The sequence below is a fragment of the Cryptomeria japonica genome, chromosome 9 (assembly GCF_030272615.1).
Source record: "Cryptomeria japonica chromosome 9, Sugi_1.0, whole genome shotgun sequence".
Classification (NCBI taxonomy): Eukaryota; Viridiplantae; Streptophyta; class Pinopsida; order Cupressales; family Cupressaceae; genus Cryptomeria; species Cryptomeria japonica.
This window is the reverse complement of record NC_081413.1, coordinates 685,320,456-685,608,813: the sequence shown is the minus strand read 5'-3', so window position 1 is coordinate 685,608,813 and position 288,358 is coordinate 685,320,456. Positions and strand designations below refer to the sequence as shown.

The 288,358-nt window shown below is 37.5% G+C and overlaps 2 protein-coding genes across 3 annotated transcripts; both read left to right on the top strand.

Annotated features, from left to right (window-relative positions):
* Window positions 1-46,090: 46,090 nt before the first annotated feature.
* On the top strand, window positions 46,091-255,770 carry LOC131073961 (nuclear cap-binding protein subunit 1). Of its 2 annotated transcripts, none has more exons than XM_058010492.2 (20): window positions 46,091-46,271; window positions 46,353-46,482; window positions 74,702-74,761; window positions 103,578-103,634; window positions 114,995-115,066; window positions 143,016-143,078; window positions 176,675-176,851; window positions 177,489-177,617; window positions 182,131-182,197; window positions 191,290-191,492; window positions 206,540-206,610; window positions 231,436-231,520; window positions 243,298-243,366; window positions 243,502-243,620; window positions 243,882-244,020; window positions 245,702-246,205; window positions 246,384-246,683; window positions 254,743-254,918; window positions 255,024-255,123; window positions 255,219-255,770. In XM_058010492.2, exons 1-20 carry the CDS (start codon window positions 46,237-46,239, stop codon window positions 255,321-255,323), a joined length of 2,661 nt encoding a protein of 886 aa, XP_057866475.2. In that variant the 5' UTR covers window positions 46,091-46,236; the 3' UTR covers window positions 255,324-255,770. The 2 variants fall into 2 exon arrangements, with proteins under 2 accessions (XP_057866475.2, XP_057866476.2); XM_058010493.2 differs by having other exon boundaries at window positions 46,094-46,271; window positions 46,372-46,482.
* LOC131858179 (uncharacterized) lies at window positions 208,005-210,077 on the top strand. Its single transcript, XM_059211293.1, has 2 exons — window positions 208,005-209,552; window positions 209,661-210,077. The coding sequence occupies exons 1-2, from the start codon at window positions 208,218-208,220 to the stop codon at window positions 210,057-210,059; spliced, it is 1,734 nt and encodes a 577-aa protein (XP_059067276.1). The 5' UTR covers window positions 208,005-208,217; the 3' UTR covers window positions 210,060-210,077.
* Window positions 255,771-288,358: the final 32,588 nt, after the last annotated feature.

Genomic DNA, 288,358 nt, shown 5'->3' with positions numbered 1-288,358 from the left:
ACTCACATGTCTCCTCAAAACATAAAGAGACCTCCTCCAACTGCTATGCATAAGTATCCACAATCATGTCAACCTCGAAAGAATGATCATGTAGAGAATGAACAAGAGGGTCAGAGTGTGCCCTCGCAACAATCAAAGAAGGATCACCTTCATCAAAGAGAAGATGAATGTCATCAATGATGTCTCCCAAATCTGCAATGTAGGATTCCATAAATAAACCTACAATGTCTGTCAAGTAATCATCCCATGAATCTGAGGCTAGAAGACAATGAATATCCTGCTGCACTGAATCACATGAAGGCAAAACTATTGCACTATCTGTATCATCAGGTGCAATAGGTGATGTGATATCAATATGAGGAGATGAAATACAAGGCTCAAGAATGGGGTCACATGTGAGAATCCCCATGTTCAAGTGTCCAAAGTTCTCCTCAAAATCTGAACCATCACAAGAAATGTGATCATCATGTGTAGAATCATCAAATGTGAAATCATCATCATCAACAAAGTCTGAAAAGGAGTATAACAGAGATGTATGATCAACCACCCCAGTCGCAATGATAGCTCTAGTCTCCAAGTCTCTAATGAAAACTGAGTCAGGTGTGAACTCCACAACTCTCTTAGTTGTGCCATGTGTGATTTGATAGATAGAAAGGAGATTGTTTGTCAAGTGGGGTACACACAACACATCATTGAAGGAGTTATCCCCAATGTCAATAGATCCTTTCTCAATCACATCCATGTATGTATGATTGCCCATCAAAATCTGTGGCATGGTGCAAGGCTCAAATGTAGAGAACATAGACTGCGAAGATGCCATATGATGAGAAGCCCCTGAATCTAGAAGCCATCTCTTTGAATCATGACTGATAGTAGCACATAGAGCTTTCCTTTTCTTGTTCCAAAAGAGTGAGTCTTCCCACTTGTAGAAGCCATGAATGCTTGCCCTTTTCCTTTTGAATGTGAGGAAGTGGAAGTTGATGAATCATCCTTCTTGTAGACATTAGGCAAATCAATGTTATGCTTTTTGATGATATGTGTGAGCTCATCAATCTTTTTAAAATGGCAACGATGCTCCTCATGACCAAATTTTTTACAATAGGCACAAGTAGGTTTCTCCCTCTTCGGTGAATTATCCCTCTTGGAAGAGGATGTATCTCCTTGTTGTGGAGAGGATGATGCTTTGTCCTTAGGCTTTGATTTCCATTTCTTGTTTGAGTTGTCCTTTCCTTGATTTCCTTTGTTCCCTTGATTTGCCACTAATGCTTGAGACTTAGAAGCCTTAAGAATGCCCATGCTTATCAACTTAGTTTGTTCCATCATCAACATTTCGTTGAAAGCATCAAATGTAGGCATTGTGTAGCTTGAACCCATTGTCATCCTATGGGTTTGGAAACTAGAAACAAATGTTGCATATTCTTGTGGAAGCTTGCCTATCAAGTTGAAGATCAATTGAGTATCCTTCTTATCAATGCCACAATCTTTGAGTTGTGCCCTCAACTCATTTGCCTTGGTGACATAATCTTGTATAGTATCAAATTTCTTGGGATCCAACATGGTGAGATCACTATCAATTTGATATCCCCTAATCTCATCAACTTGACCATACAAGTCTTGAAACTTTTGCCAAGCATCCTTGATTAGAGTACACTTCTCAATATGAAAAATGAGATCCTTTGATACATACTTTCTTAAGGTACCAATTGCCATGATATTTTTAGTGAGCCAATCCAAGTGACCAACTGGATCAACCTTAGGATCAGTGGGAGCAACAATAGTTCCATCAATGTAATGAGTTAGTCCTTTTTCCATAAGTTTACTCCATGCATCAATTTTCCAAGTAGCATAATTATGTGGAGTTAAGAAAGGAAACTTAGAAGAACCCATAACAACAAAAGGAAGGAACACAAGAGCACGCAAGCACAAGAGAAACCCCCCCAAATTCACTCAATCAAAGTACCCCCCCTAAAGTGATGATTTTGGCACTTTATATTTAGTGCGATTACAATGAGCCACTTGCAAAACAAGGCAAAGTGGACTTATGATGCAAATTTTACAACTTCTCAAATGAGATACAAGAGACTTCAATCAATAGTGCAATGAATCTAACTGAGATTCAAGCAAATATACAAGTACCAAGAGAGCCAAAATGGCCAAAATCTGAAAGTACAATTTCTACTTACAATGGCATCAATCTGATAGCATCATGTGAAATTAGATGAAAAAATACGCACTTTCAAAAAAAATGGCACCTGAAAAGGAGGTCGTATGACCCCAAACGAAGCCTCCGAAGTTGCAAAAACTGGGATTACTCAAGTACAGTCACCAAAAACTGCATTTTCTGAAAAATCCGTGCATCAAAATCAAGAGCATGAAATTCTAGCCCATTTCAAAAAAAATTGCACCCAAAAAGGAGCAAAAATGAGCAAGTTATGGCCATTTGAAGTTGAACTGCAAAATCAAAAAACTTAATGAGAGGGGCCTACAAAATTTTTTGAAAAATGATGACATGGCGCTGATGTCAGCTAGTCACTGGGTTTAATTTGATGGCCGTATGACCGTCGCAAAAACTTTGCCTATCTGCTAACTGGGCGTCCGTACTGTACGGACAACTGACGTGGCAGGTGACTGTGCAGGCCGTATTGTACGGATTTGCTGACTGGGCACTGTACATTGGTGTACGGAAAGCTGACTGTGTGAGCCACATGGCATCTGCGTGGTGGTCGTACGGATCTGACGTGGCGCAGGCGGTGACGTGTCACTGTGTACAGATTGTACTATTTAGCCCGTGGGCCAGTGGTCGCCTGCCATGTGGCGGACGCGGGTCCTCCAGTCTGGGTGGACGGCGGGGAGAGGGAGTCTGTCGATGGCGGCGTCAAAGCTAGGAGGAAGGGAGCAACCGGAGCTGAGGATGCCGGAGGTGGCAGCGGCCGCGAGCAGAGACTGGCGGCGGCACGGGGAACACTGCGGATGGCAGTCGGTGCTGCTACCGGGAAGCTGGGGAGGCGTCGGGAGGTGGAGGGCAGAGATGAGCGGTCGGCAAGAGTGACCGGCGGGAGAGTCCGGCGCGGGCTGACAGACGGCAGCGGCGACTCGTGTCTCGGCACGGGCAACGGCGTGAGGAGGACGGGACGACTGGGTATAGGCGCGCAGACCTGTGCTGCAGACCTGCAGTACAGGGTCACAGGGGGGGTCTGCAGACCCCCTAAAAAATTGCCTTTTTTTTTATATTTTTTTTTTAATTTTCAATATAATTTTTGATTTTTCGAAAAAAATTTCAGAAAAATTAAAAAAAAAAAAATCGAAAAATTAATAAAATTTTTGGAAATCCGTATGATTATAGCAAAATTGGCGAAAAAAATTTTCTCACCAAAATAGGCCAACTTTATAACCAAAATTTATGGAAACAGCCTTCTGGACGCAATGGCGGGGTCGGATCTGGTCTAGGACGCCTCCAAAAGATGATGCTCCTCAGATCTGCCTCTTGACGTCGCAATAATGCCTCTTCAAGACGAATCAATGAAGCCCCAATGGCTCTGATACCATGTGAGATTTTGCCAAGATCAAGAGCTCAATGAAATGTACAAAATAGAGACACAATATAGGACAAGAATAAACTGTATTCTCATCAATAGAAAATGATCAATAATAACAATTCAATAGTTACATACAATGTAGATGAGCTTGCTTATATAGGCAAGGCTAGGCATATGTGAGCACACAAACATGACATGTGGCTCAATAAGAAACAAGGGTAGGTAGGAAATAGGTGTGGGTAGGTAGGAGAAATAATATAACAGTCCACATGAGGTGGATCACCCACTGAATGTGGAGTGTAACAACAAGAGTGGAGTGTAACAACAAGATCAACACCATAAAAGGTGGAATTTCTCCTACGCACACTATCCCAATGTGGCACAAACACCCAAGTGTCTCATACCCAAACTACTATGAAATGCATTTCCTAAGTAAACTAAAGTAAAGTGTAATAATATCCATGATGAATAATTATTTACACCAACAATAACATGTAATGCCCAATGAAGGAAACCCAAAGGACAAGAGCTAAATACACAAAATAATTCATAGAAATTTTTTTTTTGAAGTAATTAAGTGTAACACATGCATCATTAAAAAAGTACTAAAGCTCAAACTTCAAGATTAGGCCAACATGTTGACACACAACACTACACAAGAGGAAAAATAAACACCTACAACATCAACTAAACATAGGAAATGACTCCAAAAACTTAAGGAAAGGTAAACAAGGTGATTTGATCCATACAAGACCCTCTCTTAAGTGACAATACATGCCTCTACAAATAGGACCTTCTACAAGGTCCTAGGTGTCATCGACAAGCATCGACTATTGCTTGAACACCATCGACACTGCCCAAAATTTCTCTAAACACTCAAGAGACACATCAAAGGTTCCATTGATACTATGAGCCATGAAACACTCCTAATACTTGGTCAAATTGACCCTCTAGACACCACGGAAAATTGTCAGGCAAGGAGGCCAAATAGGGGTGCCAACAAAGGCTCTGAATTATCTATAAGGAAACTACCACACTTGGAGGAAACTATAGAAATGTGCAAGTTTACTCAACTCATGCATTGGTCCTCAATTTGTGTTGGTGTCCTCCAGGACTGGCAAACCTGTGCTATCATCCTTTGTCTGTGCAAATGTCTAGGGAAGTGAGCTTTCTAGATGGACAGTAAGGACTCTCAGACACCACAAACATATTGATGAAGTCTAAATATATTTAAAAAATACCTAAAACAAGAGAAAAATACATAAAGGTTGGAGACAGGATATGCAAAAGCGTCTCTGGGTCACTAGGTAACACCTACAAGCATATATAGGAATTGGGTGGACCCTAACCATATCCAAAATAGCCTAAAATTCCCTAGCTCACTTAAAGCATTCTCATAAAATTACTAATTACCTAAAAATAGCATTGGGACACTTTGGAAGGTCAATCAAATTGTCCAAAACAATCCTGAAATATCACTAATGCACTCTCAAACCCTACTTGGATTCACTCTATTTCCATTTAATTCACAAGATGACAATGATAGGGGACTAGGACACCCTCAAGAAACCACATGAAACCATATAGGTTCATTTTAAACACCAAAAAAAAATGTTCCTAATCACAATGTCAATATGAAACAATGAGCACAAGAGAAACATAGCAAATCAATCATGCCCAATACTAACACTAAAGCATACAGTCTACTCTAATCCATAGAATATCGTCAATAAAATAAATCATCCTCTAGTTTGAGTGTCCAACATACAATTATATAAATATCTACAATACTAGAATCAATATATATAATTAAATCTTCTCATGGAAGGAAGAACATGAAGTACATGAGGAAAGAAGGGAAAATATGCTCCCAAATCCAAGTCCACCAATCCCAAATGGTGATTGGAAATGCCATTCAACCATGTGGAACCCTTGGCTCCACCCTCATTTTCATGAAGATAGTCACGTGGCCCATATAGTCATATAATATACAAAGGAGGGATAGAAGGCTTGCACAAATGTCAAAACATGGAACATACTCTCAGCATGAGTAACATGCATCAACATGGATCATGATGAAACTTCAATATGAGATACCATCAACTATGCATCACCATCATCATAGAGAAAAATCAAATGATAAAGGTGAGCAACAATAAGCAAACATCAAAAGCAAAGGGAGCATCTTCAAATTATAGCAATAACGACAAGGGGCACCATCAATGAGCAACACCAAATTTTCCACAAGGCACAATAGCGCAAAGAAATAAACATAATGATCAAACAACAATAAATTTATCAGGTACTACTCAAACTACTAGGACCTAGATACTAGAGTGATAAGTATAGGGAGTTTTATCATGTGTGCTCAAGAGGATGCACCACATGAAATAGAGCATTATCTCATACAAATGAGAATGATGATCATTTAAGTCCTAGCACTATATGAGCGGGCATGTCTCTCTGGACAAGTCCCAATGCTCCATATGCAAGAATGTCTTCCCAATAAATCGTTAGCTTCTCACTACTGCTCAAAGAATATTTAGCTAACCAATTGTCTTATTATATTTTCATCCTGCCCAAGTTTTAAATTAAGCTTTTACTTGATCTAGAGACTCCCTAACATGATTTACAGTGTACCACTTTGGGTTGAGTGTCCATTTGGAGCCACTCCCTAAACCCACTCTAATATCTAGTCATAAGTGTTAGCAACAACAAAGAAGGAAAACTGAGAGGGGGGGTGAATCAGTTTTCACTGAATTAACCAAATTAAGCACAATATTAGATCTAAAAAACTACAACAAGAATAAAGATAAACACAATAGCACCAACATGCATAACACCAAGATTTTGCATGGAAACCCCGGTTAAGGGAAAAACCATGGTGGGAACCTACCCACAATAAGATGATACTCTGCAGTAGTATGTGTAAATATTACAATGGGTAATGCACATGCATTCAGGCACACTTCCTAGATCTCACTGCTCAAAATAGGATGACCCAGAAGGCTACAACCCTTAGGGAAGGTTCACTACCTTACAATAAGATTCGGACTACAATCCGGATTACATGAACTGCAAATATAGCATCTCCTTATACCTGATGACAGTTTTGGTTAAGCACATTTGTCTGCCCTGCAACAATCTGTGCTCAATACACCACACCGAAGGATAAATTCTCTTATGCACCACATACACCACTCTCTGATAATGCAGACACAACATCGACTATGACTATACCACCTATATATACAATTCATCAACCTTGACTACAAGGTCAGCCAAACCCTCAAACCTCAATTATAAAATTAAATCACATGATACATATGAGAACCACCGGATCAATATAATGATATATGACATAACATGAACCTAAATCAAATCTCCAAACATACATCACCATCGGAAATCTTGGCAAGATCAACCACAACACGCTACACCACCAAGAATACTGCATAACATGAAGAATGTCACTAGATTAGCAAAATCACCAAGAACACGCACAAGAATCAAGGTGGACCACCAAGACAAATAGGAAACGATCAGTAAACACCAACAAGCACATTAGAACCATCCGCAATACCTACACCAACACCACTTATGCAAATCTTCATTGATCAACACGCTAACTAACATGAACACTCAACAACAACAATTCGAACTAGAAAGATAACTTGCAGAGTACCAAATCATGAACCAATTTGAGTTGAGGATACACATGAACATCAAAAACATTTTCCCAAATCCACAACCAAAGATATGATCATACCAGAGCTCCCCGGATCAAACACCAAACTCTACCAACCACTGCACAGAAAAACTGAGCTATAAACTAGATCAAATAATATGATCAAACAATCATCTGGATCACTAAAACCAATAAAGAATTAAGTATTCTAGCATCCCAAACAGATAAATCATCCATATCATCTCAATGCAATCACTGGAACACCAAACAACTCTCAGCAACACGGGAATATGTTGACATCAATGACAATAACATATCCTAGCAGCAACAATATCCAACAATAAGGCTCATCTCATTCACAATGAATGAGGAAGACAACCAATCCAATCCACAATTATTTTCACATACATTTTCATTGCCAAAACCAAGGCATAATAGCTCATTATCTTATCACTCTTCCCATATACTCATAATTGCCCAATTGGCCATAATCACATGAGACGGATCCAAATAGATTCACAAATAAAATTAGATACATATTAACCGTTGTTACACTTTATATAAACATACAAAAATCATCAAAAATCCTCTTTTTAATCATATATTGAATTTGGCATAAAACCAGGCCCATGGCAATACCACCATTAAAGACCTTCAAAAAGCTTCAAAAATCAAAGTGCAGGAATAAAAGATATGGAAATACCCTTTTGGTTCAAATATGAACAACAACACATTTCAACCATAAAATTGTCATTTCCATCATTCTATACAGATTTTGATAGCATAACCCTACCTAGGGCATCATTTTGGATTTTCAATCAATGCAATTGATACAAGCATGAATCCACTTGGTTTAAACATAGAAATTGTTCTAAAACCAATTACTAATCAAACAAAACTTATTTGAATCAAAAGGGAGTAAATTGGGAGAAATCAATAAAATTACCTCAACTCGAGCAAATTTTCAAACTTGGAGATGAATGCACATACTCCATGGTTGAATAAATCTTTTAGACGATAGGAAATTCTCCTCAAGAGCAATCCAACAAGCCAATGCCCACAAAATTCTTCCACTCAAATCACTCTCAACAAGAAAATCAAAATTCAAGTGTATTGTGGCTTGGAGAGAAAATTGCAAATAAAAAATGACTAAGTGTGAAACTCCTTCTAATTCCCTATTATAAACTCACTTTAGAAATGAAATAAATTACTAATAAATTAAATAATCACTTAAAAATCAATATCAAAATCCCCAAATAATTAAAATACTCAAATTATGAAATTGTCTTCATTTTAAATGCATATGAGGCATATTAAAGTATTTAATTATTAAATTGTCACAATAATATTAAAACATCACTCATATATAATAGAATGCAATGATAAATTTCAAATAAGACAAAGTGCTCAAATACTCTATATGGGCCAACTAAACAAGGCAACTAGGTTTTCAAAACACTACCAACTAAAGTAGTTGGGGTTTAACTATTAAAATAGAAAGAAATCATCCTTATTAAGGTATGATGGGTTTTGGCTTGGGGATATTTGGTTAGTGTGAGATCTCCCACTAACCACTATTGGGAAAACAATCATGCTCGGGCCTATGGAGCGAGGTGGAGTCGATGCTCTATACCTGCAACCACCTAGAAATAAGGATACATGTGCATGTTCATCATAGCTGAAGTGCATATCTAAATATTAATATTTCCCAATTGGGGTCAACATAACATTATGGTCAATACATCATAATATGATCATATCTACTATCTTTCTCTAAAAAATATATCATCACAACCTTATAAACATCATTAGTACGATATTGTATAATCATATCCTTTTGAATATAGTGAATCACTAAATCTAATGTGTATTTTATCACTTTCAATGATAACTATTTAATATCTTAAACTAAATAGAATAAAATAAAATATCACTTGCTACATTTTAAGAATTGATCAAATCAAAATTTCATTCTAACATGCATATCAACATCTCAATATGATAATTTTGAATCATGAAATAAATCTACCTCAATAGTCATTTGATATTGAGAGCACAATTATTCTACGTAAACCATAGCAACAACCTCAATAGCTCTAATATCCAAATTAGGAATAAAATCCACCACACATTGGTTTCCACAACCAAGTACAAGAAGAAATGCATGCATCTCAATGCAACAATACAAAAGTGATCACCATGAAGTAGACCAAACACATTATTGGGATAAAACAATCACGAAACACATATCAAATTAGAACATAAGATAAGCAATCATCAAATACTACAATAATGCATCTACAAGCATAACTCAACATCTAGACTAAGGTCTCCACATCACAAAATATCCACAACACCAAAATGAAAAAAATGATACACCCATAGGCATGACGTCAAGTCCACGTCGAGAAATAAGAAATGCAAAAGAGAAAATAGGAGAGACATTACATCCTCCCCCCAAGGACTAAGATTAATCTTGGAAGCCTACAAATCAAGAATAAGGCACACTTAGTGTGCAATCAAACAGCCACATCAACATTAAAAAAATGGCCATTCAACCCACTCCTAGTCTACCACAACACAAAAATCTCTCACCAAACACCACTACAATTGAGAAAGAAGCCAACCAAATGGTTTAATATAGCATCAATATATCTCAAGGTTCTATAAGAGAACCACTATCAGTGCCAAAAAATCCATCTAGCCACCAACTCAACCAAAACAACACAAACACAAACAAATTTACCTCATCATGAGGCAACAAAAAACTAAGTTGAGCCATGTAAGATCCCTCCTAAGACTAATGTACTAAACCTATAGGGATACAACCCACAAACTAGGGGGAAGATCATCCCAAAAGACTCATAACTACTACCATGCTCATCTAGAGCATGCCTCACATCTAGAAAAGGACTTATTTTTTCAACATCATTTGAGAATAGTGACGATTTATTCACAACATCTAATTCTCCTCAAGAAACTAAGATCAACTCAGGAGAACTCACATGCATGAACATGTAGAAATTACCTCCCTCAAATAGGAACACCCATACTAGAATGGCTCAACAACCCTAAACTTTGCAAGAAGGGCAATGCAACTGCCAACTAAAACACAAGGCTAGGAGCAAAACAAATTTTGTATACCACCAAAATCTCAACTATGATCAGAGAAGAGATAAATAACCCATCTAAATCATGGAATCACGATCAACAATGTGAATAAGAGCCTTAATAAGGGTCCTTTTCATGCACTCGTAATGTCAACCTCACTCAAGATGGCTAGTTTTTCTCATTAGAACTACATCCTCTTCCAACCTTAGGCTAGCAACAACACAAACCACTAGGGCACTAACTAGGGAACTTCTCATGCTTGCATTATGCCAACCAAATGTGTAGTTAGGGAATCTACATATTAGGTGACACAATATGTACCTAAAAGTAATAAAACAACAAGAGAAATGGTGCATTAAGCACCTCTACAATCACTCCAAGAGTACTAAGAACTTAGCAAAACACAATCTCAATACCACACAAGAATAAGCACCATAGGTGGACTATGTCACACCCAACCATCTACTATCAATTGGGATCAAACATGATGAATACAATTTTTTTTACTATCACGGAAAATATATCGCACAAGAATCATCATAATCACATTATAAACATCAAAATAAATTTCACTAAGAATCCAATATAGGCATCCATGCTTTACCAATATCAGATAAAGCATGAATTTACATTCACTAAGATGAGGAATTTGCAATACATTACAATATTTTATGCTAATGTAATATTATGTAATTCTCATGAGATCAATCACACATCTCTTAACCATTTGCATACATTTCAAGAAACTTCAATCACATATCATCATGAAACACATCTTTTAATATTTCTATCTATGTACACTTATAACTAGCCGACAGTCTAATATGGTGCATTCTCTGTGATATACTCCCTTGTACATACTATTAGAGGTTCATAATGAACATGATAGAGAACAATACCCAGCATGAAATAGAGCTAGTAATATCAATCATTTTAAATTGTCACCTTAAGATTCGAAAAGAGAAAACCTAAGTGGGTGAATCATAAAATATCATCGATTTCAACAATAAATCAAGTTCCACAATCGTCACAAAATAGTTAGTTATAAGAGTTTGGTGACTAGTCTAGATATAAGAAATTCAAAAATTCAATTCTACCTTGAGAAACACGTATAAAGATTCATTAATAACTAAAATAAATCATCAAAAACGAAACATATTTACATAACAGAGTGACTAGTATCATCGATATTTGAGGGAGTAACTGCTAGACAACACCCAAGAATACAACATACCAAGTGCATTAGAGAATGCACCTAAGAACAAAAGAGAAATGAGTCGTCTACACTTCAATACTAAGCAACATTTATGTAACAATACATGCAATTATTCTTTCTACACACTTGCAACATTTACTATTTTAAAGCAATACAATATTTTTGTAAGCAAAAAGACTTATGCAAGGGATTCATGCAAAATCCACATGAAAACATCTAATTACAAGGGTCAAGCTCACTTGGATAATTACATTCACAAGGAATTTATGATCATAAGGGTACTATGCATAAGATTCACCTTACTCACATGTTCACCACATAGGTCCACTTCTAGGTACTTCATGAATTCAACACAAGGGTGTTGGCAATTGACACTCATTGAATTCATTTTTTTGTCATTGATGACAACAAGATCAAATGGAAGTCATATACTGGCACTAGGAGGCATATACCGATAGATACCGGCTTTGGAGCATTCAGGGCTACACCGACATCGACACTGACATCAATACTTCATTGGAAGCCGACATCAAGGAGGGTTTACTTAATAAATCATTTTGTAATTATTGTCAAGGCTGACATTGAATATCTTTTGTAAATGTATTGTAAGCCGACATAAGGCATATTATTTATAATGGGTATATAGGTCATTCTGCTAGGTTATTTTGAATAATAAAAATGTGTGGATATAGGAGAATATAGAAGAACTGTATAATGTGAAATATATGTATGAAGATTATTTTGTATGCGAATTTTATATCATGCAATGATCTTTAGATATCTTGGCAAATAATTCTTGGAGGAGAAGAGATACCAATAGTAGTTCAAGGTTTATGAACCGGTACAGAGCAGAGCTAGAACCGGAACTCTATTTGGCCTAGCAAATGCATTCTTGAGTTCATTTTCAGTAATTTACTTTAGCGGAAAGCTTGTAGTCAATGAGGCTCTTTAGTGATGAGCAGTATGCTCTAGGCAGTGTGCCTTCCTGCATGTGCAGGCTCCTATTATATGTAATATCTTTTCATATGGCTAGTGAATTGATATTGTGGGTCACAAATCCCACCATGGTTTTACACGTATAAATTTTGTGTGTTATGGTGTTCATTTATGTGGATGGTTTATTTGCTTCTTGTTATATATTTATTTGTTTACCGATTTATATGTGTATGGTATAAAAGGATAAAAATTGTTCATACTGGCAGAACACTGATTCACACCCCCCCCCCCCTCAGTGTTCTTGGATCCCAACAATTGGTCTCAGAACTTGGTACCTCGGAAGAAGTTTAACAGCTTGAGGAAGATCCTGAAACCGAAATCTTTGAACATGGCTATGGAGAAGCAACTTGAGATGACTCTTGAGGATTATGATGTTGAAATGATGAATAATTGAATTCTGCAAATGAATTCATTCTTATCCTGCAAGAAAGGTTATCATCTGCTCAAGTCAAGAGAAAATAACTTTTGCAAAAATCGGATGATGAGGAGAAGAATGCTCTTAAGGAACAATGTCAGAAACTAAGTCAAGCAAACATCCTCATGAAGAATGAAATGCAAGATTTGACTATGAGGCTATCAAAAGATATTCAGGACAAAAAGAAGAAGGAAGATAATCTTGTTATATCTCCGAAGAACAAATTTGATGAATGTGACGTATTGACTCATGAGAATAATTTGTTGAGAACTGATTTGGCACACTCCCGGGACAATGAACAAGAACTTGAAAGACAAATAACTACTCTGAGAGATGATCTGACTACTGCAAGTGTATAAAGAAAATTTTAGGATCAGTGTTGCATAGTTGGATGACTTATTGAAAAGACAAAGATACATTGATCATTCTAGAGGACTTGGATTTGTACAAGGTGAAAGCTTCGGTACTGCAAATGAAGATAAGACAACCGGTATGCAGAACTCATCAAAACAGAGGAAACCGGTAAGGCAATCTAATGCTTATAAATTGAATGGTAGATTTTTTGTTTGCAACAAATTTGGGCATATGGCTAAACAATGTAGAAATAAAGCAAATCAAAACTACAATTTTGTTCCCGGTCAATGCACAAATTGCAAGAAATATGGTCATAGATCATAAGATTGCAGAATGAATGTTAAATCTCATGCATGTGGAAAGTTTGGATATTTTTCTAATCATTGTAGGTCAAGAAATGATACCGGATATGTCAAAGCAATTCAGAAGAACAATGTTACATGTTATGCATGCAACAAAATAGGTCATATTGCTAAGTATTGTAGAAGAAAGACTCAATCGGTTGATAATGATAAAGATAATGAGAAAGGAAAGTAGAAGGTAGGTGAAATACAACAAGATTACACCAACATATGGGTTAGAAAATCTAAAGAACCAAGTGGAGATGGATCTACACCGGTAACTTCATCGGTAGAATAGGGTATTCCAACACCGACCAAAAATTTCATTAGTAACTGAGGCATAAGCCTTAGGGGTTGGCAAAGTCATTGCTAAATTTTGCATATTGCCTCGGAAGAGATCTAAGGAGATCTATAACAGATCTAGAGAGTTGTGTTCATCATTGATGAAGGTTCACCCGACACATGATTGTCAAACCAGCATCCCTAGGTTGTTGACGAAGCATTTATTACAGAAAATTAGGGTTTTATTTGTTGATAAAAGGGGGTAAGTGACATCATTTTCACTCACCAATAATTCAAGAATTCAAAGCGAAGAAAAGGCGAGTTAAGAGTGAGCAAAAGCATTGTGAAAGGATTTTGAGCAGTTATTTGAAGCACTCAATCTTTCACCGGTGTTCACTCTCAGGTATTTTTCGAAATGACATCTGGATCTTCAGCTCCTACTTTCATTGCAAATCCTACCATTGTCAAAGTCAAGGATAGGTTAAGGCCAATATTTAAGGAGGTTCCTGAAATTGCTAAAAAGGAAGACTCTATGGGAGCATTTTCTAGGGTTCATGATGGCATAATGTATGTTGAAGATGTGAGCGCATACATTCACTACACCCTGGAGGATTTGGGCACATAGGACATCAAAAGCATGTATCAATATGTGATATTGGGAGACTCTGAAACCATCAAATCGGAATACAAAGTGATGCTCTGCAAAAAGGGTTAGAAAATTTGTTCGATGACAACACACACACAAGAGCAAACGTTAGTGATAGCAACAAAAGATTATCCTAAACAGGCATATCAAAAGAGATACCAAAAGCATGAGAGAATATTTAACTAGGAAAGTAAATATGATGAGACATCTCCAAATGCCTCCTAACATGCTCTTAGCTTCTTCTCCTTTGTTCCTCTCCTCTCCAAGTTCCAAACTAGTGTAGCTCTCAACAGCTTTTTGCACTATGGATGCTTATGGAGGTTTGAGATTGAAGTATTTACTCTAAATGTGAATAAAAAGCTAATACTAGATGCTATGATGCTAAAATGATTTATTTTAAACCACAATGACAAGATATTAGTGATTTATGCTAAATGCTCTCTAAAATTCTCTATAACTTAGATGCATACAAATTTTCAAGATCTGGATTATGAAGAAATGAGCTCTATTTATAGGAAAAATGGAGCAATGGATGGTTGAGATTGAGTAATCTCAACAAGGGCTAGGATTGATTGATATTCAATCTATGTGAGGGCTTTCAACCCAATCTTGGGATGACAAATGTCCATATGAGATAAGTTGAGAGGAGATGGATTAGGTGACTTAAAATTGCTTAGGAATGTGACAATAATTAGGGGATGGATTAGGTTAATTAGGAAGGGTTTAGAAGAATCTAGAAGGGGGTTTAGGATTGCAAGTGGATTTGGTGGGTGAGGGAAAATAGGATTTTATTTAAAATAAAATTCATTTATTTCAATAAATGTGTGCAAGTTGCATTTGTAGGAAAATGCAAGTGGGGGGGGTTTATGATTTAAATAAATGTTTTATTTAATTTATTTAAAAGAGGAAAGGGGGATTAAATGAAATGAATACGATTTTATTCATTTTAATTGATTTTGTGAATTTGGTATAATGAATTAATTGAAATAAATTGAATAATTTATTTAATTAATAGGAGAATGTTTGAAAGTGAATTAATTAAATATTAATTTAACTAACTGATGGCTAGTGGGTTTTTAATCAAATAAATAGGAAATATTCATTTAATTAAACTGGACAGATTTATGTGACTACATTTGCCCCTCTTTGAGACGGTGCAGTTTATCGCGTCGTTTCAAAGAAAAGAAAAATAGGTTTGAAGAAATGCCCCATAAATGTTAATTTAGTGGGTGGTATGCCCCCTTGAGAGATGGGCCAAAAAATTTCAAAAAATCAGGCAATCTCTCGAAAAAGATTGAGAATTGGCAAGGTGATAGAAGAGAAGAAGTTAGAAATACTGGTGAAAAATAGAAGAAATCGGAAATAAAATGAAGAAATGGGAGGCTCGGGAAGTTCACGGGGACCACGGTGGTGAGCGGGGGAAAGTTATGATTACGGCGAAGGGTTTATATAGGGAGAAAGGGGTGAAAACAGGCTCATTTGTAATCGCGATCATAGTGAAACTTTAGCTCTGATAGTGACCTTTTGGAAGAGCAAGGAGCAGTCAGGAAGCCGGTACTAGTAGTAGAGCACCGATTTGAGCGAGTCCGACGATTCCAGCTGCCAGATGACTACGGACCAGCGGTATGTGAATTGGAGTTTTTGAATTTTTCATTTTTTGATGCATTTTTAGCTAGGTCTAAGTTGAGTCAAGACAATAGCGCTGAAACTGTGTTTTAGCACTTTTATCAAGTTAATTAACGCTATTGTGTCGCAATGGAGCTATTGTGCAGTCTTTTGAGTGCTTTTGTTAGTTTTAGCATTTTTGTATAGCTGTTTGAGGGCTATTGTGTTTTTAGCGCTATTGAATAGTTAAGTGAGCGCTATTGATGTTAAACATCACTATTGCCTAGATGTTGTAATGCTTTTGTAGTTTAAGCGTTGTTGAATAGATGATTGAGCGCTTTTGTTAAGCGATTAGCATTTTTGGATGGAATGAGCGCTTTTGTGTGCGAAATAGCGCTTTTGTGTAGAAAAATAAATGCCCTAGTGTTTTGATCAGATAATCTCCAGATGCCAATGATGAATGGATGGAGATGTGGAGTGAGAGTTGTTTTGAACCATAGTAGCTCTGATGAGACTTAGATCATTAGGATAAATGTCTATTGAAGTCTAGGTGTGTCATGATTGCTTACCTGTTCAGACCCGAAGATACTTGATCAAAGTATCTATTGATAGTCTAGGTTTAAACTTTAAGAAAGTTTGAAACAAAACAACTGATGATGATGGTTGATGCACTTGTGTAGGAGGATCTGCGCGTCTTACAGTTGCGCGAGAGGCATCCTGCCACACAGGGGCTGCGTGATCGGCTGACAGAGGCCAAGATTGATTGCATTGCAGTGACTGGGCTGTACGACATTATGTATATGCCCGTGATTCAAATGATTCATGATTTGATGATAGCCTTGGTAGAGCACTGGTACAGTGAGACATGCACGTTTCACTTAGCGCAGGGAGAGATGATGGTGACAATAGAGGATGTATGGCGCATCCTGCTTATTCCGATTCGAGGGGAGCTGGTCACCTATGACAGAGTGTGGGGTACCTTGGTGGTACAGATATTTTTCAATGAGGATATCTATATTGATGATGGCTCTATAGCCTGGGAGGATATCGCTGCTTTGTACAAGCCATTACCAACAGTGTTATCGAGGATTGTTGGGGGGCTACTGTGTCCTGATAGACGATCACATGGTTTGGTTATTGGTTGGGGGCAGGTTATTGAGCAGATGACGATAGAGGGGACCCGGTTTGCCTGGGGACCATGCGTGTTAGCGCACCTATATCAGGAGTTGCATGAGGTAGCGTACCGCGGGAGGGGCTCATTGGCAGTGGGAGTGACACTGCTGCATATATGGGTGTGGGAGAACTTACCAGTTACTCGACCAGTGAGTCTGAGATTCCGGGCAGTCGACCAGCCCTATGCTTTTATGTATAGCGGTATGATGAGTCAGCCCCACCTAGGGAAGTTAGAGTGGTGGCAGCGGGCGCTGGATGATATGGATGCAATTATCTAGAGACCCTATATTGAGTGTGAGCCCTCGGAGGATGATGCGAAGGCGTTGCCGTATGTATTCATGACTCGATTCCTCATTGAGAGGACAACTTACCATGTAGAGAGACAGGTGTCGGGCAGAGTTTTGAGATAGTTTGGTCGGCAGCAGGGATTGCCTAGGGGATCAAGGGAGTATGTCAGGGTGGTACGAGAGGTATGCATGGGGGCCAGTACTACCCTATAATCAGGCTTTGGCAGAGTTTCAGATGCTACATGCGAGGCCATGGGATATACGACCGAGGGTGGTAGATGTAGGGGTGTCAGAGGAGTATACGCAGTATATGGCGGCTCATCCGATACTTCGGATATCAGATCCGGCAGAGCCGATTCCTAATTTTGAGGAGGATAGGGGACGAAGACAAAGGAGGAGAGGAGGTCGAGGACCGATAGTAGGTGGATGAGGGAGAGGAGATGCTGGTGATGGAGGAGGTGGAGATGGAGGAGGAGGGGGGATGGTGGAGGTGGTGGATTCTGAGGTGGAGGTGGAGTTGGTGGGCAGGTTCAGCGGAGAGGGAGAGGCGGTTTGCCACTGCGGATATCACAGGGTCCTTTGATACAGGGAGGAGTTAGATTGGGGGGGAGAGGTATGGAGAGGGAAGTGTTGATGGAGAGAGGGGAGGGAGCCATTGGAGAGGGAGCGACAGGTGAGGCACCAATGGATACAGGGGAGGGAGCCATTGGAGATCTTTGAAATCATATGATTTTATATTTGCATACTCGACTTATAACAGCCGAGACACGGGTGGAGGATCTAGAGGCGGAGGTGGCAGCTAGAGATGTGCAGCTATTTGCACGAGAGTCAGACCTGACTGTAGTGTTGCAAGAGAGGGATGATGCGGTGGAGAGATTAGCAGAGTTGCAAGAGAGAGTCCAGGTTGGAGTAGGAGCACAAGGTCCTACTTGGGAGGTGAGGAGGGAGATCCGACGAGCACAGGCTGAGATAGAGTATTGGCGAGGCCTATATGAGCAGGAGGTGCCATCTAGTCGACGGGCACTGAGCTATTCCCAGATGCGGCAGGCCGGATCATAGCGATCTCAGAGGGTGCAGAGCAGTGGAGGTGTGATGGGTCCTCTTCGAAGAGATAGGTCAGGTGGTGCAGGAGTGAGTGGGGGTTTGATGGGTCCTCCACGGAGAGATAGGTTGGATGGTGCATGGACTAATGGGGGAGCAAGTGGTGAGAGTGGTGCAGCATCTGGTCAAAGTGGCATCTGAGAGAGCTTTTTGCATGCATGTATTTATATTTGTCATTTTGGATTGTATCTTGGATGGCTCTTGGTAGCCGATTTTTTTGGACTTCATTGTACTCTGAGATATGAGATGATATATATGAGGAGATCCCATATTTTGTGATGATATGCATGTTGATATGTATGGAGTTTATGCTTGATGGTGTTTTCATGATTTATGCTTAGATGGATACTTGTTCTTTTGCTATATGCATGTGATTATGAAATGATGATCCTAGATGTATGTTTTTATGATGATTTATGCCTAACATGTGGATGCGGGTTGGTATATGTGTATGATGTTGGGTGCTAACATTGAATGCAGGGTGATATGTGCATGATATGTTTTGATGTATTGCTTTATGTATGTATGTAATGCCATGATGATGATGATGATGTATGCAAAATGATATAATGATATAGATGGGATGGATAATATCTTGTACTTTATATGATGAGATAATGATATGCAATGATGTTAATGTAATGCTTTGAATGAATGATTTTATTTATGAATATGCAGCTAGATGGGTTTTTATTTTAAAGATGAATGTATATGTGGATAAACAAATGTGAAGTACAAATGTTTTTAAATGATGATGTCTAAATGAATGTATATGTATAATGTATGAACCCATGTGTTAAGACCAATGGTTTTGTGATTCTAAAATGATGAAGTAAAATGATAATGTGATGATAATGCAACTCATGTTTAATGAATAACTGCACCTTAATGCAAATAAGAGGGATAATGAATGCAATCTAATGAATCCTAAGTGAGATAATATGAGTTTATAAGAATGGATGAATGAATGCCCCTTAACTAATGAATAGATAAATAAATGTATGCAACTATGGAAATCTAAATAAATGTATGATATATAAGTGTGGAAATGATGATAAATGATGATTACTAACGAATGTTAAATGAATGTATAGTAATCAGTAATCATGGTAGGAAATGCAAATAAGGACAATTATTTATAGAAGTGAATCTAAATGTCATGAGTGTAATAATGAAATGATATAATGATACTTAATGCAAGTAGATGAGGATGAACTATATGGGGTAAGTGCAACCAAAATGATATTTAAATGCACGCTAATGAATGGCTAAAGATCAATGCAAATGCAACTAAATGCAATGGAATGATGACGTGGTGATGATGATAGATGAATGCAAGGTTGTTTTAGACTTTGCATGATGCACTTGATGATGTATCAGAGTACTCGATCGTGATTGTATCCAAGACCAGCTTAATTTTCACATAATTGCTCATATATTTAACTTTGTTCACACTTATATGCAAAACTATGTATATGAATAATGAGTAAGTAAATGTATGGATGATATGCAATGGAATGCAATATAAACATATGAGATGAAATGATGATCCATAGTGCTTTATTTTTCATCATCGAGCTTGAAAATGTTGTAAGAGAATACAAGCAACTTGACATAATGATTCAAGATGACTTGAGTATTCCTTACATGGATTTTGATATAGCAAGTTAATACAAACAACTTGATATAATGGGTCAAGTTGACTTGAGTATTTTTTGCGAAACAGACAAGGATCATCTCCTTTCATGCATGACTTGGATCGTCCTCCTTGATCATTGGCCGATCATATCCTGAGACAAGTTCATACCGTAATAAGAGATAAAAACCTTTATCTAGTTTGGATGAGGTAGGAGGAACCAAAGAAAAAGCATTGTACCTGTAAGCAAATAGTATATACATAAAGAATAAAGAATATGGATCCTTGGTAATGGTTTATGCTCATATGGTCGAGGTATACGCTGTAGTTAGCAAGTCGTAGTGATCTATGACTTTATTTTTGTCTATGATCACGTAGCTTAGTGAACTTCCCACATAGACACCAATAGTACATGCCCCAGAACTTCATCGGAATAATTCATAGAAGACATACAAACAATGCTTAGGAACCATCATGGCTACTCTAATCACTTGTGGATATCCTAGAGTAGCGTAGGAACCTGATACAAATAAATGAATGAATAACCTACAAATCAACCAAGTATTTGATAGCTTAAACAAAATTTTCTTGTCAAAGAAAATGTCATCATGTCTTTGTTTTGGTAAGGAAGGATGCATCCTCGTTAAGACAGTTTGTGTGTTGATGTTGGTTGTTTGGTCGATTTGATAAGTGATCATCATTTGAGTATTTGCACAATGTTTGTTTGGTGTCTGCTTGGATGAGTATGTACAACGTGTTGCCATGTTTTTGATTTATTTTTGATGTTTTCTAATGTTTTTGGATTTTGTGAGATAGTTTTCCAATGTTTTTGATATTTTGGTGATTGTTTTGAATGTTTTTGGATTTTGTGAGACAGTTTTGAATGAAGAACCCAACGAATCACAATTAATGCATAATCCACTTCCATCAAAAAGATTAAGTGCATTGCCCCCAGTTTAGACATGACTATGAAAAAGCGGGATGCAAGACGCATGAAGTACTATCTCTTGATTGCAGATCAATAACAAGCCATGGTTTGGGTGGATGGATGTGTGTATGTAATAAATGTGATCACAACAAGCCTGAAAGACAATGGAGCCATAGCCTTTATGAGTGGCGCCTGTTTGCCAGGTTTTCACCATCGCACTTACCCAAGGTGCCACCGAAGTGGTTGTTCACCATTTGGATGTATGATTTTTCTTTACTATTTTGATGTTTTTGTATGTTTCTTCAGGACATGTATCTAGATGTTTTTGGTATTTCTGTCGGTATATATGGGAGCCTAATGCTCTGTGCAACTTTATGTATAAAATCATTTGAGGTGCATGTTGTTCATCAGATTTGCTAGCGGTTCTCCTTCTGAAGTAGCCAACTGATATGCCCCGGACCCAAATACAGCAATAATAACATATGGACCCAGCCAATTTGATTCAAACTTTCCCTGATGTTCTCGGTTGGGTTAGTTACGAGGATTTTCTCGAAGAACAAGATCACCTACCTCAAATGTACAAGGTCTAACCTGATGATTATAGCTTATGCTCATGCGTTTCTGATAGGCTTTGAGGTGGTTGTATGCAGCTTGTCATTTCTCATCAAGTAGCTCTAAGTCTTGGAGATGTGATACCCTGTAGGCTTCATCATCTATTAGATTATGCAAGGAAACCCGTAGTGATGGTATCTCGACCTCAATAGGTAAGATAGCTTCTGCACCATAGACCAGTGAGTAGGGAGTTGCACCTGTAGGGGTTCGAATACTAGTTCGATATGCCCATAGTGTTGGATTCAATTGAACATGCCAATCACGGCCAATTTCATTGACTGTCTTCTTGAGGATTCATAATATGTTTTTGTTTGATGCTTCGGCTTGACCATTGCCTTGTGGGTAATAGGGTGTGGAAAAGTGGTGTTGGATGTGAAACTTCTCACAGAGCTCTCGAACATCCTGATTCTTGAATGGAAGACCGTTATCTATGATGATGGACATGGGTACACCATACCGACAGATGATGTAATTAAGGATAAATGAGGCGATCTGCTTGTCAGTGACTTGGGTAAGTGGAACAGCTTCGATCCACTTTGTGAAGTATTCAGTGGCTGTAATAATGAATTTGTGGCCATTGGATGAAGATGGATGGATTTTACCCACAAGGTCAAGGCCCCATTTACAAAAAGGCCATGGTGTTGTGATTGGTTGCAATTCTTGTGCTGGTGCGTGTATCAGGTCTCCATGAACTTGGCATTTCTTGCACTTTCTGACAAAGTAGTAGGAGTCTTTTTCCATGGATGGCCAATAGTATCTAGTGCGCATGAGTTTCTTGGCGAGTGACGGTTCGCTTGCATGAGTTCCACAAATTCCTTCCATGTACCTCTTCCAAGGCCTTTGTTATCTCATCCTGCTCTAAACATCGAAGGAGAGTACCATCAAGACTGCGTCAGTATAGGGTTTCAACGATAATGGTATATCGAGCGGTTTGGCGAATGAAGGTTTTACGTTGGTTATTTGATTGGTTAGGTGGAAGTGTGTGATCGTGGAGATAGGTGTAGAACTCACCATACCATGGGGATTCGAAACCGACAAGGTGACATATCATCTCGGATTCGGGGATATCATAAGCAGGAATCCAAAGTTGTTCGACCAAGAACTCATAGCATGTTGAATTCAATGGAAGATCTAGGAAAGATGCAATGGTAGCCATAGCGTCAACAACTCGATTCTGATCTCTAGGTATCTGCTTAAAGGTGATAGTAGTAAATGATGCTTTTAGATTGTCCACCATTTGTTTGTACAACATGAGTTTGTCATCCTTGGTCTGATATTCATCTGTTGCTTGTCGAATGACCAGTTGGGAGTCTCCATATACTTGCAGCTCTTGTAACTTCAATTGTATGGCTAGCCCAAGTCCTGTGATCAAGGCCTCATATTCAGCTATGTTGTTGGTGCATGGAAATGTAAGCCTGTAAGACTTCGGGATACTGTCACCTTGAGGTGTGATAAACAGAATGCCTACCCCCAAGCCGTGCCTAGTGTATGAACCATCAAAGTAGAGTTTCCATGGTTGTGTTGTTGTGATCATGAATATCTCTTCATCTGGAAAATTAGAAATGAGAGGATGATCGCCTATGAGTGGTGCATCGGCCAACTGATCTGCAATAACTTGTCCTTTGATAGCCTTACGGTCCACATAATCGATATCAAATTCACTGAGAATCATTACCCATTTGGCCAAACGGCTAGTCAATGCAGCTTTACTGAGTAAGTACTTGAGTGGGTCGATCTTTGCAATGAGTTGTACTTTGTGCGTTAACAGATAGTGCCTTAATTTAGTGGCTGCCAAGATTACTACTAGGCAAGCTCGCTCAATAGGGGTGTAATTGAGTTCATAGCCAACCAGTGTATGAGAGATGTAGTAAACAACACACTCTTTCCCTTCTGCATTGTGTTGTGCCAATAATACACCTAATGTTGTACTTGTTGTTGATATATAGAGAAATAGAGGCCTACTTGGATTTGGTGGAATTAACAATGGTGTATTCATGAGATAGTCTTTAAGCATCTGGAATGCTTGCTGGCATCTAGCATCTAGAATGCTTGCTGGCATCTAGCATCCCACTAAAAGTGGATGTTCTTGTGTAGCATTTGTGTGAATGGGTGACACTTATTTGCTAGTTGTGCAATGAATCTTCATATGGATTGAAGTCACCCTTGTAATGTTCTTAGCTGACTGATATTCTTTGGTGGTGGCATGTCCATGATTGCCTTGACCTTTGCTGGATCGACCTCAATACCTTTGTTTGAGACAATGTATCCTAGAAGTTTCCCGGAGGTTACTCCAAAGACACATTTCTTTGGGTTGAGTCGCACATGATATTGTTCCAGTCTGTCAAAGATTTTATCTAATATGTCCAGATGACCTTCTCTTGTGAGTGATTTTGCTAGTAAGTCATCAACATAATCTTCCATTATGGTATGCATCATATCATGGAAGATGGTAGTCATTGCTCTTTAATAGGTTGCTCCTGCATTCTTTAGACCAAAAGGCATTACATTCCAGCAGTATGTGCCCCATGGGCATGTGAAGGCTATCTTATGTTGATCCTCTGGTGCGATCTTTATCTGATTGTATCTTGAAAAGCCATCCATGACTGAAAGCATGGCATGCCCTACTGTTAGGTCTACTATGATGTTGATATTTGGTAGTGGAAAGTCGTCCTTAGAACATGCCTTGTTCAGATCTCGGAAGTCAGTACAAATACGGATGCCCCCATTTGGTTTGCCGACAGGCACAATGTTGGATATCCACTCCGCGTAATCAATTGGTCAAATGAAACCAACATCCAGGAGTTTCTTAAGTTCTGCTTTGACTAATACCGCAATTTGAAGGTGCATCTTGCGAAGCTTCTGCTTGACAGGCTTGGCTCCTTCTGCTACCGTGAGGTGATGCACGACTAAATCTGGATCAAGCCCAGGCATGTCCGCATATGACCATGCGAAGTTGATCTGACATTTTTGGAAGAATGCTACAAACTTAGGTTGTTCCTCTGGAGCTAAAAGAGATGCCAAATGTATGTGGTGGGGCGTGTCAAAAGTCCCCACATTATATTCTTTTGTTTCCTCAATGAGAATCGTTGATCTTTCCTGCTGTGTACTAGAGGGAAGTATGTCAAACCTTTCATCCTCAAGTGCCTCAGAGAGGTTTTCACCATTGGATATGCTCTTTCTTTTTACTTTTGTGGGATCAAACAGTGCCACAGTGTGGTTTTCACTGGAAGATCCATGTTTTATTATTATATTTTTGCAGCTAAAAGGTTTGGCATCCGCCCCGAAGTATGTTGCGCTATTAAGTTCAATGGCGAATCTAGCTTTGTGATCCCCACTTGGTATGTTATCCCATAGTTCCAAAAAGTCAATGATTGCCTCATCATTTTGGAAATGGTCAAGACATGGGGGATTAGGTTGGTTATGTTTGATGAGTTCGGGATGGATAATGGGCATTACTTCATCAAGTAGATTAAGTTCATTAGATGTGTCAGTGAGGGTTAAGACGTTGTGGTGAAGGTTGTTGATGGTACTCTCCCTATCAGAATCAGGCGTAGGATGTGACGTAGGGTCTGTGGAAGATGTTTCCAGCTCAGGAACCCAAGAGGTCTTTATCTGTGCTTGTCCGTAAACAAGGATGTCTTTGCGGGGTGGAGGTGGTGATGTGTCTTCCTCATCTGAAGTATTAAGCTGTATGGAATCAAATTCCCACTCATGTGAGTCAGTCTCTGAGTTGCTTTCCAGTAACCGGTTACCGTACCATACTGGGATATCCTTTGAGTTAAACACTACAGGTGTGATTAGTTGATGCACTTGTGTGGAGGAAATGATCGTTGCTACAGGAAGGATTATGGGGATCAATGAATCTGATACCGGAAGTATCGGTAGTGTTGACTCTGTTGCTTCTGCTGGAACTGCTGATGTTGTAGATATTGCCATGGGTTCTGATATAGTTGTTGTTGCTAATGGTGTCATTGCTGGTTTGTTTGGTGGAATGATGGGTGTTGTGGATGGTTTTACTGGGATTTTTAGCTTCAATGGAGCAGTTGCTATGGTGTTTGATGTTGCTTTTATAATCAAAGGTGACCTCTTTGTTTTAGGCTGATATAGAGGTTGGTTGGGTTTTCCTTTGAATCTGAGCTTAGGAAGGATCTCCTTTTGAAAGCCTAAGCCGATGTTATGTTCGGGTTTTAATTCTAGCAGTAGCGGCTCATGTCGCCCTTGCTTACAATACCCCAAAGCACTTTGACCATCATATCCCATTCTTTGCATAATGAGAAGGCCTTTTTTATATTGATTTGTGGGAAGCCTAGTTTGTGGAATGTCTGTGATGATAGGATCTTTATAGATCCATTCTGCTAAGTCCTCATCTCTGGTCTCTTCTTCTTGACTCTTTCCAAGGATGAAAGGCGTCAAGGTGCATGCCAGTGTGACCAGTGACATTTGAAGTCCTTATTGAGGTTTGCCATGTGTTTTAGGAGAAGTGGGCATTTGTCCAACACAAAAGAGTTGGCTTAGATTGTATTCTTCGGGACCTTCCTCTGCTATTTTCATCTTGAGCTTCTCTTGCTTGGGTATAGTGGTGTTTGAACTGGAAAGAGAGGCTGGACTTACGTATGATGTGGAGGAGATGGCTTCTCTATTATTGGGAACGATAATCTCTGGTTGATGACTTATGTTATGACAATATGCAAAGGGGTTTGCATCGCCCAGGATGGTGATTTCTACACCATTATGCGGGAATTTGATACATTGATGGTAGGTGGATGGGACAACTTGCATGGCATGTATCCAAGGTCTTCTTAACAATAAATTGTATGGCAGAGGAAGGTCCAAAACCTGACAGATGATGTGTTTCACAATAGGGCCCACTCGGATTGGTAGCACAACAGCTCCTTTGGATGAACGCTTTGCATCATCATAGGCTTTGATTGTTATCTTCTTGCGGGGATCCACTGATTCAACTGCATATCCCAAAGATGTGACTAATTGTAGAGTACAGATATTCAAGCCTGCACCATTGTCGATCAAGACTCGCTTGATCCTATATTGATTGATGAATCCTTCAATGTGTAGTGAGGCATTATGAGGTTGCTGGAAGGAAGAGTTGTCACTTTCAGAGAAAGTGAGACAAGGTGATGACCTTAGATTTCCAACCATGGCTTGGAACTGATCTGTGTTCAAATTGGTAGGGACTGACGCCTCTTGGAGAGCTTGATCCAAGATTGTTTTATGAGATGGAGATAGACGTAATAGCTCTAAGATGGATATTAGTGCAGGCGTTTTATCTAATTGGTCCACAAGGTTATACTGCTTTGGGATAGATGTGGTGCCTTGTGGAGCTGCTTTTATGGTAATTTTTCCACGGCGCGTAACAACATTGCAAGTGGAGCTGGGATTTTTGATAGTAATAGTTGCAATTTGTTCACTGGCATCATATATGTGATTCACAGTGTAATTATATGTGGCTTGCGTATAATTGGTGGTATCTGTGTTTCGCCGTGAAGTAGAAGGACCCCTTTGATCTTGTGATGGAAGTGGATTTTTGAACATTAGGTGATCATTGTTTGTTGTCTTTGGGTCATGTCCTTCGATTTAGATTTTACCTTGGTCAATAAGATCCTGAATAAGATCTTTCAATCTGTGACATTTGCTTGTCTTATGCCCTTTCCCTTGATGGAAATCACAATGTTCAGTATCTTTCCACCATGAAGGTTTGACTTGTGGTTCATAACTTGATGTTTTGGGTAAGGTAACCAAATTTTGAGAAACCAACTGTCGTAACACTGTTTCGATGGGTTCCCCTAAGGGAGTGTATGTTCGCTTTGGTTTTTGTTGACGTTGTTTGGGTTCATCTTGAGATGTGATGCAGCCTTGATTTGGAGGAGCGACTGTGTTAGGCTTAGGTGGGGGATACTGTCCTGCGAATCAAACTACAGGTTGTGCGCTTTTGATAGTTCTTGCATCCACAACCCCATCGTTGACAATGTTTTTGTTTTTGTTCCAGAAGTTTGGTTTGTCACTATTGAAGCGTGGATGAGGGCCATCCTTTGGTTCATTGTAGATTTTGATAAGTCCTTTCTTGATGAGAGCCCGCTCACACTTTAAACCTTTTGTGATCATGTCATTGAAAGAGTTTGTGTCTTTCACGTCCAAGTGAAATTCCATTTCTTCATTTAAGTTGGAAATAAATATTTCCACTAGTTCTTGTTCAGGTAACTGAAGAGAACGTCTGCTAGACATTTGACGCCATCGTTGCAGAAAGACTGAGAATAGTTCACCTGGTTTTTGTTTAGTGTTACAGAGATCAGCCATGGTGATATCACGTTTAATGTTGTGTGAGTAATGTGCCAGGAACTTCTAGATGAGTTCTTCAAATGTCCTGATGCCACCTGGTAATTGGGAAAACCATGATGTGGTTGTTCCTCCCAAGCTTTGGGGAAAAAGGTGCATGAGGTACGTATCCTCGTATGCTACTTCGAGGCAAGCTGAATGGAATTCTCTGACATGATCGCAATGATCTCCCTTTCCTCTATACTTTTCGAACATGGGTGTTTCGAACCCTTGTGGAAAAGGTGGCATATGAAGATTCCTATCAAAGGGATAGGGACAAATGTCATTGAGTGAAAATTGATTGGTTTTTATGCACTATGAAGTCGTTGAGCGAGATTTTCAACTTGTTGCCGCAACATGTATGTTTCATTTGGAAGAGGTGGTGGGGGGTTACCTTGAGGAAGGTTGTATCTGATGTGTTCGCGACCTCTTTCATCTTCATTACGACTTTGGCATTCTGATGTTTGTCTTAGTTGTACAACATCAAAGTCAGAGGGTAGTTTAGCCCCTTCTTGAGCAAGTCTTAAAAAGTGAGCATCAACATTGCTGCTGAGTATTTCGTCAAACAATCTATTAAAGAGAGGGTTGTGTTGTGCCCTTTCTATTGTCACCGAGGTAGGAGTACTTGTATTTTCGTCATTTGAGTTTCCTCCAAGGGCTTCTTGGAATTCATTGATATTTTCCTCCTCTTCGTTGTCAATTTCTGGTTGTCTAGATCGTAATCTGGTATGAGCCATTTTGTTTACAAGTTTTTGTTGAAATTTGATGAAAATGATGATGAGGTGTCGATGAAATGAGAGATGTATGGCTGGTGTGGTGTGTTGCATATGGATCCCTAGCACTTAAAGGTAGATGCTACCCAAGTTATTTCTTGAATTGCTTGTTTGTGTTTTAATAAGGTTTGATGTGATAAGGTTTAGAGAAATCTGAGATGTGTTAGAGACTCAACTGCCTAGTAATGAGAGGATGCACTCATAGACTAGTTTTAACCTTCATAGAAATGTCTCTTAGGATGAGTTTATCCTAGATGTAGAGACAATCTAAAAAGTTATTTGTTTTTTTGTTTGATTCAAGCATTTTCAGAATAGAACTTAGGACAAGAACTTCTTAATGTTTTGAGAGTTGAAATGGAGTGACGATGTGTGAATATCAAAATGGATGAAATGTTTTAACTTCAATAGAAACTTTGTGTTACAAAAGGAACAAATTATTCTTCTTCTCTTTTGGGAGTTGGTGGTTCTTCCCGAGCTACGTTATCACAAGAACAAAGGAGGCAAGATCAACCCTGACTTCTTTCCCGACATTTGCGTCACATATAACGTACATAAAAGCTCGACGATTTAATGACTCTTGATCAAATTCATTTGATTTCCCTTGAAGATAGATACGCATATGACGTAGGAAGGTTCTATGAGAGACAAAGATTTGTCTATTTAGATAGAAGAATTTCCTTCTTTTGATTAAAGCCTTGGAGCTTAATGGTCTTTTCTTCAAGTTGATGTGTTGATGAGGATTCTTCTTTCTCAAGATGTGAAGAATGGTCATATATTTTGATACTTTTGCTCTTTTGTCTTTGATCTTTTGTTTGGTTTTTGGAAATGTTTTTGTGTTGGATGAATACTTGTTTTGGAATTGATTTTTTTATTTTTCTTTGACAAGAAAACAAAGCAAGCACACAAACACAAGGATGTTGCCTCAAAAGGCACAAATAAGTATGGGTCTAGATCAACCCAATCTTTGGACTTTTATGACCCTTTTTCCTTTAAGTATTTCTCCAAAGCCTGAAGTCAGCTCAAATTGTATTTGGTTTTGACTAAAAAATGAAGACACTTCAAACACCTTTTATCCCTAAGGTCAAATGGCCAGTTGCGATAAATTCAGCCCACATCTTGATATTTCTTCAACTTTGGTACTACATACCTTATGAATCCCGTCGTGGCAGGTAAGGATGTGATATACTAAGTCTTGCGTGAGCATAACAAATAGATGATCTTTATGATGGGGGAGTCACCACTTTTATCAAGCCACAAGTGACTTGTCAAAAAGTTATGTTTCTACTCAAGGAAATATGTATGGTGAGTATCTTGGGAGCAAAACCATCTATGCTCTTGCACTAAATTGTATCAAAATTATTCTCAATCAATAGAATAGGTGGGCTTCTACTTAAAGGTGTTTAGTAATGTTCGATGTTTTTGGATATAAGTTCATTATATAGTGACTCACTTAAGAGCCTTGTAACTTGTAGTGGGGCCCATTTGTCCTTTCGGCAAGTTACACTATAGGAACAACTATACCCAAGGCTACAACTTTCACTCTCACCTGATTTCTATAGCGGCTCGAAGGATTTACCGCGCGAGGTCGTTCCCAAGAGTGGTGTGTCTCTTGGCAAGCCTCTCTTAAAAAGATAAAACTTCTTGCACCTAGGACCATGAAAGCCAAGGGAGAGGATAGCGTGTGTTAGAAGTAGGACCACTCGACAAACTCTTTATTGCACAAGTGTGTCAAACATAAAATACACTTGTTCCTTTTAACTTGTCATTACAATGATTTTTTTAATCTATTTGGAGATGTTGCTCCAACAGCCATGATGTTCTTTTTATCTTCACAAGCAAAATGTGTTGTAATCTAGGAATTTTGAAAATCCTGGTCAACTGAATTAAGAGCTCGTTTTGCTTGAAGTAAATCGTTGTGCAAAATAAAACAAGTTGATTGTTCTTTTTACTTGCACCAAAATTTGAAGTGTTGATTGTGAGTTTTGCTTAAGTTTTGATGCAATAAAATAAAAAATTTCTTTGTTTTGTTTTAAGCACCAAAAAGAGAGTGTATCCTAACTTGCAAGAAATGAATTTGTTCAATTTTAGAGCACCAAAACAAATTTTGTCCTAACTTGTAAGAAATGAAAATTTGTTCAATTTTTAGAGCACCAAATGCAAAATTTTCATTTTTTAAACAAGTAAAAGAAGTTAGTTTAGACCTGCACAAGAAACAAGTAGTTAGTAAAATCCAAAAATAGGGAGGGCTTCCACAAGCCTAAGAAAATTACTTTTTCAGTTACAGGGTCTTTTTTTAACAATGTTCAGTTACAATAGCGCTATTTTGTGTGCAAATAGAAGCGCTATTTAACACAAACGCGCTAGTACGAAGACAAGAGCGCTAAAAGAAGAACTCTGACAACAAAAACAAAAGTGCCAAAATAAACACAAATGCGCTATTTAAGCCACAAAAGCGCTAAATAAATGTCAATAGCGCCAAATTTGATACAATAGCGCTATTGTAAGTACAATACTTACAATAGTGCTAGAATGTCAAATTACAATAGCGCTACAACACGATCAAAAGTGCTAAAGCACGACCTGTGTGTCAAGCTCAACATGCAAACAAGTTAGTCGTGTTAAAAAAAATGTTTTTGGGTGTTTGGATTCACGTCGGGTTCACCAAATGATGCTCTGCAAAAAGGGTTAGAAAATTTGTTCGATGACAACACACACACACAAGAGCAAACGTTAGTGTTAGCAACAAAAGATTATCCTAAACAGACATATCAAAAGAGATACCAAAAGCATGAGAGAATATTTAACTAGGAAAGTAAATATGATGAGACATCTCCAAATGCCTCCTAACATGCTCTTAGCTCCTTCTCCTTTGTTCCTCTCCTCTCCAAGTTCCAAACTAGTGTAGCTCTCAACAGCTTTTTGCACTATGGATGCTTATGGAGGTTTGAGATTGAAGTATTTACTCTAAATGCAAATAAAAAGCTAATACTGATGCTAAAATGATTTATTTTAAACCAAAATGACAAGATATTAGTGATTTATGCTAAATGCTCTCTAAAATTCTCTATAACTTAGATGCATACAAGTTTTCAGGATTTGGATTATGAAGAAATGAGCTCTATTTATAGGAAAAATGGAGCAATGGATGGTTGAGATTGAGTAATCTCAACAAGGGCCAGGATTGAATGATATTCAATCTATGTGAGGGCTTTCAACCCAATCCCATGATGACAAGTGTCCATATGAGATAGGTTGAGAGGAGATGGAATAATCACTAAATGCTTGACATGACCTGAGAGTTAACTTGGGAGTTAAGGTCAAGGTTAGGTTGAATGAATAAAGCTTTTATCCAATGGATAAACTCTTGTGCAAAGGCAAAAGGGATAACCATGGTCAAAGCAATAAATGCTTGAGGAGACACATGAGTGTAAGTTGAAATAACCATAAATGGTCATGTAAGAGCCATAAGTGGTTTAGAAGACTTTTAAAGGTTAAATTATTGAACACACAAAGCATTTAATGCTTTTCAAAGACTTTGGAGTCTTTGAAAAGTGACTTAAAATCGCTTAGGAATGTGACAATAATCAGGGGATGGATTAGGTTAATTAGGAAGAGTTTAGAAGAATCTAGAAGGGGGTTTAGGATTGCAAGTGGATTTGGTGGGTGAGGGAAAATAGGATTTTATTTAAAATAAAATTCATTTATTTCAATAAATGTGTGCAAGTTGCATTTGTAGGAAAATGCAAGTGGGGGGGTTTATGATTTAAATAAATATTTTATTTAATTTATTTAAAAGAGGAAAGGGGGATTAAATGAAATGAATATGATTTTATTCATTTTAATTGATTTTGTGAATTTGGTATAATGAATTAATTGAAATAAATTGAATAATTTATTTAATTAATAGGAGAATGTTTGAAAGTGAATTAATTAAATATTAATTTAATTAAATGATGGCTAGTGGGTTTTTAGTCAAATAAATAGGAAATATTCATTTAATTAAACTGGACAGATTTATGTGACTACACAAAGCAATTGAGGATATAGGGTTAACCATTATTCTATAGATACCGGAATTCAAAGATGAGGTTATCAGATACATTTTGAGCAGGGTTCACAATGAATTTATTTGGCTAGATAAGTCATACATGATCATGAATGAGGCTATTCAAGCAGTCACCGGCTTACCCAAAGTTGGACAAGAACCTGGCAAGAAAGTTTCCAACAATGAGGTCGAAAAACTCACTGGTGCAATGTCTGATAGCAGATCACTGAGGATAAGCACAATCATTGACACTGTTGTAAAATTTGCAAGCATAATAATAGGTTACAAGGTAACTCAATCCAATTGATTGAATTCTGTTTCTAGTTCAAGCATTCATGTTGCATATCAGATGTTAACGAAAAATGTAAAGTATGATTTATGTGAATGGATGAGGAGTGAATTGATGTTGAACCTTGGTAAGATCAAAGGAATTAAGAAAGGCACTTTTAGATATGGAAATTTGTTTGTTTGTTTAATGATTTACTTCCTTGATGAGCTACCCAGTTTAGGGAAGAAGCGTTGGGCTCATGACATACCAGTAGGTATGCAGATCAAGGAAGCAATCATCGGTCTTTGTATCGACAAAGATGAGAAACTTTGGGGCTATTTCAAGAGTTTCCAAGAAAACATGAGGCAAAGGGAGAGAATATCAAAGAACATTGTGGAGAAGTATTCCACTAATATCTGTTTTATGGTAAAAACTGATGAAACTCTTATGGAAGCAGTTGAACCAAGGACAATATGGGTGACAAAGCTTGGATATGAGGTGGATGATAGAATTTTTGAACTCTATGCAAAAATATTGTTAGATGCCCCATTAGATGATAAAACAGAGCATTTTGGTACAACAGGAGAGAAGGCTCTTGAAGTGAAAACTAGTTTTAATAAGAAGAGAAGAGAGAAGAAAATAGAAAAGATGTATGCATATGTACAAGATGTAATTTATAAGATAGACACTCAAATGGGTTCAGGATCCAAATAGGCAGCTAAACCGACAGAGGTTGGTACTGCAGAAGTGAAAAAGCCACAAGTTCACATTTCCCCTATCACTTTTGATTCTGATTCTGATTCTGAGGATAATGAACCTCTGGCTTTCAGAATGGTACAAAGGAAGAATGTGGTACAACCACTGGTAGAGAAGAAGAAGGCAAAGCCTAGGAGGAGACTTGTTAGAAAGGCAACTAAGCCTACTGCACCTCCACCACCGACAAGGAAGCCTATGCAAAAGAGGAAACTAGTCACATGGGCAACCACAAGCAAAAAAAAGAAGGGTGATGATACTGAAACTGGTAAGACCACAATGACCTGTGTTGAGCTTATTGATGAAATTACAAAATAAAATGTATCAAAGTATTATGAAGATTTAGAAGAGAATGAGAAAAATGAATTAGAAGAGGCTATTTTGTTGTATATAGACATTTATAAGATTTAGCCTTAGTTGAAATTTTGAAGAAGATACCTTTATCCTTGTATAATAAACTTGAGGCTAGAAGACTTAACGCTATCAATAGAGATAGGGATATTAAGGAAGTAGCACTTTTGGAAATGTGTGGTGTTGTAAATAATGAAGAAATTAAAAGATGCATAGATACTGCAAATAGGACAGTTTTCGGTAGTAAACCCTGATAGATAAGCCTTATGATGGGGAGAGTAAATGAGGTGATAAATGAGACTAGTAAGGGATGGACCAAATTCTTAAAAAAAAACCCAGATTTTCTCACATCTCAAGAAGAATTTGCAAGGGCAACAACTTCCACCATTTCTAACAAATCAAAGGGGAAAGGTATTTTGGGTAGTTCAGCTTCAATTTTGACACAACTGGCAGCAACCATAGATATTTAGACACAACCAACAGTTAAGGAGAGTGTACAGTCTGTACCGGCACAGACTATTTTTTAGCAAGGCAATGTACAAGACACTATAAATACTGTGGATAATACTCCACCAACAGTAAGTGACACTGCACCAAGTGGCGAAGCCATCAGTGCAAAAAAGGTTGAGATGGACAAGGTTAAAGCAACTAAGTCCATACCGACAGTTAAAACTGATTCCCCAACAAAGGTTTTGGCAATTGACACTTCTCAGGCTAAGAAGAAATCAGTCTCTGAGTTGAGTCCAACTGAATTGATGATGATGGCTACTCAGAAATTACTGAAGGAAGGTACTACAGATAAAGGAATAATTGATCAATCGGTCACAGTGTTGCACAAATTAATACCTGACTGTCAGATTGAAGATGGAGCAAGCCCTTCCGACAAGCTCAAGTCTCTAACAGAGCATGTCTCTAACAATTTTCAATCTCTGAGGTAGATTGCAGACTGACAGGCTTTGAATAAATTAACAACAGCTAAAAGAATAGCTTTTGATCAGATTATAGAAACAAAGAAGAAAATTGAGGACAAACTTATTCCTATTGAGGTTTGTTTAAAATACTCTACAAATATCTACAGAGTGTGTTGTAACATAGAAATTCTTATGGCTAATGTAGATAGTAGATTAAAGGAGTCATGTGATAAGATAGCTAAAATTGCTAATTCTTTTGATGGATTGATGGTACCGACCACATCTATTGATGGACAAATTTTGTCCTTGGAGAACCAAATTTTTGCTTTTGAGAAGGAGAGAGATTAAATCATGCGAAGAGAAAGAAGTCTAAGAGGACTGGTAAGTCCTAGATTAGATTCATTGGGTGTTCATAAGAGAGAGTGCATGGACATGATAGCTAAACCCACACTGGTAGATGTCCAAGAGAAGGAAATACTTGCCCACTTACTAAGTGGACCAGTATCCATTTCTGATACTTAAAAACTGACTAGGATACATATCTTCAGTTATTGCAAAAGGCATACCCAGAAATCTTGAAGATGATTAAGCTTCAGTGAAACTAACAATATTCATTTATTCTTTTATTCTGAAATTCTTTCAATTCTTTCACCGGTCTTTGGCATTAATGTCAAAGGGGGAGTATGCATATATGTGAAAAATATCAGATAATACTAGATAAAAACACATGGGAAGGATATCAGGATATCAGATGGAATGTATTGCTCAGGGGGAGCATACTAGTAGGGAATCCATTTTTTACATGAGTGTTGCCATCAATGCCAAAGGGGGAGATTGTTGGCAATTGACACTCATTGGATTCATTTTGTTATCATTGATGGCAACAAGATCAGATCGAATTCATATACCAACACTAGGAGGCATATACCGACAGATACCGGCTTTGGAGCATTCGGGGCTACACTGACACTGACACAGGCACCGACATCAATACTTCATTGGAAGCCGACATCAAGGGGGGTTTACTTGATAAATCATTTTGTAATTATTGTCAAGGACAACATTGAATATCTTTTTTAAATGTATTGTAAGCCGACATAAGGCATATTATTTGTAATGGGTATATAGGTCAGTCTACTAGGTTATTTTGAATAATAAAAATGTGTGGATATAGGAGAATATAGAAGAATTGTATAATGCGAAATATATGTATGAAGATCATTTTGTATGCGAATGTTATATCATGTAATAATCTGTAGATAGCTCGGAAAAGCATTCTTGGAGGAGAAGAGATATCAGTACAGAGTAGAGCCAAAACCAGAACTCTATTTAGCGTAGTAGATGCATTCTTGAGTTCATTTTTAGTAATTTACTTTAGCATAAAACTTGTAGTCAGTGAGGCTCTTTAGTGATGAGTAGTATGTTCTAGGCAGTGTGCCTTCCTGCATGTGCAGGCCCCTATTATATGTTGATGCTCTGTAAAAAGGATTAGAAAATCTGTTTGATGGCAACACACACAAGAGCACAAGAAACAAACGTTAGTGTTAACAACAAAAGATTATCCTAAACAGGTATATCAAGAGAGGTATTAAGAATGAAATAGAAAGCATACACATATAGAATAGATAAACTATACTCCTCCAAATGCTAATCAAGATGCTCATAGTTGCTCCTCCCTTGTTCCTCTCCTCTCCAAGTTCCACACGAGTGTAGCTCTCAACTTTTAGCACTAGCCATGGATGCCATATGGAGATTCAAGATGGTTGAAAATGATAAACAAATGCTATGCAAGTGTAGATAGTGATGCTATGAAAAAGCTCTATGCTAATACCAGTATAACAACAATACTCTAATGCTTCCCTTCTTTGCTTCAGGAGAAGGGTTCTATTTATAGAAGAAATGGGGAAATGAAGGGTTAAGATTGAGCAATCTTAACAAGGGTTAGGATTGAAAGATATTCAATCCATGTGAGACTTTCAACCCAATCCCATGTTGACAAGTGTCACCATGAGGAGGCCCGAGAGGAGAGATAAGGAGCATTGAATGCTTGAGGGGACATGATGGTTACCCTAGGGGGTTGGGTTAGGGTTAGGTTAATGGATATTCCTTTTATCCAAGGGATAAATGAATGTGCAATGGTTAAATGGTTACCTTAGTCAAAGAAATAAATGCTTTGAAGAGACCCATGAGTCAAAAGGATGGTTAAGTTAGAGGAAAGTCTCTAACCAAAGGTAAAAGGTGAGTTAACCATAAATGGTTATGTAAGAGTCTTTAATGGTTTGGAAGACTTTAGAGGTTAACCATTTGAAGACGTAAAGCCTTTAATGGTTATTGAAGACTTTGAAGGTTTTTGAGAAGTGACTTCCTTTTATCTAGGAATGTGACAATGATTAGGATAGGATTAGGCTAATTAGAAGGAGTTAGAAGAATCCAGAAGGGATTTAGGCATGCAAGTGGATTTTGTAGGAAAATGCAAGTGGGAGGAATTTTGGGATTTTCAATTGAAATAAAATCATTTATTTCAATTAAATGGTGTAATTTGCATTTGGATAGATATTTAAATAAATATTAATTTATTTAAATGTGAATGTGAATTTTGGATTTTATTTAAATAAATATTAATTTATTTATATGAGAAAATGGAAGATAAAGCATTAAATGCTTGAAGACTTTGAGGGAAACCATTAAAGGCTTGAGAAGACTCTAGAAGGAAGCCATTAAGTTTGAAGACTTTAAGGGAAACCATTAAAGGCTTAAGAAGACTCTAGAAGGAAGCCATTGAGTTTGAAGACTTTAAGGAAAACCATTAAAGGCTTGAGAAGACTCTAGAAGGAAGCCATTAAGTTTGAAGACTTTAAGGGAAACCATTAAAGGTTTCAAGTGGGTGAGGATAAATAGGATTTTAAATAAATAATTTATTTATTTAAAATAGTTGTGCAATTTGCATTTGTAGGAAAATGCAAGTGGGTGGAGGATAAAGATGATTTAAATAAATGTTAATTTATTTAAATGTGAGAGATGAGATTTTGGGGGATTTAAATAAATATTAATTTATTTAAACGCGAGAGAAGATTTAATTAAACAAATATGATTTATCTATTTAATTAATGGTCTGAATTTGGTTAAGTGAATTAAATCAAATAAACTGAATAATTTATTTAATTATTAGGAGAAGAGGGTTAAGATAAATTAATTAAATATTAATTTAATTAATTATTAATTGATGGTTAAATAATCAAATAAATGCTAAATATTCATTTAATTAAGTGGACAAATTTATGTGACTACAAGAGGTTATCTTGATGCAAGATAACACGTAGATCGTTATTGCCAATATAACTGATTTGAGCGTTGTTATCCTACTGGCCATGGTCAACCACCGAACTTTCCAACATGAAGGTTTTTTCTCACATTTCTCCGATATTTCTTTTCATATCCCATCCCTTGTAGAGCCACAAAAAAGAGGGATGCTGAGGTATGTGGTAGGGAGTCACTCAATCTGAAATTTAAGAATCCTTGTGATCCTTCTATGAATTGAATTGCTTGTGTTAAAAAAATATATTCTGGATTTTTTCTCATTTGTACGCTGCCTTGATGCCTTTGAGTATTCATCCAAAACCTTCTTTATTACCAAGGCCTCCTCTATGGTGGCTTTACCCATGAGCAACGTATCATCAACAAAAAATTAATGGGTGAAAGGTGGTAGATCATTCACCACTTTGATGCCACACCATCTTCCATTAGCAGCGATCACCCTAATTAAATAACTGAGAGAATATGCCATTATTACAAGCAGGAATGGTGACAGGGGGTCACCTTGGCACAATCCGTTTGCTCCCTCAAGGAAACTGTATGGTTGGTCATTAATAAAAACAAAATATCTCACCGTAGAAATATGTGCATGAACCCATTCGAGCCATTGTTCACAAAATCCTAGCTTTCTCATTGCTTTCAAAAGAAAATTCCACTGAACCCTGTCATACGCTTTGCTCACATCTAATTTTAGAAGCACACTCGTCATACCTGATTTTTTGATCGAGTGAAGGATCTCATGGGTAATAATTACCTCATCCGTAATGTTCCTCTCAGGTACAAATCCACTCTGCTCTTGTGTGATGATTCTTGATAGGATCTTTTTCAATCGATTCACCATGACTTTGGAGATGATTTTGTATATTGTTCTACAAAGCAAAGTCGACCTGTAATCCATAAATGTGGCGCCCTTCAAACTTTTAGGAATCAGGGCAATGTTTGTATTGTTCAAATCCTTCAATATTTTACGCTTTCGTCTTGATTCTTCAACTAACTTCACAATATCATGGTGCATAAATGACCAACACTTTCGAAAGAATAGGGCAGTAAACCCGTTTAGGTCAAGGACTTTATCCAAATGCATTTGAAAAAAAAAATGCACTTTTAACTTCCTCCTCAGTGACTTTAGCATATAGCATGCAGTTGTCTGCCTCTATTACCTCATTCGTTATGTGTTGTAAGCATTCCATATCAATACATTACGAGACATTCTCTCCTCCTAGCAACTTCTTGAAATAGTCGATCCCTTGATTTTGACTTTCAATTGGATTCGATGTCCATCTATCCTTTGCAATTTTGTTGGGAAAATGGTGTTGTACACCTTACATAATAATATTTCATTATTGTATTATTTTGATATTGTGTGAGATGGACATGTAATTAAATTGTAATGTTGCATCTAGGAGCATCTAGATGGACGCGCAACATGTAGAGATTCCCTTGGAATATTCTTGTAACCACTTGATGAGTTGTATTGACACATTGGTATTATTATATTGTATTTATTTGATATTGGAGAATGTAATTGTGATGAAGTACCCAATATTAAATGTGGGTCAAGTGTAGGTAGGAAAAATATTATATTTTATTGTCACATGGTTTTGGGCACATGGTTTTGATGTAATATCACTTGGTGGTTTTGTGGGAGCTTGTATTTATAAAAGCAACCACAAGGATAGTTGTTTGAGTTGGTTAGTTAGCTAGGTTAGTATTTGTGAAGGAGGAAGCATGACATGGGATGCGTGGATTCATGCTTGGTCACATGGAGTGCTTGGTTATGGCTCGATTTTTTGAAGACTGTCCATAGTTATATTGTAATGGACGCATTGCTGATAATAAATGGTGGATGATGTTTTTGGAGGCTGGGTTTTTCCTCCACGAGGGTTTTTCCAGGATATATCTTGTTTCACATTTTCATGGGTATGTTGTCTATTCTTTGCATGTGGATTATATGTGTTGAATTGATTAAAATCTGTAGTCACACAAATCTGTCCAGCTTAAATCTCAACCATCCATTGCTCCATTTTTCCTATAAATAGAGCCCATTTCTTCATAATCCAGATGCTGAAAACTTGTATACATTTAACTTATAGGCATTTTAGAGAGCATTTAGCATATCAAACTAATATCTTGTTATTTTGATTAAAATCAATCATTTTAAAATAGCATCTAGTATTTTAGCTTTTCATTTTACATTTGGAGCAAAATACTAAAATCTCAATCCTCCATAAGCATCCATAGTGCAAAAAGCTGTTGAGAGCTACACTATTTTGGAACTTGGAGAGGAGAGGAACAAAGGAGAAGGAGCCAAGAGCATGTTAGGAGGCATTTGGAGATGCCTCATCATATTTGCTTATTTAGTTAAATATTCTTTCATGTTCTTCGTATCTCTTTTGATATGCCTGTTTAAATTAGTTTTTGATTGACTAACACTAACGATTTCTTGTGTCTTGTGTTGTTTGTCATTTGCTAACCTTGTCCATTTTGCAGAGCATCAAAATCTATAATGGGTTGTGTGGAAATTGTCATAAAGATGGCTGCAAGTTTTTTTACAAGTGGTGTCAAAGCTATATGGTTTTATGGTGTTGTAGCCTTAGGTTGAATCCATGAATGCATGTAAGAATGAAATACAAGACAAGATATGAGGGTTTGTTGTAGGTTGTGGGTTGCATATTTGTGGGCATTTGTTGCAGATCTAGTTTTATAAAAAAATGTTTCAAAATGGGTTTCCATTGATTTGTATTTTGGGGGTTTTGGGGGTGGAGTTTCAGATTTGGCCCCGTGGGACAAAACAAATCCCATGGTTGTGATCAGAGAAGCTGAGAAATTAATTTTGATAAATAACTTGCCCTATTTTGGTGATGGAGACTTGAGTTTGAATTTGTTTTAGACAGCTGTACGACCGCATCGCTTGCGCTAGGCATCATAAAAAAAATAAATTATTAAAATATTCCCTGCAATGAAAAAACCCATCGACATTTTTTTTTAAATGTCAAAATTAAAAATAAAATAAAAAACAAGACAAGAGGTGGATTTGTGAAAAGTTAAAAAAATAAATAAAAAAATTGCATATCAGGGTCTGCAGATGCAGACCCCGTACCCACCTTTGTCTTGGGCCGTGATTTCTTGTGCGATGCGTGCAACTCGTACTATTCAAATTAAAAAAATTCTTTTTGAAATTTAAAACGGTCCATATTGTTTAGAACAATCTATTTAAGTTTAAAGGTGATCAAATAGAGCCTTATTAAAAGTTGGACTTTTGAATCATTAAGTATAAAACGACCCACCATGTTCTATTTGCAAATTAATGGAATCTGAAAGGTGATTAGGTGTACCAATGAAAAATAAAAATAAAACCAGCCCCATTTAAAATATTTTAAAATTAAATGTTTCAAATTATTTTTGAAGTGGGGTCTACTAAATTTTGGTTATTTAGTCTAATAGGCTGATTTTCTTCTACGGAGCATAACTCAGGCATATGATGTTGGTTTTTCGACTTCTTATTGTCGTTGGAAAGGCGATTTAGTGTAATTCATTGTGATATGATTATTTTTTCAAGATTTTACTATTTGGGTAGTGAAATGTCAGCTGGAAGTGACAGGTATCTTTTTGACTTTGAGAGAGCATAACTTGAGCATACAGAGTCAGATTTTGAACTTCAAATAGTCAATGAAAAGATCTTGGAGAGCACTATTCTTTGATTCAGGTTTATAGAAAATTTGACATGATTTATATGATGATATTTCAACTTTATTTGATCATGGTTCCTTTTGACTATGATGACATTATGAGTTTATGACATGTTACATATTGGAGATTTGGATTTGATGTCATTGTACACTTGACGTTGTATCTTGATTCCTCTTATGATGACATGGATATCAGTTTGGTTTGGGTATGTATGTTGCATTGGTTGGTCTACAAGTTGTGCAGTTTTGTGAGTTGTCTTTACTTACATGATTGCACCTATGACTTGGATGTGAGTTGTCTATGCCCATAGATATTTCATTGTTTATGCATATTCAAATTTGGTGGCTTGACAGTCATTAGTTTGTTGATTTTGTTATCATGTTGAGGAGGAGAGATGTTGTTACTAGGTATAGTCATGATGGGGGACCTACATGGTTGACTATGTGATGCTAATAGGTTGGACACATTGAGTTAGATGCTCAGTTCAGTGGGTATGATCATGGTACTATGAATGTTTGTTGTGTTTAGATACTTTGGCATGACATAATTTGGTTTTACAAATGATGATTTGTTTTGGATTCCTGATTGATATGGCAGTGTATCTTCTTGTTTGAGGATCATAGTTTGTTTGGCTCTTAGGGAGCTCATGGTGCACACTTTGAGTTCCTTGATTGCTATGTTATTTTGGTTGATTCTCATGGTTAGAGGATGATTTTATCATATTGTCATGGATAACTTGTATACACTTTCAGTGGGAGCTTTTGATAATGATGATGTGGCGGTGTAGGATTTGATCCTGATTGTTTGTTTGGTGGTTTTGTATCTTCTTGAGATGGAGTTCATGGTTTACTTGATATTGTTGACATTTCAGTTGCACGTGTGTAGACCTGGATGATATTCATTTAGGAGATGGTTATCATGATGCTATGGAGAGATTGGTATCGTAATTCAGTGGGAGCTTGTAGCAGTGATGTGTATTCACCATTGGATGGTGGATGATCTTCTTAGTGTGCAGATGTTTGAAGGATGCCTTAGATCTTGTTGTTGCAGAAGGGTCTTTCACATTTGCGGGTACACTTGTAGGAGATGGTGATCTTCATTTGAGGATGTTGACATCTTGAGGGCTCAAGTAGTCCTTGGTTGAGGTGTGGTTTATGCTTTCATTTGACATGTTATCCTTGTTTGGCAGGATGGTTGATATTATGTCATGTTGTACTCTTGATGGCTAGCTTAGAGTTTTGGCATGATATGGTTATTAGATATGTTCATATGGAGCATGTTATCTCTTTGGAGGAGATGGTTAGATCATGTTGTCATGTTATGTTCCTGATTATGCGGTTGGAGTTTTGACATTGATCTTGGTAGTTATCTTTGTATTAGGTAAATGATCATTTGCTTGATTACTTCTTGGTGATGCTATGTTGCATTTGGAGTTTGGCATGGATTGATTGGTTAGATGTACTCATGGATACATAGAGAGATAGGCAATGCTGACATTCTCTTGTGATTAGAGACATGTGTTGAGATGGTTGATGGTTTCAACAAAAGATCGAGGAGCATTTACCTGGTATAGATTTGAGAAGAGATTGTTCTTAGACGAGTCATTATGATTTGGATATCTTGGATGAGCATTCTCTTTCCCCACTCTTGGTCTACTTGGCAGTTTACTACTTGAGAGACATTTCCCATTGCTCTTTTTAGGTACATTATGTTTATGCTTATCTTTCATAGATATGGATCTTGAGCTATGAAGATGTTTAGTTTTGGAGGCTTCATTTGAGAGATGTAAGGCATTGGTTATCTCCTTGTGCATTTGAGTTTTTATTATGATGGTGACAGTCATTGATATTAGTTTGGGAGATGGTTTATTGGGCGTATTCCCTTAGGATTGGGAATGGATATTTAGTTTGATCTTCTTGGCTATGAGAGGCTTACATCCATGTTGATTACATGAAACATTATATATGTTTGTTTGGTCCAAGGGACTGAATGGATTTGGGTGTTGTGATGCTTTTCATTTGGGGTTTTATGGAGGAGATCATACTTGACATAATTGGCATTTAGAGGTGTGTGTAGAAGGACAAGCTACAGGTTTTTATTTGTAATGTTTCTCTCTTTGTTTCAATTATCTTCTTGTATGTTCGTATTTACATTATATTGGCTGGAGGTTGTTTGAAGCTATGCGTTCACTAGTTTTGTGTTCATGTGTTGTCATGTTGGAATATTTTTGTAACCACTTAATGAGTTGTATTGACACATTGGTATTATTATATTATATTTATTTAATATTGGGGAATGTAATTGTGATGAAGCACCCAATGTTAAATGTGGGTCAAGGGTAGGTAGGAAAAATATTATATTTTAGTGTCACATGGTTTTGGGCACATGGTTTTGATGTAATACCACTTGGTGGTTTTGTGGGAGCTTGTGTTTATAAAAGCAACCACAAGGATAGTTGTTTGGGTTGGTCAGTTAGCTAGGTTAACATTTGTGAAGGAGGAAGCATGGCATGAGATGTGTGGATTCATGCTTGGTCACATGGATTGCTTGGTTACGGCTGAGTTTTTCGAAGGCTTTCCATAGGTATATTGTAATGGACACATTGTTGGTAATACATGATGGATGATGCTTTTGGAGGTTGAGTTTTTCCCTCATGAGGGTTTTCCCAGGATATATCTTGTGTCACATTTTCATGGGTATGTTGTCTATTCTTTGCATGTGGATTCCATGTGTTGATTTGATTGAAATCTATAATGGGTTATGTGGAAATTGTCATAAAGATGGTTGCAAGTTTCCTTACAAATTTTTATTCGACTTATCCCATTCCACGATTTCTTTAGTTTGGTCGTATTGTGGAAAAAAGTTGTGTTATTATCACCTTCAAGGTGCCATGTTTTCCTTGCCTTAGATCGCTAGTAATTGTCTTCGCGAGCCAAGATTTCTTCATATTATGCTATCAATCGCTTCTCTTCTTCATATTTCTTGATTGTCATTCCGTTATGAATAACCCCATTGCTTAGCTCTTCCATTTCCAATTTGATCTTTTCCTTTTTGCGAAGACATTCTTAAAGATTGTTTTGTTCCATATTTTCAAATTCTTTTATCATACACGATCTCTTACTGAATTTAAACATCTTTGTTCTCGAGAAAATGTCAAACTCAGCCCACCATTGTTTCAGCTTGTCCATGATTTCCACATTTCTTAACCATATTTTCTCAAAGCGAAATTAAGTGTGTTGTGGTGCTAGCATTTCCTCAATAGTCATCTCTACTTAAAAGTGGTTTGATACGAGTGCCAGACATATTCGAGACATATTCGAGTGGTTTATATATTTTTTTAAACTTAATATATAAAATATCACTAAAATAATTTTTATTAATTTACAAAATATAATAATTATTTGTAACAAATAATATTTTTAACATTATTCAAATTAATTTAAAACTTAATATATAAAAATTAAGTAAAACAATTTTTTAATTTTTAATAATTTTAATTAGATTATAAAAAATCACAATTAAATATAATAACAATGAGGATTTTTAACATTATTCAAATCAATATAAATTTTTTTAATTCGAATATTTAAAATATCAATAATTTAATACTACAAGCTATCTATGAAGACATCCCTTACGCAAAACATCACAATTAACTTCGTACATTACTCCGCTTTATGATTTAAGGGAAAAAAGAACTTGATGTAATTGCTTGGTATATATTTACGAAATAGATGCATATATTCGTGAAAAGCGAGAACCCTTAAGGGTTTGCCGCCCGTGTCGTGAAATCCCTACAGGTTCTTGTGGTCTCTTTGAGTATTAGAAATACTTCAGTGTTGAACTTAAAACCTCTTCATTAAGTAGGCACTTCAGATGCGCACTCAAACAATTTTGGAATCTCATCAACGGTAAAATCCGCGCCTTTTGCTTTTTCATCTTCCGGGTATTCTTAAACCCCGATCGTTTGTATTTTGAGGCCTTTTCCAAAGGTTTTTGTGGTTGTTGAAGAAGAAGACGACGAAGGAAAATATAAAGATGAGTGGGTGGAAGCCAATGGTAGTACAGCTGGGGGATAAATGCCCTGAATATGGAGGCCAAGTTGATGTTGAATTCCACATTGTAAGTATATATACATTAATATACATGTATTTCTTTGAATGCATTTTCTCAGCACCTTTTTCTTTTTAATGAAGCATAAGCAAACCGCATATTTCGTGTACAGAAACCCAGAACAGGGTCTCTATGATCAATAAAATCAAGACACATAAATTATCGCATTTAAATACTTTGAATATGTTATTTGGGCTCATTTTAGGGTTTATTATGTTCTGTGCACTTTTCAGCAAAACTCCTTTGCAGTGTAGTTTTCTACAAAATTAAAATTCCGTACGTACATTATTTACATTTTTCTTGTCTTTGGAATGTGCCATAAACTTATAAGACCACCAGGCATAGTTATTTTTTTATAAATTTGCATTCCCTTTGCTACGCAAATTTTCAATTTTTTCTCGCCTTTGGAATGTGCAATGAAATTATAAGACCACTAGACTTGGAAGTCATATCCAGTGGGTTTCTAGTATGCGCAATTTGTTTGAAACTTGCACCCAGCCTGGTGCTGGAGATCACAGTGAGCATGGTTTCTCATCATGCTGATCACTTTGCCTTGTGTCTTAACTATAGCATGCCGAAGCTCTCCCTAGAGTTGTACCGATGCAATTATCTACTTTTCTTGGTCTTAGAACCAGGACCTCATTGCTGTCCGGAGCGTTGATGACTACGGTTATTTTTCAGGACAAGTAACTTTCTAAGTGTCTGGTAAAAGTTCCAAAGAAGATTCGCTGAAAATTGAGGTTTATAAGGAAGAATTGGTGTTGTGGTTTTAGCATAGCAGCAAAAATCTTGTGAGGAAAAATTGGTAAATCAAAGAGTTTAATTTTTAAAAAAATCAGGATTTAATTGGGAAAAAGTTGGGTTTCCAAAAATCATAGAAATAAGCAAAAAAGGAGAGAAAAACGTTTCTGTTTTCTAAATTTAAGGCATTTTAATAGCGCAGAGATATAGTGAGCAAATAAAAACAAGAGTTTAGCCCATAATTGTAGAATATAGATTTTCTCATTTATGTTCATATTGCTGATTACATTGCATTGGACAATGCATACTGCGTAGTGCATAAATGATAACTAGATGCTAATAGTCTTCAACATTTTAATTACATTCCATTTGGTACAAAGTCAACCTACCAACCAAGTAGAAAAGGAAGACATAACAAATGACTCTTGCTGCTACAAAGAGAGCAATGCTAGGGCAGTAGGTCTTGATGGTGAAGCTCCTAGGCAAGAGTCACTCTTAAGTCCTTCAACCATTCAATATCAATTTTGGCCTCTGTTAGGATATAAAAATCATCAAGATCGAGAAGGCAATCATCTCTTGCAATCCACTCAATATTTGGATTGATCTTGTCAAGTTCAACTAATTGGCCTCCGTTGATGGTACTCAATTTTTTCCTTAATAAAAATCAGATTTGGATTTGAAAGTGAAACAAAAATAATGAATTTATAATTACAAATGCAAATATTTCATAACTATAACCTAAGTCACAAGGTTCGAATTCGAATTCAAATTCGACAGCCATGAAATTCGGATGAAATTCGACAAGGGAAAAATTCGAAAAAAAAAATTCGGATAAAATTCGCCTTATAGTTTATTTTTACATATATGTATACTTCTAATAAATTATCAAAATAGCTTAACATTGCTAAATAGGTTTGAAGTCAATATAAAAAGATGGTACATTTATAAAATATAAACCATAAGAAACATAGGAATTTCAGTAATGCTAGTGATCATATATGATATGCCTAATACAATGTACAGCGGAATCCCTTCTGAACCTGCAGAAGGAAGTGCACTTGACACCCACATTTCTCTCAGAAAATTTCAATGTGGGTTTGCAAGTTATCATCATTTTCTGTCTGGCCTTTATATAACCACAGCCGGGGACCATGTTGAATTGAATCTTGGCGTGCATGAAACCACCCTCTTATTCTAGGAACTTGCCATTTCTTTTATATACAAAAGTGTCATTGTATTGGATTACTTTATTTCACATTTGTAGTTTTTGTAAAAGTTATTCTGCTGTCTGCCCACTTTTTAGCAGAATTTTTTTATGGCCGAATTTGAATGATTTTTTTATAATTGTTTGAAATTTGATTAAATTCGAACCTCATCCATGAAAATTGCCGTATTCTATGACTTAGACTATAACCTTGAGCTTTTTTCAAATTCAAGTGGAGGTTGTGGCGAATGAACATCATTTTTTTTGTTGCACTAGACAATTGTGTTTCTTGGAATGTATGTGTTCAAAAACACTTTGAGTATGCTTGCAAGTGAATGAATTGCATTTTGTTGGCTCAAAATGTGCATCGCTATCCATTGAATATTTTTTGACTTATTGGCCACAAAAATCCCTCCATTGTGCTCAAAAACATTATTTTGAGATTATATCATATAAGATTTACTTAAATTTCGAAATCTTCAATGTGCATTTGTACAATATATAGAACTTGTAAAAAATTAATAGATTGTACTTGGTTTGAAGTTCTTTTTGCCTTGCATGGTAGACATACTTTTTGGAAAAGCTCCTTGCCTGTATATTGGTAGCTTTTGCATAATTGCATCCAACATTGTTGAGGTAGGAACATTTTCTCCATCCACATGAGCATTCTGTTAGACATTTTGTTGTTGATGTCAAGTGGTTTTTGTCAAGCTAGTGCTATTCAAGCTAGAGGATTACCCAAAGTAATATTGGGTTGAGTTTGAAGTGCTTTTTGAGCTGCTGTTTATTCATTAGATCTTCTCAATTTTGGTTGAGCTGCTCGAGTGTCTGCTTGAGCAGCCTGTGTGCTTACTTGTCAACAAGTCAACAGCTATGTCAGATTTATGTACCATGTCAGCTTTGTATTTTCAAAGGGAACAAGTTCTTTCTAAATTACTTGGTGGTAAAGTATTTGATATGCATCGAATATCCTAAGTTAAGTGGCTCATTTATAGTGGCGGCCCAATTTTGAAACGAATTTGACTTATCCTCTGTCTTTGGAAACGACTTGGGTACCTCATTTAAAGCTAGGTGATATCCTTGGAGCACGACTGTTAAAGTTTACAGCTGCCATTTTTTGTGCTCTCCTAAATCTGATGCGTATTCATTCTTATGATGTGCTGCGTTAAAAAATTAAGCTACATGTAACGCTTTTTTCAGACGTGGTCAGAAGTTAAAATTAGTGCGTGTTGAGGGTGTGGTGTATAAAAATAAAAATAAGGACGAATTCAATAGCTGAAAATGCAGGGTGATGCGTATTGTGCTGAAGGTAGCTGTGGAAGTTTTAGGAGTTTTATTTAAAAAAAAATTGTGGCTTCTTTTTGTTTTTATAGTTTTGCTGTAAGAAGAAGAATTTTTTTTGGTGAGCCGATTTTTTAAGATCGATATATGCTTTCAAATTTGTGGTATGATGTATGTTGGGTGAGAGAGATAAAAACAAAAACTTAGAAAAACAATTTTTTGGGTACTGAAGTCGTCTTTTATAAAAAGATACGAACAAAAGAACATGTATGTAAGTCTTGACTGGAGTGGATCACAGTGAAATTTGTGAAGTCGTGGGTGTTGAAGAATATTCGTTTGGGTGTGTTACCAAAGCTGTGTCTTCTCATTCTTAAAAATATATCGAAGACATTATATATGGGTGAATTTTGTGGTGGGGAGATTTTCATGTGTGTTGAAGGCTGCGTGGAATGTTGAAAATGTTTTCTTTACTAAATGGTCGGGCTCTTGCTTCCTGAGTTGATACGATACAAGACAGCTGTGTTGGCATATAATATTTTAGCTGTGTAAGGTTTCATAGAGGTGTATCGAAGTTTTTTATTATGTAATGTTCCAGCTGAAAGTGATGACATTAACAGAGCAGTGAACAGGCATGGTTATAGATTCTTGGCAGCATGTTTGAAGGGGATTTTGTAGCAGTTTTGAATGAGATAAAAGAAAGCGTAATGAATTGAAGATAAAAAATATATTAAAACAAAGATTCTATGGTTGGTGCCATTTGATGGAGTAGGTGCTTCATCACTGCTTGTCAAGCTTCTTGGAGAGTTGGTGCTCTCAGAAAATAGTTATTTTGTAATATGGGTTGGTGCCCATTTGAGTTAATGAAAGCTTATTGATGCTGTGGTTTTTTACCCGAAAGGGGTTTCCACGAGAAATCTCTGTGTTCATGTTTGCTGGTTGTTTCTTTTGTGTTTCATTTGGTTTAATTCTTGAAATTGTTTTCAAAAGTCTGCAATACTGATTCACCCCCTCCCCCTCTTAGTATTGCTTGTGTGCTCTTCACATTCTCCATCCACATGAGCATGCCTTGTGTGACCTCAACATCATCTTTGAATGAGGGGTTTTAGAACAACGAAGGATTTAGATACTATTTGGTAGCATGGAGAGGGAAGTTTATATATTGTTTCCATCTCTTATTGATTATGTCCCATAATGGCATGCAATGGTGAAGTTAGATTGTATCCACTAATTTGAAACAAACGTTAGTTTCAAATTCAATTTTTGTTGGCAAAGAGTTTGCGATGGAAAGATGTATGTAGCAAATATTGTCATTCTCATGTGATAGTAAGTGAACTTGGTAATAGTGTGGTTTGTTGCAATATCTCCTTAACTCATTCAATATTTCCAGTGTCCTATAGGGTTAAATCATGTGCTTTGCATGGTCTAGAAAGCATAGAGCATGCTTGTTCATCAAGAATTTCCTAGCAATACCTCCTTAACCCATTAAGTTTAGAATGCCATATGCAATGCATATGCTAAACAAAACGATTACAAAGTTTAAAATTTGTAATGTAATATACTAATTTTAATTCAAATTTCTTATTAAAAGGATCAAAGTTGAATGTCATGATAGATAACCATTGTTTAATATTTAAATAATACAATTGTTAATCAATACACTGATCAACATCATATGGGTCATCATCAAGACTAAAATCACCATCAACATAACATTAGATGATGCAAGTAAGTTATGAGAACCGCATGGAGCTCCATTGCTTCTTGGATTAAGAGTATTTGGCTACTCCACTTCTCAAAAACTGAAGATTGTGCAACAAAGGAAGATCCAAGTTAGTTTGCTTTGGTTCTATATCCCATATCTTTGATACTCTTTCCTTGTACTCATCATCTTTTTTGAGCAACAAGGAACAAGTTGGAGTGCACGTAAACTAACTCCTTTGTTTTTCTTGATGCCAATCAATTGTGCTTCATTGAATTGATGGAGTACTGTTCAGTTGAAGAAGAAATAGCAAATTATTGAAGGAAAAGGAGCTCTCATTAGAGTTGTTAAATTGACAATTTTCTAATTCAAACTTCAAATCTGAAAATAGTTATTTCTAATGATAAAACCAACTTTAGAGAGTGGGTAAAATTTATATTCTTGTTTGTGATAAAATTTTGATTCCAAGAACTTGGAGGTGTGGCATTTGGTGGCCATTGAGGTACCACCAAGAGTGAGCATCCTTCCTATACTTGTCATAGAGAGTGGAAACACTTTGATTCACTTGTAATTGCATCTTCCATATTAGGATCAAGGAAGAGTTTAGTAAGAGCTTATTAAAACCCTTCGTTGACTTTTGGATCATGGTATTATGGTACCCTTGTTGGCCTGGCAAGGATCTCTTTGTTGTAATATTTGGGAGTCAATGCAAAGGTAAGAATATGGAATGGGGTGGTCATTTCGTTACATCGTTTAGCACAAATTGAGTGCACCTCTTCAAAGAATGTTTCTTTAGGATCTTTCTCTTTTGCATTCATAATGGATTTTATTTTCTCAATTGTTGAGTTGATGCCATCATGAACCTCTCCCAAGCATGGATTAACCATGTCAGTAAAGACAATCGTACTCATGATTGGCTTAGTGAGACTAAGAAGATATTCAACGCGATCCCACCAAGTCTCATCTAGAATCATTTGTTTTGCATTTATTTCCTTATTAGTGTTGTTGGATTGCCTCAACATGGAACATGATTGGCTAATGACCATATCAGAATGTGCCTCTTGCACCTTCACAATTGTCTCAATATATATGTGTGGGATGCATATCTAGTCTCAACAACTTATTTTAAAGTAAATATTAAAAAAATAATGATTTTTTAAAAATGAATTACTAAAGTAAAACATAAATTAAAAAAATCGCATTGTTTGAATTACCTTCAATAGCTCTAGCTGTGAGAATGATCTAAAAATAGATTATAACTTGTCATGGTTTTTGATGAACATCTCTTTAGCTTGAGAATCATGTCTCAACTAGAATACCAACTGCTTTGTAATTCTTTGCATTGTCTGTTATAACTTGGACAACATTTTGAGGACCCACTTTGTAAATGCATTGTATAAGGATGTCAACAATAAATTGTGCATCCCTCACCTGCCCTCACAATTCATGACTTTTAAAAACATTGCCATTTTATGCCACATTGCAATCACACTAATTAATGGCCTATTTTTTGCATCCTTTTATCCATTTGAAATGATGGACATGCTTGTTTCTTTTCACGAGGCTTTAAGGGGAGTTGATAAAGTTTTTATATGTTTGATCTCCTTTGACAATAAAGTGTTACACACCTTCTCATAACTTGGGCATGTGTACTCCTTTGGAGCATAATTTATTTTTCTTAGCATGTCTTGCCAATAGGGTGATCAAACAACATTGAAGGACAAATGCTTTGCATAATAGCATCTTGCTATGTTTTGGCCATCAGTATCTCTAGCATCATTATTAAATGCCTTTTGCAATGGTCCCTTTGCCCTTTTCACATTTCTAGCCTCATCTTCATTCTTCCCCAAAAATGGATATAACTTTCTACTGCAATATTGTAGAAGACACTATGTTATGAGATAGAGAAGCAAGTGCCTCTTGTGAGTCACATCCTCTCCTCAATGGATGCCCCATTCTATTTGCAACCCATATATCTGCTTTCTCTTGCTCTTTAATATATTGTAGTATTTTACAAGTTGGTACAGGTCAACTAGGTTTTCTTGGTAGGCTTTGATTCTCAATCCAAAAATTGCACGCAAATGGTCTTTCACCTGATTGTAGGAATTTGTATATTGCTTGTCACACTCGATACATATCCAAACTTATGTCCCCTCACTTGGAATTTGCTATATCATTTATTATTTATACATGCCTCCATGCAGTTGAATTTAGGTGAATTTTGAATGAGGTTTTTTGATGAAACTAGAACTAATGTAATACATTCTTTATGTGCAATAGACTTGCAATTTGCAAAGTGAAGTTTGAAAAACAAATTAAACTTAAATAATTTGCATAACTTTTAAACTTTATAATTCAATCAAATAGAAAATATGAATGACCAATATATTTAGTTATAATATTATTTTTTGATCTGTATTTAATAATAATAATATTATTATTTGCTATAATAAATATATATTATATTAAGTATTGATATCTAAATATACTATTTATTAAATTTATTGAAGTATATAGTATATTATATTTTAGAAAATTATATATAGTATATTTTTGTTAATTTAAACTTAGTGTAGGTCCAGGAATCGTAAAAAGAGTGGCAGAGAAATTCTGCCAAAGCAAGAGAATAGCTATATGCAGACCTTGAAGCTCTCGGGCACAAGAATAGAGCCTGATGACACCAAAATAGCAGTGTAACACTGAATAGCCCACTAGCCACAGAGGAGACCAAAGACAAACAGTCTACAACTACCAACACAGACCAAAAAACAACACCACAAGCAACCATTGATCAGGGGAAAGCACCATCAAAAGGCTGCCTAATATCGTCTTGTAACAACCTAATTGCATTCGAAGGAAAATCGCTCAACCATAATTTGTCTATGACACCACTATCCCTCAACAAGTTCACACCAACATATGCAGCCCAATCAACCACACGATCCCCAACTCTTCTGATGTGAGAGAGTTTAATCCCTTTGAGATCCTTGATTGCCCATTCAGCTTGATTAATAATTGCTTCCATTTTCCAATTCTGCAATGTTCAACCTTTCATTGCTTCAATAATCAGACTTGAGCCCCCCTCGATCCACAATTTCTTCCAACCTTTCTCCCTTGAAAGCATCAAGCCCAACAATAGACCTCTAGCCTCAGCCATATTATTTGAGTCAGCCCCAAAATCTAGAGCAAACAATCTAATAGATCGATTATCTGCTAGCTTTACTTGGATTATTCTTAGTTGCACCATCGAAATTGAATTTAAGCCATCTGGTCTCTGGGGGAAGCCACAAAACACGGCGAGAACACCAAGGAGAAGGAGCTGGAGAAAGGCCCAACCAGTGGAAGTGTGGCCAAGCATCCAGACCTGCTCATTATCTATGATTGTCCAACTGCTGTCCTTATGAATCAACCCAATCTCACCAAATGAGCTTTCCACCATACCCCAAATTCTATCAATCGAATTATTGGAGTCTCGAAAAAGTCTCCTATTTCTTTCTATCCATAGGTTCCAAACAATAATAGCCAGAGCCACATTACAAATGAACTTTAGATCTGGGCTGGGAACTTTGGCGCCCCAACAATCTAGCAATGGAGGAATATTATTTGGGACTGCCCAAGAAATCCCCCATCTTGCAAGGAAACTAGTCCAAAGATGCCATACAAAACTGCAAAGAAGGAACAAATGATCATTGTCTTCCTCATCAATCTCGCACATCACACATCTCGAGGCCTAGGTCTACCAAAGGTCCTCAGTCTATCCCAAGTGAGGGCCCTTCTCTTCCAGACGATCTGAGTAAAGCATGCATTTTGGGGACACCATACTTGAACTAGACTATGCTATCCACCCGATGAAAATTGCTAATGTTGCAGAAATATTTGAGAAAGGCTTCCTTTGTTGTGACTTTGCCCACTCCATTATCTCCCCCACACAATTCAATCCTCCTCCTCTGCTGCAATGTATTCAGCTTCAGCTGTAGACAATGAAATTGACTCTTGTATCTTACTCAACCACAAAATAAGATAATTTCCTAGAAAGAATGCACGCTCGCTCTTTCAATCATCAGCACTGCCAGCCCAATCTGCATCTGTGTATGCTGTGAGGGTGAAATCTTCACCGCTTGGATAAACCGAAATCCATAGTACATTTCAAATCTTTGAATATCCTCTTTACTGCACTTACACGAGTTTCATTTGGTGCAGCTTGAAATCAAGCCACATAACCAACAACTTGCATAATATGTGGGCGTGTAGATGTGACATACAATAAACTCCCAATCATTGACCTGTACAAAGTTTGATTAGCTTTGGGAGATTCATTATCCTTGGTCAACATGCATCCTATAACCATGGGGGTATTCACAGGATTGCAGTCTTCTACCTTTAATTTCTTCAACATTTCCTTAATATACTTGGTTTGAGAAAGAATATTCCATTAGCTGATTGTAATATTTGCAAACCAAGAAATTAAACATCTCGCTAAGCATTGATGTTTCAAACACATTTTGCATGGTAGTAGCAAATTCTTTGCACATATATGCGTTGTTGCCTCCAAAGATGAGATAATCTACATAAACGACAACAATTAACATGTTATTACTTTCATTTTTGACATAGAGGTTGCTGCCCACAAAACCTCTTTTGTAGCCTTGCTGCTGCAAGTATTTGTCTAGTCTAGAATACCAAGCTCTGGGTGTTTGTTTCAACCCATACAGTGCCTTCTTCAGCTTGCATACATATTCCTGATTTTTTGAAATAATAAATCCATCAGGCTGTTCCATGTAAACTTTTTCCTCCAAATTTCCATTCAGAAAGGTTGATTTTACATCCATTTGACAGACTTTGAAATTCTTGAAGCTTGCAAAAGCTAGAAATTTTCTTATTGCTTCTAACCGAGCAACAGGTGCAAATGTTTCTTCAAATCAACACCCTCAACTTATGCATATCCTCACAAGTGTTGCCTTATTTCTTACAATTTGGCCAACTTTATTTAATTTATGCTTGAAGACCCATTTAGTTCGAATGAAGTTTTTATCTTTGGGTCTTGGAACAAGTTTCCAATTTCTATTCTTCTCAATTTGATCAAGCTCTTTTTCCATTGCTTCTATCCAATTTTTATCTATACTTGCTTCTTGAGCACTCTTTGGTTCAATTTTGGACAGCAGAGATGTATCTTCATTTTTTGGATAATCTATCAGTCGTCTTGTTGCTCTTTGCCTATCACCTCTTATTAACAGATCTTCTGGATGATTTCTTTGTATAAATTTAGGCGGTGTCTTTGTGGAAGCTTTTGATGATGTCTTTGAAGGTATATTTGATGGTGTCTCTTGTGCAACTGTTTCTACCGCACCTCCTTCTACACTTTCTTTATCTTCTTTGAACTCCTTTGAATCTTCATTTTTGTTTTGTTTTGGAAGACTTCTACCTTCATCAACTTTAACATTTGCACTTTCAACAATTTTGTGTAAGTGATTGTGGTAGCATCTGTATGCTTTACTCTTGGAAAAATATCCAAGAAAAATTCCCTCATTTGCTCTTGAGTCAAATTTACCCAAATTGTCTTTATCTTTTCTAATATAATATGGCCTATCAAACACTTTGAAGTACTTTATAGTTGCTGGTCTACCTATTTATAACCAGTTGAGACTAGATGTGCATCCTATTTTATTCTCTTGGAGAGAATGATTGAGTTGCAAGAGGCACTAAAACTCATGGTTATGACATCATAGTGGAATAGGTGGGGTTGAGGCCAAGACAAAGTAGGGGAGGAGGGTGAAGGAGATAGTGGAGAGTAACGTGTTTTGGAGTGATGCAAAATACATAGTCTCCATCATTGCTCCAATTTTCTAGGTCATCAAATATGGGGATGGGGATGCACCTACCCTTGGAGAGGTGTATGAGTGCATTGATTCTATGCTTGATGATATGAGGGCTGCTGTGCAAGTAAAGGTCCCCACTTTAGAATTCTACAATGAGCACATTCGGTCAATCATTCAGCGTAGATGGGACGAGCTCAACACTCCTTGTATATGGCTGCCTATGTCTTGAATCCTAAGTGGTACAAGGCTAAGCCTGGTAGAGTTACATTGATTCAGGATGATGAGGTGAAGGCAGGGTTCTTTAGGTGCACTGATAAGATGTATGATGCTAGAAATCATGACACAATTTGCATTGAGTGGACCAAATTTGCCACTCTTAAGGGTTATTCAAACGCGGCTAAGATGGATATAGCAACTATGGCACATGAGGACACACTTTTGTGGTGGAATTGTCATGGTCATAAATCTTAGACTACCAATTTAGTAATTCGTTTGCTATCTCAAGTTTCTAGTTCTTCAACTACTTAGAGGCGCTGGTCTACGTATAGCTTCATCCACTCTCTTAAGAGGAACAAACTTCCCTCTAGGAGAGCAGATAAGCTTGTGGTTGTACATAGTGCTTTGTGTCTCATTGACCTCAAGACACTTGTGTATAGAGTCCAACGACATGATGGAATGTAGAGCCAGAGGAGTCATCACAGGTCGATGCGAATGATACGATTTCAGATGCATGGCTAGTTGGTGTTAGTTTGGGGGATCTTGACCATGACGAGTTGATCAGTTTCAGTGATGAGGAGTTTGCGGTTGATTAGAGGCCTCCCTTCGCTACAATTTGACATTTTGACATTTGGACTTATTTTGATATCATGGTAGTAATTGGAATCATCTTTATGACATTTTTATGCTACTCATTGTAATGATGTAATTATCTTTATGATATTTTCGATATGATAGAAATCTCCAATTTGACAATTTCATTTGTCAAATTTTATTTAGTATTTGCAATTTTGCTATTTTATAATTTTACTAATTTGCCAAAGTTTTATTCGAAATGTAATTCTTATGCATTTTTTCACAATTAGTTTTTCAAGTACTATATGTATATCAGCACCATGCTCTTGCCACCCCCTGCCATCCCCAAACTTAGGCCCTTTGTCCCCCCCTTCCCCAAAACCCATCCTCGTGTCCCCTTGTCCCCAATGCTAGTGGAACATTGCTTCAAACAAAAGGAGAAAAGGATAAGGGTTAAAGAAACTAAGCTAAGAACCTATGGACAATGATGATAATGGAGAGTGTTTTAGATAGACAAACTCCTTATGGAACTACTTTCTACCTAGGTTATTGGGTTCGGCCCCCTAGATCCCTGGTACTAGTCTGGGTTCCTGGTCTAGTCCGCTTGTAGTCCGGACAGGGTCCGTGGTTCACAGGCTTGGTTCGGTCCAGGTTGAACCTGAGGGTCTGATGGCCCAAAAATGGTGTTTTTTTTGCAAAATTTAATTTTTTTGAAATCCACCACATAAAAAAATTAAAATATAACCCTAAAAGTGAGTTTTAAAACATTAACTTGGCTCGTTTCACACAAGCAACATGACTACAAGCAAGGGGAAATGAAGATGTCGGATATAGAGCCAGAGCATACTGATTTGGATGCTTTCACTTCTCAGCTTGTTGCATTTGATGACTCGGATAGGGAGCAAACTTATAGTGCAAGTGCAAGTGTAAGTGGCATTGGCATTGGTTCATCTAATGTCAATGTCAATGATGAGGAGGAGAATGAGGATGATGAATTAGAGAATCCATTTGATGATTAAACTTTAAATTGTTGAAAGTTGAAACAATGATACTTGAAGTTTTTGTCATTTTGATATTAAACTTGATGTAAATGATGCTATTATGGTATGATCATGATGCTATGATTACAAGTTTATGTTGGTTTTGTTGTTTATATGATGCTATGCGACATGCTAATCTTAATTCATGCTTATATATATATATATATATATATATATATATATAAAATTTACATGTTTTTGTACTAACGAACCCAAACCCCTTTTCAAAATTTTTCCATACCGGCGTACTGGTTCTTCGAATCTGAACCAGTGCCCAAACCCGAACCGGCAACTTAGCTTTCTACTTAACTAGAGATAGCTCACAATTCCATAGAAAGTGTGCAATCTTCAAAGGTATTGAAAGATTTTCATATCGTAAACATCCATCCAAATACCCAATGTTGATGCAATCCAAATGAACATCCACCATTGAACTATTGCCAAAATAAGGTTTAGACTAACCATGCAAAGTAATTTGCAATCAACAAACTACAAATGGTATGAACCAAGGAATCTATCAAATATCTTTGCATTTTACCATTAAAATCAATGAACTTCAACTAAATATTGAGAAGTAGAAACAATGCAAAATGTTGAAATTTCATACAAATGTTCACTATATCTTCAATAAATTTTTTGTATTTATTCCAGCATAGTCTCTACAACAATTTCTAATCTCCCCCTTTTACAAATGAAAAGGGCAAGCCTTTTATATACTTCCAATTACAAATCAAGGGCCCATATTGATTCTAATCAACAACCAAGATTAAACTATAAAACCCTATGGTGGGGGTAGGCATACGTACCACCACTTACAACATTTTTGACCAACGAGAAAACTATACAGTTTTCGAATACATGTCCTTTTAGGGAAAGGACCAATGAAAAAATGTTTTGTAATATTTCATTTAATGCCTTCTACACGTCCATTCCTTCTTCTTTCATCAATTAGGGTTCAATGAATCTAGACATGTTTTCTTTGAATCATCTCATTAGTGGGATAGGTAGACACCACCTCATCTTGTGCACGTATTACAAACTTTCTTCTCTCAATTCTGACTTGTGTTCTTCAACATGTTCATCTTGTTCTTCATTCTGGATTCCCATCTCTGCACTTGATATCCTTCTCCTCTTGACTGCTCTTGATCTTGACCTCTTTCGCATCTTGGTATTCTTCTTCTTCATTCTCCATCGGCTTTCCTTGCATTATTCCTGAAAAGAAATAGCTTTGAATTACAAATGTGAATATATCCTTATTGTTAATTTCAGAACATTGGTGAAATGCAAGAAAATTATGATAAGAAAATGAAAGTTGATTGTCTTGCATTTCTAGAACTAAAGGAAATTGTATGAAAAATCATTCTTCAAAGAAAAGTTTTTGAAACAAATTGTATCTTAAAGCAAATAAAACACATTTGGATTTTCAAAATGTCATCAATAATCCACAATCCATAATGCAATAAAATGCCTCACAAACCCTTCTAAAACCTTTGTTTTCACCTCTTGTACAAAATTTTCCAGAAAATTGAACCTAATGAATTCCGATTTTACCTTCAATAATCTGGAAATAACACTCTTAACTTGGAAATTTTCTGGGAAATGGATCTCAAACAATTTTTTTTCAAGTTTCAGTGGCGTTTCCTATTGTTTTGAAATCTGGAAATGCTCAATTTGTGAAGGTATTCACCCAAATTTGCACATAAATCACTTGTATTTCCTCCAAGAAATCACTTCTCGTTAAGGTCTTCAATGACAAATCAGGTGCTTCCTTTCTCTTTCATTCAACTTCACTTCAGACTTGGTTTTCTTGCACAAATTCGTCTTCTTCTCTGCTTAAATTCACTCCTTTTTCTGCTATTTAATTGCTTTGATTTGATGTGAAAATGACTCCCTTGATCTTACCTTTATAAACGTTCCATATGGCAATTGTTCATCCTTGGTAAAGGTCACCCAAGTAATGATTTTACTTTCTTTTCAAATTCCAAATTATCAGATCCATTTCAAGTCGGTCCTCTTCACATAGACTTTTGCATTTTACAATTGAATTTTGGAGGGACTTTTATGTCCTTCAATTCAGGTTGACCTCCTTGCATTATCTTTGCATTTTATCTTGGCTTTTTGGAGAGAACTTATTCATTTTATCACTTCAGGTAGGCCTGGTTTGATTTCACATTGTTTTCATACTTCTTGTCATAGGAAACTCGACCCTTTTATGCATAAGTCATCATTCCTGGCGGAGGTTTCAATAGTGCATGCACAAAAATGCCAAAATGTCGGGCAAACTTTCATTCATTGCATGCATTCTTGGGGTGGAGATTGAGGTAGTACTTGCAATTTCCCAGCGGAATTTCAAGGTGTGCTTGCACAAAGTTGGCAAGTGAAGGGTGGAGTTTTCAGTTGTTCTTGCATTCTTGGGAGGAAATCAAACTTGTGCAAGAACTCTTTAGTGGAGGTGTGATTTGTTCCGTAACAAACAGCACATTGTTCCTGGTAGAAATTCACTAATGCATGGAACAAATTTTGAACAATTTTATTATGGAATTTCACTTTTCCCCTTCCTCAAACCTTTCATTGTTCCTCTCCATTCTTTCATTTGTGCAGGACAAATTTCCTTGATTTTGTGAAAACTTTGTACCAACTAATCCCTCAAGAATTTTTCTCATTTCCTTATTGAAATTTCATTCACCTTTTGCATTTCATGTTTGTAGGAAGTTCAAAGGTGCTAGGAACAACCTTTCACAAGCTGGGCAGAATTCAACCTTGTTTCGGTACAAGAATCCAATTCCTGGTTTAGTTCTGAAATAATCTTTCATTGTAAACTCGGATTTTCACTTCGAATGTTCATTCATTATTTTACCTTCTCCCTACAACCTCATCCATTCGCATTCATATTCCTTCACTTTCAATCCTCAAGTTTTGAGTTGTCACTTTCCGAAATGGAATTTATATGATTTTCACCCTAGACGTTCACTTCTACACAAGAGTTCATTTCATTGTTTCTCTCCGCAACCAAGTTTGTCCAAGGGAAGGTTGGATTTCCGACCTTCCTTTGAACAACTTCACTTCTTACATTTTGTTTCAAGGTTGCCTTCCTTTCCATTGCTTGGAATACCTCTCTTCAATTTTGACATCCTTTCATCATTTTCATGTTTTGATCATTACCTCAATGTTTTCACTCTTCTCTCATGGATCTGTCATGCTTTCCTTGGAACTATTTCACTCTCATCCTAGAATTGGTTGATTGCTCCTTGTCCTAATCTTACATTTTCCAGATTTGCTTGAGGATTATTCACTCATTTTGTTCCAAGACTTTATCTTGTTTTGTTCTTTGACTTGATCATGCCTTTTCGAAGGACGAATGTTTGCACTCACTCTTATTTCATGGATTGATCAATGTTTTCTTCTGGATTGACAAGACATTGCTACCTTCGCCCAACAGCTAGGAGACCAAAACTACTGCCATACTAAATCTAAGCTAACAAGTAAAAAGAGGGGTTCCCCATTTGCAATGGAGTGTGTGTGTTTATAACACAACAATACCCTACTAATTAAATCATGGGTATTTGGCTAGCATAGACACTTGTTATAAAAAAAATATGAATGTTTTTATTGTAAAGTTTTATGAACATTTTTAGAAGAAAAAATATAAGGTACCGGCACATGTTTTGCTAGACATTTGCAAAAAATATATGAAGCTTGAGCTTTACTTGTGAATTAAAACAATAGCCTTCTCTTGATTTTAAAATACTCTTTTTGCAATATAAAATAATAATTTTTTTGTGATTTGAATTTAGAAAAAGGTACAAGTTCCTTGCTGTCTCATGTACAAGGTGGCAGTAAAGGGATGGTTGGGGGATGTCTCATCCTTGCCTCCTAGTCCTAGGTATGTCCTCATTCCAGATTTCCATCCCCCAATGTTCCCAACGTCCCCATCCCAAAACTCCAGGTTTTTTGAGGGGGGATGCATCCTCATAGAACACTGTTATTTATTTTCTATTTGATTAAGCTTCTTTTGGCACTGCTTCTCTTGCATTGGTTTATCAGTATTATTGCATTTCAAAGTTTTCAAATGGTAGAACTGAATTCTTAAGTATAACAACTATGGTTGATTTCTAACACCTTACAATTTTTGCCAGGGCTAACTGTTGATGTGCCTTTTGTACATGACCAACCACAGAATAAAATACCTAAAGGTACCTGATCCTCTCTTTAACAAAGTTTCCCGTCTGCTGAAGATCTCGCCGAAGGATCAGTCGGAGTAACTCCAAGGTTCTTGTATGTAGGTTCTCTACATGTGGATAAGCTTCTCGTGGTATGATGTGATTTTGCTGGAATCACAAGGGGACTTACCTTTGACTGCCTGAACGTCTGATTTGCTTTGGATATTGCTGGAACGTGAGATTTTACTGGTCCTGGATTTTGAAAAAAAGGAAAAAGGAGAAGGGTTGAAACGGGATCTATTTCTAATACTAAGAATGTAAGAGTAATGAATGACCTTTGATGAAATTCTAACTAAGTCTTGTTTTGACATCCCAGGACCATCTCCACAAGGTTAGTGCGATCTTCTGAGGAAAGCTTTATGATGTTCAGATCACTGCTACAAGCATAGACACCGTCAGGTTGATGCATATCAATGAAGAAGCGATAATTGAAGTTGAGCTTAAGCTGAATGATTCCAATTGACTACACAAGGCAAGTCTGCAATCAACAAACCGCTAGTAGTATGGATATACGAATTTCACCGTTGGTCATACAAATTTCTTCCATTCACCTAATAACATAAAATCAAATTTGAGAAGTATAGAGACCATGTAAATTGTTGAATCGATCCATAGAATTCACCATTTCTTCAATGAAGTTTACAAGTCTTTTGCAACAATATCTTGGCAACAATCTTTGCCTTCTCTCTCTACTCTACTCTAACTATTTCCTACTCTCTGACTATTCACTATTAGCTAACTATTAACTATTAACTCAATATCAACTATTAGCCTTTACAAATGAGGAGCCAAGGCTTTATATAGGGAGCCCTTTACAAACAGACGACTCTGATTGATTTAGAATCAATGGCTAGGATTATAAGATAAAAACCCTAATCAGGGTTTGTTACAACAAACTTCCTTAGCCAATTAGAAAATTACATTCCAGGAGTGAGGACCAATAGGAAGCAGGGGTAGGTGCCTCGAAGTTTGTTCTGTCCCTGATGAGTCAGGTACATTGAATCTAGACACGCTGAGGTGGACCAATCCGACTGGAGGAATGATGACTGGGATGCCACCTTGTCTGACACTTGTAACTTGGTTGATGTTCAATTTGATGAGGTTGAGAAGCTAACTTTAATTAACTCTTCTGAAACTATGTGCTTCTTCAACGGACCTTTGCTTTGACCTCCTTTGTCTTTGATGAGCTAGATGGATGGTGTACCTTTCCTTGAAATGCTGGCATCGCCTTCCTTTGTCATCTTGTGGTTTCTTAGTGTGGCAAAGTGAAGGTTTTGGAGGTAGCTGGCAATTCCTTGAACACCTTGAATCTTCCCTTTTGCCTGTGGAACGTCCTTGACGATGATGGACTGGAATTGGTCATCCTTGATGATGCTGGACTGGAAGAGGTCGTCCTTGATGATGCCAGACTGGAAGAGGTCGTCCTTGCCTTGGCCTGGTTTTCTCCATTTGCAAAATAAACCAAAAGGTGATTAAGTACATATGACATGTTCATTTCAACAAAGCATTTTCTATCTTAAATCATCAACAAGAAGACTTCAAAATAAAGTTTGCTCAAAATCCTTCCCAGGGATAGGCCCTATAAGAATTTCGCCCTGGACCCTTTGGAAGGGTCAGGAGCGAATTTTGCATTTTGCCCAATTTAGACCTCTTTTCAACATTATCTCACAACTAGCTCTTCGCCTGGCCCAACCAAGGTGAAAAATAGGAGTTTCAAAAGATTTCGCCCTGGACCCTCTGGAAGGGTCAGGAGCGAATTTTGCATTCCAGGATAATTCTATCACTTGTTTACTCCAAAATTCCTCCCAAGGCAAACATATGATAGCTTTCCTTCTTCCAAAGCATAGGGATCCATGCTTTGACCTTTATCATGAGCAAGTCAGGTGAAATTGAGGAGCGAAATTCAAGTTTTAGGCTTGATCTTACACTTCCTTTACCTCAATTCACTTTACAAGGCAAGAATACCTCACTCCACCTTCAACCATGCCATAGGCATTAAAGTTTTAGCTTCACTCAAGGAGAAAAAGGGTGGTTTGAAGAATTTCGCTCTGGACCCTTTGGATGGGTCAAGAGTGAATTTCATGATTTGCTTGTTTTCCTTCATCAAGGTCCATCTTTTTCACTTTCTATACTTGGACTCTCATCCTTGGATCCCTCTCCCATGCTTGCAACATTTTGCTTGACCTCAAGATGAATAGAAAAGACAATTTCGCTAGAAATCATGGCCAGGGACAGGACCTATAATGAATTTCGCCCTGGACCCTTTGGAAGGGTCAGGAGCGAATTTCTTCCTCTAGCCCAAAATCATCATTTTTGGAGACAACAATCCATTCAAGGGCAATCTCAAGGGCTTCTATCATCTTTGTCTAGGCCTGGCTTGGCACAAATATGAAAGGAATAGGTAGATTTTAGAATTTTGCTCTAGATCCTCTGGAAGGGTCAGGAGCGAAATTCATGATTTGAGCTTATTTTCTCATTCTCTCAACTCTAATCCACCTCCAAGACAAAGGATACATCGCCTCACTCCTATCTAGGCCATAAAAACCAAAAACTTAACTTGTCTTGCAAAGAAAATAGGTGATCCTAGGATTTTCGCTCTGGACCCTCTGGAAGGGTCAGGAGCGAAATCCTTGGTTTGGGCTAATTTCCATTATTTTGATAATCACTAGCAAGTCAAGGTCACACCTAAGGACACTCCCAATCCTAATTCACCTTGAACCACCCTAGACTTGGCATAAAATTGAGGAAAAAAGTGGTTTTGGGGAATTTCGCTCTGGACCCTTTGGAAGGGTCAGGAGCGGAATTCACACTCTAGGCTTGATATTTCATTTCTTGAACTCCAATCTACATTGCCAAGCAAAAATACATCACTCCACTTCCATATACGCCATAGGAACCAAAGTTTTGACCTCATCCAAGGAGAAAATAGGTGCCTTGAAGAATTTCGCTCTGGACCCTTTGGAAGGGTCAGGAGCGAAATTCATGATTTGAGCTTATTCTTCCATCTTTCAACCTCAATTAACTTCAAAAGGGCAAGAACACCTCTCCTCACACTCATCCAAGCTATAAAAACTCAAAGTTTGACTTGACCTGTAGGGAAAATAGGCAATTTTAGAAATTTCGCTCTGGACCCTTTGGAAGGGTCAGGAGCGAAATTCACTATTTTGCTCAATTCCTTAAAATTCTTGGATCACTAGCAACTCAAAGTCATTCTTAGGGACATCTCCTTCTTAAATTTACCTTAGCCCACACTTGATCTAGCACAAAGTTGAGAGAAAAGAGAAGTTTTGAGAAAATTGGCTCTGGACCCTTTGGAAGGGTCAGGAGCGAATTTCTCATTCTTGACTTGGTTCTTCATCCTTTCAATCTCATTCTTCATTACAAGACAAAATTTCATTGTTTTCACCCAAGGAACAAAGTTTTTAAGCCCAGGCAAGGTTAAAAAATAGGTTTGTAAGGAATTTCGCTCTGGACCCTTTGGAAGGGTCAGGAGTGAAATTCATGTTCTAGGCTAAAGTCCTTCACTTTCTTACATCCCAACACTTCAAAACTAGAATGTAGGTCCAAACAAGGAAGGAAATGAGGTTTATGGGAAATTTCGCTCTGGACCCTTTGGAAGGGTCGGGAGCGAAATTTCCATTCTTGGACAAAATCTTCACTTTTCAACGCTTTCAATCATCTCCCAAGGCAAGAACACATCAATCTACCTTCCAACATGCCTTAGAGACCAACACTTTAGCCAAAATTAGGAAGGAAATGAGGGTTATGAGGATTTTCACTCTGGACCCTTTGGAAGGGTCAGTAGCGAAAATCTTGATTTGTCCAATTCTCTCTCAAACTTGATCAATTTCAAGGTCCTTTCAAACTCTATTCATCATTTTAGGCAAGATAGAAGGTCAAATGGGAGATTTCGCTCTAGACCCTTTGGAAGGGTTAGGAGCGAAATTTCCATTCTAGGTTGATTTTCACCATTTTGTAGTCTTAAACCTCCTCTCCAAGGCAAACATGCATCCAGGTCTCCTCAACTATGCTTCAAAAATCCAAAACTTGGCCATATGAAAGAGCAAATTAGAGGAAAAGGTAAATTTTGCTCTGGACCCTTTGGAAGGGTCAGGAGCGAAATTCATGCTTTAGACAAAATCCACACTTTCAAACACCTCAAATCACTTCCTAAGGCAAGAATATGTCAATTTGCCCTTACCATGCCCAAGGAATCAAGGTTTCTAGTGCAAACAAGGAGAAAAAAGGTGTCTAGGGAGAATTTCGCTCTGGACCCTTTGGAAGGGTCAAGAGCAAAATTCACATTTAGGCTCAAATCTTGACTTCATTCCTCACATTTCTCCATCCAAACAAGTGTTTTGCCCTCAATAATGCTTGGGAATGAGTTAGTTCTAAGTTTGGGTCAAACTAGAATGTCTTATGGAGAATTTCGCTTTGTACCCTTTGGAAGGGTCAGGAGCGAAATTTGACATTTTGGTCTCTCCATTAGGATTCATGTGTGGAATATAACATTTAAGTATAAGAATTATACTTTAAGTTATATTCCATATATACTGTCAGGATGTTTGAGAGTCGTTTCAAACCTCCAAGAGTTATAATGCAAAATCTAGTTTTTGGAGGATTCTTCAGTTTTCCGGACTTGTCAAATTTCAGGATCAGGAAGACATTCCAGACTTAGCCAAATTTCAGGGCATTTGAAGATTAGGATGACATTCTAGACTTCATCACTCACCAATTTGACCTAACTTAGACCTTCAAGGATGATACTCACTCACCAATCAAGACACAATTAGCAACAAGAGCAAAACCAGGCCCTAAGGAAGACTCTCAAAGAAACCCTAATTCTAGGGCCCCATGGACTCACCCTGGCTCAAGCAGAGCCTGCCATCCTAGTGATCCCTCTAGCAACACTCAACATGCAAAGGCTAATAGACAAACCCTAAAAACCTAGAAAGCAAACCCCAGAAAGCAAAAAAGTAGGGGTCCCCATTTGCAGTGGGGCGATGTGTGAATACGTCACAACATCTAGTGCCACCTTGAATAAATGTTCCTGAACATTTCAGAGATAGACTCAATTGACACTTAGAACCCCTAGAAAATTCAACCCAACTTATCAAGAGATTAGAAAATGTACTCAAAGTGGAGGGAAAATCCTTAACCAGATCCAGACACTTAGTCTTTGATTACCTAGGTGTGTGCAAGTGTATTCATTCCTCTCGACAAGACAATTATGACCTTCAGGTTCTCCTGTGATCGGCTATGTAGTATATCTAAACTTCATAAGCATCCTGGATAGAGCCTCGCTGCCAGTCAGACGTCTATAGTCCCGACGAGGTTATTGCCTCAATCTCACGGACATTGCTCCATTGCCAGTCGAGCGTCCATAGTCCCGATGGAGTTACTCGCATATTCCCATTAGCCAATTTTGATATTTCATTTTGCTCATTTTCTTTTGATTTTTCTCTTTTATTTTCTCATTTTTTCTCTTTTGATATTGCTTTTTCATTCCGTCAATTCGTTTGGCTCGTAAGCAGTGAAGCTTACTAGGGTTTGAGGATTGCGGTGGCGTTGAAGTCAGATTTTAGATTTTTCACCAATTACAGCTTTCCCTGAAAACCATAATGACTCGGAGTCTATTAATGTGTGAAGATATAGTAATCAACAAATGTCGGCATCAAGATACAGAAAATGATTCCCTTCCAAGTCAAATATAGGTCCTGATCAGATGATAAAGCTGGAGAGGAACAACCTTGGATTCTGAGCGCTTCATGAATAGATATCTAAGAAATGAGTCTAACATAAGATCCAGGATATTGCCAGTGTGTGAGCAGAACAACACAGATGCATTTCTCACAAATGGAGGTTCCTACTCAAGACACCTAAACTAAACAGACGACCGACAGATCGAACCCAAAAGCAAACAAAGCTAAGACAAACCAAAAGCCAACTAAAGAAAGCAAACAACTAATCCTGAGCCACTCAAGAATCATGAGTCAAATGACTCAAAGCAGATTAAGAACAAGGCTCAAAAGACCTCTAATCTAAAACACACGAAAGGAAAACCTACTCTAAACCTATATACAAGACTCCCAGACTCAACACGACTCAAGGAAGCGAAATATGTACATGTCCTTACATGGTTTCTCAGGTTGCACAACAGGAGCATGGCAAACGTGATGGTTCTCAACCTAGCAAATTCATCCTTAAATACAGAAAAGCAAACTCTCACCGTGCATCTCTCATACTCAGGCAAATTTTCACTCAAAATGATCAACTGAGGTAATTCGTTAGGACCATGATCAATCCAGATGCAAGTTGTTTTCCCAAATTCCCCATAATCAAAATCATAATAACTTTCAAGGCTAGGATTAAGGAAAGAGACAACCTGACATATTTCAGGCTCAGATGGAACTGCATTGTCAGAAGCGAGGTCACCGGCTGCTTCAGGAGGTCGCCATTGATGATGAACCATTCCACGAGCATCCACAATATGTTGACTTTGATTTGGAAGTTCCTCTTGAAACAAGCATAGCGCCCCTTCGAATAGCTCAACATTTTTTGTTTTCATTAAGACATCTTGCATAAACCAAGCATCTTCATGGAATTTTGTTAGCATATCCTCAAAAATGAGTCTCCTTGAGGGACTGATTTTCAAAGATCTCCTCTAGCTGATCAAATATAATCTTTGGTGGCCTTTCTTCTTCAAGCATAGTCTCGGGAGGTCAGAGCCGATGATGGATCATATCACTCACAGTAACTTGGTTATCTTGAATTTTTTTTGGCAATGATTCCATTTGTACTTCTTCCATGAGACCTTTCAGTGCCTCCTCAAATAGCATGATGGTGATGAAATCTTTAAGCACCCCTTTGAATTGTTCTTCATATTTGGGCTCACTTATGATGATCTGTAATTCTTCATTCAATATGTCAACTTGATTGTCCTCTTTAAGAATGCCATTTGAGACCTCTTGCAATTTACTCTCAAGGATCTCCTTTTGTAGTATAAATGAGAATTCTTCAAGGAATGAGTCATCTTCTCCTTCGATTGCTTGTTCGACTCTTGGATCTTCCTTTATCACTGCTGGAGTATCTTCAATTGATTCTTCAACTTTTGTTTCATGATATTCCTTTTCAGGTGCAAGGCATGGTGAGCTATCCATTGTAATACATTGTTCCTCGGGTGCATTTGTATCGTCAACGTACGACTGATCCTTCTCACAATCAGATGCTGGAGCAATGTCTTGTTCATAGGTTCTCCTGAATTCGGCTGCGAGATGTGCACCCCAAGATCTGTTCACAATACACTCTTCCTCGGACAAAGTTGGCATTCCAAACTGATTTCTGACCTGATTGATGGCCATTTCACATATTGAACAAGTAAATTCAGAATGAGGTGTATTGTGAATCCTACACCATAATGGTAGCACTATGCCCTCAAAACGTATTTCACCATTCAAAATAAGCTGACTCTCGATCATCCACAAGAAGCTTAGAAGAAGATCCTTGCTCTCTGGGACACTGAAGCTGCCTTCTTCTGTTTCTGGCCTGTGGACATCCCAAAAGAAGATTTTTCCTTGCGTTGCCGATTCCATCCTTGATAAGTACTTCAGGCAATGCATTTCATCATGTTCCTCTGTCTCATGGACTCGACACTGCCTTGGTCTTGCAAACTCGGACAATCTGCGTGGATAAAGCTGTGTATCTAATCTCCACCAAAGTTGAGGAAAATCAACTTGTTGCTCCTCGTGAAACTGTTGCCGCTCCATTGAGAAATCTTTTCTTTTTGCTTTTTTGACAAGAAGCTTAGAAGAGGATCCTTGCTCTCTGGGACACTGAAGCTGCCTTCTTTTGTTTCTGGCCTGGGGACATCCCAAAAGAAGATTTTTCCCTGCGTTGCCGATTCCATCCTTGATAAGTACTTCAGGCAATGCATTTCATCATGTTCCTCTGTCTCATGGACTCGACACTGCCCAGGTCTTGCAAACTCGGACAATCTGCGTGGATAAAGCTGTGTATCTAATCTCCACCAAAGTTGAGGAAAATCAACTTGTTGCTCCTCGTGAAACTGTTGCCGCTCCATTGAGAAATCTTTTCTTTTTGATTTTTTGATTTTTTTGATTTTTTTTCGATATTTGGTTTTTTACTTTTTTTGGATTTTTTGCAATAAGAGAGATCTTGAATATCTCAGATTCAACTTAAAAGCTCAACCGGTTCCAGCTGTGCAAAGCTCTTCCTTTCTTTGCAAGTCCAATTGATGACTCGGCGATCACCTTCCTTCTCTGTACCACCTCCGTTGAGTGTCGAAGATGGCTTTCCACTGATATTCCTTGGATTCAAGAGTTCGCGTTCGCCTTCATGCCATCCCAGCTGTTCAGGCGTTTATCCCGATCATGCCCTCCTTCTAGCGCCAATTCTGTTGATGCGGAGGAGGGTAAAAAAACTCTGGATATCTTCTCTAAATATGACTTGATAAGTTCTATTGATCGTGGCTTGACAATGATCAGCCCTCCTTCTAGTGCCAATTCTGTTGATGTGCCTTTTGTACACGACCAAACACAGAATAAAATACCTAAAGGTACCTTATCCTCTCTTGAACAAAGTTTCCTGACTATTGAAGATCTTGCCGAAGGATCAGTCGGAGTAACTCCAAGGTTCTTGTATGTAGGTTTTTAAAATTGCATAGTTTTTTCAAGAGGAATACAAATATCTAAAATATCACATTTTAGATGACTTACTGATGTTGTTTTGGCCTGCAATAAAACTGCATTTTCGTGCTATCAACAATCCAAACTGCGTTTGAATGGTGACTTGTTTCTTGCCAATGGTCATGCGGATTGAATGCTATACATAAAAATGACCATCACAATGTCTGATGGGTGAGCTTAGCTTCTTGAAATAGTTATTTACTCAGCTTGATAAAGCTGAACCATTTTTTCAGCTGTGGGAGGCAAACAATGAACAAGCATTTGCATGCAATATTCAGTATCAGCCATAGTTGGAAAACTCGCAGAGTACTCAGGAAGTTTTGAAAACTCGCAGAGTCAAAACTCACTGAGTCAAAACTGACTTTTACTCGCCGAAAAACTCGCCCGAGTTTTTGCAAAAAACTTGGGTACACTAAAAAAAGAAGCCCAAACATGTAAAAAAATTATCTATTTTTGTTTTTTTAGGTCAGTTTCATTCTCTTCATTAGAATATATACATGAAATATAACATTTAAGTATAAGTATATTTCATGTATATATTGGCAGGATGTTTGAGAGTGGTTTTAGATCTCTAGGAGTTATAATGCAAATTCTAGGTTTTAGAAGATTTTTTAATTTTTCAGACAGTCAAATTTTAGTAATCAGTATGCTCCTATCAACATTTTCTCGCTCTCTCTATGTCACTCACTTTATTTGCCCCAAATTTTAGACTTATCTATCTCCCTATCACTCTTCCTCTACCCCCCTCTCTACCACAGTCCATCTCACTCTCTCCTCTCTCCCCCAAGATCTAGACCTATCTCTCTACCACTCTCTTTCTCACCCTCAGACCCTAACGAGGGGTGCTACTCTCAACCTAATTTTAATTTGTAGAGGCTTGGTGCAAAGTTGGGTAGGAAATACCCCACATCTCAAAAAATTTGCCCTCAAAATCTTATGTCAGCCTTGTAGTTCATCCAATTGTGAGCGGAATTGGAGCTTGTTTGAAGCAATCCACACGAAGAAGAGGAGCAAGTTAGTGCAGAAATGCCTCAATCACCTTGTCTTCGTGCAATATAATCTTCCATTGTGCGTAAGGAAGGTAGAGGAAGTAGAAGGTGGTCCAATTGACTTGGATGATATAGATCCTTACAGTGATTGGACATCACAGGAGCAACCTCCATTGTTTTCCGAGGATGACATCACTGATATGGAGAGGCAGGCTATGTGTTAAAGTTGGATCAGATTTATATATATATGGTAATTTTCAAAATTTTATAGTCACTTAGTTTTATTCTAACACTGTAACTTCCTATATATTTCAGTTTGCAGAATATATATAGAATGGATCATTGATGTCTTTGACAATTTTCAGATTGCAATGTAACGTTGAATTATACTCAGCAATATATATATACTATAATGTTGTTTACACTATATATCGAACTATCCACAGTTCGATTATATTAGTCAAGTACTGTCGATCACCCAACAGTATCACAGACTTGTGAAATGCAGATCGCTTCACTATATATATTGAATGATATTGCCTTCGCACAGATATATAGCTGTATCGACTCCTTTATGTCGACTGTGTACTATGATTTGTTTTTTTGTTGTATATGTATCGTCAACTTAATGTGATAGTCAATGATTTATAAGCATACCGATTAACATAGAGTCGTGACTCCTATGTGGAGGCATGCTAACCAATAATCACTAACATATAACAAACAGTCAAAAAACGATTGTATAAGTGGGATTACATGCAAACACGATTGCTAAACTAAACCGATTAATAAACATAGTATAAATAATCCATTTGCAATTAGTGAAACCGATAATAGATTATGATGACAATATTTAATCATTGGATATACACAGATCGGTATATAATACACTTGATGCTATGTATAATCAGTAATATAAAATTATTACTGATTATACATAAGATCGATTATATGTAAAATCTGATTGTCATCACAATGATTAAATCGATTATCATACAATTTTTTAATCTGTGATCAGAATGCTAATTTGCAGTGAAGGATAGGAAAAAGGAATACAAATGTCTAACGCCATTAGGTCAACTAGACATTTGAACGATTAGAGTCATCCAACCGTTGCTACATAATTTCAACACTATGGAGGAGGAGGGGGGTGGATTTGGTTTCACGCTAGATGACATTGAGGAGGAAGAGGATGAGGATGAGGAGTCATTGCCAGTGCCAAAATCAGGTGGAGACATAGCTTCATCCAGGATGGAGGACGAGCCAGCCATACCGAGCGAGGAGGCACAATCATGCCCACTGCAGCCTTCTAGGACTAGGCCCTCTAGTTCTACCTCTCCCCTAGTTTTTGCTAGAGCTGGGAAGAGGAAGTTGTAATTGTAATGATGTATTTACTTTTGGTTTTACAAAAACTATTTACTATTTTGCTTCCAGGCTTCCAGCCATCAACATTCCTCATGAGGATGCGATTTTGTAGACACTTTGCATTTAAATATATCTAGAATCAGCTTGTTTCTTTTGTGTTCTCATTTATTGATGGTACGAGGAGTTTTTCTCATTTTGAAAGACACTGATTATATAATGAATCAGCATTATCTAACCAACCTCTTTGAAATGTATTTTATTATTGAATTTCTTCTGTAGCACTTATTTACTCGTTGCATGCAATTCAATCATAATATTTTTTCAACTCTTATTTTCATGAAAGGGCAGCAAGATGATTGATTATATTTGGATGCAGGAAACATGCAGTGGCATGCTTTGGCGGGAGCTAGAACATTCTGGAGATGAAATTTTGCAGGTGAGGTCAGAGCTGAACATGTTATATGTCATTATAATGTCCTATGTGTTTAAACTAGAAATCATGTAGAATCTAGTTTTTAAATTATACACTAGATGCAACCCAAAGAAACAACCCATTTAGTAAACAATTACTAGCAAACTCACTTAGCCATGCCATTTTTTCATTTGTTAGTGACCTTCGTGCAAGCTAAGCAATTAATTCAAGTTCTTTGTAGGTCTTTGTATGCTCTATGATTTCTACTTTCTTATGCGATGGCATCGTTGCAGATCTAGTTTTATGTCTCTTTGTGTGGTCTCTGACATACATCTTACTGATTCCACTTGCTTTCCTTCCATGTAACGGTTGCTCTCTCGAGCTTCCTTGAATTTCTAGCAACAAGTTTTGTGAAGTTTTCCTCCACTTTCTTTTGTGAACTTCCTAAATTTTAATGATATTTTTTGGCACTGCTCAAGTTTGGCAGAGCTTCTAGTGACAACAGATTTGATAATTGTTTTCAAAAATGTTTTTGCAATAACAGCTTCTCTTGACTTTGGTTGCTTTTGCTAACTCTTGTTTCCAGGTTTTATATTTCAAATTCCAAACTCTTAATATGCAATCGGTTTTCTATCTTGTAATTGATTATCTATGCTAATTGGCCACAGAGCCCTTCACCTCAAATCCTGTTACATACTCTTCCAAACGTTCTTTTCCAAGGTACCAAAGAGTAGATGTACATAGTGTAAAGGATATTTGTGTTTAGTATGATTTATTCCAAGTAACCATGTTTTGACTGCCAAATGCATAATTGATCAAGTTAATTTAGTTACTATCATTTTGAAAAGGTATCATTAAAGGGTTTGATGGTAACCCTAGACTATGCTCACTTTTCTTGATACTGGAAAAGTATCATTTGCATCTTATTTGCTTTTATGGCTGACTATTGCTGTTATATTATGTTGTTACACTGCTCGAATTATATTTTCCTAACCAAACTGTAAATAATACAGAAGGCCAAATGTGGGCTATCAATGGTGGACCTGACATGGCAGTAAGAGGGAATTTTATGTCACTGTTTGTGAATGGTAGTTTTGAGCAGAGTTATAAGATTCGCCAAGACTTGGCCAGACTTGGTGAGTCCCAAGATGGGTCAAGTGAACTGAAGCCTAGAAATTTGGGACTTGTGTACACCGCAAGTCTTGTCTGAGACTTGGCCAATTCAGGCATGAAAATTAAAAAAAACTGAAAACCCTAAAGTTTGAAGCCTGGTTAAAAGTGACGAAATTATGAAAATTAGAAAAGAAAGATAAAAAATTGAAAATACCCTTAAAGTTTGGAGCTTTGTAAAAACAACAAAATTATGAAAAATGACCGCACCATGAAGGTCAATATGGTCCCAAAGGCTTTAATTTGGGCTTGGGGGCAGGGGCTCCATCCCTTAACCCTGCTCTGTATCATTTTCATGGGTGCTGCCTGTAGACCCTTGCAAGGGGTGCTGCTGTGCGCAGACCCTTGTTCTAGTTTTGGAAAGCAAAAATAGAAGTCGTTTTGGGCCATGTAGTATGAAAAAACACTTTTTTTTTCTTCTTTCAACTTATTCTAAATCAATCAAGTAATTGGATTACATTTATGCTTTTGGTTTGTCAAGTCAATTCCTATCTTGAGTAATGTTCATGTGACTATAGTAACATGTAACATTTGCAAACGTGTTTGAGATACAAGTGTAAGACTCCACATAAAGATAGTGATGCTGGGCTAAGTAATCAAACTCCTCCCTAACACGGTTCATGACTTGATGTTGTGGTTTTTGTTTTTATTGCCTTGAATGCATAATCGATGAGTTTTGTACACTTAAAGCGCTAGAGAATATTTATATATTTCTAAATGTTGTTTCTTTCAAAGTCAAATCTGTTTTTGTATTCATTTAATTGATGTATACTTGTGTATGTGATCAAAGTAGCTTCTAGTTGATAAATTTATTGTCTTTGAAGTTGATTTATTTGTGCATAATAAAAACTTGAAATCCTTTGAAAATCTCTATATTTGATGTTTTTTACTTTCATTTTGACGAGTATGAGTGCCAAGTTGGAGTCTGAGTGAAAAATCAACTTGCCAATTGCCAGTCGAGTCCGAGTCTTGTAACTATGGTTTAAAGTGTCAGTTAAGTGATAATACACTGCAAAGTAAATGAATAACAACGTAGAAAGAGAGAGATGCAAGAATATTTGTTAGGTTGCGGAGGAAAATTTACCCAGCTGAAGCTAATATTAGTCAAAATCCTGTTTCTGAAGCAGCAGTGGATTCATTTTTGGATCGAGTGGAAAGCTTGAAGTATCACAAGCTTACCTAGAGAAAGAGAAAGTAGTGACATAAGCTCCCGATAAGGATTACGATCTGATTGTCTATATATACCTGAAGGGTGTGAAACAGAAATTTCTTGGACCTGTTCATTGTCCACACAAGAAAAAAGAGAAGAGACCTTTAAAGAGGACAAGGATGGAGTAAAAAACTTACTGATTTCCTAACCTGCAAGGTTGTTACTGAACAGAACCAGGATCCAACTTTTTATCGCTTAAATTGGAAATACTATTGGAAGGCCAATAGCATTATTAAGGATTAAGCATGACTGTAATACTTTATAGGAAGTGTGCAAGACTATGGATTAGATGGGTTGAAACTTGGAATAAGATGTAAAAAACATGGCAGAAAGTGAAGATAGCATTTGCCAAAAGAATTCATAGGTAGCAAATAGATGCTCAAATAGGTAACAAGTTAACAAGTTTCAATAAAGAGAAAGGTAAGTCTATATATAATAGAAGATTGTGGAACTGAGTTCAAAATTCAAAGATTAGATAACCTGATAGTTGAGGATCTAAAACTGTAACAACCAACATTTCTAAAATAGAAATAAAAACTTTTCTAAACTAAGAAAATAATTTCTTATTTTAAAACCATGTTCAGCTGAAATTGAAAACATGATAATAACTTAACTGAAAGTAACTAACCATATCAACGAATGGTAATATTAACCAGCTCTTTTTTATTTTCACAATATAAAGTAGAAAGAGAGAGAGAGTAAAGAGACTACAGAGTTTTATCTTTCCGATGCCAAACTTTATACAAAAACATAAGGGAGAGGGAGAGCATCATCAAGGGCTTTTCCTCCCAACCACAAACCTAAGTCCCCCTGTGCCACTTTGGAGTTAGAGTAATTTCGAATTTTGAAATATTTCTCCATCTCAGTAAGCTGAGCCTCAGTGGCGTCCCCAGATGCAGATCCTTCAAACTTAGGGGGTTTCATCTTCTTCATGTCATTGGACAGATCAGCCGCTAATTGATTCTTCTTGGTATTGTAGTCTAAGGTCTCTGCTTGATCCTCCTCTTGTTGACGAGTTGTCCTAGATTGTTCTTGTCTATCCGCATTAACCCTAGACTGAGTTTCCGATTCTTCGTCTCTAGATTCTCGTTGACTCCCGAACATCCTTTCAAGGTCATCTAATCTAGATTGAGTTTTGTTCATAGCTTCCAAAAGTTGCCTCATCATGGCCATGTTACTGTCTTCGGATTCTCCTCTATTGTTTTTCGGAATGATCCATGCCCTATCTATTCTCCTGATTAAGAGAATTGATTTTATGCTTATTGATTCATTTTAGTTTTCATTTAATCTAAACATAACAAGAGTGTATCCAATATCATAAGAATACAATCCAATTTTTTTTAACTCTATTAATTAATTCAAAAAGGTTTACATTCCTTAAATTACAAAATTTCCTCGACTCTCAATCAAAGTCGCTATCACTTCTTGTGATAGGTTCTTGTTGATCACTAAACTTAGAGAAAGGTACAAGTCTATAACCAAGGGTAGGTACTCGCCATTTCATAGAGTCAGTTTGGATTTCCTTTTTCTCAAGGGGTTTTTCCTAACATAAGTTTAGTTTCTATTCCGAATTCCTTCAAAATGGCTGCCTTGACTGGCGCTTTATTGACGACATTCCATTCTCGCCTTTCTCTGTGAAGCCGCTTAAGTGCCTTTGCCATGGTCTTCGTGTCAGAGGGGGTAGAGCAACAGGTGTATTCATGCTTTGACCAGATTTTCTAGACTTGGGTAGACATAAGGTGTCAGGCTTTCTTCCGAGGTGTTCATCAGATCCACATCTTGTGAAGTACGACGGCTAGGTTTCAGTTTTCTATCAAGGTTCGGGTGATGAGCCCAAGGTACAGTGTCGAACCCGGCTTTGATACCATATTGAACAATCAACATATCTAAAATAGAAATGAAATAACTTTTCTAAACTAAGAAAATAATTTCTTGTTTTAAAAACATGTTCAGTTGAAATTGAAAACATAATAACTAACATAACTGAAAGTAACTAACCATATCAACAAATGGTAATATTAACTAAATCTTTTTTATTTTCACAATATAAATTAGAAAGAGAGAGAGTAAAGAGATTATAGAGTTTATCTTTCCGATGCTGAACTTATACAAAAACATGAGGGAGAGGGAGAGCATTATCAAGGGCTTTTCCACTCAACCACGGACCTAAGTCCTCTGTGCCGCTTCTTATTGGAAGGGCCCGACCCTTCACGAGGAAAGCAGATAAAGATGGAACAATTTCCAATGATCCTTTGAGCTTGGTGTTTAGAATTTACATTTACCAATCGGTCATACACTGAAGGTACCTCCTAACTTGTATGCCTCTCTAGCTAGTAGTGCATTTGACTCTTATGAACTGACAAATGCATGCAACCTTCTGCACTACCTTGGCCAAGGTTTTCATAATTAGCACGCTGTGTGCTGTCCATGTTCAACACCCTTACTCGGCTTACAAAGAAGGGATGCATACTTGCATCTACACAGGGGTCCAACTGACCATCAAAGACTCCACCAAATAGGTAATGAATATACTAGCTCAAAAGACACTTCCCTATACTCTCCTAGGCAAGAAACTGATTTGAACAATCAAGCCTGGATTCTTAACGTGTATAAGTCTAAACAAGAATCTTTACACTAATCGAGTTGGCTTGCTACCAACCCTTAAAACTACAAAATAATAAAAAAATATCCACAAGTCTGGTCTTTTCATGTAAACAACGAATTGTTGGAAATATTGTAATTGATGTCAAGGTCAGTCAGTTATGATTATTAATCTGACCATTAATCTTGTTATTGATGTGAAAGATGAAAAGTTTATTAATGACATGATGATGGATGGTATTACTCATAGTTGAAAATCTCGGACTCGCCTCGGACTCGGCAAACCAAAATTTTGGACTCGGACTCGGACTCGTGAAAGACTCGCGAAAGACTCGGCAAAAAAAAAACCGTAGTTTTACAAAAAAAACATAAAGAAATTAATGCATTTAGAGAACATAAGTGCCATAATTGAAACATTACACATGTCATATGATCTACAAACACGCAACATTTGAAATTTCATCATTCATGGCAGCATAGTCAAGTTTCAAGTTTCAACTCTAAAATGTATAATGGCAGCATAAGCATATAAATGTTCACAAAATTACATATAATGATATGTCCAAGTCCAACTCCAAATGTGAAAAACAACAATGTGAATGAACAAACCAAAGAGAAGACTACATCTTCCTCTTTGTATTTTTCCTAATATAGCTCAATTTTTCAGGCCTTGAGCTAGAAGTAGTAGCAGTGGGTGTTGTGGTATCTAAATGGTGAAATGATTCTTCTTCAAAGTCAAAGTCCTCAACATCATCCTCATCTTCGTCCTCATCTTCATCCTCCATTTCATCCAATCTTGCTCCTTCTGCATCTTGTGCTGCTCCTCTCTCTATTTCTGCAATTTCTTCTTCGGTAAGGAGGACATCATCACCATCATTTTGTTCATTCATGGTCCAATCACCATATGGATCAATTTCATCCAAGTCAATGGCCTCATGTGAAACACCCTCCACCTGTCTAACTTGAAGGCGAAGGTTGTACCGAACAAATACTAGATCATTGAGCCGCTTTTGTGACAATCTATTTCTCTTCTTTGTGTGAATGCTCTCAAAGACACTCCAATTTCGTTCACACCCAGAAGCACTGCATGGCTGAGACAAAACACGGATAGCTATCTTTTGAAGATTAGGCGTGCCGACACCATAATTCTCCCACCATAAATCTACAAAAAACATTTAGAAATATTAGAATTGAGAAAAAAATGTAACAATCAAGTTTGTAGGTTTTTTCTTGCACTATTGAACTAAGTTACTAAATTTTTTACCTGGTTGTTGTTTTCTTCTCCTATCAATTGCTAGTTGTGATGAGAAGAGTCTCCCCTCTGCACTTTTGTAGATCTTGAACAATCAACATTTCCAAATTCAGAAATAGATACTAGATAGTCAAAGTGTCAAACTCAAATTCAATAATGAACATTTCCGAATTCATAAATAAAGATAGAGCAATTGCAAATGTCAAATCTCACCTTCAACTCATCAAGAACCTTGTCTCTCAACTCAGGATCAGGTGTCATCTTATCAATGCATGTAATAACACCTGCCATGACCTCCTCATCAGCCCTAAATGAATCAGAGAAGTAGAATTTCGGGTTCAAAAAGTAGGCGAAGGCATGTATCGGTTGGTGGAGTTGGTTTGTCCACCTACGATCAATGATGCGCCAAAAGATTTCACATTTTCTTGTATTTCCACGATAGTAATGTGAAATGGCCTCTTTGGCCCTATCCATGGCCTCATAAATGAAACCCATTGGCATGCCCTCTCCATCCACCATACGAAGAACCCTTACCAAAGGTTCTGTCACCTAAAAAAATGAAAACAAATTTTAAATTAGTACAAAATCAACCCCTAAAAAATAAAATCAGCAAATAGACAAGATTGTATAAACTTTACTTTTGTGTTTGTTACTTACCGCAGTCAACTCCTCTCCACTTTTATTGAACCCTTCATCAAAAACAATGCTCACAATCTTCTTTGCTTCAGGTCTTTTGGAGTATGTAGACCCCAACCAAGCATCTGACACAAACATCTGCTTAAGATGAGGAATGGCACTAAGAATGCTCTGCAAAGTGATGAAGTGGCTAGCAAATCGTGTCACTCCAGGTCGCACAAGGTCCTTGCCATTTGTGTGTTTTCTCATCAAAGCAAGCACCCAAGTATGGTTGTAGATGAATTTGGTGACACTTTTTGCATCTTCAACCACCTTCTTCACCCATCCAATCTTCCCAATGTCCTCTAGCACCAAGTCCAAGCAATGTGCAGCACAAGGACTCCATGTAATCGAAGGATGCCTCTGCATAAGCATTCTACCTGCAGATACATATGCAGCTGCGTTGTCCGTGATAATTTGGACAACATTCTCAACTCCAATTTCCCGAACCACACCATCCAACAGATTACACAAAGTCTCTGCATTTTTTATTTCATTTGAGGCATCAACAGACTTTATGAATACCATTGCACCATTTGAAGCCACCAAGAAGTTGAGAAGAGTCCTATTCCGTCCATCTGTCCATCCATCAGATAAAATGCTGCATCCTTTTCTCTTCCAATACCTTTTCTGATCATCAACCACACCTTCTGTATTTTTCACAGCTTTCTCTAGCAATGGCCCACTGAAGTCATGACCTGTTGGGGCCTTAAACCCCTTACCCGCCACTGTACATGCATTAACAAAACTTTCCCAATACACATTGTTTGCTGCATTGAAAGATAGATTATTGTAAAACCAAAAGTTTGAAGCTGCTATCCGTGCTTGTTCATGCTTCTCTCTATTCCATCCTGTACCTTCAAGTGAAGGTTGTGCACCTGGAACATTGCATGGTACAAAAAAATTAGGGTCTGATCTAACAGGAGTGCCACTAGCCTCACCCACATTGTCACCAAAAGATGAAAGTGACTGACGACCCCGACTGTGACCAATGGGACCCGAAGTGGACAATGTGGGATTCATTGCAGCTGCCATGGCTTCTCTTGTTTTTTGCCTTTCTTCCTTATGCATATCATTCTCAGCAAGAATGGCCTTCATCTCTCTAATAATTTCAGGAGTTGATTTGGGGCATGCCTCCACACCATATCCAGGTATTTGTGCAAAGTGGTATTTTAATCTATTGATTCCACCAGTCATCCATTTTGTGCATTCGGTGCAAGTGACCTCCCCTTTTTTGCTTCCTGCAATCCCATATTTCCAAGCTTTATCTCTTTGTGTTCCTGACCTTGGGGTTGCCCTTGGAGTTGAACTTGCCATTGCTGATTTAACATGAAAAAGAAAAAATCAGCAGGGTTTTATGGAAAATCAACAAAAAAAATGACAATGAATCATTTGGGAAAAATGGCATTCAAAAACAAGAAAAAAAAAAGAGGAAATAACTTAGGAAAGAAAATAGAAAAAAATTTGGCAGCATATCCCCTTGTTTTTCAAGATTTTTTTCAGTTTCAAAACAATGAAATGATTCAAATGAAAAAAAAAAGAAAGAGAAAAAATCCTTACCTAGATCTCTCTTGCTGATTTTTCCTTCTTCCCTCTACTCCTCCAAACCCTTGTAACCTGCTACAGCAAAAAAAAAACCAAAATGAAGTTAAAAATTAAAAAAAAACTTGGTTTTAACCCTTTACGGGCGCGTTTTTCTGGGCCCGCGAGTCCCTGTGAAAGACTCGCGAGTCCGAGCGAAAGACTCGCGAGTTTTTCGCAGGGACTCGCCTGGACTGGCCTCGCGAGTCCTAGGCGAGTCGACTCGCGGCGCCAAAGGACTCGCGAGTCCGAGGCGAGTCGCCGAGTTTTAAAACTATGGTATTACTATATGATCTTACATATCCATATTAAGATGTGTCATATGCTATTATGATGAGCAAGAATACAGATGAGGGAGGTACCTCATAAAGGTATTTGGAATTATTAAGAAGATAACAATGTGTATATTAATGTATGGCGGCTCAATAGGCACATGTATTAATGGTTAATGAAGCGAGCTTAGTGTGAAGACTTCCTTTTTGGTCACAGGAGTAAGAGAATAAAATAGAATGTATTGTGCTGTGTGGGGCCTCTTATTGATAAGCATATGTATATGGTAGTGAATTTATCAAGGTTCAATTAATAGTCTTGAGCCACAAAAAGAATATTCAAAGACACCCAATATATAATTGTTTCCCAAAAAAGAGAAGTTTCGATATCTGCAATCTTGTATTGAAAGGAAAGAGATAGAACAATTTGAACAAAGAAAGACAGTGATCCATACTGAAGATGGCATTCAGAATGGTTAAGCTTATTAAGTATAAACAATAGGAAAGAAAATTCCATCATACTATGGTGGACTGAATCTTGATCAAAGCTAAGATGGATTTCCTCATAGGTCGATATCTCCATGGAAATGAGATGAAAACAAATTAAAGTTGAATTGATATATTTCAGAAAGACTTCAGCACCCATGTCTTACTTAGTTTCGACCAGTGTTCCACGGGCGTTCGGGACGGGGGGACGGGGGGACGAGGGGGACGCGTCTCGGGGACGGGGGGACCAAGGGCCTAAATTTGGGGACGGCGGGGGGACGGCGGGGGGACGGCGGCGGGGGGGTGGCGGGGTGGTGGTGCTCATATATATACATATAGTACTTGAAAAACTAGTTTTGAAAAGATGTATAACAGTATAACAGTATAAGAATTAGATTTCAAATGAAACTATAGGAAATACCAAGATTACTTAGATTAGTGATACGTAACTAATTGCTAATTGCTAAAACTAAAAGTAAATAAAATTTGACAAATGAAATTGTCAAATTGGAGATTTCTCATTTCTATCATATGAATATCGAAAAAGGAAAACGAAAAATATGAATATCTGATGCCATTGCAAAGTCTATAATAATAAAGATGATTACATGATTCATCATTACAATGAGTAGCCAAATACAAATACGTGTAGCAATAGCATTACAAAAGAGACGAGTCAAATACAAAATGACAAAACTGAAAAGTGAAAACTCAAACTATAGCTAATGGAGGCCTCTAATCATCTGCAAACTCCTCCTCACTGGAACTGCTGGACTCCTGAGGATCAAGGTCCCTCAAGCTCACACCAACTAGCCCTGCATCTGAAGTGGTAGGATCATCCTCATCAATCTGTGAAGGCTCCTCTGGCTCTACATCCCATCGTGCCGCTGGACTCTCCTTGTACATAAGTGTCTTGCGGTCAATGAGACGCAAAGCACTATGTACAGCCACAAGCTTCTCTGCTCTCTTAGAGGTAAGTCTGTTCCTCTTAAGAGAGTGGATGAAGCTATATGTAGACCAGTTCCTCTCAGCAGCTGAAGAACTGGAAACCTGGGATAGCAGACGGATGGCTAGAGTGGTGGTCAAAGATTTCGGGCCATGACATTTCCACCACAAAAGTGGGTCCTCCTGTGCCATAATGTCTATATCCATCTTTGCTGCATCTGAATAACCTCTAAGAGTGGCAAATCTTCCCCACTCAGTGCGTATTGTGCCGGCATCTCTGGAATCAAACATCTTCTCTATGCACCTAAAGAAACCTGCCTTCACCTCATCATCCTCAATCGGTGTCGTTCTACCCGGTCTAGCCTTGTACCACTTAGGATTCAAGGCAAAGGCAGCCATATGCAAAGGAGTGTTCAACTTGTCCCATCTACTCTGAATGATAGGCCGGATTTGCTCATTGTAGAATGCTAGAGAGGGGTCCTTCACTCGCACAGCAGCCCTCATCTGGCCAAGCATAGAGTCAATGCACTCATACACCTCTCCAAGGTTAGGTGCATCCCCATCCCCATATCTGATCACCTGGAATACTGGAGAAATGATGGAGACAATGTATTTCGTATCAGTCCAAAACACATCACTCTTCACTATCTCCTTCACCCTTCTCCCCTGCTCTGTCTTGGCCTCAGCCCACCTATTCCACTCATTAGTCATAACCATGAGTTGCAATGCCTCTTGCAACTCAATCATTCTCTCCAAGAGAATGAAATAGGATGCATATCTAGTCTCAACTGGTTTCAAGAACTCCTTCTTCGCGAAGGTCCTGAATAGTGCATGTGAAATGTGGTGGTTGCAGATAAACATCTGCACATCTCTCGCATCGGTGACCACTCCTCTAATCCAGTCAATCTTCCCCATGTCCTTGAGTGCATTGTTCATGGCATGCACACAACATGGGGTCCACCAAATGTGTCTATAGGCTGCCTCAACGAGTCTCCCTGCTGCTCTACACACATATGCTGCATCTGTCACTACTTGGACCACATTTTGTGGCCCAACCTCCTCAATAGCCTCCCTGAGGACCTGAAACTGGAAATCAGCATCTTTACGATGCCCTGTACAATCAACTGCTCTAAGGAAGTATGGGCCCTCTGCACATGTGACCATGATGTTGATGAGTGGACGATGGCTAATGTTCGTCCACCCATCCATAACTATGCTGCACCCCAATGCCACCCAACATGCCTTCATCTTCTCCATCAAAATATTGATCTTGGAATAGCTTTTATCCAAGATCGAGGTCCTCATTTTCGTCTCCCCTGGTGGCACATAAGATGGTCCTCCCTTGGCCACCATATCTATCATCTTCCTATAATAAGGAGACCGTGAAACATGAAATGGAATGCCATTGGCAAAGAAGAAATTGCCAATGGATTCATCTATCTCATCTCTCAGCTGCACATTATACATATCAGCAATGGGGTTGCTCTGTGGTGTATGCAACTTACGTTTCCCAGTCCTGGCAACAGTAGAAGTGGAAGTAGATGGAGATCCAAACATCATTCCTCCCGCCTGCGAAGCATGATAAGTATGTGGCACTGGCACATTCCGGCTGTCGTGAAGTGATGCCCTAGCAGACAAAGTAGTAGGCATTGAAATATTTGTGTCATCTGGAACCCCCCAAAGCCTGTTAAACTCAATTCTGTACTGTATATTTTTGGGTTCCTCCAAAAACTTACAATGTTTCACGCCTTTTCCTCTCCAAAATAGAAAGTGTGCATTCACCCTGCTAATGCTACCGAACCATTCTCTGTCACAAATATTGCACTTCCACTTCCTTGTTCCCCCACTTGAATGTGATGCAGTGCCTTGTACTGATATTTGTGAAGCAAACTGTTTTAGAGGAGACTTAGGATCAAAATGACCCCTAGCATATGGTGCCAACAACTCTGAAGGGCAACCTGTACTAGCTGCTGCACTTGCCATAGAACTAGATTGGGCTCCAGGATCAGCCCCATGGTCACCCCCCTCATTTTCAGGTTCATATTCTGAATCATTCTCACTATGAGAATGGATTTCCATGTTATCTTGACTCGTGCCTTGGGAGCTCATTGTGAAATTTTCAAATTGACACTGCATTTCACAAAATAAAAATAAAAATAAAAATAAAATCAGCCTTGTTTAACAATATATTTTTAAATTTTTAAATTTTTTTTCCTATTCATCTCAAAATGAGATTTGATGTTGAATCTTGAGGGCAAAATGATGAATCATTTTGCCCTCAAGATTCAACATCAAACCTCATTTTGAGTCTTAAGATGAATAGGGAAAAAAAATTAAAAAAACCAAAAATGACATAGAACAATGAAAATCAGAAAGTAAAACAAAAAAAAAACAAGAAGAAGTTGAAAAACCCTACCTTGTGCTTGAAAAATCTCTCCAAAATGTAGAAGAATCTTCTTCTTCCTCTTCTTCTTGCTTCTTCTAGCTCCTATCACACTCGTAGTCACTTTTCTCACCCCTTCAATCAATCTTCTTCAAGCTGTTCCTCCTCTTCAAGCTGCTGGAAAAAAAATCAGTTTTGCATAATGAGAGTGAAATCCAAACTAAACATGTTTTTGTGTTGTTTTGGGGGGTGGGGTGGGGCCCACGTCCAATTAGGGTTACCCCTTAACCCCCCCCAAAAAGCACATGTCATAAAAATTAAAAAAAAAAATGAAAACTGCGCTTTTTATCCTGTGCGAACGCGGGAGACGCCTGGGCGTCCCCCCGTCCCTCGAGAGACGCCTAGGCGTCTCTCGAGGGACGGGGGGACGCCCAGGCGTCTCCCACGGAGACGCCCAGACGTCCCCCAGGAGACGCCCAGACGTCTCCGCGTCGGGGACGTCTCCCCGTCCCGGCGGAGTTTGGGTGGCGGTGGCGGGACGGCGGGGGACGTCGCGTCCCCGTCCCCGCGTCCCCGAGACGTCTCTGACGGGGGGACGCGCCCAAAAATGGGGGGGACGCGTCCCCGTGGTTCACTGGTTTCGACTCCTCAAACGTAAGATTTTGTATTCCAGGCATGAACATCATATTCAGTGGATCTATTACTCGAAAAGTTTTGTCTTGATAACAGCAAACAAAGATTGATATAGTGAAGGATGATTCATAATGTGGTAATATTATAGTTAATATAGAACAGGATCAAATTTAGCGATGAAGCAGCGACTATAAGAGAAAAAGTAAACAGTGAAGACAATGTGTGGAATTCTTTCCTATGTTGCTACAGCAATGTCTTTTAATAAAGGTCACCATGATAAATAGCAGGTTACAGCAGCATAAGGAGCATTACGTGGAGTCTCCTAGAAATACTGTGGCTGGTGTCTAAGGAGGAAGTGTGGCATTTCTTGTGTCATAGCAGCGTTGGAGTTCGACTTGGTCAGCAGTCTAATACAGTGTCTAAAGTGGTTGATAATAATGATAGCATATGATAATGGGAGGATATAATAAATGGTTTAGAAGTATATGGACAGCGATTACTGAATCCTACAGATGCAGCGATGTGTATTCCAAATATGGTTACAATCAAACAAACACATTTAGCAGCAATTTCAATACAGCGGTTTGTTTGAAAAACAATAATGAATTCATCTCTAAGATGGTGATTTCAAAGTATATATTGTGCAGCAACTATATTAAGTTACTTGCTGTTTAGAACAAACAATAACTAAGGAACATACAGCGATTCATGTTTTCAGAGGATTGACAAGAAGACGAAGTCAACTTCAAAATCTTTCAAAGTGTTGAACGATGGATAAATTAGTAAAAAAAATAAAATAAAAATTAAACTACGATCTGAAGGAACTTTACAGAAAAGAAGTATGAAGCAACCGTAATGATGAAATCAGTAATTAGATAAACATCAACAAGTCATAGTATATGCAGCAGTTAGTTATTTTTGTTAATGACAAAGGTCATGCGATATCATAATGGTGTGATTCTAATCAAGGGCAGCGAAGACGTGTTTCCTAAAAGGTACGACTTGAAATAGGATAACTTTTGGAGCAATTAAGCTCTATGAAAAGTGAGGACAGATTAAGAATAGTGAAAGGCTAAAAGCAATGACTTGTTTAGAAGATTAGTAAATAAAGTTTAATTTGTTTTTAAGAGGTGACTCTTTGGAAAGAGCTCACATCTCTTTTGAATGGGTATGAGAAAGATATAAATAAGTGTGAAAATAATTTGTGAGTGAGTGGGTGTGCAGATTAAAAACTGGAAAATATGTTTCACATACACCGTAAGTGAAGAAGTAGTTATCCGTAAAGGATGATATGTGCAAAGGCCATTAAATATACCAAGAGAAGATGTATAAGAGGATATAGTTGTAAGTTTCAAGAGAAGTTCATCTACAGATTTGGTGAGTAAAGATTCAATCGGAATGTTGCAGATCATAATTCAGAAATTGTGGCAGATTTATAGAAGGAATTAATGTGAAGATATTAAAGAGGAAGACTGTGATCTCGTTGAGATAAAATTGTGATCAACATTATAGATGGTATTGTTGCAGATTTATAGCAGATTTGATGAAAAGGATAAAACAGTTTTATAGCAGATTTGTGGAGGAGTACTTAGCAGATTTTGAAGAAGAATTTATAACAGATTTATGAAGAGAGTATCCCAGATTTGGGAAGAGCTCATAGAAGGTCAGGAGAAGACAATATAGCAGACTTGTGCAAGAAATTCATAGTAATCCATCATTCATTGTTATAGCAACATTGTCAAGGTGGAAAATCAGATTTATGTGAAGTGGGTTGGTGCTCACGAACTTTGAAGTGGGAGTTGGTGCTCACAAAATTCAGATTTGGGAGTTGGTGCTTCCACCATTCAATGGTTAAACAATTCATATTCAAACAATATACTGATAGCAGAGTAACATCAACTATGCATATCCAGAAAGATAACTTTCAAATTCAAACAACATCAATGATAAAAGCATTTTACAAAACTACAATAAAACAGAGCAGAGTAACAACTCTTTCCTGGACAAATGACAGAAGAGGAATCCGCTTCAAGGCTTCCGCAACTTGGGACCACCTTCTTGGATTCTTCCCCAAACAACAAACTCCACGTAGAATTAAATCCGTAGCATTCTTAGACCCGACCAAACAAAATGATAACATAACAACCACGATAGCTAACTCTTCTCAAGCAAGATTCAATAGTATCTCCCAAGGTAACACAACCTCAATAAAGGTCTCTCGAAAGAGTAGTATCAGTGTATCACTGAGCTCAAGCTCAGAGTTAAACACAAAATAACATTACAATGCCCCCCGATCAGAACAGAAACCACCATAGCTTCTTCCAAAGCCAAATAAATAACAATGAATTTTCTGCTCAAACACTACAAGCACCGACCTCTTTACCCCAAACGAATAACAGATACAAGAAGCTCGGCCACCGAGTTTTTGGCCACCACGTCCACCGTTGGTGGTCTTTAAACCAGAAGCACAATACATATTGCAATGCTATTAATCTATAACATAAACCGAGAATGGTTACATTAATATCCATACACATACGGTTTCCAACATATGTTTGTGGGTATTAATATATTCATAAGCTACAAGGCCTACAAAGTTGCCAAGTAAAATATAATGATATATATGATACTTCCTCACACATGAGCATAAATGAAACACATGAATATATATCCTCTCTAAACCATTATCAAGAGAGAGAGAAACATCGATACATAATAAACACAACAAAGAATAGGCTTAGACCTAGGATAATTGACAACCTGGTGGTACAAGGGTGACAAAGTGACACAAGGTCCACATCAATAGGGTGATATGGACCTTATTATACCATGGCCAAGATGCTTAAGATGTATGTCCGATTATTCGGTCTTAGGACTCACTGGCAATGCTCATTTCTAGTATCTACAATCCTCTCCTTGATGATACTCTCCCTCCCTTCCGAGGGTAGTGCGCATCTTGCATCCACTTGTTCGCATGAAAGGAAATCGGTTAGTCAATTCTTATTCATAATGACTTTATCTAAGAAACATCAATTAACAAACCTATTTAATCAATAATTTCCCATTCATTAAGTATTTTTCACCCACATGAGAAAATAGATATTAACCTGTTTTTGCAATCATAATGACATAATAATATTCGCAATTCCAAAATTAGGAAAAGTGGGATGTAACAAAAACAATAATGCTTTAAAGCTTGACTATAATACTTTTCTGGAGCTTTGCAATACTATTTTCACCTGTTGAATGGAGATGACAAAAACATGTGCTAGAAAGAAGAGAACATTGACAAAAGAATTCAAAAGGTGCTATTCGAGTGCCAAATAGTTATAGAGATAACAATTATTAAGTGAGGAAAATATGAGTCTATCAAAGACTATATAGTAGATGAATGTGGAATTGAGTTTAATTGTTAGATGGCCCCATTGGTGGGGACCTGAAACAGCAATATTTCATGAATGATGTTAGCCATTCTCTATCTATTTGGATAACCAACGATGAAATACTTACACTTCTTATTTCACTCAAAGCACATTGATTTCTTCATCCTTTGTTGTAACCTATGCACCACAATCTCTAAGCTATTTATCCACAAGCATGAACAACTTTATAGTAACTGCTTATGATAGTTGTAATCGTATCGATAGCATTGTCTCTTGAATGATTACTTATCATAGTATGTATAGGTCTTGTTTCTTAGAACCACTCGAACAATTAATAGAATCATGCATAATTGCAAATTTAGCACATATGGTCATAGTGAACTAAATTACATGTTTCCTAAAATACATCAAATCCCTAAATACTATCTATACATGGTTATCCCTAAATATGAGCATGCATGTTTACTAAGCCTTGTGCTATTTTTGGCACGTATATAATATGAATGGTTATTATAATAATATGTGTTCTATCAAAACACTGAATACCTTGCAAGTGAGAATGGGACAAAATTAAAAAAAATGAATTAAACTTAAAGAATACATCTCCAAATGAAAGCAAGGGAGTTCTACATATGAACTAGCTCTGACACATCTACCAAAATTTGATTTACATACTTCTTTCCAATGTGTGAGGCCAGATGCCAAGCACTCTATTTTCAGCACGAGTGAGCTAATAGTTTGTAAACTGTGATTAATTATCAATTGATGTCAATTGTTGTAATTGTACCCATAGCAGGACAAATGTTCCTTGCGAATAAATCAGCAAATCAAAAGATATATATATTTTAAAACAGCATGATTTAATCGAGAAAAAAATGGATTTTTCAAAAAATGTAGAAAAAAGATTTTTTTCATTTTTTGTTTTGTTTTTGATATAAAGACATTTCAATTGCATAGAGATGGAGAGCAAATAAAAATGAGAGTCTATGCCATGAGTTTAGGAATATAGATTTTTTTATACTTATGCTTATATTGCTAATTTCATTGATTTGCACAATGCATATTGCATGGTGCATAAATGATAACTACATATTAATAGTTTAAAAAATAATCAATTACAATCCACTTTGTGTACAAAGTCAACCTACAAATTAAGTATCAAGAAAATGGACATAGCCAATGACTCAGACTAGAGGGCTGCAGGCCCTAACGATGAAGCTCCATGGTGAGGGCCTCTCCTGAATCATTCAACCATACCTCTATCAATGTTAGCCTCCTTAAGAATATCAAAATCCCCAACATTGAAAAGAGGGTTCATCTTATCATTTGTGATCCACTTAGAATGTGAAGACCCTTTAGAATGTTTTCCTTAGATTTCCCAGATGGAAACACTCAGTTCTGATTTTTGTCTGGTTCAGTTCTTCTGTTTATCTTTTGTTGCAGGTTTAATTTGTGTGGTCTTTCTGAGTTATAACCATGACTTTGTTTTGATGGGAAAAGCATGAAGTAAAAAACAGAGCAGCAATTTGATACTTAAATGGATCGATAATAAAGGCAACAAATAACACAGCCACTCTTTAGAAACTGACCTTTTACTGCATTGGTAGAATATGCAGTGAACTCAATACAAGATAGGAATAGAGTAGAATGATTGCTTTGGGAAGCGCTAAGCATTCACCTTATAACAGAACTCCAATTCAATGCTTCAGCAGCAAAGAAAGTTTACCAAGTGCCAGAATTAATCAATTCCAAGAATAGACACAACATCTGGAGTGAGCATATACAACTTCCAAGGTAATGAACTGCAGCTACAATTCCGTCCAGCACTGGAGAATGATAAATTGTGCAAAAGGCTTGCTCAGATCAACAAGAAAGAGTTTTCTGAGCTAGTAATGAACATTTGCAGTAATCCGTATCCACACCAAAATCAAGAGAACCGTGATTAGTACAGGAGGTATTAATATCGCACTAATGAAACCCTTTTCTCCCAGCATCTTTGGGCATCGAAACCCAGCAAGGACTCCTGCTGCTTATAGGAATAGATCGCACCTGCAAATGCAAGCTTCCACCACTATGGTGACAAAAGAATAGAGTCACCACCTACACAAAACTGCCTTCTTCCATATAACCAATACCACACAGGTCACCCTGTGGGTGCAAGGAATTATATTCCGCTTCTAGACCAGGAGCTATACCAGAACTGAGAACCTTTGTAAATCAAAGGAGGCCACGATCCTCAACAAGAGACTTCTGTATTGAATTTATCTGCATTTTAATGGTTAGAAATTTTGTTAAGTTTTTTTGGAGTCCAAGTTTTTTTGAAATACGATTAGAGCTATTTGCTCATGAGCTGTAGCAAGAAAAGTATGAAGATGATGATGACTTAATAGATAAATTCAATCTTTGCTAGAATGTTTATGCTATAGCACAAGAAAGTGAAACTGTTTTTTATATCAAAGCTAGCTCTCTGCTAGGGGTAAGCTTAGTGTTACAAAAGGTACAGGTAGAATAACTCTGTTTAGATAATTGTGTACTTCAAAAAGGTTTACGTCATTGTGGCATAGGGAACACAGTGACTGAGTTGCAAAGATATCATGTGTTTTGGCCAAGCATGCAAAATGTTACTTTTAGGTTCAACAAAGGTTGCACATTGTGTATCACTAGCAAATCATGAAATTGCAAGTTGGATTGTATCTTTCGTCACTTGTACAGGTGATGTGGGTGTTGGGATGTAAATTTTTCGCTTTGATACTAGGTTTGAGTTTAAGGCCTAAAAAATCATGGTTCACCCCTAATACCTTAAACCCTAAACCCTAAACCCTAACGCAAGTGGCTAAGTCTTCTCCTTTGTTCTGTTATATTTCTATGTTGACTTGCTATCGCCAGTTCTGGGTCACTTAAGTTACAATTTGAGCCTTTTAAGTGTCGTGTTGATTGACTCCACGCGTTAGCTGTCCCATTGTCGTGGTCTTTGCCTTGTGGTGTTTGCTGTGTAAGTTCTTCAAGATCAACGACTTGGATCACGTGCGCTTGCACAATTAGACCAAAGTGCACGCCTAGGCTAACTCCGCAACCTCGCTCTGTGTGCGTGGTGTGATGGCCCCACCAAAGATGAGTCATTGCATGTGGACCAATCAGTTTAGACCACGTATCTACTTTATGACACGACAAATTAGTCGGCCCTACATGTCCATGGTGGCACCACGATAAAGTGCATTTGCATCTGGTGAGATCGACGACTGAGGTCGAGCGTATAGTTGCGCAACTAAGGGAAGTTGCTCGACAGAGCTAAGTCCGCAACTCTGAAGGCTTCTTAAGTGGTGACTATTTTTGTAAATGAAAAAGGCAAATGACATGTCCTTTTCCTATTTGTTGCCGCTTGAGAGAGGGAAATAGCTGATGATATTGCAACGTTCAAATATGAAAAATAATGGCTACTTCGTGCCAACCTAATACATACGTGCTTGCAGTAAATGATCTCAATTCACAGTTAAAGCCAGGATTCTGATCCAATTTGCTTCACTTTGATTTTACTACGCTCTTGTATTATTTTCTCATACTTTGTATATCTTCTATAATCTGAATTTTCAAGTGTTAGGGTTTTACCCTAGGTTTGCACAATGAAAATTATACTTGCTTTCATTCTATGGTCTCTGTGTTTTATTTTGAGCTTCACCTCCTCGAATTGTTGTATAGTCAAGGGATTCTAAGCGGTTGTCTTCTGCAAAGTTTAAAATTTGAAACCCTCGTGGTCATCTCTCTCTGTTTGTCTAAAACCCTAATCACAAAAGATAGCCAAATCCTCTAGCGAAGGCAAGAGAAAGTTCTCAGAAGAGATTATTGCACAACTTCCGAGCTCAATTGATACTCAAAAGAGGGCCAAACTTGTTGCTAGACTAGATGAGTTCTGTTGTGCGAATCGCACACCCATCCCGTCTTGGACAAGGACCCCCCGGTTTGTGCCTTTCTGTCTTTGCGGAAGAGGAAGGGGATATGAAGGGTCAAGTTGGTGAGTGATGGAGTCTGGAATGTCATCTTGATCTTCAAATGCCCTGAAATTTGGCTGATGGAGTCTGGAATGTCATCTTGATCTTCAAATGCTCTGGAATTTCCTGACCCTGAAATTTGGCTAAGTCTGGAATGTCCTGATCCTGAAATTTGACTAACTCTGAAAAATTGAGGAATCCTCCAAAAACTATAATTTGCAATATAACTCCTGGAGGTCCAAAACCACTCTCAAACATCCTGAAAGTATATATGGAATATAACTTAAAGTATAAGTGACTTTCTTATACTTAAATGTTATATTCCATAAAATGATCCTTCGACGAGATCTTGACAAACTCGCCCAAGTGCCCAAGCTCACACTTCGTGAGGAAAACGTTTAAAATCGCTAAAATGCCCAATTTCGGACCTAGAGGCAAAAACTGCAAAATGTTTAAAAGTTGCAAAAAGCCCCCAAAGGTCCGAAAATCACTTAAAGTCCTCCAATTTCGGACCCTGGGGCTAAAATGTGAAAAAGTGAAAAAGTTGCCAAAAGTGCCTTAAGGTCCGAAAATTCACTTAAGTTGCCAAAAGGTGCTTTAGGTCCGAATTTCACTTAAGTTGCCCAATTTCGGACCCTGGGGCAAAAAGTTAAAAAAGTGAAATATTGCAAAAAGCTCCTCCAGGTCCGAAATTCACTTAAAACCTCAATTTCGGACCCTAGCTCCGAAATTTGAAATTTTGGCGAAATTGCAAAAAGGTTCAAGAGCTCCGAATTTGCCAAAATGCGTTTAGCTCCGAAAATACTCCCAGCTTGCCAAAAAACGCTAAAGGTCCGAAATTCGTCAAATTTGCAAGAATAGCCATAGTGGTTCGAAGTTTTTTTCGATTTTCAAAAACGCCTTGGAACTCCGAATTTGCAGAAGTGTTCAAAGGTCCGAAAATTACCCTTCAGTTGGAATAAACTCCCCATGCTCCGAAAATATCTCCAGTTCGCAAAAACCCCAAGCGCTCCGAAATTCGCCAGAGGGTTAAAAATTGCGAAGTTCCAAACATGCCTAGTGGTCCGAAGTTTGTTATAAATTTGCAAAAGGGCTTGAATGCTCCGAAGTTCTTTCAAAATCGCAAAAATATGCCAAGGCATCCAAAGTTCGTCCCTAGGGTTTTAGAAAACGCAGTTTGAAATTTGTAGAATAGCGCCAATGCTCCGAAATTCTCCATAAACTTCAAAAAACTGCAACGCAAAGAAGCAATATAGGGAATTCGAAGTTGATAAACCCTTCCTAGGCTCCAAAAACTAGAAAAGCATGTGTTAGGATTTTTTAAAAATTTGCAGAGGCTCTTCAAACCTCCAGAATCGCGCTATAAGAAGTTTTCAAAGCGCCATAAACCCATTCAAAACGCCCAAGACTCCAAAGGTAAAATCACGTAGAAGTAAATCGCCCAAACACTATCAAGACCAAGGATCAGATTTCACATTCGAAGAGAAAGGAGAAGCATTTTCGAGATACATCTCACAAAGAGCTTCTCAAGCCAGACGTCGTAATTAGATTTAATATTTGTTAAATTAATTAATTAATTTTTCAAATTGATTTAATGAAATGAAATTGGTTGATTGATCGCAAGACTTCATTGGAGAACCAGGAGAAGGCCTCAAACGCAAATCAAGGAAGGATCGCAATTCAAGGCCAAGCGCTGAAGACTGAAAAAGAAAAGATGCAAGAGCGCGAGAACAACCGAGCATTGGGAAGCGTGCCACCAGACCACAAAGCTGAAGTCCACCACTGGGACCAAAGACCAAAGAACACTCTCAATTCTGCAAAGTTTATGCCTTCCCGAGAAAAAGTGCATAGTTGGATTTAAGTCCAGAAATTTAGTTTTAAAACTAAAACTGCTTTATTGTAAACTGCCTATGGGTCCCGCGCAAGATATTTTTGTGGATAACTATTCCCAACCACCAAGAATATTGGATAGACCTGAATTAAAGCCAAATAGTGGCAGGTGGTTGAAATTGTGGTTGGTTGGATAACTGAGAATTGATTAGGCATGGGTTAAAGCTGCCAGCTTCTGGAAGGCAGATCAGGACCCTTGGATGCAGTCCATCCTAGCCTTCGATTCAAAATTGTAATATCTATAAAAGGCAGAGGCCTTTCTTTTGTAAAGGGTTAGATAATTGGAGATTGTTAGAGGGTTAGAGATTTCAGTTAGATAATTAGATTTTAGAGTTAGAATAGGTTAGATTTTAGGCATAGCATAGAGATGATGCAGAAATTGTTGTAATGGCCGCTGAAGCAAATATATGAACATTGAAATATGGTGTTTGTTGTCTTTGTTTTGATCCGTTTGCATGGTTTCTTTCAGCTGGTTAATTTTAGAGTGCAGGGATTTTAATGGTGAAGTGTGGAGGGGTATTTGATGCATTTCTGGTTCATACCATTGGGGGTTTGCTGATTGTAGGTCACCGTGCATGGTTAGTCTGAACCCAAACTGTGCTTAGTTCAACTGCGGGTGTTCGTCTTAGGCTGCTCCAGAATTGGGTGCCTAAAACGGGTGTCTTTGGTCTGAAAATCCTTCATCCCTTGGAGCTTGCACCATTTTTGTCCAGTTGTGAGGGTATCTCTGGCGAAACAAGAACTGGTTTATCGAAATCTGTCTACCCACTGCATCAGCTGTTATCATCCTTGTCCTTAGGCTTCCTGAACCCTTCCCTTTTGATTTTATTTCGTAATTCGAGAATCAGAGCAGACTAGCTTGTTGCAAATCATAAGTCCCCTTGTGTTTCCAGCAAAAACACATGAAGCCACTGAGAGATCCCGCAGTCAAGACCTGACAAAAGAAACCTTGAGGTTGTTCCCTTTGATCAAATATAAAAAAATAGCATTAGGGACTTCCTTATCTCAAGAGAGGATAGGATACTCAGCTGGTTATTCTATTCTGTGTTGGCCATATGGAGTTTGCAGCAATGAGATTTCAGACACATCAACAAGTTCTTAATTGATTACACAATTGCATGCAAAGATCCCATAATTGAACCTTGGGGTTTCAGTCTCTGGAAGAGATGCTACAACAAGAAGAAGGACCGGGTACCTGTATGCAACATTTGGAGCTTGAACTTGGGAAGGTTTTTCTTCCAAATGCCTTTGTGAATGTCAACCTAGTCATTGCAATTGCTCGCAATTATAGGCCATATGTGAGGGAGATTGTGGCCAAGGATGTCAACCAAGGAGGTAATTGAAGAAGTCTTTATGCTGAATGTGAACATTGATTGGCCTATAAACGAGGAAGAGTTGGAGAAGGACTACAAGACACATGAAAGCTTGTATAGGAGCAGAATTTCGGCCTTTAGGCCAACACGTTTGAAACTTTGAAGAGAGATGAGAAGGCTCTGGCTCCAAGGGACCTTACACTCTACAATATTGACTTGTTTGTTGGATACTTCAAGAACACATATCATGCTCTGTGTCAGGTCTGTGGAGTTGATGGTCAACGAATGATCCCTAATTGGATGCGCATCTTGTGTATGGATATTCAGAGCAGGGACCCAAATAGGCCCTTTGATCATGCAAGTTTATTGGCTGAGAGGCTTCATAAGGCTCTTTGTGATTTGAAGAAAGACCTTATTTGAAGGCTGTACCAGTTGATAAGGGTGAGCCCCTCCTTGTCCAAGAGTGGACATATATTTGGGATGTACATTCAAGGCAGTCCAATTACCTTGTATTTGAGAACCATTTTGTTAGAAAACTAATGAGTATTCTCAAAGGGGAGGTACAATGGGGTTTAAGGAGGCAAAGGAATTCTTAAGGCCTAAGGACCTTTTGCCTAATTTAGGGATTGACCATAATTGGGGGTCATGATTTTATTTTAAGGACCACACTATTATTAGAATTTTTGGTAGCCCTGTGGTCCCTAGGCTTTTCCCTATAACAGTACCTGATAAGGTTGCCTTCTTAGAGATTATGCATCAATTGGCTAAGGCAGAGGTTCCTTATTGGGGTAGCTCACAAAAAGGGTTCACTCCTTCCTTCTCAGGTAAAGGTAGGAATGTACCACTTTACTAATAGGAAAGTCTATGATATTTTGGAAAGTATGCTGAATAGGTGTAACCTACCCTGGGCCAAATATAGATTCTATGATTCAGAATGGTTTGTGCAAGGTCTTGTAAAGGCAAAGACCCATCAACATGAGTGGAATGAAGAAGAAGACTTAATAAGGAATGCCTCGGATTATAATGAGGTACTGAAGCGAAAAGAGAGATGGTATAGGATATAGTATGTAGAGAACCAAAAGAGAAGAGCTGATAGCTCATATTCACCTTCATCAGACCAACTCTTGATACCTAAAGCAAAGATGAGGAACGTTTTCAGTGCCTACATTGATGTGGATCAGATGCCATTGCCCCATCTAAGGCCTAGAGTGGTGGAGCCCTAAGTGCAGCAAGTTGAGGAGGAGGAGCTTGGTGCACCTCAATCTATTGGTTCTCCCATTGGACTGCTTCCCCTCCACCAACACCTCCACTTGGTTTTGAGGAATCATCATCTGTCCCCTCCATTGTCGAGACATCACAACCCTCTTCTCAAGAGTTCCTTCCACCACCTAGATTACTTACTGAAGCTGCCATGAAGAAGCCAATGATTGTATCCTCCTCCTCAAGTGGACAACCTCTTCTTGTCCCAGAAAGTCCTAGAGTTGTAACACCCTTGCACACTTTGTCTTCTGGAAGGGACATACGCTTTTAGTCTTATGAGGGATTTGATTATCAAGGTGAAGCACCTCTACCCTCGCATAGATTTTACACCAGACTAGGTGTAAGAATTGAAGACCCTTCTCAGGAGTGGGCCCTTGATGCTTTCAATCTGGGAGGGGACCTTATTGATGACATAAGGTTTAATGCCTATGAAGAGTTTATGAGCGATGATGAATTCATCCACACAAAGGAGTTCCAACATTTTGTGATAAGGAACATGGTGGATGAGATGCATAGAAGAAAGGGAATTTAGCTTGACCGCTTGGAAGAAGGGGAGAGGTTTAGAGTAAAGGAAGAATTCCTAAAGAATGCAAAAGAACAATTGGTTGTCATGACCCCTAAGATGGTGAAGAAAAGTGGTATACTTCTTCTAGAGGGATGGGGCATCTTTTCTGCAATTGCATTTGATAGTCTGCGGAGAAGGCATGATATAGATTTGGAAAGTATGGATCTAGAGCAAAGACAAAAGTTGCTTTCTGGAACAATCTTTGATGATCATTTGGACCAGCTAGTTATATGGTGCTTACATCCAGTCACATGGAGGCCAACAATGAACCAAGAAATGGATAGACTTTATGGCAATTTGCTTATAAAAAGAGTGGCAGATACTTGTCATAAAGGCTACTGATATGTTAGCAAACATAGCCAGATTTGCCCACAGGTGTCATTAAAGACAGATGAAGAGCTTCAAATTCTAAGAGATAGAGTGAAGTAGCTTGAGGGTCAAGTGTATTCAGGGCCCACATACAAATCTCCAGCTCTACAAGAATATCCTTCTGAGGAAGGCATGGGATTGAGAAATGATCTAGCTCAAGCTAGACTTGACATTTGAAGGATGAGGAATGAAATGGACCAACTAAGATTTGATGCTGCAAGAATGGAGAAGAAAGCTGTCACTGAGATGACAAAGGCTCTATTAGAGTCTAAGTTTGATTTAATACTTGATCATGTAGATGCAGCCTAGGATGAGCATAGGGAGCTCTTAGGGTTTTACCAAGAGCATCTGAGGTGGCAGAGGTTTCTTGTTTGCTATCTGTCATTCTTGAGCAAAAGATGATTACTGTATTGGAGATTGCTTTTGTTAGGCCTCTCCCTCTTTATTTACATGAGTTATAATGGAATTGAGGTCAGGATAGGGCGTGATGGAACAAATTTTCATCACTCACAGGATGTACACCAGAAGGATGAAGTCAGTTATTTGGCTTCTAGTGCCTGGTAACCTGTCACATGTCGGTCTTGTTTGATAGAGAAAGAAGGTATCTTGAAGGAAGGTTTTAAGACCAAAGTCAGAATGGAAGTCAGAGATCAAGAGCATTCTGGATACGATGTTGGTTGACACCTTTGTTGACGATGCACAGATACTGAGAAAGCTGGGAGCCTCCTTCGATGCATTGCCAAAATTTGACAATGGCATGACTAAAGTTGAAGTGGCAAGAACTTCAATTGATGATGAAGACTACCAATCACATATCAGAAAGATCCAACAACTCAAGCAAAGTGGACTGTGAGCCTCTTAATATGTCTCTTTTTATTCTTCTCTCTGTCTTTAAATGTTTGAATTTTTGAATTAAGCAACTAATCGTTGTTTCTCGCCCTTTTTGGTTTCTTGCTTTTTCTTGTTTCTTCAGTATGTATAGTTGTAGAAGGATATCTGTTTTAGTTAGTTTCCTAATTTATGACCTTCTAAGAGAGAATTTTAACTAAAGATCTCTTTGTTTAACGTAAATCTTTTTGAAGATGTGGTAAGTTCCTCTCTATCCATGTACATTTAATAGGTTTGCAGGGTTATCTGATTCTCCAGCTTGATAAGAGAGCCTGTGCGAGAAAAAGAGTATTCTAGATCATTTGCAACATCTACCACCTGCGGAGAAAAGAAGGAGAATGTCTGTCCTTGTCAGGATATCCAAAAAGTTGTTTGTCTTTTTCTGTCAGGTGGTCACCTATTGCCTTTTTGAGATTGTAAAAGGCTTGAAGCTTGTTGCATCCTTATTCTATAAAAGGATAATCAAGGCCTTATGTCGAGTCTCTAGATAGATGGTTTTAGGTATTATTCAAGTCTGATAAAGTTTTAGAAGAGCATTTTCACTAAGAGTGAACTTGCAAATAGAAAGTCCAGTGGTTTTACAATATAGTACTGATTCAGTTTCATGTCCTATTTGCAGTTTCTTTGCAATGGATAATCGAAATACTATGCAATTTGATAAGCATCTTGGAATTGATTTCAATGATTTTCAAGTTGTCTCACTGTGTATGCTACAAAATCTTGTTGAACAATGATCGAGGATTTTTTATTTTACCTCTGCACTGTGTTGTTGATTGTGTATGATTTTAGGCTTCTTCTAAAGTAGGAGATTAAAAAGCTTCAATCATTCATAGGGCTTTTGCAGAGATCATATTGGACTGTGTTACAACTTGTTAATTCATTTTCATGCTATGCTAGGGATGTTTCCGATTATGGATATTGTAGTGTTTCCATATTTTATATTGTAATAATGGCTCATCTAGCCCAATGGGTAGGCACTGGTCATGTCTTCTGTATTGTTAACCTTGGCATCCAAAAAATCTAAAGAAATTATCTTCTACAACTGGCTTTTTTTTTAAATTTAAGTTTCAGTATTGGGATTGGTTGTTTCTCAATCTAATTTAGAGTATACAAATCAGGGATAAAAGCCATATCCAGTCAAATTTTGATATTTCTTTGATTGTCTTAAATATTGAGAGCATATCTGTTGCAGTACCCGAAGAAAAGAATTAGGATTACGATGTACTGCTAAAAGGTCCACCGACCTAGTTCTAACAGAGCCTAAAGTGTAGAGGATATAGCTAGCTCATTATCCCTAGTTATTATCCTGTCAATTGGCCACTGATCCAAACCCTTGAACATTGAAATTGGCTATTCATAGAGGTAATATGGAGACATCAGTTGGAAACACCAACAGTGGGCAGAAGTAAAATAGTAGCTGCCATTTTCAAAGAGCTACTAGGCCTATACCAGTTAGGTAATTTAATAATATGTGATCATCTAAATTTGTGAAGATATTTTATACAATTAATAGAGGTAAGTTTTCTGTACGAGGTAGAATTGTGTATGCTCTTAGGCAAGTTATTATTTAAAAAGTGAAACGGTCGAATGAGATGTCATGAATAGAAAAACTAATTTAATTGAAGATCAGAAAATGAAATGAAGCGTTATGGGTGGTTGGCTTGTTTTTAACATAATGCTTTGTTTGTTTATTTTTAGCATCATGATTGGATCGCTCTTTCTTGCTATGATTTTCTGGGCAAGTTATCATGCAATGCAAAACATTAACTCAAATATCATGCATTCGATGTAGCATAAACATTCTATGTGCATTGTGTATTTGCTGAAAAATCATACGAGAGAATCAATATTGTAAAATTTCTTGCATCTCTAAGGATGTTGTAATTCAATGTTCATTCAATTACACTACGCTTGCAGCTTGTGGAAAATTTTCAGTATTTTTGCTTTGATCACTAATCTCATTGTTGAATTCAATTTTCAGCTTGTCATACAATGCGCTGAAGAACTTCCACATAAGAGTACATTGTATGCTACTTTGGTAAGATGGATTCTTACTTGTTTACTAAGTGTTTCCTTGGAAGAAATGCAACCTTAATTGTTGTTTAAAATGCAAGCATGTATGATCATTATCTTAGGTAACAGGTCTGGCCGAACCTCATTCGGAGGTTTTGTGCCAACCTACATTTTTTTTTCTAATATTTGTTTAATACTAAGTCTGAAAATTTAAAAAATAACAAAATATTTGCTAGTGAATTATTTGAAAAACAAAGGAAGTCTGAAGTATATAAAGACAATAAACAAAATAAAGAACATTTTTTTTATGCTTGTTTATGAATTATGGTTCATATTATCTGAAATTGTTTTCATTTTTTGTGAGCCGAACTGATCTTGTATTTATGTCAAACTTTGAATCATTTTTCTTTTCCATCCATACCAAAATTTTGGTAGCTGGCAAATGGCTTTCTGACTTTTAAATACAATATAGATCATATTATTACCTCTTCAGTTTGAGTTTGTATTGCCAAAAAAATTAATTGTGTAAAAGTTATGGAATTTTTGATCAGTTCAAAAGTTGGCTCCTGAAACATTTTGCAAGTGCTTAGGTTGAACAAATGGGCATGTCAAAAGAACATGTTATTAGTGTTTCTGTTTTATACTAGCTGCTCTAACATTTTGAATCTTGACAATTAAATTCATATTTTCCATATTAAGTTCCCATCGTTGACATTAGAGTTTTTTCTCCCCTCTAAATGCCGCTATAAGTTCACTTTTGTACTTTCTTCTTACATTTTGTAAACTTGCAAAATGGTCCTAACATAATTTTATTGTATATGCTCTCTTTGTTGAAGTATGATATATATTAAATCTGGAGAACTTGAAATTAATTGAATACATACAACTATAAAATCAGATGTTGTTTTGCTTTGGGGACTCTGAAATTGCTGCAGTATATGGCTGAACAATTCCAAAAATGAATACATAAATATAAAATACTTGGTGATAATTTAGTAATGCATGATTTTAGTAAGTGCATACATGAGAAATTCACTGTATACTTGGAAATAGTTGTTCCTGGTGAGGAGAATCAAGTGGCAAAGCTACAGCCGAGACAAAAATGAACAATGTCAAACATGTTCCTAGGGCTTATTCATACCAGTTCATTAGGAATAATAGGCCTAGGCATCACTTTATTAGTAGACATTAAGTAAACATATATGAGACTTCTCCAATGAAGGAGTAGTCAGAGGTGACCGATTAGCGTATTTAATTCTCATAGGCAAATTTTGGGATATAAGATAAAAATAAAATTAATTATTTGAAGTTGTCCAATAAAGTAACATTTTACGGATAGTTTAATTATAATTAATTCAATGAAGCGATGAAATTGAAAAATAAATAAAAATTAAAAGGTCATTTTATTAATAAGCTTTAATGAATTATTTTAAAGCACGAATTTAAAAAGACTTTTGGGAAATTTCCATGGGTTATTATAAAAGGAGATTTTGGAACTCATTTCTACATGCTTGGTTTATTTTTCTCTATTGTGATATTGAGAGCTTCTTGTAGATCAAAATTCCTAGGACGAAAATGTAATGGCCCCAATTTTTTGCCATCTTGTTCTGTGAGCATTGGCTAGTTTTCAGGATTTTCCTGAAGTTTCTAGGTGTGCGGGAAGTGTGCCAATGTTCTTGGAGAGCTTGGGTTACAATTTTTTGGTTTTTGACAGCAGTTTGGGTGTCAGCAACAATGCTCTTTGTAGTGTTCTAGGTTTTTTTTGGGTTTTTCTAGGTTTGTTCTTCTCAGTCCTCAGAAAACATTGCTTTTTTATAGAAAGTCTTCATCTGGCACCAATCTTTTTGGGTTTTTTGGTATGTTCTCCTCAGTCCTTGGAGAACACTGCTATTATAGTAAGTGCTCATTTGATACCGATCTTTTTGGGCTTTTTTGGGTTTGTTCTCCTCGGTCCTCAAAGAACACTGCTATTTATATTAAGTGCCTGTGTCAGCACTAGTCATCATCTTTGAGCGTTAGTTATGTTTTGATATGATTGACTTTCTATTTCCAATGTCTTGGTGAGTTTTCATAAGGTGATGGATTTTATTTTAATATTTGCAGTAAAGTATTAAAGTGACATTTAATTATTCACTTTAGTGTTCAAATATTAAAGTGTTATGTTTTGACCCCCAAAATTTGACGCATAGGTGATGTTGGGGGTATAATTAAGTTATTTTTTAAAACATATTGAGAACTTTTAGAGGGTATAATTAAGTATTTTGTAAATTGGAGTTTTGGCTCTCATTCTTGATTCAGATTTTGCACACTTAACACGATGCTACTGGAATGAACAAAGATTTTTTTTGAGATTTATTAAGGACAAAAACACTTGTCAAATACTCTAGTTTCATTTGGTGAAAGATCATTCTTAGGTAGTTTGGTGTTTTCACATAGGACCACATTGATTTTCACAATTTTTCTGGAATCAGGGTGTGAAGAAAATGAAAATATACAAGTTATTTTGATTGTAGATTCGTGGGTTTTCTTTTTGGTGACTAGCAAAGATTTTTGGGAGTTTTTTGGTGCTTTTTTATGCTGGCCATACAACAGAGGGTTTAGGACAATGCCCTAGTTGCAGAACCTTCTTTTGACATTAGAAATTGAAGCTAGAAAGGGTTTAAATTTATAGGTGATTAAGCATACAGTTTTTCAAAGCAAGGAGACTGGGTTATGATAGTTGTTTAAGGGTTTCTTCTATTGGGTGTCCCTTGTGGAGTAATCATGATAGGGTTATGAAGTTGGTTTCATGCTTTGTTTGACTATAGCGACCAATCTTCTTGTTGTCCTTTGCTTCCAGACCTTGGGAAGTACATTTTGGCATCTTTGTTGAGTGATTTGGACTGTTTTGCAAGCTAGTTTTGGGGGAATCAGTTATGGATTGTTTAAACTGAATGCCTTGTTGCTGTTAGGATTGCATTTGGAGATTTTGGTGTTGTAGACCTGAAATAGGTGATTTTTCTGTGGTGTTGTCTTAATAACTCTTGTAACTGCTGTCTATTCTCAGACGTTCAATAATATAAGGCTGAGATCTTTTTTTGAGAAATAATGTCTTGTACCATCTCATTCTTTTGTTCATACTCACATTCCATATGGCATGGGTGACACTACAATTATCATGATGGTTGATTATTCTTAAAAAAAGACAATTTCAACGGTCTTTTTTTATAACTTTTTCCCATACTTTTCCTAAGCTTTTCATTGACTTTCATTCTAGCAAACACCTCTCTTATATTCTGATGACTTCCTGACTTTTTATCTCTAAAACAATGCGAGACACGCAATGGATTTCAAAGAATTGAATTAATTAACAGAATGAGCAAGAGGCTCATAAATAATACAAGGATATTTACAAGAATAGCAAGTTTCTAATAAGAAACTGCTGAGAAGATCGAAGACGATCTAACTAAAATAGAATATACACTATTGAGCATTAATACTAAAATTAACATTATTTTAATATTCTATTACCCTCCCTTAATGCTCAATCTATTAACTACACCTATAGACCCCCTGAATTTTACAAATTTATCAGGACCAAGGGGCTTGGTGAAGATATCTCCTGACTGCTTCGAGGTAGGAACATACAGCAACTGAATGGATCCGTCTTCAACCAACTGTCGAATATAGTGACAATGAGTTTCCACATGCTTGGTTCTTTCATGGAAGACTGGATTCTTGGCGAGTTTGAGCACTCCCTGATTATCACAGAAAAAGGGAGTAGGACCTGCCTGGGAGACATGCATATCCGCAAGCATTCGTCGAAGCCAAACCGCCTCACAAGATGCCTAACTGCTCCCCGATACTCTGCTTCTGTCGAGGAGAGAGCCACTGCCTGCTGCTTCTTACTAGTCCATGTGACAGCACCGGATCCCAAACTAAACACATACCCTGCTGTAGACTTACGGTCATCAACCGAACCTGCCCAGTCAGAATCTGTGTAACCACTGAGTATAGGATCAGAACTCTGAGTGTACAGAAGTCCATAATCAGGAGTGCCACTCACATAACGCAGCACACGCTTCGCTGCTATCCAATGATAAGCCTTGGGAGCTGTCATGAAGCGTGAAATGTAGCTCGCTGCAAAACTGATGTCAGGTCTAGTAGCAGTAAGATAGATGAGGCTGCCCACTAGTTGCCTGAACAGAGATTCATCCACAACTGGTGAGGATGACTGAGCTGAAAGTTTGAGCCCGGGTTCCATAGGAGTAGAGGCAGGTTTGCAATCCTGCATTCTGAATCTGTCCACAAGACTTCTGGCATACTTGGACTGAGAGAGAAAGATACTGTTCTCAGTCTGCCAGACTTCAACTCCTAAGCAGTAATGTAGAAGTCCCAAATCTGTCATATCAAAGGTGCGGCACAAATCCTGTTTGATCCCAGTGATCAAATGTGCTGAACTGCCAGTAATGATTAAGTCATCCACATAGACAACCACAAACAGAATATCATTACTAGAATGCTTGATATACAAGTTTGCATCAGATGGACTTCGCTGAAAGTTATGATCTGTCAGGTACTTATCAATTTTCATGTACCAAGCCCGAGGAGCTTGTTTCAGACCATAGAGTGCTTTGACTAATCTACAGACCTTCTGTTCTTGACCAGCAACCTTGAATCCTGGGGGTTGCGTCAAGTAGACTTCTTCCTGTAAGTCACCATTCAAAAAAACACTATTGACGTCCATCTGATGGACTTTCCAACTGAATTGGGCTGCCAAGGCAAGAACAAGCCATATGGTACTCATTTTGGCTGTAGGAGCAAAAGTCTCCTCATAGTCAATGCCTTCTTTCTGTGAGAACCCACGAGCAACAAGACGAGCCTTATACTTGTCTAGGGTTCCATCAGCTTTGTATTTTACTTTGTACACCCATTTGCAGCTAATGGGCTTCTTCCTTGAAGGAAGATCAGAAAGGGCCCAAGTGTGATTCTTCTGAAGACTCTGGAACTCAGCTTCCATAGCTTGTTCCCACTCAGGTATACCTTTAGCCTCTGAGTATGTCTGAGGCTCAAAAACACTGTGTATGTTAGCCATGAGAGCAAAATTGACTGTATGCTGCTGTTTGCTCTTATTACGGGAGGTTCTACCCTCAATGAGCTCAGTATCCCTGAGATCACCAATGGTCTTGGCCCACCATTTAGGCCGGAGAGTAGAAGTGCGAACATCTGGAGGAGCTGGAAGAGGCTCAGGATCAGGAACAGGAGCAACAAGAGGAGGATTATTCTCCGGAGGGAACTCAGGTAGTGCATCATCGAAAATAGATTCTGCATCATCCCTCCCATCAGGCGAACCTAATGGAATAAGAACACTGTGAGGTTGATCCTCAGAACTCTGCTCAGAAGAAGGGGACTGAAAGAATCCTCTGTCTTCATCAAATACAACATCACGACTGAAGATAAGACGTTCAGTGTCTATATCTATCAGTCTGTAGGCCTTATGGTGATCACTGTATCCTGTCATCATGAGTTTCTGACTTTTGGAATCCAACTTGGAGCGCTTAGCATCTGGAATCCAAACATAGGCAACAGAGCCAAAAACCTTCAGGTGGCTGATGTGAGGCTTCCGACCAGACCAAACCTCTTCTGGAGTGTTCCCCTTAACAGCCTGAGTAGGAGAACGGTTAAGAAGGTAGACAGCAGTAAACACTGCTTCAGCCCAATACTTATTCGGAACACTCCTGTGTTGTAACATAGAGCGAGCCATCTCAACAACCGTACGATTGCGACTCTCGACAACACTGTTTTGCTGAGGAGTGTAGGGTGTAGTCAATTGGCGTTTGATGCCATGGGTATCACAAAAGTTGGAGAATGCAGAAGAACAAAATTCCCCCCCGTTATCTGTCCTAAGAGTAACGATACTATGTCCAGACTCTTTTTCAACAAAGGACTTAAACTTCTGAAAGATACTAAATACATCTGATTTATGTTTAAGAAAATACACCCACATCTTTCTACTAAAATCATCTACAATAAGCAAAAAGTATTTGCAACCAGTAACAGAAGATGTATTCATAGGACCACAAATATTAGCATGAAGTAATTGAAGTACCTTAGATGCGTGCCAAGACTTTCCATGTGTGAATGAAGTCCGATGCTGTTTGCCAGCTTGACAGGCGCCACATACACCAAGATGCTGAGTCTGAATATCAGGTAACCCTGAAACAAGTCCCTCTCGAGATAGCTGAGAGAGATACTGAATGTTGAGATGTCCATATCTCTGATGCCACAAAGTGCTGAGAGGAGAAACACGAGCTGCCAGAGCCACTTCAGGAGAATCACCAGTGTCAAGAAGCCTATATAGGCCATGATCCTCTAGACCAACAACAACAGTAAGACGAGTCTCCCGATCAATGATGGAACACTTGTGAGCACTGAACACCACATCTAGTTGAGGAGAATTCCTCATAATCTGGCTGACAGAGAGCAGATTAAGTTCCATTCCAGGAACATAGTACACATTCAGAAAAAGGAGAGTCCTGCCACCAGACTGTATCTGAACAGTGCCTGTGCCAACAACTGTATACTCCTCACCTCTGCCAAATACAACGGAATCACTGAAAGGTGAGAAGTCTGTAAACCAGTCACGTCGATGAGAAAAGTGACGTGATGCACCAGAGTCGATGTACCAAGCAGAAGACCTGGCATGATCTGAAGACCTCTTAGCCAAAAAGGTGTAAAAGGCAGACTCCTTCTGCTTGGAATGTTCAGCAACATGCGCCTTCTGGTGTGACCCTCCCTGCTTCTTTTGTTCAGAAGCGAGCCTCTGACGGCAATCTTTCTTCATATGGCCGTACTTGTGACAGTAATTGCACTGCACATTCTTCTTCTTAGCTCCATCCTGTGTCTGAGAAGAGCCTTTCTGCTGAGAAGACTGAGAGGACTGAAATTTGCCTTTATCCTTTTGAAAGGATTGAGCTGTGAAGGCATTTTCCGAGGAGGCTGATGTAGTACCACTACCAAACTGTTGTTTCCAGCGATCCTGTTGTAGAAGTTTGGTGCACAATTCTGAAAACTTCAGATCAACATTAGTGGAAGTAATATTGAGGGTCTCAATGAAGTGTTCATACGATTTCGGAAGACTTTTCAGAGTGATTACTACCATGTCTTCTTCCTCCATAGTCCGACCAATAGCTTCGAGCTGATCTCGAATGTCCTTAATCCTCGTGAGGTGTTCCTGTAAGGACATACGTTCGTCCATCATAATGGAGAACAGCTGATTCTTTAGAAAGAATGCTCGGCTCTTGTTGGATGTCTCATGCAATTCCTTCAGATGCTTCCAGATGTCAGAAGCTGTCTTGCCGGAAGGAATCTGCGGTAACTGATCATCAGTCACTGAGAGTTTGAGAAGCATAACTGCCTCCCGATTGCGTTCATCAAACTTATCTTGATCTGCACCAGGGGTACCAGGACTGAGCTCTTTTCCCAAAACAAGCTGGTCAAGACGCCTATATTCAAAAATGGTCAACATACGTTGTTTCCAGATGTTGTAATTGTGACCATTAAAGCGTTGACTGCCTTCTAACATTAGATTGGTGAGAGAAGCCATTAGCACGTTTCCCCAAAAAAATTTCCGGCTAACCCAGAAAAATCCAACGACAACCCACAAATTCATGCGAAAAACCCAAAAGGGATTTGCTGTCAAAATCTGGATCCGCGGGCTCGAAAATCGAGGCACGAAAATCGAGACACCTAGAAAAAAACGGACAACTACCCAGATTGGTGTTCGAAAAAACCACCAAGAATCTGCAAGAAAAATTGATTTTCGATAAAAACTGAAAGGTTAACACCTGAATCGAAAATTGCAGAAGGTCGTGGGCGCCATGGATTTCACCAAAAAAAACCGTCGCCGAAGGTGTAGGTCACGGGTTGTAGGTCGCGACGCCGGAGGTGGCGACGCCGAAGTCTGCAGACGTGCGCAACGCCGAAGGCAAGTTGCAGGTCGCGACGCCGAAGTTTGCTGCAGGCCGTGACGCCGGAGGTCTGTACGATGCCCGTGACGCCGAAGGTCTGCACGATGCCCGCGATGCCGAAGGTCTGCACGACGCCCGCGACGCCGAACACAGGTTGCAGGTCGCGAAAAACAGGAGCTAGGCCACAAAAAAAAAACTTTTGAAGGATTTTTAAACACCAGAAAAAATTTCGAAAATTTCCACTAATTGGAAATTAGAATTAAAAAATTTTCGAAAAAATTTCTCCTATAGCTCTGATACCATAAAACAATGCGAGACACGCAATGGATTTCAAAGAATTGAATTAATTAACAGAATGAGCAAGATGCTCATAAATAATACAAGGATATTTACAAGAATAGCAAGTTTCTAATAAGAAACTGCTGAGAAGATCGAAGACGATCTAACTAAAATAGAATATACACTATTGAGCATTAATACTAAAATTAACATTATTTTAATATTCTATTAATCTCACTCATCTATAAAACCCCACTTTCTTACCCTCATATACTAACCATTCTAAACTCTTACACTTCCTTCTAATCCTTTTCTAAAGCTCTACCTAGGAAGATAATCACAGATCTTCACAGCATTAATGGCTCCAATCCCCTGCTCACATTTATTTTGATCCTTCCATAGTTCACTTTTTTTCAACCACGCCACTCTTTACTAACTGACCTGCCCCACTTACCTGCTTTAACTCCTTCTCTAGCCCCGTTCAGTCCCAAAATATCTTTAAGTTATGTTCAAAAATATTTTTCCTCCTTTTATTTTCTCTTCCTTCATGTGGTGGCATACAACATTCATTATAGCTCCTCCACGACAACAAAACCCTTATATCATTGTCAACAGGGATATCCATGCTACCTTAATCAGACACATGTATAAAGAAATATTGATGCCAAAACTCGTTAAATAAATAAGTGATTTTTGACAAGCCCTTACCAAACTTTGATGTGTTAAAGAAGATTTGTCTTAGCCTTCCTCCTTTCTTCCTATGCTTGGTGTCTGTTGACATAATCTTTCTTTTCTTTGTTGGTGCTGAAGTTGAAGCTCCTTTTGGATTCATAGCTTGATAACCTCCATGAGCAATCTGAGTATATCATTAGTAGACTGAGATAGACCAACACCTAAGGACTTAACCATTTGGTAAGAAAGATAACATAGTTGACATTGATGTGACGAGAATGATCTGACATTTGGCTAATAACATGGTTGAAAACAAATTTTTCTAGGGCTACCAACATTGGTAACAACATAAATAACGGCACATGAAAGGCTACCTCACATGCAAAACCCCTAGAGCAATTTGCATCTACTAGAAGTCATTAATAAGCACACATTTAACTGCTATCAACATGATTGAACAAAACATAGGGAGTAACAAGGCCATACTAAGGATGCCGCCATGCCATCAGTAGTTACAAATATTATGGAGACCCTCCCAATCATTGACATCCTTGTTTTCTATGACTGTAATTAGAGATTTATCTATTTCTTTGTTTGGAAGGAAATTGACAGCAATTTGAACCCTATAACAATAGAGCAATTTAACCCCTGTGAACTTTGTAATTTACAATCTTGCTTCTTCAAGATATGCTTTTATCCTCGAATCCGGACTGTTTCCTTTCTTTAAGTGTTGTAATTATAAATTGAGAATCACCTTCATTTTCTAACCCACAAAGACTTTCCTTGTAAGGTGAGATGAGATTGGCTATTAGTGCCTCCCATTCCATTCTTTGTTAGATTGCAATTCTAACAAATGAGAGCCACCAAATGGAAATCTCCCATTGGTATCCCTTAGTAAGTATGTACCACCTGCTATACCCTGATTTCCCCTAGAAGCACCATTGAAATTCAATTTCACACTCGGAGGCAACCAAATATGGTTCCTTTTTGTTTTCTTTTTATCTCTCAGCCCTTTAAGAGGATGCAACTCAATCATTTAAGCGATTTCATAAAATTGAATACTAGATGTAAAATGAGCACTGCATAAAATAAATTTGTGATCTAACTAACTATCAAGAATAAAAATGTTAGTGTAGGTGTTTGTAGAAAGTTTACCCATTTTTAAATTTTGAAATACAAAAAGGATGGCAATCCATGGGAAGTCAACCACCACAACCTTTTACATGCCACTTCTATTCTAAAGGTTATTTTTTCTGTTTTTTTATTTTCCTAATTTTTACAAGTGTGTCTCAAATGAGAGACATGACTCACATTTCATTAATTGCTTGTAAAGTCTAAAACTTTGTCTAGCCCTACTTTGGATCATATATTCAACATCAAATTTTGGTTTTAGTTTCCACTTACTCTTGATCTTTCAAGTATGACTTTTTCTTTTAAGGTGTTTTCGCTCCTTGTTCATTACTTGAACTATTTTAGGTTGTTGAGGAGGTTGGTTAATCACTTTTGCCAATGAACTAGTCAGGGTATCGGTATTTTGAAATACTTCCTATCATTTATGTAATGCAAACTAAATATGGAATTATCAAAACAATATAGTGGATCAATTTCATGTACGCAATTATGCATTTGCAAAAAACAATATACGGCATGCTTTACAAGACTGAAAATAAGTGTTTTGAATACACATGGAAATGCTTCAAAGCTGGATTAGTTTGGGTGAGTATTTGGAAAACAGGTTTTATGTGCTTGAAACTTATAGTATATCCCTTGCAAGAGCTCAAGAGATGTAAGGAGTGGGTTATTATATTGTCAACTTGGTCTTATTGGTCTATCAATATAAAGGGCAGACAGATAATTATTGTCAAAATAATTTGCACATTGCTTTTGTTGCATCTTATATACTTTTTGAAATTAGAGCAAGATCTGATTTTATGCCTTACAAAATAATTGAAATTTTTAAGTTTTATAGAATTCATCTAAATTCCAGACTAACCGTTGTATACAAATATGATTAATTTATGAATGCTCATGATGTTTTTTGGTTTTCTTGCAAAACTTTATTATTACAATTATAGCACCTTAACAATAAATAACGAACCTTTCTGAAAGTATGGCAATTAGCAGTGCGCTCCTTACAAGGAGTTAAATGGTGTTAATTATGTCATTCCATGTATTATTATGGAGTTGTGTCATAATATTTTACTGAAAGAAACCTGCTTGCTTGATACTTCATTAAGTTGTACATAGCTTCAGCAACTTGTGTAAAAATACATTTTCTTGTTGCCAATACTGCAAATGTTGCATATTTTCCATTCTGCTTTTCATATCCTATTTTCTGATTTGACTTAAACTATTTGAAAAAATTCTTAGCATTTATTTTATGCTGCAAGAATCTTCCGGTTTTTCCCTTTGTCAAGCTTTCTAAAATCTGAGTTAGGGCTGTGCATTTTTTGTTGCTCTTGTAACTCTGAGTATTGGTTTTCAGGTTGGCTTATTGAATCTTGAAGATGAAGAATTTGGTAGGAAGGTTGTGGATACAGCACATGCCAAATTGCAGGTATGCAGTCGTCTTTTTGTGATCTTTTTTACCATCTCTTGGATTGGTATGGCTTTATAATGTTTGCACAGAAGATTGTGAGTGAGATTTTTGAGGTTTTAAATTATTTTAACTTCTGTTCGGTGAAGTGTAATTTTTTATTGTGCATTGCTTGGTCTTAAAATATCTCAAATGTGACCTATTGTGGGAAACATAAAATATCTAGTCACAATGCTAAAGGTTGGTTTCTATGTATTTTAAAACAGTTAAAATTATGTAGTTAAAATTTCTCTTTCATGAAGCTCAAACTATTGTAATTAACTATGATAAATATAATATTTATGCTGTCAATCAGCTTTGAGGCATATATTTATGTTCCATGGAGTTTCGAAGTGGGGTGGTGGAGGGACAAGTTTGAGGAAAGGGGATATGGTGATGCATAGACACACAGACACACAAACACACACACACCCACACACACGCACACACTCACTCACCAGTTAAGCAGGGCAAGCATATTGTAATTGGGGATCTAAAAAGATAGATTTTGACAGGGGTTAATTATTTACTTGTCGCATGAGAGTGTGAAGATATAGAAGGGGGTCCTGTTGATGTGTTTTTTATGACACCTTGAATACAAAATAAAATACTAAGTATTCTATCCTCTCTAGCACAAAGAAACCTCATATGCTAAACAATATGATCAAATAAGGCAACTCCAAGGTTTACAATGTGAACAATCGACTTTGATGTTGGATAGACTTAGGTTGTTTGATGTGATAATGCTGGTATCACAAAGGGACTTACGTTTACGAATCACAGTTGTAACCTGCAAACTAACTTATCTCAAACAAAGAAACATCAAAAAGGGAAAGGGTTTAGAGGAACTAGCTAATCCTAAGGACAATGCTAATAATGGATGATGCTCGGATAGATGAATTCCTTTAAACCAAGCTTTGTTTTGCCATGATAACAACAGCTATACAAAATTAGTGCAAATTCCCAAGGAAATGAAACATTTTCATACTGCGAACCATTCATTCAAATATCCAATGCCAGTGCAACTTGAACAAATACCCACAATCGAACCTAGCAATAATATTTAGGCTTAGACTAACTCTACATTGTAGCTTACAATCAGCAAACCACAAAAAGTATGAATCAAGGATTCATCATATATCATTGCATTGCTCCATTAAGATCAATGAACTTTATCCAAAACTTGAATTAAAACTTGAGAAGTAGAAGCGATGCAACATGCTGAAATAACACACAAAATCCACCATATGTTCAATGATAGTAGTATGTTAATTCCATCAAGCCTTGGCAACAATCTTTGTCTTCCCTTCTACTCTACTTCTAAGACTAATTATTCTATTATCAATTGTTAACCTTTACAAATGAGAAGGTAATGCCTTATATAGACATCTCAATTACAATTCAAGGGCCAAGATTGATTCGAAATCAATGGTGGAGATAATTCAAGACAAACCCTAATCAGGGTTAGTTATTGTTAATTCTTATAACGTCAGTCATACAATTTCATAATTCTTATGCATTGATTACATGTTAACTATTAGTATGTACGTTAACAATCAATAATAAAATCAAACGGAATTATGATGTTTGTCACCGGTCACACCCTTTCATGTTAACGGGCTATGATAAGCGATTCATACTCGCGTTCGTCACGATCAGCGATGATCTTAATGTTGTTAACGTGCTGTGTTATAATGAGTGGCACGTAGGAAGAGATGTGTCTTCCCACGTGGGAAGACATATCTCTTCACTACGTAACCCCTCTTTCACATATATATAACATACATACAATAAGGAGGAACACAATACGGAAATCGATAAGTGTTGTGCATCCTTCCATTTACACAACAGCAGTTCAAATTTAATTTCAGAGTATGTCCTCATCTCTTCTATCCTCTTGATCATAGAATTTGAATAAACTTAACATGGTATCAGAGCGAAGTTAAGGAAGATCAAATTAAATTCTGTAACGATCATATAGACTTTCATCCGACTCTTAGTAGATCACATTCCTATAATCCTAATGGCAACCAGAGTTAGGTTTGAAGATCGACAAGATGGAGCATCAAATTTTGTATCTTGGAAATTCAGGATCATGCTTGTTTTGAAAGAAAATAAAATTGACTCCCATGTCAAAAGTGAAATTCCTGAACCCTCTGATGATACAGAGAAAATTCAGTGGAGCAAGGACAGTGAGAAGACTCTTAAGATAATTGTGGATTCAGTGAGAGACCACATTGTGCCAGTTATTTCTAAAGATGAGACGACTTTTCAGATGTTCAAAGCCCTAGCTAACATTTATGAAATCAACAACACTAGCAAGGCTCTCACCTTGAAGTATCAACTACACCATATAAAGATGAATAAAGGAGAGACAATTACATCCTATTTCTTGAGGATCACTGAGCTTAGGGATCAACTATCCACTATTGGACATCTAGTAGACAACAAAGAACTTGCTATGATGGCCCTAAATGGACTCCTTACCTCATGGGAATCGTTCATTCAAGGAATCAGTGCTCGTTCTAAATTTCCTAAGTTTGATAGATTGAAAACCGATTGCATTCAAGAGGAATCTCGGCTTGTCACAAGAGGAATAAAACAAAACAATGGTAATGAGGACATTCAAGTTCTAAACTCTAATTCTCACAAGAAAGGAAAGAAGAAGAACTTTAAGAGAAAGAGGGACAACGACTCAAATGGAAAGGGGTCCTCAAAGACGAAGAGAGACATTTCTGAAGTACAATGTTTCAGATGTGACCAATATGGGCCTTATGCAATGAAATGTCCAGACATGATCAAGCAACAGGCTTCTATGGTAGAAGTTAAGAAAGGGAGTGACTCCGAGAAACTAGTCTTCTACTCAGCCCTCTCTAGTCAAGTGACCTCCAGTTCCAACACATGGGTGATTGACAGCGGAGCATCTCAACACATCACTGGATTTCGTGATCACCTAGATACACTTGTGGAAATTTCAAATGAAGAAGTGACAATTGGTGATAACTCAAATTATCCAGTTATGGGAATAGGAACCTGCAATATCAACCTAAAGTCAGGCACATCCCTACAGCTGACTGGAGTTCTATTTGTACCTGGTATAAAGAGAAACCTTGTCTCAGTTTCTGCACTTGAAGATAAGGGTTACAGATTAACCTTTATGGAAGGAAAGGTACTTGCTTGGCCAAAGAACTCCACCATCAAGAAAGCCCACACCATTGGAGCAAGACAAGGGAGCCTCTACAGACTTTGCACCATTCCACCTCAAGCCTTGATTCATGAGACTCCAGATTTGAATGAACTTTGGCACAAAAGATTAGGGCACCTTCATTTCCATGCCCTACCTAAGATAGAAAAGATGGCAATTGGCTTACCCAAGCTAACTCACAGTTCTGAAGGAGTCTGCAAGGGGTTTGCCTTGGGAAAGAATACTGAAGGGTCTTTCAATTCTAGCAACAGTAAATCCAAAAATGTATTAGAATTAGTTCATTCTGATTTATGTGGACCCATGTCTGTACCCTCCTTAGGGGGATTTTTATATTATGTAATATTTGTAGATGATTATTCTAGGAAGACCTGGATATATTTTCTGAGGTACAAAGAGTCTGAAGAAATCCTTTCTAAATTTAAGGAATTCAAAGCTCTTGCAGAAAACATGATAGGTAAGAAAACCATAACCTTAAGAACAGACAATTGGGGGGGGGGATACACTTATGATATGTTTAAATATTATTGTATAAATGCTGGGATTAAGAGGGAGTTAACTGAAACTTATAACCCACAACAAAATTGGGTAGTTGAAAGAAAGAATAGGACTATAGTAGAAGCTGCTAGGGCTATGTTGTTTGACCAAAATATAGAAACCTCATTTTGGGCTAAAGCATCTAGGACAGCTGTGTACATTCAAAATAGATGTCCTCATTCTCTTCTTGATAATACAACCTCTGAAGAAGCCTTTACTGGTAAGAAACCTAACATAAGTCATCTCTGGATCTTTGGGTGTCCAGTCTATATTCATGTTCCCAAAGAAAAGAGATCAAAGTTAGAACCTTCTGGAAAGAAAGGGGTATTTGTTGGGTACAGTGAAACCTCTAAGGCTTATAGAGTATACATACCTGGACAAAGACAGATTGAACTAAGCAGAGATGTCATCTTTGAAGAAGACATAGCATTCAGGAGGTCCAAAAGCTCCAATGAATTAGAACACCTAGATCCTCCTACAAGCATGGATGAGGATCCCACCCTGAGATTCAGAGGGAGACCCCTGAAAACGTTGAGCATGAAGTTCAAGACTTACCTTTAGAAGAACATTATCCCGAAACTAGGAAGAGACCACTTTGGGCTAAAAAGATGCTTCAAGGAACTGAAAATTATGCTGCTCCAAAGGGGACCTTCAAAGAAAGTAAGAGACCTAACCTATTTTCTAGTTATGCTGCCTTGATGAGTGAGACCATTCCTGTGTTGGAGATGCTCTCAAGCATCAAGTTTGGAAAGATGCTATGTCAGAAGAGTATCAGTCAATTCTGAAAAATGATGTCTGGGATATTGTACCTAGGCCTAAAGGCAAATCTGTGGTATCTTCTAAATGGCTCTTCAAAAGCAAACATGCAGCAGATGGCAGCATTGAGAAGCACAAAGCAAGGTTTGTTGCCAGAGGTTTCTCACAGAAAGAAGGTATTGACTATGAAGAGACATTTGCTTCTGTTGCCAGATACACTTCTGTCTGAGCAGTTGTGGCTATTGCAGCATCTAAAGGATAGAAAGTCCATCAAATGGATGTTAAGACTGCTTTTCTGAATGTTAAGATTGAAGAAGAAGTTTATTTGGAGCAACCTGAAGGTTTTGTGATTCATAAGGCTGAATCAGATGTCTGCAGATTAAAGAAAGCCCTATATGGATTGAAACAAGCCCCCAAAGCATGGTATGAAAGAATTGATCACTATCTCTTGGAATTAAGGTTTTTCCAAGAATGAAGCAGATCCAAATCTCTACTACAAAGTAATCAATGGTGAATTATTAATTCTTATTCTTTATGTTGATGATCTACTAATCATAGGAGAGGATAATCGTATTTCTCGGTGTAAGAAAGAATTAGCCTCTGAGTTTGATATGAAGGATTTAGGAATTCTTCACTACTTCCTTGGATTGGAAGTTTGGCAGCAGGCAGATGGTATAATCCTTAATCAAGGAAAATACACCATTGATATACTCAAGAGATTTGGACCTATGGAGACAAATTTGCACAAGCTAAAGGAAGCAGCTGCAGAATCAGAGTTTGCAGATCCTACCCTCTACAGACAGATTATTGGATCTCTGATGTATTTGGTAAACACAAGACCTGATACATGTTATGCTGTTAATACTCTAAGTCAGTTCATGTGTGAACCTAGGGAAATACATCTTGTTGCTGCAAAGCATATTCTGAGATATCTTTGAGGAACTATTGGTTTTGGTTTGAAATATAAACATGTAGACCTTGACCTACATGGATTCAATGATTCCGATTGGGCTGGAAGCGTAGTTGACAGGAAAAGCACATTAGGATGTTGCTTCAGTTTAGGATAAGGAATGATCTCATGGATATGTAGAAAACAGTCTTCAGTTGCTCAGAGTTCTATAGAAGTTGAATACATTGCAGCCTCCATGGGAGCAAGAGAAGCAGTATGGCTCCGGAAATTGCTTGTAGGATTGTTTGGTCAGCCCTTAAATCCTACTGTCATCTATTGTGACAATCAGAGTTGCATCAAGCTTTCAATAAATCCAGTATTTCATGACAGGTCTAAACACATTGAGATTCCTTATCACTATGTTCGAGATATGGTGGAAAGGAATGTGATTCGACTGAATTATATTAGTACAGGTGATCAGATTGCAAACATTCTTACCGAGCCTCTCTCTAGGATCAACATTGAACACTTTAGAGATAAACTTGGTATGGTTGAAAATGTTATTTAATTTTGAGATAGAGTCTCATTTATTCTGATATACTAATATAATATATTTAAGATGTTTAATGTGTAAACTCTTTTATTTGTCATGTGTGTGACTCCATGACTTCATGGGCCCCCTTGTGAACATTATTGAAAGGTGACGACTTTTCAATAATGAACACTTGTTTCAAATTGATATTGTAAGGTGATGATTTTACAATTATCAATTTATCTATCTTGTTGGATATCATGTGACTTGATATCTGTGGACATGTCATGATAGTATATATCTCTGAGACATTATGGTAGATATCAGCTGGTTGGTATCATTAAATAAACCATAATTATGATAGAGATCTTCATGGTGAATATTATGTCGTACATACTAATAGTTAACATGTAATCAATGCATCGAAATTATGAAATTGTACAACTGACGTTATAAGAATTAACACTCCCTCTTAACTAGGGAGGACACATTTCATGTTAGAGAAAACATCACAATTCATCCATTGATTGTGAAGAGAAGAGATATCACACCATAGTGATATTCAGAGATATGGTTCAACAATGAATATCAAGTCTCATGATACTCACCATAACTCATAGTTATCAAGGTATGTGCACTGGCATCAAGTCACATGGACATGCCATGAATCATTATTAGTATGGTAGGCATCATGCGACTTGATGCCAGTGCACATACCTTGATAACTATGAGTTATGGTGAGTATCATGAGACTTGATATTCATTGTTGAACCATATCTCTGAATATCACTATGGTGTGATATCTCTTCTCTTCACAATCAATGGATGAATTGTGATGTTTTCTCTAACATGAAATGTGTCCTCCCTAGTTAAGAGGGAGTGTTAATTCTTATAACGTCAGTCGTACAATTTCATAATTCCGATGCATTGATTACATGTTAACTATTAGTATGTACGTTAACAATCAATAATAAAATCAAACCGAATTATGATGTTTGTCACCGGTCACACCCTTTCATGTTAACGGGCTATGATAAGCGATTCATACTCGCATTACTCATGATCAGCGATGATCTTAATGTTGTTAACGTGCTGTGTTATAATGAGTGGCACGTGGGAAGAGATGTCTCTTCCCACGTGGGAAGACATATCTCTTCACTACGTAACCCCTCTTTCACATATATATAACATACATACAATGAGGAGGAACACAATACGGAAATCGATAAGTGTTGTGCATCCTTCCATTTACACAACAGCAGTTCAAATTTAATTTCAGAGTATATCCTCATCTCTTCTATCCTCTTGATCACAAAATTTGAATAAACTTAACAGTTACAACAAACTCCTTCTTGACCAATGAGAAAATTACATTGCTTTGAATACACACCTTTTTAGGTGAAGGACCAATAAGAAAAAAAATGTTAGGTATGTTGAATAATATTTGATGTAGTGCCACGTGTCACTTGCTCCTTCATTGAATGAGTTGGGTTGAATGTATGTAGACATGTCGACCTTGAATAAATTGATTGGTTGATTTGAATGGTCGCCACCTTAGCATGCATATCTTGTAAGCTTTCATCCTTAGCAATATCTCTTGATACTCAATATTTCCAAGCCCTGATGTGATTATGATGGTTCATATTCCCAAATTGTATTATCTTTGTTGATCAAGTTTCTAACTTTGGTTAACTCTTCTAAAACTATCATTCATCCTTGATCAGCTTTCATTTTCATCTTCTTGTTTGGGAATTCATCTTCTAATGCATTCATTCTCATGTTTGAGAATCTTGAATTAGTTCTTTTCTTGACCATCCTTATCTCACGTTCATCTCCATCATGCACGAATTTATTTCCCCTTGGTGTAGTTCTTGATTGTGGAATGTGGAATGTGTTGCAATCACCTTATGTATGTGCATCTTGATACCCTCTTGAAAGGTGGAACATATCCTTGATGTGATTGATTTCCTTGTAGTGCTAACATCTCAATAATATCTTGATTGTCTCTGACTTTGACCTTGCAATCTTGGATTTTCAAAGGAAATTCAATGATTGTTGTAGTTGTATTCCTCTTTATGTTGATCTTTCCACATGCATTTTCATTTTTTGCTATCTTCTTCTTTGTAGTGTCCTTCCTTGATGCTTTCTCCATGTGATTGAGTCTTTGAGGTTGTGACGATCTTCATGTAGAGCAATGTTGTCTTGATCCTTTTCTCACATTCTTGAGGTGTTCTTGGATGTGGTGAAGATATCCTTCTTGCCTTGAAAGTCTTTTGTTATGGTTGAGTCCTTCATTTGATTCGTCCCCTTGTGCATTCTCGTGTATCCCTCCCCAAGTTGTAGCTTTTCTTTCATCCTCACCATTGAAATGTGAATCTTGTCTTAGCAAATGCTAAAGTCCTCATCCTTACGTTCCATGCACCTTATTCCCTGCTTCACCTATGCATTGAACCTGAAAAAGAAAACACAATTTGCATCATACACCAGGTCTTAAATAAAAATAAGACTAACACTTAGCAAATCATTCCCCTTAAAGCCCCTTTCAATCTGGAGAGGACACTGAAAAATAAGAAAATGTAAATATGGAAATGCATTTTGCTATGCTTGCTTAGGTCTGATCTTGAAAGATAAACTCAAGTCTGCACAAGTTCGCTCCAAATCAGGTCTGTAAAAATGATGAAAATGTCTCCAACATAGAACCAAAACAGGCCCTAATAAGTTCACACTAAATCTGATCATTAATTCACCCTGCTCTGCTACAATGCATCTGCCTAGGTCAGATTTTGTCTTCCCTCTCAAGTATGATTTCAGTCTTTGATTTGCTCTGTCATAAAATTCACCTTCAACCAAATCTGATTTGCTTTAGATCAGCTATAGTTACAATGGAACTGCCCTGAATTGTCATGATTTCATCTCGGACTGATCTGATTCTTCATTTGATTTGGTCTGATTGTTAGATTCACCTTGCAACTTGCCATATTTCTGCTAGAATTTGCACATGGATCTGCACTTTTAATTCGCTTGGGATTACAATTTGGTGTTAGGCATGTAACTTTAAGCTCTCTTTTATATGTCTCACCAAATTCTTATTCAATGTTGTTACAAAAGCTTGCACCCTTGCTGAGCTATCAACTCGGGAACCTCATGAAACATGGAAACAACCCTGAAGTGTGGGACCTTGCGCAATGGGGTTGAATCTCCGGAGAAGGCTGGCTTCCTTCTCAATCCAAGTGCAGGTGTTGAACTAACTCAACACTTTAAATTCTACTTCTAAATCCATCCTAACAGGTTGTAGAGGAAAAGGGAAGAAAGCAATGCTAAACTTAAAGGAGGTGATGCACCAAGATAAGAGATGTTTCTCTCCCCACTCAAATTTGACACAAAGAACCAATCAAAATACCTAGGAGATGCACAAACTTCAGTTGCATGAATGACCCCAAACACATGTATGGAGGTTAGAATTTGCTGAATGTCAAAAGGGGAGAAGGTTTCCCACAAGTCACACCTAGAAACAAGTTAACACAACATATACGTGAAAGAAAGTCACAAAACATACACTTACAATGAAGTTAAGAAAGCATACACAACATGCATAAGTTGAAGGAAGGCAAGAATGATAATTTCAATTCATTCTCAGGCCAATGGCCAAACTTACAGTTGCAGAAATGCAAGAAAATATACAAATCTTCAAGAGAAGTGAAAGAGCAAAAGAGTAGCTCAAGCCAACAGGGAGAGAACCCTTTACAATGAGGCTTAACAACTTATATATGGCAAACTGGTCGCAAAGGAGAGACCAAAGGTCAAGGAGAGGAAGCCTTGACACTGACGTGCATAGAGGAATGTCAGTCAGGGAAGGCAGTGAGGTGCACAGACCCGACATGATGTGTATGCAAGCAACCTGGCCATACCTTGATGAAGCAATACCAAGGAAAAAGTATTTCTAGAAGGTGGATTGTTTGACATTCCAATGTCGGAGCATGCAGTCTTGACATGAAGGCCATCAAGTAACCATAAATAAGCATGGCCTCGGACTTCACTTGATAGGAATCTTGCAAAAATCATTAAATGCGCCCTTGTAGTTGCACAAATGGAAGTAGACAAGTCGCAAGAGTTGGTGGAGCATTAAGAGCCTTGAGTGTTGATCACGTCATCTGGAAGTGTAGATGTCACTTGAGGCCGGGCGTCCAACCTTGTTGCAAGGGGAGAGGAAACGGGAACATCAGGATTCCGGGTTCAAGGAAGGAAAAGGGCTTGAGAACTTGGAATTTTTGGATTTCGAGATTCCGGGTTCAAGGAAGGAAAATGGCTTGAGAACTTGGAATTTTGGGATTCCGAGATTCTGGGTTCAAGGAAGGAAAAGGGCTTGAGGAATTGGAATTTCGGGATTCCAGGTTCAAGGAAGGAAAAGAGCTTGAGAACTTCTGCCTCTTGAAGAGACAACACTTAACATTTAATGATTCCATTGGTTCCTGCCCTTGATCAATTGGGACAATGTTGGTCCATGGAGCATATCTCTGATCAGTTCTCACTGATGGACCAAGGGTGTCATAAAATGACAACACCACCCCAACAAGGCCGACCTGGCCCTTAAATTTTGTACAATTTAATTAATAAAAGTCTACCGCTAAGTTTGTTGTGTTTGATTTCATCTTGAGTGCTTGAAAAGTGGTCTCTAACTAGATCGACCAACAAGACATTCAATGTTTGAACGCATACAAGTATAGGTTGAATTCTTTTTCCTTCAAAACCATAATTTAGACTTGTATGTTGATTGGTTTTGCTTTGTAAATTAGGTTTGATTTGCTACTAATTGCGAGTTGAATTGTGATTGATGTTGTTAGAATGAAATGCTATCCTCTTTATAATGCTCCAATATTCAAATTACCCCCTTATCCAGGTGACCTAGTGTTGTGACGTATTCACACATCGCCCCATTGCAAATGGGGACCCCTACTTTATGCTTTCTAGGGTTTGCTTTTTAGGTCTTGTCTATTAGCCTTTGCATTTGAAGAGTTGTTAGGGGGCTCATTAGGATAGCAGGCTCTGCTTGAGTCAGGTGGATCTCCTCAAGAGGTCAGGTCAATTGAGTGATTAGGGGTAATTTAGATCATTCCTAGGGTGTTTTTTGTACTATCTGGTCGCATTTCAAGTTGCTAAATCAAACCTTGGTTGAATTCATAATGTACTCCTAGGTCCCATCTCGCACTTCAAGTTGCTAAATCAAACCTTGGTTGAATGCATAATGTACTCCTAGGTCCCATCCCTTACATCAAGGACAGAGCGAATTTGCCTTAAGGATTCTGGAATGTCATCCTGATCCTCAAATGTCCTAAAATTTGGCTAAGTCTGGAATGTCATCCTGATCCTGAAATTTGACTTAGTCTGGAAAATTGAAGAATCCTCCAAAAACTAGATTTTGCCTTATAACTCCTAGAGGTCCGAAACCACTCTCAAACATCCTGACAATATATATGGAATATAACTTAAAGTATAAGAAAGAAGAAAGATATTAAGAAAGAAGAAAGATATAAGGAAATGTCACTTATACTCTTAAATGTTATATTCCATATATGAACCCTGACGGAGAGACTAAAATGTCAAAATTTGCTCTAACCCTTCCAAAGGGTCCAAAGCGAATTTCAATTTCACTCCTGACCCTTCCAGAGGGTCCAGAGTGAATTCCTCTATAAGACACTCCACCTTGACCCAAATTAGGAGGTAGCTCATTCCCAGGCTTGAGTGAAGGCAAAACACTTGTTTGAGTGAAGAAATGTGAAAAATGAAGATAGGATTTGAGCCCAAGGAAGAATTTCGCTCCTAACCCTTCCAAAGGGTCCAGGGCGAAATTCATATAAGAACCTATTTTCTTCACAAAATCTTCAAATGAATGCCAATTTGAACTGGATGATGATAGGCAGAGGCCTGAGAAGTTATATCCAAGCCAAGGAAGAGAGAAAAAAAAGGTGAGAAATGAGCTCAAGAATTTCACTCCTGACCCTTCCAAAGGGTCCAGAGTGAAATTCCCCATAAACCTCATTTTCTTCCTTGTTTAGGCCAACATTTTAGTTCCTTGGGCATATTTGGAAGTGGATCAACATGTTTTTGCCTTAGGAGTGATTAAAAGTGAAGGAATGAAGGATTTTGTCCAAGACATGAATTTCGCTCCTGACCCTTCCAAAGGATCCAAAGCGAAATTCTCAAAATCTCTTTTTTCTTCAAATTTTGTGTCAAGACAAAAGTTGATCTAGGTGAATTGAGCTTGAAGATACCCCTAGACATGCCTTTGAATGGCTTGTGATCACTAAATGTGAAGGAATTGAGCTAAAACTTGAATTTCGCTCCTGACCCTTCCAAAGGGTACAGAGCAAAATTCTAAATAGGTCCTATCCCTGGCCATGATTTTGAGCAAATTTCTCCTTTCAGGCCTCTTAGGGGTCGAACAAGTGTTGCTTTCATGAGAGAGGGATCCAAAGATGAGAGTCTGGGTAGAAGAAAGTGAGAAGGATAGAGCTAAGTGAGAGAAATCAAGCAAATCATGAATTTCGCTCTTGACCCTTCCAAAGGGTCCAGAGCGAAATTCTCAAAATCACCTAGTTTGCCCATGATTGAGATCAAGAGATGGATTTCTAGGCCTTGGCGGAGAGAAGACTAGTATATACTTGCCTTGGGAGGCAATTTGGAGTAAGAAAAGGATAGAATTTGAGCCTAAGGAAGAATTTCGCTCCCAACCCTTTAAAAGGGTCCAGAGTGAAATCCTTAAAACCTCTATTTTGCTCTACGTTTGAAACCAAGATTTTTGTTCCTATGGCATGGTTGGGAAGAGATTAATGTGTTCTTTCCTTGAGAAGAGATTTGAGGCAAGGAGATGATGAAATTTGAGCTAAAATGCAAATTTCGCTCCTGACCCTTCCAAAGGGTCCAGAGCGAAATTCCTTATAGGTCCTGTCCTTGGCCAAGGTACAAAGCGAAATCCTATTTTTTGGTCTTTTGGGGATCAAATCAATGATGTTTTAGGAGAAAGCAATTCAAAGGCCAAGAGAAGTTCAAGGCTAAAGGAATGTGAATTAAGCCTAAAAAGCAAAATTTTGCTCCTAATGCTTCCAAAGGTTCCATAGCGAAATTCCTAGGAGGTCTAATATTTTGCTTAGGTCCTTGAGCAAAACCTATTCCTAGGCAATTTTGGAGGTGAATGACATGATCTTGGGTATGGTAATGTTGAAAATGAGGTCTAATTGAGCAACTTTGTCAAATTTCGCCCCTGACCCTTCCAAAGGGTCCTGAGCAAATTTTATTATGGGGCCTGTCCCTGGAGAAGATCATGAGCAAATTTCATTTTAATGCCTTCTTGTTGATGATTTCAGGTAAGAAATGCTATGTTAAGATAAATATATCATGTGTACTTAATCACCTTTGGGTTTGTTTTTGCAGATGGAAGAAAATCAGGCTAGGACAAGGACGACCTATTCCAAGCCCATCATCATCAAGGACATTCCAAATACATAAAGGAGGACTCCAGGTGTTTTGAAGCGTTGGAAGACTACAAGTGTTCGAGGAGTTGCAAGCTATCTCCAAAACCTTCACTTGGCCACACAAAGGAACCACATGATGACAGAGAAGAATGACCTTACCAACACTTCAAGGCGAGGTATGCTACCAGAGAAAGACCACTGGACAGTGAGGAGGCCTCATCAAGCACATGGAAGTCAAAGAGGTACATTATTCATCACATCATCAAATTGAGACAGAAAAGAGATCAACCCAAGCACAAACGTCAGACAAGATGGCATCCCAGTCATTTTTCCTCCAGTTGGATTGGTCCACCTCAGCATGTCCAGATTCAATGTACCTGACTCATTGGTGATGGCATAAACTTCGAGGCACCTACTCCTGTTTCCTATTGGTTCTCAAACATTGAATGTAATTTTCTCATTGGCTAAGGAAGTTTGTTATAACAAACCCTAATTAGGGTTTCTATCTTGTAATCCTAGCCATTGATTCTAAGTTAATCAGAGCCATTGAATTGTAAAGAGCTCCCTATATAAAGCCTTGGCTCTTCATTTGTAAAGGTTAATAGTTAGGAGTTGGCAAAAGAGAGATAGTCAATAATTAGTAGCTCAATAGTAGATAGCATTTTAGAGTAGAGTAGAAAGAGAAGGCAAAGATTGTTGCCAAGACATTGTTGCAAAAGACATGTAAACTTCATTGAAGGAATGGTGAATTCTATGTGTCGATTCTACAATTTGCATGGTCTCTATACTTGTCAAATTTAATTTCATGTTATTAGATGAATGGAAGAAATTTGTATGATCAATGGTGAAATTTGTATATCCATACTACTAGCGGTTTGTTGATTGCAAATTTGCCTTGTGTAGTCGACTGAAATCATCCAACTTAAGCTTAACTTCAATTATCGCTTCTTCATTGATACACATCAACTTGACGGTGTTTATGCTTGTAGCGGTTATCTGAACATCATAAAGCTACCCTTAGAAGATCGCACTAGCCTTGTGGAGATGATTATAGCATGTCAAAGTAAGACTTAGTTAGAGTTTCATCGAAGGTCATCCATTGCTCCTACATTCTTAGTGTTAGAGTTAGATTCCTCTCCAACCTTTATCCTTTTTCCCTTTTTAAAAAATCAAAGATCAGTAAAGACCCACGTTCCAGTGATATCCAAAGTAAATCAGACGCTCAGGTCATCGAATGTAAGTCCCCTTGTGATTCCAGCATAATCACATCAGACCAATTCAAGCTTATCCACACATAGAGACCCTACATCTAAGAACCTTGGAGTTGCCTCGATTGATCCTTCGGTGAAATCTTCAGCATTCGAGGAAACTTTGTTCAAGAGAGCATAAGATACCTTGGTATTTTATTCTGTGTTCGCACGTGCATAAAAAAACACATCAACACCTAGCTAAGATGCCTCTGATTTTTGAATTTAAATCCTTCTAGGAAGACCTAGGGAAAACTCTACCCTATCGACATTTAGGAGCACATAAGGATAAATGCAAGCGCTAATTCATTTGTCCCAAGCATAATAGGTCGCTAAATAACGGTCTCCAAGGACTAAAGGGCGCCAAACCAGTTCTGTTGGATAAGTGGGCGCTAATCCTTGGTTTAGCTGGAATGACAAGTGCTAGTCCTTGTTTGAGCTAGATTCAAGGTTGCTAAATCATGGTTTAGGTAGACTCAAGGGTGCAAAATTGAAGTTGAGCTGGACTCAAGGGTGCAAAATTGAATTTTAGCTGCATTTTAGGGTGCTAATCCTTGATTGAGCTGGATTTTTTTGATGGCTAGAACAAATTTCCTAAGGACAAAATTTTGGTGAAGAACTTTCGAGTGAAACTTGGGGATTTTGTTAAGAAAATGTATTTTAATTTGTAAATCCACAACTTGATTTTGAATCCTTGCACAATTTTTTTTTCAAAGATTTTAACAAGATTTTCTCATTATTTTCCTCTTGTCAATCTGACCTTGACAAGAATTTTCCTTGTCTAGGGATCAAATGTCCATCTTTTCCACACTTAGCACTCCTAAATCTTTATTAATTTGACATTGACAATAACTTCACAACATTTTTATAGTTTTCGGCAACCTTGACATCATTTTAGCAATTTTGACAATTTTTGACAATTTCAACAATTTTTCTCGCTCCATGACAACGTTTTGCACTTTCCACAATCTTGCCCTTAAAAGTCAGTCATGAATGACTCATGATACTTGCTCATGAATTCTGGACTAGGACTGGTGACTTGATCTTATCCCTAAGGACAAACATTGTATCCTAATTCATTGTATAGTCAAAGGTTAAAGGACACTAAACTAATTCCAAGCTAAACCTAAGCAAAAATTTCTATGCTAACAAGCAAAACAGGGGTCCCCATTTGCAATGGGGCGATTTGTGAAGATGTCACAACAGATCTGTTGTGACCTAATCACACATCACCTCATTCCAAATGGGGACCCCCTACTTTTTAGGTCCTCTTGGTCTTTTGGGTCTTTTAGCAGCGATCCCTTCGGTCTCTTGGTCTGCAAGTGTTTTGGTGAAATTTGATCAAGTTTGCAAGTCATTTGAGCGAATTTGGCTAAGTCTGGAACCTGTTTTGCCTATTTTAGGGTTTTGCCCTTCAGACTTAGGTTTGAGGTCTTTTCCTTAGGTTTTTGGAAAATCTAAACATTGCAATGAAATCAGAGCCGTTCAAGGAAGCTACTAGTGAAATTTGAATGAATTCCAAGCACTTACTTTTTTCAGTAGGTTTCATTGTGTCTCGAATTGTTCTTTATTTTGTCAAAAATCTAACTTACTATTTTTAGCAGTTTCTAGTTTCAGTAATTGTCCCTGCTGTCTTGGTTTGCCCAAATATGATGTTTTGAAGTACTTATTATTTTTAGTAAGCCTATTTTTGGTAGGTCTATCTCAAGTATTGGTCATGACACTAAAGGTAGAGCATTCTTGAAGATAAATCTGGAAAGTTGAAAATACAAATGGTTGGTAAAAAAAAACAGCTAAGTACAAAGTTCTTTCCTGAAGTGGAAAAAGCATGACAAATCTTCCAAGGCACAAAAATCCACTTCATCCTAAAATGGCATCTAAATCTGGAAAATGAGCAAAAATATCGAAGTCAAGAGAGAATATCTACGTTCCAATGAATTTCTTCTCCGTGGCCAAAATGGGTTCCAAAAGTAGATGGGTGCCTAATGAGGGTCTTGGAGGAATTTTTCCTCCAAGACAAAGAATCCTTCACATCATGGTTTTAGCACCCAAGTCAAAGACAATGCCAAATTGGGGTTGTGGAGGAAAATTTCCTCAAGGCTAAAATTCCTACATAAGGTAGTTTTAGCGCCCAAGATAGAGGTTGAGCGCCAAAATGGCATTGGTTCAGGTTAAGTTTGAATGGTTCAAAATCCTTCACAAGGTAAGAAATGCACTCCAATTTGAGCAAGAGCGCTAGAATGAGGTCATCGAGGGATTCCTCTCCATGACATATTCCTCGATGAGGTGAATTTAGCACCCAACATAAGGATAGAGTGCTAGAGCAGGGTAAGGATGGAATTTTCCTTCCAAGACTAAAATTCTCCTTCACATGGAATTAGCACCTAGGCTAGGTGATAGAGCACTAAATTGGCATTCATGAGGAAAAATCAAGAAATCATGAATTCCTCCACAACATGAAAGTGGCACTCGTGGAAGAAAAGGAGTGCTAGAGAGAGGTAATGGAGGAATTCTCAAAGATTTTCAAAAAATTCCTCTGCAGGGATAAAATTGAAAACAATTTCAAGCAAGGATGAAAGTCAAAATTCCTCTCTCAGGGATAGATTTCACCCAAGAGGAAGAAATCCTAAGGCACATGAAAAATTGACCAAGTGAGAATTTTCTCTCTTGAATTCCAGAACTCAAAAATAAAAAAAATTCCTAAAAGATAAGGAAAGTGATAGATTGATCAAAAATCCCCTTCAGAACAAGATGAACTCAAAAAACACGAAAAATTCCTTCAAGATGAAAATTTCTCGCTACAAGAATTTTCTCTCTCCATAAATTTACATGAACAGGATTTCTGCCAAAGTGGATAAATCTGTCAAAATTCATTCAATGAAGGGAAATCTTTCAAAATATTCTTTTGAATCCAAAATGGAAAGATTTTCACAATCAGTGAGTTGGCGACATGCAAAGGGAATATTCTGTATTTATGACACAACTTAAGAATTTAGGGAAGTTTCCATTTTTCAACTCTAACGTTGATGATGGGGCTCGTTTGCATGGTGAGTTGTCAAGGGAAACATGACGCACTTTAAATGCAACTACCAATTTTAAAATTTTGCCAACTTAGCAACTTGGCAAGGAAATTCTATTTAAACAATGGATTGGAATTCATTTCTCATGCAGGATTTTGGAGAAATTTGAAGTTAGAGAGAGGTGGAGAAAAGTCAGAAGCAAAGAATTTATTATTTTTCCAGAAGTTCTTGTTCGTGGAGATTCTATTTTATTCCAAGTTTGGAATTTACACATTGGAATTCCTTCTTCATCGATTTAATAAATTCCTTATGATGATTTAAATGTTATTTTATTTTATTTTGTAGGAATAGCGAAATCTAGCAAGGCTGCAAGTACTTCTCGGTAGGCGTAGATCAAGAATGAGATGAAACAATTCCTTCTAGAGTCCAAGATTATTTCAAAGTGGAAGGAAATCAGCGACACCAACTTAGGGACTTTCTAGCTGGGAGTGTTCCGGAATAGAATTTTTGGAACAGCTGGACGTGCTCCTCCGCCAACCACTGCTATCTAGTTTGTCAAGAGAGGAATTGTCTCAACTGTTAGCTTCCCTCTAGCCATTCAATGCCGAGAGGTGATTTTGGAGTGCGCAAAGCATTATAATCCTGAAAGAAGAGCGATTTTGGCACCAGATGGTAGGCTTCTGGCTAACTCAACAGCTGAAGCAATTGGAGAGACATTCAAGATTCCAACATTCCAATCCATGACTTGTAGAATCAAGGATAGAACTGGGATGATATATGATATTGGCGTGGAAAGATGTGCTGAAATAATCAATGAAGTCTGGATATAGAAGTCAATGCCACATATTTCCAAGATGCCCAAACAAATGACCAGTTTTGATTTCAAACAGGAGTATGCTGACCTCGTGATGATGTTAAGTGGGATTATGGGATGTCCACATGCCTTCATGTTCAAAACATGGATGTTTTTCTTCATCAGTGAAGTAATGGAAGGCAATGGGATAGTGGATTGGGCAAGATTGATCAACCACTACTTGCATGAGTAGGTGAAGAATTTGAAGCAAAAGCATATCCTATCTTTTTACAGGAGTTCATACGTTATCTATTCATTGGCAAGAATGGACAAATTCAATGGCTTGCCAAGAAAGGGACCTATGGGATGTGGACTAGGTCAATTGAAGGTTCACGAATGCTATCCACAATTACATCTATACAACACTACATCTTTACAGTTAGTTATCAACACCTTCACCATTCATTTAAGCAAATTATTACAAGATGAACCCCATACAAGGTTGTTGCAAGCAGCCAGAACATTGATACAAAAGTACGGAGCCTGTCATATTCATTTTCTAAAGTTTACCTATATCCGGGTCCAAGGTTTCTCTTTTCAGCTGCATAAGCTACCGAGGTATTTGACGGACAAAATGGTGCCGCTGGAGCTCACCAGACAGTTGACCCCCTACGGCAAAATTCAGAAGAAGAAGAAGAAGCCGTCAATTGAATTTCCTATTGTCGTAGGTGATCATGTGGAAATGTGTTTGACATTGGCGGCAACTGAGAATTACGTAGATGAATTGGCATTTTATCACTTGACATCCCATACAGCCAGATCCTACTTTGATCTGTACAACAAAATAAGGATGGTTGCCGGATTGAAGTTTAGGCACAAAGTCCAACTGGAGGATTACTGGGCGAATGCTAGGGATGATCTTGAAATTAGAAAGAGGATGTTGTCCAGGTTGTCCCTTGACATGATCAAACTTTGTGAAGTAATTCAAGTGCCAGATCAGGTTAAGGAGGACATAAATGTGGTTCAACCAAAATATGAATATCTGATAGATAGGCCTATTCAGGCTCCAAATTGGTTGGAACTAGGAGTTAATGATTTGGATGTTTTAAGTAGACTAGTGTTAAAATTCACCAAGCATTGGGTTGATCAACACATTTCAAGGCTGAAGGCAAGAAATGTTCACCTGAGTTACCAATTGATGGGAAACCTGGATTCCCATAGTAAAGCTACGAAGGGGTCATCACAAGCCCAAGCTGAAGAAGGAGAAATTCCATAAGGAGTTGAGAAAAGTAAGGAAAAGAATGTTCCTAAGAAGGCACAAACAAAGAAGAGGAAAGAAGTCTAACCGAAAGAACCATAATAGAAAAGGCCAAGGGTGGAGGAAGCACAACTGCTAGATAGTTCTTCCTATGTACGAGAAGTTGAAATGTTCACACAGGAAGTCCCAAGGAATCAACCACAAGACAATGTTCTTGATAATGTGCAAGCACAATATATGCTCAACGTTAGTGCTTCTCACAAACCTGTTCAACCGGAAATTCAAAGGCAGGAACCTCCTCCCAACCCAGAACAGTCGGATCAGGACGGTTTCATAGAGACAATTCTGGGTAACTTAGGCACTTTTGCGGAAGTGTCGCAGGAACAGGTACACATGGAAGTTCAGGATCAACCATTAACCGCTCCAGACTGGTTGAAAGAAAGGATGAGAAGAGAGCCAAAAGAAGAAATGGATCCTACACAGGAATTGGAAAAACTTCTGAGCAGAATTGACAAACCAGCAGAGAAGAAGGCAGTTAGGAAGTTTTCACAAATTATAAGGGACGAGTCAGGATCTAGAACATTGCATTTGGCCGAGCCTAGAGTAGATAAAGATAGAAGTGAAATCATGCTCGATGAGTATGTAATCAGAGAAGTCAATTTAGGGCGTGCTTCCACAACACAAGTGGTGGAAGATTTTGATGAATCTTCCTTTGCAATGAAGGAACAGATGAAAAGGATGAAGGAAAAGATTAAGAGGTTGAAGGGCGAGAATAAGGCATTGTATGAATATGTGAGGAACCCGAAGAATCGACTCAGAGAGGAAGATCTATCCTTCGTTCCTCCCTCTTTTCTTCCCAGGGAATTTGGTGATGGTATTGAAGAAATGAGGAAAAGAGCTCAATATTCTGCAGAGTAGGTTGAAAGTGTGTTCACCTCAGTTGGAAAATTCATTGAGAACTTGGCTCACTTCACTTCCAGTGGAAGATTCAGGATATCTTGAACAGGTTGGAGACTGCGGATAGTTCATGGGAGGATGTGCATATTTACCAAGACTTGACTATTCTGTGACTTAGAGCATGAATGAAAATTCCTAGGTAGATGTTGATTGATGGGAAGGTTGTTCAGGAGAATGAAATTTATGACTTCTTGCGGTGGTTTTATGCCGTTTGCACTGGAAAGGAGTCTTTTGAAAGATTTAGCAAGGAGTCTACATCTTTGAGGGACTCAATCAAGATATAATACAAGGTGAAATCCTCAACTTAGTTGAGGCATTATTTGCTAGAAGGTTGACTGAGGATGAGTTGACAGTTGAGTTCGTGAAGGGCAGGTTACATGAATATTTCTTTGTGGAATCATTTTCCAAGGCACGTCTGGAAAATGTTTCCTTGTTCTCCAGCATGATGCGGAAGACTCAAGAGGCAACGACAGATTGGGAGAAGTTTTTACCCAAGTGTGAAGAAGATATTTCCTTGTTGGAATTGTAGATGGAGAATGTGCCAAGTGTCTCCGTAGGAGAATTGGAAGATGTCATTGCTAGATTCATTGCATTTGCTAGTAATGAGTGAGATAGTGGTCGTCCAATTCTGGACCAGAATCTTTTGACCACATGAAGTGGTGGAGCATTCATTGCTGGGAATATTTGACCAAGGTGGTGGCTAATTCATTACATGGCAGTTGTCATATGAGATAGTGGAGCGTCTTTTGCATATAACCGAATTTGGAGGTGATGCTGCATTTATTGCACAATGGGTGGTTCTAGTTTGATGGGGCATTTACTACACGTTGGGCAAATTTGAAAGAAGTGGGGCATTTAATGCATAGTGGATGCCATTTTTGGTAGGAATGTAATTAATTGATAATGGGCATAGTGCATCATTAATGTTTTTCCACTACGTGGTGTCATAAACTTGGAATCTTTTGGGTCAAACCCTAATTATGGTTTGCATGTAATCAAGGTTGGAGGCCTATATAAGGGGGTGCCATTTGTAAGGGGAGGAGATTGTATGAAATTGTTGCGATAAGCTATTGAAGTAATTAACTGTGATACATTGTTCTCTGATGGTATACACTTTTGTTATTTCTTAGTTTGCATGATTTCACTTTTCTCACTTAGCATAGATTTATTTCAAGTACTTAGGCGAACGAAATTGATTTCAGTGTTTTAAGGTGAAGATCGATTGCTCATACCTTTTGTTGATAGATGATTTTTATCAACTGTAATGCCCGCCGAAATACCCTAGAGAAAACTAATCATCTATCATACTAATTGAGATTATTATTTTTTAATTAACTTATAATAACAACTAATGTAATACATAACATCTCCATATAACTATATTCATTAACCATTTAAACATTATGAACATACATCATCTCACATTTCACTAATTTACGTAAGCGGAAATAACATAACATCATTAACCTTTCCCTAGGGTACTTCAACATCATTACTCATTTAACTTCCATAATGTCAGCCTACTCACATGGTAAACACATTCCACCTTGAATTAATATATCATATTTAATTCCCTAATCATGAGATATGCAACCCACTAGCTTATCTATCCATTATGAAATGCATACCATTATACCATTCTACTAGCATATTACATTCCTTCATAACATTGTAGTTTTCACATAGCACCATATCCACGAATCCAATAGCAATAGTTTCCTTTCCTAATCCAACTACGCATGCAACCATTTTCCCAATTTGACAATAACCCCAATGCATAACACAAGAATCCTAATATTTTCCAAGCATACACATAGAGACATAATTATCTAAACCTTATCCATATTATCTAACATCCTCAATACTGATATTTAAGATTATTCCATTTCTCAAGGTTCTTTCACATATTAAATCACAATCTAAAGAAATAACCATAGAATTCCTTCTTAAACAATACAAGCAGATCATATTGAATCCAAATCATGAAATAGACTCAACGCACATATAAATAAAAACAATAAACTTATTCCAAACATAAAAACACATTAAAACAAGGGAAATATATAAAATTTCTCAGAAGGAGATGAGTCCTGTGAGTCTTCCTTACGGCATGGCCAGACTGGAAGCTCACAAGGCTCTCTCCTCCCAACGCCACAAAATCTCAAAATACAACAATAATCCAATACAATCACATCATAAATGGAAGAAGCCTCAATACATATAAATCCCATGTCGTGCATTCACGACCACCACAGAAAAGATAACTTCCAAACTTTCATCCAAATAAAGATCTCATAACCCATGGGATTCCCAATCATTTCCATTAAGAATAGAGAGAATGAAATGAACTATTTCTTTATTCCCCACACAAAACATTCACGGAGTAAACACTTGCAGACAATGAAAACAAAGATAAACAGCAAGGGTATGGCCTCCAACCTGCAACCCGTGTGATGGTAGGTCACTAAAGGAGAGCCCGCAAGTTTTGCAATTCAAATCCAAACCCAAATCTCTTTCAAAACCCAGTCCAGGCAATCCACCGAGAATCCAAGGCCAAAGAATGGACCCTCGTAACCGTCCTAGGGAATCCATTAAAAGGAAATAATAAACAAGAAACCCTAGAAAACCAACCAATAGGGTAAATTCAATTTTGGAATATTTTTCTCATATCCTATGGTTTCCCCAAAATAAAATCCTCCAATAGGAGAATAGGGTAGGTAGGAAATACTAACATATATTATAAGTAGGTGGGATAAATATATTTTAATATCCCAAGGTATAATTACCATACCACCAAATAAATATTAGTATTTAAACTATAGCCCTATAGGAATTATTATTTAATACATTATGAACTATAGTTATTTTTAATTAAATACTTTACCACTAGAAAACATAATTAAATAAGTCAACCATTAAATAATTTATTACTTCCAATATTAAATATTTAATTAATATTTAGACTATAAGCAATAATCAATAATTAATTAAATAATCTTTACAAAATTATTAATTAAATAATAACTATAATTCTAAAAATCATAAATCAAATATTCAAAAGCTCAAATAGCTTAAATCAAATAATTAAAAATAAATAATACTAATTATCAAATCTCTCAACAAATAGACAAATAATCCAATGCCACATAAATAACCACGTGACAATAAAATCAATCACAACATAAATAATCCTCATACCAAAAGAGTCAATCAATACTAACATACTTCCAAAACTGAAAGAGCCAAGCTGAAAACTAACATGACCAATTGCGCCTAGCGACAACTTAAACCTAGAGTATGTGAAGGGAACCCATGTCAACTTCGAAACCACATATTACCATTGGGATAAGGACATGCTCACACCTGTGAAACTAGGGGAGCTCACACCTGGGAATTCCAGGAGGAATAAATGTCCAGTACTTGCAAGTCCTGCAACCACCAATAATGATACGTGTATATATATATATATATATATATATATATATATATATAACAGACAAGTGGTAGAATTATGCAACAACACATCCTGCTCGCAATGAGTGATGTGACATTGATTCTCCACGAAGACAGACAAACAATAGTCAAACACATCTCATAAGCATCTCATCAAATGTAATCATGAAATAGGGTTAGTATAATCATAATCAACATCAAATCCATGATCAATATAATCTTTCGACAATCTATCACATAGTAAGCATATAGTATCGATCAAATCACATGAATAATCATCATCCAAATCATCATAAATAGTAGAGATAAGTCTATCACGCATGGAATAAAAGTCAACTCTAATCAAAACAAGTCAAGTCAAGGGTGGACACTACATCAACAGTGCGAGGTTGGACTGAGCTATTTTTATGTGTATGCTTAACCTGAATTGTTGGATAAACATTGTACTCTGATGGTTTTTATCAGCGGTTTAGAGTCTTCCGAACGTAGCCTTTGAAGATTGCACCCGTTTTATGTAGTTACCTACTAGTGTCGAAGTAAAGTTTGGTAGATCTCATCCGAAGCATTGTTATTTATTGAGTTCTTAGTTTTAGAATAGCTTTTCTAAACCCTTTCCCGTTTTATTTGTTGACTTGGTAGTCAGCACCTCCTTCGGGGTTCGCGACATGGCTTAACTGGCTCTTGTGGATCTGGGTAAATCTGGCCTTTGTAGCGGGCGTTGATGGCTTGAGATTTTGGCGCAACGACAAACGTACCTACAATTGGTATCAGAGCCTTGGGTCACGGGTTCGAATCCTAGGAGGTCTCCTTCAATCCATTGGTGCGGAACCCTCAGTCGGTGCCGAGGGGGAGATTGTTGACTTGGTGGTCAGCACCTCCTTTAGGGTTTGCGACATGGCTTAACCGCCTCCCGTGGATCTGGGTAAGTCTGGCGTTTGTAGCGGGCGTTGATAGCTCGAGCATTTGGCGCAATGACAAACATACCTACATTATTTTCTGCATTTTCTAATTGAAAAGTCCCAAAAAAGAGCCCTTCATAGCCAAATCATCCGCGAAAAAAAATAAATCTCCTTGAAAGTTTAGAAATTCGTTAAAATCCTCTTCAAGTGTGTGTAAGTTCCCTTGGATTACCAACAACATCAACCACACGAGCCTATATCCACATAAAGTCATCATATAATCTTCCTGGAGTCATCATATAATCTTCCTGCAATCATAGCATACATTTGACTTTGATCAAGAGAGGATAAGGTAGCTGTTGGGAAACTTTATTCTGTGTTGGGCGTGGTCACAAAACACACGTCAACAAGGTCCATTATAGGGTAGGGCGATTATGTAGTGGGAATAAACTACCAATATGGAGATTGAAGAGATAGGAACTTATAACCCTCATCCTCTTATCGTGAGCATTTTCCCTATAGATAGTAGGGAGATTATTCTAACCTTCAGAAACTACTGAACAAGAGATAAGGATAGGGCTATCCTATCAATTTTTTCTTCTAACGAGTTAATAAAAAATATTTATTATTGATAATGCATGTAAACATATTAATATCCTAAATTGATAATAAATTCTAGTTTCAATTTATATTTATATATATTGTTAATAATAAACTTACGAAATATTTGTTTTCGTTTAAGGTAAGCAAGGATTTTAAGGGGCCCAGACCCTTTTGTGGGAGGAAAGATTTAGCAATAAGAACAACAAGATAACAAAGCACAGCCAAGGAACAACAATTAAACATTTCTAGTTGATATTAAACTTAAGAAATATTTAATTACATTAATAATATTTATGCTAGTAATTACCTAAAGGACTAATATTGTAATTACTAATTAGGAAATATATCTAATTACCTAAAGGATTAAATGTATAATTACTAGTGTTTCCTTTAAGTTTAAACTAATACTAGTAAATATCTTAAATACATCTATGTTAAAACACAAAGAAATATTAAGCTATTTCATTTACTTAAAGAGTTATTGTTTTCTACTCTAGAACTATTTTATTTACTACATACATACATGGATACTTCAATTTTAATTTTTAGTTATGAATCTTTATATTTTATCTACATTGTTTACTTTATTTATATTTGAAGAGCTATGTGATTACCATTCATATTTCAGTAATTTTTCTACATTGTTTTTAGTAGTATTTACTTTGAAAAGTGTAGAAAATATTATATTCTTATATCAGTGATGAGAGATTTCCACAATCTAGTGTATAGATAAAGCTGTTTCTGGATTAAATTGTGTGCAATTTTTTGTATCAATGTTTCGTATCACACTCTGTGATCCATCATCAAGATAAAGAGATCATACTCCGTGTTTCTTTCTTTTTCGTTTGTTTGTCTTACATTTTTTTTCTTTTCCTTTTTTTTTGTATTTATTTGTTTGCGTATATTTATTTTTTCATTTTGATAGTTGTATCTATTTTTGTTTGCTTTATCTTTTATTCTCCTTTTTTTGTGTTATTTTTATTTTTTCTTTCTTTCTTTCTCTTTATTATTTTTTATCTTGTTCATGTATTTTTGGCCTTGTTTCTTGTTTCGCGTGCCTACTTTCTCTCTCCTCCCATCTCTTTATATACTCTGGGTCTGCAACTTCAATTTTATTTTGATTCTTTTTGCTCTCTTTATCTTGATGATGGATCACACAGTGTCATCCGAAATGTTGATACAAAAGATTGCACACAATTTAATCCAGAAACAGCTTTATCTATATTCTTATATGTTATGTTTCAATATTTTAATTTGTAGGCATTGATATATATATTTCAAAAATCTTAGATGTCTTTATATTTAAAAAATAAATAATAACTTTTCTACTACATGAAAAATAAATAGTTTATAATTTTTTTTTTATTGTTGATAAGGTAAAATAACAAAAAGTATATTTTTATTTTATGTTTATTTTATATTAATCATTTTTATTTCTATCTTTAAAATTTTAATTATTTTGGCTATGTTTTAAATGTTGTCTCTGTTTTGGTTTTTATGTACACAAGACTCTGTGCTCCACTGCTATTGTAGAATGTCTCATGGTGTAATTATTTAGTTTTAATAATGTATCTGCACATCAACCACAAAAATAATACGGGGTACAAGATAGAGGTTCCTCAATATGCCCTTGAATTCCAACATGCATGTTGTCCAATCAAGACCACCTCCAAAACTGAAAAAGATAGCAGCTCCTCAGTCCAACCGATATGTATGTTGAAATTTAGGGGCATATTGATGTGTTTTGAAGAAGGTCTCGTTTTTGTAGGATTCTGATTGTTATCTTCATATAATCTGAGGAGAAACATTTTAAAGGTTGGATTTGTTATGAAAGTAATATGCCTCAACTGGAATTGTCCTCTACCCTACTAATTAGTATATTGCATTTTGTTCTCAACGTTAGAACCAAAAATATCAATACTAATCTTTAGTATCATTCTATTTGTCGTGATGCCACATTGAATTAGTCTTTAATTCCACAGTACTTACTAAAGTGAAACCTATTATTTCTCATAGTTCAATCCATTTCAAATTCTGTAATGCTTTTCAGACTGTGAATTGTTTCTGTGACATGTTCAACACATTTAAGTTTGATGTATTTGAGTGGCATTTCTTATTGTCTTTAATTCCACAGTACTTGCTAAATTGAAACCTATAATTTCTCACATTTCAAAAGTTTTCCAATTCAAAGTCTGTAATGCTTTTCAGAGTGTGACCGTGAATTGTTTCTGTGACATCTTCAACATATTTCAGTTTAATCATGAAAATATTTTGTATTTGAGTGACATTTCTTATTGTGTTTTAATTGCCATGCAGGATGCTTTGAATAGCGAAAATTGCAATAACATACGAATATTAATGCGCTTTATCACTGTACTGGTAAATTTACTTTCCACTGAAGCATGCTTCTTTTGAGTCAAAACAATATGCATTAGAGATAATTTGTGGTATTCAATATCTATATCTTGATTTCAAGTTCAACAGTAAAATGGAAATAGATTACTTCTGGAATAATCATAGATAAGATTCTCTATTTTCTATTTGCAATTGGTCATGAAAATTTATGCACTCTCATTACTGGTAGAAGGTCATATAGGCAGAGTCACATCATAATTTTGGTAATTAATGCTGCAACTATGTCAAAGAAAGGGGTTTAGGGGCACACAAAAACGACAAATCTTTCAAAGAGTCAAGGACCCATGTTCTACATGAAATCTCTATCCTCACAGGGTCTAAAAATTGTATAAAAATAAACCATTTGCTAGCATAGATGGGCAAGGATCGGAAACAGTACTCCAATTAGAGTGCTTCTAAAGAACAAAGTCATCAAAATAAGGTTTTTCCCCATGCGAGAAACTAAGGACCTATTTCCAAGGTCATCTTCAGTTGATTTTATACAATGATCTACAATAAGGAAATCAAGTTCTTCCTTTGCTATTTTTTAAGGAAAATCCCCTAGAAAGAGGGAGGATGAAAAAACATGGGCACAAGTGTCGTTCCTATTTGGAAGTCTTGGAATAGATGAGAGATTAACATTATTTAAGTGATTTCTAATTTAGAAAATTTCCGTCCACTGAGAGTGGAAACCAGAAGGGAAAATGTTTTTTGATTGATCTGGGATGGTGATATGTATTTAGAAAGGTGATTTGTTATTTTGAGGAAAACTTGCAGCAATGGAAAGGTTTCAAATTTTTGTGCATCCCATGTGTATCCCATCCATTGACAAAGGCTTCTTGTCTACGATTTTGAAACTGGTGTTGTGTTCTTTGCTTCAGAAGGGGGAGGATTCAAAATTCCCTTTTAGAGGGATGAGAGACTTGGTAGAGGCTGCCTTTAATTCTCTAGGTTGGGAATTATCTCTTTAAGGAATCATGGAAATCAATGCTGTGCGGTAGGGGATTGAAGAAATTTCCCTCCCTTGCTGCCACTGGCGAGGCTTAAAACTCATTTGCCCTCCTCAAGAGTGCTTTCATTATTGCTGATGCTTATCTCTACTCTACCATCATTTGACTTACATTCTGCCCTTGTTTCCTGGTGCTCTTTGTGTTTTCTCACCCACTAGTTGGTCGCTTACTATTATCCAACCTAACTAGTCACTTTTTCCCACCAACAATCGGCCTTTCAACATGACTTCTCTTTATTGTTGTTTAATCAATATATAAATATGTTCTTATTACATAGTCACAATTTGCAAAAAGTAAACTACTTCATAATTCATTGATTAAATGTCAAATGCCAATACACAATTACAATCAATAATCTTCTTATTGCTCTTCATTGAGAGGTTAAACAATTACAATCAATAATCTTCTTATTGCTCTTCATTGAGAGGTTAACATTCGGTTTGTTTGGACCACAAGCACCCCTAGTGCCACTTTTATCTCCATGTCATATGTAGATCGTGTGCTATCTAAATAGACTAAGGTGAGTTGTGTAATAAAAATGTCTACGTCGGCAAGGGGTAATACCCCTATTCCTTGTCGCCCTTTTGTTGTAATCAAATTTCTTGTGTTAGGAGATGCACATTGGAATGGATAGATGAGATTCTTTTCTTATTTTGTAGCCAATTGATTGTGTTTAATTGAGTGGATAAAGGAGTATATACTCCAATTTTGCACAATCAAGGAAGAACTTGCAACATGTTGATATTGGATATAAAGTTGATGCAACATTTGCAATTATAAATAATAACATATAGTACCAGGAAAAAATAGTTTAAAAAATTATAAATGCATACTTGAGATGGATTGTTTTTTGCAAAAGGCTGCAAGTAAATATTGCCTTGGCCATAGATGTATCTCGATTCATGAGATTCTTCTTGTGCTTGTCTTGAAAAGCACAAATACCATGATTTCTTGAAGATATAAAGTGGCCAAACTCATTCACACAATATTTTGTACAGCTAAGCTTGGTATTATTCTTTTTAATGTGGCCTTATATCCCCCAACAACCTCTTGATTGCTATTTTGTGCCACCTTCCATGGCAAGGAGGACAAAGTGAATGCTAGGAGATGCAAGGGTGTGGTCATCTTGTTCCAATGCTCAATAATGATTTGCTGCACTCATTAGAAAAATGCTTTTGTGGTTTCATTCTCGTTGGATCCAATTATGGTTCTTATTCAATTAAGCATGGAGTTCATGCCATTTTGAGTTTCACCAAACATGATTGATTTGCACTAATAAACTTAATCATACTCGTGATGGGCTTAGTGAAACTTAAAATATATTTCAAATGAGTCCACCAATCATTATGAAGGATCAATGCTTTGACTTTTTGGGCTCTCTTTGTATTTGGTTGCCTCCATACACTCCTAAGGTTGTTGATGACCACGACATTCAATGGCTTTCACAAATTCACAAGTCATCTCAAGATGACTGTGTGTAATGTGAATTAAGTCTCAACAACCTAACATGCTGTAAATAAATTTAGAACAAATAGAAAATTACAAAGTTTATAATATATGTAACTAAATTTTATCATAATCTATTTTATAAAAATTAAAGCAAATAAAGAATAAATTTATAAAATACTAAAATTTCATAACTTTACCTTCAAATACTCTTAAGCTGGAGGGCTAAAGATAGCTTGTGACATTTGATATTTTAACGTTAGCATTGGTTTTTTTGATTCATCCAATCAATGTTCCAATCTTTTGCATGACAAGGGTATGGAGAGGTGGGCACATGGTGTCCAAAAAATATGTCCATATGTAGCCTTCACTAATAAACCTGCCACATTGCAATTTTTAGCGTTGGCCGTTATGACTAGGATAATGTTTTCGGGGTCCACCATTTCAATGGATTCTATGAGGACCTTGGCAATGAAATTTGCGTTTGTTACTTGCCCCTCACAAGGAGTTTTATAGTAGCAGCCCAATAGTTCTGAGAGTTTGTGAAGTCATTCTCATATGTGGCTGCCCCACTACATGCCATCATGGGAGATGGTGGGGATTTTTAATGGCTAGTAAGTAACAATGAGCTTTTAATGAGTTGAAGCAAAAGATAAGCATGACTCCAGTCTTAGCATTATCTAATTTGCAGCAACTGTTCAAAATGGAGTGTGTTGTATTGCTCCAAGGAGGTAGACTGGTATGTTATCATTCTGGGATGTTGAAAAGTAGTGTTTTGAATTATAACCCATATGATAAATAAAGTTATACATTAGTTTTAGTGTTAAAAGTTGGAAACATTACCTTTTGGCCAATGAAACCATTGTGAATTTTGATCACAAGCCATTGCAATATTTGCAAGCTCAGACCTAGTTGCAGCAGTCACACCACTAACATTGAATGTGTTTCTTGCAAGGTTTCCACCTTGTGATCAAGTATAGCTTGGGGTTATTAACCAAATAGGCAGATATGCTTTCTAGGCCACCACTACTCTTTGCAATTGGCACACTCTCTATGGTGGAACCATTTGACAAAGGGGTATATGTGGAGGATTATGTCCACAATGAAGATCTCAGTGAAGTGTTTAGATCTGCAACTCAAGGTGAGCAAGATGAATTTGAGGCTAAATTTTTACCTCTTAGATGGTTTTTTGTACAAAGCAGGTAAATTATGTGTGCAAAAGGAGTGAAGAGTGTGGCGCATAAAGGAAGCACATGCCTCATGAGTTGCTGGTCATTTGAGGATGTTCAAAACAGTTACAAACTTTCAATGCTCTGTTTATTGGTCATGCTTGCAAGTGGATGTTGTAATGTCCCTACTAGTTAGCGATCCCTGTCCTGCAAAACAGATTGTTAGAATACAACATATAAATATATATATAAACCATTTTTAACTTGCAATCTATCTTTAATACTTAATTAACATAATCATAATTTTCATCTAATAAAAAGGATACGAATTCCATACGAAAGTATGTCCTTAGGCGGCCGTGAAGCTCGCCTTCTTGGAACCCACCTTGATCCCAAGCCCTTTAGGAAATCGGAGATGAGTTCGAATCCTGTCTCTTACACCCAAGCCATCCAAGGAAGACCCTTGTCTATTCCTTGCCTTGGGTGATGCCTCCATCATCCAAGTCCTCAGAGGGGACTGGCCAGATCCGTCTCTTCTTGGTTGAGTTTAATCAACCAAGCCATACATATGCATATCAATGTTCATTTTATACTGCCCTAGGGATTATCATAACCCCTCCTTAGACTAAGGGAGTTTCCTCCCTCTAGCCTCCATCATTTGAATACATTTACATTACATTTTTGCTTCCTTATTACTATTTCCCTATTCCATAACCATATGTACACAGTCCTGACTAAACATGTATTATATACTTATAAAATGTTCATTACCATTACCCATATGTATTTCTTAACATGCATTTCTACTATCCTGATTTGTATTCGCTATTTATGTACATAAACATTCCTTAACATTTAAGCACCCTTCCTTACATATGCCTACAGTAAGTTCCTATTTAACTCTACTAAATTATTCCTATATTCATCAATATATATACTACATGTCATTGCCTATTTTAATACATCTATATTTGTTTATACATTAATCCCTCCCTATATCCATTGATATATTTATACGAACTATCATTGCCTATTTATCCTTTATATTCATTAATATGTATGTGTTAATCCATTCCTATATTCCTTATTTACAAATTAATTATTATTACCTACTCTAATACATGTTCGCAGACCTCTTACCTGTCTGTCTGCAGCGTCTCATTTTCTTCTCCTCCGTATCTTCCCTAAAACTCTCCCACCTTTTCCCTTTTCAAACTACCGCTGCCTTCCCCCCCTTTCTTCCTTATCGATGAATATCCCATTTTATATCTTACAATTAGAATGATTGGCTATGTTTCAAAAGACATACCCCAATTATTCATAATCGCCTTCTTTACTTTATGGTAATCGAACATTTAATCATATAATCGGTTAGCAATCTAATTATTACCGATTAGTTTTCATTAATCATTGTCTTCCCGAACCATAATAATAGTCCGCTGCTGGTAACCTTCTAACATTTATGAGTCATTGATGTACTAATCTCTTTTACGTCAAGGTTGGTCTGCAACTAAACTTGAATAATCTTTACGTATTTATCTGTATTGTATTAGTATTGACCAGGGCTAGATATATCCCGTAATCCCTTCTATCTCCTTGTCTTGCTGATAATTGATATTGAATCTTTTACTAATCGCACCTCTCTAAAGCATAACAATTCAATTTTGTCATATAAATAACAATGAGTAGTTTATTATCACTGCCAATAAACACTAAAGCTTATTATCACTGTCTGTTGTGAGGGAACAATCTCTGACAACAGCAGTTTATTTATATTTGATTTAATAATAATCTTTATTAACCATAGAGTCATCTTTAATGAGACTATCGTAATTGTTTTTTTCTTCCTATGTCTCTGTATGAGTTCCTTGATGCCTTATATTATATATAAAGGAGTTTTCCTTTAGTTGTTCGGTTCTAGAGTTCTAGTATCTAGATAGGGACGTTGCACTTGTTTATGGTTAAGAATAAATTATGATTTATAATTTATAATATATAAATTATGTTTATAATATAATATTAATTTATTTTTATTTGAATATTTCCGGAATATTATTAGATATTAATTAAATAACACATTCAATAAAAATTCAAATAGTAATTCGTTGTTATTATTATATTAATTAATAATAATAATTACTTCATTTACGATATATATAACGATCAAGGAGGGGACATAACAGATGTCTAAAGGTTTATACAGGTTTGTCAGTATATAGTGTTTTCAAGCTCAACAATCAAATGATGGGGCTGTAGCAATCATTGCTGGTATTTCATAGGGCATGGGAAAACATATCTATGGTCTTTGTAGCTGGATTGCTGAAGACTAAGAATTGTAATGATTACATTTTGTCATTGTAGATTGTTTCTCTAAGGTGTGTATCCTAGTTGCTTGTAAGAAAATTATAATTGAAAGTTGTTGAGACATGGACCAGCTAGGACTCGAACCTAGGACCTTCCATATGCTGCTGGAGTGCTCTACCACTGAGCTGCTGGCCCCTCTTGGACCAGTTCATCATCGGTCTGGGTGTGGCTTATTTCCAACACAACCACCCCCCCTTAAGCCACACCTCTTGTGTGCTTGGGGATCCTAGCCTGGACCTGGCGCTGATACCATGTTGAGACATGGACCAGCTAGGACTCAAACCTAGGACCTTCCAACACTGCTAGAGTGCTCTACCACTGAGCTACTGGCCCCCCTTGGACCAGTCCATTGTCGGTCCGGGTGTGGCTTATGCAGTGGATTTGTTTTCAAAAAAATGTGCGAATTTCCTTTGATCTGTCAGAAAGTACTATTTCAGATCTAGACATGAAGTTCTTGAGCAAATATTTTGGTGCACATTGTGGATTAGGATGGACACTAAACTCTAACTTTTATGGCTTACCATTGTCAAATGAAGGGGCAAACAGAGATGGTTAACCGGATTTTGGTGCAGCTGGTAAGAGGGTACAAGCAGTGGTATCTGAGAGGTTGCGATGATTTTGGTCTACATTCAGCACTCCTTTAATAGAGCCATTCATTCAGTATCTAATTTGCCCCCTTCGGAGGCTTGTTTTAGCTATTTGCTGCCTAACCTATTTGATATTTCCCTTAGACAATCAGAAGAAGGGCAAGAAAACGGGGATTAAGAGATGGATAGCTTAATAAAATTCATAGAGAAAGTTAGACAAATCCATTTTAGAATTCAAGAATGACCCAAGGAGTCTCAAGCAAGATACAAACATCGCTATAATCAATAAGCAGCTGAGCACAAATTTTGAGTGGGTGTGAAGGTTTGGGTGTATCTTGGCAGAGGTACAAAAGGTGACATGAAATCTCAAACCATTGATGTATTGTTCATTTCAGATCATGGAGTGGGTGGGAAACAATGTTTTCCAATTGGTTTTGCTTGATTGTTCAAAGATCTTTTCCATTATCGAATTTGACAAGTTGAGATTGTTTGAACATATTTGTTGCTTGATGAAGATGATGACGTTGTTATGCCAAGTATGAAATACTTAGCAATTGATGAATAAGATGAACTAGAGAATGATGTCCACAACAAGAAGGAAAGATAGACTTGATGAGGTGATGATGAAGTATGATTTATTGGAAGGAAAGGGCAAGTGCTAAGCAAGGAAAAAGGGGTTTCTAAAGATGTTCGCACATTTGAGTAGTTCTTGAACTTTTGGGGACTACAAGTCTCCCAGCGGAGGAGGTATGATCCTATATCAAATTGGAACATGCTTAGACCACATCAGGGTTATAATGGAGGTCACTAATTAGGAGTTGACTTGGGTGAACAAATCATTGCTAAATTGAGTGATATGCAATGTGTGATAGTTGGCAAAGTGGTTGATAAAAGGCAACATCCTTAAAATATTTGAGTTAATCTTACTAGTAGCTACAAATAGAAAAATGGTGAGTTACATTGGAAGTATCTAGAATGATAGTTGATGAATGTGGCATTCACCTTGATGAACATAGGTTTGACATGGTGAATGTAGCATGCTACTTGATGAACTTGTTGAATTGATTGGTAAATCGGTGAATTTGTTTTGTTTTGGGTAGAGAATAGAGTTTGAAGAGCTTTCAGATTGGAAATGAAATGGATGGACATTGTTTAGCTTTCCAATGTCTATTAGACGCTAAAAAGAGTATATCGAGTATATTTTGTGCATATGCAATGGTAGGCTCGTTGAACAAACACTTGGCTATGCTCCTGGAATGAATTTTCTTAGTTTGAGGTAGAGCATGTTCATATACAAAACGTATATTATGTTATGTTAATATGGTTGTATCTGACTATGTATTAATTGATTGTCATCTTTTAAGTAGCTATAGGAGTTGGTTGATAGATGGTTGTGTTGTTGTGGTAACTATTGAGTCTTTAAATGGTCTTAGCATAGTCAAGGAAAGTAGTTTGATCTCGTGTAACTATCTCTAGTCTACTTTTGTAATATGTTAAAGTGCAAAAAAAGATATACATTTACCACTCTATTTGGAACGCATTATTATTTTTTGTCATTAACTCAATACTAGTTTCATCATATATAAGAGAAAACATTTGTTGTTGCCTTAAAAATAAATGTGGTTTGATTTAAGATATTCATGCCCTTGTACCTTGATAAAGTCAGAAAGAGAGCATAATATGGTCAACATCAAAAGAATAGATGGTCCTTAAGAATTGTAGAACACAAAATATGGAGGAGATGATTATACGAAGCAATTGAAGAAGCCCCAACCTTACAAGTCCAAAGTTAGAACCCATCTTGATTATAGAGTTGAAGGAAGTTAGAGTGTGAGTCAAAGTTAGAGCAATAGTTGGAATAACAAAAAACATTTCCACTACAAAAAAGTGTACAAGGTTGGAGTGAGAAGAGATAGCAAGACACCTACCACTACTTGATGAAGTGTGAGTTGATCTTTCAAACTCATCTTAATTGCAGTTGTCTCTAGCAGGGATTAGCCTATCATTAGGGTTCTCGTAGGCCAATACATTGGATAGGGAGCCCATTCAGGGAGTTAGGTAACTTTAGGGGAGGCTTATGAGGAGTTTCAAGAGCTTAGAGCCAATTTCCTATTTTTTAGGTGGGGCTCCTATTTTTTAGGAGACTGGCAGTTAGCCTGATGATGTCCCAGAGTCTGAGTTCCATTTCTATGACTGCCGCCTTGATGATCTAGTTCTGGGAAAGGAATCTCGTCCTATCGTAGCTGGATCAGATCAGGACAAGTTTGATGACCGGAATCGGGAAGCCGTCATACCACTTAAGCTCTCTGTCACAGATGACCAGTTGCCTTGGATTCCTTCTGGCAAATCAGCCTCAGAAATCTGTACGCATTTGAAGGAATTGCATGATCTGACAAAAGCCGAGCGTTCTTCTTGAAGAACCAATTGTTCTCCATCATGATGGATTATCGCATGTCCTTACATGAGCATCTCACGAAGATTAAGGACATTCGAGATCAGCTCGAAGCTATTGGTCGGAAAATGGAGGAAGAGGATATGGTAGTCATAACCCTGAAGAGTATACCAAAATCCTATGAACACTTCATAGAATCTCTCAACATTACGTCTATGAATGTTGATCTGAAATTTCCAGAGTTATGCACCAAATGTTTGCAACAGGATCGTTGGAAACAACAATTTGGTAGCCGTGTCACTTCATCCTCCTCAGAGCAAGCATTTACAGCCAAATCCTTTCACAAGGATAAAGGCAAGGCTCAGTGCTCCCAGTCATCTCAAGAGAAGGGCTCTAGTCAGTCTCATGAAGGTTCAAAGAAGAAAAAGGTTCAATGCAATTATTGTCACAAATATGCCCATATGATTAAAGATTGTCGCAATCGGATAGCTTCCGAACAATGGAAACAAAGGGGGGTCTTAGCCTAAAGGCAATGTTGTTGAGCACACAAAGCAAAAAGAGTTTGCCTTTTACGCCTTCATGGCTAAAAGACTTGCAGACCATGTGAAATCTTTTGCTTGGTATAGAGATTCTGGTGCTTCTCGACATTTCACTCACAAGCGTGATTGGTTTACAAAATTTTGTCCCTATACTGATTCAGTCATTTTTGGAGGAGGTGAAGAGTATACCATTGTTGGCAAGGGCAATGTTCAAATACAGTCTGGTGGGAGGAATCTTATATTCCTCAATGTATACTACGTTCCTGGCATGGAGCTCAACCTTCTCTCAGTGAGTAAGATCATGCAACATTCTCCTCAGCTTGATGTGATATTCAGTGCTCACAAGTGTTCGATTGTTGATCATGCGACACACACTACTGTAGCTGTTGGCATTCAGGGTCATGGTTTTTATAGACTTGTGGATACGTGTGATTCTCTTGAGCATGCTTTTGCCGCTAAATCATCTTCTATCACTAGTCTATGGCATCAACGATATGGTCACGTGAACATTCACTATCTTGCTCAGCTTGTTCGGGAAGATTTAGTGCATGGCCTACCTGAAATTCAAACTTAGAATCAGTGAGTTTGTGAAGCTTGTCAGGCTAGGAAGCAGCACAGGACACCGTTCAAGGATGGTGACTCATGGTGAGCCTCTAAGGTACTACAGTTGGTCCACGCTGATGTATGTGGTCCAATGAATAGTCCTTTTGTTATTGGGTGCAGGTATTTCTTGCTTTTTGTTGATGATTTCAGTCGTAAGATGTGGGTGTACTTTTTTAAACAAAAATTAGATGTGTTTCCTGTATTTCAGAAATTTAAGGCCTTAGTAGAAAAAGAGTCTGGTTGTTCTATTATTACTCTTCGGTTTGATAATGGGGGGGGGAGTTTTGTTCTACTGCTTTCTTCACTTTTTGCGATACACATGGCATAAAACGTCAGCTAACCACCCCATACACCCCTCAACAAAATGACGTTGTAGAACGTCGCAACTGCACCATTATAGAAATGGCTAGGTCTATGTTGGAACACATAAATGTTCCTAAGAAATTTTGGGCAGAAGCAGTATACACTGCAGTCTATCTCTTTAATAGGTCTCCCACTCATTCTGTTAAGGGGAAGACTCTTGAGGAAGCTTGGACTGGTCACAAACCCAGGATCAGTCATTTTAAAGTTTTTGGCTGTTTAGCATATATGTATGGATTCCAGATGCGAAGCGCTCCAAGTTGGATTCCAAGATTCAAAAACTTATGTTTATGTAATGTCCCCATTTTGCGAGCATCAGAGTTTGTAAGAATTAGCCTATCATTTGACCCTCGTAGGTTAATAATTATTGATAGAGGGCCTCGTGTGGCAGTTACTTGGTGATTAGAGACATTACTCTTCAGCTGGATTCAGGTTTTGGCTTTTGCACAGGTTTTTTGACTCAGATTGGCACACTTACTATTTATAGTAAGTTACTATTTTGGGAGAGTCAGGGTTCCTATTAATAGAAAGACACCTGAGCAAAGCTTATTGGCAGTGTCGACCTTGATTGGGCCTTTGCAGCTATTTCTAGACTCAATTCCACATACTTACTATTTATAGTAAGTCACTATTCAGGGTTTCTATTTTTAGACAGGCATCCAATCACATGGAGAACAGGGAGAGTCGACTCCTTGCTCAGACGGTTTAGCAATCAGACAAGTACATCAAGAGATATTAAAGTTTAAGTGACTTAAGTGATTTATTTAATATTTTAATATTATTATAAAGTTCTAAAGTAACTTTATAATAATAAAGTCACTTTAATATAATAAAGTGCGTTAAGTGAATAATTTAATGTGGGAATAAATCTTTTATCCCACATTGGCCAGGAAGGTGTTTGAGCTCTCTTAAGGAAAGAATAAAAGGAAAGGCAAGAGTTCATTCTCGACATCCAGTTGATGAATAGTATTTTGATTGATTTTTATTGTGGAGCCTAGGGCTTTCGCAATTTTCTTCTTTAATCATAGGAAACGAAAACTTCCTATTGATAGCAATTTTGAAGGTGTGAAATAACACCTGAATTATTGCAGTTGTGGGAAAGAATACTTCAGTTCTTTCATTTGTGCAAATTGGTGAAGTTTTCTACAAGGGTTTGAAGTTTATTGTTGGAGAACATTTATAATTGGTTGTGAATCATCCTTCTTTGGCACATGGAGTTATATCATTCTTGTTGGGAGAGATTATCAACAAATTATTCAAGGTTTTAAGAGCAGATTGCAAGTTTGTTCTTGCTGCTACAGTGCCGTGAACAGTGCGCATGAACAGTGCCATGAACAGTGCGCATGAACAGTGCGCTACAGTGCCGTGAACAGTGCGCTACAGTAGTTTGAGTTCTATAGAAGGGGATTTAGAAAGGTTGAACAGCTATATATATTTGACAAGGGATTTGCATATGAGGAGAATCAAACCAATATATCAAGGCAGCCATTGAAATACCAGGTTTTCTATCTATGGTCATTGTATTAGAAAATCATTACTTCATTGCATCATTTTCTATTATGATTATATCATGAAATACTTGGAGGTTGCATATGTTTAATGGAGATATAATTTGCATATTCCACATTCATGGTAACATTCAACATTGATCAGCCACTTAGCTTTCATGCCAATTGTTTGCTTAAATGCCTAATGGTTGTAGGTATACATTGGGATGCATGACAAGGGTTTGTCTTAATGTCAACTAGCTGTACTAGTTAATTTCAGTCATTACATATGTGTGGAAAGGTCTAAAACAGCTAGTATATCATTTCTATAACAACTTTGCATTGTTAGAAGCTTTCTATAACTTCATTTGCAACCTACAAACCCAAAGAAGACAAATAAAGAATTCACTACAGCGGCTTCAAACATTGTATGCCAAGTGTTTGACAATATTCCTTGGTGTTCAAATAAGCAAACCAGGGTCAGATTAGCCAAGGGATATTACAGTTTACAGGGTACAATGACAACCATAAGGCTTACCGACTGATTGATGTAGACACTGATCGTCTTATCTACAATCGTGATGTTGTCTTTGATGAAGAACGAGGACCATTTCAGCTTTCCTTGTCTGAGCAACATTCTGAGGATCAGCCTTTGAAGGCTTCTGATTTGGGTGCTCGTCTTCCATTTGGTTCACCTGATGGGAGGGATGATGCAAATTCTGAATTTGATGATGCACTACATAAATTTCCTCTGGATGATGCTATTCTTCCACCTATTCCTATTCCACCTCCAGTTCTAGTTATTCCTCCTGAATCTGATGTTGGTACTTCTACTATCCGGCCTAAGTGGTGGGCTAAGGCCATCAATGATCTTCGTCCTGATGAGCTCATTGAGGGTAGTTCTTCTAGAAATAAGGGCAAGCAACAAAATATAGTTAACTTTGCTCTCATGGCCAACATTCATAGTATTTATGAGCGTCAGACATATGCAGAGGCAAAAGGGATTCTAGAGTGGGAACATGCAATGGACGCAGAATACCAAAGCCTTTTGAAGAACAACACTTGGGTTCTCTTTGATCTTCCTCCAGGGAAGAAGCCCATTAGCTACGAATGGGTGTAATGTCAAGTATCGTGCAGATGGTACCTTAGATAAATACAAGGCCAGTTTGGTTGCTTGAGGATTCACACAGCGAGAGGGCTTTGATCATAAGGAGACTTTTGCTCCTACTGGCAAGATGAGTACCATTCGTCTGCTTCTCGCCATTGCAGCTCAATTTGGATGGAAAGTCCATTAGATGGATGTTAAGAGTGCCTTCCTCAATGGTGAGTTACAAGAAGTCTACATGACGCAACCTCCTAGTTTCAAGGTTGTCGGCAAAGAACATCGAGTATGTAGACTCGTTAAAGTACTCTATGGACTCAAACAAGCTCCTCGAGCATGGTACATCAAGATTGATCAGTACTTGGTTGCTCTTGGTTTTCAGCGTAGTCCTTCTGATAGTAATCTGTATATCAAACACTCTGGTGATGATATTTTCTTTCTTGTTGTCTATGTGGATGACTTAATCATTACTGGCAGTTCAACACATTTGATTGCAAAAATCAAACAAGACCTGTGCAAGGCATTTGATATGACAGATTTGGCGCTTCTCCATTATTGTTTAGGATTTGAGGTTTGGTAGATTGATGGTAGCATTTTTATTTCTCAGTCTAAGTATGTCAGGAACTTGTTTGACAGGTTTCGAATGTAGGATTGTAAACCTGCTTCCACGCCAATGGAGACAAGATTGAAGTTGTCAGCCAAGTCTAATTCTCCTCCTGTAGATGAAACACAATTCAGGCAACTAGTGGGTAGTCTCATCTATCTCACTTCCACTAAACCTGATCTAGTTTTGCAGTGAGCTACATTTTACGGTTCATGACAACCCCCAAGGTTGATCATTGGGTAGCAGCGAAGCGGGACACTTGTGATTATGGACTTCTTTACACTAGGAGTCACGATCCTAGACTCAGTGGTTTCACATATTCAAATTGGGCAGGTTCGGTTGATGACATGAAATCAACATCTGGATATGTGTTCAGTTTGGGATCTGGTGCAGTCACATGGACTAGTAAAAAGCAGCAGGTAGTGGCTCTCTCTTCGACAGAAGCAAAGTATCGAGGAGCAGTTAAGGCAGCATGTGAGGTAGTTTGGCTTCGCCGGATGCTTGCGGATATGCAAATATCTCAAGCAGGTCCAACTCCCTTGTTCTGTGATAATTAGGGAGTGCTTAAACTTGCCAAGAATCCCGTCTTCCATGAAAGAATCAAGCACTTGGAAACTCACTGTCACTTCATCAGAAAGCTTGTTGAAGACGACTCAGTTCAGTTGCAGTATGTTCCAACTGTGGATCAGACTGCAAACATCCTCACCAAGTCTCTCAGCCCAGATAAGTTTGTTAAATTCAGGGGGCAGCTTGGTGTTGTTGATAGATTGACCATTAAGGGATGGTATTAGAATAATACTTTAGTATATAATTTATTAATGCTTAATAATGTATTTTATGTAAATAATTAGGTAAGATCGTGTTTCCAATCTTTCAGCAGTTTCTTTTTAGAAACTTCCTCTTTTTGTAATTCTTTGATTCTTTATAAGGTTTGGCTTCTGTAAATAAAATCAATCTAATATTTTTACCAATTACCTTCTTGTAATAAACAGTACTCTCTATTAAATATGCAATATCTCATTCACTGATTATGGATATTATTCATGAATGTTGTGGGAAATGTACATGACTAGAATGCAATGGGCAGAGGCAGCAACTGATTCCTTTGAAGCCTTAAAAAATTATTGACTCAACTAGTGTTTGAAATATCTAATGCTGGCTAATATGCTGATCAAGTCTCAGGTGAATCCCTTTAATGGTCGAGGCATTTCTCTTTTTAGAAGACTTGATTAGGGATCTGATAATTGTTTGTAATCTTATGTATTGCCTCAATGACCACCTTGGGAGAGGTTTAGAACAAGTTTAAGGAAGCACCCGAAAGAAGATAATTAATATTGCACAAAACTGAAATTAAATAAAGATTAAATTTTTAAGAATGATCAATCAGCATATTTAAAATTGTGTCCTTTGGGCAATATAAGATATAAAGGAGAGATCATTCCATGAGAAGGGAAGGGAATCAATCAATCAATCATCAAACATCAATGAATCAATCTATTAAGTATTCCAGCAATCAAACAATGAATGTGAAAACTAGGAAGTGACTTACAAATAAACAATTACAGCCAAGGAGGACGAAACCCCTCCAAAGTTCATAAAGAGATTTAAGGATGAAAACCCTTATTTCTCAACCCTCCAAGGTAAATTATGAGTTTTAACGACAAAAACCCGTAAATTCTCATTGTAAGTTAAGGATGAAAAATATTAATCTTGCTGTTGCTGAGTTAGGGGCAAAAACGCCTCATTTAGGCAGATCTGAAAGCACTTTCAAAGTAGACATACAAGAGGAAATCATCACAGTTTGAAGGAGAATTATAGCAGAAAACCAAGATAAGTTCTATTTTCAGAATTATGTATAGAATTATAAAGTCAAATGTTATAATAAAATTTCATCTTTTTTGATAAAGTCATATTAATAAATTTAATGTAATTCTCATATTAAGTTGTAATTATTGTTTAGGGAAAAAATAGGGAATGTTCTAGAAAGACATTAAAAAATTGTATCTATTTTTAATAATAGAGAATAAATGATAGCTATGAACTAAATCCCTATGCTGAAGCTCGCCTTATCTGTATGAAACTGGAATTTGATATCAATAAACCTTGCGCAGCAGTACCGTCAAATCTTAGACTAAAACATTCAGTATTTTAAAGAACAGAAATGGTAAGAGCAGACGATTGTTATGCTAGTATGTCTTCCCAAAACTTAAATAAGTAATCCTACAGCAGTGAACAGCAAGGAGATGTCACAAAAATGATCAGATGTTAATGTATAAATTAGATCTAAGTGATCTGTCAGTTGTTGCCTCAGCATATAAATGTTATCTAAATATATCAGCTGTCACACTGCTTAAACAGCCGCACACTAATTAAAATATAAACCTATTTCAGATTGCTCGTCAGTGGATCCCGGCAACAAAAACATATGAATAGAAATCAGACAAGACTGGCATATACCACTCAAGCAATAACAAATGAAGGTTATCTATGGTTCTGGATCACAAACGTCCAGTGTATTAAAATTTAATTAGATTAAAGGCAGTGAATAGTCACTGAATAGACCATAATATTTACAAAGAGGTCCAAAGTGAGCTGACTGTATGGATAGATTAAAATTATCATTGCCGGCACAGTATACAGCATGGCGAATTGCCACCAAAAATTAAGCCGATCGCTGGAATATATCAACATTGTTAAATGGGCACAACAGCCTATGACTTCACATTTTCACCCCAAATTGCTAGTTGCTTGCAAATAAATAAATTGTTTCCAGTGCTGTAGTTCAATTTGACAAATTGAGGATTTTTGTCCCAAATCTGATATGCCGACCAAGGGACTTTTCATCCTCTAGATCACACCAAGAAGGGGTTTTGTGCTTGAGAGCTTGAAATTAAATATTTGTTTGAAAATAGTGACATAATTGATAATGGATGCCAAAGGAGGGTGTTAGCTTTTTCCTTTATATGCATTACAATTTGGGCTCTCAAAATAATTTTCCCTCCAAAATTAAAATAAATAAAAGATACTTTTTTAATAATTAAGTACATAAGCCAAAAAGTCTCAGTTAGACATCTTTATAAAGTAACGTTAAAATTACCCAAATAAAGCATTAATTGGGTCCCCCACAAAAGACCAAGGCTGTTGACCTTGAGAAGGGTAATACAAGAGTATTTGGTAAAAACTGATTGAATTGAAGAGTGATCAAATGATCATTAAATAGATTACAAAGATATCAATGTTTCTAATAAGAAACAATTGATAACAGACACTAAATTAGAAACTCCTAATATTTACAATATTTTACAATATTGACCATTAAATTAACTGAATAAAGATATTATTCTAATACCCTCCCTTAATGGTCAATATGTCTACGCCCCCTGAACCTTACAAACTTATCCGGATGTAGGGACTTGGTGAGGATATCTGCAGTCTGGTCCCCAGTAGGAACATATTGCAAATCCATGGATCCATCTTCAACTAGGTTGCGGATGAAGTGACAATGAAGCTCAACATGCTTGGTCTGCTCATGGAAGACTGAATTTTTAGAGAGTTTCAACATCCCTTTATTGTCATAGAAGAGGGGTGTAGGACCGGCTTGAGACAGCTGGATGTCTGAAATTATCCTTTGAAGCCAAACTGCCTCACAAGCTGCTTTGACTGTTCCTCGATATTCAGCTTTGGTCGAGGAAAGAGCTACGACTTGCTACTTCATACTGGTCCAAGTGACAACACCTGTGCCCAAATTGAAGACATATCTGGATGAGGACTTTCTATCATCAACAAAGCGTGCCCAATCCGAATCTTTGAAACCGATGAGTCTGGCATCTTTGGTCTGTCCATAAAGGACACCAAAGTCTGAAGTGCCCTTGACATAGCGTGGGGTCCGCCTTGCTGCAGCCCAATGTTCTGATGTAGGAGCTGTCATGAAGCGGGAAATGTAACTCATTGCATAGCTTAGATCAGGTTGGGTGGAGGTGAGATAGATTAAACTGCCCACTAGCTGCTTGAAATCGGATTCATTCTCAACTGGAGAACCGGATTTGGCTGACAACTTCAGGCCTTTTTCCATAGGTGTAGATGCAAGTTTGCAGTCCTGCATTTAGAACTTGTCTAGCAGAGCTCTGACATATTTGGACTAAGAGATGAAGATGCCATGAGACTGCTGCCAAACCTCAACACCTAGGCAGTAGTGCAGAAGCCCAAGGTTGGTCATGTCAAAAGACTTGCATAAATTCTGCTTGATTCCTTGAACAAGAATGCCGAGCTGCCAGGGATGATTAGATCATCAACATAGATAACCAGAATGATGATATCACTGCCAATAGTCTTGACATACAGATTTGAGTAAGAAGGACTCCTTTGGAAACCTTGATCTATGAGTTACTTATCAATCTTCATGTACCATGCTTGAGGAACCTGTTTCAGGCCATAAAGTGCTTTTACCAGTTGAAGTACTTGGTGTTCTTTTCCGGCAACCTTGAATCCAGGAGGTTGCTTCATGTAGACTTCTTCCTGTAACTCACTATTCAGGAAGACACGCTTGACGTACATTTGATGGACCTTCCAACCACACTGAGCTGCCATGGCTAGGACTAATTTGATGGTGCTCATCTTTGCTGTCGGAGAAAAGGTCTCCTCGTAATCAATTCCTTCACGTTGAGAGAAGCCTTTGGCAACGAGACGAGCCTTGTACTTATCTAAAGTATCATCAGGCTTGTATTTGACCTTATAGACCCATTTGCATCCAATCGGTTTCTTCCCTTGAGGAAGATCTGACAGAACCCAAGTGTTATTTTTCAGCAAGCTTTGGTGCTTAGTTGCCATAGCTTGTTCCCACTCAGGTATCCCTTTCGCCTCTGTGTATGTATGTGGTTCATACACACTGTGAATGTTGGCCATGAGAGCAAAATTGACGTAATCAGGCTGCTTGCTCTTTTTCTTAGCAGTTCTACCCTTGATGAGCTCATCATGAAGATCAACAATTGTCTTAGCCCACCATTTAGGCCAGAGAGTAGAAGTGCCAACATTAGATGCTGGAGGTGCAACAGGATCAGGTTCATCAAACAAAAGATCAAAGGAATCTTGAGGAAAGTTAGGTGGAGCAGCTGCGTGTCTAGGTGATCCTGCAAGAGAAGGAATCGGTGAAGGTGCAGGAGTTGAAACATCTAGAACCCTCCCATCAGGTAGACCTAATGGAAGATGAACACCCAAGTCTAAAACCTTTAAAGGCTGATCATTTGAATCCATAACTGGAGGAGAGAGCTGCAATGGCCCTTGTTCCTCATCAAAAACCATGTCACGATTGAAAATGATACAATCTGTCTTGATGTCAATGAGTTGGTAGGCTTTGTGATTATCACTGTAGCAGCTGAGCATGCGTTTCTGGCTCTTGGCATCCAACTTGGTGTGCTTAGCATCGGGGATCCAAATAAAAGCTTTGGAGCCAAAAACTTTCAAGTGACTGATTCTGGGCTTGTAGCTTGACCAGGCCCCTTCCAGAGTCTTCTTCTTCACAACCACAATAGGAGACCGATTTAGAAGATAGACTGCAGTGTTAACTGCTTCAGCCCAAAACTTCTTTGGAACATTCTTGTGTTCAAGCATAGACCGGGCCATTTCGGTAATCGTGCGGTTTCTCCGCTCAATGACACTGTCTTGCTGAGGGGTGTAAGGTGTAGCAAGTTGGCGCTTGATGCCATGTTGTTCACAGAAATGGGAGAGAAGGCAAAAGAACAAAATTCTTCCCCATTATAAGACCGAAGAGTAACAATATGTTGATCAAACTCTTTTTCAACTAATGCTTTGAACTTTTGAAACACAACAAACACCTTTGATTTCTGATGAAGAAAATACACCCACATTTTTCTTCTATAATCTTTAACAAAAATAAGAAAACACCCGGACCCAGTAACAAAAGGAGTAGCCATAGGAGCCATAGGTACACAAATATCAACATGGACAAGTTGTAGTACCTTAGAGGCTCTCTAGGAGTCACCATTCGAAAATGGAGTCAGATGTTGCTTGCTAGCCTGACATGCTTCGCAAACTCCGAGGTACTGGGCCTGAATCTCTGGCAATCCGATGACAAGATCTTCTTGAACAAGCTGAGCAAGATACTGCACATTTAAGTGTCCATAACGCTGATGCCAGAGTGTACTAACAGAGGAGCACTTGGCTGCCATTGCAAACTCTTGAGAATCACTAGAATCAACTAGTCTGAATAGACCATGATCCTCAAGACCCACAACAACAGTTGTCTGAGTCTCCCTATCAATGATATTGCATTGATGTGAACTAAAGGTCACGTCAAGCCGAGGAGAATGTCTCAGAATCTGGTTGACTGAGAGAAGGTTGAGTTCCATTCCTGGAACATAGTATATGTTGAGGAAAATCAATTTCCTCACTCTAGACTAAAACTACACATTGCCCTTTTTGACAATGGTGTACTCTTCCCCACCTCCAAAAATAACTGAATCTGAGTAAGGCTGAAAATCAATGAACCAATCTTAGCGATGAGTGAAGTGGCGTGAGGCACCTGAATCATGCTCCGCTACATTTTCTTTCGTCTGCGAACCATTTTGCTTAGCCTGTGCAGTCAAGCGTTTACGTCATTCAAGTTTCATATGACCATATTTATGACAGCAATTGCACTAAACACTCTTCTTCTTCGAGCCTTCTGATGACGAAGCAGAGGGTTTCTATTGAGAATACTAAGAAGATTGTGATTTGCCTTTATCCTTATGAAAGGATTTGGCTGCAAATGCTTGTTCTGTAGAGGATGAGCTGGTGTTGCTGCTGAATTGCTGCGTCTACCGATCTTGCTGTAGAAGTTTAGTGCAGAGATTAGCGAACTTCAGATCAAGACCGGTTGAAGTGATGTTGAGTGTTTTGACAAAATGTAGGACTTGGGCAAACTTTTCAAGGTTATGACAACCATGTCCTCCATTTTTCGACCTATGGCTTCCAACTGGTCACAAATTTCCTTTATTTGATTGAGATGATCCTGAAGGGATTTTCTCTCATCCATGACAATAGAGAATAGCATATTTTTCAGAAAGAAGGCTCTGCTCTTATCAGACGTCTCATGCAACGTCTTGAGATGCTCCCATATCTTGGCAACTGTTTTGTCGAAAGGTGTTTGAGGAAGCTGATCGTCGGTCACTGAGAGCTTGATGAGCATGACAGCTTCACGATTTTGCTCATCGAACTTGGTCTGATCAGGATTGACTGTAGAAGGATGAGAGACTTTTCCAAGAACCAATTGATCAATAACACGATACTCGAAAATTGTGAGCATCCGCTGTTTCTAGGTATTGTAGTTTCTGTTGTTGAATTTCCGACCCCCCTCAAGCAAAATATTTGTCAGAGATGCCATTACTGAAAATTGAGGTCAAATTTGGTTGACCGAATGAAGTCACAAATATCGAGGTAGGAGTTTGTCAATGCATGAAATCGCCTAAATGCGATGCGTGCAAGAAAATGGAAGCAAAAAACTAGAAGAAATTCAGGCATGGATCCCAATGTACGGATTTTTGTGCACCCAAAAAATTCTGACAGAGACCTAGTAGGGTTTTTGAAAAAACCCAGATATCAAAATTTTGAAAAAGAGTTTTCAGAAAACCCAAATCGCGGAAAAAATCTGCAGACCCAAAAAATATTACTAGTTGCCAAACATAAACCAAGGGTATTTGAAACCCTAGGCGGTGGAATAAGAGCGATAAAAATCGCGAGGTTGAAAGCAGAGAATCGCCACCAAAAGAACCACCCAAAATTGCGTGAACTGTCCCACCAAAGAATGACGTGGATTGAAGACAAATAAAAACCGTCGCGGGTTTTTGAACAATGCCACTGGGGAAAAAAAAAACGGAATCCCGTGAAAAATAAACTCGCGATATTTGCATAAAACAGGCGCTAATAAAAAACAAAGTGAAAAAATTCGCATCGCAGCTGGAAAACAGAGAAAACAGATCCATGATTCTTCACAGAACCCACAAAGTTGCATGAGTTTCAGAATAAAATGGATGCACAAACCCTTGCACGGGAACCAAGCATAGAGAACCCCTAGAAGGGTTTGTGAAAAATTTCGAAAATATTATACTGAACAGAATTTTTGAAAAATTTCCTTACCTTAGCTCTGATACCATAATACAAGAGTATTTGGTAAAAAACTGATCGAATTAAAGAATGATCAAACAATCATTAAATAGATTACAAAGAGATCAATGTTTCTAATAAGAAACAATTGATAACAGACACTAAATCAGAAACTCCTAATATTTACAATATCTTACAATATTGACCATTAAATTAACTGAATAAAGATATTATTCTAATAAAGGGGACATGAGATGCAACTCCCAATTTGATTTTTATCCCTTTAATTGTGATGTCCCCATCATTAACCTTATAATAAGAAGCAATAAAACACTTTTGTGATCAAAGGTGGCAGCCTTGGAACACCTTCAACTTGTTAGTAGTTAGGAAATAACAATTTGAACATAGCATTCAAGAAGTTCAATAAAGACTATAATAGCCCTATCATTAAAGGCAAAAGGCCACTAATTATTTACAAAGACACAAATGTCGATTCCCACAAGAGCCAAAGTTCTTCTTGACTGAAGAAACAGATTCAATAAAATGCTAATAGTAGTTTGTTGAACGACTTGAAACAATATTACAAACCGAAGATTATTATCAAGCAAGCTCATTGAAGTAGGAAGCATTGTGAATAAAGGATTATGAACAATGGTGACTAGTGTTCGTGAAACTAAGGAAGGCCATTAAGCAAAAGTATGGACAAGCAATTACACTAGTAATAACTAATGACAAGTGAAAGACAGTGCTGCTTTAAGAACAGCAATTAGAGAAAACAATTCGATTGATTAAAAGTGACATGAGTTACATGGAGCAAACCAATCGACATTATAAGATAATCGCTTTGTTATGGAAGACAATAATTAATTAATCAATCAAAAACATCAATTACGATGAAGATAAAAAGGGTGCAATCAAAGTTCATAAGGATAGAGGCTTGTTTTGGTGGCGTCAAATACAAAGGTGGAGGCTTAGTTTAAAGTCAGTGATATTGGAGATTACCATTGGTCCATTACTAATGAACGAGTTAGCAATCAAAGAAGATAAAAAGCGATTACACTATGGGGAGATGCATTGTCAAGGTAGTGATTAAGAATGACAAAGTGTGTGATTTAATTAAGACAAGTCAGCAATTTACCAGGTCTTCTGAAGGTATGATTTATTACAAAGAAATTCGTATGCATAACCCTTTGAAGAATATTAAAGAAACAAGAATATTCATTCCAAACCATCATCGGACATCTTTTTATTTCTTATTCACCCTTTGTGGATTTGCTCATCTTGAGCAAGTAGTCCTTGGCTTTGGTCGCACATTTACCAGTGATACAAATCAGACACAGCACCATTTGGAATTGCTATAATTCATAAGTTATATCAGGCAAACATCCATATTTGAAAATCATATAGAATCGCTACTTAAGCACATATATCAGACAACCATTCATATACAGATCAAAGGTCTAATTAGACCAATACAAAGTATTTTGCACATCAATAGAGCCAAATCAGACAGCAATTACCATATCGCTATAAGCGACATTGAGGAGATAAGTGAATACGTTAGAAGTGTTAATCAGAAACAGCAAATCTACATCATCATAGACGATTGAGAAGAGACACACAGCAGATTAATATCGATATATCAGAGAAGGCTACCAGCAATTGTGAGATAACTTGCAGTGTAATCTACATTGTCATATCAGGAACAGCGGATGAAAGTTCACCATTGCAGAACAGAGACCATTCTTGCGCAATTATCATCAACCATATCGGTGACAGCAGAGATACTCTATCCATACTTTAATATTGCACAATTCAGATTGCACTCATCATATTGTATAGCAGAAGTGCAAGATCATATATATATATATCAAGCTCATCTTTCCATACATCTAATCCTTGAATAAGATATAGCAGTGATATTTATTCTTATATCATCATATTATAAGTGGTAACAACTGTGAATCATAATCTATCATTCTTGCATTGAGTAGTATCAAGTATTATCAATCTAAGTGTTTTAGAATTTTGATTGGGAAGAAGTCTCTTGCAATTGATTTGTAAGTCAGTTGTTCCTTACGTTCCTAAAGAATAACATAAATGGACATTACGTTTATGAAGGGAATCAAGTGCAAGTCCATAGTTGGACTACTCGCGACTCGGCTCGACTCGCCAAGCCCTTGAGAAAAAAACTCGGCAAAAACTCGAGAAAAACTCGGAAAAACTCGGCAACGTAAAAACACGCTTAATTTCAATAAAAAATACATTTTTTTTGCAAAATTTAATGAGAAGATGCATCCAATGAGTCAATAAATGATAACACAAAAGAAACAAGCTGATTCTAGATATATTTAAATGCAAAGTGTCTACAAAATCGCATCCTCATGAGGAATGCTGATGGCTGGAAGCAAAATAGTAAATAGTTTTTGTAAAACCAAAAGTAAATACATCATTACAAATTACAATTACAACTTCCTCTTCCCAGCTCTAGCTAAAACTGTTTACTATTCCTCTTCCTCTTCCCAGTTCTGAGGGTGAGAAAAAGAGGGGTAGAGAGATAGGTCTAGATCTTGGTGATCTACAAACGTGCAATATTTGAAATTTCATCATTCATACTGATAATTTCAAACTTTCAACTCTAAAATGTATAATAACAAGATTTCTTCAATGCTAATTATGTTGTTATATGGAGCCTAATTAGACTCGGAGGTTAAATTTTCCCTACTTCCATTAGCGCAGTTTCCCCCTATATTTTTCGACGGGGGTTTGGGGGCAGCGCCCCTTGCGCGCTCCCTGTCGCGATACAGGGCGGGGTCGAGGGGCAGTGCCCCATGAGGCCAAAAATACTTTTATTATTTTATAAAGGCGTCGGGTGTTATAAAGTATAAGAAAGGAAAAAGACATATTGAAATGCCACTTATACTTAAATGTTATATTTCATGTGTATATTTTGATGAAGAGAATGAAATTAACCTGAAAAAACAAAAAATGATAATTTTTTGACATGTTTGGGCCTCTTTTTTTAGTCTAGCTGAGTTTTTGCGAAAAACTCGGCGATTACTCGGCGAGTTTTTGCTGCGAGTTAAAGTCATAAAAACTCGTAGAGCTCAAAAACTCGACGAGTTTTTGAAACTCGCCGAGTACTCTGCGAGTGTGCCATCTATGAGTGTAACTGTCAAGTCATTCATGTGAGTGTGATAATACCTGTTACATGTCTCTTACAATGGCTATCTGTAGCCAATAAAAGTGCTAGTTATAGTCTAACTTGTAACTCCCTCTTCAAGGACTACTTACTGTTGAGACATGGACCAACTAGGACTCGAACCTAGGACCTTCCATACGTTGCTGGAGTGCTCTACCATTGAGCTACTGGCCCCTCTTGGACCAGTCCATCGCCAGTCCGGGTGTGGCTTATTTCCAACACCAACACCCCCCCTTAAGCCACACCTCTCGTGTGCTTGGGGCCCTGTTATGACCATTTCACACATCGCCCCATTAAAATGGGGGCCCCCCTCTTTTTGCTTTTGTTTTGCTTGTTCTTCTCTCTGCTTTTAGGGTTTTGAGTGAGTGAGTGAGTTGTCTGAGCTAGGGCTAAGCCCCAGGGGTTTCTTTTGGATATTTTCATGTCGAGTCCAGTCAAATTTTGAAATTTATTACGCATCCTCTCGAAGATTTCGTTTTTTTTGAAATAAGATGAGTCTGTTAGGAAGTCAGATATGTCTCAGGTTAGGTCTAGTCAGGGTTTTTTGAGGGAAAATTCAAATTTTGTCTAAGTGTTAGCATTTTGAAGATGGAATTGTATATTCTTGCCTAGGCGAATTTTGATCAAATTTTGGAGGCGAGATGATGCCTGAAACAGAAAAGGCATCTTGTCCTTCACTGGAGGCCCAGGGCGAATTTCATTCTAAGTGCAATTTCTTGTCTTGGGAAGGCTTGCTAACTGGTTCCCGGCCTTGAAGATGACCTAACCCTGCCTTGGGAAATGATTGAAGATCTAAATTGTGGATATTTTAGCTTAGAAAGGTGAAATCGCTCCTGTCCCTCTCCCAGGGACCTAGGTGAAAATGTTTTTTAGTGCATTTTGGTCTCTGACTTTTTTAATTTGTTTTGTGCAGGGTCTACAGGGGAGATAATTCAACATGACTTGATGATTTTAAGGATTTTGGAGACTTGAAAATGATAAAATTTGAAGGTTTAAGAAGAATTCGCCCCTGTCCTTCCCTGAAGGACCAGAGCAATTTTCTTTATACATACCTTTTTGGACCTTTCTCGGACTTGAGCTCTCGTTCATGGCTTGTAAGAGGATGATATCTTCCCTAGCAAAGGATTTTCGAGATGAAAAGTGAAACGATTTGGCCTAGAGGGCAAAATTCGCCCCTGTCCCTCACTGAAGGACCGGAGCTTGAATTTCAAAATTTGCATTATCCTTGCAAAATTAAAGTGATTTTACGATTTGAAGAGGCCAAGGGAAGTGTGTTCTGTCCGTTGAATATAACTTGAGTGGGCCACAAAGGAGGGAATCAACCCAAAAGACAATAGGCGCTCTTGTACCTCACCAAAGAACCAGAGTGATTTTCTAACAAGGCAAATTTCTTGCAAAGGTAAGGCAAGTTTCGTGTTTGAAATGAATAAAAGAGGGCGTAATTGGTCCATTGAAGATAATTTCGAAGGCTAGCAAAGCACAGGTAAGTTCATAATTGCAAAACCGCTCCTGTCCCTCTCCAGGGGACTAGGGCGAAAAACCTAAAGGACTATCTCTTCTCTCCAAATTGGGACGAACCTAGGCCAAGGCACAAGTTTGGAATGATATTTGAAGTGCTTCGGAGTGAAATGGAGTTGCAAGGACCACAAACTTTGACGACAATTGGCTAAAGGCGCTCCTGTCCTTCACTGGAGGACCAGGGCGAAATCTCCAAATATGCCTATTTGCCTAACATTTTGAAATGCTATCTCTTGTTTCCAGGGCTCAAGAAGGAGTGGGGAATGATGTTTTATGCCTTGAGGGTAATTGGAGGTTGATGAGGTCAAGAGTTTGTGTAATGAATTAGAAGGCGCTCCTGTCCTTCACTGGAGGACCAGGGCGATTTTTATAAAACCAATAATTTCCCTCCAAAACCACGCCAAGACAAGGTGGTGCAAGATGAGAAATGTCTTTTAAAAAAATGGTGAACAAGGAATTGCTTCCAAAAAATCGACAATCCTAGGCTCAAGGACAAAAATCGCTCCTGTCCTTCACTGGAGGACCAGGGCGAAAATCTTAGGAGAGTCTATTTTGCCTTGAAGAAATGAGTTAAGCATGCATAGAATGGGCGAAGGAGATCATTGCTTACCCCACAACATGAATTGGCAATTTGGAAGATAAAGATCAAGGACAAAAGACAAAAATCGCTCCTGTCCCTCACCAAGGGACCAGGGCGAAAATGTCCTAAGGTACGCTCCTCCTAAAGATCGAGTAAATTAAACTCAAAGTTCCGTATGAAAATGCCATTTTGGACGCCAAGGATGAGATTTTGAACATGAAAGCAAGGAATGCGAGGCTTAAAATGAAAGAGCGCTCCTGTCCCTCTCCAAGGGACCAGAGCGAGGTTATTAACATTCATTGTTTTACCATGCTTGGGCGCCAATATCCTCCCAATCGCATTAGATGCCAAATTCGCTAAAAACTTCAAAATATTTTAAAAATTTCAATTAAATTGGCATTTAATAAAAGCGCATAGCATTTAATAATTGATTTTGAGCCTTTGAAAATCGTTTTTTTTTTTTTTTTTCTTCTCTTTTATTATGAAGGCATTCGAAATTAATTATTATTAAATTAAAATTTAAAAAGAGAGCGCTTGAGGTATCATTTTCATTGCTTAATTAAGTCGGCCTTCTTCTTTTATTAATTTTTTTGTTTATTTTGGCCTATTTTCACCAAGTCGGCCTATGGGAAAATGAAGTGGTGAGCGCCTATATAATAGGGGTGTGTTGAGCGATTTTAATCAATCATTCATTCATTGTATCAAGCGCGATTTGGAGAAGCAAGGAAGAAGTGCGAAATCTGGTCTAGTTGGAGCGAACTTTGTTGGAGGCTAGAGGTGGTGGAATTGATGCTCGTGAGGACTAGAGGAAGTACATTTTGCTAAAGGGAGGACTTTGATATATCTTTCGCCTAGCAAATTCTCCTATTTTTGCATCATTTCTTAGAATCAATTCTCAAGTGGAGGTATGGCGAGATCATCCTTGTCCCAATGTTGAAATTTTGAATTTTGAACTTCAAGTTTTTGAAAATTGCGTAGTTAAATTAGGAAATGATAACTTAAAGATTTATCATGAAGTTTCCTAATTAAAAGCTTAAATCTTCCTTTCTACTCTATATTCCTACGTTGCAAAATATATTGCTCATTATGAAGTGTTGTGTAGGTGACAAGATGGCGACCCCAAAAGCAGGAGCGTCCACTAGTTGTCCAACTCTCATGAAGGAAGATTAGAGGAATGAAGAATTGGAGACCAAGATCGTGTCAAAGTGGAGCAACATTGGAGATACCAACTTGGGAAACTTCAGTGTGAAGAAGTTTTGAGAGGTCCCTTACATTGGAAAGCCATCATCTGTCGCAAAGAGAATAATTGAAAGTGGCATCATCAAGGCAGCCGGTTTCCCTCCGGCAGTCCAGTGCCATGAGCTGATGATCGAGTGTGCCCGCCATTATGACCCACAATCAAGATCAATAGTGTCCAAGGAAGGGAACACTTTGGCTTACCTTTCGGAAGAGGCTATAAGTGAGGCTCTCCATCTTCCAGAACATAAAGATATGATTTACAAAAGCTTAGAAGGAGCTAGGTCCATGTATGAAGATGATCCAGACACTTGCTTGAGCATCATCAATAAGAATTGGTTACTCAAAAGTCGTCCTCGCCTGAGCAAGATTTCCAACACACCACATAGGATCGACTTCCAGGAGGAGTACAGAGATTCGATAACTTTGCTCAATCGAGGTATAGGGGCTCCTCAGGCCTTTTATTTTGAGAAGTGGATGTTCTACTTCATCCAAGTGGTAGTTCAAGGAAAGGGAACGATTCATTGGGCTAGAATTATTAGCCATTGCTTGGACGTGCAGTTAAGGAGACTGAAGGCTACCAAGTCCTTCCACATGAGTTCATACATCATATATGCCTTGATCAGGAGTTTCGAATATGCAGGACTACCTCACAGAGGAGTGATCGGAAGAGGACTCGGAGAAGTCAGAGTTTGTGAATCTTATGTTCATTTGCATCACCCACTAGGAAGTGACTACAAGTTAGTCAATGATACCTTTACGATGAATATCACCAGGATATTGCAAGGTGGGATTCACAATCGGTTATCTCAAGATGCACAAGAGCTTGTAAAGAGGTATGGTGCTTGGTTCATCCAATTCCAAAAGTTTACATATATTAGAGTTCATGGGTGTCCTTCACCTACCTATATGTTGCCAAGATACCCGACAGATAGGATAGTGCTACTTGAAGTGACTAGGCAGTTGGCGGCTTATGCAAAGGCATTCAGACACAGGCATGGAAATGGAATTCCTGTGCCTATCATACTAGGGAATTCAGTTGAGGTATGTCCTAATGCTCTAGCCTTGGACGATGCAGAAAGGGAGTTGGCCTTATATTCATTTTCATTCTTTGCCTTGAGGGAGAATTTTGATCCTTATGGGTATATAGAAGAGACAATTGGTAGAAAGTACAGGCACGAATGTCAGGTAGAAGACTTTTGGATGAATCTCTCAAGTGATCTAGAAGTAAAAAGAAAGATGCATTCCAGATTGCCTTTAGATTTCATCAGGAAATGCAAAGTTTACAGAGTGGCCGATCAAGCTCAGGACAGTGGCAGACATCTTCAATCATCTTATGATCGAGAAGACAAAGCAGTGAGGATAGATTGGAACGAGCCTGAGGTTTTGGACTTAAAAGCTTTGATGGCTCCAGTTTTGTCATATACTCGCAAATGGGTAGATATACAACATCAAAAGTTGAGAGATCGGAACGTGCCAATAACTTATACTTTGGAGGAAAGGCCAGGAGAAGGAGGAGCAAGCGTAAGTGAAGGCAATCCTCATCCTAGAAGTGCAAGCGAAGGCAATCCTCATCCCAGAAGCGCAAGTGAAGGCAATCCTCATCCTAGAGGCGCGAAGAGGAAAGAAAGACTTGAGAAAAGGGAACCCTCCAAGAAGAAGCAAGAGGCCAATCGAGATCGCTCGTCCGGTACATCTTCTCGACATGAAAAAAGGACGAGTCAGGTTGTAGGACAAGAGAAGAGGGTACCTGAAGTCGAGGAATCTATGGAATCAATGGTGCAGAATGATAAACACGAAGAAGGGCAGGCATCTCAACATTCATCAAGTCAATCTCCCCAAGTCAATGAGCTACATGAAGACAAGAATGATGATGAAGTGACATCTCCTCTCTGAGAAGAAGAACCATTGCCTAAAGAGATACAAGTTAGGGAGACAAGATCTGCCATTCCAGATTGGTTGAAGGAGAGACTAACAAGGGTGATTGTGATCGAGGATGAAGATAATGTGATTGACTTAGAGAGCCTTGTAGGAAATTCTCAGGGAGTAACAGAGAAGAGGAAGGCCACCAAGATGTCCAAGATGATCAGAGATGAGACAGGGTCCAAGAAGTTGCAGATAGCTACACCAGCAGTGGACAAGTATGAAGGTGAAATCCTTGCAGAAGAGTATGATGTAGAAACCTTTGAACTTGGTCCACTCACCGCTGAGCAGACACTGGATGAGGCAACCGATTCATTTGAGGCACTTAAAGACAAGCTTAAGGAAGAGATGGAAAAGAATAGAAAGCTTGAGAGAGAGGTCGGTGTTTGGAGAGGCTACTTTAGTCATCTCAATCAGCCTTTGGGACGTTAGGATCCCGCAGTGTCTCCCGTGCAAGCACTTCCCCTTGAATTAGTTGGCGAGGCAGAGAGAGTCAAGGGCTTGGTTCAGCTTATGAGCTCTTGGATTGACAAATCCCATACAGTAGCCGTTGAATTCGCAACAAGAATGATGCAGACCATCCATCGAGCTATCCAGGTCCTTGAGATCATCCACAACCTAATGATAACAGTGGCTGCCTTTGCCCACACTAGAGATGTTATCATTCCTGTTCTACAAGTAATCAGGCAAACACCAAGGAAGATCCTAGCACAAGAAAAGATAATGGATGGAGGAGCTCATAATTTACTCCAGTGGTCAACTCTACTCCAGATGAAGGAAGTTCTTTTCGAAGACATCAGCACCAAATGCAATCAAGTTGAAGAGGTCATCCATCCAATTCAGGACAAGGTGTTTGGGGTGTTATGTTCTATTCTTGGCAGGAGGATTGAAGATGAGACAGATGTGGATCTTCAAGAGTTGGAAGAAAAGGTCAAGGTCATCTTTTGCAAAGATGAGAATGTTATCACAGATGAACAAAGGGATCAAATGTTCGCTACTATGCTCCTGATTGAGAAAGCCAAAGAACTCGAACCTGGATGGGATGCGGCTCTTCTCAAGGCCTTCGATCAAGTTATCCACTTGGAGGAACGAATGAGGAATCTTCCCGAGATTCCTATTGCTGAGATTGAAGGAATTGTGTCCAGATTCATTGCATATGCTAAGAAAGAGCATTGGAAAGGGAACAAGGTTCTAGAAGAGAGGTTGTTGTAGATGATGTGGCACCTTAATTATCATTGGTCTATGTTTCCTAGATTTTTGTGCCAATTAAATATTTGGCTATGCATTTAATATTGTTCAATAAAAGGGGGACTTTTTGTAATAAACCCTAATTAGGGTTTAGGTGACAGAATCTCAGCCGTTGATCTTCTTTTGATCTGGGCCGTTCATTGTAATTGAGGATGCTATATATACCCTCACTCATTTTTATTTTGTCATTAGAGATTAAAAAGGAGAAATAGATATTAGAGTCAGATAGTTAGAAGTTATTTTGTAGCAAGATTGAGCATTGAAGAGAGAATTTCAAGCAATTATTGTCTATTTTGGCTTTGAGATCAATAAAATATTGAAGTTATGGTGTTTTATTGCAATTCTTGTGGCTACTCTCATGGTTGCTTACTTTCTTGAATCATTTTTGGTCGAAGTAGTATTTAAATTTGAAGGACTAAGTGTTGAGCTTGATCTTTGGTGAGATTCACGTTCCAAACCACTAGCTTCTTGTTGATTGTAAGGACGCCTTGTGTGGTCAACTGGAGACATTTGGATTGCTTAAATCTTCAATCATTATTGAACTATTGATATGTACCTTCATGGTAGTGTTTATGATTCTTGATGAATTGAAAAATCATTAGTCACCTTAGAAGATCGCATCAATTTCAGTAGAGTTGTTATTCCTTGGCAATACTGAAATTGGTAGAGTCTTACCAAGTCTAGCCTACATTAAGTCATTCTTAGGATTAGATTAGAATTCATCTCTTGCAAACCCTACCTTTTGATTTTTTGAGAACTTGTTAGTTTTAGGAAATTCTGTTCCTACAATTCGGAAACGTAAGGCCCCTTGATGAAATAGCATTCACAACGACTATGTGCTTATCCACACGTAGAGACCCTACATCGAAGAACCTTGGAGTCATCCTGATTGATCCTTTTTTGCGACATCTTCAGCAATCAGAGGCTTTATTCAAGAGAGGATAAGGTACCTTTGGGTATTTTATTCTGTGTTTGATTGTGTACAAAATACACGTCAACAGGCCCTTGGCCTGGACCTGGCTCTGATACCATGTTGAGACATGGACCAGTTAGGATTCGAACCTAGGACCTTCCATACGTTGCTGGAGTGCTCTACCACTGAGCTACTGGCCCCTCTTGGACCAGTCCATCGTCGGTCCGGGTGTGGCTTATTTCCAACACCAACACTTACAACTATCAGAAGACCAATGACACAAGGTGGAAAGTGCACAACAAAGGAATCTCAGGATTACTAATTAATTGGAATAAAAGGGTTTATCCTTTACATATGGTTAAGTGGTAGTTATAAGTGGTTGAATGTTATATATTGTTGTGCTCAGGCAAGAGAAGTCATGTGGAGAGTATTGTATATGTTGGAATCTCATTTGTGCTATAGGTGTGGAGTGGCTTCCTCCATAAGGAACAATTTACAGTGTTACTCTACCTAAAAGGCTTGTTCATTTGTGATTATTTAGTATATTTTTTATTGTATTCTGCATATTTTCATTAAGGGTTCATTCATTCGTGATTATTGAGTATATTTTTGATCGAATTCTGCATATTTTTCAAGATTACATGTGAGGATCATAAATCCTAACAAATATGAGTATAAGGTTGACACTGAAGATGCAATCTTTGATAATACTTTAGCAAAATAGTATGTGAATTATAATATCTTGAATAGCATAACTAGCTTTTTCTGCTTGATAAATAATTTAATGGTTTAACAGTAACATTTAACTTCTTTAACTTTTATGCATTACTGTTTCTCATTGTTGATGAGTATTTCTTTTTTCGTTGTTTGTCACTTGACATATTGAGTGATATCACTCTGTAAGAATGGCAGAATTAAAGAGACAGGAATATGCTATTTTCAGGTCTGAACTATACTAGGTTAACACTACATTAATTTCTGATGTTAAATGTTTTTAAACCAGCTATTGCCATTCTACAAAGTTGATAAATCTTGTCTCTTTACATTCCATTTTATTTGTCTATCATGCGATTCTCTACCACATACTGGAATACATGCATACTTTAGTTTCTTAATATGGTAATTTGAGATTTATAGACCGTCTATATGAATATATTTTCCAAATGTGCATTGCCCATCTCAATGAATATCTTTTTTTTAGATGTGCAGCAATGTCATTCCTCCTAGTTCTGTGATAGAAGTTTTTGAGACACTTCTGTCATCAGCAACTACCACTGTAGATGAAGAAAGAGGAAACCTTGCTTGGCAAGCACGTGCTGATTTCTATATATTTTGCATTTTGGGTTGCCTTCCATGGGGCGGGCTGGAGCTAGCTGAGGTATTTTTTATGATTTTATTGAAGATACATGTAAGTTGATTATATGTGCTTTCTAGTTCCGAAAATTAATTGCTACTTGTTTCATGAGACACTCATATGGAGTGAGCGTTGTTTTTTAATGTTACCAACCATTTTCGTCTGGCTCATCTCCATCTGTAATAGCTGAGGCATCTTAAATCATTCTTCTACAAGTCATTGAGCAGTTCTTGATTCATGCAATGAAAGTTTATACCAGTTGAAAGTTATTGTGCACATTCAATTAAATGTGAATTGTGGATGCACATTTAACATCTGGAAAACTTTTCAGTACTGATAGCAGCACATATTGAAAATAATTAGGCATTTAGGAATTACATCCATGAAATTGTTTGTCTATGTTGTTGAAATCGTAGTTAATGTGGTTTTCTACAGTATATACCTTATTTCAGTCTCTTAATATATTTAATATTTAGAATGAATCTCATGTTTTTGATTACACAATTAGTCATCTACTTTCTGTAATGTTATTTCAGTCATTATCTTTTTAATGAAATTTGTCATATTTGTTACTGCTTTAATAATTGGCATCTCAAAACTTCATTTCCAGTGCGAACTATCTCGCATATTAATATATGTTCTAATGGGATTGCAATTGCAGCGTGTACCAGATGACCTTGATAGAGTTATGACTGAAATTGAAGCTTATCTAAGTATTAGGAAACACATTTTTGAGCCCGCCTTTCTGCCGTTTGAAACACCAGCAGATGATAACAAGGATGGAGGACAGGTATGTGAAAATGAATTAAGTGATCTTAGTATGGAACCTTTCTGAGAATTTGCTTGTTAAATTTTAACACTAAATTATTATTATAGTGGAGTAAATATCTCAGTACATTGCAGACGTACTCTATAATTTAGCCAACTTTTATGCTCTTAAGATAGGTCAATGGCTGCAAATTTCATATAACATATGCCAAAATCTGACCACATATTTGAATTTATGGATTATATAAGCTTTGCAAACGGCTTACATAAAGATAATTCTGTAAACGGGTATAGACCTAGTTTAAACAGAAAATCCCATTGTCTGTTTAATTGAAGAAAACATTATAGATGTTTAGGAAATAAAACACAGAAATATCCGAGGGCTAGCATAAGACCTAGAGAAATCAATTTTTGAGGGCCAGATTGAGGGAATTGCTCTGCCAGGTTTCCCAAGTCCTGTTTTGTGGCCTGCTTGTCATCTTTGTTTTTGTTTATGTCATAAACTGTAGTGACAAATCTGTCCTCCATTTCATGAATCTTTGCAAATATAGCTAGCTACTTATGCACTATAACAACAAAATGTCTGCTATTTTTTCAATGTTTGCAAGTCTAGCACGCTGCATATTCACCTTTGAAATTTTCCAGCTCTTAAAATTATCCTGCAAGTGAGCTAGTTATGGACCCTTGTTTTTGTTTGTCCCAATACGAATATTACTTCGTAATATCATCATACCTTGGGATCCCTATACATATGTATCATCCTACATGTTGAGCTTCTTAGAACTATTTTAGTTGGAGACGTGCTAGATCCTACTTATAGTTATCAATACTGGAAATTTGGAATCACATGATGAGTAAAATCAGAAAATCTTTAGGTCAGCAGTATTTATTGTACTCATTGGTGACTCTAGCTCTTTGATTTCCGCCCAATTTTTATTGCATGCATAAGGCACTCTTCCCACAATTTTGTTGGGCGATGGGCTCTCTAAACAGTGGGTGAGCTTTTACATCGGCAGAATATTTCTTATTTCATGGTTACCTTCTGTTTATCTTTAGCCGGTCCATGATTATTCCAAGTGGCGCCTTTTGGTATTGCGGGCCATCTCCTTACGACTTCAACTTGAGGCGTTGAGTTTTGTTTTCCATCCTTCGACCCACTTTTCGATGGAAGTTGGCACATTTACAAGCATCTTTTTCAACAATTGACGTTTTCTCAAATTTTCGACATGTGCAATTATATTCTCATTCACATGCTGTTTTTTTTGGTGGATTTTTCCTTCTTTTTGGTGAGGTTCAACATCTACTTGGATTTGTATTTTAGCGCCGTTTCAAATATTACAGTGACTTTTCTGGCTGATTTTACTTAGATCTACACTGGTCTCAAACATCCTCAGTGGCTTAATCTCATCTGGTCCTCTTATCTTCAGCTGTTTCACACTGCATGTGAGCCATTTTTCATGCATAGGCGGACATTTTTATTAGCTGGTGACTCCTTTCATTTCATCCAACAGCATTTGTGGCTTTTTTTTTTTGGACTCATGCAAATTGGTTTTTCCGGACACTAAATTTGATCGCAGTCGTTTCCTAGTTTTTTCGACGGTGCCTGTGTTATCTTGTAGGGACAAATTCAATCAAAACTGGCAAGGGTTTCCATCTATGACTTCCTTTTATGCATGCTCAACTGACACTTTTTATTTAGCAATGTTCTTTGGCTAGCCATGGAGGTTATTGAAAGGAAGTTTTTTCACAGATTGGACCAGGAGTCCTTTTTGGTTAGTCGAAGTCTAGCCAACAACTTTATTAATGTTTTCTGGCGATTTTGTGTTTTCTGATAGACTTAATGATTCTTTTCTGGCGATTTTGTGTTTTCCAACAGACTTAGTGATTCTTTTATGGTGATTTTTATATGGTTTGCACTGGTGTTTTTTCATGGCGAACTTCGTCACCATCAGTAGCTTCTTTATTTATTTGGTGAACCAATTTACCTGATATTTCAAAGGATCGTAGTTTCCAAGTGTGTATTTTGGCACATGTAGCTGGCTCTCTTTGAGTTTTTGGGTGGCAAGATTTCATCAATATTCATTTGACTTATTTCTATTGCTGACAATTGTTTTGTGATCTCTCGATGCTAAATTCACATGCATGACTGCTTTTACCTTCTTTTGCAGCTTTATTGTCGGTAGATTGTTCTTTTTTGCAAAGCCCCCGCAACATATTCTTCACATGCAGTTGGTTGTCTTGGCAGTGGATTTCTTTATTTGTCCGACGTCCCCCTTAATACCGACAATTGGCTTTCTTCTCACATGGGATTTTTTACCACCATGCTTTTTTGGGCATTTGATCCAGTTTCTGGAGCTTGCCAATTTGCATGCTTGTCAGAGTTTTTCATGTTTGGTTGGCTCTGTTTTTGCATATGCCTGTGCTCTTTCTTGCACATGCACGAGTCTTTTCATGGACACTTCGGTTATTTTGGAGTGTTTTGTTTCCAACGTTTGCATGTTCTTCGACAAATGTCATTTTTAGGCAATCAGATTCTTTTTACAGCAATTCAGATTTTTTTTTCTGAGGACCAAGATCTTTTTCAGCAAGGTGGAATTTTTTCCCGACAATCAATTTTTTTCACCTTGCATTGTTATTTCAATGAAGAGGTCATTTTTCCATCTGCAGTGCACTTGGCCCCTAGTCCCCTCAATCTGCAAATGGGGGAGGCATTTTTTTTCCTTTTTCCATAACTTGAGCATATGGTGTCAGATATTCGTGAATGAGAGATCGTCGAAATGTTTGTTTCGTTCTCTTTCCAGTGGTGCCGATGTTTTTTTTGAGATTTTGCTGTTGGTGCATTTTATCACTTGTCGAAGTCAGATATTCTGTTTTCACTCTCAAGTTGGTATCTATTTGCAAATTTCTCTTTTTTTTGTGATTCTTGTAGCATTGGGAAGGTCTCTCAAAGCTCTTCACAGTCATCGATGCAATGTTTCCAGATTTTTTCCCAGCTACGTTCTATTCACTTGTTTGTATATTCACATTTTGGATGATTACTTGATTGTTTTGGCTCCTGGAAACTTTTTGTTTGCATGGGATGATTTCTTTTGGGCTGTTCTACATGTAATTCCAACATTTTGTCCTTTTTGAGCATCTTTTGTTTGTACTTTTTTTATTTATAGACACTGAGATAAAATGCCATTGTTGTGTCTGCTTTTGGGGATTTCTCACATCTTGTTGTGCCTATTATGTACATGCATTGTATTATAAAGTGCCATGGGGTGGTTTGTAGTGGCTTAGTTTGTCATAAGATCTTTTTAAATGAATCCTAGTGATTCTTATCCCATGTGTGTGCGCCTTGGTTTGCACACCCTTTTTTAGTTGCAGGTACTATTTTGTGGGTGTTTCGGATGTTTTTTCTCTTTCGTGCACTACATGGTGACATAGTTTTAGTGGACATGTCATGCTTCTCCCTTCTCAACATTATGGGAGGGTTTCTATTGTTGCTGTTAATACTTCTGTGGTTTTGGTTTGGAGTGAGCTATTTAACCAATATTTGTTCCTCTGTACCAGGAGCATGTAGTGGCTAGTTACCCATGCATTTGGTGAGATGGAGCACTGACCTATTTTAAATTTTAAAGGTTTTGTATTTTTGCGTTTGAAAGGAAAGGTGCTGCATATATTTATCATTTAAATTTATATTTTTTTGCTTAGTGCAATTGGGATTAAGGGATGGTAGATCCTTGAAATAGGAAAATGTGGTAAGTAAAATAACCTGTATTTACTCAAAGGTTTGTGTCAATCAAGAAATGGCCTTGAAAGCGAAATATCACAATGTCAAATTTTCTCGTACCAAAAACCAAACACCTAATTTACAGATAAACCACAAGTATAAAATTCTGAAGGCATTGGTTAAAACGGTACAGAAATTCATTCTAAATTTTTGAGCATCAATTCTTGAATCAAATTTACATAGCCACCAAAACTCTGTTACTTACATTTCACAATTTTTACTCATATCATTATTAAACCCACTTTAATATTTAAATGCAAATGAAAATCAATATAGTGATATATAAGCATGAAGTGGGTATGAACAGACATGCCTGTGTGCAGGCAAATATAACGTATTCAGCTTACCATTCGTAGCTTGTTAGAAAGTGAAGACATCATACAATGTGCATATTTGTTCAGATGGTAAGTAGTTAATTGATTAAAAAAAGATATGGTTTCTTGCTTGTTGAAGGAGCCTTTTTGGAGCCAATGCTTTATTTAATCACTTATAATAATATAATGTATTGGAGCTTACATGAAAAATAGATTGATTTTGTGAGAGAATTTAATGTCAATCTGTCATCTCTTTTAATCACATAAAATAAGTGTTGAGGTCTACAATGAGTAATACATATTTTCCAAACACTCTCACTGTTCACTTTTAAGCTGGGTGACCTTTAGTTTCAATGTTTAATTTTAAGTGATCATTTTGTAATATTATTTCTTGGATGAATGAAATTTATCTATTTTAATTTAATAGTGTTCTATGCTTAATATAGGACTTCTTGGAAGATTTATGGGAACGCATAAAATCGCTATCTGAAGATGGATGGAAGGTTGATAGTGGTATGCTGCTTTGTTTCCTTGCTTTGTTATTAATCTGTTAAGTTTTGTTTATTTTTTACAAAACAGAAAGGTCTGTTAGTGTTTTTAGTTTATTAGATAAATGAGTTGAATTGAGGTGCACTTCTATTACATAGTATATTGTTTATGATATCAGGCCTGTACTACTTCAGCGGGAATGCCACTTGATTGGCTTTGTGCTAAACTATTTTTGCATTGTACTTACCATCTGCATATAGCTAACATATCCACCAGGATAACCACTGGCACAGGCTATATGCCACATCCTCCAGCATTGTCTGGCTCCAAAATAATGTCACATCCTCCAGCACTACTTGGCTGTAAACTACATACAAGTACAGTGGTGCTACCACTCAGCACACCTTACAGTTAAGATTTCCATGGGAAGAGTTGAACCTTGGTCTCCAACATGAGAACTAAGAGGCCCAATCACTTGATCACAACCTAGTTGACAGAACATCTGTTAGTGTTAAATTTTATACTATGTTTGTTTGGATTTGTGTTGCTTTTTTTTTTCTCTGACCCTCTTTTAGGAAATATATAAATAACATTAGATTCTTTCAATGTTCTAGTAGTAATAATAAAATAGATCTTGATGTGTGGTGTAGAGCATTCAAATCAAAATGGAAAATGTTGTACATAGGAAGTTGAAGTGGAACAAAAAATGAATCCTTACTTTGGTTGGTATTGTATGCATGTATGGATGTATGTGTGCATGTGTATTGATGTAGCATTCATGTGTATGTATGCATGTATGTATGTGTATATGTATGAATGTATGTATGTGTGCATGTATGTATGCACGTATTCTGTATGCATGCATGTATGTACTTGTGTGTCTGTGTAGGTATTTATCGTTTATGTTTGTATGTATGTATGTGTATGCGTGAATGTATGTATGCATGCTTGTACGTATGTTTGCATGCATGTATGTATGTTTGCACGAGTGTATGCATGTATGTTTGCATGAGTGTATGCATGCATGTGTGTATGTATGCATGTGTGTGTGTGCGCGTGCACATGTGTGTGTATGTTGTATGCATGTGTGCTTGTGCGTGCGTGTGAGTGTGTGTGGGGGGTTTAGAATATAATATCATGCATATGCTAAACAAAACCATTACAAATTCCAGAATTTGATATGAATTCGTCAAACATGAATGCCATGATAGATAATCGTTGTTCAATATTAAACTAATACGATTAGTAATCAGCATCATATGGGTCATTATTAAGAATTAAGACCATCATCATCATCATCATTAGTGAAAATATTATTAAACAAGCTGAATACATTAATTACAAAGGAGATGGAAGTCTCCTTAAATAGATAATTACAAGGACGATGTTTCTAAAAAGAAACAATTGTTAACGAAAGACAAAAAACAGAAAGATACTAAACTATCTAACTGACAAACTGAAAAATAGAAAGTTGCTAAGTAAACTAGCTTAGACAACTTATCAACATAAATGACCATTATAAGGTAAATAATATATAATATTATTCTAATACCCTCCCATAATGGTTAATTTATTAACTAACTACCCTACACAAGACAAAAACTTTAAAACGCAAAGAAGGTTGACTCCTCCTAAGAATGCTTTGCGACATGAGCCTGCTGCTGAGACTCTCCCTGGTTGGTCTTCTGATCAGCCGAACGCTTTCTGCAGAACCTCTGGATATGACCAAGCTTCCCACAATAGTGCCAGGTGAAATTCTTCTTGGAACCGTTCTCAGATGTGTGCTGTCCTTTCTGCTAACTAGACTCCCCCAGCCTTTATCCTTGGCAGTAAACGCTTGTTCTGTATTGACCATGTCATTGTTGCCACCAAATTGTTGTCTCCACCGAGCTTTCTGCAATAACTTAGTGCACAACTCTTCAAACTTTAGGTCAACATTAGTGGAGGTAATGTTGAGCGTCTCAATAAAGTGTTTGTAGGATCTTGGTAGACTCTTCAACGCAATCACTACCATGTCCTCTTCCATCTTGCGACCAATGGCCATTAGTTGATTGTGTATATCCTTGATCTTCATAAGATGCTCTTGTAGAGACATCTTCTCATCCATTGTCATTGAAAACAACATGTTCTTCAGAAAGAACGCTCGGCTCTTGTTTGAAGTCTCGTGGAGATCTTTCAAATGTGTCCATATCTCTGCAGCTGTCTTGCCAGATGGCACCTCTGGAAGTGTTTCATTGGTGATTGATAGTTTCAGCAACATAACTGCTTCTCTGTTACGTTCATCAAACTTGTCCTGGTCTTTGCCCGCCACTGTGGGATGAGTAGACTTTCCTAGAACAATCTAATCAAGACACTGGTACTAAAAAATGGAGAGCATCCTTTGCTTCTAGGTATTGTAGTTTCTGTCGTTGAACCGCTGATTGGCCTCCAACATTATGTTGGTCAACAATGCCATCCCTCCCATTTTGTGATGCACGAAAAACAAGGTTAAACACTAAAAGATCTGATGATTTTTCTTTCAAAAATCAGTCCAAAACCTTCAACAAGTGGCTGGTACAAACTTTCGAAAAAGATAATTCTGATTTTCAGGTCAAATCGGTCAAACCAGTCTGGAAAAAACAAAAACCCTAGCTAGATTTTAAGATTTGCTTCAAGAAATCACGCAGGTCGCATAAGAACTAGCCAACGCCCAGACAAAGCCGATAGGTGTAAAAGAACGGGTGCCAAAATCACCAGGAAAAAATCCCGATTTGGGTTGGGTACACAAAAAGCGTGATTTAAAAAAAATAAAATCTACCACACCCATATCGTCAAAAAATCGCGCCACTGCCAGAAAAATGCAGACAAACCCTATACAATTTATCATCCCTTATGTCGGCTTACAAAGATAATTCAATATCAATATACCTGTTGGCTAGATAACATAAATACATGAATATCAAAATCAATTGCTGATGCCGGATCCAAAAGATGTCGGCCTCCAATACCAATAACCTTATTCTGAACCATGTCGGCCTGCATTGCCGGTAACCAAAGAAATTCATCCATCCTGCCGGTGCTGGTTTAGAGTTTGTGAAGTGCCTGCCGATACAAAACTGAACCAAAACATGAAGCCCGAATAAGCAACCAGTAGAGTGTCAATTGCCAACAATCTCCCCCTTTGGCACTGATGGCAACACTCATGTGAAAAATGGTCATGGTTTTATCTGCCGGTTTCATCCTGCCTGCTCCCCCTGAGCTGAATATCCATCAATACAAAATGCTTCATATCTCCATATCTCCCCCTAATGTATACAACTCCCTTTTTTTCACATCTATATCACTCCCCCTTTGACATTAATGCCATCAAAATTTCCAAATAGGATGCCAAAGATCCAAAACTGGAAAAAGACTATACAATGAATATCCCAAAAATATCTTACTGGAGCTTAATATATTTGAAAATATCTGGGTATGCTTTCTCCAATAGCTCTAGATAAGTATCCCAACCAGATTTGAAAGTGCCGGAAATAGATACAAGTCCATTTAGCATATGGACAAAGGACTCTTTCTCATTTAGCTTTGCCGGTGTGGGCTTGCCAACGAGATCTATACACTCCTTATGTACACCAAGTGAATCCAACTGGGGACTCACCAAACCTCTAAGACTTCTGGCTCTTCTTATGATTTTGTCTTTCTCTTTCTCAAGAGCAAAAACTTGAGCTTCCAAAACCAAAATTTGACCATCAATCGATGTAGTCAATGAATTCAATCCATCAAAAGAATTAGCTATACTTGCAATTTTCTCCTGAAATTCCTTAATCTTCTTATCCAAATTAAATGTAAGAGCATCTATGTTACAACATACTCTGTAAATATTTGTACACTGCTTTAAAGAATTATCTATCAATTTCAATTTCTCATCCATTTCCTTTCTCTCAGACTCAATCATTTGATCAAATGTAGCTCTTTTAGCCTGTGTGAACCTCTCCAATGCTTGCCGGTTTGAAATTTGCTGGAAGGATTGAAAATCCTTAGAAATGTGCTGGTAATTGTCTTAAGCTTGCCGGATGGGCTCGCTTCATTGTCAAACTTGCAATCTGGGACTAGTCTGTGCAAAACAGTGATACAACCTGCGAAGTGTCGATTGACAACAATGATGGACTCACTACCGGTTCCCTGCCGGATTTCTCTTTCTTCTCCTCTGATGATTTATCCCTTATAGCTTCCTCGCTTGCACCGGTGGCTTCACCACTTGGTGCAGTCTCAGTAACTGTCGGTTCCTCCCCAGGAACTGTAACCTCAACCTTTACATCTGTATTCGGAGGATTGTTATCCTCAACATTAGTATCCTGTACATTATCAACCTTTACAGTCTGTATTTGCCGGTATCTCAATGTTTGCCTGTACATTTGTATCTTCTGTGGGCTTAATTTCCACTATCTTAATGTTTTTCAAAATTGAGGGTGAAGTACCCGTAATACCCTTTCCTTTCCCTTCAATCAGGATGTCTACAGTATCCTTCTTTGATTCCGGTGAAGTAAAGAAACCTTTGTTCTCTTCAAAGAACTTAACCCATGCCTTGTGGGTCTCCTTGATTATTTCATTTACCCTTCCTAGCATAAGACTATTTATTCTACGTTTGTTGTTAAAGATTTTTCTATTTGCAACCTCAAGTGTCCTATCCATTTCCTCTGGAGCAATAGTAACACAAACAGATAACAACTCTTGAATTTTAATATGCTTGTCCTCTTCCATTGTTGACAATCTTCTAGCATCTAACATATTAAACAATTCTGCTGGTATTTGGTTTTCAATTTCTATCAAAGCTTTCTTATAAATGTCCAAACATAACAGAACTGCCTCCTCTTATTCTCTCTGTTCAATATCCTCTAAATGTTCATAATAAAACTTTACATTCTTTAACATACCATTCTTAGTAATCTCATCAACTAACTCTGTACAAGTTTTGGGTGGAATGATAGATACATTACTAGATTTAGTTGCTAGATCAATGTCTCCCTTCTTCTTCCTTCTACTAGTATCGGATGGGGCTGAAGGTGTTACTTTTGGTGCTTTTTTCTGTGTCGGTAACTTGATAGTAACTTTTCTAACCGGTTGCTTTTTAGCCTCTACCTTGTTTTCTTCTGTTTTCTTCCTTATAACCCTTTTGAATGCCAGGGGTGTGTCATCCTCAGATGTAGACTCTGCTACAATAGGCTCGATGTGTACTTCTGGTTCTTTTCTCTTCTTGCCTTTCTTTGGGATAGCATGAATCAATGCTTTGATGTCCCGTGAAACTTTTTCTACAAACTTGCTTTTCATTCCTACTTCTTTGTTTTCTTCCGGTTGAACTTTGTTTCAACCTCGTGTGTCTTCTGCTTTGCAATACCACAAGGCTTCTCTCCTTCATCAATAGGTGCATCAATCGACATTTTTGCATAAGCATCTAAAATCTGTCTATCAACTTCATAGCCCATTTCCTCAATCCAGATCTTCCGGGGTTTTACCGCTTCCATAAGTGTTTCATCTTTCTTCACCATGATGCATATGTCAGTTGAGTATTTCTCAACAATATGCTTAGGAAACCTTTCTCTAGATTTCATAGCCTTCTGGACTGCCTTAAAATATCCCCATACTTTGTCATCTCTTTGATTGCCCAATGTAGCAATTGACTGTTTTAATTGCCTCCCTACCGGGATGTTAAATGCTCGTTGTCTTTTCCCAAAACCGGGAGTCTCATTCATGAAAAATAGCATTAAACAGACAATCAAGTTTCCATACCGGAAAGTTCCTTTCTTTTCTCCTTTAATCTTACCTAGGTTTATCAACAGTTCATCTAACATCCAACCACATAGATCCAATTTCTCATTTTCTCTCATCATTTTATAAGCTGGGAAATTGCAGGAGCTAGAAATAGAATTCAGTCGGTTTGACTGAGTTACCTTATACCCGATGATCATGCTACCGAATTTGATGTCCGTGTCGGTAATAGTGCTTGTTCTCATGGATCGTCTGTCTGATGTTGCGCTGGTGATTTTATTTACATAATCATTAGAAACCTTCTTATCTGAATGTTGCGCAACTTATGGTAAACCGATGAGTGCCCCGATGGCTTCCTTGGTGATCTTGTATGGTCTATCCAAACAGATAAACTCTCCATGTACTCTGCTCAAAACATACCTAATGATTTCATCTTCGAATTCCGGAATGTCCAGAATACCGGTAAACCCTAAGTCTTCAATGGGCTTGTATTTCGGTTTGATCTTTCTAGAATCTCCCATTAGCTCGCTTATGTACATGCCCTTTATATCAGATGTCCCCAAATCCTCAATGTGATAGTGTATGTATGCCCTAATATCTTCGACATACACAACTCCTTCCGGAACACGCGGAAATGCTCCAATCGAGTCATCCAGGGTAGCCACATGCGGATATTGCTTGAAAGTTGGCTTGGGACGGTCCTTGACCTTAACAATAGTCGGGTTTGCGACAAAGGTAGGAACAAATGATGATTCCGCTTCCATGATTAAAGAAAAATACCTATGAATCGCTTCTGGTGAAAAGCCCTAAAGACTTCTTCCAATCGCCGGTGAATCGCTCTAGAGGATATCTGATCGCATTGAATCACCCTTAATCGCTCTGAATTGCTTTGAATGCAAGGTGATCAAGAATGAAGTGGAGTCAACCTTTTAACCTTCAAAAAAAGCCCTAATCAGTCATTGACATCAATGACCTCCGGTGAAAGATACCGGATCTCTGTTAAACATCTCTATGCCGGATAAGCATCTCCAATGTCTGGAAATCTTCCAGAACCTCTTCCCGAGGCGTATGCAACATCTTCATGAATTTTGCCTACCCCTAAGGCATCTGCCTTAGTTATCGGTTGAGCTACCTGCCGGTGCAGGAGCAACCTCCTCTGCCGGATACCATCTGCAGATTGATCTTCAGTCTTCCTGACCCATCTCTAGGTATGATCTTGCCGGATTTCATTAACCTTCTCTTTTCCTTTCTCACTTGATCCACCATTGCCAACCGGTAGATTTCTGCTTCTACAAAATTTAGCAATATGTCCAACCTCATTACATGCATAACATGTAACATTGTTCCTTTGAATTGCTTTGCTAAAACCGGTATAATTGCTTGACCTGCACTGATTAGCCGTATGTCCAAATTTTCCACATGCATAGCATTTAACATTCATTCTGCAATCTTCTGTCTTATGACCATACTTATTACATTTAGAACATTTACCGGGAGTAGAATCAGGGTTCTGATTTGCTCTGTTTCTACATTGCCTAGCCATGTGACCAAATTTATTGCAAATAAAACATCAACCATTAAATTTATAAGCATTGAACTGCCTTACCGGTGCCTTACCAGTAGTGCTTGAAACTCGGCCGCTGGCTGGATTAAATAAAATGACAAAAAAAAAAAAATTTAATTTTTTTTTTAAAAATGAATGATCTCGTCTTTGTTCACTACAACCTTTGCCTGAGAGAGAAAAATTAGGGTTACAACATGTCAGCCAATAGAAAAATAACACCCAACGCCCCTTGACCCCACATTGGGGGTGCTTTCCCGAAACTCCCGTCAAAAAATATGGGGGGAAACTGCGTCGATAGAAGTAGGGAAAATTTAACTTCTGAGTCTGACACTGATTGGATCGATCAGGTAGATATAGAGGCTGAGACTGTAGCCATGGCAGAGGAGGAGCAGAGAGCACGAGCAGAGACGGGAGATTCAAAGGCAGATAGTGAGACAGATGTTCTTGATGTTGGTGAGCATGGCATGGTGTCACAGGGAGCAGCTATGGCTGTCGAATCATCCAGGACTTACCTTAGACGCCTTCATAAGGGGTCGGGGCTGGGGCCGGAGGGTGCAGGTTGCTTTGAGCCATAGGCTTGTAGTCGTATTTACCTTTGGTATTTGTATGGAACATTTGATGATGATCATATGATGACATGGATTTTTTATTCCATGAGTTTTGTAATATTGTATACATTTGACAATATTTATATATCTATGTTTGTTATTTCCTTCAGCTACAATTTGCGTTTATGCTTATGTGATTGATGTATACTTGTATATGTAATCAAATGAGCCGAGTTTGATGATGTTCTTGTGTCTTTAAGGTGTATTCAATAAGGGGTGCATGAAACAAGTTTTAAATCTTAAAAAATCTCTAAATTTCTTGAGTTTTTCACTTTCCCGAGTCCAGCTCAGTTTGAAGCCGAGTCTGACCCCGAGTCTTGAGTCCGAGTCCGGGTCGGCCTTTCTGAGTCCGAGCCGAGTCCGAGTCCCGTTTCTTTGCCTTAAATAGATAATTACAAGGACGATGTTTCTAAAAAGAAACGATTGTTAACTAAAGACAAAAAACAGAAAGATACTAAACTATCTAACTGACAAACTGAAAATAGAAAGTTGCTAAGTAAACTAGCTTAGACAACTTATTGACATAAATGACCATTATAAGGTACATAATATATAATATTATTCTAATAATTAGACGGTGCAAGTAGACATTTGATTTAATTTAATAGTAAAGCAGCTGAATTTTTTTTCTCTTCTTATTGAAAATGATGAAATGAATTGCAGCATTTTCATAAAAAAAAATTGGTGTGCTAGATATATCATATATATTTAATTAATATATTCAATGAATAAAGCATTTGCATATTTCATAAAGCTAACATCTTGTCTTGTAGAAATTCGATGTTCTACTTGGTTTCTATTTGTCTTTACTATTGATAATTCCATTTTGGTTACTTTGTATCTACAATAACACGGATAAATGAAATTTGTTCATTATACTCAAATGTGATGAGTTTCTTGAGACACTCTACAATGCCCCAACAATATTAGACAATGTTGGAATGTCCCATAAATTTATTGTTTTAATTCTCCCATGCACATCTTTTACCATCCAGTTCTACATTACTGATTACAGTTTTAAGGGCATTCTGTCATTTTTTTTTCCTCCTGTTGGGCTGGAATCACATAAGTCTTTATGGTGTTCCTGTTCATTCTGTATGCTTGCTGTTCGTGCCCTAAAACAATTGTTTGATGCCCGCAGCTTATTTGTTGTTTTTTTCTGGTACTTGGCATCTTATATTTGCAATGCTATGTTTGAGCAGTTCCACGACCACACCTTGGTTTTGAATCTCGATTGGTGACTGGAAAGAGTTATGAATTTAAACCAGTGACATGTCCTGAACAGCCTGATCAACCTTCACCAAGTTCTGATGTTACGGTTGGTAGACAAAGACATGAAGCAGAGTTAAAATATCCACAAAGGATTCAAAGATTGCATATTTTTCCCGTTTCAAAAACTGAAGAGGTATTTAATTGTCAACCAAGGAAATTTTTCTGTGGTATTTTTTAACTTCTCCTTCTATTTATATAACATTTCTTGAACAAAACATTGGTGGTTTGATTTTACTTGCCCCCCTTGGATATTCGGGATATTGCATATTGCCTTTAAGTTCAATTCGAACTAAATTGAGATTTTCAGGACAGGTTTCTTCTAACCATGTATTCTTAGTTTTTTACTGTTCTACTTGCTTTGTGTTATATATGGAAACAAATTACTTTAGAACTAATGAGAATATTTACCACAGAAAAAGAACAGAAAGAACAGTTGGCGAAGTATCCTATAATTGGCAAGTTAATATAAGCTTTTAAGTGTGATTATAAATTTGTATATTGTAATTGATATTTAAGACAATGAGAGACTCATAGACTGGAAATCTCAATGGCTGAATTTGGATAAAATATATGCTGCATCTGTAGCAAAGTTCCCAGACTCGGACTCGGCTCTGACTCGGCAAGGCTGACTCGACTCGTGACTCGGCTCGGACTCGGCAATGACTCGGCAACGACTCGGCAATATAAGAAAACCCTTGAAATTTAGAGATTTTTAACGATTTAAAACTTGTTTCATACACCCATTATTGAATTAAGCTTAAAGACACTATAACATCATCAAATAGAAGCTAATTTGATCACATACATAAACATACATCCATCATATGCGTAGAAATGTAAATTGTAGCTGAAGGAATTAGAAAACATAGATATATAGAGTTATAAATGTTGTCCAATGTATATAAAATCCATGACTTCAAATGTTCCCCAACATATATGTAACTGTAAAGTGTAAACAAAAACAAGGCTATGGCTCAGGCTCTAGCTCAGCCTCGTCTATCTGCCTCCTAGAAAGGCGTCTAAGGTAGGTCCTGGATGACTGAGTAGCCATAGTCTCTGCCTGTGATGTGCCAGTCTGAGTAGCCATAGGTGTTGGGGACGAGGGGACGTGTTTCCGGGACGGGGGGACCAAGGGCCTAAGTTTGGGGACGGCGACGAGGGGGGTGGCGGGGTGGTGGTGCTGATATAGTTATACATATACATATAGTACTTGAAAAACTAGTTTTGAAAAGATGTATGACAGTATTACAGTATAAGAATTACATTTTCAAATGAGACTATAGGAAATTTGAAATACTAAATCTAAATACCAATTACCAAGATTTCTAAGTTGCGTTGTTATATGGAGCCTAATCAGAGTCAGAGATTAGATTTTCCCTACTTCTATCGACGCGGTTTCCCCCTATATTTTTCAACGGGGGTTTGGGGGCAGCGCCCCCAACTTGGGTCAAGGGGTGCTTTCTAAAGGCATCGGGTGTTATAAGAAAGGGAAATGGCAAAAAAAGTCATTAAAAAATGTTATGTTTTTTTTTTTTTTTTTTACTGCACTTTATTAAGTGACTCCAGCTGGGTCACGACCCTCGGACTCGGTGAGTCAGGGAATGACTCGCCTGACTCGGCGAGTCAGGCGAGTCACGCCCTCTGACCCGTCCGAGCCCGGGTCAGGGTCACCGTGACCCGGCAGGGGTCACCCGGCCCGCTGACTCGCGTGACTCGCCGCGAGTCACGGAACTCTGATCTGTAGCTCATCCCTCCTCTCATTGTGAAATATCCCTAGGGGGATATTTACTCTAGAAATTTGAACAAACGAACCACATAAATTCAACATACAATTTGCATGCAATTGATTTCAATTTTTTCACCAAATTACACTGAAAATCATTAAATTTCAGATTTAAACAGAATTCCTGAAATTTAGATATGAATATAGCCTCAAATCCCTTAATAGAGCAATAACAAAAAAAATCCAATTGTAGCCACATAACTTACAGTCAGATTGAATAACTAGTAAATAAAACCTGAAGCACAAAGTGAGACACTTGAATGATAACTCCAATTGACAATGGGTTTCCGTCCACTGCCTCCAAGCTCAAGGGTTTGTGTCCTCAAACCTGCTGAAAACTAGAGCTTCCCAGAAACTCTCCAAAAGAAACAATTTCCAAACATAAACCAAGCATACCCAAAAATGAGCCTCTCCAAGTTATTAAAAAACTCAACCCTGTGACTCTTTGTTCGCCCATTGCCTGTCTTTTGGAATTCCCTTCTATTAATTAAGTGACTTTACTTTATAATTCGATGTTGACATAAAAAGTCACTTTAATTTGCTTAGATAAATAATTAAATTAAGTTGTCTTTAAAGTTAATATGTTTAGACAACTTAAACTTAATTATTTAATGGATTCTTCTAATGTCCCAAAAAGGGGACATTACAGTCCTCCCCCCTTAACGATTGCTTGTCCTCAAGTAATCATGAATCTGCATACCAATACCAGGATCCCGAACCATCTTGAGGAACACTGTTCTACTAATCGCTGTGCCACACTGATTAAAACATTTGCATACCCATGGTGAGGCAACATGTCTTGGCGCACAAGAGTCAATGCACCAAACATGTCACTGCCTTGATCCCATATCAATCTATAGAACCTGCTATAAGCAATGAAGGAGTTTGTCGACCAATCACCCTGAAGTAACCATCCATGCATGTTGAACACCCAAACAAAATGAAGATGTACCCCCTCATGCCTATAAACCAGCATGAAAGGATACCAAATCTCGCTGCCATAACTCTGATCAGCAACATTAATGATTTCAAACATGTCTTTGAACCAATGCCAATCAAAGAGAAACAACCCACACTCCATCTCTATCCAAAAGAAGCACCCTTCAACACTCCCATGCTGCTGAATCACTGACGTACTCAATGCTAAATCAGGAAGTGCTATAAGACTCCGACTAGGACATCCATTAGTCCATAAGGAATCCAAGAATATGAAGTCACCAACCAACAAAGATATCGCTGTCCTAACAAGAGAAATAGGTGGCAGACTCAAGAATGAGGTGTGTATGCCATCACTGCCCAACATATCACCGTCATGAAAATGATCAACTGCCTCAACTAGAAACTCTGGATTAAGCAACTTGTCTCTTATCATCAAAAGAATGGTAGATATCAGCTGTAACAAAAGATATAGACTCAGTCCCATCATCAAAATTACCATGTACCATATTTGTCTCATGTAGTCCATCAATAATAGGAGCTGTACCATTGCTTTCTTCATGATTATTAGTGGCAATATGATGACAAAGGTGAAGTATATTACTGCTGTCATACAGATCAGAATTATTGTCATGTCTTTGAGTCATGTTTTGGGCCTCTTTTAGTGCATCAACATTCCAAATTTCTTGACCAATACTTGTAACCTTGGCTTCAAGAGTATTCCCAAGTGTAAGAGCTGCAATATCAAGGGGAGGATGTAGACTACCGCTGTTCCAAATCAGACCTTTGGAATCCTCTTCTTGGCTTCCACTGGGATCATCAAACTTTATTTCATCTTTACCAAGTGCATAGATCCTTTCAACAAATTGCATAATTTTTGTGGTCCTACTACTCATTCCTTTTTCCATAGAAGTGACTGCAAGCGTTGATTGATTCTCTGCTTTGTATAATGCACCATGAGCCATACTTAACTGCAAGCACAAGTCATCAACTTCTTTTTCCTTGTCTTCAGCAAACTTGATCACAAGATCCCTATCCTTGAGCAACTGCAAGTAATCAGATTTCATTGTTTCTAAGGCCTCTTTGATTGTGCAAAGCTGAGAACTAGTGACTCCACTTGCAACTCCCTTTTGTCTTTCTTCAATTTGGGTTTTCAAAATGAGGTCTTCAATGTATTTGTGAGTGTTGTCTGCCCTTGTTAAAACCTGTACAACTTTCTCCTCTATGACCAATAATTTGTCCTTCAAATCTTGCATTGCTAAGGGCTCTTTTTCAAATTCAACTAAGGTACATGAACTGTCACATGTTAAATTTTCTGATTGGTTATCAATTGTAGAAACATTTTCAAACTCATCTACCTCACTAGAGGATGGCATGCACTCCTCATCAAGCTCAACTGGAGCAGTAATGTGATCATAGATGGATTCATCAAGGAAGTTTTCCTCCTCACATGTTTCATCAATAATAATCTGCAAATCACCAACAAAGAGTTTTGTATACCTCTCACCTGCAGCAACTGATTCTGCCTCCATAACAACATCCTTAGCTTCTTGGAAACAATCATCTTGTTTGCTTCCAGCATGCCGAATGTCAGGTGTAATGGTTTCAGCTTGTTCCTCATGAATCAAGACACTATTCTCACCTGCATTTTTGCCCTCATCACCACTTGGCTGCAATTTGTCCTTTACCTTATTAATTCCACAAATATGTTTAAGTGTCCATGCCTTCTGACACGTGAAACAAATTTGCTCTTTCCTCATTTGGTTCTTACTCTTTTTGGAAGACCTTGCAACTGTAAGCCCATTGATATTAATTTATCTTCAGTCATCTGTTTCTTGAATTTTTCAATTTTCCGCTCACATCGTTTGAGCACTTTGTTGACCAACTCATAAGAAGATTTAGAAGCATACTGTTCTTGACTTGAAATTGCCAACAACATATGCATAAGTGGCTGCAAATGAGCATCACTCTCATTAATTGTCTAAGTTGCCGGTTCGGGTTCAAAGAACCGGTACACCGGTATGACAAAATTTTGAAAAGGGGTTTGGGTTTGTTAGTACAAAACATGTAAATTATATATATATATATATATATATATATATATATATATATATGAATTAAGATTAGCATGTCACATGGCATCATATAAACAACAAAACCAACATAAACTTGTAATCATAGCATCATGATCATACCATAACAACATCATTTACATCAAGTTTAATATCAAAATGACAAAATAGTCAAGTATCATTGTTTCAACTTTCAACAATTTAAAGTTTAATCATCAAATGGATTCTCTAATTCATCATCCTCATTCTCCTCCTCATCATTGACATTGAGATTAGATGAACCAATGCCAATGCCACTTGCACTTGCACTTGCACTATAAGTTTGCTCGCTATCCGAGTCATCAAATGCAACAAGCTGAGAAGTGAAAGCATCCAAATCAGTATGCTCTGGCTCTATATCCCACATCTTTGTTTCCCCTTGCTTGTAGTCATGTTGCTTGTGTGAAATGAGCCAAGTTAATGTTTTAAAACTCACTTTTAGGGTTATATTTTTTTTTTTTTTGTGTGGTGGATTTTTAAAAAAAAAAAATTTGCAAAAAAAAGACTATTTGTGGGCCATCAGACCCTCGGGTTTGACCTGGGTCCTCTTGGGTTCAACTTGGTCCGAACCAGGCCTGTGAATCATGGACCCTATCCGGACCATAGGCGGACTGGTCCAGGACCCCGGACCAGTACCAGGGGTCTAGGGGGCCGAACCTGGTAACCTAGTTAATTGTCATATCCATAATGCTCTTCATGGCTGCAATAATATCTTCATTGTGCTCTTTCCTTTTTGTGACCAAGAAATAGTGAAACATGGTGTGTATTAAGTCATACAATCCCAGGTCAAGCATTAGATTACTCAATCTGATTTCTGCAAATAATTTTAGTATGGCAACTCTTCTAGGAAATTGATGAGCTTTGATGTCCCCAAGATATTGGAAACTATCAACGACTAGTTGTAGTACCTCCTTCATTATGTTATCTTCATAAGGTTCTTGAGGTGCTGAGATTCTTATGATCTCCATCAAGAAAGTAGTAACCAACAACCTTATCTCATCATTAGGATGCTTTAACCATCTTTGTTGTTTCAAGGTTGCCATAGCAGGTAACATAGCAGTCTGTATCAAATCATGAGGTGACTGCTCCACAAGATTCAAACTTTCTTCTACCTTATAAAGAGTTTTCAAGGCTTCATCCCTCGATTTGAAAGATCACTGAGCTTGCTGCCTGCTATGTAGAGTGATGTAGCCATTTGTTTAATGTCCTCCATTGCCATGGTTCACTAAAAGAATTCGGAATAGGTACCGCTGTAGTAGGCTGCCCTGTCTTAAAGGAATGACTGAAATTTTTTCTTGTATGCTGTAGTTTAGTCTGCCTTGACTTAGGAAATGAAAGTCTGATTTTTTTTCTGTTTGTGACTGAGGTTTAGCTGTCCCTGGTGTGTTTGTTTTTAGAGATTTGCAATCATTCTCATTCCAATATAAGAGCATGAGTTAAATCTGAGATAATTGCATCCAAACTCATCCCTGGATCATTAATGCTTTAATTCCAAATGACAGCCCAAAATGAGTTTTCACACAGTTTACACCAATAACACAGCTCCAACATTATAACCATTTCCCATTTGTGTTACTTCTTACAATTAAAATTTATAGGACACAAATGCATTCAGTACGAATTAATGCAACCATTAACATAAGTATCGATCAACAATGGAACCTGGTATGGGACCCTCAGCGACTGTCTCTGCTTGCCATGGTGTCATTCCAACCAGCTACCAGAGTGATCCACCTCTATTCATCACTCCCAGCCATTACCAAGGGGGTCGTTCAATGTACTAACATGTAGCTCTTTTCCCAAACATGTCACTCAACACACATAAAGTTTGTGACCACGGGATTCGTGTGACACCAGTCCAGTGAGTGCAACCTCTTTGTTGTTTACTACAGCAGCGATTCAACTCACTGTGCGAACTGCAGGGAAGGATGTGCCTGCTACTGAGTGGAGCCGTGAATTTCTGCTCACTAATTTATGCGAACTGTCCCAATCCTCAATCACCGTAGGATTGGTGTTTGCTTGAAGTTATGCGCTGCGCCTCCCTCTACTGGACAATCTTTGTCCTAACTGCAAATTAAATGCCCTTCCTACAACCAAATGTACTCTCACCAGTTAGATAATTTCCTGCGACTTCCCTTAACTGAACTTCATTCCTGTGATTGATTCAAACCATAATACTTAATCTCTGCAATTTAGATTGAGGATTTCCAAGTGGCTGTCATTTCGACTTAATGCTACAATTTCTTGATCATTGTCTCTCTGCCATATTTTTTGCCCGACTATACACCTTCCATAGTGCTGTGTATCATGGCAACACTTCTAACGGCTTTGTGCCATGTTGAGTTTTAATATCTCAGATTAACAGTAAAACAGAAAACAGAATTACGGTCTTGATTTTGTTAAATCAGATTATTAGATTTGATGACTTAAACCAAGAAATCAATAAAGTAAATGCACATGAAGACTCAACACGAATTACCCTGGGAAAACCTCCACATCTGGAGGAAAAACCCAGCAAGAACGATCATCCGATCTGATTATGTATTGTATCCAAATTGTAACTGTACAAAACTTAGCTTTTAGAGCTTGATGATGATGTCTAGGTCTGTACACCAACTTGCCTAGATCAGCCAGCAATCTGAAGCATTTGATTCGTCAAGGATGAAGGGTTTCGTGCTTGCAGCCCATTTTGGATTCATGCCTTTCAACATCAATGAGTCTTTTATAGGTTCGCATTTGTCTGACATGTATTCGCACCAGTCATCAATCTGGAAATGCATGTAAGTCTGATTGAATCAGCCTTGCTCAGATCTGCACCAGGTCTGTCCTTCTTTTAATTCGCTTTCTTGACTGAAGCATGCACCAAAGGATTCGCTCTGGATCTGCTATTTTTCGCATCAGGTATCTGATATAGGTTGCACGATATTTTGCACCAATCTTCTGATCTTTATCACACCAAGCATCTGATAGCATTCGCACTAATAATCAATTATAATTCGCAAGTAGCAGAGGGCAGAATTCAGACTAGTATTGCAGAGGTATTTTCGCCTTTTGGTTGGAGTGTATATCAAATGACATTAGGTGCGCTGTATTTATAGGAGGTTGGTGCCTTATTGGGTCGGCCCAATAAGGCACCTTTTGGCGCCAATAACAAATTTGATTTTCCATTATAAAGTCGGCTTAGTAAAGAACCTTTTCCGTCATATAACTAAGCCTTGAAAAAGGCTAAGGTAAGGTGTGCTATCAAAGGAGAAAAGTGCCCAGCCCTATATTATTTTAGCTCATTATTTTTCGAGCTAAGTTACAAAATAAACAACATGCCAGTCTTCGGAGTTCGCAATATAGGAAACGGCTTAATTATTCATGACACTGAAAAAAAATGCCCGATGTTTGAAAAAAAAGCTTCCGTAATAATAAATTCTAGCAAACACTTTCAACTTAATTTAACGGCTTGTCTTTTGACCACTCAAAAATTAATTTCGCCAAAGTTTTTTCCTCTAATAATTTGCCGTAACCACTTCAAGATACCTTTTTTAATAATAATCATCACCGCCAATAGCTCATCAAAGAGAAGTAAAAGCTTCTGAGGGAAATGACTAAGTGAAAAAAAACGGCCCAAGAAGAATACCACCTGCCAAAAAAAATAGAGATCACTCCACGAACCAAAATAATCCACCTCAATTTAATATAAATCTGTTCATTTACGAACTCGGAAGATTAGAAAGTTGCGATTTAAGAAAGGAAACCTTTCTCACGCCAAGAAGGTCGTCTCATGACTGCCAAACTTAAAATCTTGCCTCAAGTCCTTATAAGGAGTCCCACATCTATGCAACAATCGAACCTTAATAACCATGAACTGCTGGAACAAACCATGCCGAGCAATACTGTTGGTCTTTGAAGTCTCGAATGATTTGGCATCAATAAGCAGTTCGGACCTCCTTAATTCGTCTTACTGTTCACGACAAGGGCACAGAAAACCTCACGAACTGTGACACGTGTTGCAGCCAGTGAAAGGATTTACAGAGCTGAAATGATCATGCCAAGATTTGTGAGTTCTTTTTTGTAAATGCTTTGCTAGAAATGAGGAGTCCCGATGGATAGGAAAGGGTGCCCATGTATGGGATATCATTCATCAACACTTTATTCACAGCTGGGAGAATATATAATCAATTTCAACTAACAGGTGTGTGCATGGTCGATCCTCAACCCTGCCTGATTCCATTCAAAATGGCATCGATTTTAGAAAAACCAATACAGCCAAGACCCTTCTTCCCGAATTTCTTACGAATAATGGCAGCCGTGAAAAAAACTCCCACGGCAATGTAGAATATTAAACAGCCACATTAATATTAATGGCTGATCCTCTAATTGTCATGGCAATCACCATAGATAAATTATTCAAAACGGGCCCCACTGCTCAAGAACCAAGAAATAATCGGACCCATTTAAATTTTGCTCGATATCACATTCAAAATTACATAAACTTTATTTTGAACAATATCTGCCAAAAATTTATAAAATAAATCTCCGATATTGAAATGAAAAGATTATTTGCAGTAAACCTCAAACAGAGGGTTATTATACCTCAGACGCATACAATCAGACCGCAAAACTTGAAAAATTTCAAATATAATAATTTTATTTCCGAACAGGAAATATTTGCCAAACTCTTAATTTTTGAAACAAGGTATTGTTCCACACAAATTCATCTCCAAAAAATACCAAGCATTTATCAAAGCATGCACTACTCTGTCACTCATGAAAATTCACGGGCTGGCAGGAAAACCTGTTCTGATACCACTGAAATATTATCCCTAGGGGGATATTTATTCCAGAAATTTGAACAAACGAACCACCAAAATTCAACATACAATTTGCATGTAATTGATTTCAATTTATTCACTAAATTACACCGAAAATCATTAAATTTCAGATTTAAACAAAATTCCTGAAAATTAGATATGAATATAGTCTCAAATCCCTTAATAGAGCAATAACATAAAAAATCCAATCGTAGCCACAAAACTTTCAGTCAGATTGGATAACCAGTAAATAAAACCTGAAGCACAAAGTGAGCCACCTGAATGATAACTCCAACTGACAATGGGTTTCTGTCCACTGCCTCCAAGCTCAAGGGTTTGCATCCTCAAACCTGCTGAAAACTAGAGCTTCCCAGAAACTCTCTGAGAGAAACAATTTCCAAACGTAAACCAAGCATACCCAAAAATGAGCCTCTCTAAGTTATTAAATAACTCAACCGTGTGACTCTTCATTTGCCCACTGCCTACTCTTGGAATTCCCTTCTATTAATTAAGTGACTTTAAATTCGATGTTGGCATAAAAAGTCACTTTAATCTGCTTTGATAAATAATTAAATTAAATTGTCTTTAAAGTTATTATGTTTATGTAAAGTTATTTCAATTTCAATTAAAGAACAAGTTATGAACTATGTATGCTATAAATGGATATGAGGAATTATGTCAATGTCTGATAATTCTGATTTTATCTGCAGGTCTGAAGGAGAGAGATCATTTAATATTTTCTATGTCTACTCCAAATGAATTCAATTGGCATATATATCATTTAGGCAACTGGTCAATTGGTGTATTGACCGGTCATGCCTTTTAGGCATGACCGATCAATGCACCCATTGATCGGTGCCTTTGTAATTATACCATTAACACAATGCTGATTATCGGTTCAAAACACCCGATAGCATATTGTAATATCATAATATAATGACTGATCAATGTAATGAATCGGTTTATATAAACACCGATGATTCAAAGTGCACGATGTATGTAATCCAACCGGTGCAGTTGTTAACTAATGTTAATTCCAAATGAAGCGGTGTATTCATTAAACCCGATAACAAATATGCCCGATATAATTACGCCTGATAACAGATGTGAACCGGTGCCAATGGTTATGCACCCGATAGCAAGTATGTATCGGCTAATAACCCGATGATTTATAGCATTTAATATGCTATCGGGTTAATACCCCGATAGCATATTAATGCCAATTAATAATTGACATTAATATGCTATCGGGTTGTTAGCCCGATAGCATAATGATAAGTGATGTTTGTACAATCCGATAATCATATGCAATATAAATCTGACATGAAGCATGTAAATAACAGAACAAGGAAGGTTTAGGAAGATCTTATCTTGCATAAGCTACCATGCATTAACAGTTTAGACAACTTAAACTTAATTATTTAATGGATTTTCGTAATGTCCCAAAAAGGGGACGTTACACATTGCTGAGCAGGATCAACATCCTGTATTCTGCCCTAAACCCATCCAGCAGTTTGTAAGCGTCTCAAGTTGAACATGAGTTGATTTCTCTGAATGCCATGAATGACAAATTGGACGATAGGCTTACCAGCTACCACAATCTCATCGGCAACTAGTGTTATTTGATGGTTGTAGTTGGCAGTTTTGTTGTAATTAATAACTAATATGTTGTTAAGTAATAATGTTATAGTTGGCTATGTAATGACATTTCTTCTTGAGTAGTTGTTGGTGGTTTCCGACGGTTGGTAATCTTAACCAACCGCCAAGTAGTCCATATGTACTTCATTGTTGCCTCAAAAACCAGTTATGCTTATGTACGCATTATATTTTGGCGATAAATGATATATCTTTCTTGCCATATTCTCGTATTTGATATTGTTGTGTTGTGTTTCTATATAATATGATTTCTATTCCTGTTTACTCTACATAATATAAAGCAAGTTCCCTTCAGGAGTAAACATTTTGGCGTTGTTGCCGATTCAAACCTAGAGAATCTAAACCACAAAGAGGTAGAGTATGGCAATAGGCAGTTTGGGGTTGTAATGGGTTGACCATTTGACTAGAAATTATTAGAAACTATTGAAGAAGAGGAAGACACGATTGAGGACAAATTGACATAGGATATGGTATACCTCTAGTAAGTATTTGTCAATTAGTATGTTCAAAGGGAGGCTCTCCAACAAGAGGTCCTTGAGAGTATCATTTGTGAAAATCTAACAATGAATGACGTGATCAACCACCTTCTGTAAAGACTTCCAAGGCTGTTGGCACGAAACTTGTTTGACCTTTGAGATCTTGAAGAGGAAAGGGATCGAGAGCAGTGTCGACAACAAATACTATGACGGTACAAGGAAAGGAACCAGACGGAGGAGGAAGAGCATGACACATGTAGATTTTGTACCTACGGCAATTAATGCCCCTACAAACAAATAAGTAAATAAGACGTACTGCTAATAGTCGAGAGGAGGGAGAGGGATCAGTGAGATCCCTTCGGCTTAAAGAGAAATGTGAATGATGACGGTGGTTACGGAGAATCATCGAGTAATCAAAAAGGCTGAAGCCGTAGTCGGGAGAGACATCCATTCGATGAAGGGGACAAAACACCTCATATGTGGAGTGAGTGGGAGGAAGTTGCTAGGAACCTACCATTCCCTTACGAAGACCTTGCGGAACAAGTAAACAAGTTTGTACAATTAGTGTCGGACAACGACTCCAGGAGCGAGTTTACAAAGAGTAGCCCATCCATACAATCGGTATGCGATGAGAAGACGAAGAGAAAATATTTGGGATGAGGTTGCCAAAATATTTGAAACAATTTGCACTATATTGAAAACCTATCTATAATAAAGGGACCAAGAATAGGGGGCCTAAGTCGAAGACCCCGGTGTGGAGGTAGTTGAGAATAGAGAAAGGTAGCCAAGGTGCAAAGGACGCAGATGGTGGATGTGTAGAGGGCTCACACGTGGCCGATAGTGCAATTGAGGCACTAGAACATCGAGAGAAAAACAATCCAATTTGGTCCTGGGCACACGGTACACACCGGTTGAGAACGATGGTGACCCCCTCGACGAGTCCAAGTGTGGATATGCAGAAACTTTCCAAGTTCGTTGGGAATAGATTGGAGGATCCTATAAGGAATTGTAAGACATGTGAGACTAAATGGTTGGCAAGCGGTTAGAATTTAGATTAATAAGGATTATTGGTTAAGGTCATTTCCCGCAACATTAAGGGGAGCAACTATTGATTGGTTCTCAGATTTGGAAGAGAAATACATAGAATCGTGGAATAGCTTGAAGAAGGCATTCTAGGAGGAATATAAACTCTTGAGGGACGACAATGAAATTGTGGCTGAAATTTATAACACAAAACAAGGAAAGCATGATAATGTGCAAGCTTATAATTTAGGCTCAAGGAGTTGTTGGGTAAAATGGAGAACCAAGTAGCTGACGGGTTGAAGAAGAGATGGTTCATTGAGGGACTGATTCCCTCCCTAAGGAAGAAAATGAAGGTAGTACCTCTGTCTTTGTACACTGATGCTTACAATTGGGTGATGGACATCGAAAGTGAAAGCAAAACATCACAGGGAAAGAAGAAAGCAAGTGGCAACGAGAGTACAAAGGACATCAACCGTTAAGATGAATAAAAAAAATATAAGCCTTGAGAAAGGACATAATTATTAATACCTATTATGAAGGAGTTGAAGGCCGAGAAAGATAGCCCCAAGGACAACAAATAATTGTTGTGCACCAACTGTAAAGTAGGTCACACAAAAATGACATGTCCGAAGAAATTGTCTTATGACATATATCAAGTATTGGGACATTCAATCAAGGGATGCCTGTACAACTTAAAAACAAGAAGCATCAATTTCTCCTAGTGTTGGTTTTGCATAATATTCTACATGGGTGTGATCTTCCTTGTGGGTTGTGGTTGGAATACAAACTTACCTTACTTTGAAATTTTATCTCGTTACTCAACAAATGGATTTAGTAGATTTAACTTGGTGGCTTCAAGAAAGCCAGTTAGAGGCTGTTCTCTCATCACGTAGCAGCGAATAAGCACTTTTCATTCGTAATATGTGCCCCTTAACATAGGCTCTTTTATCCTATGGCAATTAATTTATCAGAAACTTCTCCATCAAATTCCATAACAGCAATAATCACAAATAGAATATTTGATTTTGAAAGCCAATATAATAAAATATTTTGAAATAACAAAACTACCTTTCATAAATAAGAATGAATTCTTGTTTTGAACTAGAAACTAGAAATTGATAGCAACCACAAAACAATTGAAATTTACATTTCTTCAATCTTCATGTCCAATTTATGAGATATTCAATATGCTATCGAACAATCTCTTCACACAAATGCAATACCTATATGGAATCACCTTTGTGAGTAAGAGGGTTTTTGTCCGCAAATCCAATCCTGAAACCAAAAGGGTTTTGTCCTTTGACCAAAAGATGAACACTAGATGCTGAATCTTCAAGAAAAGGGAGTTTGGCGACAATTAATGGATGGTTTTCCTCAAGCCCAATTCCTCCTATAATCACATGTTTGCTATTTTTTAGCTTCTTCAAGGGTACTGTAGAAAATCTTTTTTCCTTCTAATTCATATTCTAGTGATACTTTTGAGAATATCTTAAGCTCCCTTTTAAAAACACTTTATAAAGTCACTTTTAAGTACTTTATAATTTAATAGTAAAATAAAAGTTGCCTTTGTGTAAAATAAAAAGCTACTTTTTGGGCAACTTAATTTAAACTGTTTCCTCAATTTGGAAGAAGGGACATGACGTTTTTGAACTATGGGAAGGACGAGATACTAATTTTCCATCCCCATCCTTGCAAATCTTGCCCTATTTGGGCTCAAGTCATGATGGAAGGGTTGAATAATTGTACTTACTCCTTTGGGATTGCCTCTCCACAAACTTTTGGTGCTTGTTTATGTTGATTGGTGGGGGTTTTTGGAACCATTTGTTTGACTGAATTTCTAGGATAGTGATGTAAAAGAAATTCTTTTTTGATGTTCATTTTGCAAATTTTTTATGTCCTAGGGTTGTGAAACAAGCTTAAAACTGCCATATAATTTTTAAAGTTTAAATTATGATAAGACTGATGATTACACAAGTAGATGGTACTATGCTATTATTAGTAGATAGAATTGGATTTACAGTTACTATTGTTAAATTCATATGCACTTTATTTTCTGAAGTACTTAGCATTTTCAGAAAGTTCTCATCATAAAATCATGCGACTTTTCACTACTGTTTTCATTTCTGTGCCTGTGATGATTTTGTTCAAATGTGTTGTTGTAATCATGACTGTTTTTCAAAAAAATAATCACATCAATCTTATTTAGATTGAGTATTAATTATGATTTCATTGGAATAGATTAGACATGGTAGCCTGTAATAGAGAAATAAATTGTTGAAATAATTGACTACAAAATTTAGAATTTATTAACCATGTGATGCGTACTGTAATTACAAATATTTTTTCTCTTGGTTATATGAAATTCTGATGTTTTATTGCTCTGAAAATGACAGAACATGAAACCCATAGATCGCTTCGTAGTTGAGGAGTATTTGCTGGATATTATGCTTTACCTAAATGGCTGGTTTGTAAACTATACCCATATCTGAAAATGTAGATAATTGAATGGTCCTTAATGATGGTGTGGTTGCTTGCACACGTGAAGTGTATTCTGGAATTATAAATAGAGCAATCTTTAGGATGAAGCTTATTTCATTTTTAGGCCTTAGAAGTTGAAATGAAATGTTATTTTGGCAATTGCTCATCTGCTGCAGTGTAATGTTCCCTTTTAAAATGACCTAGATTGCCCTAGATTATAGATTATAATTCTTTGCTGTTAAAGATAGTTTAGTAATGGAGTACCTTTTATCTCTTTAATAGGGAAATGATATTAAGAAAATGCTATATACAATGATATAGATGTTATGGGCTATGGCGATATAGATTGCTGTTTCAGATTTTGCTATGAAAATATGCAAAGGTTATGGAGCTGTTCCTGATTTCAATCTTTGGATGCATGCAGCCTGATTTTCCTTATGAAGGCTACTACTCAATAGAGCGATCCAATAATGGGTGCAGATGAAAAATAAAAGACAATCAATATCCGCTGCAAATGAATTTGATTGAATTCTTATATGATGGGAAAGTTGTCTTAAGAGACACATCTCGTCTCTTAATAATCGTGCCCCTTATTATCAATAAAGCATAACCGATGGTGTTTGATTTTTCAATCCATGCCTTTTCATAACAAGGTTAACATCGATAAAGTTGGTTAATTAAACCGTTCCATTAGTAATTGTTGTTATTGCTCAAATTGATTAGTTTCTTCATACTTCAATATTCTTGAAATTAGAGAATGTTTGATGACAATGGTTAATGTTGTGATCTGCCTATTCATACTTTTATAAGGATGCTCAACCTGATCTGGCCGAAGGTTCTTTAATAATAATAAAATTGATATTTCTTGATAGTCAAAGGATATTGAGACATTCCACAATTCTATATTCTGATCATCAATGATCATCCCTTAACAATCTTGATTCCTAACGATTTTCATCATTAACGGATATTGATCAAGGAATATCGATTATCAACATGAGCAACTTAGATATAGATATGATAGATATTGTTTTACCCATAGTTTTAAAACTCGGCGACTCACCTTGGACTCGCCACGGACTCGCAAGTCCTTTGGCGCTGCGAGTCGACTCGTCCAGGCAAGTCCCTGCGAAAGACTCGCGCCCTGCGAAAGACTCGCGCGAGTCTTTCGCTCGGACTCGCGAGTCTTTCGCAGGGACTCGCGGGCCCAGAAAAAGACGCCCGTGAAGGGTTAAAAATTCTTTTTTTTTTTTCATATTTCACTTCATTTTCAGTTTTGTTTGGTTTTAGCAGGTTTGTAGGGTTTGAAGGAGTAGAGGGAAGAAGAAAAAAACAGCAAGAGAGATCTAGGTAAGGATTTTTTCTCTTTCTTTTTTTTTTCATTTGAATCATTTCATTGTTTTGAAACTGAAAAAAATCTTGAAAAACAAGGGGATATGCTGCCAAATTTTTTTCTATTTTCTTTCCTAAGTTATTTCCTCTTTTTTTTTTCTTGTTTTTGAATGCCATTTTTCCCAAATGATTCATTGTCATTTTTTTTGTTGATTTTCCATAAAACCCTGCTGATTTTTTTTTTTTCATGTTAAATCAGCAATGGCAAGTTCAACTCCAAGGGCAACCCCAAGGTCAGGAAGACAAAGAGATAAAGCTTGGAAATATGGGATTGCAGGAAGCAAAAAAGGGGAGGTCACTTGCACCGAATGCACAAAATGGATGACTGGTGGAATCAATAGATTAAAATACGACCTTGCACAAATACCTGGATATGGTGTGGAGGCATGCCCCAAATCAACTCCTGAAATTATTAGAGAGATGAAGGCCATTCTTGCTGAGAATGATATGCATAAGGAAGAAAGGCAAAAAACAAGAGAAGCCATGGCAGCTGCAATGAATCCCACATTGTCCACTTCGGGTCCCATTGGTCACAGTCGGGGTCGTCAGTCACTTTCATCTTTTGGTGACAATGTGGGTGAGGCTAGTGGCACTCCTGTTAGATCAGACCCTAATTTTTTTGTACCACGCAATGTTCCAGGTGCACAACCTTCACTTGAAGGTACAGGATGGAATAGAGAGAAGCATGAACAAGCACGGATAGCAGCTTCAAACTTTTGGTTTTACAATAATCTATCTTTCAATGCAGCAAACAATGTGTATTGGGAAAGTTTTGTTAATGCATGTACAGTGGCGGGTAAGGGGTTTAAGGCCCCAACAGGTCATGACTTCAGTGGGCCATTGCTAGAGAAAGATGTGAAAAATACAGAAGGTGTGGTTGATGATCAGAAAAGGTATTGGAAGAGAAAAGGATGCAGCATTTTATCTGATGGATGGACAGATAGACGGATTAGGACTCTTCTCAACTTCTTGGTGGCTTCAAATGGTGCAATGGTATTCATAAAGTCTGTTGATGCCTCAAATGAAATAAAAAATGCAGAGACTTTGTGTAATCTGTTGGATGGTGTGGTTCGGGAAGTTGGAGTTGAGAATGTTGTCCAAATTATCACGGACAACGCAGCTGCATATGTATGTGCAGGTAGAATGCTTATGCAGAGGCATCCTTCGATTACATGGAGTCCTTGTGCCGCACATTGCTTGGACTTGGTGCTAGAGGACATTGGGAAGATTGGATGGGTGAAGGAGGTGGTTGAAGATGCAACAAGTGTCACCAAATTCATCTACAACCATACTTGGGTGCTTGCTTTGATGAGAAAACACACAAATGGCAAGGACCTTGTGCGACCTGGAGTGACACGATTTGCTAGCCACTTCATCACTTTGCAGAGCATTCTTAGTGCCATTCCTCATCTTAAGCAGATGTTTGTGTCAGATGCTTGGTTGGGGTCTGCATACTCCAAAAGACCTGAAGCAGAGAAGATTGTGAGCATTGTTTTTGATGAAGGGTTCAATAAAAGTGGAGAGGAGTTGACTGCGGTAAGTAACAAACACAAAAGTAAAGTTTATACAATCTTGTCTATTTGCTGATTTTATTTTTTAGGGGTTGATTTTGTACTAATTTAAAATTTGTTTTCATTTTTTTAGGTGACAGAACCTTTGGTAAGGGTTCTTCGTATGGTGGATGGAGAGGGCATGCCAATGGGTTTCATTTATGAGGCCATGGATAGGGCCAAAGAGGCCATTTCACATTACTATCGTGGAAATACAAGAAAATGTGAAATCCTTTGGCGCATCATTGATCGTAGGTGGACAAACCAACTCCACCAACCGATACATGCCTTCGCCTACTTTTTGAACCCGAAATTCTACTTCTCTGATTCATTTAGGGCTGATGAGGAGGTCATGGCAGGTGTTATTACATGCATTGATAAGATGACACCTAATCCTGAGTTGAGAGACAAGGTTCTTGATGAGTTGGAGGTGAGATTTGACATTTGCAATTGCTCTATCTTTATTTATGAATTCGGAAATGTTCATTATTGAATTTGAGTTTGACACTTTGACTATCTAGTATCTATTTCTGAATTTGGAAATGTTGATTGTTCAAGATCTACAAAAGTGCAGAGGGGAGACTCTTCTCATCACAACTAGCAATTGATAGGAGAGGAAAACAACAACCTGGTAAAAAATTTAGTAACTTAGTTCAATAGTGCAAGAAAAAACCTACATAAGATGACACCTGATCCTGAGTTGAGAGACAAGGTTCTTGATGAGTTGGAGGTGAGATTTGACATTTGCAATTGCTCTATCTTTATTTATGAATTCGGAAATGTTCATTATTGAATTTGAGTTTGACACTTTGACTATCTATTTCTGAATTTGGAAATGTTCATTGTTCAAGATCTACAAAAGTGCAGAGGGGAGACTCTTCTCATCACAACTAGCAATTGATAGGAGAGGAAAACAACAACCAGGTAAAAAATTTAGTAACTTAGTTCAATAGTGCAAGAAAAAACCTACAAACTTGATTGTTACATTTTTTTCTCAATTCTAATATTTCTAAATGTTTTTTGTAGATTTATGGTGGGAGAATTATGGTGCCGGCACGCCTAATCTTCAAAAGATGGCTATCCGTGTTTTGTCTCAGCCATGCAGTGCTTCTGGGTGTGAACGAAATTGGAGTGTATTTGAGAGCATTCACACAAAGAAGAGAAATAGATTGTCACAAAAGCGGCTCAATGATCTAGTATTTGTTCGGTACAACCTTCGCCTTTGAGTTAGACAGGTGGAGGGTGTTTCACATGAGGCAATTTACTTGGATGAAATTGATCCATATGGTGATTGGACCATGAATGAACAAAATGATGGTGACGATGTCCTCCTTACCAAAGAAGAAATTGCAGAAATAGAGAGAGGAGCAGCACAAGATGCAGGAGCAAGATTGGATGAAATGGAGGATGAAGATGAGGACGAAGATGAGGACGATGATGAGGACTTTGACTTTGAAGAAGAATCATCTCACCATTTAGATACCACAACACCCACTGCTACTACTTCTAGCTCAAGCCCTGAAAAATTGAGCTATATTAGGAAAAATACAAAGAGGAAGATGTAGTCTTCTCTTTGGTTTGTTCATTCACATTGTTGTTTTTCACATTTGGAGTTGGAGTTGGACATATCATTATATGTAATTTTGTGAACATTTATATACTTATGCTGCCATTATACATTTTAGAGTTGAAAGTTGAAACTTGAATATGCTGCAAAACTTGAATATGCTGCCATGAATGATGAAATTTCAAATATTGCGTGTTTGTAGATCATATGACGTGTAATGTTTCAATTATGGCACTTATGTTCTCTAAATGCATTAATTTCTTTATGATTATTTTGTAAAACTACGGTTTTCTTTTTTACCGAGTCTTTCGTGAGTCTTTCATGAGTCTGAGTCCGAGTCCAAATTTTTGGTTTGCCGAGTCCGAGATTTTCAACTATGGTTTTACCCATAGATGGACTACTCGTTGAAAACTCAGCGAGTTTTCATGAGAGTTTTTGCTTGGCCAGTATTTACGACTTCAACTCACAGAAGAAACTTGCCAAGTTCTTAGGAAAAACTCGTCGAGTTTTTGGCGAGTTTTTCACAAAAACTCGGCTGCATTAAAAAAAAAGGCCCAAACATGTCAAAAATTATCTAATTTTTTTTTCAAGTCAGTCTCATTCACTTCATCAGAATATATACATGAAATATAACATTTTAGTATAAGTCACATTTCAATGTCTTTTTCCTTTCTTATACTTTAAGTTATATTTCATGTATATATTGATAGGATGTTTGAGAGTGTTTCAGATCTCTAGGAGTTATAATGCAAATTCTAGATTTTAGAAGATCTTTTAAATTTTCAAACTTAGTCAAATTTCAGTAATCAACAGGCTCCTATTAGCATTCTCTTGCTCTCTCTATCTCACTCACTTTATTTGTCCCGAATTTTAGACCTATCTATCTCCATATCACTTTTCCTCTATCGCCCTTTCTACCACTCTCCATCTCACTCTCTCCTCTCCCCCAAGATCTAGACCTATCTCTCTACCACTCTCTTTCTCAGCCTCAGACCCTTGCGAGGGGTGCTACCCTCAACCTAATTTTATTTTGCAGATGTTTGGTGGCAAAGTTGGGGTAGAAATACCCCAAATTTCAAAAATTTTACCCTCAGAATCTTATGTCAGCCTTGTAGTTCATCCAGTTGTGAGCGCAATTGGAGCTTGTTTAAGGCCATCCACACGAAGAAGAGGAGCAAGTTAGCCCAAAAATGCCTTAATGACCTTGTCTTTGTACAATATAATCTTCGGTTGCGTATAAGGAAGGTAGAGGAAGCACCAACACCTCCAATTGATTTGGATGATATAGATCCTTACAGTGATTGGACAGTGTAGGAAAAGCCTCATTGTTTATAGAGGATGACATCAATGATTTGGAGAGGCATGTTACGGAAGAGGAAGGGGGTGGATTTGGTTTCACACTGGATGACATTGAGGAGGATGAGTCACTGCCAGTGCCAGGTGCAGCTAGAGGCAGAGCTACATCTAGGACGGAGGACAAGCCATAGCCTGAGCCAGTCATACCGAGCGAGGAGGCACAATCACACGACACGCCCACAATAGACTCCTAGGACTAGACCCTCTAGTTCTACCTCTCCTCTAGTTTTTACTAGAGTTGGGAAGAGGAAGATGTAATTGTATTGATGTATTTACTTTTAGCTCTACAAAAACTATTTACTATCTTGCTTCTAGCCATCAACATTTCTCATTAGGATTTAATTTTGTACCCACCTTGCGTTTAAATATATCTAGACTCAGCTTGTTTCTTTTGTGTTCTCATTTATTGACTCATTGGATGCATCTTCTCATTAAATTTTGCAAAAAAAATGCATTTTTAATTAAATTTAAGCGTGTTTTTAAGTTGCCGAGTTTTTCACCGAGTTTTTCCCAATTTTTTTTTTCAGGCCTTGGCGAGTTTTGCTGAGTGGCGAGTAGTTCATCTATGGTTCTACCAATATAGAGGGATCATTTATATCTTTGGTGATTTGAATATGGTAATCTATGTTGATTCGGTATATATATGGATATGTTCCATATGTAGAATACTTATTGCTTCATAATGTCTTAGATAGGATGTTCATGCCAATTATGGTTTGGCAGTGTTACCCGAAAACACGTTTCCACCCTAAAAGCATACGTTTCGTAAACGAAAACAGTTTTGGGTACGGGGGGATGACTGGAAACATTTCCAAGCCATCCCTGATCAAGCAAAATTTTCGGAAACCATCCCAAAAACTCGGAAACGGTCAACAACGTGGTTGGAGACTGTTGACTGTCTCTTGGATGGTTGGGGACGACCAAGCCGCCCCCCGACCGTCCCAGTGACGGACGGCTGTTTCCCGCAACAGGAGGCATTAAAAAATATATTTTTTATAAAATATTAAAACAATGATATTGTTAATATCGAAGTGCAGCGATAATCAATGGAATTAATAATTAAGTTATTAAATCAAATTTTAATATCGATATTAATCAATGGAAGCAATATTCATATTCATATGATATCGATATCATATCATTTTTTATATGATATCGATATAATATCGGTATCATATTTGATATTTCATTTTTGATACCTGTTGTGACCTTTTCCACACATCGCCCCATTGCAAATGGGGACCCTCTCTTTTCCTGCTTTCTAGGATTTTGTTAGTGTCCTGTGACCTTTTGCTGCAGTTTCACCACGCCTTGTCCAGTTCAGAGCATTTCAGGCCCCGACGATTGAAAGTTAGTTTTTGTAAGTTATGTGATTCCGAAGTGTGAGCACCACCAAAATGCTTAGAGAGGCCAAAGGACGAAGATCGCAATTGATTTGGATGAATTTGAACAACTTTAGAAAGTTTGCTTTTTGCTTTTTTCCTATTTTTTAAGAAGTTTCGTTTTCGGCCTTTTTAGCCCAATCCCCGGTATGGCTATTTTTAGAAAGTTTTTCCTATTTTTTTAGGGATGTTTGCTTTTTGCTTTTTCGGGATGCAAACCTAGGGTTTACACTTGCACCACTGACCTGCTTCGACCGGAATTCGAAAATTCCAAGTTTTGACCTAAAAAGATGAATCCCTAGATTTTAGGCTTTTTGCTTTTTCGGGATGCAAACCTAGGGTTTACACTTGCACCATTGACCAGCTTCGACCAGATCTTGAAAATTCCAAGATTTGACCTAAAAAGCTAAAATCCCTAGATTTTAGACTTTTTGCTTTTTCAGATGATCCACCTAAGCACGGATTTCAAATTTCAAGTTAATCCGATTAAATTAGATTAAACTGTGAAATTTTGAAATTTCTTTCAAAAATTCTTCTAAGTCTGGCTAACAAGGGTTTTGAAGTGTTTCTGTAGGTTCAAACCCCGTCACGAAGGATGAAGAGATCATGTGGGTGCTGAGGTTAAAGTCCGCCATGAGTTTGGAGGTCACGTAGTGTTGACGTGTATTTTGTACACTATCAAACACAGAATAAAATACCCAAGGGTACCTTATCCTCTCTTGAGTAAAGCCTCTGAATGCTGAAGATATCGCGAAAAGGATCAATCAGGGTGACTTCAAGGTTCTTTGCTGTAGGATCTCTACGTGTGGATAAGCTCTCTGTGGTATGATGTGATTTGCTGGAATCACAAGGGGACTTACACTTAAATGACCTGAACGTTTGATTAGCTGGAATCACATCATACCACAGAGAGCTTATCCACATGTAGAGATCCTACAGCAAAGAACCTTGAAGTCACCTTGATTGATCCTTTTCGCGATATCTTCAAAATTCAGAGGCTTTTACTCAAGAGAGGATAAGGTACCCTTGGGTATTTTATTCTGTGTTTGATAGTGTACAAAATACACGTCAACAGAATTGGCGCTAGAAGGAGGGCGTTTTCACACATCGCCCCCATTGCAAATGAGGACCCCAACCTTCTTGCTTTCTAGGGTTTGTTTTTAGGTTTTTTAGGGTTTTGTCTATTAGCCTTTGCATTTTGAGTGTCGCCAAGGGGATCACCCGGATGGCAGGTTCTGCTTGAGTGAGGTCAAGTTGGTGAGTGATGAAGTCTGGAATGTCCTGGTTCTGAAATTTGGCTAAGTCTGAAAGTCTTGATCTTGAAATTTGGCTAAGTTTGGAATATCCTGATCCTGAAATTTGACTAAGTCTGGAAACTGAAATTTTGATCATAAATGGAAAATAAATGACTTTCTCCACCCACCTGAAGAAGTTTTGGCTAGAAATGATGAAGGACCTTGTTGAAAATAGAAAAATCGCTCCCGATCCTCAGAAAGGGCCCACAGCGAGAAATCTTATAGGGGTCATTGCTAGCCTTATTTGGTCGACTTAAGATGTCAAAAGCATGGTGAAGGATAGAATGAGCATAATGAAGTATCCAGACTTGATCAAAGATGATAAATTGAAGGAGTTTTGCCCAGGAAAGGTAAAATCGCTCCTGACCCTCAGAGAGGGTCTAGAGCGATTTTCTTTGTGTGCACATTTTTGGACCTTTCTTGGACATGAATTTTTATTCATAGCAAAGAACAAGATGACATCTTCCTTGGCAAAGTAATTTCGAGATGAAAAGTGAAGCATTTTGGTCTAGATTACAAAAATCGCTCCTGACCCTCAGAGAGGGCCCACAGCAAGAAAACTAATATGGGAACTTTTCATCCAAGTTTGAGGAAGGCTGAGTGTAGACATAGGTTTGAAATAATGTTTAAAATGCCTTGGAGTGAAGGGAGATCGTTGAGGATCAAAATTTTGAGGGCAATTACAAAAATCGCTCCGGACCCTCAGAGAGGGCCCATAGCGATTTTCCAGGTTTCTCTCCTTGGTTTGAAGAATTGAGATAAAATCTTGCTTGGACAGGAGGAGAATGTGATGTGTTATGCCTTGGAGGTGATTTGGAGATTAAAAGATAAAGGAATTTGCCTAAAACCAAAAAGTCGCTCCTGACCCTCATTGAAGGTCCACAGCGAGATTTTCAAAAAATGCTTGTTTTCTTCAAAATGGTGCTAAGGCAAGGTTAGGATAAGGAGAAGAGACCTCCAAAAAAGGGATGAATATTATTTTGCCTTCGAAACTTGATGATGTTGGTTAGAAAATGAAAAGTCGCTCCTGACCCTCAGTGAAGGCCCACAGCAAAAAATCGCTCTGGACCCTCAAAGAGGGCCTAGAGCGAAATTATTGAAAATCCTCATTTTACCTTGCAACAACAAAGCGAATTTGGATGGAGTAGATAAAGGAAGGATGTTGCTTAATGACGAATGAAGTTTCAATGAAAAATGATGAAGAATCAAGCCTAAAATCAAAAAGTCGCTCCTGACCCTCAGAGAGGGCCCATAGCAATTTTTCAGGATCCTCTCCTTTGTTTGAGGAATTGAGACCAGATCTTGTGTGGATAGGAAGAAGAGATGATATTTTATGTCTTGGAAGCAATTTGGAATCCAAAAGATGAAGGATTAAGAGCAAGATTGAAAAATCGCTCCTAACCTTCACTGAAGGTCCAGGGCGAAATTGGTGATATCCTTCATTTTTACATTATTGAGCGTTGATATTCCTTAAAATTCACCAAGTTGCTAACTTTGAGGCCTTTGGAAAGGCTAAATCAAATTCGCATTAAATTAAAGTCATTTTAATTTAATAAATTAATTTTTAGGCCTTGAAATAATCAAAAATCCACCTTGGAGGCATTAAAATTAATTTTCGAATTTTAAATGAAGGTGAGCGCTCAAATACATCTATTTGCTTTTACAAGCAAGTCGGCCTTCTTTTAAAGGGGATTTTATTTCATTTTCATTTCCTTTTTGTCAAGTCGGCCTCAACAGGAATCAAGGTGAGCGCTTTATAAGAGAGGGGTTTTGTTTCACATTTCAAATCATTCAATCATTTCCATAAGTGCGAAATTGGAGGGCTAATTGGAGGAGCGAAATCTGGCTTGCTTGGAGCAAATTTCTTCTAAGTGTTGAAGGTTAAAGAGGGTGGAGTCTATTCTTTTTGAAGCTAGAGGAGGTGCAATTCATTCAAGAGAAGGCTTTGATCTACACTTTGCCTAGCGAAATTCATCTATGTTTACATCATTTCTTAGAGTTTAATACTCAAGAGGAGGTATGGCAAAATCATCTTGACACCCTTGTTTAAGGTTTGATTTTTGAACATTTGTTTTGGAAAAATCTAAGTATTGCATGGTTAATTAGGAAATGATAACTCAAGATTTATCATGAAGTTTCCTAATTAAAATCTTAAATCTTCCTTTTAGGTTTAATTTCTAGACTTCAAGATATATTACTAATTTTGAAATGTTGTGTAGGTATCAAGATGGCGATTCCAAAGCCCGGAGGATCTACAAGTTGGCAGGTTCTCATCAAAGAAGATCAAGCAAGGATAAGGGCGACCTCCTCCAGTCTAGCATCATCATGACTAACCTCTTCCAATCTAGCATTCCAAGGCGAGGTACATCATCATCCTGCACATCAAAGACAAAAGAAGTTAGAGCAAGGGTTCGTTGAAGAAGCAGATAGTTTTAGAAGAGTTAATTAAAGCTAGCTTCTCAGCAACATCAAATTGGCATCAACCAAGTGTTAGACGAGGTGGCATCCCAGTCATCACTTCTCTAGTCGGATTGGTCCACCTCAGCATGTCCAGATTCAATGTACCTAACTCATGGGAGGTGGCACAAACTTCTATGTACCTACCCCAGCTATCTATTGGTCGAATTTTCCAGAGAAGACATGTGTCCTAAGGATGTAATTTTATCATTGGTCAAGCATTAAATGTTATGTAATGGTTGTAACAAACCCTAATTAGGGTTTTTATTGTTGAATCTTGGCCATTGATCTCAAATTGATCTTAGCCATTGAATTATATTAAGGGCACTATATAAGCCCTGGCTCTTCATTTGTAAAGGCTAATAGAAAGTAGTTAGAGAGGAATAGAAGATAGATACAGAGTAGTTAGAAGGTGATTAGTCAGTTGATAGAATAGCAATTAGAGTAGAATAGGAGGACAAGGCAAGAAATTGTTGCCATTGATTGTAAACAAGCTCCATTTTCATTGAAGTAATGGTGAAGTGTGTCGTTTCTTGCAATATGCATGGTTTCTTGTTGAATCTTCAATTCTAGATGGTAGATGATTAGATCGAATGAAGGAAATTGTTGAATGCACCTGTGTGGAATCCGTTTAATCCATACCACTAGCCACTTGCTGATGGTAAGTGCGCCTTGCGTGGTCAACTGGAATGAAATGAGCTTAATCATAAGTCGTTACACGTCTATTGTTTCATGCATTTTCTTGAATGGTGATCATTGTCAGATGGTGTACAATTTAAACATATTGGAAGCATCCCTTAGAAGATCGCATTGAGTTGGTGTTGAATTGTTCAGCCTGATGGTGAGACCCAACCCAGTAGGACTCCACCTAGTCATTCATCCATCTTCTCGCATTCTAGGTAGTAGAGTAGACTTCCTGAACCTTGCATCTTTTGCCATTTGTTTGTCTTCCAGTTAGTTAGTAGGACTTGTGATTCCAGCAAATTAGACGTTCAGGTTATTGAAGTGCAAGTCCCCTTGTGATTCCAGCAAATCACATCATACCACAGAGAGCTTATCCACACGTAGAGACCCTACATACAAGAACCTTGAAGTTTCTTCGATTGATCCTTTTCGCGATATCTTCAGCATTCAAAAACTTTACTCAAGAGAGGATAAGGTACCTTTAGGTATTTTATTCTGTGTTCGCATGTGCGTAGAAAACACGTCAACACGTAGGAGGCTACTCTAAAGTCCGCCCCACCTAAAGAGGTCATGGAAGAGCATGGGTTAAAGTCTGCCCACCTTAGGAGACCATGAGGGAGCAACCTCCGAAGTCCACCCCACCTTAGGAGATCATGTGGGTGCAAGGGTCAAAGTCCGCCCAACCAGAAGGAGACCATGAAGGAGGCAAGGTCAAAGTCCGCCCAGCCATGAGGAGACCATGAAAGAGGCCAAGGTAAAGTCCGCCCAGCCAGAAGGAGACCATGAAGGAGGCAAGTCCAAAGTCCGCCCCACCTAAGGAGATTATGTGGGGGCTAAGGTAAAGTCCGCCCAAGTTTGAAAGGGGCTATGAAGAGTCCAAGCCAAAGTCCGCCAAAGAAGGAGCTTACTCCAAAGTCCACCCAGCCATGAAGAAGTCATGAAGGAGGTGAGCTTGAAGTCCGCCCAAGGGAGATGGAGGCTATGTGGGGGCTAAGCTTAAAGTCCGCCCAAGTCTATAGAGGTCACATGGGTGCTAAGGTCATAGTCCACAGGGAAACCTTGCTAGAAGTCCGCCCAAGATGCTAAGTAAAGGAAGAAGAAGACCATGAAGAGGCCAACCTAAAGTCCGCCCAAGGTTGAGAGGCCACGAAGGAGCACTCAACAAAGTTCGCCCCACCTTGATGGAGACCATGAAGGCGCTAGGCCTAAAGTCCGCCCACCTTAGGAGACCATGGAGGTGCCAGACTTAAAGTCCGCCCAAGGCATAAAAGGGGCCATGAAGGAGGTAACTCCAAAGTCCGCCCAGCCATGAAGGAAGCCATGAAGGAGTCAACATCAAAGTCTGCCATACCTGGAGAGGTTGGCTAAATTCGCCAAAATTTGAAAAGGATGGAAGTAAAATTCGAAAAATCAACCTACACATGGAAGGTCAAACAAAGTCAACACGATGTCACAAAATCCACAGAAATTTCAAAATTAAATCCAAAATGAAGAAATATCTAAATAAAAAAAAAAAACCTCAAAATAAATCCAAAGTGAAATGTTTTTTTTGAGAATATTGAGGGAATATTAAAAATTTATTAAGATATTAATTCAAAATGGAAAGTTTTTTTTGGAAAGGGAATATTGGAGGATTAATGAATATCTTCAAACTTAAATTAAAATGGAAAGTTTTTTAAGAATTAGAAGTATGAGTTGGGTGATTTTAGGGGTTTTTCTTAAAACTTGTCTACAAATACTTCATTATCAAATTCATTATTACACCAAGAAGTTCAAAATTACTAAGGAGAGCTTAGTAAAATACTTCCAGTTTGGAGTTCATCTGGAGGAAATTCTAGATATTGCTGGAAGTTGGATAAATATTTTGGCAGAAGGCTTACAGATTTCTGGAGACAGGCATCTTTTCTGAATTTTCTCAATATTTTGGAGAAAAGTCTAGCCAAGTCAGAGGTAAAATTAAAAATTGTGAATTTTTTGAATATTTTTCTAGAATTTAATAAATGATTTTGGAGGTGAAAATTCAACTTTTTTGGCTAAGTATAAATTTTTTTCGAAAGTTTTAACACTTGATGGGGACTTCAACCAGCTTCAAGGCTGAGGGTTTGGAGGTGAAAATTCAACTTTTTTGACTTAAGTATAAAATTTTTCGAAAGTTTCAAACACTTGATAGTGACTTCAACCAGCTTCAAGGCTGAGGGTCTGGAGGTGAAAATTCAACTTTTTTGGCTAAGTATATCAAGACATTTTTACTTCTTTCCAGATCGTAAGATACGAAATTGGAGTTTATTTTACGAACCAGGGCCCTGAAGTAATAACTAGAGAAATACCTCATTTAGATGCTTACTTACTTCGTCATTTGGACGAAAACGGCCTTGTAATGATAGGATCTTGGATAGAAACAGGTGATGTATTAGTAGGTAAATTGATACTGGAAGCAGAAGAAGACTCACTATTAAATACTCCAGAAGGAAAATTATTACAAGCTTTATTTGATAAAATTCAACTTTTTTGGCTAAGTATAAAATTTTTCAAAAGTTTCAAACACTCGAGGGTCTGGAGGTGAAAATTCAATTTTTTTTGCGAAGTATGAAAATTTTCGAAAGTTTTAACACTTGATGGTGACTTCAACCAGCTTCAAGGCTGAAGGTCTGGAGGCGAAAATTCAACTTTTGTGGCTAAGTAATGAGAGTGAAAAAAAATGAAAATTTTCCAACACTTAGCCATTTCGCGGCCCCGTTATTTTTTTCGAAATTTTGCAGAATTTTTTCTAACTTAAAGTTTTTATCATTCATCTGCAGGTCTTGAGCGCCATGAAGTTCTAGGTAGATAAAGATGCTCCTCCTGAGTCAAGGATGACTTCCAAGTGGAAGAACATCAGCGACACCAACCTCGGACACATCAATCTTGGAGAGTTTAAGAAGCGAATGTTTGGTCTGGACAACCTTGTGCCTACCACCATTGCGCCGAAAATGATGAAGAGTGGTATCGTGCACGCTGCCGGCTTCCTCCCCACCATGCAGTGCAATGAGCTAGTAGTTGAATGTGCCAAACACTACAACCCCATCAGTAAGGATATTGTTGCACCCGATGGAAGAGTGTTGGCGAATGTCAGCGATGAGGCCATCAGAGAGGCCTTCAGGATCCCTGAGTACCACAACACAGTATATATGACCAAGGATGAGGCTGACAGTCTGTACCATGATCACCTGGAAGAATATGATTCCATAGTTAATCATTCCTGGTTAGACAAGCCAAGGAAGGGCGCCTCTAAACTCCAGAGAAAGAGCCTAGTACGAGCATACTTCAAGGAGGACATTGGGGACATGATCGTCTTGCTCAATAGAATAATAGGAAATCCTCAGGGAGCTCCATTCGAACCCTGGATGTATTATTTCATTAATGAAATAATCAATGGAGTAAAAATGATAGATTGGGCCTGTATGATCAGCGACAGTTTAGACAGCTAGCTAAGGAATCTGGAGGCAAATAGGACTTTTTTCATGAGTTCTTACTTGTTCTATTCTTTAGCCAGGACCTACAGGTACAGAGGTCTCACTTGTAGAGGAGAAGTTGGGAACAAGGAGAACCAATTCCCGGTATATGATTGCTATCCCCAGCTCCATATGGAGGAAAAGTTCCATTTCAAAAGGGTGAATGATGCCTTCCTGATGCACATTACCCGGACCCTTCAAGGTGGCCTGCACCAGAGGCTCTCTCAAGAGTCTATGGACTTTATCGGTCGGTTCGGGTGTTGGTACATCCAATATCCAAAGTTCACTTACCTCTGAATTCAGGGATTCTCTGGTCCCCCATACAAGCTTCCAGCTTACCCTACCAACCGAGTGGTGTTGCTCGAGGTTGGGAGACAATTGGAGGAGTATATAGTGATTCAAAGGGATAAGTAGAAGAAGGCAGGCACATCCTCACTTACAATTGGTAATGGGCTGGAAACATGTCCATCATCACAAGCTGCAGCTACCGCTGAGAAAGAACTGGCCTGGTATCCCTTTTACCAATACAAGGCAAGAAAAGATTTCGATCCATTCCAGAGGATAAAGAAGATCGAAGGGACAACGTTTGAGCATATACTAGATCTGGAAGACTACTGGGCTAATGCAGTCGATAGTTTCGAGATCTGGAAGAGGTTCTGGTCAAGAATTCCTCTAAGTATGGTGAGAGCAACGGAAGTGTTCAAAGTTGCCGATCAGGTGGAAGAAAGCCTAGAACTTCAGCAGCCGGGTTTTGAGAAGATGAAGAATGAACCTTTAGTCTTGATAGATTGGTCAGAGGGAGAAAAATCAGATCTAGCAGACCTCATGAGGTCAGTGGTTGAATACTCAAGGTGGTGGGCATCTGAAAAGACAAAACAGTTGAAGGCCAAAGGTATGGTTCTAACTTATGAATTAATGGGAGTGGATGATACTCTGTCCGTCCACCCTTGTACCTCCGTCGGTGATGCTCGGAATCCAGAAAGCGTTGGATCTCGAAAGAGAAAGGAGTTGGGTGGAAGCTCCACAAAATGCATAGGGAAAAGGGCTGTAGTTGAAAGAAGAGAATCCAGTGAAAGTCACTCTATCCTAAGTGCTGCTTCCATTGCGCCTGATCAGAGTACAATTGGGGAACAAGAGATGAACATCTATGTGAGTGATGATGAAGTAAGAGTGCTTTCTTAGCCAGCTGAGGAGGTGGTGGAGAAGGTCTTCCGAACTCCAGACAGAGGACAGGATGAAGCCCCTATAATTTTCTTGGATGGCATACCAGTGAACCCAGGAGAAGCAGACGATGAGTTTGATCAGAATGCTCTAGAACAACCAACCATTCCTGATTGGCTGAGAGCAAGAATAAAGGCCAAGGTTCCCAAGGAGGTCCACTCAACTGAGGAGGCTACTGCAACATTCTTGGAGAAGGTGAATGAGCCCGCCGCAGCTAAATCGCCCAAACCAGCCAAGAAGTTCTCCCTGATTCAGAGAGACAGTGCCGGATTCAGGACAGTCCAGATAGCAGTGCCCAAAGAAGGGAAGACTAGGGACAATGTCACCGCATATGACTACAAGATCACTACCATAGAGATGGGTAAGCCTACCCAGGACCAAGAAGTCCAATATTTTGACGACTCCTGTAATGTTCTAAAGACAAGGCTGGCTCATGAGAAAGAAAAGAGAAAGAAAGTGGAAGAAGAGAACCAGCAGTGGAGGAAGTACGTTCTCCATCTTACCAGCCCGCTCAACCATGAAGTCCCAGCTACTGCACCACAGCCTCTTCAGCAGGGATCCATGAAGGACTATGATGAGATGAAGGGATCGTACACTCAAGAAAAGGAGTGGATTTCGGATGCTGCGATACGTGCTGACACCCTGGTAGAAAACTTAGTATCAGTGCATGAGGCAACTTCTTTGTTGATTGATCGTATCCAGGATCTATCATCCAATTGGGAAGAAGTGGATGAAATTCAGAATGAAATACTCCCTCACCTAAAGGTTATCCGAGGCATGTCAAAGAAGAGCTTAGTGGATGCAGGCATCGTACAGACAGGAGACAGGTATGACTTCGGCACGTGGTACTATGCTTTGGTCACTCGGATCGAAGTCTTGAAGAAATCCGAGACCAAGTGTTTTGAGACAAAGGCAAGGGTTAGAGAGATCCTGGGCAAGGTATTCCGGGTGGCGTCAGAGATCTGGCAGAAGGAAAGCCTAAGGGAGAAGCATTTACAAGCGGAGAACCTGAGAGCCAGGATTTAGACAAGCTTCTTCCGAGATTCAGGGATGATTGACAAAGGCGATCTTTCTAAGATTGCAAACTTCCTCTCCATCGATGACAACTTCCTCACCCAGGCAGTAGAGTGGGAAGGCATCCTTGCTATGTGTGCCGACGATGTGGATCTCGTTGACTTCCAAATTGGCGGTTTGCCAAGTGTCACCATAGAGGAGGTCAAGCTCGTGGTGTCCAGATACGTTGAATCTCTGAAAGAGGAAAGTGGCCACTCACCTCAGTAAAATTAGCAGCTGCGCCACTTGTCACTCTTTCATTTGCTTGAACTGATAGTATTTTGGGAAACCCTAATTAGGGTTTAGGACTTTCAATCTGGGCCCTTGATCACTGTTTGATCTCGGCCATTCAGTTATTTTTGAGAAACTATATAAGGTTGCCTCCCCTCATTTGAAAAGGGTGAGGTTTTTGATGTATTGTTGCTTAAGGTCATTTCCAGATAATATATTGCTTGTGCGCTGCTTGGTAATCTCTATTATTTGAATGATTTGCATGGTTTCAATTGCCTCATCACTTAGTTAGAATTAATTTAGATTTGCTTTCATTGTTGTTAATTTGAATGAAGGATTTGATAAGTGTCAATTGATGGTGTATTTCTGCTCATACTTTTGGTAAATGGATGATTTCCATTCTACCGTGCAAAGTTAGTCTGAGCCCATACCCTGTGCATCCCAACATCTCGATCATAAGCACAACCCATTGAAGATTGCACCGGCCTTGTGTAGTTGTCCGGCGAAGCAAGGTTTGGTTTCTCGAAAGCATCTAGTTGATACCGTCTCCAGAATTCGTAGGATTAGATTAGCCTTCCTGAACCCTATCTCTTTTTCCCTTTCTTTTGAAAGTCTAAATCCCAGAAAATCCCCAAAAAAGAAGAGCCTAAAATTGCTAAATCCATCTAAGTCCAGCAGTTCAAGAATACTTGTCAAACGTAAGTCCCCCTTGAAAATTTCAGCATACACTACCCAAGAAGCTATTCCACTAAAGTCGCTTGTTCGCACATATAGACCTTGGAATCAGTAGTGATTTTTCAGGAGAGGATAGAATACCTTCGGGTATCCTATCCTAATGTTTGGTAGATGATAAAACAGACACCAACAATACCCAACAAAATTTGCAAACTAATAAAGAATTCAAATTGCAGCAATAACACTAATTTTATATTTGCATCAGAATTACAAATAGACAATGAAGATACACAGGAACATATCTGGGCATTATCTACTTAGTTTATCATTATAACAGAAATTCTTCCATAGATCAGATCTGCCTTACAATTGGTCAGACAATTTTCTATCAGATTTTTCAATAAATAATACATGCTCAGAAGTTCATACTATTGCTTACTCCAGCCAGCTTGTAGATTCAATGAAACTCGGATTTGAGCAATCAGCAATGTATCAATTTAATAATTTCACCATACTGATACTTAACCAGTTTGCATACTCCAAAATACATGACTGTGTTATATTTAGAAAATATATATCTGAGCAATGTTCAAGAACTTAGGGGTAACATAGATCTGGGCATTATCTGCTTAGTTTATCATTAGAATTATGTTGCTATGATGAATGTTTACTGTGTTACAATTTTATATAAATATATAATTCATGAATATATATATAGCTGTCCCCTGCCGTCCCCTGCTCTTTGAAAAGAAAACGTCCCAGAAACCCGTTTCCTCGCCCCCCCGTCCAGGAAACTTTGGTTTTCTGATATCTTCCTGATCCAATTCTTCTTCTTCTGTGAAGGTGGTCTTCTTACCTGAAACGGACATGTTACTTCTGCAATTTTGTCTCTTATAGAGATTTCACAAAATTGAAGAATCATGTGTAATATCAGTGGTGTGATGTCAAGGATGGGGACATCACATGCAGATATGAGTGCTATTGCCCACGTTTTTGTGAGGGCAATCAAGTAATAGTAAATGTTGTGTTGGTTCCAATTGATGATACAACTGAAATGGCGAATGTACCAATTTTTCATGCAAAGAAAGTTGTTTTAGGAGTGTTTTGAAAAATCTTAACGCAGATGACATAGAAAGACAAAAGAAACAAATAAGAAAGAATTATAATTTAGTGAAGTAGGTGTGGGACTCGAAAATACTTCTGGTTACAATAGAGTCTTAGGGCAGGAAGGAACACTAGAAGGTTAAAGAGTGAATACTAAAGCTAAAACATTCAATACAATTCATGGGACAAGAAGATCGTGTGTCTACAAAGTGGGTTCGCCATAGCCATAGATTAAAATGACAAATATGAATAGCCAGGCAAGATGACGACCCTGAAAAGGAAACAAGGGAAAGGAAGCTGATAGGAAACATGTTTATTAAGTACGTTACAAGGAAAGTCATTATTACAATTGCTTGAATGCACACTTTGTATGACCGTAGAATTACTCTTGTATAGAGATCCCATCTAAATGAAGAATAGAAAACTTCATGGCTTCCTCTTCTATCATATGACTAAGAGTGAGAGATCTGTTTTCAAATGTTTGGAGCCAATCTCTTGCTATGACTCTTCCTGAACCATCAAATGTAGGAAGTGACATCTTGCTTAATCTTTGTTGTAGATCTCTATTATCTTGCGAATTCCCCTAAATCCATTCCTAGTATGAATTGTATGTAAGGAATATCACATCTAACATTGTAATCAATCCTTGAAGATTCATCTGCACAGACCTCAAATGCTTCTTTATTTGGCTCTTCTTCTTGGGATCTAGGCAAAAAATGTGGGTGTAGTAGAACGTCGAGCTGATCCACTTGTATTGTTATTTATGGTTACTCTATTCAGATTAGTATTATGATCTTCTATTGGATTGCTTTATGTGTCTTTTAGAGTAATTGGTTAGTTTCATCATTTGTTCATGTGTTTTGGCCATTTTTTCCATAAACATCTTCCACTCATCCTGACCGACCATCTTGGTTGTACCATTAATTTGCTTGTTTTCCTCTTGTAGTGCTGCTTGTTTCCTCTTTTTTTTTTTTGGTATCTCCAAAGTCCTTTGTACCCTGGCTTCATTGCATTAACTAGATTTGGATTTATAGGACGACAAGATTGTTGTGCTTTGATACCAATTGTAACATCCCTTTCTAGATCGGTTCTTATTTCTGCCTTAAAACAGTATTTCAAATTCTAAAATGATAATTGCTTTTATATTTTTAAATATAACTTAAATCAAAATCATGAATTTAATTATAATTTTCAAATAATTCTGATAATTGTATGTTGATTTTCCATTCTTTTTCTTTTTCCAATTTTCAGCTTTTTTAAAAAATGTTTGTCCTTGTTATTTGGACAAGTTATGGATTTTTGTCCAATATCTTGATAGGAGAAATTAAGGGTTTCCGTCCTATAATCTCTTGTTTTTTCTTGGAGGATTTATGTCCTCTTTGCTTGTAATTATTTACTTCCCAAGTCACTTCATATTTTCTTCCAATTGATACCTTCTTCTCATGGAATGATCTCCCATATATATCTTCTTTTTGAAAGAGTCACAACCTTTCTTACACCATTGCTTCTCTTGAAAACATAATTTTAATTTTAATTAATTTTTTACTAGTGCTATCTAAATATTGCCTGCGCTCCTTTTTAGTATTTTATTTGGCACCTCCTTTTAATTGCCTAGTTGTTGGAAATGAGCAGCTTTGTATGCTGCGATTGGTAGCACTTTGGTGGGATCGTTGTAGAAATGTAACTACAAATTGAAAAAGGTGCCCTAAAAATGTAAAGTGATGATAGACTAAAAAACATGTCTTGTGTATTTAAAAATGTGTCCTCAATTGCAAAATTACAGGAGTGTTTATTTTAGGAAATTTAAGTGTTTTCTTAAGTTGTACTTAAAAATGTGTCCTCAACAGCAAAATTGTAGGAATGTTTATTTTAAGAAGATTAAGTGTTTTCTTAAGTTGCCAAGTTTCACCTAGCTTTTTTGAGTTGAAAATTTTGGCCTCTATCAAGTCCAAGTCAAATCTGAGTATGTGAACTTTGCTTGTGAATAAATGCAAGTCATTAAGTGACTCACTAGGCCCTTCTCACATGCTTGTAAATGCAAGTAGTGAGATATTTGCCAAGTTTTAAACAATGATGCAAACCCCATAAGGATTACATTCCATGAAACCAAATTGGGGCATCTAAGGTGAGATAAAATTTGAGCTCCTTTTACAAGCTCTTGTATGCCCATCATGGCAATCACAACCACAATATAATCAAGTGAACCATGGGGACATGTGCCCCCTTTCAAAACCTTGCATTTCAGGATAGGGGGATGTCTTTGGGGTGTGGAGTCAGTGACAAAACCGGGCCCCAGGTGTCCCTTCACCACCGTTGGGATGCTGGAGATTTGCTGGGGATGTCAGGGACGTCCAAACGTCTCTGAGACGTCTTGGGAATGCTTAGGAGTCCCCTAGCTATCTTAGGGACGCCTAAGAGTCTCCAATAGCCCCTACTTAGAAACTTGGCCCCTAAGCAAAAAATGGTGAAAATTTTGTGAAAATGGTATCTTTGTCTTCAAGTCAGTCCCATTCTCTTCAACAAACTATATACATGAAATATAACATTTAAGTATAAAAAAGGAAAAAGACATTGAATGTCACATTTCAATATGTCTTTTTCCTCTCTTATACTTTAAGTTATATTTCATGTATGTACTGGCAGGATGTTTGGGAGTGGTTTCAGATCTCTAGGAGTTACAATGCAGATTTTAGGTTTTTAGAAGATTTATAAATTTTCAAACTTAGTCAAATTTCAGTAATCAGCAAGCTCCTATCAGCATTTTCTCGCTCTCTTTATCTCACTATCTTTATCTCCCCTGAATTCTCTCTCTCTCTCTCTCTCTCACACACACACACACACACACACACACACACACACACATATCGGCAACAATGCCAAAATGTTTACTCCCGTAGGGTAATTACTATTTAATATGCAAACTAATTAGAAATATCATTTGCAGAAAGTAGAATCACAAAGTATAAAAATGCCAAGACAATAGAGTTTCATAAAGATGTATCATTCATTACCATATGTAATGTGTACAATGATCAAGTAGTTCCTGACACAACAAAATGGGTACAATAAATACCATCCAACAGTTGGTTAAGATTACCAACCACCAAGAACTAACAAACCCAACTACTTGTCAGGAACAAATGACAACATTACATAACGTAGCTGACTGATACATACACATTGGCTAACAAATTATTTATTTATTAACACTTGTCATAAACTGCCAACTATAACCTTCATGTGTGAATAATAATATACTTATGCTCTTCTTTTTTATGTGCCATTGCCTTAAAAGAAATCGCATTAGAATCAAGATAATCATGCCCTTAAACTGCAATAAAGGAAGGAAGATAACACAATATGGTCAAGATCAGGAGATTAGACTATCTTTAAGGATTGTATACCAAAAAATAAGGAGACAACTATGAAAAAACTTGAAAAAAATCCGAATTGTACAAATCCAAAGTTAAAGTCAATCCAGAAACTGAAGTTGAAGTTGGAGTGTGAGTTGAAGTCAAAGTGCCAATTGGGAAAACAAACACTTCGATTACAAGAAAAATATGATGTGAGGAGATAGCCAAACACTTATCACTACAAATGAAGTGTTAGTGGAATGCGAAAAAATGTGGAAGGAAGTGAGATGCAAAGTATCATTGTGGGATTAGAGGTGGGAATTGGACATAGGGAGGGAAAGTTAGCAAGTCTGAGAAAACCTAGCAACTAGATGAGAATGAGCGACTTGAGGGTGTGGGGAAATGATATAGAACTAGTAGTTGGAAATGTAGGAAGTAGATTGGAAAAGGAAAAATGTTTTAGATGGACTACAAAAAGCCTGCAAAGGAGAAGAAATGGGAGATTTGTGGAGATATGGGAATGGAAGGAGGCTGGGAAATGAAGACAAAAGTCTGAATGCCCTTAGGAATTCTGCAAACGAAGAGAAGCAAGGGAAAACAAAGGAAGAAAGGACATGGTGATGTAAATTTTATGTGGGAAAGGACATCAACACATGACATTGGACAAGTAGAAAAAGTCGAAGAGTCCTCTAAAAGTCTGCAACTTTTCAAAAAGTGAGGAAAATTACTCCAACACTCCCAAATATCAAATTTAATTGGATATATGCAACTTCTAGCATATGATAGGGATATGGAAAATGAAGAGAAACAACATATGCAAATTTGAGCAAGGGATACCCATTTAGGAATTTCTCAGATTGATTATCTATGGTGGGTAAGATGATTTCTGAATGCAGAAAGGGGACGAGGAGTCAAATAATTTTGTTTTAGTCAAATTGAGCTCCAACAAGGTCCATGGCCCCCCCACCCCTAAAACTTGCACCTCTTTGAAAACTTTGTGGAACAATGCTAATATAGATGACATTGGAAGGGTATTTTTATTTGTTTTGAGCCATGCACTAACTGATTGCTATCCCAATGGAAGGAAGTTATTAGTTCAAACCTCACTTAGTTTATCCTACCTTGATTGTGGGAAAATGGACGTTGCACTTATTGTAGGTGCAAACTGGTCAGCAATATGATAGTAATGGATAACAATGGGTTTTGTCTCCTTTGCCAGGTACAAAGAGGGAAGACTGCTTGTGTTATAAAAAAAGTGGGTTTGTATATCCCGAGAAAAAGTAGTGTTATTCCATTTAATGAAAGAAAAAGGAAAAATGCTATTTTCAGATTGGTTTGAAAAATTGAAGCCCATTACATGCATGCTAAAGGTTTAAATAGGTTATGCTGGAACAGACGTGGAAAACTTACTGAAATTTGAGCGTTTTATTCTTAGGACTAACATGTATATTAGGACTCTTAGGCAATTAACTTAGAATATCAGTTGGGGAACATGTCTCAGCCACTAGTTGTTTTCAGTCAGGGTGAGTATTAATTACACATACATGCATGCAGGCACACACACATAATTAAAGAAAAAAAGAAAAAAAAAAGTTTTTTTGGCAATATTATACATAATGTGTAGGCAAACTATAAAGAACAACTGTTTAAACTGTTTTTTTTCGAAGCATCTGTTATTTCAATTGGTGACACTGAGAGTATTTACAAACAGCTATGCTCAGTAATGACAGTATTGAGAATCCCCTTTCAAACCCCATTGAACCAATAATAGCAAGATGATTCCCATTGGAGTTTGTGTTTTGAACCTACATTTGAAACAAAAGAATGTGTACTTTGATTTTGTGAACAAGCAGAAATGAGGAAAATTTGAGTGTAGTCGAGACATTTTAAAATGTGTTAAGCTGTTTTGAATGATTCATGTCTCTGTTTTTTTAATTCTGGTTCCTAATTTTGTCTCATATATTACTTATCATTGATCGAATCTTCAAAATGTTATGCAGCCGTAAGAAATGTGCTGCGTATATGGCTAGCTTACCTGTTACATTCCGCTATGAATATCTAATGGCTGAAACAATATTCTCTCAGGTACATGTTTTAAATGCTCTACTACAAGAAAATATTGTAGATCAGGCATCTTTTGGTAGTTCTTATGAGATGCTGAATGGAAAATGATGCCAATGTCAAGTTGATTGTGAATGCACTTGCCCTTAATTCTATATCTTGATGGCCATCCGTGATTGATTTGTATTGTCTTCAATTATTTTCTTTGCAATATTGCTTCTTAACATTTCTGTGTATTCAAAACTCATGTCTGCTATTTGGAAACATTATATAGGTTGAAATCTGACGAGTTAATTTTGTTGATATTTATTCTTCTAAGATTGAAGTTCCTAGAAATTATTGGAGTTGTGAAATTGGTTGAATTTGCTTCACATTGTTATGTTTTGGGCATGTTCAGAAGTGGTGTTCATTTTCAATTGTTTTAGTTTTAAAATTTTTAAACATTCACTTACTAAGTTACTACAAATTGTTTTTGGGTTATTTGCATTAGTCATTATTTTCATAATTTTGATTTTGTATTGCATGTTCACAATGTTGAAAAATAGTTTAAATCAATCAAACCAGGATTTACAAGATCTCTGCAATACTTGAACTTTCTCTTATTAGTAATTTCATTGTTAATTTTGTTCTTTGATCTTCATATGGATGTAACATTTGGTTTTTTAATTATTTTTTATAAGATTGTTATATTCAGTATTCCGATATTTGAGCTAAGCTCCAATGTCTCTATTTGACCGTTTTTTCACTCTAGGGTGGCCAATAATTCTGTTGGTCTCAAATCATACAATTATAATTAATTTGCAAATACATGAATTTGTGTGTGCATGTTCACATTATTATCTCTTGTTTTGACATGTACATATGTTATCTATCCATTCACACTCATTATGATGTTGATCCTCATTTTCAATGCTAAGGATTGAATGAGTTCATTGTTTCTTCTTCTCTTCATGGATCAACCTTGCTATCTTCATGCTTGAGGTGTGGATTTTTGCAAGTCATGGATAATCTCAAGCCATGAATTGATCGTCGTTGTTCACTTTCAACATCAAGATCTCATTCAATCAATTCACTTCAAGGCATCTTCATCATCATTCACCAAGGCATTAGGTTAGCATCGTTCTCACTCATCATTGCTTTCGAAGTTCTTCAAGCATTGGACCTCCACAAGTTGTGGATTCTAGCAACTCGAGGATAAAATTCATCATTCACCTCCTAGGTCGTGGATTTGAGTAACTCAAGTATAAATTTTATCACTCACTTCCACTTCGAGTTGATCACTTCATTGCTTGCCTAAGTTGATCATTCCAACGCCTTTGCTTGCAAACTTGGAGGATTCAAGGGGTAAACTCACTCATTGCTACTTCCATTTAACATCATCATCAAGACCTTCAAGGTTGTGGATTTTAGCAACTCATGGATAATTCACTTCGACCTAATCACTCATTGATTTCACCAAGTGGAGAGTGATTTGCTCATAGGGTTGACTTGGCATTTTCTTTCCTTTCATCATCGCTTAGACTTGATTGATTTTCATTAAGCACTTCACCTTAGTTGATTGACCATTACTCCTTGATCATTCCTCGCTTTTATGCTCTAATCTAAGGATGTGCACTTGTTTGCTTGACTGCTCATCACACTTAAGACTCATACCTTGACCTTACTTTAAAGGTCACACTGTGAAGCATCACTTAATGACCATCTTGATCTCTATCTATCACTTAAGCATTGAGAGCTATGATGACCTCAAATTAACCCAAAGAGAGACTCGACTGCTGCTTGACTTCCTGAGACCTAAAACTATTGGAAAAAGAGGGGGTCCCCATTGGCAATGGGGTGATGTGTGAAAAGGCCACAACAAGATGGTGCTTTGATAGATGGATTCCATAATCAAGCCTTGCTTTGCCATGAGGAAACAACTACACAAAAATGATGCGATCTCCAAAGGTAACAAAGGATTTTCATATTGAAAGCTTTCATCAAATACACAATACTGGTGCAATCCAAATGAATATTCACAATCAAACTAGTGCTAAATCAGGTTCAAACTAACTATACACTGCAATTTGCAATCAACAAATTCCAAATGGTATGAATTGGAGTTCCATCAAACATATTCACAATTCTCCATTATAATCAATGAACTTCAATTATATTTGAGAAGTAATAAGAAACCATGCAAAATGTTGAAACAATACATAAAGATCCACCATGCTTCAATGAAAGTTATGTTTTAATTCCACCAGTCTTGGCAATAATTTCTTCTTTCCTCCTACTCTACTGCTATGTATCTATTAACCTTTACAAATGAGAAGATAATGCCTTAAATAGACATCCCAATTACAATTGAATGGCCTAGATTGACTTAAGATCAATGGTCGAGATCACAAGATAAAACCCTAATTAGGGTTAGTTACAACTAACTCCTTTTGACGAATGAGAAAATTACATTGCTTAGGATACATGTCCTTAGAATTCGAAGTAATAAGAAATGAGGTTAGGTACCTCGAACAATATTTGATGTAGTGCCACATGTCATATGTGTAGTTATTTGCCTGTAAGATGAATCAAGCTCATGGAACTTGGACGTGTTGATTTGGAGTAATTTGATTGGTTGATGATGATTGGATGCCACCTTAGCTACTTGCACACCTTGTATATCATCACAAAGAAGTCTTTCATCTATCTCTTGATACTCAATTGCTTGATGTGATGATGATTGAACACATTCCCAAATTGCATCATCTTTGTGATCAAGTTTCTAACTTTTCTAACCTGTAATTTTCTTGGATTACACTTCACTTGTTGACATTTGGAAATCCTCCTCTTGGTGATGCACTTCATCTTCATGTTTGGGAATTCACCTTGTTCTCTCCTTGACCACGTTTGATCCTGAAATGTGGAACATGTCCTTGATATGATTGGAATCCATGTAGTAGTTGTGAAATCCTATGTTACCCCAAGTTTCAGGGATGGGGATGGTAGGGGACGAGTTTTTGGGATGGCAAATTTTTTTTTCCAATTTTGGGGACGGTGGGGGATGGCTATATAAGGGAAAATTTAAAATATATAGGGAAATTTAAATTTTCATATGAAAATTTGATAAAATCTTATGTGATAGAACCTTAAAATACCACGTTTGTGTTCAGAATTCATTGTTAATACTCAATATGCATTCATGATTGAAAATTCATTGTCAATATGCCAGCACTTGTTTGATTTGCTGAAAATCTGATTGCTCTGCTTAAACAATTATCGCCAGAAACAATTGTTTTTATCGCCCGTATCCTTCCCCTTTAAATATTAAATATATGAATATCATATGGTAAGAGATGAAATATTTATATCGTTCCCTTTTAAAGTTTTAAATATATCATATAGTCAAACATGAAATATGGCCCAATATGAAACATAAATATTTATCGTTGCTTTATATTAATAATTTATCTCTGTCTTGATCTTCAGATTATATTAAATTTTAATATAAGGCAACGATATTATGAATTATCGCATAGTCAAGACTTGTATTAATAATTTAATATCGTTGCGTCTTAATTTTTTTAATAATTGTAACGATTTAGGGCAAATAATTTGGGGCCCATGTTAGGAATAAAATTTAAAAATATGATGTTTTTTTAATGTTTTTAACTAGCCCCAGCGGTGGGGGATGTTTGGCCGTTCCTGGAACGGAGTGGGGACGTCCCAGCCATCCCCCTTCGTCCCCGGGACGTATGGACGTCCCCCTGTTTCCGGGACATCCCCAGCAAATTCCCACACTTTGGGGATGGGGGTAAACGTCCCCTGGCTGTCCCCAAGTCCCCGAAACGTCCTTGGGACCGCGGGACGGGGGTTTTCAGGTTGAGGACACGTCCCTAAGTTACGTAGGTGAAATCCTTTGCTGTACTGACCTTGATGCTTGGATTTCCGAAGGAAATTCAAGATTGTTATAACCTCTTCTTGAATATTATCTTGCCTTGAGTATGTGAATCTTGACCTTGATCTTGCAATCATGTTCCTTCAGCTTGAATGTGTAGGTCTTAAACTCCTTGTGTCAAACCTGAAAGAAAGAAACATATTTGGATCAAAAGACTAGGAACAAAATCAATAATCTACAAAATCATGCTTCCTACAACCTTCTCGAATCTGGAAATGAGTTCTAAGGCTGGAAACCGATGATGTTTGACTTGTAATCTGGTCAAATTATGCTCAAATCAGAATGCCCTGGATAGAAAAAAATGCCAAAATCGGGTTTGATCTGTAATGAGTTGCACAAGGTGATGAACCTGGAAGGATTTGCACTAAATCTGGGAAAATTTGCCACCCTCCTTAAGCTGGAAATTAGTTTGCTTGATTGATTTGAAGATGAAAATCAGGTAAAGAAAGATTTGCATTAACATCTTAGCAATTCACGTCGAAGAAATGATGAAAAAGGCCCTAAAAATGCATTGAGTCAGGTCTGAAAAACTTGCACTAGGTCTGTTTGTAAGGGCTTAACATGGATCTGCATCATTTTGCCTCATGCCTGGAAAACCTCGCATCAAATTAGGGCTGGAAATCAGTGAAATTTGCTCTAGTTCTGATTCTGAATTTGCCTTAAATCAGGCAGAGATTGCACTTATTCAGGCCTGAAATACTGGTAACCGTAAAACACCCTCAAAATCGCCTGGAAGGAATCCCCATCAAGTTTGCTCTATATCTGATCTTAATTTCGTCTCAAAAATGCGAGGTTGATAATGAAAAATTGCTCCACCAATGCTGGTAAAAAGTCGCTCAGCTCTGCTTGTATTAATTTTCTTTGGAATTGAATCCAATGTTTGTTGTAATGATCAAATTTCAGGTTACTTAAATATGCCCCTTTAACACCTGAAATAGCACCTCTTCCAACTTGGCCGACTTGCCCTCTACTTTTTTAAAATTTTGAATTCGAACTCATTGACACTTGCTGACTTGTTTATATGTTTGAAGTTCGATTTTGAAGGCTCATTGTCATTGGAAACGAGGCCGACTTGGGAATAAGACCCATCTTAGCGCCTAGGATAAAGAAATAAGTTCTGATTACTAGATGTCTAAGTAGAAGTGTTGAGCGCTAGGTGTTGAGGTGGAAGTGTGAGTGCTACCTTCCCTTTGAGCTGGAAATGAATTTACCTTTGATCACTTCCCTTTGTTTTAGCCGGAAATGAATTTGTCTAAAATCACTTCCTCTTGATTTTGCTGGAAGTAAAATTACTTGCTCTTGTTTTAGCTGAAAGTGTAATTGCTTGAAATTGCTTCCATTCATTTGAGCTGGAAATGAAATTTCTTGAAATTGCTACTTCACATTTAAGGTGATGTTTTTGAGATTGAAATTACCTTGGTGAAGAATTTGTTAGATTAAAGTTGGGAATATTTTTGTCAAGGAAAACAATTTAAGCTTAAAAATTCACGACTTAGTTTTAAATTGTATTTCTTCACAAGGAATTTTATTTAAATATTTTCAAGGAATTTTTTTTTACAAAATCTTCTTATTATTTCCTTCTTGATAGGGTTGGATCATTTGACCTTGACAAGGAATTTTCCTTGTCCACATCAAATTTCCATCTCTTCCACGGTAATCACTTCAAAACTCAAAATCTCAAGCAATTGACACTAACAACATTTTTTGCAATTTTTTAGCAACTTGACAAGAGTTTGCAACTTTGACAATTTTCTCAATTGTGACCATTTTCTACAACACTTGCAAGATTTTACAAGTTTTAGCAATTTGACCTCGATTCTCCATCCTAACACATTCATTAGTCTCGGACTTGAGACACGAATTCTTGACTTGATTGCACCTCCTAAGAACAAGACGTTACACTCTAAGTCCTTGAAGGATTGATCAACACACCTTACTCGGACTGACAAGACAAACCCCTTCTCACAAACAAAGGTTAAAAACTACGACTAGCGCCAAGCTAAAGACGACTAAGCTAAAACACTACTCTAGGAAGCAAAAAAGTGGGGGTCTCCATTTGCAATGGGGTGATGTGTGATAATGCCACAACCGACGTATAACTTCAGATTTCTTGAGGACAAGCAATCATTGGGAAGGGAGGACTCTATTGTACCCATTTTTGGCCTAGGTTCTTGGAAAATAAATATCTTAATTTATTAAATTGTTTAAATTAAAGCTTTCATGCAAGTTGTATTTAATTACTTATGCTTTTAAGTTGAATATTTTATTTTTATAAGGTGTTACCTGGAGCCAAAACTAAAAGTAAAGTCATTGAATCACGTGGATGCATCTCCCCTACTTCCCTGTAATGTCCCCTTTTGGGATTGCCTTGAATCTTGCCCTTGTAAATATCAAAGTCTGCTAATTTTCACCCTTATTAATTCTGGTATTAGATATTGACCCATTGACTTTCTTGTCTTCTTTGATCTTATGGATGGTTCCTCCAATTCCCCCTTCTCAATTGAATTAATCTCTTCTTTATATCTTCATTTGTGGGAAGTCACACCTCTTCATAAGAAATGAGTCATCACTCTTCATTGCTGCCCTTTGAGAATAATAAATTATTCTTCAAATTGATCTCCCTTGGATGTCCTCCTCAAATGAGAAATTCTCTTTTTTATATCCTCCAATGTGAGGGAGAGGTCACACCTCTTCATCATGTATGCCCCTTTGGCAAGAGACACCCCCTTTGAAAGAGTGCAACTCTTCATTATTTCTGCCTTTTGAAAAGAACATAATCTTTCACATTCAGATCTGCACTTATGATTCCCCAAATTATCCCCTCAAATGAGGTTCTCTTCTCCCTTTTATATGTCATGTTTGAGGGAGTCACAACTTTTCATTTCATGTCTTTGACCATTCATTAACTTAATTAAAATTTAATTATATTTAATTGTATTCTTTTATAATTTAATTTTAATTTTATTATTATCATTTATCATTAAATTGTATTCAAAGTGGGGATATTACAGCCCGCCCCACTCAAGATTGCTTGTCCTCAAGCAATGATCAATTTAATTAAATTTTCCCAATGCAAGGATTCCTAACTAACCCTTGAAGATTTGTAATCTTAAGACAAGTTCTCTCGCATCAATTGTAATTATAAGAATGTTTGGTTGTTTCCTTGAGACAACAAAGGTGAAATCCTCATTCATTGAGAAGAGGATTAGAAGCATGACACACATGTAAGACCTTAATTGCAATATTCTTTCCTATATAAACTCATCTTTCTAGGTTGACAAAAAAAATAGAATTCACAATGATAGAAATCAGTAATCATAAATATTCATGTAGTAGATATGCCCAACACGGAGTATACACAATAGACAGAGCATACACATGAAAACACGAAGTAGACACATGGATATATTCAGATACAAGCATACACTTGTGGTTATATTTTACCTGGTCCACAAGAAGCAGGAATGACCAACCAGGACTAGATCGATCCCTTGGGCCAATCAATCTATCATTTTACCCACGAGAGGTAAGAGCATCCAACTAGGACCAAAACCATCTCTTGGAGTAACCAATCCACAAGAGGCATGAGTGTCCAACCAGGACCAAAACCATCTCTTGGGCCAATTCACTTTATCCACAAGAGGCAGGAGTGTCCAACCATGACCAAAACCATCTCTTGGGCCAATTCATTTTATCCACAAGAGGTAGGAGCGTCCAATTAGGACTAGAACCATCTCTTGGGCCAATTCACTTTATCCACAAGAGGTAGGAGCGTCCAACCAAGACCAGAACCATCTCTTGGGCCAATTCACTTTATCCACAAGAGGCAGGAGCGTCGAACCAGGACCAGAACTATCTCTTGGGCCAATTTACTTTATCACAAGAGGCAGGAGTGTCCAACCAGGACCAAAACAATCTCTTGGGCCAATTCACTTTATCCACTAGAGGCAGGAGCGTCCAACTAGGACTAGAACCATCTTTTGGGGTAATCATTATTCCATAATTCACAATAAATCTCTTCCACAAATCTGCTATAAAGTCTTTTGTAATCTTATCATAAGATTGTCATAAAGTATCCACAATCTCTTCTCAAAAGTCTGTTACCAACTCTTCATATACTTCACCTTAGATGTAATGTCCCCAATTTTGCGAGCATCAGAGTTCGGTGGATTTAGCCTATTATGTGACCCTCGTAGGCTGATAGGATGGATAGAGGGTCTTGAGGGAGCTTGGCTTGGCTTCAGTTGTCAGATTGTTATCAGTTGGCTTTCGTTCGGACTCTATTTGCTCGGATTGCTATTTTTAGCAGTTTTTAGCACTCAGCGGAGCACCCCTGCTATTTTTAGCAGTATGGTTTGGTCACGTGCAGAATCACTTCCTTCTTCGTCAGCTTCAGACGGTTCGTGCATCGGGCATATATTGAGAGAGATATTAATATTTAATTGATTTAATTAAATATTAATTATTTGGGGCTTATGTTATAAAGATATAATATTTTAAATATTATAACTTAAGTGATTTTTGCTAAAGGGGTCGCCCATCATTGAAGGGGCCACTTTTAATTATATTTTATAATTAAAAGTGCTTTCGAAAACTATTGAAAAAATTAAAAAGAAAAGTTCGAATTTATTTAAATAAAACCTAATTGAGAAAATTCGAACTCTTGAGGAGATATAAGGGTTTCATTGGGATTGGAGATCATTATGTTATGAAATGGATTTTTGAACAAGTCTTCTTCCGGAGAACGAAGCCAAGGGTTTCAGTTGTCTACAGACATTGGAGAACGAGCCATCTTCAGTGTTGCAGTTCAGAGGCTGTGAAATATCAGCTGATCTATTGCATTCAGAGAGATATCTTCATTCAGAAGTTATCACAGAACGTTCACAGAGTTTTCTTTCAGCTTGCTGCAATAATCAGGTTTTTTCATCAAAATATCGTTGCCTTTTTAGTTGCATGTTATCGGATCTTATTTGTAATCATTGCAGAAGATTAAATAATAGTCTGGCATCAGTATTTGAAATAGATTATGTTGTTTCCAGAGCTGTATTATTTTATTTAAATTTACATGCAATTTCTTTCAAAATCGCACTTCAATGGTTTATTCAATAAAAACGTTCAAAAATAAGCAAAACAGACAGTTTCAGAAAAACAGTGAGAACAGGGGTTTTTACATTAGATCTCCATAATATTCTATCGAAATATACTTGATTGTCTTCTTTGCACAATACACAAATGTTTAACAATCTCTCATATTCATTGTCATTTAGTTGTTGCCATATTTTTGGATGGAGTTAATACATCCCTTCTCATTGATTAGAATGCATAAACTATTTATCCTTACCCTACAGGCTAGCAAGATCATGCTCTGATACCACTTGTAATGTCCCCTTTTAGGATTGCCCTGAATCTTGCCCTTGTAAATATCAAAGTCTGCTAATTTTTACCCTTATTAATTCTGATATTAGATATTGACCCATTGACTTTCTTGTCTTCTTTGATCTTATGGATAGTTCCTCCAATTCCCCCTTCTCAATTGAATTAATCTCTTCTTTATATCTTCATTTGTGGGAAGTCACACCTCTTCATAAGAAATGAGTCATCACTCTTCATTGCTGCCCTTTGAGAATAATAAATAATTCTTCAATTGATCTCCCTTGGATGCCCTCCTCAAATGAGACTTTCTCTTTTTCATATCCTCCAATGTGAGGGTGAGGTCACACCTCTTCATCATGTATGCGCCTTTGGCAAGAGACACCCCCTTTGAAAGAGTGCAACTCTTCATTATTTCTGCCTTTTGAAAAGAACAGAACCTTACACATTCAGATCTGCACTTCTTATTTATATGAGATCTGCACTTATGATTCCCCAAATTATCCCCTCAAATGAGGTTCTGTTCTCCCTTTCACATCTCATGTTTTGGGGAGTCACAACTTTTCATTTCATGTCTTTGACCATTCATTAACTTAATTAAAATCTAATTACATTTAATTCTATTCTTTTATATTTTAATTTTAATTTTATTATCATCATTTATCATTAAATTGTATTTCAAAGTGGGGATAGTTTCAGGACATGGGTACTTGGGGAAACACCACACCACCACCTCCGCTTGAACGCCGCTCAAATGTAGGGGATGTGGGGTATGTTGACACGTCCCCAAGATGCCCCAGGGACTGCTTGGAGTCCCCTGACCATTCTGGGGATGCTTAGGAGTCTCTTGTGGCCCACAGTTAGAAAGTCCAACTGAAAACAAAAATAGGTAATAAAATTGTGAAAATGACCTTCGAAATGAAGGTTTTTGAGGTTTTGGCTGCCCGTTGACTTGTTGGGGGCTATGCCCTTTGATCCCCACAAGGGGCAATTGGCACTTGATCCTGTCGGGGGCTCTTCCCCAAACCCTCGCAAGGGGCATTGCCCTTTGACCCCGAACCTTCATCCACCATTGTTAATATTAATGTCATCATTGTCATGTTTTTTATGATTATTTGTTTAAACTTCACTCAGCATGCCAAAGTTTCAGTTGCCATTCTTATACTTATTCTTTGTTCGCTTCTATTGTTCCAAAACTTTGCCCACCATTGTTAATGTTCAAATTTTGAGGAAATCATTGTCATGTTATTAATATTTATTAGTTTAAACTTTACATAGTATGCCAAATTCTCATTTGTAATTCTTATAATTATTCCTTACACATCTTTTTATAACTAATTTTTCAAGTACTATATATATTTGTGCCACCCCCCATCGCCCCAAACCGTCATCGCCCCACCATCCCCAAACTTAGGCCCTTGGTCCCCTCATCCCCGAAACCTGCGCGCCCCCCCCACCCCCCAATCAGGAAACTTCATGGAACTATGAGTAAAATATAATAAAGTCACTTTTATGGAACAAAAAGATTATATAAAAAGTGGATTTTATAATTAAAATTCCAGAAAGTTCATAGGGGGTTTTAAAAGGAGAATGCAGAAATTATTTATTTTGGTGAAACCCTCTTTGGAAGTCTGAGCTATTGTTCAGCTATTCAACCCAGGATGAAAATCCGAAGGCGAATATTGGTTTTGTGGATGAAAGCCCTCCCAGCCAATTTGGTGAATTCTTCCAGAATTCATAGGTGTGCAGACTGATACAGGTTTTGTGGGGATTTTGGTTGGTAGTTGTCGGCTTCCATATTCCAAGAACAAATTTATTTAGATTTGAAGGCAAATTATAATTTTGTTATTTCGATATATGTGAAGGGTTAACGATTAAAAATGTAGGTTTTGTGTGCAGTCAGAAAATAAATAAAGAACAATATATGATAATTTATTTTTGTTGGGTATTAGAACCAGCCATACCATCAAAATCTTAGACAAACATTTTTGTATTTCGTCACTAGTTAGAGTTTTGGTGAATTTATGTTTATTTCTTGCAATTGCTTGTTGATGATCATGGGTTAGAATGTAGTATTTGAGGATATAATTTAAAACCAAAGTAATCAAAGGCCAAAACCTCAAGGAATCTGCACATATTTCCAGCCTATGCCAAATGGCATCTTTAAAACAGGGCATGAACAGAAGATAAAATTTGGATTAGAAGTTGACTTGATTTAGTTGTTGTAGTGGGTTTCATTAATTTTGGTACATTGTACGATCTATTTAATTTCATGTTGTACACCTTTCAATGCACACACAAATGTGTGTGCATGCACATACACTTGTGCACATGCACACATGCTGACACACGTGCACGCACACACATACATACACTCTTACACATATATATATGTGTATATAGTTTGAAAAGAATGAAGGGATATGTTTTATTTGTTGTTTTTTTTCATTATGATATGGAAAATTAATTCAAGAGTTTGTATGTTGCTTCTTTGCAGCTTCTTTTGCTCCCCAAACCCCCTTTTAAGGGATGCTATTATGCCTTGGTGATTATTGATCTTTGTAAGGTAATGTAATTAATTTTGTTGCATATTTCTTTAATTATAGGTGATCTGAATTATACAGGTAAATGTTGATACCCTCTACGCAGTGTGGACGGTAATTTAATTTAGATCATTGTCTGATTAATGTATCCTTGCCAGGCTCTTCCTGGAGCTTTCCCTATGGTTGTGGCTGGAGCTGTGCGTTCCCTTTTTGATAGGGTGAATGATCTAGATATGGAATGTCGGACTTGCCTTATTCTCTGGCTTTCTCAGCACTTGTAAGTTTGACATATATTGCAATTTCTAAAAACTAGGATTGTGTAACCGTACATAGTTCAGTTTTTACTTTGACTTGCCAACTGAAGGCTTGAGGCATACCTTATTCATTATTTTTGGGCTGCAATCTAGCTTTTAGTGACTTATATAGCTGGGTTACTGATCATCTTAATGCTTCTGAAATATTAGGAGTCAACGATGCCTGGAAATAGGGTTAAGAATTAACATTTTGTTCATCTGTTATTCATGTTTTATTTTGTCAGATCAAACTTTCAGTTCATTTGGCCATGGGAAGAATGGTTGCATGTTTTGGATCTTCCAAAGTGGTCACCACAACGTGTCTTTGTACAGGAAGTACTTCAGCGAGAAGTTAGAGTATCTTACTGGGACAAAATCAAGCAGGTATGCTGCCTATCATTTATATGCATTCCTTTCTTGAGAATTGGCCTATTGAGTTACTAGATTGATTTATTAGTCGTGTTTTGCAAACATGCCCTTTGGAAACCAATGATTGAAATCATTACTTATCTTAGAATATTCATCAGCTATCCGTCATGTTTTGATGATGTTTCATGTGCATAAGTATTGTTTTGACATGATACTTTTAACATTTTTAGCAAGATTCTTTCATATTTGCTTAGTAAATTTTGGGCGAGGTTGTGGACTGGAAGGTTAGTAGGAGCCACTTTCTTAAGATTTAAAAACGAAGTTTGCACTCAAATGTGATGCATTATCATTGCATTACAATCTCTCAACATGCTTAGTGTAGTTGTGGGCTGCCTTATCATAGTGAGGGTGATTTGAACCTGGGTCACAGTCTGGAAGTTTTGTGCATCACCATCACACAAAGTCTGGATTTCATAATTTTTGTGCATGAACTTTTTTAGAGATTCTGCATGTATATTTAGTTGAGGTCATGTCTCGCCTTCAAGGCAAATAGATCTTCCTTTTCATAAAATTTTATCTTAGTATCACCTGGTATAGTGTGAACTACTTGAATGTGGTGCTCATCTCAATATTGATCATGTGGGGAAGTTTGGATTTTTCCAAACACTTTAAATGGGCAGCTTAAATCCTCACAAATTTGGCATCCTTGAAAGTAGAAGCTGGACCATGGAATCTGCATCCATACAATAGCTCTTTTCCACTGAAGTCCACATTCTACAAAATTTTAAGGTACACGATAGAGAATATTTCCTATAGGTCTTGGTGTGAGCTTTCATAGCTGCATTACCCCATGAGAGCACATAAAGGCAGGCTTTTGTCATGCATTATCATATCTTTGCACTTAGTAGTAGGTGTCACATTGGCTACTCCATTTTACCCAAGAGCTTGTGCAAACAAAGCCTAAGCTTGTGATAGGAAACTCAACCACCATTGGCCCCAAATTATATTTGATTTATTTTGTATAAGCCTCGAAAAGTTCGATGTTCTTAAATACAATCTGTATCATGGTATTTCCGTTCTTGTAATATCTCTTTTTCACTCAAACTCCTCATTCTCCTAGGCATTAAAGTAAACAATAAATAAGAGCTTAAAGATCGTGGGGTGGGCTTCAATACATGTATTAACTCATTACAACGTGTAGAGGTGGGCTTAGGTTCATACATTGCCATATATTCAAACCCTACCATTAGGCATCCCCTTGGCTACTTCAAGGTATCTACAGCCCTGCATAACCAAAGCCTAAGCATGTGAGATAAAACTCCTCATTTCTCACTATTTGCCCCAAACTTTTCTTGATGTTTTTTCAAATTTAATTTTGTTTTCTATATCTGATATTCAATTATAATTTGTGGCATCCTTATACTTGCATATTGGGATTCCAAAGGTATTGTGCCCCAGTAACTTTCAACTTTGGTTATGGTTATGTTGATGACATAAGAATATTATTACTCTGTGTTATGGCATACCCAATGACATCAATGTTTGTGTTTGATTTTATTCTTTAAATGTCCATTCTTATGGTTTTAATAATATTTCTTATTTATTTATTGTCAATTTCATTGTCTGCTCTAATCTATTCTAGAGAATATGTTAAATAGCCATCTCCCCATAATGTGCTGATTTAATTTTCATGCAGAGTATTCAAAATGCTCCAGGTCTAGAAGAACTTCTCCCACCAAAAGATGGCTCTTGTTTCAAATATGGAGATCAGGAAGGAGACCACTCGGAAGTAGTAGAATTCTCTCTATCTAAAGAGCTGAATAATATGGTGAAGGATAAGAAAACATCTCGTGAAATTCTTTCTTGGGTGGAGGAGAATATTGTTGCAGTACATGGGCATGGTGTTTCAGTTGATGTGGTTGTTCAAACACTTCTTCATATTGGATCTAAGAGTTTCACACATTTATGCACTGTACTGGAGAGATTTGGAAATGTAATAAGTAAATTGGGTTCTGGTCAATCAAATGAAATTCTAGTAATAGAAGAAACCTCCAAAATTTTTCAGAATAATACTCAAATGGCTGCTATTGCCATTGATCGCATGATGGTATATCGGATTGTTTCTAATTTATCAATCGTGACCTGGGTGTTTTCTCCATCAAATGTTGAACAATTTCATACTTCAGATCGTCCGTGGGAGGTAATTGACACCTTTTCTCTCTGCTTCTTGTCTTTTAGATCTTTTGAAGACAAACAACTTGATTACAGTTTCCCATCTTATTGTATCTGAATTGTATAACGTTTGTCACGATACATTTTTATTTAATTGTTTCTAATTTTCATCTAATACAAACAATTGGTTTGCCTGTTTTGAACAGATTTTAAGAAATGCACTCGATAAAACCTACAATCGCATATCCGATTTAAGAAAGGGAGTGATTTCTGCTGAAAAATCTGTTCAAAAAGCTATTGAAGCCAAAGTGAAGGCACAGGCTGACTTGGATTCTGCAGAGGCTTTACTAGAAGCAGCAGACAGCGAAGAACTTCAAGGTCAAGCAGCAGTCAGATTAAAACGACTCAAAGCAGCAGTAGACAGAATGAAGCAAGAGGAGAGTTCTGAACAGGAATCTCTGGAGGCAAAAGATGCACTCCTATCTCGAGCGCTTAGTGAAAATGAGGTATATAGCTGTTAACTGCACATTTTGAAAGCTGTATTTTTATGAAACTACAAATACTGATGATATGATGCTCAATTATATTTAGACAAGTGCAGCTATAATTGCTTCAAACTTTCTTGTTTTAATCATTCTATGCCACATGCTTATTTTTTCCTGCTATTATGTCGGTGTATAAATATGATTTTTATAGCACCTTAAGAATTGTCATGTTAATGATTCAATTTCAAGTGTGTTTGAGTTAATAGTTTCATGTTGTAAGTGAGATTTCAAAATTTATTTTCTTTATATAGAACTTTCTTTTTATCACAACTCCCATCATTTCCTATTCATCTCAAACTTTGTACTATTATTCTTGTAAGATCAAAGTTGGAATTTAGTGATGTGGATTTGTTTGCCAATTGGACTCACGAACAGTGTCTCCTTGATTTGTTGCCTCTAAAACTGTGTCCAGATGAAAATATGTTTCTCAGATCTGGTATATTACTGCCACAGTGACAACTTTATTTATCTAATGTGGTGATTGTATGGTTAATTAGTGGATAGAATTTGGTTTATTGAGCAAAGAAGCATTAATACTTTCCTGTGCATGATATATTGGACTGAATCCACCTCAAGCATATGTTTTACAAAGAGTCACTACTTAGAATTCCATATTAGATGTCCCTTTGGGTTTTTGAACTGAGGCCTCCACATTGAGAACTCAATTCTTTAGCCAATTTAGTTCAATCCCTTTGACAATCCATTTATATTTTAAAAAACCTATGTTACCCGAGGATGCGTACCCAGCCAAAAAGGGGCCATCCTCAGTCAGAAACATCCTGGGGATGCAGGGATATGTCCTCCATTGTCCCTGAAAATCCATTTTTTCAGAAACATCCTGGGGATGCAGGGATATGTCCTCCATTGTCCCTGAAAATCCATTTTTTCAGAAACATCCTGAGGATGCTTTGAAATTTGTTGGAAATGGTAGGGGGTGACTAGCTGGCCTTGGGAGAGTCCGGGGATGCTTACGTCCTCCCACTGTCTCGAGGACAGCTAGTCGTCTTGTATAACGCAGCCAATAAAAAGGTAAATTTAAAAGAAAAAACACACACAAAAATGGAAAATAAAGGTTCTATGATCGCTCTATGGTTTTCATTTACGTTATTAGTAGAAATTGAACTCTAAAATTTCCTCATTTTCCTTTTCTAAAATCACCAATAGCAATTATTCAAATTTTCCTCAAAAAGTTAAATTTACACTTTATGACTTTCACAGCATTCGGTATTGCCTTGCTGCAAGGAAAATTTGAAAATTGATTTCAGGTTGAATATAACTTCCTTCCAAACTTCCTTTCTTGTGGAAGTATAGGAGTAAGGTAGTTTTTGAGGACAGCTTCCTACAAATTTTTGAGGACAATTCCCCATTTAGACGTGGGAAACTGAAGGCTTTCAAACATGACTTGGATTTGACATTTCAGATTAAACTAGTATGTCTCCGTTAAAGATTTTAAATTATTAATTTTAAGCCCATTGAGGAGGTTTGTTCTTTCGATGCTTTCTACGTGGAAATTTGCCTTGTAATTCTATTCTTCAACTTAGGAATACATTCCAAATTTTCTTTATGAAATATATGATGCATTTTCTGCAAAATAAAGAAAATCAATATCCTCTCTAGCTTTTTTAAACTGTTTTCTTTACTAAACAAAAACTCTTCATTAAAAAAACAATTTTCTATTCATAATGTAAATGAAAACCATTGGCTTGTAGTAAATCATTGAACTTTAATATTATGTGTTAAGGTTCTATGATGTATATGATGATTGTCTTATCAATTCTACCATATGAATATTTTGAATTTTCTATATTTATAAAATTCTGCCTTTATTAAATAGCCATCCCCAAAAACTGTCTCCCTCTTGTCTCCATCCCCTACCATCGTCATCTGGAAACTTGGGCTAACATAGTAAAAAGTCAATTTTTAATTTTAATATAAATTATAGCAGCAAAAATCTTTTAAAGAAAAAATCAACTCCTAAAGTATAAGTTCTTTTAAAAAAACATAAAAAATTGTAGAATAGGGGAAAACCATGTGTCTTTTTTTTATGTCTTATGTTGACTGCTGGCAGTTTAGTTAGTTGGGCCACTGAATGTATCTTGTTCATGAGATAGGTGCCTATTCTTTGGACACCTAGCATTTTGTAACCCGATGTTTTTTCTTTTTTTATGAATATAATGGGTGAGAGACCCCTATCAACCCTCCCTTGACCAATAAAAAAGATGCTGTGGATATTTTATGCCTTCCTGATAATAATCATAATCTTTTCACAAAAGCCAAGAGTTTGAAGGAAGGGCTAAAGATGTCCCAACAAGAAAATCGGTATGCTAATTAAGAAATTTGTATTCTTATAACGGGTTTCCATTCTAACAAAGCAATTCAGATAAACAAAACTGTACCTAGTGCTCAATTTCCTGACACAGGAAGTCCAATCATAAAGTTGTTTAATATGAACACTCAACCAAATAAATATAATCAAGTGTTGGTTTGCAAAGATGCTTGATGCCAATTAAGATTGATCTTTAATAGATCGATCCTAATTCTGTATTTTTATCCAAGTCTTACTGGTTATCGTTTTCTAGGCTTTCAGCAACACTCCACATTCAAAGTCTTTTTAAGATGAGGCCAAGTTAAAGACCTATAAATAATTAATTGGGCTTAATTAGGTCTATCACAGACAACAGGTGATAATGTGGGTTGGAAGTTGGATAACTACACCCAACTTTAAAATAACTATTCAAGAAGCCACAGGCAGATCCTTCTGTGATCATTTTGTGTTTGTCTAGGAGACTTGCAATCACCTTCTATGTTTGTTCCAATGGAACAGAAAACTCGTGCACAATGGCAGCTCCATGTACTAAAATAGCATTAAAAATATTTTTCAGGTTCAACAGAAGGCAGAACAGATTGCTGAGTGATCTACCCTTGGATCCATGATACTCGATTTCAGACACATTAGGTGATTTCCTAGAATGCTTTGGAAAAAATGACCTGGAAAATCAACAGATTGAATTTTGTAAGTTTTGGGGAAGATAGATGGAACTGAAGTCAGCCTTTGTTAAATTTTCAAAATCCCCTCCCACTGAAGGAAGCTTTCTTCTCAAAACTATTCACATTTGCTGTAAATTATGTCATATGTGAAGATGGTAAATCCCACTGGAACATAAAACTAATATTGACAATTGGGGAGGTCCCATCAGAGGAGGCAACTGTACTGATAATATAACTAAAAGAAAGACACACCAGCTTGTATTCCAATAAGGATCAAAGGTTATGGCCTAGCTATTCATCCAGGAAAGGAATGATTGAATATGCCCCACCTACAAGGAACAACTATCCTAGAAGACAAAAATTTAGGCAATCCTAGCATGTAAAATCCTGGCCAAAAATCAATGCTACGGTTAGCAAGGCATGGAGAAATCAGAATCTTCTTTACAGATTATTTGCATATAGAGTATCTCTTCTAGGGATGTCACATTCTTGAAAGGGCTGGAATCATATTGCAGATACCTTGAAAGGAATGATTATCCTCCGTATACAGCAAGATGGCTTCTCTAGCAAATGGAAACCAATTCAAGCCAATGTAGAGGTAGTATAACTTCTACATAGCTTGATTTCCACATTTGTCTGTTGGAACTTTTGGTAGAGAGAAATTGCATGATATTTCAAAACAAAACCTTGTGTACTACAAGGGCAATGCAGTCTTAGTCAGAGACAAGTTCAACCAGCTTTGGTTCATGCTTCAGCAAGCAAATCTAGAACTCTTGCTTTTAACATCGAGGAGCTAGCAAAATGCAGAGCATGCAATATTCCATTCCACTACAATTATGACCAATTCGACTTATCTGGTACAACAATATGGAGCCCTCAATTCAAGCCATCTACAAAACTCAGTTTTGAAGGGGCCTTAATGGCCAACCCTTGTATAGCAGGGTAGGAGGAATAATCCAAGACAATGGAGGTGAGTTGAGTGCCCATTATTGACATAGAATAGCAATTCAGACAAACAATTATATGTAGGTTGTGAATAGCTCAGAAAAATCTAATTCATCCCTACATTCGACAAGATTAGTACATTGTAAAAAATATGAAACCAAAGAATGCGAGTCAGTAGGAAAATCAGGTATTAGAATCTAGAACCATTATTCGTAACTTAATCTGCTAACTAGCGAGCTTTCACAAAATCTCAATAGCGAGTGGAAAAATGAGGAAAATGGAGTTTCCAATGTTTTGGCAAAAATAGCCACAAGAAAGGCCAAATTGCAAGCTCCATATTATCATCACTGGAGAGCTCCCTACCAAGTAAGGCTTTATGTAAGCAACAAAGGAAACATTATTTTATAATGTGTATCTCGATATCATACTTGTCTTGTAATGGCAAAGTTTTGTTTTTTCATACACTTACATTTATTCATTTTCTTGTCACTTTGTTCAATGTTATTTTTTGTTTTGTTTCACACACCCAGGCACTCTCTGGAACCCAGCCATTATGATCCCTCAAACTTTGTCAACATATTATTTAGAAAAGTAATGGTAGTTTATTAGGTCACAGTCATGTAACACATCAATTTGGTGAATGAGACGCTGCTTGTGTAAGGTGGACATCCATACCCCAATGTGCCTCCCCTACAGAATACAAATTACTCATCAATCAGCTTGCTCGGGTTACACACACTTATCCCTCGAAGTTAACTAATCTTGCTTCTATTTGCTTTACAATACACATACTTATTTATCAATTTTAATCACCATCCTATCGTCCTATCTATTGAGCTCATTTTCTCCAATTTTGCTAATAATCTGATATATACACTTGTTAATGTAATTACATTTATTCATTTTCTTGTCGCTTTGTTCAAAGTTGTTTTTGTTTTGTTTCACACACCCAGGCACTCTATGGAACCCAGCCATTATGATCCCTCAAACTTTGTCAACATATTATTTAGAAAAGTAATGGTAATTTATTAGGTCAGTCTTGTAACACATCAATTTGGTGAATGAGATGCTGCTTGTGTAAGGTGGACATCCATACCCCAATGTGCCTCCCCTACAGAATACAAATTACTCATCAATCAGCTTGCTCGGGTTACACACACTTATCCCTCGAAGTTAACTAATCTTGCATCTATTTGCTTTACAATACACATACTTATTTATCAATTTTAATCACCATTTTTGTGATCCTCATGCTTTCATTTTCCACCTTATTCATTTGCACTCTGCACATGTAGAAAACCTTCAGACACCACACCCAGGCCATTCACAGACCCCTTCTGACACTTGTGCCTTGGCCTGAGTGACTCCATTAGAGTATCCTTTTTGATCTTCAACAAATCACACAGCACATCCAGGCCATCCACATACCCTTTCCATTGCTCTTCCACAGGCCTCTTCAATATTGTATACATTTTGAAATGCAAATGATCACATACCACACCTCCCATCAACAGATTTTCAGTGGATCTTCTCATCGACATTTTGAATGAGTGGCTTTGGCTTGTGAAACCACTCCTAATAGTTGGAAATCAGGTATGCCTGCTAATTTTAAGTATGCTTTTAATGTTTCGGGCTCTTGAGGGGCATTGACCCATCCGAGTAAACACAGAAAAAGCACCACTGGAAAAGCTGACCATTCTCCTATCAATAAACCAAGGCTTAAAAATCTAAGTAGTAAAATAAGGGAGCGTAGCACACAGCTCCCTATTCTACGAATCTACAGGATTCCAAGACATATAGTGATAAAATCAGTGAACACTGAGGATTGAACATCACACACATAAATGAACAGTGAACTTAGAGGATTTACTTTGTTGAACACAATCTGTATGGGGCCTTGTTGAGAAAAAATACTCCTGGTCCTGTAGGGGAGTTTAGTGGCTTAAGTTCCTTTGCCAAACACCATGTTAAAACCCAAGAGGAAGCTCCAAATAAGTCACTATGCAAATAGGTCACATGCAGGCCCTATCTAACCCCCAGTTCCTCAGTGGTCCTCACAGAATATCTGAGTCTCTTCCACAAGCATCCTAATTTCCTTTTTGGCTTTTTTGTCGAAATCTTCCTCCATGAGCATTCTAATTTCCTTTTTGGCTTTTTGTCAAAATCTTCCTACAGCTAAGCCTAGAAAAGGTCTAAAAGCAATCAATTTTGTAAAAGTTCACTGAAGCTGCAGTAATATTCTCCAAGGCATAATAAGCCTATGTAGTAAAGTGGTGGAGCATAGCACACAGTTTGCTATTTCAGACAAGGTTCCAAAGCATAATGTGATGACATCAATAAACACAAAGGATTGACCCTCAAACACAGAATTGAACAGAAATAGAAAATCAGAGGTTTGGTTTCATTCTAAGCAATCTTTATGGCAACACGGTGAGAAAAGAGTTAGTGGTACTGAAGGGGAGCCTAGTGGCTTAAGCCCCTTTGTCAAACACCATGTGACACCAAGATGAAGCTCCAAAACAGTCACTATGCAATAGGTTCACATGCATGGCCTATTTAAGCCCAGTTCCTCAACAGCCTATGTGGAATATATGGACCTCCCTCAAGGAACATTCTGATTTCCTTTTTTCATTCTCATCAAAAACTTCCTGGAACAAAAAAATTGTCTGAAAAAATCAAGTTTTAGAGGCTCTATGAAGCTGCATGATATGTATTAGTTACCTCATTAAAGGGAGGCATAGGTCAAGGGCCTTACAAGTTTTTATTGTACTATGTTCAAATTCAAGGTTGGTTTGATTGACTATGTTGTGGGGGCTGAGACAGTTATCTTTTGGGTGGACTGTTACTCAAAGCTCTTCTATATTACACATCTATTAGAGATTCTTTTATATGGTTCAAGGACTTATTTTGACAGTTTTTCCCCCATATTTACTATAAATAATTGACTCTCTGTCTCTGTCTCTGTCTGTCTGCCTGTTTTAGACCATGTTCCTGCCAAGCTTTACCCTATCACTACATTACAACAAATTTCCCAAACCATAGTCTATTAAAATTTTAAAATATATTACTTGAATCATCTAATACTTGTTGCAAACACATCCCCTTCTTTTTGAAGATCCCTTTCTTTAGTGGATCCCTACATTCTAGAGACCTCTGTCACCTTCGAGAGAAAGATGTAGGTGGAATGAACTGCTGAAAAGCATGTGAAGGGTGAAAAGGGATGTTACACTATATGCTGCCGAGTCTGATTGCTGACTTGAGTCTTTGAGAGTAAACTTATTGTCATTTCAAGGGATCTTGTTTCATTTTTCCATTCCCTCTCCAATTGTTTTTCTAACATTTTACAACTATATCACTGTTATCTTTTAGTCAAGTGTAAGTATGTACATGGTTTATAGTATTTTATTTTGTTGCAATTATTTTAATATTAATTGTCTTGAGCTGTTTGTAATGACTCTGCAATGAACAAATTACTTTCTTTCCTAGTACTATTCTCTTCTTTCAATGGTTTATCAGAAGAGATAATTGTTCTTTGTTATTGCCATCACTTCTCATGTAGTTGTACTACTACGATCTGCTTATAAACTGCAAATAAATGTGTAGTTTTAGTAATTTTGTTGTAAATATTTTTATACTGGTGACTAGCTATATTCATTGGATTTTTGATATGAACAAATTATTTTTGTCTTTTCCGAATGATCATTTCCATTTCATCTTGGGTGGTACTGCTTGAAAGTTGTTTGGCTTTTGTTATATTTATTTATTTCAAATTCTCTCTTTATTTTTCTTTACTCCCACACATATATCTTGTCCTGCTCGAGTTGCTTCTTGTGGCCACTTTGGGTGTTACTTCTGTTTATATATCTGAAAGTATGGATAGCTGTTTTTGCCAATGACTGTTTTACTGTTTCACACTAATGAAAAATGTTATGCTTTCCTAGTTTGCATCTGGTACTGAGAGTACAGAATTTGAATGTCTTCTTTAGGCCTGATAAAGGTCTGTTTTCAAGTTGATTCTGTTAAATATGATGTTATGCCTATCAGTAGCCATGTGTCACTCTTTTCTGTACTTGCAATTGCAATACAGGTATTGTTCATCACTCTTTATAGGAGCTTTTCGGATGCACTTATGAAGCAACTCTCAGTTGATCTCACTGAGAAACAGGAAGATGTTCTTGGACCAGATCACAGAGAGCCAATGTCTATAGATTCAGAAGAACCTTCAGCAATGGATGCTGATGATGATGAACGACGGAATCAAAGGTATTTTTGAAGAGAAATCATTAAATACCTCCTGCCTAGATGTTCTACATGTGCAAGTTCACAATCCAAGTTTTGGTATTCACATATATTGGCTATACTTCACAGGTTCTTGAAAAGCAATGGATTACATAGCCAAGCAGAACAGGAGTGGTGTCGTTGCACCCTAGGCCAGGTCCGGGCACTGACAAGGAAGTATGCAACAGAGGTAAAATACTATTGTCGTTTCTAAAATTTATGCTGATTTGCATGTCATATTGATCATCTGATGTCTCATAACTGATTAAGATTTGGAAATTGCAGATTTGGCCTCACATTGAGAAAATAGATGCTGAAGTTTTTACAGGAGATATACATCCTTCTATTGTAAAAGCAGTATATTCTGCCCTTCGGCGTCCATTTTCATAACTGAAAAGGGCTGTAATCTGATGTAAAAATGCAGCTTATTGAAAGAGTGGATGTAAAATATTCATGAATACAATGTGTTTGTGGTGTTTTCAACTGTAGTTTATCTTTGTTGGTAAAGGCCTTAAATGTAAGGTAGGAAATGATAGGTGTAATGTATTGCAGTCAACCGAAGTAGCCTTCAATGAATGACAAAATTTTGCCACTGAAGTTTACATAATATAGAAGTATATAGGCTAAACCTGTGACAGAAAATTTGGCCAAAGGCTTGGAAGTAAATCCATAAACATAATCCATTGGTCCTTTTCCCAGATATCACATATGCCAAAGCAAATAGAGATTGAGGGCATCGTATATCATCATTAATCAACATTTATAACAGCATTTGATTAGAAAATAAATTGATTGGCACATATTAGTTCCACTGCCAATCGGCAACTCTTTGTTTGACATAGTTGTTTTTAATTCCCTAATTCACTTTGGATTTTATTATTTGATTATACCAACGAATTGAAACTTTTGACAAACTATGAAGGGAATATACAGATGTTGTTATTCCAAATTATATATATAACTCGGCCTCTCTCTTACACTTTTAAGAGAAAACGGTAAGAAAAAATCTCTTGATTCTCTAATAACATAACTTGAGAAGGATACGAAAGCCAAATCTCTTTATTCATTGTATCAATAAAAACATGATTTAATAAAAAAAGGTGTAAATGGGCGAGTATAGAACATTAAATATAGTCAAGTTTAATAAGACTGGAACCACCATATCTTCTACCATGTATTGAAAGCTAATTTAATGACTCAAATAAATGTCTTAGGTAATCATGCGAAGTTCAAAGAAATCTACTTCAGAAGTTATAGAGTAAGGTAATTCTTTAAATTATGGGAAATAATAATCTACAATCAGCAGAGAAATTTATCAACAAGAGCAAAAAGGAGAACCTAAGTCAGACCTAGCTAAGGAAACACTATGCATTCAACTTTATTTCTTTACTGACAATGAATACTTAAGTAACACAACAGCTCGCAATATAAGATTTAGCTCTTAATACCAATTGTGAGAATTGATTGGTATAGACTCATTCTAATAAACTTTTAATACCATATTCATTAATGGTGTGTTTCGGTTTACCATTCTCCATCCCTGGCCAACTTTTCTCATGCATATGTAAGTAATAGCCGTGAAAACATTGTGGCAATATATTATAGTCCATTTTCCCCATCTTTAGATGGTAAATCCTACTTAAATAGGAAGGCATGTGAAGAACACAGTTCACAAATATATTAAATATAGTACAAGTTGAACAGATCATAAACATCGCCCCTCTCCATGGTTTGCAAGATTCAGATTAATTTTGACATTCTAGTATCTTTCTTAGGACTCTTCTATCTGCCTGATGATGGATCACAGGTTTGATTCAAAATGTTGGCAACAACAAATCTACTTGATCAAATCCAGAAGGAAAAATATCTAGACTTCCTATGTAATTCGTACACATCTTATGGAAAATTGGACACGATTACATTCTTGCTATATTAATGTTTTGTTGAATGTCAATGATAATTGAATACCAATTAATTAATGAGACAAGTCCAATCAAATAATAAGTAGCTAGTTGTATTTGACCAATAATCGTAAACATTTGATGTGCATGAAAATCCTTTTCTCTAGTCCATGATTTTTGTTCCATTTATATTATTGATTTTTTTATTATGTTCCCACCTAATTGAATTGTTCATCATGGAATGATAATTGAAAGTAAGTTTTCTAAATGCATGACATTAGAATGGTAGAGTGTTTCATTCCACTTGAGTGGGCAATATTTTAAAAATCCCACAATACACCTTGCAGAAATGTTAAGCTATCCCTTGCAATGAATTTTCAAGGATACCTCGCAATGAATTTACAATTGGATATTTGAATTGTCATTTAATGATTTATGATAGATGATAAATGACAAGGCCTATGGAAACAAAAATGTTTGTAAGTTTTTCACATCAATGTCTTAATTCATGTTTTATGATTTTTTTTCATCTTTATTTTCCTCCATCAAGTGAACTAGAATGAGATATATAAGAATCTCTTTAACAATTAACCCATTGAGTTATTTACTTATCATTTCAAAGAGGTGGACCTTTTTATTTTACATGTTAACGTTTTGATAAAGAGACAATGGAAGCCAAAAATATGTTTTGCCTATGAAAACATTCACTCCATGGTAATTCTCGTATGGAGACTTTTGAGTGCTAAGAATCAATAAAATGGATCGACCAATAGAATACTTAAAAATGTATGCATGATAATGGTTTTCAAGAGTTATCATCCATATAGAAGTCTTCATATGTTTTAACCAGTACACTTTAGCATTATTAACAGTTGATCAATATGCATTATGTTTCATTGAATGTTTTTTTGGGTTTTGAATTAGGATGAGATAAGAACACAAGCCTTTGTCGTGTGAATTTTCCAAGCTTCCATTGTTAGAATTCTTGGAGTTACAAACACTCGTCTTTCTTGTCAATACCCCATTGAAGTGGATAATTGTATCTTGATATCAATAAAATTTCTACTTTGTAAAACTCTTTCAATCAGCTTTACGTACACTCTTCGACGAAAGGACATTTAGAGAATCTGAATGTAGTTTGAGGCATTTTTTGACAGATTTTCACGAGTTTTAATGAACTTTGGCTGTCCAATTTTTACATCCTCACAGTTTATGACCTCCATTAAATTTTTGAAGTATTTATTATTTATAGCAGCAACAACTAACTTTATTCACAGGGCATAAAAATACGAGAAATGATAGAAAGTTTGCAATGTGGGAACTACGACCGTACAGATTTAATGGGAAGTGCAGCCCGGATGATCTCTGTAATTAACAATTAGCTTTTTTAAAACAATTCAGAGGCATTCATGAGAACTGAAAGACAACCTGGTAAATCTGTAAGCTCTTGGTCGAGAATCTTGCCAGAACATCATGGACAAAGAGAAGAAGCCGCAGAATAGTTGGAGGGAATCATGAAAGCTATAAAACGCAGGTCGGAAGAATAATGACATCATATCCGAGATGACTCTAAACATACAGGGAGTGCATACTCAATGCAGAATTGTTGGGAAGATTCCTGTATAACGTCCTCTGTAGCTCTGAATGGGCGTAAAGAGTGGTGGGAATTTTTGTGTGTGACAAATATCATGCAGGGGCCATAAATGCTTTGCCCACTCTGAGCAGAGATCCCAAAACAGGTTTAGTGGGGGATACCATTTGCATAGAAATTGCAAGGTACAAATAAAGAGATGAAACAGGCAACAACAGTAATGAGAGATGGGCTTGCAAGAAACAGCATGCCAACATATGCTTTCAATATGTCACATTATGATACTCTGTTCTCTCTAAGTACAACTAGAGAGGATTCAATTTGTAATTGAGGGATTGAGAACGCTTTTCTTCAGCCTTGTCTGATCTAGTCCACGAACTGTGATTTCTTTTGTCAGTTTAATAGATAAGGGGCTGGCCATATGACAGCAATTTGCTTTAAAAAAACAAATTTTGTCACATCAAATTGTAAATCATGTAACTTCATAATATGTTCGAAGACTAACTTATTAATTGAGGGCAATTTAATCATTGACCATTCATGTGTCACAAGATTCACATGACATCAACCCCCACTACTAGTGCATTGTAGGGATGATCTATTCTAGAGTACTCTTTTGTGCGTGACATAATGCACCACCATAATGCTGACCTTGTAAATTTGTTCCATTCCATTTTTTTTTATGGATGTTTCACTTGTCCCTTTGTTGATATCCTTTTTTCCTTTTCTGAGTTATGCTAGGTTTTGTTGAAGTCTTGTAGTTTATTTTTCACGAAAATCAATCTCTTTGCTTGAGGATTGTACTTTTTATAAAACAAGAAATTGTGATTTAATTATAACATATTAGTCAAATGATTTCCCTTAGTTTCATATTAGGATTGTACTAGTTTATTATTGTTTAATAAAATTATTTTATGATCTTAGAAGTTTTTTTAGAAGAGAATTTTATTTAACAAAAATGACAGAGTAATGCTAATAAAACTTTTCATTGAAATAAATAATAATATATATATATATATATATATAAAGAGAAATTGGCAGCCAAAAGGAAGAAGTCACTATTCAAGATGGTAAGAGTGTGTGGACATTCATGAGTTGAACTGTCATCCATATGAATTGAATATAAAACAGTTTGTAGAAAAAGTAAACATCCAACATTTTTGTTTGCCTAGTTTGCAAAAATAAAAATGTCCAGGGGGTTGAGTTTAGTTGGTTAAAGCATTGAGTTCTCAATGTGGAGACCCAAGTTCAACTCCCATGAGAGACCTTTGTGGAATTCTAAGTTGTGACTCTTGGTCTTCCATTGGTTGTATTTGTCACATTGTTTAAAGTGGATTTCTAAGTTGTGACTCTTGGTCTTCCAATTGTTGTTTCTAGTTTGGTGTTAGAAAGGAGCTAGTATTTGTAATAAGTTTGCTTGAAAGGAGTTGGTATTTGTAATAAGTTTGTAACGTGGATGCTCAAGTGAGCAAAAAATGAGCTTTATTGTAATGTTGTTCTATGATACTTAATACAAAAAAAAATGTAGAGAAACAAACTAAATAGCAATCTTCACGAGTTCAATAAAATAAAGAAATGAACAACAAACAAGAAACGAACAACAAACAAGAAAGCACTTGTAGACCTTAAAGAGATCGAGTCATTTTAAAATATGTGCAATCACAGAGAAATGGAAAAATATTTGTTGTCGTTTAAGTATGTTATATCAATCAAATTCTTGATTTTGTATTTTTCCCTCTACACCAATTAATGTATGGATAGAGAGAACAATACCCTATTAATGCTCGATAGTTAAAGTCATGATTGTGCAATAGTGAAACTACAATGAAAGAGGGGATGTGATAATCCAAAGGTGTTCAAAGGAACACTAATTTTTTTTGTTACAAAAGTAATAAGAAACAAGAACAATATCATGTTGAGAGGCTTGAAAAAGCTAAGATGACAAGGGAGTTGAAAATAATGTTGAAGAGTGTTGTACAAAGCTGTAGAGCTTGAGAATGCCAAGGGAGAGACTACAAAGAGTCCAAAATGAAAATTTAGATTCAAATATGAGAAGAGGAGGCAAGAGAGTCCTATTGATGATCCTTTTGGAGTCATCCTAAGCCATTTTCACTGACCTAGGAAGGTGGCAATTGGAAAAATTCTTAGAAATGATTGTTAAATGACTATCATAGAACACTTGTATGATGTGTAGATGTGTGTGTGATGTACTGTTGTATAAACATTTTTAGCTAAAAAATGACGAGAGACTGGAAAAGCATAGAGTTAACATATATGTGATATCAAAAAGTCACCATAAGAAAAAAAACCTAAACACCATGGGAAGGAAAATGGCCAATCCAAGTGTTGAAATAAACCTATAAAAATACTAAGCAAATGTGTTAGAAATGCTTGATTGGATTGAAGGAACACAATGGACCACTGAGAGGGGGTGAATTAGTGGTAATAAATAAAAAACTTTTACCTTCTAAAGATCTAAGCAACAATAACTTTAATCACAAAAACCATGAGCAAATATATTTAACAGATCAACACACATATAAAAGACACATCACATAACACCAAATGTACGAGGAAAACCAAATGTGGGAAAAACCTGAGAGAGAATAGCTGCTGGAGTCTACTGCCCCAATCAATCCTCACAATGAAATCACTGGTTACAACTTTTATGGGCACGAACCAAAAAGAGCACCAACCCCTGAAGTTGAGGGCACCAACCTAAGAAGCACCAACCCCTAGCTTTAGAGAACCAAACCAAGCAACACCGACCCCTACAGTTTATGAGCTTCTACTCAAAGGAGCACCTACCCTTGCTCTGAGCACCCACTCAGAGATTACAATGAATATAAATTTCAAATACAAATCAGGCACCTTGTTGCAAATGAGGTTTTGCAACTCACTTTTGTTCTGCTCTCTCTCTAAACTTTGTTTTCAATCTCTACTCTCTGCCTTTTGTCCTCTTCTCCTCTTTGCAACCCGCTCTCTGCCCTTCTTCTGTGTTCTTTGCTCTTTGTCTTCCTTTTCTATCTCACACAATATACATAACTCACTATGTTATCTGCTTCGACTCTGCATCTTTTTAAATCTCTGTCTCTTGCTTCTCTCTAACTCTTCGTCTCTGATGCTTTCTATCTCTTTGCAGTACTTCTGCAACTACACACCTATCAACTTGACTGCTACCACACTGATTACACACCCCTTCTCCATTCTAAACTGCTCTCCTCTATATTCTGTACATACATCAATACCCTATAGTTATTTAGTCACAACACTTCCTATCTTGTTCATGAGCCTGACACTTCTCGGTCACACACCTCTATTCTTCATGATTACATTCATCAACTACGCCAACCTCCACACAGTTGGTAAGATCATACCTCATCCATTGTCAAACAAACTTGTTTGCCTCGTTATCATATCACCAAGTGTGCACAAGTTTCTATACAACATGTAGATCGTTAATGTAGTCGGTTTGCATTCTCCCAGTTGGCAATTCAAGTTCCAAGACCCGTCAATCTATATTCTTCATCAACTTTGAATCTAAGACGTTGATCTACTAGATTCATCCTTCAACGTTGGCATCGTGGCGGTTCCACGTGCCACATCATCATACACCTCAACTAGGACATAGTTCAACCACTCTCTGTCAATTTTGCCACTTGTCCTCACAGCTCTGCCAACTCAGCTGCCTCATAGCTATCCTTTCTCTGCACGATCATTTGTGTATTTGCTCTGTCTGCTATGCCATTTTTCCACATAGCTCTCCCATCTCAGCATCCTCAACTACCATTGTCAAATCTTATCAAATGCCTATTCATTTGACCAGCTCTGTAACTGCAAGTTTTCCCTCCAAATCTACAAGTTAAAAATAATTCATTTTGTCTCTAAGATCTGCAGATTAAATTTTTACCTGAATCGACCACCTACATTAAATGACACTTCTTTTTTAACCTGGATGTTCTTTGTATTGGGTTGCTATTTTTAGCAAGTTAAGTTTGCCTAACAAAGCTTGAACCACCGACTTGATCAATTGAACCCGCCCATTGAAGGATAACCATATGTGCGTCCAATGTTAAACCTTCATGCAAAATTTGTCTAGAATACACTGCCAAGATTCCCTGAGAGGATTTCCAGTAGAGATAGGAATACCCAAGTAAGTCAAAGGAAGAGAGCCAACCTGGAATCTCAAGATGTGAGCAATGCTCAACTGAGTAGGCCTCAGTGTGTTGAAGAAGAAGATGGAAGATTTATCTTCATTGATCAGCTGACCAAAAGCAACAAGATAGACATCAAAGACTTTACACAAATTTATGGCTTCACTAATCCTAGCCACTTCCATTAGTGTCGTATCATCCACAAACTGCAAGTGAGAATGAGGAGGAATATCATTACCCCAGCTCCAACCATAAATAATACCCATCCCCACATTATACTTTATCAATCTCCCCCGACCCTCATCTAGAAGGATAAATAAGTACGGGGAAAGAGGGTCCCCCTGTCGAAGAGCCCTGGAAGCACCAAACAACTCAGTATGATCTCCATTGATTAGCACTGAGACAAGGTATACGAAACACAACTCATCACCCAATGGATCCATTCAACAACAAAACCAAAGGCCCTAAGGATCTTATGAAGGAAGGACCACTAGACTCTATATAAGCCTTTTCCATGTCCAACTTGATAAACATAGCTTTTTCTTTAGAAGTAGCCATAGAGTGAATGGTCTCAGTAGCAATGACCACTCCATCCAAGACTTGACGACCCTCAACAAAACCACTCTGCTCCTTAGAAATGAGACCCCCAAGCCATTTCTTCAGCCTTTCCACTATCAACTTAGAGATTATCTTGTAAATCACATTACAGAGTGATATAGGACGGAATTGACTTAACCGATCAACCCCATCACACTTGGGGATGAGAGTAATGAAAGTCGCATCTAACTCCCAAAGCATCTGTTTATTCCTCTGGGACTCTTGGATCACCTCTAATAAATCCAATTTGATAATATCCCAGAATTCTTGATAGAATTCAATCGGAAACCCATCCGGTTCTGGAGCCTTCCCCTTCTTCATATGAAAAACAATCCTCTCGAGTTCATCCAAAAAAATAGGTCCCATAAGATTCTCATTCATCTCCCGAGTAACTAAAGAAGGAATACATGCTAGAACTTGAGCTTCCTCTTCAGACTCCCCCTAGGAGTCCTCCCTGAATAAGGATTCAAAGTACTGCATAGACTCCCTAGAAATCTCTTGCAAAGATAAACACTGCTCAACTCTATCATTAACAAGATTAGGGATGGCATTACCATGTCTTCTTGCTTTCATCGAATTGAAGAAGAATGCAGTATTCTTATCTCCTTCTTGAAGCCAATCAATCCAAGCTCTCTATTTCCAGTTTATCTCCTCCCTAAGCTCTCACTCCTCTAGATCCTTAATTGTATTGTCTTCCTTCCTAAGCAATGCATCTGAGAATCCATGCTTTCTTATCTCTCTCGTAATGTCATCCAACTCAAGTTGAGCAGCAACCTTAGCATGAAAAATATTACCAAAGCTCTGATGATTCCACCATTTAAGCTGAAACTTAACAAATTGTAGTTGTTTAGCAAAAGTGTACATAGATGCCATAGGCTGGCCTCCCTTTTCTCCACCACTCTGCAACAAGTTCCTGCAAAGAAGAGTCACACAACCACATAAGATGGAAATTGAATGAAGGGAGTACGAGCCACTCAAGAAGAAGAAGACACTAGTTTAATGGGCCAGTGGTACGATCCTCTCCAATCTAGGATCTTAGAGCATGTGGACCACCCCCCATCAACCCAAAAAACAAAAACTAGGAGGCGATCCAGTCTCTCCGCAATCCAATCCTCCCCTATCCTCCAGTTGTTCCAAGTGAATAAACCATTACTGGTCTTGATGTCAACAAGATTCAGGTCTGATATACTATCTCGAAGAAGGATGGAAGAAGGATCCAATCGCTTAACACCACCCTTCTTCTGACACAACTCTAAGATCGCATTGAAATCACTCGCCATAATCCACAGATGGAAAGGAACTAACCTACACATAAAGGTAATATGAGACTACAACTTCTGCTTACCATGAAGATCAGTGGGGGCATAAATATTAGTAAGAAAGATGTACTCCCCAGTCTCAAGACTACCAGCAATCCCAGATAAGGATGATTTGGAAGAAACCCACTATATAGGCCAAATTCTCAAGGGGTTCCAAAGGCAAGCCACACCTCTAGAGGAGCCATATGCCCCAATACACTGGCATTCGCCTCTCCCCCACAACTTTGGCACCAGACCAAACATACTCTCCACAGATAATTTATTTTCCTGTAGGAAAATAACATCAGGTGAATGACTCCTTATCAGCCCTCGAACAACTTTTTGTCTAGGGCCACTGTTCAAGCCCCTAACATTCCATGATAGAACAATCATTTCAAGGGATTAGAAAAATGAGAATCCAGTCTTTCCCGACCTTGACTCAAACAAATTATCCCCCATCAATTTGATCTTATCTAAGTCCTTCTTTCTGCCAGCCTTCGAGATCTTCTCCATAGGTCCTTTCTTGATGTCCTTTTGAAGAAGGCCAAGATGCGAAGAAATCCTATTACTTTTAACCCCATCAGAGTCCAAATTCTTTGCTACAAGAGAAACTTCCCCAACAACCATCTTCTCTTCATTACTAGAGATGGGTCCCTTCTGAGCCACTAGTTGTTGATCTGTATCCATATGTTGACTCCCAACCTCCTGCTGGGCTTGGGAAGTATCCAAGTTTGCACTATCAAGAACCAATCCCACCACACTTTGATCCAAAAGAAGCATTCTCATATTAACCTCTTCTTGGCTAGGATCATCCAAAGCCTCAAATCTGCTAAAAGTATCCTCCTCCTGTCTCTCCTGCAAAGTGCTCTTTTGACCCTGGTTCCTGTTCCTTGTTCTAGCTGGGATGAAACCATTTGCACCAGCAACCTCATCAAACATGGAGGCTTTTCCTTTATCAGCCCCATCAAGGTTACGGGAGGGCTGTTGGGGCTGATGCACTGCCGGTTTAGACCTAGGGCACTTGCACTGCAAATGACCATACTCATGACATAAGCGACATCGAAAGGGTAAAGTCTCATTATCAAGTTGTTGGACCCAAGAATAAGAGCCCACACACATATCTATAACATCTGGCAAAGGCTTACTAAGATCAATTTCAACACAGATGCGAGCAAAAGTCATTACCTTTCTCCCCATAGTTTGCGTTGAGGATCCAACAAGCTTCCCAAGCAACGAAGCTAACATTCGCAACATATCCTCCCGACAATATTCCACTGGAAATATAGGTAATCGATCCCACACCGGGACACGATTCAGAAGCTCCTATAAAGGGTTAAATCCCACATGCCACAGTTTGATGAACAACCCCACTTGGTTATGAAAATACGGGCCTCCCTCAAAGACCCTATTGCAATCCTCCATGCAATTGAATGGAACCATGAAGTAACTATTTGCCAACAACATAATATCCATTTCCCCTTCTAACGCCCAAGTCCTCTAAGCCCAATTCTTTGGAAACTGCAGAGAAACCCTCATCCTCAAAATATTGCAGTAAAGCAAGTGCTTTGAAAAATATTCAACATCATCAGCAATCATGCCAGGTGAAATAACCAATTTCGGCCTCTCTTTGCATCTCTCAAGACAACCATTAATCTTTGAAATCTGAGAACTGTTGGACATACTTGCATTAGCGATACCTGGATCTGGATCAAAAATATTTTTAACAAAGGTCTTAGTACCTTTGGATGGGGATTTAGAGCCCAACCCTGCTCGAAAATCCATACCGGGTGAGACCCCTGAGGCATCACCACCAGCAATAGACATCTCACCCAACTGTAAAACCACACCCCTAACAAAAGAGGGCAAGAAGATCTCCCACCATGGCAAACACCGATCACCCCACCACAACAAACACCAATCACCCACCCTCCCAAACGCAACCACAAAAATGAATGGGTTAAAACCCCCCTCACCCAATAGGCTGCCCCCAACGCTGTCGCAAAGCCAACGCCAGCCGCACCCTGCACCATCACTCCTCCCATGAGCCACCCCATAGCCACTAGCGCCAGACACGTCGGCCAAAGGAGCCGCCCCACCCTGAAAACGATCACACCGCCCTCCCCACCGCACACAGACTGAGAATCAAGGCTCATGAGCTAGGGCTCAGATGCCCTAGCTCGAAACCTGCAACCTCCCACGAATGCGAAGCCATCCATTCTCATCTCTTTTCTCTCCTTTTAAATGGTTTAATGGAAAATTGATTTATTAATTAAATATGCTAGGATATTTAATTAAATAAATAGGACAAATGATTAAAATGATTTACTTGGAATGATTAATTAATTAAATAAACATTTTATTATTATAGAATGATTTATTTGCCATGTGACATTGATGATTGATAATTAATTAATTAGGTTCTCATGATTGATTTAATTACCTTTGGTTAGGACCTTGTTGATGTAGCCAAGATTAGGGGCCCGTGGTTTAGGTTACCATTTTGAGGGTGTTACATTTGCCCCTCTTTGAATTGATGTGTGAGCAACACATTGATTCAAAGAATAGTTGATGTTGAAGAGATTTCAGTTTTGAAGCCGATGGATCACAAACGGATGAAGAGCGAGATGTTCAGTTTGATTTGAAGAGATGAAACTGAACAGATTGATCAAAGTAACATCGATCCTGAACTTGATTGAACTAGGACCGATGAAGAGCGAGATATTGATCTTGAACTTGATGGATCAAGAAACAAGTATCGATGTAGAACTTGATTGAACTAGAATTGATTGAGCGAAGAGATGAAAACCGATTCCAAACTTGATTGAACAAGAACCGATTAGTGAAATAGAATGTCTAGCTTGATTTGATGCGATGAAACTGAACACATTTTTGGATTGCCCGCGATTCAGATGAGGACAAAATTGATATGCCCCTAGAGATTGTTTTTATTTGACATCAAAGAATCTTAATTTGATATGATACGATGTAGTTAAGATGCCCCTAGTAACAAGGTGTTAGTTGATTTTATTTGATTGATATTCGATTAATCTTTGATTAAAAAGATTTTCTGCTTGACTTTAGATGATGATTTGAAAAATTTCTTGACTTTTGATGATGTAATTATTGATAATATTGATGTAATAAGTATGCCCCCTCGAGAGTGAAATTGAAAGATAGTGAGATCACAGTGATTTTAGGAATTTTTTTATAATAAAATGATATATCGATGATAATCTGAGCACGATGAGTGATTGGATAATTAATTTGAAATTAGAGGTGATTTGAGTGAAAAATGATGATAGGTGACCATTTTTAGGGTATTACAATAAGATCCCCTTGGAACAATGCACCTGTATGATTGTATGCACCTCTGCTGCCTGTATGCTAGATGAACAATTATTACAATATAAACTCTGCAACTTCTTATTTAATATCTTCCATATTCATCCTTGTTGACCTGTCCTACAACCATTTTGTTGTGTAGACCATCTGTTGGCTCTTGCAGCAGTAATCAATCTCATATGTAGATGTGCAGCTACAACAAAATAACTGTATGCCAACTATGTCAAAGCATAATATGCTACCAATGCATAAACTTCTCCAATATACAACTACAAAAGATTTAAAAACATCTTAATCTAACTCAATCATCAACTATAAATCTACCATCTCATCGTCTTCCTCTATATCTACAACATCATGTCCTTGCACTTGTCCTTTTCAAAAATGTTGGGGGCAAAAAGGTATGATCAATGTGTAGCTCCCCCTAAAATCCTAGATCTCCTTAAGCTTGAGGAGATATCACCTGTGCATGGAATGCACAATGATTGCCCATGGCTATATCCTCTTGTTTCCTTTTCCATACTTATTGGACTTCCCTTCTTTACTCAGGTGCAACATTTTGGGCAACACCTTTCATCTTTCTTGATTTGGAAATTCTTGCCTTCCAATACCTTGCAGCGTGGCCAAAGTTGTTGCAGCAGTAGCACACTGTGTTCTCACCAAACAAATGATTAGAGGGCCTTCTATCAATCTAATTTGATCTTCTTCTCCAAAAATTGCCATTGTGACCAACACTTGATGAAACAAATTGATTTCTTGACATTCTAGAAGCATTTTTCATTTTGTTCCATGCATACCTTTGTCTCTCATACATTCTATCACCTCTTCCATGCTGACCATAGTTGCTATACCTTGCACTTTTACTGAAAGAGAAAGTATAGGGACTTCCATATGACTAAAAACGTTTCTTTCTATATTCATGACTCCTATGACCAATGTTATTGCAGCTATAACATACAACATTCCTATCACCTAGGACAACATAAACATTCTTGCTCCCATACTTTGGAGTTGATCTATGCATAAATATATCATTTGACATTTTATGCTCATATGCATCTAGATTTCTCGTAGACCTATTTCTACAGTCATTTTCCTTATGGCCATAACCTTTATATGAAAGACAATAACCAAAGAAAGAGGGCTTGTAACTTACAAATTTATTTTGCCAAGTGTGTGGAGATCTTGCTCACTCATTGGCATCATTCCTTCTTCCTTTGTTGTTGCTCCTAGGACACTCATTTCTAGCAGACATATGTCTTGATTTTTTCTGCAGGAGGTCTCCTAGATACTTTTCTTGTGACCTTATCTCTGTTGTATCCATCTTCATTCAACTTTCTTTTTCCTTTTAGATCAAAATTGTTCTTTCTTGTTGCAACAACATGCATCTTCATGTTTTCAGCTGTAGTAGTCAGATCTATTTTCTTTCTTGGGGCATTCCCGACTGTGAAGGTTTATTTATTACTATTATCACTAGAGGAAACAAAGTGTATCTCCTTCTTAGATGAGTCCTTGCTAGTAGAACATTGACCTTTCTCATATCCAACACCTTCGATATCCTTAGAGTGCTTTTGCTTGCTCAACATATTATCCAAAACCTCGGTATTGCTTCCATATTTGACTCTCATCTTGAGCTCATTTTGGCACTTCTCCAATTCTATTGTTAGCTTTTCTATTTCATCCTTCAGATTTTGACACTCTTTTCCTTTTAGTCTCCACTTCCATCTCTAATTCCTCACACCTACACTTCTTGGTATCAAAATATGATTTTTATTCTTTATTTATCCTTTTAGCATCATCCAATTGTTCTTTTAAAGCAGCAATATTCAGATTAGATTCTTCAAGGCTTTTATTTAATTTGTCATATTATTCAGTAGCAACATTCATATACTTCTTGTATTCTCTCCTCACCCTTTTTAGTTCTTCAAGTGCACTCACTAATTCTCCTTCAAGATCCACTTCAGCTTCAACTTCTTCTCCATCTTCTTCATCTCTGCCAAATACATATTGCATTCTGGATTGAGTTCCACTATCATTGATTGATGTATGCTTCTCACTCTGTGTCTCTTGTGCCATAAATATATGAGTTTCCTCTTCATCTCTGTCGCAACAACTAACTGATCTACTTTTATCAACTGAACATTCATCTTCTACATAAATCTTCATTCTTCCATAATCTGATTCAGCAATGCAAGGTTCATCTCCATAGAGTTTCTTCAGTATGTCCTATATGCTCTTTGTAGACTTGCATCTATCCACCTTTGAAGACACATCATTAGATAATCCCCTTAGGATATCTTTCATTGCTTCAACATTTCACTCATATCTTCTTTTTGCTTCAAGATCAGTAGGAGGGCAAGTAGGAATGGAGTAACCATTTACAACTGACATCCAATTATTATAACCTAAGGCAAACAAATAGACTTCCATTCTATAAGACCACATGGAATATTTTAAACCATCAAACATAGGTGCAGGGATTGACTCAAACTTGACCATTGTGCTCATACACCAGAATCTACCCAAGCTGGAGAAAGCTTTTCAACAAGGAACCTAGGGCTCTGATATCAATTGAAGGAAAACAATGGACCACTGAGAGTGGGGTGAATCAATGGTAATTAATAAAAACTTTTACCTTGTAAAGATCTAAGAAACAATAACTTTAATCACAAAAACCATGAGTAGAGCTATTTAACAAATCAACAAACACACATAAAAGACACATCACATAACACCAGATGTATGAGGAAAACCCAATGTGGGAAAAACCTCAATGAGAATAGTTGTTGGAGTCTACTGCTCCAATCCAGTCTCACAATGAAATCATTTGTTACAAATTTTATGGGAACCAACCCAAAGGAGTACCAACCCCTGAAGGTTAGGGCACCAACCCAAGAAGTACCAACCCCTAGCTTTAGGGCACCAACCCAAGGAGCACCAACCCCTACAGTTTATGAGCTTCTACTCAAAGGAGAACCTACCCTTGATCTGAGCACCCACTTAGAGATTACAATGAACATAAATTTCAAATACAAATCAGGCACCTTATTGAAAATGAGGTTTTGCAACTCACTTTTGTTCTGCTCTCTCTTTGAACTCTGTTTTCAATCTCTACTCTTTTCCTTCTATCCTCTTCTCCTCTCTGCAACCTTCTGTCCACCCTTCTTATTTTTTCTTTGCTCTTTATCTTCCTTTTCTATCTCACATAGTATACATAACTCACTATGTTATCCGTCTCAGCTCTGCATCATTTTTAATCTCTAGTTTTTGCTGCTCTCTAACTCTTCCTCTTTGTTGCTTTCTATCTCTTTGCAATGCTTCTACAACTACACACCTATCAACTTGGCTGCTACCACACTCATTACACACCCCTTCTCCATTCTGAACTTCTCTCCTCTATATTTTGTACATACATCAACACCCTACAGTTATTCAGTCATAGAACTTCCTATCTTGTTCATGAGATTGACACTTCTCGATCACATACCTCTATTCTTCATAGCTACATTCATAAACTATGCCAACCTCTATAATTTGGTCAGATCATACCTCATCCACCGTCAGACAAACTTGTTTGCCTCATTATCATGTCACTAGATATGCAAAAGTTTCTATACAACATACAGATCATTCATGCAGTCGGTTTGCATTCTCCCAATTGGCAATTCAAGTTCCAAGACCCGCCAATCTGTATTCTTCAGCAACTTTGAATCTGAGTCAAAGATCTACTAGATTCAACCTTCACTACTGGCATCGTGGTAGTTCCACGTGCCACATCATCATACACCTCAGCCAGGACGTAGTTTAATCACTCTCTGTCAATACCGCCACTTGTCCTCACAACTCTGCCAACTCAACTGCTTCATATCTATCCTTTCTTTAAACGGTTATCTATGTATCTGCTCTATCTTCTATGCCATTTTCCCACACAACTCTCCCATCTCAGTTGCCTCAACTACCATTGTCAAAGCTCATCAAATGCCTATTCATGCGGTCAGCTCTGTATCTGCAAGATTTCCCTCCAAATCTGCAATTTAGAAATAATTCATTCTGTTTGTCTAAGATCTGCAAATTTGATTTTTACTTGAATCGACCACCTACATTAAATGACTCTTCTTTGTTTTCTTGGATGTTCTCTATATTGGGTTGCTATTTTTAGCAAGCTAGATCTACCTCACAAATTTGGTTCTGCTACTTTCGATCACCTCAAGCCCTACAAAAATCTCCACCTGGTCCGCTATTAATCCATTCTTCATCCTCTGTCAACCTACCCAGAAAAGATGGACAACTACCTCCATCAAATGCACTAACTCTACAATTTTGATTTATTCTGTCCACCAAGGAGCCACATGTCTTCATATTCTTCTTCTAGATCAGATGGTCAAGGTCAGTCAACAACCACGTAAATCATTTTGCCTATCAACATGCAAACATCTTCTTATTCATCGTCCAAGTCACTTGGTCAATCCTGGTCAAACGTCCATGTGGACCTCAGAGTCTATCAATAGGCATTCGTGGCATCAAAACTATTTTTACTCATCATCCAGGTCATTTGGTCAAACTTGGTTGACCTCCATGTGGATCTCTTTATCTCGAGGGCCAATATCTTCTTGCCCCACAAGACCATCTTCATGTCCAAGTTACCCGTGTGGGATAAGCCTTCATTATCTTTGACAAGTGTCTTCTTCTTCTACATTAGCCCACACAACATTTTGAGTGCCTCTTAACCTATGCGGTATAAGGTTTTCCTCCTTTGTCTTTTGTTTTCCTTATCTCGTGAGTCTATTCTCATCCCTGCTTGGTCACATGGGATAAGGTTTTCTTCAAGGCATGCATCACTTGTTATCTCACCTGACATTTTTTGTGCATGTTATCCCATGCGAGATAAGGGAATCCATAATCTTCCCTTTATTTTCTTATCTTCTATTACTTTTGTTGGTCACTTTTGACACCGCGAGATAAGAGAGAGCATCTCTCCATTTTGACCTCCTTTGACTATCGTTATCATGCAAGATTTCTAACATGAAAATAATATGCCACGAGATAAGGAGGTTCACTATTTCTTTTGATAAGCTTATCCCATAGGACCAATCACTTTGGACAACAAGCGATATGGTATAAGAGGGACCGCCTTGTTCATCAAACTTAAGTTATCCTGCGATGCATTCAACACTCGACCAACATGTTGCAGGATAAGAGGAAACATTATGTGCACCACATAATTGTTATCCCGCAGGGTCATACACCTTCAATGGCACATGTTGCAGGATAGCAAGGATCACATAACCTACGTGTTATTGACATCCTCTGTCGCGAGACCAGTACGACCAACCTTTCATATTATTGACAACCCTGGTCACATAACCATCATGTTATTGACACTTGGAGACACATAACCATTGTGTTATTGACACTTGCAGACACATAACCATCATGTTATTGACACTTCCTATCATAGTACACAATAGCCCTTTGGTCATAGAGATAGTGATAACCTGCATAATATTGACAACTCAGTCGCGTGTTATTGACATCTACAGTTATACCTTTTCTGATTCAAATAGGTTTGCTTGATGCCTTCACCACTGCATTTCCCTTTGTCTTCTTTATCCAATTACTTGTCCTCTTAGAATATTCCAGGCTTGCCTTCTGTATCTCCTTGTGCGTATAACATGGCGTGTTATATGATGTGTCATGTTATATAATGCTGCAACAACTTTTATGCTCTTGGACAACCCTGTTTGCTTCATGCAATCATAGCACCATTGACTTGGTCCTTTAATCACCTAATGCAACCCCATATCATCTAATCTTATCTTCCTTTAAGGTACACATCTTGCATCTCTCTCAACCTCAGACTATACCATCTGCTCACCTTCCCTTTGTGAGTTATCTGCTCTAGGACACCTTGATCTTTCCCTTAAGATTATCAGATGGCATTGTTGCATCTTCATCTTCCTCTAGGGAACACATAATGTTGCATCTCTATACTTTTATAGCCTGATGCCTCTTCATGCCTTTGCATCTCTCTGCCTCTCCATCCAATGAGTGTCCCGCATGTCTTTGCATTCTAGTGAATGTGGAGCTATCACTTACTCATTCTTCTTCAAGCTACTCATGGCATTTATAGCACTTATCATCTCTACTTCCATTGTTGACATCAATCAACTCTGCATGCCTACTACATCTTCTTCCATTGAATGTCCTATATGTATCTTTGCAACTTTATCAACTCAACCCTGCACACACACATGTTGACATCAATGACAATTTAATGGCAACATGGTTGTCATAGATGTCAATCCTGGTAATCTGGATTGGTCCAAATATTGCAATATATAGTTTTTGTAGTGTATGTTGAGGATGCAGAATGTTGACAATCTAGAATAGTGGAAGATAGGTATGTATGTATGAAAGGCAGTCAATAGTAGTCATAAGTATGTTACTGGTATACTCTTTTGGTAGACTGTTGCTCCAGAATTGTGTAGTGTCAGTTCGTAGATATGTTTCTTAACAGTGTCTGAGTTTTAGTGCTGGTTGTGGCAATTAGTTTCATGCTCGGAATGTATATGCTTTAATGGTATTGCAGTCTGGTCATATTCAGTTGATAGTTGAGAAGATTACAGTGCTCCACATTCTCGTCTTTTTGCAGATATGATAGCACATTTTTTATTTTTTGGTTGGCATTACTCAAGATTGTTGTATTGCATTGAAAGTCATGCTCTAGGTGTTGTGCTCCAAAGATACATTCGGTTGTGCAGTGTTTGACAATTCTATGAGCTCTAGTTTGCCTTGGTTTTTTGATAACTAATGTTGACCCTCTTGATGATTTGTTGTTCATGTCTTTAACTATTCCTATGTTGAGGTGGATTGTGTTCTTTATGCTTTGGTAGTGTTCTCTTGTGAAAATTCGAGATTATATTCATTCCGGATCAGGTCGGCCTTAAATGTTTTTATTATTATTTTTTCGGTGATTGTAGCATGTGATTTGACCATTAGAATCTTTTGGGAAAATGTATTTGTGGCCGGCTTGATGTATATTCTTATCGATACACACACATATACATACATATACATATTATGGTTGAAAACAACAATAAGAGAGAGTAGAGCGAAGTGTGAGTGAAGAAGGTGATGAGCGAGAGAGTGAGAAAGTTGGGTGAAGAAGGACAATTTTGGTGTGACAGTATTTTAAGTGTGAGTAGGCAGATAGAGAATGAGTTGCAGAGTTTCTTAACTAGATCTACTGCAAGCAGTTGATGTGTTGTCTAAGCTTAACAGGAACTGATCCCAGGGATATGTAGATGCAATTTTCTCAGTTCATTCTTATTTTTTCTAGTAGTGAGCCATTGTAATCTGGGTAGTGAGCCTCTTTTTGTAATTCCATATAACTAGTTATATTGTCTTGAGAGTTGATCATCTTTGTGGTTTTTCCCATTTGGTTTTTCCATGTATAAAAAATCTGGTATCTCTCTTATGGTTGTGTGTGTTTTGGATTTCAGTTCAATTGCTTCATGCTAAGGTTAACTAAGATCAAATTTAGTTTCAAAATTTCTATGTGTTAAATTTGGTGAATGCTAATGCACCCCCCCCTCTCTCTTAGTATTTCGGTTTGTTAAACAAAATGGACATCAAAGAGGACACAAAATATAGAGTGAAATTGTAAGGAACATTAGTATACTTTCATTCAGCCTTTTGAAAAAATCCAATGCTTTTGAAAAGATTTTAAAATCCTTGCCATCTATTTAACACTTTTATGTATAGTAATATCCTAAAGCTTAATGATTTTATTCTTTATATTTCATTTAGTGACTCAAACTCTCTCACAACCACCTTTAACCTTTTGTCATAGCTCTTTATCAACTGAACGTCTTTTATAAATAATTTCCTTATCTTACTAGCACTTATTTTTGGCTCTTTTGGTAATGAGTCATTTCTATAAGTTATTTCCAATTTTATCCAAGACAAATTACACCTAGGACTCACTTATACCATTTAATTCTTCCTTCTTGCAAAGTTACACCAAAATTATATATTTTATCTTTTTGATTTGATTCCATGGGTCCTCTAAGATGATTCCAATAGAAGTAAGATTTCTTATTGTCTTTAGTATCCCTTATGATTAGAGGGAACTTAATTCTTGGTCTTACACATACCTTTTGGAATCATGTTTGAACACCTATTCTTCCTTGATCTTATAGTATTTATGCAAATTCCACAAATACCATATTTTATTTTCTTTGTTTTGTCTTACTATATAATTTCTTTTACCATTATGCTAATTAATTATGAAAAAATCTCTACAAAATATTATTTCAAATTCTCAAAATCCACTTTCCTCCTCTCTAATATCTTGTGTCTAAAAGCTTTCTTCCACAACATTTGTATCTTTTATTCTTATCTACAACACCTTTTTCTCATAAGTTGTAGTTATTCTCCATAGCTACCAAATGGCATGGGGGGCGAAGTTGGCTATCTTGTATTTCTTTTCAAAAAAAGTCACTTTGCTTCTTATGCTTCTTCCTCTTCTTCCTTAAGCTTCGAGTCCAAGCATAACCTCCTTTCTTTATAATCCTCTATGTAGCCATCTTCTTCCTTTACCATCTCCACTCTCAGCTCAAACTCTTTCCTATGCATAGCAATTTGTTGTTTTATTTCTCCATTATCTTCTATTAGTATTATTTTTTTCTATCATTTTTTACACATTATTGCATTTTTCCTTTTTAAGATTGCCTCTAAGCCTTCCTTTTGGTGTCTTCTTTCCATACTCTAGGTCTTGAGTTGTGCATCAAAATATAATGCTAACTTTTTTTTTTGTTTTTTTGGGGGGGGAGGAGGTTATACAATTTTATTTGTGCATTTCTTTGTTTTGTTAAGAACCACTTCTCTTATTGGATCTATTTCCTTACCATATTTTCTTATAGCATTCTCTTGCTTATATTTCTTTGTTTCTTTTCTCCAGTAATAATCAATAAAAAGATTAGTTTGATTCCATACCATTAACAAAGACTGTTGAATATCCCAAACAACTAAGGGGGTAGGGGGGTGAATCAATTGCCAATTAAAATATTTTACTTAGAAACATATCCAGTAAATTAATTCCTAATTGATTAACCATAAACATATATAATCATGAGGAATCGCACACATGAAACACCAAATTTTATGTGGAAAACCGAAGGGAAAAACCATGGAGAATGTTAATTCTCCATTATGAAACACCTGTTAGGGTGACACTAGTTAAGGTGATTTTTACAAAGGGTGGTTCATTGCCAGAATGCTCATTGTAGGTGGGCTCACTGCATAGCTAAAACCACCAAAAAAAGAAGAGGGCTCATTGCCTAGAAGAAGAGGAAAAAATAGAAGTAATCCACCACTGAAGCACAACTGCTACACAACTACAATTTTGGAAGTAAACTTTGGTTCACTGCCTCTGGTACCAAACAACATCATCACACAACCACACTGCTCAACCAATCACAACTTCACATAAAATCACACAAATAGGAGATAGATCTTATTTTCAACCCACTTACATCTATGTATCTTCATTACAATCATCCTTTATTTATACTCATCTCTAAAACATAATTCTCCCAACTCAACCAAAGAATGTAGTTGAACCCAATTTGGAATAGGTCTACACTTAGCATTCTCACAGTGGAAAGGAATGAGAAGTAGACCAAACCACAACACACTAAATCATTCAAAATAACATCTTATCCATACACCACAATCACTAGAGCAAAAATAGAATATTCAAGGTCAACCAAAAATGGAATGAACATATCAACAACCACGACTCCGGAGCATATCATCATGTCCAAAATCAGAATAATAAAGATAAAAACATGAACAACATAAATCCGAGATATCATCGTCAAAATTGGAAATACAAAGAAATGCAAAGCACTGCACACAGTCAAATATCATCATCATTGAGCATTCAAAGCACAACTTTTGGAGAGCCAAATCACAAGAATGACATTCCAATGCAACATCCAACAACATATCAAGACTTCATGACTACAAAAGCAATATATCAGAAATGCAGAGCACAAACCAATCATTGAAGCACTAAATCAGTATGTTGACATCAATGACAACCAAACTGACATGCTAACAACTTCACATTTGCAACAAAGACAATATTCAAAATAAAGGTAGATACTTGGATGCTAGAGGATGGTTAGGATGGTGTGGGACACCATAGAGAAGGCTTTGAAAAAGGGAGAATGGATAAAATGTGTTACTATCTACTAGGTGAAACCTCCCATTTTCAAAAGGTGACTTTTTTGTAACTATCAAGGTTGTTTATAGCCCAAAAAACAACAATTTTGTAATCAATTACTAAGAAGTGATAATTATATATTAAAAACGTCACAATTTATTACATGGGATAAAATAACTCATGGCATTCAAACTGACTTTATTTTTCATTGATGGTATGACGAAAGAATAAGTATCTGCTCAACTTATGAGAGGGGGGGTGAATTAGTAGATAGAAAAACTGATATAAACTTTCACCAATCTCAAAATCAACCTCTCAAAGTAAACTATAAACTAACAAGTTAAACCATTGAACTATAAATGCAATATCACTGTCAAGATAAACTAGTTGTCTCTTACAATAGATTAACAATAAACAACTTGAAACTCACAAACATCCAAATAATTTTATTGACATAAGTAAAACTCATTTCAGATTGCTGCCTGTTATCATAACTTATCAAAGTGGATTAAGCAGTTAAGCAATTCAACCATAGTAAACACAACCACAAAAACATTCACCACTTGACACAATACTTTTGACGTGGAAACCTGAATGGGAAAAACCATGGTGAGATGAGACTCACAAGTTAACTATCTGAACTCTTCTGAAGTCCGCCCTGTTAGGAGCCAAGCCTGTTTAAGCTTAACAAAAAGTCATGTTAAGAATAGATCCTGTTAGGGACCACCTGGTTAAGGGATTGACTATAATGCCCTATTAGAAGCAATACTTTGTGAGTAGTAACCTCGATAGAGGATTTGAAATCCAAGCTAATGGACCACCTGGTTAGAGGATTTGAATAACACTAAGCTTGTTAGAGCTTACCCGGTTAGGGGGTTTTAACTGTTGTAACTGTTAGAAAACAATAAGAGTTTGTTGATCTGTTTGAATAGCACTACACTTGCTTGTTTAGATCCTTTTCATGCTCCTATCTTCCTTTACACAAACTGCAAATACATCATCTGGTTCGACAACCACACACTCAACTACAACTTTGCCCACTCTAAAACAAAACAAATCATCAACCTTATAAACAAATCAATTAGGCCAGTAACACAACAAAAACCTAATTCTCTCATAGAGATTACAAACAAATCGGTTCAAGTATGACTATTGGATTACATAACAATCTCTGCACATCATTCAAGATAGCCTCGATTGCTCATTGATCACCTCTTCATCGAACTCAGTAACTCAACACACATTTTACATTACATGCAATGTACTTGCTCATTCCCTAGATAAATACTGTTATCTCAACACATCAAAAACACTTTGAAACTCTTCTCATACAATATGCATACGTGTCATAATCATTACTGCTCATCATCAGATCATAAACTAATATAACCAATTCACCAAACTTAATCGATTAGGGTTTATCAAATCAATAGGTAGGGTTTACCGGTTCAACTCTCCAATACTTAGCAATACCAGTTCACTCCACAAACTCACCTACCGGTTACAGTTCCCTTCACTAGCTCTTCCTACTGGTTACAAACCAACATTATAAAAAGATCATTATCGATTACAATTGACATAAATGGCAACATAACATTTCAGTAATGCAATCTTCATGCAAATGCCAACAATCTATTAGGATAACCGGTGAACAAATGAGAGGGGGGGGTGAATTAGTTGCTAATATATTATAACTTTTAATTCACAATATAACCTTAAACCAATCAAGTACCTGTAAAGCACAAATAGATGCTGGTAGAAACAGATACCGGTAAACAATACAACTTAACAATTAACCAGATAATCAATGCAAAGAAACCATACCATATAACACCATGATTTGTACGTGGAAAACCCGGAAAGGGAAAAACCACGGTGGGAAGCCTACCCATAGTCAGATGATACTTCTGCAGAAAGTATGTGTTACAATGAGGGGCCTGCACTTGCAGGAAGGCACACTGCCTAGAGCGTACTGCTCATTACAAAAGGAGTCTCACTGACTACAAAGAGGCTACAACCTTCTCAAGATAAATGGACAATAATCCAATAGAATGAACTGCTGCAAATAACATCTACTATTCTTGATTAGAGTTCTGGTTAAGCTCAATGCTGGAGGACTAAATCCCCTTCTGAAACCAATCCGATCACTAATGATCGATCAACTCCTCTGTGTGAATGATATTACAATATTCAAACATTACATTCTTTGACCATGACCTTCCAATAACCGTGATAGTTTACAAAGAGTTTCTATCTCTTATTTATACAAACCCTAAGGCCTAAACCAATTAGGTCAGCCACCTAAAGATATTACAATTACATAATTCCTTATTACAGTGATATGCCACGTCGTCTTAAGATCAAAACAATAATAAAAAATCCATAAAACATCTCGAATCATCCAGGTAACGTGTAGAGTACACACTAGCAAGATATCGGTCCATAACCTAGATAGGTACCAGACCTATTCTGGGTCCACCATGCCAAAGCAATGTCTTCAAGCAATTAAAGCATGATCAACTAACATCTTTAGTATCTTGAAATCCTCGAAGAAGTTGCACCAACACCAATTGTGCATCGTGTCATGATTCCTCAATGAAACCTCTGCCGGCAAGGGTTTACAAGAGTGTATGATAACATCCAATTAAAAAGCCAATACCAACTGACCAAAACATGCTTATGGAGCGTATAACACATGAAATCCAATATACTTCACTGATCCAAACATGTCAGAAGTTTCCAACAAATAATCTCTTCTACTGGTAATATTAGATCTTATACCGGTAATCTATCTGTCGATAACCATCTATATTAGTTAGTGTAACTCTGTCTGTCGATAATAGCTAGTGTTGACATCAATGACAAAACATCAGTGTAAAGCGGAAAAATCGAACCCTAGTCGTTCTCCCCTCCCCAACTCCAAGGAGAGAGAAGGGAGAGTCACTAGGGTTGATGGTTTTCACTTAGGGGAGACTTTACATTCAAAAGAGGGGTTGAAACCCACAAGATCCAATCCCACCCAATGCAAGATTGGATTCTATATGAGTTTCAAGGGTTAAGACATCAAGGATACCCTCTTTTGTAAAGAAATGTAGATAGAAAGATTGAACTAGGAATGCATGTAAAGTGGGAAATATTCACTTATAAACAGAGATAGGGATATGATATGAAGCTGGGGACCTGGAATTAGCAGTAAAATGTCAAGACGGTGCTGTTCTGCAAATTTGAGCGAAAGTTGACGGGACGATGGCGCCCAGCGTGCACACGGTCCTCCGAAAAATCCATGAAACGAAGGTGGATCTGTTCGTCTCTGCACAAGGATTCCAGATCTTCAATTACAGCCGCGTACCTGCAACCTACACACAGAAAAGAGAGAACGATTGGGGGGTTAGGGATGAGGGGTTTGCCTTTAGGTCAAACCCCGGTTTTGGAATTAACCAAGAAATGAGAATGCTGTAAATGTAAATGTTTGTAATGTAAACAAGTACTGATACCTTGTTGTAAGAATGCTTGTATTCTTACATGCGAAGGTGTAATGTATGTAGTATGTTGTATGTTGTATGTGATCTCCTCTTCAATGGTTGAATCCTTGTCTTGAATGCAACACTTAGCCTTGAATGGAGACCTAGAATGATCAATTGCTTGAAGGAATGCTTGAATGCTTGAATGCTTGAATGTTTGAATATCGTTTCCGCGCCTTTTTCCATCTTACCAAAATGGGAGAGGAAATGTAGTTTATATACTTGTCAATTAGGGCTAAAAGACTGATTTTACCGACCTTAGGCCGACCAGGAAATGTTATTTTCCAATTTGCAAACTTAAAGACCCGAAGCCCCAAAAGAGACCGGGCCCAAAATAGGGCCAGGGACCAGGGCGCTGGGCGCCCTAGTCCTGAAGAACCAGGGCACTAGGCGCCATGGTCCCACCTCCAGGGGCAACAGGGTGCAAGGAGGATCAGGCCAGGGTGCTGAAAAATGCAGTTTTTGGTGTCATGAACAAGTTTCGGGGTCTCCATTCAGGTTCCGTGTTGCATCGCCATCGTGAAGACCCAAATGCAGTCGAAATTGCAAGTGTCAAAATTTTAGGACGCTACAATCAGTGCCACACATATCCATAGTACCAACACAATCTCCCCCTTTGGAATTGATGACAATACAAATATCAATACCATTGATTGCGAATAGGAATCCTGGTTTATATTTTACCATGTACTCTCCTTGTCTTTAGCTAGTAACTGGCTGTAAATCTTCTATCTATCAATCATATAATTCTTCTCCCCATAATCACATAGTTCTTCTCCCCCTTTGACAACTATGACAAAGTGAAAGTAAAACATGCAATGTCAAACTTCACTATTCAACATCAACAACTTGCAACTTGATTCTCCCCTTGTGGAATAACTCCACTCCTTCATCAATCCTGCTGTAAAATTCTGCAAGTAGCTCCAGGATTGATGTACTTCTACATCATGCTCAATTGATCTCATGAAGGGGTACAACCCCTAACTGACTTCTAAGATACTCAAAATTAGTCTTAGGCAGAGGTTTAGTAAAGATATTTGCAAGCCGCTCCTTGGTAGAAACATGCTCCAAGATCACATCTTTACTCTGCACTTTTTCCCTCAAGAAATGATGCTCCAATTCAATATGCTTGGTTCATGCATACAAAACAGGGTTCTTGGAAATATTTAGGGCACTGGTATTGTCACATAAGATCTTTACATTTTCTGTAAACTTCATCTTGAAACCTTCTAAAATGTGCCTCATCCAGATAGCTTGGGTACAATTCATATAAGCTGCAACATACTCAGCTTCAACAGTAGACTGTGATATACAACTCTTCTTCTTGCTACTCCATGGAACAAGTCTTCCTCCAAGAAAGAATGCTCCACTGGTTGTGATTTTCCTATCATCAACATTACTTGCCCAGTCTGCATCTGTATACATCTTCAAATCAAAGTTACCTTCATATGAATACCATAATCCATAGTCAATAGTGCCTTTCAAATATCTTAATATCCTCTTGGTTGATATCAAATGTGTTTCCTTAGGATTTTTCTAAAATATAGCAACTAGACCAACTGCATGAGCTATATCTGGTCTACTATGAACAACATAGTGCAATTTACCATTCATTGACCTGTACTTCTTCTCATCAATAAATGTGGCTTCATCTTCCTTAGATAATTTACAACTTGTAACCATTGGTGTCCCAACTGGTTTACAGTTACTCATACTAAATATCTTTATTACCTCCTTCACATACTTAGACTATCTGATGAAAATACCACTCGTCATTTGTTGTATTTGCAAGCCTATGAAATTTTTTATCTCTCCCACTAGAGACATTTAAAACTCACTTTTCATTTCATTTGCAAAGTCATTTCTCATGTCATCATTGCCTCCAAATATGATAACATCCACAAACACTTCACTAACTAGTATCTTATCTCCTTCACATTTGAGATATATGTTGCTATCTTCACTGGTTCTTTGAAAACCTATCTTCATTAGGTGTGAATGAAGTCTTTCATACCATGCTCCCGGTGCTTTCTTTAATCCATATAATGGCTCATGCAACTTACATACCATGTCTTTTTCATCAGTCAAAGAATAACCATTTGGCTGCTCAATGTATACTTCTTCCAGTATTCCATTCAAAAATGTTGACTTCACATCCATCTGATATAATTTGAATCCTTTATGTGCTGCAAATGCAAGTAAAGTTCTGACACCCTCTAGTCTAGAAACTGGTGCAAAAGTCTCACCATAATCTTCTCCTTCTTCTTGTGCATAAACTTTGCAAACCAATCTAGCTTTGTTTCAGACTACTACACCATCTTCATTCAGCTTGTTCCTGAATACCCACTTAGTACCTATCACATTTTTATTCACCGGTCTGGGTACTAGGGTCCATGTATTGTTCTTCTCAATTTTATCAAGCTCCTCCTCCATAGTTTTGACTCAATGATCATCTCCAAATGCTTCCTTAGCAGTTCTAGGCTCAATAGTGGAGATCATGCAATAATTCTCTCTAATTCTTCTTCTAGTTAACACTCTAGCATCCTTATCTCCAATAATCTGGTCAGGATTGTGATTGAGTCTCACATACGTCAGAATAACATGATCATTATCTTTAAGTTCTTCTTCTTCATTATCATCATCTTCTTCTGAATCTACCTGTTCTGGTTGAACTGGTACAACAACATTCTCTTTACCAGTTTCAGATTTCACAGGTTCTGGTTCCAAAAACAAAATGCAAGGATCTTCATCTTTTTTCTCCACATTGGTTTCCCCTGAGACTTCAGGATACCCATCCACTCGAACATCAGCACTCTCAATGATTCTCTATGTCTGGTTGTTATAACATTTGTAGGCCTTACTCTTGATGGAATAACCAAGAAATATACCTTCATCACTTTTAGCCTCAAACTTGCTAAATAGTCACCTCTCTTAATAAAACATTTAATGCCAAATATCTTAAAATAACTAGCATTAGGTGATCTACCATACCAGTATTCATAAGGAGTCTTATCCTTACTACTTTTTACCAAAATTTGGTTCATAGTGTAGACAACTGTGCTAACAGCTTCTCTCCAGAAAGTTTTCGCTACACCTCCTTGTATCAATATCGTCCTAGTAGCTTCAACAACTAACCGGTTGTTTCTCTCTACAATACCATTCTGTTGTGGTGTCCTTGGTGCAGAAAGATGCCATTTGATACCATTTTCTTCACAATATCTAGTGAATTCCTCAAAAGTAAATTCACCGCCTTGATCAGTTCTTAGACACTTTATTTTCTTACCACTCTCCTTTTTAGCTAAGGCCCTGAATGCCTTGAACTTACTGAATGCTTCTGTTATATCCTTCAAGAATGTGAACCACATCATTCTTGAGCAATCATCAGTGAAGATCATAAAATATCTGTCACCTTGAATATTTTTAGTCCTTATTGGTCCACAGAGGTCTGTATGAACCAAATCTAACAGATGTTCCGCTGAAAATTTTTTTCTCTTAAAATTTGAGGATGTCATCTTTCCCAACTGACATTCCTTACATAGAGCATTAACCGGTTTTTTCAACTGAGGCAAACCTCTCACCATCTTGGACTTACTCACTTTAACAATGTTATCAAAATTTATATGACAAAATATCCTATGCCAAAGCCAACTATCATCTACTTTAGCAATTAAATAGTTGCTGACTTTAGGATTCAGGTGAAACAAGTTACCTTTAGTTTGCTTGCTGGTTGCAATCAGTTCACCTTTTCTCCCATAGATTTTGCACATACCATTCTTAAACTCCAATGGATATCCTCTGTCATTGAGTTGAGCAACACTCAAAATATTGTGCTTTAATCCTTCAACCCAATAGACATAATCTGTACTTCTCTTTCCATTAAGAGAAATAGTTCCCTTACCTTTAACCATGCAGGGTGTGTCATTACCAAATCTTACAACTCTGCCATTAAATTACTTCAAAGAAAGAAATTTGCTCCAGTCACCGGTTATGTGATGTGAAAAACCACTATCAATGATCCAATCATCAGTATTATCCATGTGAGAAACTAAAGCCTTCTGATTAGATGTCTCCTCTTTAATGGATACAAAAACAATGTCTTCATTAGCATCACCCTCAGATTCCTCATCAGTGATACCACCATCAACTGCAATAAGACAATATCTTTTTCCTTTTCCCTTGTACTTTTTGAATTTCTCTCACTTGTGCTCATTATCACCATTATGACAGTTAGCTGCAATGTGTCTAAACTTGTTCATGCAAAACATTTCAAAGGTAGTTTACCTTTGTATTTACCAATACCTTTGGGCAACCGTTTGGCCAACAATGCTTCAAGATCAACCAAACTGTCTTCATCATCAACTTCTCTGCTGGATCTAGATTCATAGTTGTGACTGACATCTCTACTTTTCCTCATAGATGGGTTAGAAACTAAAGCTCTAAATGCAGACTAAAATTTATGAAGAGTACTATCATAACCATTTAATTCAAAAGTAGTAAGCTTACCAATGATGGAGTCAAGGGTTACCTTGGTTTTGTCAATTGACTTTAGCTCTTGAATGGCTGCAACTCAGATAGCGTAGACCGGTAGCAGGGTTCTCAACACCTTACTAATCACTATGGCATCTTTCACTTTACCACCAACACTCTTGATCTCACCAACTATCTCTTTTATCGTCTGACCATACTGCTGGATATTCTCACCTTCAGCCATCCGCATGTCATCAAAATTTCCTCTTAGACTCTCTTCTTTGGCAATCTTCACACGTTCATCACCGCTATAAATCTCTTCAAGTTTCTTCCATACCTCATATGCAGTCTGCAAGCCATGTACATCAACATATTCTGCATCAGACAAAGAACTAATAATAGCCTCTAGTGCTTGATTGTTTTCTTGTTTCTCTTTCTTCTAATCATCAGTCATAATCCCACTAGGTGAAACATATTGAGTATCAACATGTTCCTAGTATTGACTTCCTAGACTCTTGATATAAATTTTCATTTTATCACTCCATATTATGTAGTTCTCTCTATTAAACTTCATACCTTCCTTCTTCATAATGTTCTACAAGATCTTTACCTTAAGCTGTTAGGCTTAGACCTTAGAGGACCCAAGTAGCTCTGATACCAAGTGATGGTATGATGAAAGAATAAGGATTTGGTCAACTACTAAGAGGGGGGGTGGTGAATCAGTAGATAGAAAAACTGATATAAACTTTCACCAATCTCAGAATCAACCTCTCAAAGTAAACTATAAACTGACAAGTTAAACCACTGAACTATAAATGCAATATCACTATCAAGATAAACAGGTTTTTTGTTACAATAGATTAACAGTAAACAACTTGAAACTCACAAACATCCAAATACTTTTACTGACATAAGTAAAACTCATTTCAAATTGCTGCCAATTATCATAACTTATCAAAGTGGATTAAGCAGTTAAGCAATTCAACTATAGTAAACATAACCAAAAAAAAATTCACCACTTGACACAATATTTTTGATGTGGAAACCCAAATGGGAAAAACCACAGTGAGATGAGACTCATAAGTTAACTATTTAAACTCTTCTGAAGTTCTCCCTATTAGGAGCCAAGCCTGTTAAATCTTTACAAAAAGTCTTGTTAAGAACAGATCCTGTTAGGGACCACCCGAATAAGGGATTGACTATAATGCCCTATTAGAAGAAATACTCTGCGAGGAGTAACCTCAGTAGAGGATTTGAAATCCAAGCTAATGGACCACCCGATTAGAGGATTTGAATAACACTAAGCTTGTTAGAGCTTACCCGGTTAGGGGATTTTAACTACTGTAATTGTTAGAAAACAACAGGAGTTTGATGATCTGTTTGAATATAACTACACTTGCTTGTTCAGATCCTTTTCATGCTTCTATATGCCTTTACACAAACTACAGATACATCATTTGGTTCGGCAACCACACACTCAACTACAACTTTGCCAACTCTAAAATAAAACAACTCATCGACCTTATAAACAAATCAATTAGGTCGGTAACACAACAAAAACCTAATTCTCTCATAGATATTACAAACAAATTGGTTCAAGTATTACCGTTGGATTACATAACAATCTTTGCATATCATTCAAGATAGCCTCGACCACTCCTTGATCACTGCTTCATCGAACTCAGTAACTCATCACACATTTTGCATTACATACAATGTAATTACTCATTCCCTAGATAAAAACTGTTATCTCAATGCACCAAAAACACTTTGAATCTCTTCTCATACAATATGCATACGTGTCATAATCATTACCACTCATCATCAGATCATAAACCAATATAACCAATTCACCAAACTTAATCGGTTAGGGTTTATCAAATCAACAGGTAGGGTTTACCGGTTCAACTCTCCAATACTTAGAAATACCAGTTCACTCCACAAACCCACCTACCGGTTACAGTTCCTTTTGCTAGCTCTTCCTATCGGTTACAAAACAACATTATAACAATATCATTAGCGGTTACAATTGACATCAATGCCAATATAACATTTCATTAATGCAATCTTCATGCAAATGCCAACATTTTTGGAGCACCAAATCACAAGAATGACATCCCATTGCAACATCCAACAACATATCAAGACTTCATGACTACAAAAGCAATATATCATAAATGCGGAGCACAAACCAATCATTGAAACACTAAATCAATATGCTGACATCAATTACAACCAAACTCACATGCCAACAACTTCACATTTGCAACAAAGACAATATTCAAAATAAAGGTAGATACTTGGATGCTATAGGATGGTTAGG

Bases quoted from the DNA above. Each gene is read 5' to 3' on its own strand.
- LOC131073961 (XM_058010492.2), top strand. From the start codon at position 46,237: ATGCGCACTCAAACAATTTTGGAATCTCATCAACG. The intron at 103,635-114,994 runs GTAAGATGGATT...ATTGGTTTTCAG, and splicing joins GTACATTGTATGCTACTTTG to GTTGGCTTATTGAATCTTGA. The intron at 246,206-246,383 runs GTAATTGACACC...TGTTTTGAACAG, and splicing joins CTTCAGATCGTCCGTGGGAG to ATTTTAAGAAATGCACTCGA.
- LOC131858179 (XM_059211293.1), top strand. From the start codon at position 208,218: ATGGCAAGTTCAACTCCAAGGGCAACCCCAAGGTCAGGAAGACAAAGA. The intron at 209,553-209,660 runs GTAAGTAACAAA...TCATTTTTTTAG, and splicing joins GTGGAGAGGAGTTGACTGCG to GTGACAGAACCTTTGGTAAG.